This window comes from Eleutherodactylus coqui, chromosome 5 (assembly GCF_035609145.1).
Source record: "Eleutherodactylus coqui strain aEleCoq1 chromosome 5, aEleCoq1.hap1, whole genome shotgun sequence".
Taxonomy (NCBI): domain Eukaryota; kingdom Metazoa; phylum Chordata; class Amphibia; order Anura; family Eleutherodactylidae; genus Eleutherodactylus; species Eleutherodactylus coqui.
In genome coordinates, this window is record NC_089841.1 from 270,267,762 (window position 1) to 270,556,119 (window position 288,358).

Sequence of the window (288,358 nt, forward strand, 5' to 3'; positions counted from 1 at the left end):
CTGTAGACCCGGATCAACAACTCCCCATGTCATCTAATGTCTATATCCTGTAATGTCATAGCGCTCTAGAAAGACGTCTAGTCTCTCTTAAACTCCTCTATGGATCCTGCCATCACCACATCCTCAGGCACAGTTCCACAGTCTCACTGCTCTTACAGTAAAGAACCCCCTTCTACGTAGGTGATTGTCGCCCCTTAACCGTCTTTTTTCCAGGGTGAATGATGCTAATTTTGATGCCTCTCTGGGTATTCCAGTCCCGTCATTCCATTTATTAGTTTAGTTGCCCTTCTTTGAACCCCCTCCAGTACTGCAGCATCCTTCCTGAGCACCGGTGACCAGAACTGTACGCAGTATTCCATGTGAGGCCTGACAAGTGCCTTATATAGTGGGAGGATAATGGTCTCATCCTTCGCCCCTATACCTTTTTTAATGAACCCCAAGACTTTATTAGCTTTTGCAGCAGCTGACTGGCATTGGTTACTCCAGTTTAGTCTATAGCCCACTAGTACCCCCAGGTCTTTTTCCATATCACTTTTCCCTAGCAGTACCCCATTTAGTGTATATTGGTGACATCCGTTTCTCCTGCCCATGTGCAGAACCTTACATTTATCAACACTGAACTTAATTTGCCATTTTTCTGCCCAAGCCCCCGGCTTATCTCAGTCCTTCTGTAGCCGCTCCTTGTCCTTCGTTGTATTATCTTGTATCATTTTGTATCTGCACTAAATCTGCAGCTCTGGGCCATGTAGACGACGGTGACGGCACGCATGCAGGTGTGTAATTATCAAGTGGCCTTTATCCGGCATAAAAAGCCCAACGTTTCGGCCTCCACGGGGGTCTTTGTATAGCGGTAAGTTTCAGAAGGATCATGTGATCAGTTCCCAGATTCTCCATAACGTGTGTCTCCAGCCAACAACCTATCAGTGTGCTAATGAATTGTGCCGATGTAATGCCCACCCATCAGAGATGAACCCCTTCCTGCCCCACGGCATGTTCTCAGTGGACGTGGGTTAGCTTTTCTGCATTAAGTTGTGCCAGTCAGGATTGGCGAGCGCTCTGATCCGGGCCCGTAACCCCCTCCATGCGGCAGTGAATGCTTGCTGTTGTATACAAGTGGTTCACAACAAGAATATACCTGTGATGTCACTGCCACCCAGTGCAGTTGCTCAGTGATATATTGCCATGGTAACAGGAGGCCTGGCAGTGGCTTCTGGGTTTGCTATGGATGCTGCTGTCAGAGAGAAATAATACCCTGCAATACAGAAATATTGCAATGTAGTATTTGAGCAATTTTAGGATTGGATTGTTCGTGTCCCGGGCAGAAAAAGAAAATTCTTTGTTCTTGCTAAAAAAAAAAAAAAAAAGTTAAAATTTAGGGAAGAAAAAAAGCCCTATTTGGCGTCATCCGTACTCTAAACTGAGACCGTTTGTATTCTGGGCCGCGAACACTGATCGACACAAACGAAGCGCAACTGCTGTTTTTTTTCCACTCTCCAAAAACCAATAAAAGCTTAAACATTGTTTACACCCCAAATAGTATAAAGAAAAGCTCCTCCCACAATAGGCCGTCTGACCCTTTTTACATGGCCGATATCGTTCAGATTCCGGCGCTCCTGCGGTAATCCTCCCGTGTAAACGCATGCGGCGAGCGAATGAGAATTGTTCCATTTCTGCATGCTGAAGATTGAAGGTGTCGCTCGCAGCCGGACTGTCTGGCATCGTAGGTTCAACGATCCGTGAAAGACCGGCGGATGCTGAAAACATCGGAGGCCGAGGAGACTTGACTCTTCTTAAAAATAAATAAACACTTGTGGCGCAGCGGCCCGGACGGTCGGACTGACGTCTACGTAGGTACAAGGACTGGACAGGAGCGATCGGCTTACAGTCCGCACGCCGTATGGAGGGCGATCAAACAGCAGATTGACTAAAGTCCCCGAGCGGAGGACGCCAACCAACCGGCTATGGTGACCCGGAGGGTAGGCCCTCAGTAGACATGACCCAGAAAACCCCTTTAAGACCTGCCATTGAAATTTCTAGTCTCCCGATTAGGCCTCATGCGCACCGCTGCGTGTCATCAGCTGTGGATCCCCCAATGTGTGCAAAAAAAAAAAAGCGGGCGTTTGAAGCTCTGGACTGAGCCTCCTTTGATTTCAGTGGGGCTTCCCAGACAAGCATTTAGCGCGGCGTTTCTAATGCTGCGCTAATCTGACAGTCTGTCCCATCTTGGTGTGTTGCAGCTCTTTTTCACGCACCTCATCAGCCATTGCAATGATGGGATATGTAAAAAAAAAAAACACTGTCGATCGCGTTTGAAACTGCTGTATTTTTTTTTACAAACGCCTGCGTGAGCCGTGCCTGCATTACATGGGGGTGCGGATGAAGTGATGGTCGTGTGATTAGCCTTATATGCAGTACAAGATGGGACCCATTAACTTTTCCTATTTATGACATAATCAATGCGCGTGTCAAATTTTAAGTTTCTATGGCATTGGGAAGTGAGAGATGTAGATTACGCACGTAAAATTTTGATGCCAATTCTTTTGCGCTAGAATTGAATAATCGAGTTGGGACCCAATTACTTTTCCTATTTTAGAGATAATCTATGCTTGTGCCAAATTTCATGTTTCTACGACATCGGGAAGTTGGAGAACTTTTGGCGAGTCAGTCAGTGAGGGCTTTTGTCTTCATATAGAGATAGAGATAGATAGAGATAGATAGAGATAGATAGAGATAGAGATAGATAGAGATAGATAGAGATAGATAGAGATAGATAGAGATAGATAGATAGAGATAGATAGAGATAGATAGAGATAGATAGAGATAGATAGAGATAGATAGAGATAGATAGAGATAGATAGAGATAGATAGAGATAGATAGAGATAGATAGAGATAGAGATAGATAGATAGATAGAGAGAGAGAGAGAGAGAGAGAGAGAGAGAGAGAGAGAGAGAGAGAGAGAGAGAGAGAGAGAGAGAGAGAGAGAGGAGAGAGAGAGAGAGAGAGAGAGAGAGAGAGAGAGAGAGAGAGGAGAGAGATAGAGAGAGAGATGAGAGAGAGAGGAGAGAGAGAGAGAGAGAGGAGAGAGAGAGAGAGAGAGAGAGAGAGAGAGAGAGAGAGAGAGAGAGAGAGAGAGAGAGAGAGAGAGAGATGAGAGAGAGAGAGATAGAGAGATAGAGAGATAGATAGATAGATAGATAGATAGATAGATAGATAGATAGATAGATAGATAGAAGATAGATAGATAGATAGATAGATAGATAGATAGATAAGATAGATAGAATAGATAGATAGATAGATAGATAGATAGATAGATAGATAGATAGATAGATAGATAGATAGATAGATAGATAGATAGATAGATAGATAGATAGATAGATAGATAGATAGATAGATAGATAGATAGATTGGGGCGGAGTGCAGTCTGTGGAATACATGACAGCAAATATACGGCTGTGCGAGACCGCCCTTACACGGGCCAAGAAACTCTGCTGATATGGCACTTGTCAGCATGCAGGTTACTTGTGGATGGGAGGCGTTTTTCATACAAAATCGCTTCAGTCAAACTGCGATTCTCCTGCGTTTGTTTCCTGCGTGTTGGGGGATTGGCTTCCCGTTGATTTCAATGGGAAACCTCGCATCGCACGCAAGCGATGGGTTGGACTGCGATATTTTAACCTGGCAGCATCGCTCATGTGACTCTCAAAGGAATGGAGATCTTATTTGTGGGAGTGTTGTTCGTCTCGTAGCGCACAGCATTCGCGCTCGTGTGGCTGTAGCCCCAGGAATGCCCCCCTGTGTTAATACAAGGAATTGACCGTCTGGGGAGTCTTGGCCAATGAGGACTCTGGAATCAGAAGTGTAGGCACACGGGCAAGTAACGTCCTGCGACGGCACTAACAGGTCTACAACACTTTCTAGTCCCGCCACTTCTAGGACTGCAGTCCATCAGATCCTGCAAGCAATATTGTAGCCGTCACTTCTGGGCCTGCGAGAACAGGTCCTCGCGTGCTGCACAATTAATGCATCCTAGATGGCTCAGTCAGGACCAATATGGCTCCAGCTCACATGAACGCTCTTCTGATTTGTGACGGCCCCAAGAGGAGAATAGAGGTAGGTCATCCCATTGGCTGCCAGCAGTATGCATGACCCCCTCTACTACAGATAGCCGCCCTTTCAGCACAAGGGCCAACATACAATCAAGTTTTCCCTAGAATGGACAACTTGAACGATCGGAGCGACTTGGATGAAGCCGGGGCATGGCTGCTAGACCGGCTCACGGGGCATGGCTGCTAGACCGGCTCAGGCCAGGATTTCAGCGCTGTGTGCAGTTTTCTTATGCCGTGGTGGCTTGGGTATGCCAGGAATGGTGTGACTAAGGCAAAACATCCAGCAGAAGGGGACGTAAACAAGGAATTGACGGAGGAGGTCAAGAATCGTACTGATGAGCGGGCGGTGCACAGTCATGCAAACTGCAGACATAGGAGTGGAGCTCCAATTAACGAGTGCGCAGTCCGTTGCTCCTTTGCACAAAGAGGCTACAATGGCGGCCGACCAGTTCAAGTACGGTTGCGGGATAAGGCCACATTCACACGGCAAGTTGTGCCTAAGATCCTCTGCTGTTACTCTCATCACACAGATTCCCGCGCGATGTGGGGCTCTTGCAAAATTGGGCATGCAGCAATTTTTAAAACTCGAATTATCCAGATTGAAAAATTGCTGGTGTGAACGAACCCTTCTTAAGTAAATGGGGGCAGCTCCACCGCGAATGAGAATATCGGCGCGTAACTGCGGTCTCGGGGGGCCGCCACACCGGCAATAAAATGTTGGTGCGATGCGGGAGTGAAAACTTAAAATGATGAAACCAATGATTTTCAATGGTTTCCTTCTCACTCGCGATGGTTTCACTCGTGATGTTGCAAGAGAAAAAAAAAATCGCGGCATGTCCTATCTTTCTGCGTCTTACGTTTTTTTAATCTCCCATGTTTCCTTATGGGGCCTCCTTTTTATTGCATTGCAAAGCAGAAATTTGTCATTTCTGTTTGCGTTTTTAACGTTAGTCCTATTGACTTTTGCGCTAAAAAAAATCACAAGTGGCAGCCATGTTTTTGCGAGAAAAGGCAGTGCTGACACGCAAAAATCGCAGCAAAAACGCGATCATCTTGCAGAAAAATCGCGACCGCCAGTGTGAAGGAGCCCTTAGAGAAAAGCAAGACTCCAGAAAAAAACACCGATTCAGATTTTTGTTGCCCCCTGATGGGAGGAGCAGAATTTGGCGCAAGCAGCATGAATAGATGTCAACAGTTTAGGTTGGGCTGGGAGGTATGAGCCCGGCTCTTACAACTCCTGCCAGTGGTAGAGCTTTCATTACACACACAGGACTGCCGGCTCCAGCACTTACCGTACTCTAAATGCTAGAGCCTGGGAGGCGGGATGAGGGCGCCATGTGCATTCTCATATACGCCCTTTGTGTGTCTAATAAAAGCTCTGCCCCCGGCTGGAGAAGGGGCCTATACTCAATGGAGCACTTGGGGGGGGGGGGGGAGGGGGTGTTGCTGTTACTTGGAGGAGCCACAGTGGGCACAATATTACTATGGAGGCAAGTTAATTAGGGGTTGTAACTACAGGATTGGAAGTCATGACTGAAAGTAGTCTTGGTTGCGATCTGGGCCCTGAGAGAAGAAAAACAAATTCAGCTGACTCCAAAGAGATATCAGCTGCATTGTAATGGTGTAGTCAGTACCTGAGCACATTATATGGTAACGGTAGGGGTAGTTAGGGGTATACTAGGGCTGAGCTGGAACATTATAAAAGGTGTGTATATATAATATATATTCTCTATAATTTTCTTGGGGAAGGGGGATGGGGAGGCAAATTCTGGGTTTTAATATGGGGCCCCTTTGGTTCTTTGTACAGCCTTGATTCTACTCTTGGCCCCCATCATGCTGTGAGTTTGGATCGTTAGCTTGTGGTCATGTTGGGACGCTCATCTGAAACTGACCACATAGAGAAGGAATATAGTTCTTGGTGCTCTCTTTTTGCCATGAGCTTGATTCTGTTCCTGTATTTATGGTATGAGCTTGGTTCTGGTGCTGCATATATATATCCTGAGGTTACTTCTGGAGCTATATTTCTGTTACATAGGTTAGAGGTAGAAGGATCTACTGGCCAATGGCTGCATCACTCTGCCAGTAGTTTGTGTGCCCGTGGTTTGGCTGGGTGTTTCCACTCTAAGGTGGGGCTACTACTTATAAGCCAATGCTGCGAACTTGAGCCCCAGAATAAAGCTTGCCAGCCAGCATCTGGGTGCAGGGAATTGTTCTTGACTCATGCTGGGTGGAATCTGTGCCACAAGCAACTGCTGAAGCCAAAGAAGGTTCAACCCGCAACTAGATGGGGGCCCTAATAAAGTGGTCATTTAGTGTATAACGATACAGCTCGGGGCCGGATCGGGCCCTGCAAGGGCCTATGAGAGAAGGCCCTGCATGACAGGGTTGTTAGGGAGTGGAATAGGCAGTATACGGTTAACAAATTAGCAATGTAACCTAGAAAGAAGGGGGGGGGGTGTAGCGGAATGGGTTATTTACATTTAAGTTGATTGGTAGGGGTTTTGGTAAGGGGAGGGGTTATGGAGCACATAAAAAGGGGAGTTTGAGCGGGGAGCGCCATTTTAGAACCGGTGAGAACTGAGTACAGACTGGGTACAGACCTGTGGATAGTTCAGCGCTACGCCGGTAGTATAGCAGAGCAGGCAGTGCAGCGGACTTGAGCAGCGCGCGGTGACAAGCGGTGGTGCGGGTGAAGTGAAGGTTAGGAGACTTACTGATGGCGTCAGTGGAGGAAGTGCTGGAACAGCTGCCGGCAGCGGCGGAGCGTCACCCGCCGGGGGTGGCTACAGCAGGAGGTAGGCAGCATGCTGACTGGGGCTCTAGCGGCGGGATCGGGACCAGCGGCAATGGCAGGAGCAGCGGCAACATCTGAGGCAGGAGACAGAGCGCGGCGCGCAGGGCCCGTCCTCCAGCTAGGCTCATAGCTGAGGAGGCGGAGCCGCAGTCCAGGCGCAGGCTTAGGAGCCCCTCCGGGGACCCTTTGGCCAGTCGTCCTGCTCCCAGAGCAAAGGGGGGCAGAGATAGACCGGTCAGGAGGAATCCTGCACGCCGGCCTGGATTAACGGATTCTTGCAAGTCCCGCTCTCCTCGGGGCGCGGGGCTAGCGGAGCCTGTAGACAGAGACAGTGGAGAAGAAACGGCTGGTTTACTGGATGATGCAGCGGTCCAGGAGCCAGCCAGGCAGCGAGAGGCGCGTGCGGGGCCATCTAAGGAAAAAACCAGGATCAGCACGGTCGACTCAAGGGGAGCAGGGCCAGGTACGGACGCAGGTCAGCGGCAGAAAAATCCGCCCAGGGCAACCGTGCGTTCAGCTGAGCGCACCCGTAATAGCAGTAGGTCAGGTGACATTGCAGAAGGAGGTCCAACGAGGAGCTATATTAGGTCGGCTGTGCTGGTGCCGCAACAGGACGAGCATCAGGTTGGCTCGGGGTTCATGGCGACAGGACAGGGAACTTCGGCAAGCAGTTTGTTCCGGTACCAGCTCGAGGACTCCATGGCGTACAGAAGGATGGAGAATCAACAGGATCCGCGCAGTACGGCTGGTGGGCACACTGCACCCATGCGGCCTGGTGAGCAAGATGTTTTATCCTATTTGTGTCTTACTGAGGATGATAGAAATGTAATGCATGCAGGTAGCATTGTGGGGGGGGGGGGGGGTATGCGATAGAGAAAGGGGGGGGGGGACAGTGAGGCTGATTTAAGTCTGTTATTGGGTAATGTGCGGGAGATTTTGGTTAGGTGTGAGAGGGGGTTAGCGGCACGAGGCCAGAGTGGTCCGTCACCAGTGGTGGCTTGGCTAGCAAGGGGGGGGGGGCGGTTCAAGCAATGGTGGAGGAACAGTAATGGAAAGTCAGCTGGTTAGTACAGCGTCGGCAACGTCAGGTGTAACAGTCGCCGTTCAGACAGAAAAGGACGGGAATGCAGTGCGGCTTGATGATACGGCTAAGGGAGAGGTGTATGTGTGCTTTGAGGGTCCTTTGGGGGCACACCTGAAAAAAGTGATAAAAGAAAAGATCTGGCGGGATGAGTGCGTGGAGATATTTTCTCTACTACCGTTAGAAAAATTTAATCTTGAAAAGGGAAAAAGAATTGAATATAAGAAAGAGGAAGAAGAAAAGAGGCGGTGGCGATTGATTCCGCAAACTTTTCAGAATTGGATGCAGGCGTTCGCAATATTGGCGAGCCTCATTGGGGAAAAGAATCCTGAGAATTGTTCAGGTTTATTCTGTTACCTGGACGCCATAGGAGAGGCATACCGCACATACGGGGGGCAAACTTGGCTCCGTTATGACGAACAATTTCGTCAGCGGAAGGCGGTTAGGCCCAGCATCCGATGGGACCATAAGGACATCGGTTTATGGCTTAGAGTGATGGCCCCGGTTAGACGCGGGCATCCCTTTCAGGGAAGAGCCGGCGCAGCCAGCACAAGCGGGGTTGCAGGGAGCGGACAGCAGGGCGGACAAGCAGGAGGGAAGAAGCCAGGAGTGTGCTGGCAATTTAATGACGGGAAATGTAAGTTTGGAGCGACGTGCAGGTTTAAGCATGTCTGCTCAGTTTGTGAAGGCGCATCTCACGGCGCCTCTCGGTGCTTCAGAAAGGATAAGGAAAAGGGGGGGGGAAGCAATTGGGAAAGGGATGACACCGGTGAATCTTCAAAGGATGGTCCCCTATCTAAATAGATACCCGGATAAGGAGAGGGGTTTACTTTTGTTGGAAGGTTTTAAGCAAGGTTTTAGGATACCTCAACCGAGGCATCAAGTTCCGTTTTCCTTAAAAAATTTGAGGTCAGCATTGGAGCATAAGGATGTTGTGAGGGAAAAGTTGTTTAAGGAGATTGAATTAGGGAGAATGGCGGGCCCCTTTGAGGCGCCGCCTTGGTTGCATTTAGTGGTGTCCCCGTTAGGGGTGGTACCCAAGAAAGAGCCGAACAAATTTTGTCTCATTCATCAATTGTCATACCCAAAAAGGGCGTCAGTAAGTGATGGGAGCAACCCAGAACTCTGTTCGGTGGTATACACGTCATTTGATGCAGCCGTAAAGTGGGTACGCAAGTATGGGGTAGGGGCGATTCTAGCGAAAACTGATATCGAATCAGCATTTCGTTTGTTGCCAGTACACCCAGACAGTTGTAGGTTGCTTGGTTGTTATTGGGATGGAATATTTTTTGTAGATAGATGTCTACTAGAGATGAGCGAGCACCAAAATGCTCGGGTGCTCGTTACTCGAGTCAAACTTTTCGCGATGCTCGAGGGTTCGTTTCGAGTAACGAACCCCATTGAAGTTAAGGGGCGACTCAAGCATTTTTGTATATCGCCGATGCTCGCTAAGGTTTTCATTTGTGAAAATCTGGGAAATTCAAGAAAGTGATGGGAACGACACAGAAACGGATAGGGCAGGCGAGGGGCTACATGTTGGGCTGCATCTCAAGTTCCCAGGTCCCACTATTAAGCCAGAATAGCGGCAACAATTTTTACTTCTGAAAAACCCTCATTAGCAAGGCATACCTTAGCAAAGCACAATCACTGCCTGCATGACACTCCGCTGCCACTTCTCCTGGGTTACATGCTGCCCAGCCCCAACCCCCCCCCCCCCCCCCCACACACACACACACGACCCTGCATCCACAGCGCACACCAAAGTGTCCCTGCGCAGCCTCCAGCTGCCCTCATGCCACATGTTGGCCTCATAGCCACACCACCCTCATGTCTATTTATAAGTGCGTCTGCCATGAGGAGGAACCGCAGGCACACACTGCAGAGGGTTGGCAGGGCCAGGCAGCGACCCTCTTTAAAGGGGGCGAGGCAATAGCCCACAATGCTGTACAGAAGCAATGAGAACTCCAATCCTGTGCCACCTCCATCAGGAGCTGCAAACGTGGGCATAGCAATGGGGAATCCATGTGCCACACAGTATTCATTCTGTCAAGGTGTCTGCATGCCCCAGTCAGACCGGGTTTTTTTTATAAATAGTCACAGGCAGGTACAACTCCGCAATGGAAATTCCGTGTGCACCCACAGCATGGGTGGCTCCCTGGAACCCACTGGCTGTACCTAAATGTATACCATTGCAGTGCCCTGGACAGCAGAGCGAATGTCAGATTAAATGCAGGTGGGCTTCGGCCCACACTGCATGCCCCAGTCAGACTGGGGTTTTTTATAAGTAGACACAGGCAGGTACAACTCCCTATTGTGAAGTCCGTGTGGACCGACAGCATGGGAGGGTCCCAGGAAGCCACCGGCGGTACATAAATATATCCCATTGCAATGCCCAGCACAGCTGAGGTAACGTCAGATTAAAGGGGTTGTCCCGTGGCAGCAAGTGGGTCTATACACTTCTGTATGGCCATATTAATGCACTTTGTAATGTACATTGTGCATTAATTATGAGCCATACAGAAGTTATAAGAAGTTTTTCACTTACCTGCTCCGTTGCTAGCGTCCTCGTTTCCATGGAGCCCGCCTAATTTTCGGCGTCTAATGACCAAATTAGCCGCGCTTGCGCAGTCCGGGTCTTCTTCTTTTCTCAATGGGGCCGCTCGTGCAGGATGCCGGCTCCGTGTAGCTCCGCCCCATCACGTGCCGATTCCAGCCAATCAGGAGGCTGGAATCGGCAATGGACCACACAGAAGCCCTGCGGTCCACCGAGGGAGAAGATCCCGGCGGCCATCTTCAGCCGGTAAGTAAGAAGTCACCGGAGCGCGGGGATTCAGGTAAGCGCTGTGCGGATTTTTCTTTAGGTCCCTGCATCGGGGTTGTCTCACGCCGAATGGGGGGGGGGGGGGGGGGTTTGAAAAAAAAAAAAAAACAGTTTCGGCGCGGGACAACCCCTTTAAATGCAGGTGGGCTTCGGCCCACACTGCATTCCCCAGTCAGACCGGGGTTTTTAATACATAGTCACAGGCAGGTACAACTCACTGTGAAGTCCGTGTGGACCGACAGCATGGGTGGCTCCCTAGAACCCACCGGCAGTACATAAGTATATCCCATTGCAGTGCCCAGCACAGCTGAGGTAACGTCAGGTTTAATGCAGGTGGTCTTCGGCCCACACTGCATGCCCCAGTCAGACTTGGGTTTTTAATACATAGACACTGGCAGGTACAAATCCGTAATGTGAAGTCCCTGTGGACCCACAGCATGGGTGGCTCCCTGGAACCCATCGGCGGTACATAAATGTATCCCATTGCAGTGCCCTGCTCAGCAGAGCTCACGTCACATACAATACAGGTGTGCTTCGACTTACAGTGCATGCCCCAGTCAGACTGGTAATATGTACCTTAACAATAACCGCGTTGGTGGGAATGTGGTGGCGACTGCGAACCTAGTAGCGTGGTTTTATTTAGTTGGTTTTCGGAATGTGGCCAGGATTAAGTGGGCCGTGGTGGGGGGGGCTCTCTTGTGTCGGTAAAGGTGAAATACTTGGACTGCCTCCAGACGGACCAATGCAAAGGTATTTGCCAAGAATGTTTTCATTGTTGGAGGAGGAGGGGGATGTTTTTGAGGCACTACGTGTCCTCTCCACGTGTCCGTCGTTATATGCACCTTAACAGTAACCGCGTTGGTGGGAAATGGCCTCGCCACCATCATGTCTTTGGGAAGCCTCCGTTTCCACACCCCAGTGACATAGCATTAGCAGCGGTATAGGCAGAGCCCAGAATTAGTAACATTTCAGCGGTAGCATTAGGGACAGGCCCCAGTAACATATCACTAGCAGCATTATAGGGGGAGCACACTATTAGTTCCATTTCAGTAGTAGTAGCAGTCCAGACAGGCCCCAGTAACAATTCCGAAGCAGCAGTATAGGGGGAGCACAGTATTAGTTCCATTTCAGTAGTAGTAGCAGTCAAGACAGGCCACAGTAACATTCCCGTTTCAGCAGTTTAGGGAGAGAACAGTCTCTTTCACATTTCAGTAGTTGCAGTATAGACAAGGCCCCAGTTACATTTATGTAGCAAAAGTGTGGGCCAACCCCACACACCTTGCTGCAGCATGAGTGCAGGCGAAGCCCATAAAAATTACTAGGATTACACTGTAGGCGAGGGCCAAAAAAAATTGGTGTACCAACAGTATTAATGTACCTCAGAAAAATTGCCCATGCCCAACCAAGAGGGCAGGTGAAACCCATTAATCGCTTTGGTTAATGTGGCTTAATTTGTAACTAGGCCTGTAGGCAGGCCAGTTAAAATAAAAATTTGGTTCAGGTGAAAGTTTCAACGCTTTAATGAGCATTGAAACGTATAAACATTGTTTACAAAAGTCATATGACTGAGCCTTGTGGGCCTAAGAAAAACTGCCCATTCGGCGTGATTACGTGAGGTTTCAGGAGGAGGAGCAGGAGGAGGAGGAGGAATATTATACACAGATTGATGAAGCTAAAAGGTCCACGTTTTTTATGGTGATAGAGAACGATGCTTCCATCCGCGGGTGCAGCCTACGTATTGTTTAGGTACCGCTGCTGTCCGCTGGTGGAGAAGAGAAGTCTGGGGAAATCCAGGCTTTGTTCATCTTGATGAGTGTAAGCCTGTCGGCACTGTCGGTTGACAGGCAGGTACGCTTATCTGTGATGATTCCCCCAGCCGCACTAAACACCCTCTCTGACAAGACGCTAGCCGCAGGGCAAACAAGCACCTCCAGGGCATACAGCGCGAGTTCAGGCCACGTGTCCAGCTTCGACACCCAGTAGTTGTAGGGAGCAGAGGCGTCACGGAGGACGGTCGTGCGAACGGCTACGTACTCCCTCACCATCCTTTTACAGTGCTCTCGCCGACTCAGCCTTGACTGGGGAGCGGTGACAGTCTTGCTGGGGAGCCATAAAGCTGTCAAAGGCCTTGGAGAGTGTTCCCCTGCCTGCGCTGTACATGCTGCCTGATCTCCGCGCCTCCCCTGCTACCTGGCCCTCGGAACTGCGCCTTCTGCCACTAGCGCTGTCGGATAGGAATTTTACCATCAGTTTGTCCGCCAGGGTCCTGTGGTATAGCATCACTCTCGAACCCCTTTCCTCTTCCGGTATGAGAGTGGAAAGGTTCTCCTTATACCATGGGTCGAGCAGTGTGTACACCCAGTAATCCGTAGTGGCCAGAATGCGTGTAACGCGAGGGTCACGAGAAAAGCATCCTAACATGAAGTCAGCCATGTGTGCCAAGGTACCTGTACGCAACACATGGCTGTCCTCACTAGGAAGATCACTTTCAGGATCCTCCTCCTCCTCAGGCCATACACGCTGAAAGGATGACAGGCAAGCAGCATGGGTACCCTCAGCAGTGGGCCAAGCTGTCTCTTCCCCCCTCCTCAACGCGCTGAGATATAGACATGAGGGTGCTCTGACTATCCAGCGACATACTGTCTTCCCCCGCCTCCATTATCGAGCGCAAAGCATCTGCCTTTATGCTTTGCAGGGAACTTCTCAAGAGGCATAGCAGAGGAATGGTGACACTAATGATTGCAGCATCGCCGCTCACCATCTGGGTAGACTCCTCAAAGTTTCCAAGGACCTGGCAGATGTCTGCCAACCAGGCCCACTCTTCTGTAAAGAATTGAGGAGGCTGACTCCCACTGCGCCGCCCATGTTGGAGTTGGTATTCCACTATAGCTCTACGCTGCTCATAGAGCCTGGCCAACATGTGGAGCGTAGAGTTCCTCCGTGTGGGCACGTCGCACAGCAGTCGGTGCACTGGCAGATTAAACCGATGTTGCAGGGTCCGCAGGGTGGCAGCTTTCCGTGTTGGACTTGCGGAAATGTGCGCTGAGCCGGCGCACCTTTCCGAGCAGGTCTGACAAGCGTGGGTAGCTTTTCAGAAAGAGCTGAACCACCAAATTAAAGACGTGGGCCAGGCATGGCACGTGCGTGAGGCTGCCGAGCTGCAGAGCCGCCACCAGATTACGGCCGTTGTCACACACGACCATGCCCGGTTGGAGGCTCAGCGGCGAAAGCCAGCGGTCGGTCTGCTCTGTCAGACCCTGCAGCAGTTCGTGGGCCATGTGCCTCTTCTCTCCTAAGCTGAGTAGTTTCCGCACGGCCTGCTGGCGCTTGCCCACCGTTGTGCTGCCACCCCGCGCGACACCGACTGGTGGCGACGTGCTGCTGCTGACACATCTTGATTGCGAGACAGAGGTTGCGTAGGAGGAGGGTGGTTTAGTGGAGGAAGCATACATCGCCGCAGATACCACCACTGAGCTGGGGCCCGCAATTCTGGGGGTGGGTAGGACGTGAGCGGTCCCAGGCTCTGACTCGGTCCCAGCCTCCACTAAATTCACCCAATGTGCCATCAGGGAGATATAGTGGCCCTGCCCGCCTGTGCTTGTCCACGTGTCCGTTGTTAAGTGGATCTTGGCAGTAACCGCGTTGGTGAGGGCGCGTACAATGTTGCGGGAGACGTGGTCATGCAGGGCTGGGACGGCACATCGGGAAAAGTAGTGGCGACTGGGAACCAAGTAGCGCTGGGCCGCCGCCGCAATCATGTTTTTGAAAGCCTCCGTTTCCACAAGCCTATACGGCAGCATCTCCAGGCTGATCAATTTGGCTATGTGCACGTTTAACGCTTGAGCGTGCGGGTGCATGGCAGCGTACTTGCGCTTGCGCTCAAACAGTTGCGCTAGCTAGTGTCCTGAGAGGGGGGTTGGATCTCAGTGGCATGTTGGGGCACAGGGGGAGAGGAAGTGGTGCAAACCGGAGGCAGTGAACGGCCTTCGTCCCACCTTGAGGGGTGCTTGGCCATCATATGCCTGCTCATGCTCATGCTGGTGGTGGTGGCTCCCCGGCTGATCTTGGCGCGACAAACCTTGCACACCACAGTTCGTCGGTCGTCTGCACTCTCAGTGAAAAACTGCCACACCTTTGAGCACCTCGGCCTCTGCAGGGTGGCATGGTGCGAGGGGGCGCTTTGGGAAACCGTTGGTGGATTATTCGGTCTGGCCCTGCCTCTACCCCTGGCCACCGCACTGCCTCTTCCAACCTGCCCTGCTGCTGCACTTGCCTCCCCCTCTGAAGACCTGTCCTCAGTAGGCTTAGCAAACCAGGTGGGGTCAGTCACCTCATCGTCCAGCTGCTCTTCCTCCGAATCCTCTGTGCGCTCCTCCCTCGGACTTACTGAAATTACTACTACCTCACTGATAGACAACTGTGTCTCATCGTCATCGTCCTCCTCACCCACTGAAAGCTCTTGAGACAGTTGCCGGAAGTCCCCAGCCTCATCCCCCGGACCCCGGGAACTTTCCAAAGGTTGGGCATCGGTCACAATAAACTCCTCTGGGGGGAGAGGAACCATTGCTGCCCAATCTCGGCAGGAGCCCGAGAACAGTTCCTGGGAGTCTGCCTGCTCCTCAGAATGTGTCATTTTCATGGAGTGAGGAGGCTGGGAGGAAGGAGGAGCAGCAGCCAGAGGATTCAGAGTTGCAGCTGTGGACGGCCTAGAAGACTGTGTGGTCGATAGATTGCTGGATGCACTTTCTGCCATCCACGACAGGACCTGCTCACACTGCTCATTTTCTAATAAAGGTCTACCGCGTGGACCCATTAATTGTAAGATGAATCTGGGGACCCCAGAAACTTGCCTCTCTCCTAATCCCGCAGCAGTCGGCTGCGATACACCTGGATCAGGAGCTCGGCCTGTGCCCACACCCTGACTTGGGCCTCGCCCCCGTCCACGTCCTCTAGGCCTACCCCTACCCCTCAGCATGGTGTATTACGAGATTAGCAGAAACAGAACGCTGTAATTAAATGTGCCGCTTATTGGCCTGTGGTTGGAGGTTGACTTCGCGTAAGTAATGCACTGCAGAGGCAGGAAACAATTATGCGCAAGGCTGGGTATTAATTCACCAACTACTACCCCCAGCTGAGACGCAGTAAACTGAAGGCAGTGACAGGCAGGCCAAATATTGTATATTTTTGAACTTTTTGGGAACAACCACACTGCCTATATAGCCAGTATATCTCTTTCACCTTTCCCACTGTCCCTGCCTCACCAGTACTGCCCCTATACTCTGTAAAATGACTGCAGACTGAGGACGCTATTGTCTGCACGCCTGATATAAAAAAAAAAAATTGTGCAACACTGCTCACAGCAGCCTCAACAGTACTGCACATGGTCAGATGTGGCCCCAAGAAGGACCGTTGGGGTTCTTGAAGACTAAAATAACACCTAACACTCTCCCTATAGCAGCTACAGCAAGACAGCACTTTCCCTGATCTCTGTCAGCATGCATCTGTGGCGAGCTGCGGGCGGGGCAGATTTTAATACTCGGGTGACACCAGATCTCCCCAGCCACTCACTGCAGGGGGGTGGTATAGGGCTTGAACGTCACAGGAGGAAGTTGTAATGCCTTCCCTGTCTTTCTATTGGCCAGAAAAGCGCGCTAACGTCTCAGAGATGAAAGTGAAAGTAACTCGAACATCAGGTGGTGCTCGTTACGAGTAACGAGCATCTCAAACACGCTAATACTCGAACGAGCATCAAGCTCGGACGAGTATGCTCGCTCATCTCTAATGTCTACCAATGGGGTGTTCAATTTCATGTGCTTACTTTGAAGCGTTCAGTTTGTTTTTAGAGTGGGTGATTTGTGACGTGGCAGGTATTCGGTCAGTCATCCATTATTTAGATGACTTTTTGTGTATAGGGCCGGCAAATAATATTTGCAAAAATCTGTTGCACACGTGCAATGAGTCGCGGATCACTTTGGCGTACCATTGGCTCCGGAAAAAACAGAAGGCCCTACAACATATTTGAGTTTTTTAGGGATTGTAATTGACACAGTGGCTATGGAGTGCCGTTTGCGCCCAGAGAAGCTGTCTTCTTTGGAGCAAGATTTGCAGAAGGTAGGGTCAAGCAAGAAAGTGACGCTTAAGGATTTACAATCCTTATTGGGAAAACTAAATTTTGCCTGCAGGATTATGCCCATGGGGCGAGTCTTTAATAGAAAAATGGCTAGGGCAACGGCGGGGGTAAAATCGCCTCACCATTTCATTAGGGTCACAAAGGAAATGAAGGCTGACTTGTCGATTTGGTTGTCATTCCTTAAAAAATATAATGGTCGGTCAATAATGATGGAAAAGGGGGTGGATAATGTGGACTGTGAATTGTTCACAGACGCTGCAGGGGGCGTAGGTTTTGGAGCAATTTTTAGAAAACAATGGTGTGCGGTAGCATGGCCAAAAGAATGGGTGGAAGCAGGTTTGGTTAAAAATTTAGTGGTGTTAGAGCTATTCCCAATTGTTGTGGCAGTGGCAATTTGGGGAGAGTGGTTTCGTAATAAAAATGTTAGGTTTTGTTGTGACAACCTGGGGGTAGTACAAGCTATCAATGCACTAAGTGCGCACTCGCCGCCAGTGGTGGACTTGTTGCGGCATTTGGTTTTGCTGTGTTTGTCACTTAACACATGGGTAATTGCAGTGCATGTTCCGGGGATTGAGAACGCCATTGCTGACTCAATTTCTCACTTTCAGTGGGAGAGTTTTCGAACTCTGGTACCAGATGCAGAGGAGAAAGGAATTCAATGCCCTCAAGAACTTTGGAGTCTGGTAGACGTGCAGCAGAGCACCTTATAAGAGGATCGTTGGCTGAAAATACTCGAAAAGCGTATGAAGCAGCATGGAAAGAGTGGGAACGTTGGGTGGAAATTTTGGGTGAAGATAATAGTGACGAAGATAGGACAGGGGCTTTGTTATGGTTATTGAGTGAAGCGTCTAGTTGTGGGTGGTCAGTGGCAAAGGTGAATCGGATAATGGCAGGTTTAGCTTTTAATTTGAAATTGCAAGGGTTGAAGGATGTGACTAAGGAGTTTGTGGTACGACAAGCATTAAAAGGTTTCAGAAAAGGAAAACGGGGAAAAGATGGTAGAAGGCCAATCTCTTTTGCAATTTTGGAGGACTTAGGAAAGGCTTTGGAGGTGATCTGTCACGATTCCTTTGAGTTAAGGTTGTTCAAGGCGGCGTTCTCATTGGCCTTTTTCGGGGGCCTTTCGCATTAGCGAGTTGGTATCACCCAGTACTAAAACTGGGGGTGGTTTGATGGTCACAGACGTGACAGTATCAAGGGATCAGGTGGAACTCTGGTTGAAAAGGTCTAAGACCGACCAATTGGGAAAGGGAAAAAGGATTTTTAGGTACAGTACCTGGAGCAAGGATGTGTCCTGTGGGGTGTGTGAAGAATCTGCTGGAAGGTTTAACAATGGAGGATGGTCCATTATTGAAGCATATGAATGGCTCGTACTTATCTAAGTTTCAATTTGGAGCCGTGTTGCAGAAGGCGTTGAAAGAGTTGGGCCTTGACAGGGTGGGATATTCTTCCCACTCTTTTAGGATCGGAGCGGCTACGGAGGCTGCGGAATGGGGCTTGAGCCTGGCAGTGGTGCAAAAAATTGGGAGATGGGAATCAAAAAGATATCAAATTTATATTAGACCCGAGGGATGGTTTAATGATAGGGGATAATGTCGTGAACTAGAGGGGGGGGGGGGGGGTAAGATATAATTGAATGGTTATTATATTGTTGGAAGTATTGTTGTTTGGTTTTGTCTTGACAGGTCAAGACCCAGCGCTGATTTGGATCGTCGGGCATTCCTTTGTTTTCTGGGCGACAGTTTGGGCAAAGTTGAGACCAGAAGGCCGTCAGTTAGGTTTTTCCAGGAGTGAGGCGATTATACGCTGGATAGACATCAGGGGCATGATGTGGGGCAGGGTACTTCCGGAGGTCAAAGCGAATGTGGCATTAGATAGGGCCCCTGATATCTTAGTGTTGCATGCTGGCGGTAACGATTTAGGAGGAAGACCGGCGAGGGAGGTAGGCAGGGACATACAACACGATTTCCTACGTTTGAGAAGGTTATTTCCTGACATGATAATCGTATGGTCAGAAATATTGCCTAGAAGGAAGTGGCGGATGGCAAGATCAGTGGAGAAAATAAATAAAGCCCGTATAAAGATTAACAGACATATTTACAGTTTTGTGACACGAATTGGTGGTGTGAAGATTCGTCACAATGATTTAGAAGGGGGTTATGAGGGTTATTGGAGGAGTGATGGGGTACATCTTAATGAAGTTGGTACGGATATGTGGATATTGGCGATCCAGGAGGGGATCGAGAGGGCTCTTCGATTATGGGGGGCTGCGCAGAATTAGGTAGCAAGTTCTGCTGGCTGTGGCGGATGGGGTCCTTGGAGGCTGAGTTGGTATTTTGGGTGAAAGGAAGTCTTGGTGGGGACGGCCTCACCAGTATGATCACCCTGGTGTTCTAGTGTTTGGGGCTGGTGTGTTGGAGAAGGCCAGGGAAGGGATCCCGGGTGGCCTTAATCTATTTTGTTTTCTAGCATCCCAGTGGAGGGGGGGGGGGGGGTAGTGATGTCTCCGAGCCGGGTTACGGCTGGAGGCAAGGTATGGTTTTAATTTGATTAACACCAGACCCCTTGGTATTTTTTGGTTTGTCTCCAAGGGCCTCCTCTTGTATATAAAAGGTTAAAAAGAATAAATTGTATGTGTTTTTTGTTAAATAAAGTTGGCTGCTGTGGCCAAAAAATTCCAAAGATTTTGGTCTCAGCGGATTATTTTAGATAAGTAAGGTAGGGGCATGGGTAGCAATATAGGAGCGAGTCTAACATACCCGGGTCAAGTGAGATACCTTTCAGCTAGAGTTTGGTAATCCATACATTTTGATAATCTGGCTTCCCAAATTTAATTAGGATTTTTTTCTCCAAGAGAAGAGACAGAATGAATGCAAACACAGAGAGCCTGAGGTCAGTGATGGTGCCGTAGGCTCTAGAATAACTGTACCTATTCGCCACCGCCTAATATTGTATATGTCTCGTGCCAGCCAACAGCTCTGCCCCATCAGGGCATGGACTGCTCAAGACTACTGAAGGGTTCCCACGTAGAGAAAAACTGCAGAATGTCCACAACAGATGTTCTGCATCACAAACACGATGGAAAATCCACGCCATTTGGTGCAAATGTTGACGCGTCTTTTGTTGCAGACTCTCCGTAGATTTTACTCTTTCTTCCGCACTGACCTCTGTTGTTGCGCCTGTTCAGCTAATCAGTCGGGGTTCCCAACGGCAGACCCTGGCCGATGAACTATTGATGAGCCATCCTGAGCGCAGGTCCGCAGTAGTATTCATGCCTGGACGCATATATAGGATAGAATAGAGCCACCTGATTGGCTCTTCGGCACCACGTGACTACACAGCGTGCACGCAGATTGCGTTCAGCAGCCGTGCACTACACTTAAGCAGCACGGGGTTAGGGTTAAGTTTAGGCTTTAGGGTTAGGTTTAGGTAAACCTAACCCTAAACCTAACCCTAAACCGAAATATGCTGCCTGGACATCCCCTTTAAGGTCGGCTCAGTGTCGCCGGCTCTCCTCCAAAAACAGAGCAATGGAAATTCAAAAAAATGGAAAGACTTCCGATTCTTTATGAATAATGTATTTAACCATTTCCAATCCAATTTTGGATTCAGAGTTTCCTAAAAGGCTTTCTCTTTTTGCTGTTCTACAACGGTGCCATCTGCTGGCTAAAGCCAGAGTGTGTGCGCCAGAGAGGCTCCAACAGCGGAGGGGCTGGCAATAGACTGTAAGAATACCCTGTCGGACGTCTTCTGACATTGGAGCTGTTCCTACATTCTGATTGAAGCTTGTAGACGTCAGTGGAGGGGGAGGGGGGATGTTGTTTGCACTGCAGCCTCCAGGCCTTTGGTCTGTGATACAGCGATATCCCTGCTTGTTTGTAAAACAAGTTCTAACATCCTATCACTCAGTGACGGGTTATCGCCCGACTTACTTTGGACTGGAATGCCCCTTTAACCCCGTAGTGACCGGCCTATTTAGATCTTTTCATAGTCGCAATGCCGTGCTGTGTGCCTGGTGGGCACATTTCTTTTTTGGGGGGGAGATGGAAAAAATGTCCTGAACTTCCTGCGTTGCTCCTTGGTTTTGTTGCGGCGCTCAGCACTGTATCTGATGCACAAGTACAGCGATATCAAGCTTAGAGCGCTTCCCGCGGGATTTGGGCGTTACGTGAATATGAACCCCGTTCTTCTGGAGTCACACGTGACGCTGCATCTCATCGGCCGTTGATGTCAGTGGGGCATGTGACGCCTCCCGTGTCCTGCGATGCCAGGCTGCGAAACTCCTCCAAGCCGCTATCGCATGAGGATCGGGATATCAGATGCATTTTTGCCTGACAATCTCCTGCCATTCGCGGGGAGCTCGCACGTTCACAGGGCAATATTGGGCCGAGTGTTAAACAATGGCGCTGCGATTCCCCCCCCCCCCCCCCCCCCAGCGGTGCCTTGCAGTAAAACCTCGCTCCCGCGTATGTCCCCGCTCAGAAGGGGGCTCATATACGCAAGTCTTAAAACGCACAAATCTCGGGCAATTTCCTCGCCCGGGTGAAGCCGGCCCAACAAAACAATTAATCTGCAGCGCCGGGTTCTAAGACCGCGAACACCGCGCCCTCCTGGCCGTATTGTGGTCACGAAGGGGTTAAGACTCGTTCAGAAAAACGGGCAAATCCTCGGCTGCAGAAGACAGTTTACCGCCATATTGTAACCCAATTCGCGCCGCGTTTCTTGTGTCGCGCCGCGTTGTTCGTGTTCACTGCGCATTAGCCCAATATTGCGCCATGTAAATATAGGCAGACTATACGTAATAAGTAGCCGTGAGAAGCGTCCGCTGCGCCCCTCGGCCAAGGTCCATTTACACCTGGCAGGCTCGTGGGTTTCTCATCCAGCAGGACCCTCAGCCATGCTCAGCAGACCTGCAGCCACCACAGGCCCATCCACACAACTAGTGTCCCCCGCCCACTGCCATGCTCCGGCTCCCCCCTCAGTCACCGCACAATTGGTTGCGGCTGCCGAAGCGAAGGGACCTATAATATATGGAGATCCCACGTGGGGGCGTGACGTAAATACTCAGAGAGCCAATCAGGGAAGAACGGCTATGAAGCTTCCACTGCACGGCAGGGGTTGATGGGAGCAGCAGTTGCTCCTAGCTGGCAGGCGTGTTCTATTAACCCCCTCGCTGCTCCGACTCACCTGAAGCAAAAAAGGGCGTCAGAAGGAATACAGCGGAGGGAGAGGCGCTGCTGCAGGCGGACGGGCTCTCAGCTGTGAACGGGTTAACAGACCAACCGCACAACGAGACCGCAATTGGTTACATTATGAATCCCACAACCCCTTGCGAGCGGCTTTCCCCGGAGCTGTCAATCAAAGTAACGTGGGCCTCTCCCCGCCCCCTCCGCTCTACAGGAAGCGCGCGACTCTGCGGCCCCAGCGCCATTAACCCGTGCGCGGCCGGGCGCGCCTTAACTCTTTCGCTCCCCTCTGCGGGTTGTTTGTCCCGACATATCGTGATCTAATTGTCTAATTGTGCGGATTCCAGTAATTACAGACACGGTTTTCGCGCATCATGTAATAAGGGACCTTTCACACGGGGCGGAATATTCGGAATCAGCGTTGCACAATACGTCCTCCGGCGCAATAGTCAGACCCAAAATTCGCAGTTCCCAGCGCGCAGAAATGAAAATAGCAGGATTCTGCCGGTAATCCCGCATCAAAATCCTTAGTCCGCGGTTTGGCATTCACGAACGGCGGATATGGTGGAATATTCCGTGTGGAGGGCCCCTAAACGCTCCCATGTGGCTCCAAGAGTCAAAATCGTCATCGCGAATCTTCCGATACGCTAAAAATAAAAGGTTTTGTCTGCGGATAGCGGCGTGTGACCGGCCGCTCCCTCGCGTCGCGGTGCACTTCACAAAATCCATTAATGGTCGTATCTTAAATAATAATAAGCGTTGACCGCAGCAGCGCCGCCGTGTTTCCGCGCCGTCGGACGCCGCACCACATGGGCGTTGCATTCATTTTAAGCAGCATTAGACATTAAAATGTCTAAACTCTCGGAACGGCGAGGCGCCGCCATCTTGACGGTTCCTTCCTTCACACTGGAGTGCTGCATACTTCATTTCCGTAAATCCCGCGGCACACACTGACATTGCAGCCTCAAATACCGCCATCTATGTGTACTTTCAGAGCTCCGCCTACTCTCGGACGCCACAACGTACATCCTTTCCACATTACAGCTTCTATATTGCACGTAGCGCCTCCATGATGCGCCCGCCATATCGTTACCTGCACAGCATTAACCCCCGCATGACTAGTACACCTTTTTAACTATCACTAGTCACGTTAGTCACATGTGCGCGCCTAGTCGCTGTACGCCGGCCTCATGCAGTTTTCCATCATCCAGAGCAATTTTGCCGTCATCTATTTCGGATCCAGTCCCTGCGGATCCGACCCTCTCCGCTCACCAGCTTCGGCCTCCATCGTCCGCGCCCTTTTAATTCCTTTAATTGCAGGATGGGGACAGCGCTTCGGTCACAGTTCTTCATTGTCTGCCGCCACATGGTCTCATGTCCTCTCTTATGTCTGCTAGGCCTCTGCTGGGTGCTGCGGAGCACAGACTGCTCTCATGTCCTCTCTTATGTCTGCTAGGCCTCTGCTGGGTGCTGCGGAGCACAGACTGCTCTCATGTCCTCTCTTATGTCTGCTAGGCCTCTGCTGGGTGCTGCGGAGCACAAACTGCTCTCATGTCCTCTCTTATGTCTGCTAGGCCTCTGCTGGGTGCTGCGGAGCACAGACTGCTCCCATGTCCTCTCTTATGTCTGCTAGGCCTCTGCTGGGTGCTGAGGAGCACACGCTGCTCTCATGTCCTCTCTTATGTCTGCTAGGCCTCTCCTGGGTGCTAAGGAGCACACACTGCTCTCATGTCCTCTCATGTCTGCTAGGCCTCTGCCAGGTGCTGCGGAGCACATGCTGCTCTCATATCCTCTCTTATGTCTGGTAGGCCTCAGCTGGGTGCTGAGGAGCACACGCTGCTCTCATGTCCTCTCTTATGTTTGCTAGGCCTCTGCCAGGTGCTGCGGAGCACATGCTGCTCTCATGTCCTCTCCTATGTCTGCTATGCCTCTGTTACCATGCGGCGGTTGCTGGTCCTTCCTGGGCGGCGGTGTGCGGGGTCCTGTGGTCGGGGCGCACTCCCCCCCCCCCCGGCTTATTGTCCAGCTGCCAGGGGCGCGGGTGCCTGGGCGGGGTGGTGCTGGTGGCGCACGGCCCAGTGCGCGCGCATCTGTGAGTGCAGCTGCCATGCACAAGCTCCCTTTTATTTTGTTGGGAGTTGGCTGTCTCCCTCTCTCCGCCCCTGGGCGAAGGCTTTTGTTTAAAGGTCGGGCAGAGACTTGCAATCACTGCCAGTTATTGGTTTCCCTCAGTGTGCTAGCTAGTCTGCCTCTGTTGGTCTCCTGCCTCTGTCATCTTGTCTGCTATACTTTGCTATTATCCACCAGGTTTTTCCATCTGCCTCAGTTCTGCTTAGTATTGTTCGTGTTGGTTATTTACATCTGCCTTTTTTGTCAGTATTCTACCCTTTCCATCCAGGTACACCAGCGTCCCTTTTTCGGTTCTTAGTGAGAGTAGGGCTAGCCGCCCAATTGCCCGCCTGGGATTAGCCAGGAGTGGAGGCAAGTAGGCAGGGACAGGGGTTGTGGGTGAGATCCAGGGCACCCGGGCTGGCGTATCAAGGGTAGTATACCGTAACGGCCTCTGCTTGGTGCTGCGGTACACACCCTGCTCTCATGTCCTCTCTTACATCTGCTAGGCCTCTGCTAGGTGCTGCGGAGCACACGCTGCTCTTATGTCCTCTCATGTCTGCTAGTCTTCTGCCAGGGGGTGCAGTGCACACACTGCTTTCATAACCTCTCTTATGTCTGCTGGTCTCTGCTAGGTGCTGTGGAGCACACCCTGCTCTGATGTCCTCTGTTACGTCTGGTGATCTCTGCTGGTTGCTGTGGAGCACACGCTGCTCTCAATCGATCTTCACGGTAGGGGGTCAGTTGGCAAGGTTCCAGTCCACATGGCTCCAGTTTGTGCCAGATGCCTTGGTTTAGGAGTGGTTATGCCATCGAGTTCTTCAGCAATCCACCAGATCGTTTTTTCGCATATCCCATTCTCAGATGCCTCACCAGGGCCAGAAAGCTCCTGTGGGCTGTCAACTATCTATTGGCGCAGCAGGTCATAGTGCCGGTCCCGCCGTGTCACTGCGTTACAGGATTCTACTCGAACTTGGTCATCGTGCCAACCAGTACTGGATCTCAAGCGATTGAACCAGTACGTGCAGGTGCTGCATTTTTGCATGGAGTCCATCCGCTTGGTGATAGCTTCCCTAGATCGCCATAAATTCCTGTCGTACACTGACATCCAGGATGTTTATCTACACGTTCCGATTCGCCAAACGCATCAACAGTTCCTGCGGTTTGTAATTCAAGGCGGGCATTACGAGTTCTGGGCCCTTCCTTTCGGGTTGACAACTGCTCCCAGGGTCTTCACCAAGGTACTGGCAGCCATAATGGAACTCCTTCATTCCAGGGGAATCATGGCCATACTCTTTCTGAACGATATCCTCATCAAGGGTCTGTTGCGGATGGCCAGCCTGGAGAGTTTGCACATCTCCTTGCTCACTCTGGATCGGTTCGGCTGAAAGGTAATCTATGCCAAGTCATCGCTCGTTCTCTAACAGCATCTGGAGTTCCTGGTGATGACCCTGGACATTGTGCAGGCACGCATGTCTCTAGCAGTCACAAAGTGTCAGGCGCTTCAGCGTCAGGCTCTGGGCCTTCGCCAACGGCGCTCTGTTTCCATCCGGCATGTGATGAGTCTTGGGTCTTATACTGGTGTCTTTTCCGGCGATACCCTTCGTGCAGTTTCACTTGCGGGATCTGCAGCAAAGCCTGCCTTCTCCTTGGAACAAGGACCCAATGACCCTGCACCAGCAGATCAGTCTTTCGGAGTCGCTCCGCCACTCCCTGTAGTATGGTGGGTGGTATCTCGTCTTGTATTGCAAGGTTAGTCGTTCCTCTTTCTCCATTCAGGCTGGGGGGAAATGCTCCCTCCTCACATGACCCAAGACACGTGGTCTGCTGCAGAAGCACATCTCCCGATAAATGTCCTAGAACTTCGGGCAATTTATCTCTCGATTCTCAACTTTGCACCTCGATGAAAAGGCCAGCCACTCCGGGTCCAGACGGACAATGCAACGGCCGTCGCATATACCAATCGACATGGTGGAATCTGCAGCACTCAGGCAATGGCAGAGGTGGCCCCTATCCTATCCTGGGCCGAGGTCAATGTGCCGGCGATATCGGCAGCATACTTACCCGGGGTGGACAATTGGGTACCGAAGCAGAACAATGGTAGATCCAGGTGAGTGAGGACTTCATCCAGACATCTTTCAGCAACTTTGTCATCATTGGGGACGGCTGGATGTGGACCTTATGGCCTCCAGGCTCAACTGCAAGATGTCGTGGTTCGTATTGAGGTCCCAGGACCCTCAGGCCTTAGCAGTGGACACTCCCGTCATCCCATGGTAGGGGTTCCAATTCCTGTACCAATTCCCACCATTTCCTGATACACAGGGTCATCAAAAAAATCAAGAGGGAACGCATTTCGGTGCTGCCCATCGCTCCGAATTAGACACATCGGGCATGGTACACCGAATGTGCCATGGCGTCTCTCGTTTCTCAAAGATCTCCTCTTGCAAGGGCCCCTCTCCCACCAGCATTTACCAACACTGCGTTTGACGGCATGAAAGTTGAATCCGCGGTGTTGAGAGTCCAAGGATTCACCGATCCGGTTATCCGCACTATGATTAGGGCGCGGAAACGGTCATCTTCTAAGATCTACCATGGTGTCTTGAGGCGCTTCTTTGCCTGGTGCGAATGTCAATCCGGCCATCCCATGCAGTTCTCACTTCCAAGGCTCCTCGCCTTCTTGCTAGCAGGGTTAGAGTTTGGACTCAGTCTCTCTTAAGGGACAAGTGTCGTCATTTACCATATTGTAGTGCTTGCTACTCTTCCATCAGTCCCCACCTTCATATGGGAGGGGGGTGGGGGACATATGGCTCCGCTGTACTGTTCACCTTTTCCGGTGGGGGATCTCAATTTGGTACTGGATGCTCTACAGTGACATCCCTTTGAACCCCTTGTGGAAGTGTCACCTCACATGATGAGCATCAAGGTGGTGTTCCTGGTGGCCATCACCTCCATTCGGAGGGTGTCGAAATTGGCAGCACTCTCAACTGTACCACCCTTCGTGGTGTTTCATCAGGACAAAGGGGTCCTGCATCCCAATCCTTTTTGCTAAAGGTGGTTTCAGCCTCAGACGTCAATGAGGACATTGTGTTGCCCTCCTACTATCGGCATCCGGTGCATCATATAAATAAGGCTGGAAATGAGCGAGCACGCTCGGTAAAGGCAGTTACTCGAGCGAGCATCAGTCTTGAGTAACTGCATGCTCGTCTGAGCAAATGTGGTGGGGGGGAGAGAGCTCTCTCACTCGCCCCCTGCTAACCCCCCGCATTTGCTCGGACGAGCATGCAGTTACTCGAGAAGAGCGATGCTCACTCGAGTAACTGCCTTTACCGAGCGTGCTCGCTCATCTCTAGAGAAGGCCTTTCACAAGCTCAGTCTTGTTCGAGCTCTGAGAATTTACTTGGCGCAGACAGCCTTATACCGGCGTTCTGATGCCTTGTTTGTGCTTCCCGAGGGAGCACGTCGTGGTCAAGCAGCCACCAAGGGCACGATTTCCCGCTGGATTCGTTCGGCGGTGGCTGAGGCCTATCGGGCCAAGAGCCAGACTCCCCTTTACGAATGACTGCTCACTCGACCAGGGCTGTGGGAGCACCATGGCCAGTGCGCCATTGGGACATCTGCGACACAGGTGTGTAAGGCTGCTACATAGTCTTCTATGCACACCTTCACTAAATTTTACAGGGTGCATGTGGCAGTCGCACGTTATAATACCCACCCAAGGGGACGGATCATGTACATCCCACTGTATCCCCGATATTCCTGACAAAAAAAAGGGGATTTTTTACTTACCATAAAATCCTTTTCTTGACCAGGATATTGGGGATACAGCAACCCCCCCCCCCCTTTATTGTGTTACCAGGTTATGTGGGTCCCTGTTGGAGCTCTCGATTCTCATGATTTCACATGATCTCACTAGTATCATGCTGTTGTACAGTGTTATTGTGTTTCACATTTTTTGGTTGTGCTTCTCTGCTAGGACTCCTACCACTGCTTGCTTACAAACTGACTTTCCCCAGCAGGCAGGAAGGGGTATAGCTGACTGTGGGGAGTCAACTTTTGTCCAAGCTTTATATTGCCTCCTAGTGGCAGCTACTACCCACTGTATCCTATATCCCCGATATCCTGGTCAAGAAAAGGATCTTATGGTAAGTAAAAAAATCCCATTATGTCTGCTAGGCCTCTCCTGGGTGCTAAGGAACACTCACTGCTCTCATGTCCTCTCTTATGTCTACTAGGCCTCTGCTGGGTGCTGCGGAGCACACGCTGCTCTCATATCCTCTCTTATGCCTGCTAGGCCTCTGCTGGGTGCTGTGGAGCACACGCTGCTCTCATGTCCTTCCTTATGTTTGCTAGGCCTCTGCTAGGTGCTGTGGAGCACACACAGCTCTCATGCCCTCTCTTATGTCTACTAGGCCCCTGCTGGGGTGCTGAGGAGCACACTCTGCTCTCATGCCCTCTCTTATGTTTACTAGGCCTCTGCTGGGTGCTGTGGAGCACATGCTTCTCTCATGTCCTCTCTTACGCCTGCTAGACCTCTGCTGGCTGCTGAGGAACACGCACTACTCTCATGTCCTCTATTCTGTCTGCTGGGTACTGCGGAGCACATGCTGCTCCCATGTCCTCTCTTATGCCTGCTAGGCCTCTGCTGGGTGCTGTGGACCACACGCAGCTCTCATGTCCTTCCTTAAGTTTGCTAGGCCTCTGCTAGGTGCTGTGGAGCACACACAGCTCTCATGCCCTCTCTTATGTCTGCTAGGCCTCTGCTGGGTGCTAAGGAGCACACACTGCTCTCATGCCCTCTCTTATGTCTGCTAGGCCTCTGCTGGGTGCTAAGGAGCACACACTGCTCTCATTTCCTCTTTTCTGTCTACTAGGCTCCTGCTGGCTGCCCTGGAGCACTCACTGCTCTCATGCCCTCTCTTATGTCTGCTGTGTACTGCGGAGCACACACTGCTCTCATGTCTTCTCTTCTTTCTGCTGGGTACTGTGGAGCACATGCTGCTTTTATGCCCTCTCTTATGTCTGCTAAGCCTCTGCTGGGTGCTGAGGAGCACACACTGCTTTCACGTCCTCTCTTCTGTCTACTGGGTACTGCGGAGCTAGAGATGAGCGAGCATACACGGTAAGGCGATTTACTCGAGAGAGCATCGCCTTTTTCGAGTAACTGGTGGCTCGTCCCTAAAGATTTTGGGGGGCGGTGCGGGGGAGAGTGAAGGAGATCTTTCTCTCTCTCTCCCTCATGATCCCCTCCGCAACAGCCCGCTCACCCCTGCGCCCCCCTTTCCCGAATCTTCAGGGACAAGCCAGCAGTTACTCGAAAAAGGCGATGCTCTCGAGTAAATCGCCTTACTGAGTATGCTCGCTCATCTCTATGCGGAGCACACGCTGCTCTCATATCCTCTTTTCTGTCTGCTGGCCTCTGCTGGGTGCTGAGGAGCACACATTGCTCTCATGTCCTCTCTTCTTTCTGCTGAGTACTGCGGAGCACACACTGCTCTCATGTCCTCTCTTATGTCTGCTGGCCTCTGCTGGGTGCTGCGGAGCACACGCTGCTCTCTTGTCCTCTCTTATGTCTGCTATGCCAGTGCTGGGTGCTGAGGAGCACATGCTGCTCTCTAGTCCTCTCTTCTGTCTGCTAGGCTTCTGCTGGATGCTGTGGAGCACATGCTGCTCTCATGTCCTCTTTTCTGTATGCTGGGTGCTGCAGAGCACACGCTGCTCTCATGTCCTCTCTTATGTCTGCTAGGCCTCTGCTGGGTGCTGAGGAGCACATGCTGTTCTCATGTCCTCTCTTGTCTGCTAGGCTTCTGCTGGGTGCTGAGGAGCACACACAGCTCTTATTTCCTGTCTTTTCTTGTCTGGAATATCGGGGGTTCAGTGGGTAGTAGCTGTCACTAGGAGGTGACATAAAGCTTGAACAAAAGTTGACTCCTCCCGTCAGCTATACCCCTTTCTGCCTGCTGGGGAAGGTCAGTTTTAGCTTTATGTCCAAGGAGGTCAGACATCACATGTCTGCGAGAAGACAAACAGGATTTGTGGGTTTAGGTCTTCCTATCCTTCCCACAGGGGGGTAGGAAACAGGCAGCCTCGCAGCTCACTTGTTTTTTCCCACTCCTGAAAATGATTGTGGCACTGCTGTCCAGGCGAGCTGCCCCCCGGCTACCGTGCAGACTGCTCCACGTCCCGTTTCACGGAAGATGCGCAGCCCGGTCGCTGTGTACAGTGGGACCTACACAGAGGAGTCCCAGGCTCCATTCGCTTACTCAAAGTAGAAGCTGCAGGAGCCCATCAGGATATGGAGGCTACAGGGGTACCCAGCTGGGTCAGCCCCCAGGGTAGTGCAGGGATACAGGCTCCCCGTCTCCGTTTGTCTCACTGCTGGCTGCTATTGCATCAGCTCAACCACAGCTCACAACCCCCATCCGCCCTCTTCTGTGGCATGACCTACCTGCCCCTGTCCTTGGCTGCTCGGTTTCAGTGCGGGGAATGCTTGGAGGCCTCCAGCCTTGCTAATAACTGAGCCCCTGGCTTCAGGTCCGTCTAGGGCACACACCCTTAGGCCCCGCCTCTTTATGCCACACCCCTCCTTTTGCTGCGTTGGCTTCGGGGCCCAGTGTGTTGGGGACGGTGGGGGGCTGCTTGCTGCTCATCTCCTGGTGCTGTTAGACCTTCACCAAATTTTACAGGGTGCATGTGGCAGTCGCACGTTATAATACCCACCCAAGGGGACGGATCATGTACATCCCACTGTATCGCCGATATTCCTGACAAGAAAATGGGATTTTTTTACTTACCGTAAAATCCTTTTCTTGACCAGTGTATCGGGGATACAGCACCCCCCCTTTATTGTGTTACCAGGTTATGTGGGGCCCTGTTGGAGCTCTCAATTCTCATGATTTCACATGATCTCACTAGTATCATGCTGTTGTACAGTGTTATTGTGTTTCACATTTTTTGGTTGTGCTTCTCTGCTAGGACTCCTACCACTGCTTGCTTACAAACTGACTTTCCCCAGCAGGCAGGAAAGGGTATAGCTGACGGTGGGGAGTCAACTTTTGTCCAAGCTTTATGTCGCCTCCTAGTGGCAGCTACTACCCACTGTATCCTATATCCCCGATATCCTGGTCAAGAAAAGGATATTACGGTAAGTAAAAAATCCCATTATGTCTACTAGGCCTCTGCTGGGTGCTGTGGAGCACACGCTGCTCTCATGTCCTCTCCTATGCCTGTTAGGCCTCTGCTGGGTGCTAAGGAACACACGCTGCTCTCATGTCCTCTCTTATGTCTGCTAGGCCTCTGCTGGGTGCTGTGGAGCACACACTGCTCTCATGCCCTCTCTTATGTCTGCTGGTCTCTGCTGGCTGCAGTGTGGAGCACACACTGCTCTCATGTCCTCTCTTATGTCTACTAGGCCTCTGCTGGGTGCTGTGGAGCACACACTGCTCTCATGCCCTCTCTTATGTCTGCTGGTCTCTGCTGGCTGCAGTGTGGAGCACACACTGCTCTCATGCCCTCTCTTATGTCTGCTGGTCTCTGCTGGCTGCAGTGTGGAGCACACACTGTTCTCATGTCCTCTCTTATGTCTGCTAGGCCTCTGCTGGGTGCTGCAGAGCACACACTACTCTCATGTCCTCTCTTATGTCTGCTAGCCCTCTGCTGGGTGCTGCGGAGTATATACTGCTCTCATGTCCTCTCTTATATCTGCTAGGCCTTTGCTGGGTGCTGCGGACCACACACTGCTCTTATGTCCTCTCTTATGTCCACTAGGCCCCTGCTGGGTGCTGAGGAGCACACACTGCTCTTATGTTCTCTCTTATGTCTACTAGGCCCCTGCTGGGTGCTGAGGAGCACACGCTGCTCTCATGTCCTCTCTTATGTCTGCTAGGCCCCTGCTGGGTGCTGAGGAGCACACGCTGCTCTCACGTCCTCTCTGCAGCTCCTGTCTGCTCCTGTAATGCAGTTCTGTCCCTTTTATATCATGTCCACAGACCTGCTAATGACTTTGTAGGATCTCGCAGTGTGGGGGGCTCAGCCCTGCATTATCTCCTATGGAGGGAGCGTGCTCATAGTTCCTTTCTTCTCCATACAAACCGACTCAAGGAAGCCTCTACAAAATGGCGCACACTGAATTTACATTGTAAGAGGGGGGACGGGGCACCCCCTTACACTACCATTGTGTAGACAATCCTGTCCCTCCAAGGCATAAAATAGATGCATCTAGTGAGCTGTGTTCTGATTTGTAATGCCCTTCTGGTCTGGACCTTCGGGGAGAGGAGGGTTATTGGTGGGTTTAAATGGAACATTTTACCAGGATTTTAGACCTCAAAGTGGCGCCACGACGCTTACAATGACCTATAATACACCCAGAGATACACCTATATGAAACAGAAGAACGCTCGTCAGCCTAAAAACCACTATAAAGTGGCGCCAAGTATTCAAATGCCTGTGTTTTGAGTTAGAGGGACGATCCCCCAGGGACTCAAGTCTTTGCTTCATTACATTGTGCACCCCTTCCACTGGGCGCTCGCCTCCTGCTGATGTCAATGCAAGCCGCAGTGAACTCCCACCCTTGCATGGTGCTGGAGCTCACATAAACAGACATGCGCAGTGCGTCACGCCTAGAGCCCGTGTGCCCGCCAGGATCAAGAATCTGCCTAACTCCACTTCCGGCACATGAGCCATGTAATACAGATCCACAATACGGACGTGTTACGCATGACATGACAGCAGCACGCCATCAGCGTTTCTTCTGTAATTGCCTCCGTATTCGTTCTCATTGACTTTATTTTCTACTGAGCAAACACTGATCATTTTTTTACCCAATAGAAAATAATACAAATGAAGACAAATACAGACGAGAGACTGAGGAAACGCTGATGATGTACTGATGCATCCGATTTAGAATCACTGCATAGACTTCAATGGAAGTGTTATATCCGTGATACAGATGAAAATAATGCATGCTGCGTTCTTGAAATCCGCACATAGTTTATACACACGTTTGTGTGGACTCAATGATTTGACCCGATTTCTGTTTTACGGACAGCAAAAAGGATGGAATACTGCTGAAAAATATACTAGTCTGAGAGCCACCTTAAAGGGCCACTCTGGCAAAACACATTTTTCCATTCCCCCCACCCCATCAGCTGATTGCCTGTCACAATCTTGAGGTCTCCTCTGTGTATTTCAGCCACTTCCAGCCCCCTGTCTGATACTTATCAGGCACTATCTTGAGACTGAGATTTTTTACTTTCAGTTTCCTATAAATCAAATGATGCATAAGTACAGCATTAGCTGAAGCCATACCATTTCTGCCTGCTCTGGGGCCAGTTTAATTAGCATTACCTTCTATAGTCACCTATATAGACTACAGCTTATCCAGTCAGGAGGATGAGCTGTGATCTCCTCTATTATACCTGTGTGACAGGAGCTGTGTGATCATCATCATTAACTGTGACAGGAGTGCCTGTAACCTCTTGTAGGCAATTTGTATAGTAGATCCATGTAAAATCATCCCATAGACTGAGAATATGACTAGAAAATGAATCCATATCCTTAGTAGATCTGAGTGGGTCAGAATTGAGATCCTATGACCAGCTGAGGAAAATGAGGCCAGGAGAATCAAAGAGAAATAACCACCCAAGGTAACACTAGATCACTTATATACACTGGGGGAAAAGCTACATAACGAACCAATAAACACCTCAACGGAGTGGCCCTTTAAAGATGATCTAGCCTGGACATATATCTTTATATCATGGCAACTAATATAATAACAAGGCAGTACAGAACGCCTTCTGAAGGGCAGCTTAAAGGGGTTGTCCCGCGGCAGCAAGTGGGTCTATACACTTCTGTATGGCCATAATAATGCACTTTGTAATGTACATTGTGCATTAATTATGAGCCATACAGAAGTTATAAAACGTTTTTCACTTACCTGTTCCGTTGCTGGCGTCCCCGTCTCCATGGTTGCCGTCTAACTTTCGCCATCTTATGGCCAAATTAGACGCGCTTGCGCAGTCCGGGTCTTCTGCTGTTCTCTTTGGGGCTCCGTGTAGCTCCGCCCCGTCACGTGCCGATTCCAGCCAATCAGGAGGCTGGAATCGGCAATGGACCGCACAGAAGAGCTGCGGTCCACGGAGGGAGCAGACCCCAGCGGCCATCTTCAACCGGTAAGTATAGAAGTCACCGGAGCGCGGGGATTCAGGTAAGCGCTGTGCTGTTTTTTTTTTTAAGTCCCTGCATCGGGGTTGTCTCGCGCCGAACGGGGGGGGGGGGGGGGGGTTGAAAAAAAAAAAAAACCCGTTTCGGCGCGGGACAACCCCTTTAAGTAAGTAACGGCCATTTTCTGTGATTGTTTTTAATTCTTGATTTCCCCTTCTGTGATGCATTTATATTAGTGTAGGGACCCACTACAATGCAAGGAACCGTGAAGTGCTTAGTGGGCTCATGTATCTTGGCCAACATCCAACCAACGCCTTGCATTTATTATCTATCATTCACATGCAGTGTGGCATTAAGACTCCAGGGGGAGCCCAGGGTGGCAGTACCAATGTGGTTCACTGAAGGAAATGCAGGGCAACCCGCCGAGTTATCATGGCGTCATTAATAGGTTGCTGGTTTGCATGGTGAACTACATATATCAGAATGGTCTGGCACCCTGTATCCACTATGTGTGGGAGTTTACACCAAGCATCCACCCCCCTCATTATCAGGAGGCAGTGTGAGTGGCTGTCTCATCGGTGTCCTGCACAGGTGTTATTGGCTCCTCCATTTGGTAGTCAGCTACCTGCATGGTGAGAGGAGGATGCATCTATATGCACTCCTCAGTCAGTAAGTAACGGCCATTTACTGTGATTGTTTTTAAGTAAAGGAACGAGAGCCTATGCGGTAAGATAATTAGTGAATTCCTCTTTGCTGAATGGCCTAAAGAGATCATGTGATTGGCCCCTTAGCAACTTTCATGTAAAGTTTCCAATGGCATTTATATGATAGATAGGTAATTGATAGCAGATTGTTGGGGGTCTCCCACACAACCCCTCCCCCCCACCAATGACTTGATGTGGAGGGGCTGAAGTTGACACAAAACAACACGTATGCTGTAGTGGCCCAGAACGGTACTGCAGCTCTTTCATACTTCCATAGCAGTTGGACCCCGGCTGGTATGCTATTCACAATCTCTCCGGAGGATACAGTGTCAATAGTTTCATACCGGAATATCCCTTTGAAGAGTTCCTCCTGGTGTCAGAGTCTCTGGAAAAAGTAGTTTTCTATTAGAAAACACTGATATTTCTAAATGTTGTAGTTTGCAAAATGCAAGTGAGGCTTTGAACACTGTGTAATCCAAAGGTCGCCATACCCCTCCAGTAGCTGGCAGCCAATCACTCGTTTGTCCAACAGCTATTCCTTCCAACCTATCACCCCACATCCCTTAGCTGCTGTCGGACACCTCTGGCAGCTTATCTCCCTGGCGAACAAAAGGATTAAGCATGCTCAACATGCCTGGTTCTCTCCTTCCTTGGTAAATACAAGGAAAAGGTGAGCTGCACAGTCACTTATCTTCAAATATTCTCTAGGCACTAAACAGTTAAAGGGCATTGTTGTACTGCCTCTAGCTTGGATACAAGATGTGATACCGGGCGTGGAGGCTCTAGTACCCTGTTGGAACGCCTCTAGCTAGGATACAAGATGTGATACGGGTGGACATGGAGGCTTTTGTACCCTGTTGTACCGCCTCTAGCTTAGATACAAGATGTGATACGGGCGGGCATGGAAGCTCTAGTACCCTGTTGTACCACCTCTAGGTTGGATACAAGATGTGATACAGGCAGGCAGGGAGCTCTAGTACCCTGTTGTACCACCTCTAGCTTGGATATAAGATGTGATACGGGTGGGAATGGAGGCTCTGGTACCCTGTTGTACCACCTCTAGCTTGGATATAAGATATGATACAGGCGGGCATGAACGCTCTAGTACCCTGTTGTACCACCTCTAGCATGGATACAAGATGTGATACGGGTGGACATGAAGGCTCTAGTACCCTGTTGTACCACCTCTAGCTTGGATACAAGATGTAATACAGGTGGGCATGGAAGCTCTAGTATCCTGTTGTACCACCTCTAGCATGGATACAAGATGTGATACGGGCAGGCATGAAGGCTCTAGTACCCTGTTGTACCACCTCTAGCTTGGATACAAGATGTAATACAGGTGGGCATGGAAGCTCTAGTATCCTGTTGTACCACCTCTAGCATGGATACAAGATGTGATACCGGTGGGCATGGAAGCTCTAGTACCCTGTTGTACCGCCTCTAACTTGGATACAAGATGTGATGTGGGTGGGCATGGAAGCTCTAGTACCCTGTTGTATCACCTCTAGCTTAGATACAAGATGTGATACGGGCGGGCATGGAGGCTCTAGTACCCTGTTGTACCACCTCTAGGTTGGATACAAGATGTGATACAGGCAGGGAGCTCTAGTACCTTGTTGTACCACCTCTAGCTTGGATATAAGATGTGATACGGGTGGGAATGGAGGCTCTAGTACCCTGTTGTACCACCTCTAGCTTGGATACAGTATGCGATACAGGCAGGCTTGGAGGCTCTAGTACCCTGTTGTACCACCTCTAGCTTGGATACAGTATGCGATACAGGCAGACTTGGAGGCTCTAGTACCTTGTTGCGCTGTTTCTAGCTTGGATACAATATGTGATATGGAATGGGCATGGAGACATACAGTATGGTATACTGCAGCTTATCCCACCACATTTGCTGTAACTGAGCCTCTAGATCGTGTAAACCCGTAGGCTGTAGAGGTTGGTGTCCCAGATGGTTCCATACATGTTCTATTGGCGATATATCTGGTGACCGGGCAGCTGCAGAAGTGTGACAATGTTGTGGGGGCTCCTGGGATCCCCTTGTGTGTGCGGCCGAGCATTATCCTGCTGGAAGCCGCCATGAGAGGAACACATATGGCTGCAGGATGTCCTGAACATATCACTGAGCTGTCATTGTCCCTTGTACCACTACTAGGGGGGACCGATTGTTGTATGCAATGGCCCCCAGACCATCACACCAGCAGGGGGCAATGTGCTGCTCCACAGCAAAGGCAGGATTGAGGTGATCACCTCAAGGTCTCCAGACAGGATTAATCACTGAAGAAAACCCGGCTCCACTCCGTAGTACCCAGTTGCATAATTCACCACACCACTGCAAACTGAGAAAACTGGGTGGGTGGGTGTCAGAAGCCGTACACTTAATGGGCGCCATGAGACCAAATGTCCTTCAGCCAAGAACCTGGTAATGGTTCTGTCAGACACAGGGGTGTAACAATGGCGCCACCTGTCTCTGGATGGAGGACAATGAAACAGTTGGAGCTGCTGGTGCTTTTCGGACAATCAGACGCTCCTCTCTACTGGTGGTCTGTAGAGGGTCCTGAGCCCGGTCACATTGTATGCTCTCACACATTCACTGGTCCCAACATATCCTAACAGTCTGGTCAGATGCTTCTCTCTACTGGTGGTCTGTAGGGCGTCCTGAGCCCGGTCACCTTGTGTTCCCTCATGCGTCCACTGGTCCCAACACCTCCTAACAGTCTGGTCAGACACTCCTCTCTACTTGTGATCTGTAGGGGGCCCTGAGCCTGGTCACCTTGTGTGCCCCCATCCACTAGTTCCAACACCTCCTAACAGTCTGATCAAACACTCCTCTCTACTGGTGGTCTGTAGGGGGCGTCCTGAGCCCGGTCACCTTGTGTGCCCTCACACATCCACTGGTCCCAACACCTCCTAACAGTCTGGTCAGATGATCCTCTCTACTGGTGGTCTGTGGGGGTGTCCTGAGCTGAGTCACCTTGTGTGCCCCCATCCTCCTAACAGTCTGGTCAGACACTCCTCTCTACTTGTGATCTGTAGGGGGCCCTGAGCCCGGTCACCTTGTGTGCCCCCATCCACTAGTTCCAACACCTCCTAACAGTCTGATCAAACACTCCTCTCTACTGGTGGTCTGTAGGGGGCATCCTGAGCCCGGTCACCTTGTGTGCCCTCACACATCCGCTGGTCCCAACACCTCCTAACAGTCTGGTCAGATGATCCTCTCTACTGGTGGTCTGTGGGGGTGTCCTGAGCTGAGTCACCTTGTGTGCCCCCATCCTCTCGTCCCAACACCTCCTAACAGGCTGGTCAGAACGGCCGCTGTTGGAAAACTCATCGATACGACCATCCAGCTTCTCACATCCCAATAATGCACCCCTCTCAGACTCTGGTAACCTGGTGAAATCTCTTCTCTGCGTTGTAGAGGTGTCTAGTGGTCAACAAGCTCTACACAAGCGGAAGAAGAGGTCACAACACACAAGGAGCCTCCGAGAGCCTCTTATTGGACAAGGGTGGAACCACTTTTAGGGCCTCCAGTGCCTCTTTCGTCTAATCACCACAAGTCATCATTTATACATCTGCCTGAGATGGAACTGCAGGACGACATCTGTACCAAGACGACAACTACTTCTGGGGCGGCGGATTATTTTTGACCAAGCGTGTAAATATCTATAGTAAAAAAAGCAAAAACCTTTATGAGTGCGGATGATGTATTCTGAATGCAATGGGTTGGATCATTTAAAGTTTTACCTTATGGAATCTGTGACTATAGGGTCTGAAGATGATATAATCTAGGAGTTGTACACAACTGAAAGAGGGGAGTCAGAAGCCACAGCCTGCAAGTATAGAGCCTCAAGGGCTGCCAGATGCCCAGGAGGGCCATTAGACCTGAAGCTGAGGTAAACTTCTGTTCATCAGTTTACTCCTAGTTCACCATATGGACTGCAGTAAGCTTCCATACTCTACCCCATAGAACAGAACGAAATTCATACCAAAGTGTGAATAAATAATGATGGAGACCGGAGCATCCCTGGTGCCCACGAGATAGACGCCGGTGTCCTATTTTACCGGCCCCTTCAATTCCAGCTTATGAAACGGGGGACTCAACTAAAATAGTCAAAGTATCGCTCTGACAAGGATGCAGTTACTCGAGAAGAGCGAGGCTCGCTCAAGTAACTGACTTATCCGAGCATGCTCACTCATCTCTAGTGACCACCAATTTGGATTTAAACCTGCACATACATCTTGAAGGCCAGCTTCACATGGCGTGGGTAATATTGGGCCGTATTTCACAGCCTGATATCGCCCTCGCAATCCATCTGAAACCCCTGGATGCAAGGCGTTACCACATGGAAGCAGCCTCACCTCACTGCGGGGCTGAAGAAATCCCCCGCTGTGGCTGTCGCCGCTGGATCTGGGGATCGTGGATTTCCCCCATTCTTTTCAGTTGAAAACAACGGGTGAGATCGCAGACAGATAGAACATGCTGTGTTTTTGTTTCCGGCGTAGGATCGCACGACGGTGAGATGCAGGAAAACATCACAAATGTGAATGAACCCATTCAAAAGAAGGAATTCATAGCTGTGCAAGATTTGTGCGTCTCGCAATGCACAAATCTTGCACGATTTTCTCGGCAGTGTGAAGCCAGCCTAAGGCGGTGACTTGTTTTTATGTTATTTTTTTTACTGTAAAATCAAACTCCAAAAACAGTATAGCGCAGAGGTCTCAGCTAGTTCTGTCTTCCTGATCACCCCAGCCACCACATGCAGGTTGGCCCGGGGCACTGGGGGCCCTAACTCAAGAAAGGTGCAGCTCAGTGTTGCCAATCGGAATTTCCCTTTTCTGGACAACCTATCCAAAAATCTCAGAGAACCAACATTTTTGGGGACACGACAGAAACCTTACTGAATGCTAAAGGTTATAAGTGATACACGTCTATTAGGTCAGAAACTGATAGGAACTCATTCCCAGCATTCCCCGCGAGCTGTAAAGAAGCTCAAGGCCCAACAGCCCCCCAAAAATAATCTTTGACACATCTAAACTGGAAAAAGTCCCCCATTTTTATGGACTGTCTAGGAATTTCTGGATGGTTGGCAACCCTGGTCCCAGAGATGGAGCCCCCACATGTCAGACGGCGGTATTAGTGTATCTTGACGCCACCGAAAGTACTGGTGGAGCCAAGATACATGCAGTTCCTGATTGGATGTCGGGCTGTCTCCCTGACAGCGGTCTCACAGGTCCTGCAGGCAGCGGCTGCGGACGTGGAGGAAGGTGAGAGGCGTCGGATGGAGCCGTGAGCGCTGCAGACAGAGTCGGCGTGCAGGACTTGTGAGTGGTGCTGTGGGACGCAGCAGTGAGTGCTGCTGAGAGGGCCGACGGTCAGGACCTCTGAGGACAGTAGTGGGATGCAGCGGTGAGCAGTGCATAGTAAGCCGGCAGTTGGAACTTCACAGCGGTGCAGTGCCAGGGAGCGGTGAGCGCTGCACAGAGAGCCGCCATTGCAAACCTGTAAGCAGAGCGGAGAGGGGGTTGGGGGGGGATCGTTGACCCTGTTTAATGAGTGGACCTGTTTGCCTGCAGCAGGGGGACAGGGGTGCATGTGCAGGAGCGGTGATGAGCGCCGGCGGCCCGCAGCTTCAGAAGGGAGGGCAATGTGCCGGCCGCTTCAGGACTTAATTCATGGTATCAGGACATTCAGCTCTTGAGCCAATCGGGAGTTAGGGGTGTGACAGGGGGTGTTCCTCATGGAAGTCCTGTCAAACCCCTAGCTTCCGGTGGCGTCAAGATACACTAATACCTCAGACACCTATGGCTTATCCTGTGTATATCTGATACAAGTCTGGGATGGGAATACACCTTTCATGACAGTCTGCAAAAAAACAGTGCACTCTGAATCCGCTGAGTGGATGAAACGTTAGTGCGCATGTGTGGCCACTCGCGGTCTATGAGGCTGCTGGAGAGCGCTGAGTGCACTGCCAACTGTCTCCGTCAGTCCCATAGAGGTGCATGGAGTGGTGGTCACACATGTGCACCACCGCTGCATCCACCCCATTGGTTCTCAGTGCACTGTTCTCATGATCCCCATTCTTCTCCTATCCTGTAGGCAGGTGATAAATGATTGTGGTGGGATAACCGCTTTACATTTTATTTATGTAAGACGAGAAGACTGGTTTAATCCCAACAGCACCATGCTACAGATCCCATCCATCATCCGGGGGAGGCCATATTAAGGAGGAGGGGTGTACCCTCTTAATTCCAGATAACAAAATAAGACCCACCAGATGTATGCAGCCTGATTGAGGGCTTTGTGCTTAATATAGGTCTGAAGCCTCGGCAGACATTCCCCTGCATGCGATCTGACAGGGTTAAGTCACCGAGCTGTCTGGCAAGGATTTTCCCTGGAGATGCAGCCTTTGAATATTTCATGCAGCCTCATCTTTTATGAATGAACGTGTTTACTGCCGGATGCAAGGGCAGAGCGTGGGTGGAATAAAGATGGCAGAATCCTGGACCTCTCTGCATGTTATTAAATTATTCTACATGTTACTTATGTGGCTCGGTGCGGTCTACAGCCTCGGCTTCTGATAGCGCTCTGCATGTTAACTCTTTAGAGAATTAGATCTCGCCCTATATTTATATATTTTGCAGTGTTTTGTTTTCTATTCCATATTGCTTATACTGGTATCAATTCAACCTATGACATAACCATATAGCTATACAGTAGCCCCCCAGCTTCTATATGGGTCGTTTGACTATTGGCATTGCACCGTAGGGGTGAATTATGCAGTACGAGCAGAAGCTTCATGAAGGAGCTTGATGAAGGCCTATTCTTGGCCCAAACGTAGCCTACCTTTTTAAAGATAACCATGGAGAAATAAAGGTTATATTTTGTGTTTTACTCCTCATGCTGCCACTATTATTGCTTCATGAAGGAGAGAGAACAATGTGCTGGTGTTCTAGATGATTATTGGGGTAATTATACACCACCAGGTTTTTATTGACATTTACAGCTTAGTGTCTCCAATGTGAAATGAAAGCATAGAACAAATACACAAGTTCAACTGAATACAAATAATAGGCTAAGGCGTCCGTCACACTGCAGTTTCAGCAGAGTTGGCATGCAATTTACCAGCTGAAAACGTAACCAAGGAAGCTGGAAAAAAAAAAAAAAAAGCCATACTCGCCTAAAAGGCGCCATCCATGCTCTCCGGCGTTCCTGCAGTCTTGCCTACAGTTGTCAGGGCCGACAGAGCATCTCTTGCTGGTAATAGGGATTGAAAACCACGCCTCCTGCCAGAGATTGCCATGATTGGCTGAGCGTGCGCTCGCTCAGCCAATCACAACCATTCATTGAATGGGTGTGATGAACTAATCACAGCCATTCACAGTATTTAGCGCCGTCAAAAACGCGGCACTAAGTTGTGCCACATTTTTAGCAGCGATGAAAACTCTGCCCATTTACTTCAATGGGCAACGCTCAGCGTTTAAAAATGATGAAACGACACAAAAAAATTAGAACATGCACAGCTCAAAAATCAAGCGTCTGTCTGCGCCTGTGGGAGCGGTCCCATTGAAAACAATGGGAATGTTGTACCACGCTAATCGCAGTAAAAAGCACCTGCGTGGGGGTGTTCTCCTTTACACTGGCGATCGCGATATCGCCGCAAGAAAGGGATTAAAAAAAAAAAAAACAGGGCAATTTTACTCATGAGATATCGGAGCGTCAGCAATGCATTTTCTTGCAAAAACATCGCTGCCGCTTGTGATTTTCTCACGATCGACAATAGGAGTTTCTAATGTTAAAAATGCATCGCATGAAAAATCGCAAGTTCCTGCTTTGCGATGCGATAAAAAGGAGGCTCCAAAGGGAAACCTGGGAGATTTTAAAAAAATGCAAAAACACTGAAAGATAGAGCATGCCACGATTTCTTTATCACTCCACAAGGTATGAAGACACCCTTACATCGTCAAGGCATTCTTTATACAATTGCATTCAGATGATCGGAAGAAATTTCTTTCAAACATTGTTGCAGAAGTTCCCACAAATGTGCTGCACTCGTAGCTTGCTTTAATTTCACCCTTCTGTCCAGTTCATCCCAACAAGCCAATGGGGTTTAAGTCTGGAGACTATGCAGGCTGTTCCATTCCTTGCAGACTACCGGCTTCTTCTTGTCTCCTTAAGTAGTTCTGATATAACCTAGATGTTTTGGATCACCGTCTTGCAGTGATATGAACCCCTGGCCAACTAGGCACACACCTGGCATAAAAAAATGCTATGGCAGCCCTTTTTGTCCAGTATGCCAGTCACCCTGTGCAAGCCACCAACTCTGCATCCAGCAGAACAGCCCCAGACCATCATGCTTCCTGCTCCATGTTTGAAGGTTGGTGACACTCAGGCATCATCCTTTCACCTACTGGATGACAAAAACCCTGCATGATGTACCAAAGATGTCAAACTTCGATCCATCAGTCATTAAGACCTTCGGTCACTCTTCAGTAGTCCACTGGTGTTCCTTCTGGCCCAGGCAAGTATTTTTTTCTATTTTACAGTCGTAGCAGCGGCTTTCCTACTGCTACTATATCCGTCAGACCTGCAGATAGAAGGCTTCTCTTCACAGGTGAAATGGAAACTTTATTTCTTGCTGCATTAAGCTGTTCTTGAAGATTTTGTGCTGCGAGGCGCCGATCACGCACACTGTTGCCTCTCGAAAACTTGCCATCTGATTGTGTAGTGGCCTTTGGACTACCAGACGTCTTCCTGTCAGTTTCCAAGTGCCTTTTGATGGTATAGGAAGCTGAACTGTACACCATGGCTTTCTTGGCTATTGCTCTGTAGGACAGGCCCACACTGCTAAGGGTTATAATTATCCGTCTGCCTTTTTTGGTTAAATGCCCTAATGATAGCAATGTGCTCCGTCCTAGAGAGTCTTGTACTGCAGTCTGTTCCGACACTGGAGTAATCCTATAAAAGTTGAGCACCTATAAGAACAGTTGGCGTAACTATAATTTGCTTAGTGCTGCAAAGCGGCTGTTCTTGATGTGTTCCCTGAAAATAGCCCTTTGGTTAAAATAATACATTCCGGCTATTATTGCAGTTTAGGGTGAAAGTTCACAGTATTTTTTACATTAACAGTTCAGGTCCAACAAATGTGAAATGGTTAAAAAGCAAGTTAAAAACAAACAAAAAAAAAACGAGAAAAATTAAGGCGCTTTAAAACTTTCTTAAGCCGCCAGCAAATGTTGTAAAATCCCAATACCCCAAAACGCCCTAGGAGGCCGTTGGCAACCAATGTATCATGCCATGCGCAATGTTTTCTGCATAAGCCCTACTTTATAAAGAAGGTCTTTCGTACCCACAGTCGCATCATGCTTTGAGCAGGGCCAGAGGGCCATTCTCTCACACTGGCCAAAAAGAGCCAACTGGTAATGGGCAGGGGCCTGAACAAAATTGTACACATTGAGGACTGTGTAAAGTGTCAACATGTAAGTTTGTCTTAAAAGTCATGCACTTGTTTTGCAGAAGCAAATGAGAAGTCTACAGTTGGCGGAGTTAGAGGTTGATAAAAGCAGCAAGATATCATCTGCAAGGAAGGGAAGGAAGATGCTCAGTGCCAAGCCCTGCACAATATGCCCTACTTTTACCAGCTCAAGGCTTTTAAATATGCAACAAGGCCGATTGCCCATCTAGTATTTAAATGGGCTTTCCAAAGATGGTGTTTTATGACACATTAGTAGGATAATGTTATAAAACACAGACCAGTGAAGCTCTGAACACTGGGACCCCCACCCATCCCAAAAATGGACCATTTTAGTATCAGGCTGCAAGTGGTAAGTAGGCAGAGAATGCACAATCACAGTTGAGGTAGGTACACACGCCTTTTTGTAAAGGCCAGTAGGCCACCAGAGGGTTCAGAACTGGAATATTGAAATCACTGTAGTCCAAGTGCTCTATTGTACATCCGTGCAACCGGGACAATGCCCAGACCCCACCCCATACTTAAATATCCCCACATGTATAACATAGAACCAATCACAAAACACAGAGTAAGTACATACCCCCCTCTCCAGGATGGTCATAGGGCCAGGGAGATGCAGCGCAGCTGAACCACATGGATCACATAATGAGCATCCAGCAGTCATGTCAAATGCAGCACATTAGAAAGTGGGACATATTACCTAAACCGGCATCTATGATGTTCTAAGGCGCAGACGCGCCTCCCTAGCCAATCAGTGCAATGCCCATACGCTTAATCAACCTTCCGGGCCGTCTGCGCATGCGTCGATGACGCGGCGTCGCGGCCATATTGTAGAAAGTACAACCACGGCCCCTGTGGATTCAAAAGCGCTACTGCGCACGCGGCATTGCGGCCATATTGTAGGGACTATAAACCCGGCCCCTATGTGCGTAAAAGCGCTACTGCGCGTGCGCAGCACATATCGCCTCCAATGATGTAATCTCAGCTTTTTAACATAAATAGGAGCATCAGCTTGGCACAAAACCACCCATACGTCCACAGCATCACAATGTACCATGAATGGTCACCCTGTAGATCAGTTACTGACCCAAAGCCGTCATTTCATACAAATTTTGTGCCCACCAAAAAGGTTCATTAAATCAGCAGATATTATGGACCAGATGAATTAAATGATAATTACTAAACCAATGATGGGCTATACTACTAATCCTCATTTCCTATGTAATCCGGGAAAAACCATACCTAAATAATTCACCATTGCCCATGGTCAGTAATCCCTAAAAGTGGCCTGCCAAATTATTGGACAGATGTAAACCAATGTAATATCACACAGACAATTATGTGCCGCACCATGCTAGATGCTCCAAAAACATTTTTTATTTTCATTTCTACAGAAAAAAAATATATTTTTTCTAAAAAAATTGAAAAATGTTTTTAAATCTTGTAATTCTTTATAATAGAGGGCAAGATATGTAACCTGACAATATTCAAATGAATACCATCAGCCCACTGCATAGTCCTGGACAACCATCACCACCTGGAATTTTGAATCCACAGGGGCCGTGGTTGTACTTTCTACAATATGGCCGCGACGCCGCGTCATCGACGCATGCGCAGACGGCCCGGAAGGTTGATAAAGGGTATGGGCATTGCACTGATTGGCTAGGGAGGCGCGTCTGCGCCTTAGAACATCATAGATGCCGGTTCTTTCTTCAACAATGCCCAGACCATCACACTGCCTCCCCTACTTCCAGACCATCACACTGCCTCCCCTACTTCCAGACCATCACACTGCCTCCCCTACTTCCCATAGTGCATCCCAACGCCATCACTTCCTCAGATAGGCAGCTCACATATGATGGAGGAGAAAATCGGATTCTTTCACCCAGGCCATCTTCATTTCCTTAGTGGTCGAGTTCTGATGCTCATGTGCCCATTGTTGGCACTTTTGGTGGCGGACAGGTGTGCTGCTACGCTGCTCCACAAGCTGAAATACAGCACCTGTTCGACACCTCGCTCAGAGAGAGCAGGAAGGTTTTCAGCAATGTATGAGCGGTCCTGTGGCTTCGGAGCAGACTGGCTATCCTTCAGTCCTCACATGTATCCATGAGCCATACGTGCCCATAATCACTGGTTGGCCTTGCTTGGGACAGTCGGAAGGTGTTGACCACTTCACACGACGTCTGACCTAGTAATCTTGCCATCACCATGTGGCTTTTGTCTAAGTCACATCCTAAGGACGCTTTCACACCAATGTATCTTATGGAAGGAATATGCAGGGAATAAGCGCCCATAGATTTCAAGAGGTTCATTCACAGCAGCAGATTTTTCATGCAACTTTCAGTCTTGTGAAACAAAACACAGCCCATCGCAGTCAACGGGAGTCATACGCGGAAAGGTGCGCAGTTACACACTAAATCAATGGGATATTGCGCGTTTATTCTTGCGCACAAAGAAAAACAAAACGCTCTAAGAATCAGCGTATTTCTATTTGTGAATACACATATGCCCATGTTAACCGCTTGGGATCTAACTCTTGACTTGCTTTACAGGTGTGATATGCACTTAAAGGGGTTGTCCCGCGGCAGCAAGTGGGTCTATACACTTCTGTATGGCCATATTAATGCACTTTGTAATGTACATTGTGCATTAATTATGAGCCATACAGAAGTTTTTCACTTACCTGCTCCGTTGCTAGCGTCCTCGTTTCCATGGAGCCCGCCTAATTTTCGGCGTCTAATGGCCAAATTAGACGCGCTTGCGCAGTCCGGGTCTTCTTCTTTTCTCAATGGGGCCGCTCGTGCAGGATGCCGGCTCCGTGTAGCTCCGCCCCGTCACGTGCCGATTCCAGCCAATCAGGAGGCTGGAATCGGCAATGGACCGCACAGAAGCCCTGCGGTCCACCAAGGGAGAAGATCCCGGCGGCCATCTTCAGCAGGTAAGTAAGAAGTCACCGGAGCGCGGGGATTCAAGTAAGCGCTGTCCGGTGTTTTTTTAACCCCTGCATCGGGGTTGTCTCGCGCCGAACGGGGGGGGGTTTGAAAAAAAAAAAAACCCCGTTTCGGCGCGGGACAACCCCTTTAATTCCACCTGATGGAGTCTATACAACCCTGAAACACACAGTCAATACATTGCACTATACCTGAAGTTGTACCTGGAAGACAATGGCCCCTAGTAGCATTCCTGGGATCCATGACCAACTGATTGCATTTTTCTTTTTTTAAATTGACTACCTTGGTGTAAGAGGGCAAGTAACTGGCTCAATGATAGAAAGCAGGTGGTTATTAATGGCGCACACTCTGATTGGGTCACCACCGTTACTAGTTGGGTACCGCAGGGGGCAGTATTGGGCCCTATTCTGCTTTAGGAAGTGGGGATAGCAAATTCGATAAGAGTATAAGAGGTTCTGGACGCCTTTCTTGGGCGATACAAGATTACATGTTGTATCACTGATTACTCAGGAGGGTCGGTGATCCGGGGATTATTCCGATTGCCAGATTGGAGTCGGGAAGGAATTTTTATTTCTCATAAATGAGGAAAATTGGCTTCCACCTTATTGGGGCTTTTTGCCTTCATCTGGATCAACATTGGGAGTGTCTGAACATGATGGACATGGTAGGTTAGGCTGAAAAAAGACCAATGTTAGGGCTCAATAGTCTAAAGAAATCTTGAATTCCTGTGTGCCACCTTTTTTCTATGTTAGGGCTCCTCCACACATGCGCTGCAATTTTTGGTCAGCCTCACCCCAGCCGAAAATAGCATGAACGGGGACCAAGTCACGGCTACATCTCCCGTTTATATGCCTATTCAGACGGGCCAGGTGTGGCAAGCATATGCCGAGCCCGTGACACCGTCGGGAAGGAGGGGGGAGAGAGTGTAGCTCTGCTAAACTCCCTCCCCCTTCCCGCTTCTTGATGGCTGTCGGCAAAGGGAAGGGAGCTAGTGTGCTAATCTAGGCGCGAAGAGGGGGAGGAAGTTTAGTAAAGCTGCTGCTAAACCAGTTCTCATAGGAGCCTATGGGATCAGCTGCCGTATTCCGTCTGAAAAATAGTTCCAAAACTATCTTTTCCGGGCGGACGTTTTTATGCACCAGAAAAAAAAAAAAATCATCAGCTATCTGAACTGATGCATTGGATTCATCAGATGGTCGCGTATATCGTCTGACTGTGAAAACGCGGCCAATATTCGTTTGTGTGAATAAGCCCTTACTATGTGGCAATCAGCAGCCATTTCCTCATCTACTGCCCAGCTTTCATTAGGGTTGGGTCTAATTAGCACAACGCTAATAGGTGGTATACGTAAGATATCCACGTCAGTGCCATCATGGGAGTTTCTTTTAGAATCAATGTTACCGGTCAGTGTTAGGCTGTAGTATAGCTGATTGGTGGCGATTTGGTGCCAAAAGAAGATCCAACGCCATCATAGGTAAACAGAAAAATCAATAGCAAGTGCAGGCTGTGTGTTCAGAAATACCCAGTGCAGGTATATATGGCCATTTAGACATTCACAAGCCCATATGCTGTATTGTAGGGTGTCATTGGGCATGGTCACAGAGCTCCTTCAGTTTTCACCTTACAGAAAACACCATGATTCACCATTGTTAGGGTTTTTCCTCAGTTTCCCTGAGCTTTATTTAAAAAAAAAAAAAAAAACTTTAGCAAGAAAAAAAAAGTCCCAACTGCACTTCTATTCCGCACCACAACGTCATTTTGCACGCAATTGCTCCTTTAGGAAAAAGTGGCAGCCAGATTCAATGTTTTCTCCATTTTTCTTCCATCTGTATCATGGAGGCAATGTGAAGCTGGACGCACCCGTGCCAAGTGTTGCTCCATCAATTTTACATTGAGCATTTGCAATCAACATGTTGGAGTAAACTAGCAGCTTGGGGAGTTACCCCGGGGGACGGGATGCACGACACCAGAGTGGGCTTGCACAAAAAGTGACAGATGATCAGCCACCTTCAGCCCATCATATCATACACTTGTATTTTCAGCCAACGTGAAACCAAACCAGAGATCCAATTTTTGCTGCCATCAGAGCATGGACGGCCATCATTGGTCATTTTATTGAGCGTTTATCCTATGCGAGTTTCACAGGGTCGTACTAAATATGCAAGGCCGATTAGTTTTATACCGGCAGAATGGATAGAAGCAGTGTCTATGGGGGCAGAATAAACTGTCATGCGTGTACAAAAGAGGAATACTACTTTACAGCCATTATTGGACTCTTATTATGCATTTTTAATCCTTCCGTAAGCTCAATTTGTAATTGTTGGCTTTCCCTGAACTTTGCCGCTAGGCTGCACCTCTTCCTGAAGCTATGATGGCTCCCATATACTGTATATACACACGAGCAAGAGATTTCCATCTGGCTATAGCACACACTCATAGGTAACAGTATCATTAAGGGCATTACACAGCAGTACCGAGCAGTGTAGATGTAAATCCAGGATGAGGGCAAGAGAACACATGCAACCAGATGATCCTGTGCTTCTCCTTTCTCCATAGGGGTCTATACGCTGAAACTGTAATCTGTGTGTTCAGACTTCATCGGTGCTTTGAGCAGTGGAGAATGAGTGGCTGCGGAGCAGAGAAAGGCATTTTTCTCTAATATATTACAGGTCTTATAATTGTGCTACTGATTTATGGAATAAAAAAAAAAGTTAGTGTTTTTTGCTCTAAGTGCAGGCGTATTTTGTACACAGGAGATATCCATTTCTGCAAAATTGGCGTAAAGCCTTATGCATATTGAAGGGGTTGTCCGATCTCAGAAAGCTATTCCGCCATCAAAGCCTAGATATAGCTTATTGGTCCAACCCCTTTAACACCAGTATTTATGCTCGCAGACCTTTTAAAGACATATAGGCTGGAAGTATAAAAATAAAGGCCTAAGATAAAGACTAAACAGGTTTGTTCCAAGGTAGGAAGTGTTAATACAGATGCCAGGTCGCACCGTAGATGGCAAGCTGCTTGGCGGTGTAAAGAAAGAAAGAAATCGAAGCAACACAGGAACAGAATACATCGTTACTTCAAATGTCCTTTTATTATAGTATGCCAGAATACATTTTTCACAATAATAACAGTAATTCCACATTAAATACAGCTGATGGGAAAAACTGTTTTGGGTGGAGTTTCCTTGCAGGACGGGTCAGCTAATATTTCTAAAGGTTTCTTCAAAGAATTGCCCAATATATAAATTCCCCTAAAGCAGCGATGGTAAGAGTTAGCATTTCCTTACTTCATTTAGTAATTACAGGGTTAAAGGTATTTGTCTCTTCCTGCCAAAGCTTAATCAGGTGGTCTGGGAAGGCACTGCCAGCCCTCGGAGAATTCCTTGGCACAGTCACACAGTTTAATGGTTCTCCTCTGCCAGCCAAGGCTGTGAGTTGGGCAGATCGAAATTCCTCCCTCCAAGAAAATTGTCAACCTGATGAGAAGAGGAAAAGAGGTAGGGATTGATGTGGAAAGAGCCGGGAGCGCGCGCTGGCATCAGCTGCACAACGCACCAGGCCGACTATCTATTTAGTCAGTCTTGCAAATACACAGAATACACATTTTCCGTCTGCAACTTCTTTATGTGCCTAAGAGCAGAGCAAGAGGCTTTCTGTATTACATGAGTGCGCCGTCTTCTAGGGCCGTGTTCCATCTACACACGTGGCGATATGGGGCCCTTTCTGAAGGCATCCGGTGTCACCACTCTATTTTGCATCAGTAATACAAACTCATGTCCCAGCCAGAACGCGGGTCAGCTAACCCAAACTCAAGCCGGGACGCACGTCTGTATTACTTATGCAGCCAAAATCGGGTGGCCACCGGCTGAAAGTAGGAAAACTGGACTGAAAATAAGACTGTTTTACAGAATGCAGAATCCAAATTTGAACCTTTTTGACATTGGGCACGCGGGAACTCCGAGTCCAGTTACAGCCGTCGCCGCACCCGCAGGCGCTTAACACCTTCAAAGGGGAGAAAAAGAAGATCCGCTACGTGGGGCAGACATCACTGATAGCGGGAGAGTTCTGGAAAGATCAGGAGAGTTCAAGGATGTCTCTTAGGGTCTCTGCCACAGATAATAGACGCTTTGTGACAACCGTTTATCGCCGGCTGACAGCCCACAGGTGTGGACAGCTTGACAACACATGAATGGCATTTACATCTGCTTCGTTACAGAATGGAATGTACTTAAGTGCCATCTCCTATTTGACTAATGGCAGACGTTCTACCGCGCTGACTACTCGCTATACATCAACCCTAATAAGCAATGAGAGGCATACAATGAGCAGGCATTGAAACAATTTATTGAAAAAGGCACAGTCACACCCTTCACACAGAATACCCACATGGTCAGTGATCAGACACAAAGAAGAAAAGGAAATATTAAGCAAAAAAAGGATTAAGAAAATATAAAGGAGACGTTTGAGCGTTTGCCTCGGACTATGTACAGAGCAGAGCTGTTGGGGGACGCGCCGCCCTACAAGTAGATGGAAGGGTCTTCGACATCTTGGTTTCTCCTCCTACAATGTTGTGTAGTTAGGGGTGTTATTTCATCTGCTCCTCCCTATGTTGGGGTTACAGATGCAGGACAGCGGCTGTAATCCTGCCCACAGTAAAGAGTTGACAAGATTCAATTTACCATAAGGGGCCACTTGAACGTTAAAGGGGCTTCCGGAACAAGAGCAGAGCTGCTGAATCAGATCTCGGGGACGACCGTGAACGCCATTCGCACCTCCGAGTATACAGCGTTCTATAGGTGTCCCTTACAGCAGCAGCCTCTTATAGAAAAATCAATATTTAAGTCCTTGAAAGCCCAGGGACCAAATTATCACATAATGCAAAACTTTCAGCAGGATTAACGTAGCTCCGTTTTCTAATACAAGACATCCCCTAGCTAGCATTTATCGGAGACGCCCTCGGAAGGCCCGGCGTTACCCCATCATTTACAAGCAGCCCACCTCATGTCTTCTGCTTGGATGCAGCTTTTATTTGAGTCCGTGTCTTATGGGTGAACGTTGCGAGATCATCATTAAAATGTCCCTTCAAAGTCCCTGAAAACTAAATGATGGGTTTTATCCCCATAAAAAATAAGATAATCCTTCCTGTCAGCAATTAGAAAAATATCTTCCAAACAGCAGAAGTCAGAGCGATCCTCTGTAAAGGGGGAGGACTGTCCCAAAAACTCCCTTCACCCAAATATTAGAAAAAAAGCACAGAAACCCAATGAAATTGAAGAACAACCTAGGGATGTTCAGCAAGAAGGCATCCGCTGAAATCTGACATCCGGCCGTCTCCTGCGGCGGCCGCCCTCATTTGTAGTAAAATCAAATTCTCTTATTTAATAATCCAATTTCAAAAAAGGTGTAAAAAGGATTTAATGCCTCAGTCCCTAAAACTGAAAGACAAGTGACCACTCCAAGGTGCGAGGGGAGGGATGGTGACGTCTTCCCCTAAATAGAAGCTCAATGCAGTTCCTAAAGAACACAAGGAACGGCCTCCTGTGTTGCAAGCAGGAGACGGTACGGGCCTCCTGTGTTGCAAGCAGGAGACGGTACGGGCCTCCTGTGTTGCAAGCAGGAGACGGTACGGGCCTCCTGTGTTGCAAGCAGGAGACGGTACGGGCCTCCTGTGTTGCAAGCAGGAGACGGTACGGGCCTCCTGTGTTGCAAGCAGGAGACGGTACGGGCCTCCTGTGTTGCAAGCAGGAGACGGTACGGGCCTCCTGTGTTGCAAGCAGGAGACGGTACGGGCCTCCTGTGTTGCAAGCAGGAGACGGTACGGGCCTCCTGTGTTGCAAGCAGGAGACGGTACGGGCCTCCTGTGTTGCAAGCAGGAGACGGTACGGGCCTCCTGTGTTGCAAGCAGGAGACGGTACGGGCCTCCTGTGTTGCAAGCAGGAGACGGTACGGGCCTCCTGTGTTGCAAGCAGGAGACGGTACGGGCCTCCTGTGTTGCAAGCAGGAGACGGTACGGGCCTCCGCACTCCTATATTGGATTACATTCTGCTGCCATGCGACAAGGGTGAGGTGGAAAGAAAGCCAATTACACAGCAGTAAACATGGGGCCGGCCTGACTCCTCTCCATACAACCTAGATGAAAACCTCTGCAAGGGAGCCTCCTAATAATCACTGTGCTCCAGAGCTGCATTTAAAATTAAGCACTACACTAACATATCAACATGGAAAGGTAAACTCTGTAGAAAAGATGGGGGTTGTGCTTTTAGTAGAAGTAAAATCAGCCAATTTACAATACAGTTCGCAGTACATTCCATATATGTACACATACATATACAGTGTAAAATGCATTAACCCCCTGGCTGCCAGTGTCCAGCTTTCATAAACCCTTGGACACAAGAAGCTGTTCCAGTGCATGATGGGATAAGGCTCTACAACGCAACTCCACCTGGCAGTGTTAGAGTTACGACTGCCCTGCACCTTTATCCATCTAAATTTCCATCCGGCTTTTTAATCTGATTTGTCACCGTCGTCATCAGGTCGAGGATCCCCGTCATGCCCGTTCTTGTCTTCCTTGGTAAGATGTCCTTGGGAGCCCAGTGCAGACAAGGAGAGAAGCCCGCTGCTGGCACTGACAGGCAGAGAGGGCGCCTGTAGTCCCACAGGTAGTGGCGTCAGAGGGAGGGCAAGCGCCTGGAGCTGGGACAGCTGATGAACTTGAAGCTGCTGCTGTACGAAAGAAAAGCCAATTAAGAAAAAACATGTCAGCCTGGACAGGCTCATCACTGCCAGCGTAAGCAAGGAAGCTACACCTCCATGCCACGGTTTGCTGTTCGTAGAATTCAGCTTCTAATGTCTTTTATGGGTAATTTTTCGTAAAACTACACTGCAATTCTAAAAGGGGGTTTAGTATTGCTCTCTCCTTTCTGGCGGTCCTGCCTTAAAGACCTGCAACAACTAGCTCTATCATGTCCATTCCACGGACTGAAATATAAAGGGAAAAGGGCATTTTGGACCGAAGGTTTAATTCAGGAGAAAGAAGTGGCTGCCAGACATCGCTGGTAATATGGGACATGAGTGCATATTAAAACCTAAGGCCTCGTTCACAAAGCAGAGTTTCACTATAGAATTTGCTAAAATAATGCAGAATTGGTGCCATTCTATCGAGTGCTACGGACACCCGTACTATAGTTCATGGGGCACAGACTTTTCTGCATGCGAATTCTAATATATGTATTGCAAAAAAAAAAGGACTAAATAGTCAGATGCCCTTCAGCACAATCCAACGTAGATCTGAGCTTCACAGCCCGTGTGAACGAGGCCGAGGGGAAGAACCCATGCGGCAGTGGATGGCCATTTGCAAGTTACTGACCATGCAGTTTTGCCTACAAGCTCCTGCAGCCATTAATGGACAGACCCTTAACAGATCGACATCCTGTTCTGATACTTTTCGGCCACCCAGAGACGACAGCGTGAGGAGTGCAAATCTAGAAACCTTGCCGGGAGATCATCAATTAACATTGGCAGTCTTGAAGCGGCTAATCTAAAATCCCATAAGAAGTCCGATAATAAGAAACATTTGCTTTAGGAAGAATTGCTACATTTAAAAGCGAAAGTCACACTAAAAAGGTCATCCATTCTGCCGGCAGCAAGTCATCGAGCGGGAGAAGCGCAGGAGATGGACAGCTTTGTGGGAAAACATTCACTAGAACCTCCGTCTCCGTTCGTTCTGGTTAGGAGTCCGTGGGGGCCGATTCCATCAGTGGTGAATGTAACCTCAACTAGGGAAGCCCGGCAGTCACCGATTAGGACCAACAAAACTATGAATCTACCGAGCCCCTCCTGCTCTATAAGCTGCTACCGGAAGGACGGGTGGTTCACAACTTCCCCTGTAAAAGAGGATTTCCACTCAAAATGTAAAAGTGTCCATACATTCAGAAAACAGATGTAAGAGTTCTAGCCAAGAGGTTGAGTTATGTCTTAGAGATATTCGGTTGTGGCGGCCATTTGTGCACAATTTACACCACGAAGTACAGCAATGTTCAGTTGTCACTTTCCCAGCAAACTGTCACTTCGTTATTGCTTGAATGTGCTGAAAAACATGACAAATCATCAATTTCTGTGAAGCCAATTCAATCATTACAGACAATACAGTGGCACTCGGCAGTCGCTGCCATAAACAGGACATCGCGGCTCCGACTCCCGATTTACTGGTAGATGGCCAGTTTTACAGTTTGGGTGAAAATCGTTAAGGCAGCAACTTCTCTCCATCAAGACAAGTCCCCATGAAGATTTACATTTGTCTTAACTGAATGTACAGCTTTACTTGATGGACTATAACTAGATGAAAGGCTCTGTCTGTCCAGAAACCAAGCCACGTCTGTCCATAGGCTGTGGCTGGTGTTTCATCTTATGCCCGGGCACCCCATAGACCGACACAGCTCAATTTCTGGAAAAAACAGCAAAGTTTTCCTAATCCCACATAAACCCCTTTAAAAGGCCGAATTCACTTGGCCATATGCGAGCCGTGCCCGAGAAACTCAAGTGCAACTCTAATCGAACGGCACATGGGCACCCGGCGGACCGCTGCTGCACATTCCAGGTCCTCTTCTGCATGTCCCTGAAAGCAAACGAGAAGAGGACATGGAGAGAGAGTCTGTATGTGCGAAGACCGGTCAGCGTGCAAAATCTTTCAAGTGAATAGCCTCATAGGCCACGATGAACCACGTGCTGTTGGGGGTACACACAGCAAGAGGCCCAATAATATTGCCATATGAACTGGCCCCAAGGGGAGAGGTGGGGTAACCCAACCTTGTACATCTAGTCTTCCCAGCTTACTGCGTCTGCACTGGTGAAGAGCACTTTAAAATCGATGAATAGTTATTCAGAGAATGGAAGCGCAGAGATCTCTTCCTCCATTCACTGCAAACAAGAAGTCGTTCACAGATGAACTGCCGCTCGTTTACATGGCTGACAGTCGCTTGGCTTTTAGACGAGCTAAAAATCAAACGACTGCGACAAGTGAGCGATTTCCTCTTCGGTGCCCCGCCGGTGGTCAAGTGTTACAAGGCAACCATTGTCCAAATTATTCAGGCAATAGTCGCCCTGTTAGTAAAACAGATGTATCTAGAAATGGTGATAACTTCCTGAAGGGTCGGGGTCTGACCACTGGGAGCCTCACTGATCCCAAGAACAGGCGTCCCAAAGATCCCTGAATGGATGGAGTATTGGTTGTGCATTCTGCATGATAGAAAGCCGAGGGGGTTATAAATGGTACACACTCTGTCACCATTACTAGTGGGGTACCACAGGGGGCAGTATTGGAGGGGGTCACAGTAATAGTGGGGTACCACAGGGGGGCAGTATTGGAGGGGTCACCGTTACTAGTGGGGTACCACAGGGGGCAGTATTGGAGGGGTCACTGTTACTAGTGGGGTACCACAGGGGGCAGTATTGGAGGGGTCACCATTACTAGTGGGGTACCACAGGGGGCAGTATTAGAGGGGTCACCGTTACTAGTGGGGTACCACAGGGGGCAGTATTGGAGAGGTCACTGTTACTAGTGAGGTACCACAGGGGGCAGTATTGGAGGGGTCACTGTTACTAGTGAGGTACCACAGGGGGCAGTATTGGAGGGGTCACTGTTACTAGTGAGGTACCACAGGGGGCAGTATTGGAGGGGTCACCGTTACTAGTGGGGTACCACAGGGGGCAGTATTAGAGGGGTCACCGTTACTAGTGGGGTACCACAGGGGGCAGTATTGGAGGGGTCACAGTAATAGTGGGGTACCACAGGGGGGCAGTATTGGAGGGGTCACCGTTACTAGTGGGGTACCACAGGGGGCAGTATTAGAGGGGTCACCGTTACTAGTGAGGTACCACAGGGGGCAGTATTGGAGGGGTCACCGTTACTAGTGGGGTACCACAGGGGGCAGTATTGGAGGGGTCACCGTTACTAGTGGTGTACCACAGGGGGCAGTATTAGAGGGGTCACCGTTACTAGTGGGGTACCACAGGGGGCAGTATTGGAGGGGTCACCGTTACTAGTGGGGTACCACAGGGGGCAGTATTGGAGGGGTCACCGTTACTAGTGGGGTACCACAGGGGGCAGTATTGGAGGGGTCACCGTTACTAGTGGGGTACCACAGGGGGCAGTATTGGAGGGGTCACCATTACTAGTGAGGTACCACAGGGGGCAGTATTGGAGGGGTCACCATTACTAGTGGTGTACCACAGGAGGCAGTATTAGAGGGGTCACCGTTACTAGTGGGGTACCACAGGGGGCAGTATTGGAGGGGTCACTGTTACTAGTGGGGTACCACAGGGGGCAGTATTGGAGGGGTCACCATTACTAGTGAGGTACCACAGGGGGCAGTATTAGAGGGGTCACCGTTACTAGTGGGGTACCACAGGGGGCAGTATTGGAGGGGTCACTGTTACTAGTGGGGTACCACAGGGGGCAGTATTGGAGGGGTCACCATTACTAGTGAGGTACCACAGGGGGCAGTATTAGAGGGGTCACCGTTACTAGTGGGGTACCACAGGGGGCAGAATTAGAGGGGTCACCGTTACTAGTGGGGTACCACAGGGGGCAGAATTAGAGGGGTCACCATTACTAGTGAGGTACCACAGGGGGCAGTATTAGAGGGGTCACCGTTACTAGTGGGGTACCACAGGGGGCAGAATTAGAGGGGTCACCGTTACTAGTGGGGTACCACAGGGGGCAGTATTAGAGGGGTCACCGTTACTAGTGGGGTACCACAGGGGTCAGTATTGGAGGGGTCACAGTTACTAGTGGTGTACCACAGGGGGCAGTATTGGAGGGGTCACCGTTACTAGTGGGGTACCACAGGGGGCAGTATTGGAGGGGTCACTGTTACTAGTGGGGTACCACAGGGGGCAGTATTAGAGGGGTCACCGTTACTAGTGAGGTACCACAGGGGGCAGTAGAAGATTAATTAATAACCTGGTAGAAGGATTGTGTAGTAAAATGTCAATATTTACAGATCAACACAAAACTATGTAAAGAAATTAAGAGAGAAGCAAGGAGATTGCAGGAGCATCTGGATAAGTTGGGGGCAGAAAAGTGGCTAATGAGGTGTAACACTGATAAATGTGCGGTTATACACACGGGCAGGAAATACATGTCACCATTACACACTAAATGGAAACCACTGGGGACACCGACATGAAGGACTTGGGGGGGTTTAGTTAACTGGAAGCATAACTAGAACAACCAGTGTCAGACAGCTGTTGCCAAGGCAAATAGGACCATGGGGGGCATCAGAAGAGGTCTAGGGGCACATGACGAGAACATCGTCCTTCCTCTTTACAGGTCACTGGTCAGACCACACATGGAATATTGTGGACAGTTTTGGACACCGGTACTCAAGAGGGTACAAAGGCGGCAACTAAAGTAATAAATGGAATGGGCGGACTACAATACCCATAGAGAATATCAAAATTGGGGTTATTTAATTTAGGTAAAAAAGATGTCTGAGGTGATGACCTAATATATCAGGGGTCAGTACAGAGATCTCTCCCATCCTCTATAATACCCGGGACTGTAACAAGGGGGCGCTCTAATAACTATGTACATATATATCAGGGGTCAGTACAGAGATCTCTCCCATCATCTATTATATCCAGGACTGTAACAAGGGGGCGCTCTAATAGCTATATATAATATATCAGGGGTCAGTACAGAGATCTCTCCCATCATCTATTATATCCAGGACTGTAACAAGGGGGCGCTCTAATAACTATGTATAATATATCAGGGGTCAGTACAGAGATCTCTCCCATCATCTATTATATCCAGGACTGTAACAAGGGGGCGCTCTAATAACTATGTATAATATATCAGGGGTCAGTACAGATATCTCTTAATCATCTATTATACCCAGGACTGTAACAAGGAGGTGCTCTAATAACTATGTATAGATATATCAGGGGTCAGTACAGAGATCTCTCCCATCATCTATTATACCCAGGACTGTAACAAGGGGGCGCTCTAATAACTATGTATAATATATCAGGGGTCAGTACAGAGATCTCTCCCATCATCTATTATACCCAGGACTGTAACAAGGGCACGCTCTAATAACTATGTATAATATATCAGAGTATGATAGAGATCTCTCCCATCATCTATTATACCTAGGACTTGAACAAGGGGGCGCTCTAATAACTATGTATAGATATATCAGAGATCAGTACAGAGATCTCTCCCATCATCTATTATACCTAGGACTTGAACAAGGGGGCGCTCTAATAACTATGTATAGATATATCAGGGGTCAGTACAGAGATCTCTCTCATCATCTAGGACTGTAACAAGGGCATCCTCTATGTCTAGAGAAAAGAAGGTTTTCACATGATACAGAAGGGGTTCTTTACTGTAAGAGCAGTGAGTTTGTGGAACTCTCTCCTGAGGACGCGGTGATGGGGATAGGATATAAGAGTAGAAGAGATTCTGGACGTCCTTGAGCGTTACAATATTACATGTTATATCACTGATTACTCAGGACGGCCGGTGATCCGGGGATTATTCCGATTGCCAGATTGGAGTCAGGAAGGAATTTTTTCCTCTAAATAGGAAAAAGTGGCTTCTACCTCATTGGGTTTTTTGCCTTCCTGGATCAACATTGGTGGGTAATAGGCTGACCTAGATGGACAGAGGGCTTTTTTTCGGCTTTACATACTATGTTACCCATTAGTTTCAGCGAGACGCCAGGAGATTGCAGAGTTCAAGTGCTCAGCAGCTTCTGACATGGCCATTAAAATGAAGCAGCAATGCCCTTGGCAGCCATTCCACCCATATAAGGATCTTCAGGACCCTCATTCTTGGCATCAGTGGGAGTCCCAGCACTTGAAACTCCATTGATCAGAAAGTTATTCCCCATCCTGTGGATAGGAGATCACTTTATCGTGGCACAACCCATGTATCACAAAAAAGGAACACCGAGAAGCCTCATTCCAATCCAACAACCCCAATATATAATTTTCACATACACGGATAATGGAGTTCAACTCCGGCGCAGTCACTTGCTTGGCCCGCTCGATGGCTCCAAGGACCTGCTGCTGGTGCTACAAGCAGAACACACAAGATTAGTAGAAGACGACCATGGTTATATCTAACACACAGGTAAGCCAGGCATGGGAAAATGTTCATCCTGTCATGTTTCTACCACTTTCTGCTGTTAATCACTTGATTTCTCCCATAGATGAAAAAACAAAAAACAAGACAAAACAAAAAAAAAGGATGACTACGGTGAGGGAAGTGGGAAGAAAGTGCTGTTTCAGGGTGTGTTCCAGCTAAGCGCTTACAGCGGTGTCAAATGTGCAGTCCTAATGCAGAGTAAGTACTTCAGAGGTTCCTCGCTTCATGACTGCGGAGTGCCGGGGAAAGCTTCCAACTCCTGGATTGTTGGACTCGTAAGGTCCCGGCGCGGCGCTTTTACTTTATGGCGCGGTATATGAGCATAGCTGTGGTGGGACTTGGTTTTTCAGTGTTTCTAAGACAAGTACCCCGTAATTACATCACTTTTCTTCACCAGTGATGGAATCTAGAGGACCATCTGTGTTGCACATATTCCAGCTTCTACAAACCGCAGGTTGTTGCCAAGAATCCCAGTGTTGCCCTCACAAATACAAGAGGCCTACTGTAGCATTCTATGCAATAAAGGGCTTAGCACATGCGGAGAGCCTGCAGGGGTGATACAGGAGACACCTACCTCCTGAGACAGGTACGGCAGCACCTGCGCACAGATCCCATTCAACCGCTTCACGATTTCAGCCTGAGAAAACAACACAGATGGGTCAACTTATGAGAAAAGAGCAAGAATTAGTCATGTCTGAGAGAACTCAGAGTCCAGGAAGCCCCGCCATTACTATTACCACCATGCCAGCAATGGTCAGAAAAATGCCCCATACTGCATCTCCTTGGACTGACGTCTGCAGGATACATAGCGGTCCGGGTCTGTAACTTCATGGCATTCATAGCCTGGTATTGGACGGCTGCTGTCGGACTCCCGCATTACTACTAAGACTCCAGCAGACCTTTCTCCTGTAATTCAGCCTCAGCTGCATTGAACCGACAGGCAGAAAGGAGGATTTCTGCTTAATCCCAGGCTGGATGAAAAATTCGGCATGTCATTATTTTAATATATCGCTTTACTTCCAGCAAATGGTCTTAAGACAGAAGCTTATTGCAGATCTGAACAAGTGGCTGACGGAGACATGTTAGAATATGGCATATGGCTAACGTCAAATGTGTAGGTTCTTATCCCGCAATTAGTGGAAAAACCAGTGAGAACATCACTCGCAGCTCTGCAGGAGCGGTTATAGTCCCACCTCAGGAATCCCATTTCAATGTGCGCAAAAATCATGAAAAACAAACATCTTATGGGTGAGAGCATTCCCAAAAATGCTCCGTTCTCCAGATATGGCAGCTCTTGATTCCTCTGGTTGTTTACTGCTCATTGCCAGGGAAACAGAGCATAACGGTGGCGGATGCCCAGGCTGGTGCACACTCAGAGATCCCGGACATTAGGTTTAGATGAAAGTAGTGCGCACGCGCCGGCCTCCTCCGCCATTTGTTTCCATAGAAGAGGTGGCCCGTTTCCCTGGTAATGAGCAGAAAACATCAAGAGCTGCCATATCTGGAGAACGGAGCATTTTAGAAATAAACGTCTTCTGGGCGAGCGCACGGTTTTAAGATTCTGAACACATTGAAATAAGATTCCCGAGATGGGAGTACCCCTTTAACCCCTTGAGTGGCACGCCCGGAAATTTTCCGGGGACGAGCTCCACTGCTCATAGCAACATAGCCCGGAAGATTTCCGGGCTATGTATCACTATGGGAGCTGCAGAGCACAATGCCACAAGCTGTGACAGTGTGCTCTGCCTGCACAGACCCACACAGAGCAGTGCAAGGGCTTTGAAAAACCAGCAGAAGATATTGCTGATATGTCGGCAATCTCCTGCTTTGTTTACAGGTTGCCATAGAGACCATCGGCTTGTCAGAAGCAAGCCGATGGTCTCTGTGGCAGGGAGAGCTGGTTGTTAGCTGTCAGAGGACAGCTAGGTACCAGCTCTTACAGCAGAGATCAGAGAAAACCTCCGATCTCTGCTGTGTTAACCCTTTACATGCTGCAGTCTATGTGACTGCAGCATGTAAAGGGTTGTCACTGCAGCATGTAAAGGGCTGTCACCATCGGACCCCCGGAATGTGATCAGGGGTCCTGATGGGTCCCTGTGGAAGTCCCCTAAAGGGACAAAAAAAAAAAAATTTTTTTAAATTAAAAAAAAAAAGTAAAAAAATTAAAAAAATAAAAAAAACACTTGTCTCCATTTACTTTGTAAAAAATCAAAAATACAATCACACATGTGGTATCCATGCGTCATAATGACCCAGAGAAGTTAATGCATTATTTAACCCCTTAATGACATGGCCCCTTTTTTCTTTTTTCCCCATTTCTTTTTTTCCTCCCCCCTGTTTAAAAAATCACAACTTGTCCCGCAAAAAACAAGCCCTCATATGGCCGTGTCAATGGAAAAATGAAAAAGTTATGGCTCTTGAGACGCAACTGCAAAATTAGTTGAAATTCAATGATTAGACCATTTTAAAAAACCTGCCCTGGTGGGCACGACAGGGTGGTAGGAAACCCGCCACTCAAGGGGTTAATGTGTAGGCTCTAAGAACAGCAGACATTGTATAACTAAACGTAGGGTGGAACTCCCTCCTTACGGCAGTTAGCACTTCTGCCTTACAGTGCTATTGCCAAGGGCTTGAGCCAACAGTCATGATTGGCATGCCAACTGGCGTCACCATGAACTGGGCCATATTATGTCTTTTTGCATCTGCATACCTAGAATATGGATATAAAATGTCAAAACTTCAGCAAAGTATTAAATTAGGCGATCAGAAAGGCCAAGTCCCCGGCACTACATACAGTGCGTCCCAGAAGCCTTGGTGGGGTTTCAAGTGATTGTACTGCTGGAATGAAACAGCAAACAAGTGTCAAATAAAAGTCTCCAAATCTGTGAGCCAGAAGTCATGGAGGGGGTTCCAAAAATGAACTAGTATTATACAGAACATGCTGCATATTAACAAGACCCTTCAAATAGATTTCTCCACATGTTTATGGACGTTCGATGCGGCTCTGAAAGCCTCTAACCGCTAGTCCACTTCCTGCCGCACTCGACCAAGATCAGGAGCAACAGATTCAATATCCTCCCCGATTAACCATCCAAGTGTTGAAGGTTCTGAACATAAACACTGTAGACACAACAAACCCAGAGGGTCCTGAGAGCGCGGGGCCACCCAGCGCCATGGAGAGGCCTCACTAAGAAGTTCTGCAACTATCCCGGCTTAGTGTGAAGGGGCACCATATTGCTGAAAATCACACTCAGTAACCCCTTAAGGACCAGACAGCTTTTAGGGATTTTAACCATGTGGTGGTTTAACTGCCCTTTTTTCTTCCATCAGCTACCAAAATTATTTTAGCTGCGTTTAACACCCCCCCCCCCCCCCCACCCCCCAGAGAAATATAGGGCATTTTTTTTATATATATATATCTTTTTCACTGACTTTTTCCTCGGGGGGTAAAAAGCTTAAAAAAAAAAATTAATAATTTTTTTTCTTTTAATTCCTATATTAACACTAAAATAAAGTACAGGATCGGGTTCCTCATTTTGTTTCGGACGGCCTGGTATATATGTATGGTTTTGGATTACAGGGAGCATACTGCGATGGTTTGGGCTAGCAGCTGCTTTGGGTTATTTTCTTTTTTATGTATATATTTTTATTTTCTAAATTTTTTTTTTTACCCATTTATGCAATTGTGAGAGGGTGAGACAGCCTCCAATATGTGTACATTGTTGTTGTTACTGTAAATAGTCCCCTACTGTGTGTTTTACTATTTGTCCACAAGAGGTCGCTGTTCTGCAGAAAAGATGATGGTCAAGCTGTGAGGTGACAGGACCATGGTAGCCTGTGATTGGAGCACCCGTTGCCTGGTTACAGCGTGCGCACGGGAGGAGAGAAAATTAAAAGCGTGCGTACACTGAGTTGGGCAGTTGGTCGAGGAAGCCATTTTGAGTGGAGCTACGGAAGAGGGACAGAGGTCGTATCCTGAAGGGATCGGAGCTACAGCGGATTCAGATGCCCGCTGGATGGGAGAAGACTTGCTGCCGGGGATGTTGCTGAACAACCGGAGCGAGACTGGATATTGTGTGGACAATACTGGATGCCGCTGAGGAAGTGAGTAACGGCTCTCTGCGGTACCGCACGCTGTTCTGGAGGAGCCCCTCATCCGTCTAGACTTTTTGGCTGATCATACAGCAGACCGGTCTACGTGCAGCAAGACACCATATTTTGGCGCCAAGTTACTTGGGACTGCATTTTGGCCTGTAGTTAGATTAGGTAGGGTTATGGACCATGTCAGGCCACACTTCAGCTGTCAGTAAGAAGCTTCTGGAGAACATTCACCTGGCTATAGAGCCGCTGTTCTTTATACATATCCCTTATTGTATTGGGTCTGGGGGGATAGAGTCAGTGTGGGTAAGCTGTAAGCTGTTGTGCTGCACCGCCGGTACTCAGATCGCTCTCCCTTTCCTTTGTTCCTTAGTAGCGGTATTAATAGGTAACAAGGGGCAGGATTATTTAGGCCTGCCCGTTAGGTAAAAGCATAGTTTATTATAGTAGCGCCCTTTGGGGAGTACAGCGCTGTACAGCACAAGGGCCTCCGCCATCTGGCTGAGTGTATGTGAGTTTTGCTGGGTTACCCATTGTTTGTGGTCACGTGGGCGACAGGGCTTTAGTAAAATTCGGTTTGCCCCTGAACTGGTGTCAGAGACGTTTTTCTTGTTCGTGACTTCGCTGTATCCTGGGGAGCCCACCCCGGTACACGGCTTACACAATTATTTATTTTTTTACAATATGTGCCCCGTGACGTCATACAAGACCTCTGAGGGACAGTCACATGTTTTTTTTAACCTTTCTTTTTTTGACACTTTCCCACTTAGCTGGGGTATCCATAGGGGCCGCATCCATAGGACCCCAGTTACAGGGGAAAACATCCCCCTGTAGTGACAATAGTCGCTGGCAGAGCTGATCAGGGTCAGCTAGGACCCTGCAGCTTTGCTGTGCAAGGGGATCCCGGTCATGTGACAACCGGCTAGTCTAGTGGAAGTAATACTTCCACTATCACTTCTTAGTACATAGCGCTCAGTGAGGGGGTGGCGTACGGGACCCCCGAACATTGGGGGATTTAAGTGCCGCTGCCATAATAGACAGCAGCATTTAAAGGATTAACAGCCCCGATCGGCCACGCGGCTTGTCGGGGCTGTTGCTGTGGGTGTCAGCTGTATGGAGGGAGGTCGCAGCGTGATCTCCCTTCATACACAACCTGAAGCTGCAGGAGGTAAAACACTACAGGACAGTCACCAAGGGGTTAAGAAGATCCAGATGGTATGGTTAGCAATCACCAAGGCGAGCCGCACGTTACAACCGGCGTTCACAGCCAGTAAAATGGGGACATTTCAGAACTTCGCACAGTTGTTTCTGGAAGGCTAGTAGTCAGGCTCATGTATACAACGATTTCTTTGGACCTCAGGTGTAACTTCCTTGAAGGTCTTCTACTTGGCCCAACAGTTGGCCTTCTTGAAGGCGGTTTGTCCAGTAATTGTCCCATATCTCTACTGTCTATCCCAACGCCGAATGAGGTTTACGTGTGGCGGTCTTGTTACACACGTGATGGTACCGTGTCGCACACAAGTCAGCCGTTCAAGTTTTGCTAGCCACGAAGCACAGCGCACTTTCCTTTGAAGGGCTCCATCTTGTGCGTTATCATCATGCACGAACGCCTAATCGAGACAGAAAACATTTACTAATACTGAGTAAAAGTCACAGAGCGAACTGCGACAAAAGTCCTAAAATGTGCCAGACCCATCAGGGTGCGTCACGGTGGCTGGTAAGGATGACACATTAAGAGCGTGTGGTCTTTATACTGCGGTTAGTTGGCTTAGTTTACGCTGGCAAGTGGGCTGCCGGTTTGTGCTGTTTGCCTCAGTTTAGATCAGATCCACTTTTTTCGGACAAGTCAGAAACAGTCTTATAACCGTAGTAAATGTAGTGCCAAACATGCCAGATAGTTTTCTGGCCCAGTTTGCACCAAAAGCTCATATTTTGAGTAGTAAATCCGCCCCTTTGTCTTTCATTTGTTGCCAGCTTCGTGCGTCCCCCATTCCTCGCAGACAAGAGTCGGCCACTGTGATAGTCTGTCAATTTTTAACTGTAGTCAAAAAACTTTATGTGGCCAAAGTCTGCCACGTGGGCTGCCTGTATGCGTGAGCCGCTTCAGGGTGTTCACACACAGCAGATACGATGCCATCTGCAGCTATAGGCACTACCCGTTCTGCATGCCCGTGTGGTGCCGCAGACACAATGTTCTCCTGTTGCAACATTTGACCATCATTCGGAAAGAGGTCGGACACATTTAACCTTTTTTGCCCACAAGTCAGAAAAGATTTTTTAGAGATGAACCATTATTTTTACATAAATAAAAGCTATCACTATATATTTTATGAAGTCCCAGCTTATAAATCCAAAAACACCTGCAGGTGGGGGTCCGCTGCCAAGGACCCCACTGATCGGCAGTTTACATGCTGCTGTGACCGACGAGTGACAGCGCTGTCCACAGTGTGGTGGCCTAGTTTTAAGTTATTGCAGCGCTCTCCCATTCACTATCGACAGTGCTGTTTGCAGGATGGAATCCGCTAATCTGCGGGGTCTCCACTGACAGACCACCACAGATGCGCTATTGACCCATCATAAGCATAGGACAATAGTTTTGCTCATGGAAAATCCTTTTTAGGGTAAGTTCACATGGGGTGTAAACTCTACCGAATGTCCACTGTGGAAACATTCTACAGCACTTCCCCATACAAACCCCAATGGTAGGTGCGGATTGTGAGCAGGAATCGGAGCCAATAGTAGCTACATCACACCGCCAGCAGTTTTTTTAGTGGACGCCAAGCCACTGGTCAGGTGATGCAGAAGTGGAACCACATGACCAGCAGCTCGGCGCTCACTATCGGCTGGCGGGGGACCTCTGACAGCACCATATATTCCAAGGTGAGGGGAAGTGATAACGTTACTAAAAATTACCTGTGAGCGCAGCTGATTCTTGGTCACAATCCACACCATGGATACAGATGACGACACGGGGTTTGGATGCGGAAACACTGCAGAATTTTCCACCCCATGTGAACATACCCTAAAAAAGGTCCAGCTTCATCCAGAGGAATCGGCTGCTGCATGGTTCTGTGGCAGAAGCCGTTCTCCAGACCCCCCCCCCCCCCCCTCTGTCCGTGTTCGCACCTTCGGTATTCCCCTCTCTGTATAACCTTGCAGAGCTCCCATCAGCTTGACTAGCTCGCCTCTGTTCAGGTGATCGAGCAGTGGGGAACTAAGCACCTCGGCCTTGCTTTCAGCCTCTGGCCATTGCCTCCAGGAGAGCTCCACCAGCTCACAGACGGGAACCCATCAGTCTTCATCTTGCCCAAACCTCCAGCACCTCACCCACATTACAGAGATTCTCATCTTATTCTTTTAGCCATTTTCTCTGAAGTGTGGCCCAGTCTCAGAGGAGCGCTGACTGTGCCGCTATGGGAACGGCCCCCATGGCTTCTCCCAATGGACGACTTTTTAAATACTTCAGTCTCTGAAGCAGCGGCCTGGACTGTCGCCCTTGGTTTAGGCAGCATGAAGCTCCTGGCACGTTCCTTTAAAAAGGCAAATCTCCTGGAGCAGAATACAAAGTGGATCAGCGGAGGCATCGCACTCATTGGGTCGCTGGACAAAAGGCACCAAGGACGGTTTTTGCTTTTGATACAGTTTTGCACCGAAGATTCAAAAGAAATGTGAAATATAAAATGGAAACCCTTCTACGTCCTGCCGGAGCCACTTCTGGCGGCGGGTCACAAGCCGGCACTACGGGGCGCTCCTGTACGGTGGATCTGCAGATTTCACTCACCTCTTCAAACTTAATATTAAGTAAAAAGGGTGAAATCCACACAAAAACTAGAAGTAAACCTCCAAGTAAAACAACCTTTAGAAGCAGGAGGTATTCTCAAAAGTTACCCAGATACTATATCCACAAATACGGACAGCGGCTATGAACAATACTACTGTAGGTCAAAAATATCTGCAGTGTGTCAAGTTATGCCGGTCATGGATTGGCTGCAGGTTCTCTCCATCGAGTTCAATGGGAGGAGCACAAAGTACACAAATCCAGAACTGTTGCCTATTACCCGCAGCCAAGTAAGGACCACTTCATATAACAAGCGCAATTGAATGCGGACCTCATAGCCTGTAATGCCGATCTTGGGGGAGAGGGCATTGCTGGAGGTCAGCACAAACTGGGATTGGAGCAGAGAGAAGATCTCTCCCCCCCCCCCCCCCATAAGAGTTCTACCAAGGGGTGCGGATTTTCTGCTGTAGAATCTCCAACTAATTCGGAGCCTTCCTGTGAAGGGTTAACGATCCCTGCACTCACCTGTTTGTGCATCTCAATGTTCAGTCCATAGGACATTTCGTAATACTGTGAAGAGAAAGCAGATAGACATGGATATAAATATATATGACTACAAGTGCCAGAAGTAGAGCCGATGTCTGCCGCCGCGGGACCCCAACAGTTATTACCAGCAGTAGATGCGATGAGGACGCGGTATGAAGGCCATAACATGCGAGGGGGGCTTCCCTTCCGAGTGGTTTCACTGCCCTACAGACTGCGCCTCCCAGAGGATGAAAGTCAAATAACTCTGAACCTTTCGCTTCGATGGAAACCCTTTAATGGAACCTGTTGGTATCTTTACCGATGTAGACCAAGAGCGGCTCTGTGCCATTACCGTCCTCGCCCACAACTCTTCTTGTACGACCGTTGATAAACGCGTACCCCAGTAATCGCAGTGTAACGTATTCCTGCGCCACAGATAAATGAGTCAGAGTGGTCCGCTGGGCCGGCCGAATGTCTGTGCTAGCCGCTTGTCTGGCCCAAAAGACCGCCCCATCGTCTCCTTCACAGCGCCGCAAAGCCTTACTGAAGTGCTGGGAATTCATCTACAGGCCATCTGTCCCGCCAGAACGGCTCTACGACCGGCTCCCTTTACCTTACACCATTTATCTGTATGGCTTACCAAGATGGCGGTCTGGGGTCCTCAAGCATAAAGTCATTGTTACACGAGTTCCCTTGGGGGTCAGTGGGGTTTACACACCCAGGGTCTGGGATTCAACAAATTGACCGATTGTTCAACTTTGATGGTGAAGAGATCACAGATGTCTTTACGATGTCTAGTAATCGCCACGTTATCAAGTTCATGTCAAATCGAAGAGAGTCATGGAGGAACTTACTATAGCCAACTACCAGAGAGTGTGGCAGGAACACTACTTGTAAGACTATTGTACAATCTGTTCACACACAGCAATTTCTTGACTATACAATCCAAGTCTCTGGAACTCCTGAAGAAATGCTTCAAGGGCCGCTGCAGCGAAAAACACTTTTTTCCTTCCCTGCCCTCCTCACCGGTCACACTCCGGAGGTCTCACCTGAGTATTCCGGCCACTTCCCTCCAGTGCGGCCCCCTGTTTGCCACCATCCTTTTATTTTCACTTTCAATCAATCCCATGATGCATCAGCACTGCATTAGCTAAGGTTATACTATTCTTGCCTGCAGGGGGAACTGTTTAATCATTGTCTTCTATATTCTTCTAAAATAAGCTACAATCAGGAGGATGAGCGGTGATCTCCTCTCTTATACCTGTGTGACAGGAACTGTAAGATAATCATCAGTAACTGTGTCCCCCTGTAGGCAGTTTTTGTAGTAGATCCACGTGACAGCATCACGCAGAACTGGGATCACGTGACCATCTAGGGGGGAGGTAGGCCATGAGGTTCAAGCAGATTAATAAAAACAGCCACCGGAGTGCTCCTTTAAGTGGCCGACTAAGTCTTTATGGAGATGACCAATTGCCTACTGGAAATAATCCGAAAAGCCGACCGCTCAGCACTATAGGAGTGCATAAGCCCACCCTTAGCTAGACATTAAGACAACACCTTCATGGTCGGCTGCAAAACGGCAAGCTTATGTGCAGAAGTAGCAATCATTACCTTGACAACACGTTAACACGTCTGACTTGACCCCGCTAGTTCAGCTACATAAGACTATAATTACATTGCCAATTTAGTCCTCAGAATGAGGGGAGACCAACGACCTACAGATGTGGCCACACTAGATCGGTTACTAACAGCAACATCAAGGCCTGAAAGAGTTAAAAAGAAAATCCTCCTCCGTTTGGGAAGCTGCCCCCCTCCTCCTCCTCCCCAAAGTCTGACCTCTTTGTCTTACAAGACCCAGAAAGATTTTTAGGCAGATTTACACTACTGCTGGCCGGCTCCCCCCCACCCGGGAACAAGCAGCTGTCTGGAAGTGAATGAATGGCATAACCCCACAAGAGAGGGATAAGCCAGAGACCTGCTGAGAGGGGAAGAGTAGGGGGCAGGAGGGGGAGGGAGCGAGGGGGATTTAGTTTTTGGCAGCCAGTTCTAAACTACTCAAACTCTGGTTACTAAGTCTTGGCTCTCCAATGTAACCCCTTCGCAGCAGCGCTCCTGCGCTGTTAGTAATGGCAGCCAGGAACACAACAATGCCTCCGCACAAGCGCCGTTTGTTTACACTTACTGGCATTACGGTCCCTTGAGGTGGATTTTAGGAGGCAAGGATCATTACCCCATATAAAAACAGGAAGCTCTCTGTAATTGCCCTCAGGGGTTAATGCGGAGCCGCGGCGCTGCTGGCTGCTTAAACATCTGCAGCTACATCTTGGCAGACATAATTAAAGACCTAATTGCCCTGAACGGAGAGAGTAAAGAGCTTCTCCGAGGGGAGAAAATAAGGGAGGCCTCCTAAATTGGTCACAAAAACTTGGCGTCAGCGAGGACCCTTGAATGAGAAGTCGGCCTCTTAAGTGGGAATAAAATTATGCAAATTGTGTCAAATACATTTGTAACACACAGAGGCTGGATACCGGGAGCCCCCCCCCCCGAAGTCCAGAGGAGGGGGCCGCAGTCTGCTGGAATGACCACCCAGCTCTTATAATACTTCACTCCCAGAACTCGCTAGAAGTTGGGCAACGAACCCCCGCCAGCTCCCAGGGGAGGCTGCAGAGGACATGGGGTATCACAGGGCACCCATTACAGGGGTATGTCAGGTACGTCACCTACTTTTAAGCTAAGGTTATGAGCTGAAAGTAGGTGGCCCGCCGCGTCCGGTGATGCAAGTGTTATACTCCCTGGTGTCAGCACTGAAGACAACCATTCAATACATTGAGTTTCGCTGCTAAGTAGTCCGCTCAATATAAAATTGGAATGGGAGTTGTGTCCCAACATCACCTGACAGTCTGCAATAGGCCAACTTATGTCTAGTGTGCATGAAGAACGTACAGCGGTTGTACCAATATCAAAACCCCCAGCGATCACAGCGATGAGGGTCCTTGTCCCAAGAGGACTGTAAGCACCTGGAGTGACGGCACACCGGCACAAGTCTCCGGTCAGTAGAGGGGATGTCACTGGTAGCCACTTGCCGGTCCATTGATAGACATCAGTAATTACTGATCTGCACACATTATAGGGGCTTGTGAAGCCACGACCCGAGGAGGCCTTCACACCTTTATCCACATATCCTACATGTAGATGTCACCCTAAGGCTGGGTTCTCACAGGGCGGATTCTCGGCGGAAATCTTGTGTTTGGCTGCAGCGAAAAACCGCAAGATTTCCGCCGCTGCAAAACCCGCGGCGGCTTTGAAGCGGCCTGCCTGCTTGCTCTTCCGCTGCGGCCGGCGCTCCCATAGAGGAAAACGCGACCGCAGCGGATAAAAAAGAGAGGACATGCTGCGGTCGTCAAATCCGCGCCGCAGCAGATTTGCCAACCTGTGTGGACGAGATTTCTGAGAAATCTCGTCCACATGGCTGGTTAATCCCGGGATTAGCGGCCGCATGCGGATTTGCCGCGACGAAATTCCGCACGGAATTTCCGCGGCAAATCCGCCCTGTGTGAACCCAGCCTTAGGGTATGTTCACACGACAGAGATAGCTGCAGAATCTTCTGCCTCAGAAACAGTGTCAGAACCCACGGCTTTTTGCTGCGGATCCACTCGCGGAAATTGTTTTGTCGATCGGCAAATCCCCGCGCTGAATGTGACGTTCTCATCTATTTTTGTGATTATATAACATTCCCGCGTTACTTCTTGAACGCACCCTAAAATCCAGGTGTAAGCCGTGCAGATTTTGGTGCGGATTTCTGAGACTGCAGGACCCGCCACTTACAGGGCTGGCGCAGCCTGGCATTGTACCCGCTACAACCACTCTAAGCCCAGATATCTGTAAGCCAAAGCCTGACTCAGAAGAGCAGAGGTGCAAATGCGGCTACAATGCAGCTCACCGCGGCAATAATTTTTCTCCGCAGCTGACTAGTCCTCTGCGTGCCACAAAGAGTTAAACCCACTGCTGTATTCCCTTGCTATTGGTTTGGGAGGCGCCAGAGTTCACATGATAGAGCCGTCCAACACCCCGCTTCTGACTACTTACCATGACGTAGTGCCGCTGCATCTCCGATTTCTCGCTGGCCAACTTGTCACATTCCAGTTTAAGACTGAAATACATAAATAATGTGTTAGCGGATGGCAGAGCTGATGGGCCACATCGGGGCTCTGAGTGCCGCATGCTGACATTTATCTAGAACTAGCTGATATACCCGGCTTCGCCCAAGTTAATTTGGTACTGGTGTTTATCTGGTGTTCACACGGAAAAGCTTATGAAGTCGTGGTTACTTTAGAGATACCGAGGAAAAAAAATATGTTCACCATTTTGCATAGTTCTCTGCGTTACCCAGGAAACACCACGTGGAGGTAACCATGCGACGTTTCCTTTATATAAAATGACATCAGGAAGTGAGAGAATTCTATTACGTACATAAAATTTGAACACTAATTCTTTTGCGCTTAGAATTGAATAATCGAGTTGGGACCCATTAACTTTTCATATTTATGACATAATCAATGCTCGTGCCAAATTTCATGTTTCAGCGGGCGGGCGGGCGAGTCGGCGGGCGGGCGAGTCGGCGGGCGGGCGAGTCGGCGGGCGGGCGGGCGAGTCGGCGGGCGGGCGGGCGAGTCGGCGGGCGGGCGGGCGAGTCGGCGGGCGAGTCAGCCAGTCTGTGAAGCATGGTGGAGAGCGGTACAATGAGTGTCTGCAGGCAGCAGTGAAGCATGGTATCGAGCGGTACAATAATGAGTGTCTGCAGGCAGCAGTGAAGCATGGTGGAGAGCGGTATAATAATGAGTGTCTGCAGGTAGTAGTAAAGCATGGTAGAGAGCGGTACAATAATGAGTGTCTGCAGGCAGCAGTGAAGCATGGTGGAGAGCGGTACAATAATGAGTGTCTGCAGGTAGCAGTGAAGCATGGTGGAGAGGGTACAATAATGAGTGTCTGCAGGCAGCAGTGAAGCATGGTGGAGAGCGGTACAATAATGAGTGTCTGCAGGCAGCAGTGAAGCATGGTGGAGAGCAGTACAATAATGAGTGTGTGCAGCTAGTAGTGAAGCATAGTCGAGCGGCAGAATAATGAGTGTCTGCAGGTAGTAATGAAGCATGGTGGAGAGCGGTACAATAATGAGTGTCTGCAGGCAGCAGTGAAGCATGGTGGAGCGATACATTAATGAGTGTCTGCAGGTAGCACTGAAGCATGGTGGAGAGCGGTATAATGAGTGTCTGCAGGTAGCACTGAAGCATGGTGGAGAGCGGTATAATAATGAGTGTCTGCAGGCAGCAGTGAAGCATGGTGGAGAGCAGTACAATATTGAGTCTGCAGGTAGTAGTGAAGCATGGTAGAGAGCGGTATAATGAGTGTCTGCAGGTAGTAGTAAAGCATAGCCGAGCGGTATAATAATGAGTGTCTGCAGGTAGTCGTGATGCATGGTGGAGAGCGGTACAATAATGAGTGTCTGCAGGTAGACTAGTGAAGCATGGTGGAGAGCGGTACAATAATGAGTGTCTGCAGGCAGCAGTAAAGCATGGTGGAGAGCAGTACAATAATGAGTGTCTGCAGGCAGCAGTGAAGCATGGAGGAGAGCGGTACAATATTGAGTGTCTGCAGGTAGTAGTGAAGCAAGGTGGAGAGCAGTACAATAATGAGTGTCTGCAGGCAGCATTAAAGCATGGTAGAGCGGTATAAAAATGTGTCTGCAGGTAGTGGTGAAGCATGGTAGAGAGCGGTACAATAATGAGTGTCTGCAGGTAGCAGTGAAGCATGGTGGAGAGCGGTACACTAATGAGTGTCTGCAGGCAGCAGTGAAGCATGGTGGAGAGCAGTACAATAATGAGTGTCTGCAGGTAGCATTGAAGCATGGTGGAGAGCGGTACAATAATTAGTGTCTGCAGGCAGCAGTGAAGCATGGTGGAGAGCGGTACAATAATGAGTGTCTGCAGGCAGCAGTGAAGCATGTTGGAGAGCGGTATAATAATGACTGTCTGCAGGTAGTAGTGAAGCATGGTAGAGAGCGGTATAATGAGTGTCTGCAGGTAGTAGTGAAGCATAGACGAGCGGTATAATAATGAGTGTCTGCAGGCAGCAGTGAAGCATGGTAGAGAGCAGTATAATAATGTGTCTGCAGGTAGTAGAGAAGCATGGTGGAGAGCAGTATAATAATGTGTCTGCAGGTAGTAGAGAAGCATGGTGGAGAGCAGTACAATATTGAGTGTCTGCAGGCAGCAGTGAAGCATGGTAGAGAGCAGTACAATAATGAGTGTCTGCAGGCAGCAGTGAAGCATGGTAGAGAGCAGTATAATAATGAGTGTCTGCAGGCAGCAGTGAAGCATGGTGGAGAGCGGTACAATATTGAGTGTCTGCAGGTAGTAGTGAAGCATGGTGGAAAGCAGTACATTAATGAGCGTCTGCAGGCAGCACTGAAGCATGGTGGAGCGATACATTAATGAGTGTCTGCAGGCAGCAGTGAAGCATGGTGGAGAGCGGTACAATAATGAGTGTCTGCAGGGAGCAGTGAAGCATGGTAGAGAGTGGTATAATGTGTCTGCAGGCAGCAGTGAAGCATGGTGGAGAGCAGTACACTAATGAGTGTCTGCAGGCAGCAGTAAAGCATGGTGGAGAGCGGTATAATAATGAGTGTCTGCAGGCAGCAGTGAAGCACGGTGGAGAGCGGTACATTAATGGGTGTCTGCAGGCAGCAGTGAAGCATGGTGGAGAGCGGTACATTAATGAGTGTCTGCAGGCAGCAGTGAAGCATGGTGGAGCGGTACATTAATGAGTGTCTGCAGGTAGCAGTGAAGCATGGTGGAGAGCGGTACAATAATGAGTGTCTGCAGGCAGCAGTGAAGCATGTTGGAGAGCGGTACATTAATGAGTGTCTGCAGGTAGCAGTGAAGCATGGTGGAGAGCGGTACAATAATGAGTGTCTGCAGGCAGCAGTGAAGCATGGTAGAGAGCAGTATAATAATGTGTCTGCAGGTAGTAGAGAAGCATGGTGGAGAGCAGTACAATGATGAGTGTCTGCAGGCAGCAGTGAAGCATGATGGAGAGAGGTACAAGAGTGAGTGTCTGCAGGCAGCAGTGAAGCATGGTGGAGAGCAGTACAATAATGAGTGTCTGCAGGCAGCAGTGAAGCATGGTGGAGAGCGGTACAATATTGAGTGTCTGCAGGTAGTAGTGAAGCATGGTGGAGAGCGGTACAATAATGAGTGTCTGCAGGTAGCAGTGAAGCATGGTGGAGAGCGGTACATTAATGAGTGTCTGCAGGCAGCAGTGAAGCATGGTGGAGAGCAGTACAATAATGAGTGTCTGCAGGTAGCAGTGAAGCATGGTGGAGAGTGGTATAATAATGAGTGTCTGCAGGCAGCAGTGAAGCATGTTGGAGAGCGGTATAATAATGAGTGTCTGCAGGTAGTAGTGAAGCATGGTGGAAAGCAGTACATTAATGAGTGTCTGCAGGCAGCAGTGAAGCATGGTGAAGAGCGGTACAATATTGAGTGTCTGCAGGTAGTAGTGAAGCATGGTGGAGAGCGGTACAATAATGAGTGTCTGCAGGTAGCAGTGAAGCATGGTGGAGAGCGGTACATTAATGAGTGTCTGCAGGCAGCAGTGAAGCATGGTGGAGAGCAGTACAATAATGAGTGTCTGCAGGTAGCAGTGAAGCATGGTGGAGAGTGGTATAATAATGAGTGTCTGCAGGCAGCAGTGAAGCATGTTGGAGTGCGGTATAATAATGACTGTCTGCAGGTAGTAGTGAAGCATGGTAGAGAGCGGTATAATGAGTGTCTGCAGGTAGTAGTGAAGCATAGACGAGCGGTATAATAATGAGTGTCTGCAGGTAGTAGTGAAGCATGGTGGAGAGCGGTACAATAATGTGTCTGCAGGCAGCAGTGAAGCATGGTGGAGAGCGGTACAATAATGAGTGTCTGCAGGCAGCAGTGAAGCATGGTGGAGAGCGGTACAATAATGAGTGTCTGCAGGCAGCAGTGAAGCATGGTGGAGAGCGGTACAATAATGAGTGTCTGCAGGCAGCAGTGAAGCATGGTGGAGAGCGGTACAATAATGACTGTCTGCAGGCAGCAGTGAAGCATGGTGGAGAGCGGTACAATAATGAGTGTCTGCAGGCAGCAGTGAAGCATGGTGGAGAGCGGTACAATAATGAGTGTCTGCTGGCAGCAGTGAAGCATGGTGGAGAGCGGTACAATAATGAGTGTCTACAGGCAGCAGTGAAGCATGGTGGAGAGCGGTACAATAATGAGTGTCTGCAGGTAGTAGTGAAGCATGGTGGAGAGCGGTACAATAATGAGTGTCTGCAGGTAGTAGTGAAGCATGGTGGAGAGTGGTACAATAATGAGTGTCTGCAGGTAGTAGTGAAGCATGGTGGAGAGCAGTACAATAATGAGTGTCTGCAGGTAGCAGTGAAGCATGGTGGAGAGCGGTATAATAATGACTGTCTGCAGGTAGTAGTGAAGCATGGTAGAGAGCGGTATAATGAGTGTCTGCAGGTAGTAGTGAAGCATGGTGGAGAGCGGTACAATAATGTGTCTGCAGGCAGCAGTGAAGCATGGTGGAGAGCGGTACAATATTGAGTGTCTGCAGGTAGTAGTGAAGCATGGTGGAGCGATACATTAATGAGTGTCTGCAGGTAGTAGTGAAGCATGGTGGAGAGCGGTACAATAATGAGTGTCTGCAGGTAGTAGTGAAGCATGGTGGAGAGCGGTACAATAATGAGTGTCTGCAGGTAGCAGTGAAGCATGGTAGAGAGCAGTACAATAATGAGTGTCTGCAGGCAGCAGTGAAGCATGGTGGAGAGCGGTACAATATTGAGTGTCTGCAGGGAGCAGTGAAGCATGGTAAAGAGTGGTATAATGTGTTTGCAGGCAGCAGTGAAGCATGGTGGAGAGTGGTACAATAATGAGTGTCTGCAGGTAGTAGTGAAGCATGGTGGAAAGCAGTACATTAATGAGCGTCTGCAGGCAGCACTGAAGCATGGTGGAGCGATACATTAATGAGTGTCTGCAGGCAGCAGTGAAGCATGGTGGAGAGCGGTACAATAATGAGTGTCTGCAGGTAGTAGTGAAGCATGGTGGAGAGTGGTACAATAATGAGTGTCTGCAGGTAGTAGTGAAGCATGGTGAAGAGTGTTACAATAATAAGTGTCTGCAGGTAGTAGTGAAGCATGGTGGAGAGCGGTACAATAAGGAGCGTCTGCAGGTAGTAGTGAAGCACGGTGGAGAGCGGTACAATAATGAGTGCCTGCAGGTAGTAGTGAAGCATTGTGGAGCGGTATAATAATGAGTGTCTGCAGGCAACAGTGAAGCATAGCAGAGGCCACCTGTAGGTTTGGAGCCATATTTCAGCAAATGGAGTTAGGGATTTGGTCAGGATTAATGGTTTCCTCAATGCTGAGAAATACAGGCAGGTATTTACTCATCATGCAATACCATCAGGGAGGTGACCGATGTGCTCCAAATTTAGGCCTCTTTTACACGGGCTACAAAAAAACGCTAATGTGAAAGACCCCATTGAAAACCATCAGCTTCACATACATGTGTTTTGTAGCGATGATTTTGTAGCCCGTGTGAAAGAGGCCTAATGCTGCAGCCGGACAACAACTCCCAACATCCAGGCAACGTCATTACAAACTATCTTCAGTATAAAGAAGAACAAGGAGTCCTGGAAGTGATTTAGCGCCACGGAGACTTGATCTCACATCACCCAGTCTGTCTGGGATTACATGAAGAGACAGAATTGGAGCGAGCGACATTCACAGAAATCTAGCCTTTAAAAACTGTGTGCAAGTTTCCCTAGAAGAACTGATGCTGTAGGAAGGCAGAAGCTGGTCACACTAAATACTCATGTGATTACCGCTCGTTTTCACCAAGATGCCGAGCATTAACATCATTTTTGAAAGCATTCTTACTTCGCAGCACCCCCCCCCACCCCCCCAAGACTTCTGCACAGCACCTTGGGTGATTCTCCCCTGCCTGATAAATGAACATATCCAACATCCAAGCTCTGTGGAGGATCGATATAAGTAGCAGAGGGAGCCGCAGCAAGGGTTGTGGAGCGCAGTTCATTACGGCAGCGGCGTCTTGGCTGCAGGCCAGGATCTAGGTGAAGAGACAACGGTGTCTGAAGCAATGGCGGAACATACAGGCGGGACTGTGGGGAGCAGCGAGGGCAGAACACGCATGAGTAACAGCACGGGAGGCCACGACACACTGAAGAAAAATGTCAGCGACTAGAAGTGCGCCTGTTCCTACCTGTGATACTGTGCCTGCAGCAACTGGAACTCATCCTTAATGCGATCGCAGGAGTCCGAGGTGGTGAACTTGAGCTGTTGGGGCAGATGAGAGGAGCTCTGCGGAGAGACGAGACATAAGTCAGTCATACAGTCACTTCACACCCTCCCACCCCCCGATCACTGCGGCGATCTAACGTTCTCCATGACATGCGTGTTACATAGCAGACATTCACGCAATATCTGATCAATACGCTAGAAAGGTGCGTTATGTTGGACCGTACACGCCGTAAAAAAATGCATAAATCAAGAATTGCTGCGAGTGAGTCCCAATCTACAGCCACGTACTTCCAACAATTCAGATGGATTGCTGCAGCCATCTCCTCTCCCCGGCGTTGGACGCAGCTAAACTCCCTCCCCCTCCCTTCTTTTTTCTGCTTCCATAGAAGTCTATGGAGCTTCCAGTGTATCTCAGCAAGAGATAGGGCAAGACCTCTCTTTGGACACCGCATATAAAATCGGCACCCCGAGAACGCCCACCAATACGCTATTTTTCCCATTGCGATTATTTTTATACACCCAAAAACCGTTGATGTGAGTGAATACCCTGGAGCCATGTCTTCAGATGGTCGCCATTTATGGAGGCCGCTAAATAGCGGCATATATAACGCCTCAGGGCCGCATTCCGGCTCTGTTCTCTGGATGGAACCCAACAGCACTGGCGGACCCCTTTGACTCTATTGGGGTCCGCCTGCTTTCCACTCAGCTGCCCGGCTTTTGGACAGAAGAAAAAGCGCCGCAGGCATCCAGTATTCTCAGTCGGACTGCAACAAGTTCCAACCCAGATGTGAAGCCGGCCTTACAGAGCTCAGGGTGCCGATGCCAAATTTGTGCTCCGATTGAGGGTCAGGAATAGATTTACAGCGGCCTGAATGTAGGGGAGGGTGGTATCACACCCGCAGGAGGAAAGGGGGTGTGCGGGGTCCTGCTTTCCTGCTCTGTTGAGGGAGCAGCAGCAATCCCTGCAGCAGAACGGCTCTGTCTCTGAACAGCGTCGGACGGACCCCGTTGAATATAATGGGGTCCATTCAGTTTTTACTTAGCTGACCAACTTTCGGATGTATGATCAAGTCCTGCGTTATTTCTTCCGGTATTTTGTGCCGCAGCCTCCAACTGGGCGCTGCAACAACAGATTGGATATACTGATGATTAATCAGGCAGCCCCCCGGTAACAGAAGTAACTAGACGCCATATTTAGGGGGTTCCCAGGGTTACTCTAGCGGAGACCAGCCGCCCCTCTTATACTTTGAGGATCTTTCTGGATCCATTTGGCTCAAAAACCTGCAGCAAAACCAGCGTGAAGCCCCTGGTGGCGCCAGAACCACCGGTAAGGCCCCTTTACCTGCGACGACCTGTTGGGCGCAGATACCTAACCGCTCGTCCAGCGATGATCATCCTGATGCTTTTACACAAGGACCAGTCATCGCTGGTGAATGGAGGTGGAGCGGATGGGGGTCATTCGCACCACCTCCATCCAGTAAGCAGCCGTCGTCCGTAAATAAGTGGCCGTTTACACAGAACGATACGCTGCTCAGTCATCTACATGCAGAACAAGAAGCGGAAAAAAGTCTCGTCGGACGATCGGTCAGCGAGGTGACGCCGAACGCTAATCACTCAGATACTTGCAAAAATCCGGAGGTCCCAGACATGAGTCACTGCGGCACGCAGGTCCCTTAAGGCCACGTTATGGAGCGTGGCGGGCGGCTTATCCACAGAGGGAAATTCTACGAGTCTCAACGTTCCGCTGCGGAAAGTATCTAACACCTCTATACTACAGCGAGGACCGCAAAACGCCCCGCATCAGGGGAGCGGTGACGTGTGTGGCCCCCGTGTCAGGGCAGCAGTGACGTGTGCGGCACTACAAACATACACACACGTCCCACCGCGCCCCCCCCCCCACCCCACACACACACCACATGCATACACGTTCCCCCCCCCCCTCCCCTCCAACACTGCACGCAAACAGGTCCTCTCCCACACTACACGCATACAGGTCCCCCCCCATCCCACACTACACGCATACAGGTACTCCCCCCCCCCATCCCACACTACACGCACACAGCCCTCCCCCACCCCCATCCCACACTACACGCACACAGCCCTCCCCCACCCCCATCCCACACTACACGCACACAGCCCTCCCCCACCCCCATCCCACACTACACGCACACAGCCCTCCCCCGCATCCCACACTACACGCATACAGGCCTCCCCCCCATCCCACACTACACGCATACAGGCCTCCCCCCCCCCATCCCACACTACACGCATACAGGCCTCCCCCCCCATCCCACACTACACGCATACAGGCCTCCCCCCCCATCCCACACTACACGCATACAGGCCTCCCCCCCATCCCACACTACACGCATACAGGCCTCCCCACCCATCCCACACTACACGCATACAGGCCTCCCCCCCCATCCCACACTACACGCATACAGGCCTCCCCCCCCCATCCCACACTACACGCATACAGGCCTCCCCCCCCATCCCACACTACACGCATACAGGCCTCCCCCCCCCCATCCCACACTACACGCATACAGGCCTCCCCCCCCCATCCCACACTACACGCATACAGGCCTCCCCCCCCATCCCATACTACACGCTTACAGGCCTCCCATCCCACACTACACGCATACAGGCCTCCCCCCCCCATCCCACACTACACGCATACAGGCCTCCCCCCCCCATCCCACACTACACGCATACAGGCCTCCCCCCCCATCCCACACTACACGCATACAGGCCTCCCCCCCCCATCCCACACTACACGCATACAGGCCTCCCCCCCCCATCCCACACTACACGCATACAGGCCTCCCCCCCCCCCCATCCCACACTACACGCATACAGGCCTCCCCCCCATCCCACACTACACGCATACAGGCCTCCCCCCCATCCCACACTACACGCATACAGGCCTCCACCCCCCCATCCCACACTACACGCATACAGGCCTCCCCCCCCCCATCCCACACTACACGCATACAGGCCTCCCCCCCCCCCATCCCACACTACACGCATACAGGCCTCCCCCCCCCATCCCACACTACACGCATACAGGCCTCCCCCCCCCATCCCACACTACACGCATACAGGCCTCCCCCCCCATCCCACACTACACGCATACAGGCCTCCCCCCCCATCCCACACTACACGCATACAGGCCTCCCCCCCCATCCCACACTACACGCTTACAGGCCTCCCCCCCCATCCCACACTACACGCATACAGGCCTCCCCCCCCATCCCACACAACACGCATACAGGCCTCCCCCCCCCATCCCACACTACACGCATACAGGCCTCCCCCCCATCCCACATTACACGCATACAGGCCTCCCCCCCCCCATCCCACACTACACGCATACAGGCCTCCCCCCCCATCCCACACTACACGCATACAGGCCTCCCCCCCCCCATCCCACACTACACGCATACAGGCCTCCCCCCCCCCATCCCACACTACACGCATACAGCCCTCCCCCCCATCCCACACTACACCCATATAGGCCTCCCCCCATCCCACACTACACGCATACAGGTCTCCCCCCCCCATCCCACACTACACGCATACAGCCCTCCCCCCCATCCCACACTACACGCATACAGGTCTCCCCCCCCATCCCACACTACACGCATACAGGTCTCCCCTCCCATTCCACACTACACGCATACAGGTCTCCCCTCCCACACTACACGCATACAGGTCTCCCCCCCCATCCCATACTACACGCATACAGGTCTCCCCCCCCGCCACCCCACACTACACGCATACAGGTCTCCCCCCCGTCACCCCACACTACACGCATACAGCTCTCCCCCCCCCACATACACACTCCATACATACATGTCCCCCCCCACACACACTCCATACATACATGTCCCCCCCCCACACACACTCCATACATACATGTCCCCCCCCCACACACACTCCATACATACATGTCCCCCCCCCACACACGCTCCATACATACATGCCCCCCCCCCACACACGCTCCATACATACATGTCCCCCCCCACACACGCTCCATACACACATGTCCCCCCCCCACACGCTCCATACACACATGTCCCCCCCCACACACTCCATACACACATGTCCCCCCCCACACACTCCATACACACATGTCCCCCCCCACACACTCCATACATACATGTCCCCCCCCCCACACACTCCATACATACATGTCCCCCCCCCCACACACTCCATACATACATGTCCCCCCCCCACACACTCCATACATACATGTCCCCCCCCCCACACACTCCATACATACATGTCCCCCCCCCACACACACTCCATACATACATGTCCCCCCCCCCACACACACTCCATACATACATGCCCCCCCCCTCCACACACACTCCATACATACATGCCCCCCCCCTCCACACACACTCCATACATACATGTCCCCCCCCTCCACACACACTCCATACATACATGTCCCCCCCCACACACACTCCATACATACATGTCCCCCCCCCACACACACTCCATACATACATGTCCCCCCCCCACACACACTCCATACATACATGTCCCCCCCCCACACACACTCCATACATACATGTCCCCCCCCACACACACTCCAAACATACATGTCCCCCCCCACACACACACTCCATACATACATGTCCCCCCCCCACACACTCCATACATACATGTCCCCCCCCCACACACTCCATACATACATGTCCCCCCCCCCACACACTCCATACATACATGTCCCCCCCCCCACACACTCCATACATACATGTCCCCCCCCACACACACTCCATACATACATGTCCCCCCCCACACACACTCCATACATACATGTCCCCCCCCCACACACTCCATACATACATGTCCCCCCCCCACACACTCCATACATACATGTCCCCCCCCACACACTCCATACATACATGTCCCCCCCCCCACACACTCCATACATACATGTCCCCCCCCCCACACACTCCATACATACATGTCCCCCCCCCACACACTCCATACATACATGTCCCCCCCCCCCACACACTCCATACATACATGTCCCCCCCCCACACACTCCATACATACATGTCCCCCCCCCCACACACTCCATACATACATGTCCCCCCCCCCCACACACTCCATACATACATGTCCCCCCCCCACACACTCCATACATACATGTCCCCCCCCCCACACACTCCATACATACATGTCCCCCCCCCCACACACTCCATACATACATGTCCCCCCCCCCACACACTCCATACATACATGTCCCCCCCCCACACACTCCATACATACATGTCCCCCCCCACACACACTCCATACATACATGTCCCCCCCCACACACACTCCATACATACATGTCCCCCCCCACACACACTCCATACATACATGTCCCCCCCCCACACACACTCCATACATACATGTCCCCCCCCACACACACTCCATACATACATGTCCCCCCCCACACACACTCCATACATACATGTCCCCCCCCCACACACACTCCATACATACATGTCCCCCCCCCACACACACTCCATACATACATGTCCCCCCCCACACACACTCCATACATACATGTCCCCCCCGCACACACACTCCATACATACATGTCCCCCCACACACACACACTACATACAGGTCCCCCCCCCCACACACACACACACACTACATACAGGTCCCACACACACACACACACTACATACAGGTCCCCCCCCCACACACACACACTACATACAGGTCCCCCCCACACACACACACTACATACAGGTCCCCCCCACACACACACACTACATACAGGTCCCCCCCCACACACACACACTACATACAGGTCCCCCCCACACACACTACATACAGGTCCCCCCCACACACACTACATACAGGTCCCCCCCACACACACACACACTACATACAGGTCCCCCACACACACACACACACTACATACAGGTCCCCCCCACACACACACACACTACATACAGGTCCCCCACACACACACTACATACAGGTCCCCCACACACACACACTACATACAGGTCCCCCACACACACACACACACTACATACAGGTCCCCCACACACACACACACACTACATACAGGTCCCCCACACACACACACACACACTACATACAGGTCCCCCACACACACACACACACTACATACAGGTCCCCCCCCCCCCACACACACACACACTACATACAGGTCCCCCCCCCCCACACACACACACACACACACACTACATACAGGTCCCCCCCCCCACACACACACACACACTACATACAGGTCCCCCCCCACACACACACACACTACATACAGGTCCCCCCCCCCCACACACACACACTACATACAGGTCCCCCCCCCCCCACACACACACACACACTACATACAGGTCCCCCCCCCCACACACACACACTACATACAGGTCCCCCCCACACACACACACTACATACAGGTCCCCCCCCCCACACACACACTACATACAGGTCCCCCCCCCACACACACACTACATACAGGTCCCCCCCCCCCACACACACACACTACATACAGGTCCCCCCCCCCCACACACACACTACATACAGGTCCCCCCCCCACACACACACACACTACATACAGGTCCCCCCCCCACACACACACTACATACAGGCCCCCCCCCCACACACACACTACATACAGGTCCCCCCCCACACACACACACTACATACAGGTCCCCCCCCACACACACACACTACATACAGGTCCCCCCCCCCACACACACACTACATACAGGTCCCCCCCCCCACACACACACTACATACAGGTCCCCCCCCCACACACACACTACATACAGGTCCCCCCCCCACACACACACTACATACAGGTCCCCCCCCCACACACACTACATACAGGTCCCCCCCCCACACACACTACATCAGGTCCCCCCCCACACACACACTACATATAGGTCCCCCCCCCACACACACACTAGATGCAGGTCCCCCCCCACATACACACTACATGCAGGTCCCCCCACATACACACTACATACAGGTACCCCCCCCACACACACACAAACAAACTACATACAGGTCCCACACAAAACACACACACTACATACAGCCCCCCCCCCACACTACATACAGCCCCCCCCCCCACACACACACTACATACAGCCCCCCCCCACACTACATACAGCCCCCCCCCCACACACACACTACATACAGCCCCCCCCCCCCACACACACACACACACACACTACATACAGCCCCCCCCCCAACACACACACACTACACACAGCCCCCCCCCCACACACACACAGCCCCCCCCCCCACACACACTACATACAGCCCCCCCACACTACATACAGACCCCCCCCACACACACACACACACACACACTACATACAGCCCCCCCCCACACACACACACTACATACAGCCCCCCCACACACACTACATACAGCCCCCCCCCCACACACACTACATACAGCCCCCCCCCCCACACACACTACATACAACCCCCCCACACACACACACTACATACAGCCCCCCCCCCCACACACACACTACATACAGCCCCCCCCCACACACACTCACTACATACAGCCCCCCCCCACACACACTACATACAGCCCCCCCCACACACACTACATACAGCCCCCCCCACACACACTACATACAGCCCCCCCCACACACACTACATACAGCCCCCCCCACACACACACTACATACAGCCCCCCCCCCCACACACACTACATACAGCCCCCCCCACACACACTACATACAGCCCCCCCCACACACACACTACATACAGCCCCCCCCCCACACACACTACATACAGCCCCCCCCCCACACACACTACATACAGCCCCCCCCACACACACTACATACAGCCCCCCCCCACACACACTACATACAGCCCCCCCCACACACACTACATACAGCCCCCCCCACACACACACTACATACAGCCCCCCCCCACACACACTACATACAGCCCCCCCCCCACACACACACACTACATACAGCCCCCCCCCCCACACACACTACATACAGCCCCCCCCCACACACACACACTACATACAGCCCCCCCCCACACACACACACTACATACAGCCCCCCCCCACACACACACACTACATACAGCCCCCCCACACACACACACACACTACATACAGCCCCCCCACCCCACACACACACACACTACATACAGCCCCCCCACCCCACACACACACACTACATACAGCCCCCCCACCCCACACACACACACTACATACAGGCCCCCCCACCCCACACACACACTACATACAGGCCCCCCCACCCCACACACACACTACATACAGGCCCCCCCACCCCACACACACACTACATACAGGCCCCCCCACCCCACACACACACTACATACAGGCCCCCCCACCCCACACACACACTACATACAGGCCCCCCCACCCCCCACACACACTAACATACAGGCCCCCCCCCACACACACTAACATACAGGCCCCCCCCACACACACTAACATACAGGCCCCCCCCACACACACTACATACAGGCCCCCCCCCCCACACACACTACATACAGGCCCCCCCCCCACACACACACACTACATACAGGCCCCCCCCCACACACACACACTACATACAGGCCCCCCCACACACGCACTACATACAGCCCCCCCCCCCACACACACACTACATACAGGCCCCCCCACCCCACACACACACTACATACAGGCCCCCCCACCCCACACACACACTAACATACAGGCCCCCCACCCCCCACACACACTAACATACAGGCCCCCCCCACACACACTACATACAGGCCCCCCCCACACACACTACATACAGGCCCCCCCCCCCCACACACACTACATACAGGCCCCCCCCCACACACTACATACAGGCCCCCCCCACACACTACATACAGGCCCCCCCCACACACACACACACACACACACACACTACATACAGGCCCCCCCACACACGCACTACATACAGGCCCCCCCCCCCACACACACACACTACATACAGGCCCCCCCACCCCACACACACACTACATACAGGCCCCCCCACCCCACACACACACTAACATACAGGCCCCCCACCCCCCACACACACTACATACAGGCCCCCCCCCCACACACACACTACATACAGGCCCCCCCCCCCACACACACACTACATACAGGCCCCCCCCACACACACTACATACAGGCCCCCCCACACACGCACTACATACAGCCCCCCCCCCCACACACACTACATACAGCCCCCCCCTCCACACACTACATACAGCCCCCCCCCCACACACACTACATACAGGCCCCCCCCCACACACACACACACTACATACAGGCCCCACACACACACACACACACACTACATACAGGCCCCCCCCACACACACACTACATACAGGCCCCCCCCACACACACACACACACTACATACAGGCCCCCCCCACACACACACTACATACAGGGCCCCCCCCACACACACACTACATACAGGCCCCCCCCACACACACACTACATACAGGCCCCCCCCACACACACACTACATACAGGCCCCCCCCACACACACACACTACATACAGGCCCCCCCCCCACACACACTACACACAGGCCCCCCCACACACGCACTACATACAGCCCCCCCCCCACACACACTACACACAGGCCCCCCCACACACGCACTACATACAGCCCCCCCCACACACACTACATACAGCCCCCCCCCCACACACACTACATACAGCCCCCCCCACACACACACTACATACAGCCCCCCCCCCACACACACTACATACAGCCCCCCCCCACACACACTACATACAGCCCCCCCCCCACACACACTACATACAGCCCCCCCCCACACACTACATACAGCCCCCCCCCACACACTACATACAGCCCCCCCCCCCACACACTACATACAGCCCCCCCCCCACACACTACATACAGCCCCCCCCACACACACACTACATACAGGCCCCCCCCCCCACACACACACACTACATACAGGTCCCCCACACACACACACTCCATACATACATGTCCCCCCCCCACACACTCCATACATACATGTCCCCCCCCCCACACACTCCATACATACATGTCCCCCCCCCCCACACACTCCATACATACATGTCCCCCCCCCACACACTCCATACATACATGTCCCCCCCCCACACACTCCATACATACATGTCCCCCCCACACACTCCATACATACATGTCCCCCCCCCCACACACTCCATACATACATGTCCCCCCCCCCCACACACTCCATACATACATGTCCCCCCCCCCACACACTCCATACATACATGTCCCCCCCCCACACACTCCATACATACATGTCCCCCCCCCCCACACACTCCATACATACATGTCCCCCCCCCCACACACTCCATACATACATGTCCCCCCCCCCCACACACTCCATACATACATGTCCCCCCCCCACACACTCCATACATACATGTCCCCCCCGCCCACACACTCCATACATACATGTCCCCCCCCGCCCACACACTCCATACATACATGTCCCCCCCGCCCACACACTCCATACATACATGTCCCCCCCCCCACACACTCCATACATACATGTCCCCCCCCACACACTCCATACATACATGTCCCCCCCCACACACTCCATACATACATGTCCCCCCCACACACTCCATACATACATGTCCCCCCCCCACACACTCCATACATACATGTCCCCCCCCCCACACACTCCATACATACATGTCCCCCCCCCACACACTCCATACATACATGTCCCCCCCCACACACACTCCATACATACATGTCCCCCCCCACACACACTCCATACATACATGTCCCCCCCCACACACACTCCATACATACATGTCCCCCCCCCACACACTCCATACATACATGTCCCCCCCCCACACACTCCATACATACATGTCCCCCCCCACACACTCCATACATACATGTCCCCCCCCACACACACTCCATACATACATGTCCCCCCCCACACACACTCCATACATACATGTCCCCCCCCACACACACTCCATACATACATGTCCCCCCCCACACACACTCCATACATACATGTCCCCCCCCCACACACACTCCATACATACATGTCCCCCCCCACACACACTCCATACATACATGTCCCCCCCCCACACACACTCCATACATACATGTCCCCCCCCACACACACTCCATACATACATGTCCCCCCCCCACACACACTCCATACATACATGTCCCCCCCCACACACACTCCATACATACATGTCCCCCCCGCACACACACTCCATACATACATGTCCCCCCACACACACACACTACATACAGGTCCCCCCCCCCCACACACACACACTACATACAGGTCCCACACACACACACACACTACATACAGGTCCCCCCCCCACACACACACACTACATACAGGTCCCCCCCACACACACACACTACATACAGGTCCCCCCCACACACACACACTACATACAGGTCCCCCCCACACACACACACTACATACAGGTCCCCCCCACACACACTACATACAGGTCCCCCCCACACACACACACACTACATACAGGTCCCCCACACACACACACACACTACATACAGGTCCCCCACACACACACTACATACAGGTCCCCACACACACACACTACATACAGGTCCCCCACACACACACACACACTACATACAGGTCCCCCACACACACACACACACTACATACAGGTCCCCCACACACACACACACACACTACATACAGGTCCCCCACACACACACACACACTACATACAGGTCCCCCCCCCCCACACACACACACACACACTACATACAGGTCCCCCCCCACACACACACACACACACACTACATACAGGTCCCCCCCCCCACACACACACACACACTACATACAGGTCCCCCCCCACACACACACACACTACATACAGGTCCCCCCCCCCCACACACACACACTACATACAGGTCCCCCCCCCCCACACACACACACACTACATACAGGTCCCCCCCCCCACACACACACACTACATACAGGTCCCCCCCCACACACACACACTACATACAGGTCCCCCCCCCCACACACACACTACATACAGGTCCCCCCCCACACACACACACTACATACAGGTCCCCCCCCCCCCACACACACACACTACATACAGGTCCCCCCCCCCCCACACACACTACATACAGGTCCCCCCCCCACACACACACACACTACATACAGGTCCCCCCCCCACACACACACTACATACAGGCCCCCCCCCCACACACACACTACATACAGGTCCCCCCCCACACACACACACTACATACAGGTCCCCCCCCACACACACACACTACATACAGGTCCCCCCCCCACACACACACTACATACAGGTCCCCCCCCCACACACACACTACATACAGGTCCCCCCCCCACACACACACTACATACAGGTCCCCCCCCCACACACACTACATACAGGTCCCCCCCCCACACACACTACATCAGGTCCCCCCCCACACACACACTACATATAGGTCCCCCCCCACACACACACTACATATAGGTCCCCCCCCCACACACACACTAGATGCAGGTCCCCCCCCACATACACACTACATGCAGGTCCCCCACATACACACTACATACAGGTACCCCCCCCACACACACACAAACAAACTACATACAGGTCCCACACAAAACACACACACTACATACAGCCCCCCCCCACACTACATACAGCCCCCCCCCCACACACACACTACATACAGCCCCCCCCCCACACTACATACAGCCCCCCCCCACACACACACTACATACAGCCCCCCCCCACACACACACACACTACATACAGCCCCCCCCCCAACACACACACACACACACTACACACAGCCCCCCCCCCCACACACACACAGCCCCCCCCCCCCACACACACTACATACAGCCCCCCCACACTACATACAGACCCCCCCCACACACACACACACACTACATACAGCCCCCCCACACACACACACACACTACATACAGCCCCCCCACACACACACTACATACAGCCCCCCCCCACACTCACCCCCCCACACACACTACATACAGCCCCCCCCACACACACTACATACAACCCCCCCACACACACACTACATACAACCCCCCCACACACACACACTACATACAGCCCCCCCCCCCACACACACACTACATACAGCCCCCCCCCACACACACTACATACAGCCCCCCCCACACACACTACATACAGCCCCCCCCACACACACTACATACAGCCCCCCCCCCACACACACTACATACAGCCCCCCCCCCACACACACACTACATACAGCCCCCCCCCACACACACTACATACAGCCCCCCCCACACACACTACATACAGCCCCCCCCCACACACACACTACATACAGCCCCCCCCCCACACACACTACATACAGCCCCCCCCCACACACACTACATACAGCCCCCCCCACACACACACACTACATACAGCCCCCCCCCCACACACACTACATACAGCCCCCCCCCACACACACACACTACATACAGCCCCCCCCCACACACACACACTACATACAGCCCCCCCCACACACACACACTACATACAGCCCCCCCCCACACACACACACTACATACAGCCCCCCCCACACACACACACTACATACAGCCCCCCCCCCACACACACACACTACATACAGCCCCCCCCCCACACACACACACTACATACAGCCCCCCCCCCACACACACTACATACAGCCCCCCCACCCCACACACACACACTACATACAGGCCCCCCACCCCACACACACACACTACATACAGGCCCCCCCACCCCACACACACACTACATACAGGCCCCCCACCCCACACACACACACTACATACAGGCCCCCCCACCCCACACACACACTACATACAGGCCCCCCCACCCCACACACACACTACATACAGGCCCCCCCACCCCACACACACACTACATACAGGCCCCCCCACCCCACACACACACTACATACAGGCCCCCCCACCCCACACACACACTACATACAGGCCCCCCCACCCCCCACACACACTAACATACAGGCCCCCCCCACACACACTAACATACAGGCCCCCCCACACACACTACATACAGGCCCCCCCCCACACACACTACATACAGGCCCCCCCCCCACACACACACACTACATACAGGCCCCCCCCCACACACACACACTACATACAGGCCCCCCCACACACGCACTACATACAGCCCCCCCCCCCCACACACACACTACATACAGGCCCCCCCACCCCACACACACACTACATACAGGCCCCCCCACCCCACACACACACTAACATACAGGCCCCCCACCCCCCACACACACTAACATACAGGCCCCCCCCACACACACTACATACAGGCCCCCCCCCACACACACTACATACAGGCCCCCCCCCCACACACACTACATACAGGCCCCCCCCCACACACTACATACAGGCCCCCCCCACACACACACACACACACACACTACATACAGGCCCCCCCACACACGCACTACATACAGCCCCCCCCCCCACACACACACTACATACAGGCCCCCCCACCCCACACACACACTACATACAGGCCCCCCCACCCCACACACACACTAACATACAGGCCCCCCACCCCCCACACACACTACATACAGGCCCCCCCCCCACACACACACTACATACAGGCCCCCCCCCCACACACACACTACATACAGGCCCCCCCCACACACACACACACTACATACAGGCCCCCCCACACACGCACTACATACAGCCCCCCCCCCCACACACACTACATACAGCCCCCCCCTCCACACACTACATACAGCCCCCCCCCACACACACTACATACAGGCCCCCCCCCACACACACACACACTACATACAGGCCCCACACACACACACACACACACACTACATACAGGCCCCCCCCACACACACACACACACACTACATACAGGCCCCCACACACACACACACACACACACACTACATACAGGCCCCCCCCACACACACACTACATACAGGCCCCCCCCACACACACACTACATACAGGCCCCCCCCACACACACACTACATACAGGCCCCCCCCACACACACACTACATACAGGCCCCCCCCACACACACACACTACATACAGGCCCCCCCCACACACACACACTACATACAGGCCCCCCCACACACACACTACATACAGGCCCCCCCCCCCCACACACACTACACACAGGCCCCCCCACACACGCACTACATACAGCCCCCCCCCCCACACACACTACACACAGGCCCCCCCACACACGCACTACATACAGCCCCCCCCCACACACACTACATACAGCCCCCCCCCCACACACACTACATACAGCCCCCCCCACACACACACTACATACAGCCCCCCCCCCACACACACTACATACAGCCCCCCCCCCACACACACTACATACAGCCCCCCCCACACACTACATACAGCCCCCCCCACACACTACATACAGCCCCCCCCCCCACACACTACATACAGCCCCCCCCCCCACACACTACATACAGCCCCCCCCCCCACACACACTACATACAGGCCCCCCCACACACACAAACACTACATACAGGCCCCCCACACACACACACACACACTACATACAGGCCCCCCCCCCACACACACACACTACATACAGGTCCCCCACACACACACACACTACATACAGGCCCCCCCCCACACACACACACACTACATACAGGCCCCCCCCACACACACACACACACACTACATACAGGCCCCCCCCACACACACACACACACACTACATACAGGCCCCCCCCCCCCCACACACACACACACACACTACATACAGGCCCCCCCCCCACACACACACACACACACTACATACAGGCCCCCCCCCCACAACACACACACTACATACAGGCCCCCCCCCCACACACACACACTCATACAGGCCCCCCCCCCACACACACACACCACTACATACAGGCCCCCCCCACACACACACACAAACAGGCCCCCACACACACACACACACACTACATACAGGCCCTCCCACACACACACACTACATACAGGCCCCCCCACACACACACACTACATACAGGCCCCCCCCCACACACACACTACATACAGGCCCCCCCCCCCACACACACACACACACACACACACACTACATACAGGCCCCCCCCCACACACACACACACTACATACAGGCCCCCCCCACACACACACACACACACTACATACAGGCCCCCCCCCCACACACACACACTACATACAGGCCCCCCCCACACACACACACACTACATACAGGCCCCCCCCCCCACACACACACACTACATACAGGCCCCCCCCCCCACACACACACACACTACATACAGGCCCCCCCCCACACACACACACTACATACAGGCCCCCCCCCCACACACACACACACTACATACAGGCCCCCCCCACACACACACACTACATACAGGCCCCCCCCCACACACACACACTACATACAGGCCCCCCCCCCCCCACACACACTACATACAGGCCCCCCCCCCACACACACTACATACAGGCCCCCCCCCCCACACACACTACATATAGGCCCCCCCCCACACACACACTACATATAGGCCCCCCCCCCCACACACACACTACATACAGGCCCCCCACACACACACTACATACAGGCCCCCCCCCACACACACACACTACATACAGGCCCCCCCCCACACACACACACTACATACAGGCCCCCCCCCACACACACACACTACATACAGGCCCCCCCACACACACACACACTACATACAGGCCCCCCCACACACACACACACTACATACAGGCCCCCCCACACACACACACACTACATACAGGCCCCCCCCACACACACACTACATACAGGCCCCCCCACACACACACTACATACAGGCCCCCCCACACACACACACTACATACAGGCCCCCCCCACACACACACACACTACATACAGGCCCCCCCCCCACACACACACACTACATACAGGCCCCCCCCCCACACACACACACACTACATACAGGCCCCCCCCCACACACACACACACTACATACAGGCCCCCCCCACACACACACACACTACATACAGGCCCCCCCCCACACACACACACACTACATACAGGCCCCCCCCCCACACACACACACTACATACAGGCCCCCCCCCACACACACACACTACATACAGGCCCCCCCCACACACACACACTACATACAGGCCCCCCCCACACACACACACTACATACAGGCCCCCCCACACACACACTACATACAGGCCCCCCCACACACACACTACATACAGGCCCCCCCACACACACACTACATACAGGCCCCCCCACACACACACTACATACAGGCCCCCCCACACACACACTACATACAGGCCCCCCCACACACACACTACATACAGGCCCCCCCACACACACACTACATACAGGCCCCCCCACACACACACTACATACAGGCCCCCCCACACACACACTACATACAGGCCCCCCCACACACACACTACATACAGGCCCCCCCACACACACACACACTACATACAGGCCCCCCCACACACACACACACTACATACAGGCCCCCCCCCACACACACACACACTACATACAGGCCCCCCCCCCCACACACACACTACATACAGGCCCCCCCCCCCCCACACACACTACATACAGGCCCCCCCCCCCACACACACTACATACAGGCCCCCCCCCCCACACACACTACATACAGGCCCCCCCACACACACACTACATACAGGCCCCCCCCCCCACACACACACTACATACAGGCCCCCCCCACACACACACACTACATACAGGCCCCCCCCCCCCACACACACACTACATACATGTCACACACACAGTACATACGCGCGCGCGTCCCCCGAACACACTACATACATGTCACACACACAGTACATACACACACGCGCGCGCGTCCCCCGCACACACTACATACATGTCACACACACAGTACATACACACACGCGCATCCCCCGCACACACTACATACATGTCACACACACAGTACATACACACACACGCGCGTCCCCCGCACACACTACATACATGTCACACACACAGTACATACACATACACGCGCGTCCCCCGCACACACTACATACATGTCACACACACAGTACATACACATACACGCGCGTCCCCCGCACACACTACATACATGTCACACACACAGTACATACACATACACGCGCGCGCGCGTCCCCCGCACACACTACATACATGTCACACACAGTACATACACACACACACGCGTTCCCCACACACACTACATACATGTCACACACACAGTACATACACACACACTCGTTCCCCGCACACACTACATACATGCCACACACACAGTACATACACACACAAGCGCGCGCCCCCGCACACACTACACACGTCACACACACACACAGTACATACAAACACACACGTCCCCCGCACACACTACATACATGTCACACACACAGTGCATACACACACACGCGTGTCCCCCGCACACACTACATACATGTCACACACACAGTACATACACACACACGCCTGTCCCCCGCACACACTACATACATGTCACACGCGCGCGTCCCCCGCACACACTACATACATGTCACACACAGTACATACACACACACACTACATACACACATACACGCGCGTCCCCCGCACACACTACATACATGTCTCACACACAGTACACACACACGCGCCCCCCGCACACACTACATACATGTCACACACACAGTACACACACATCCCCCGCACACACTACATACATGTCACACACACGCGCGTCCCCCGCACACACAGTACACACATGCGCGTCCCCCGCACACACTACATACATGTCACACACACAGTACACACACGCGCGCGCGCCCCCCGCACACACTACATACATGTCACACACACAGTACACACACGCGCGCGCGCCCCCCGCACACACTACATACATGTCACACACACACGCGCGCGTCCCCCGCACACACTACATACATGTCACACACACAGTACATACACACACGCGCGTCCCCCGCACACACTATACATGTCACACACACAGTACATACACACACGTCCCCCGCGCACACTACATACATGTCACACACACACAGTACAAACACACACACGAGCGCGCGTCCCCCGCGCACACTACATACATGTCACACACAGTACACACACGCGCGTCCTCCGCGCACACTACATACATGTCACACACACAGTACATACACACACACGCGTCCCCCGCGCACACTACATGCATACATGTCACACACACACAGTACATACACACGCGCGCGTCCCCCGCGCACACTACATGCATGCCACACACACAGTACATACACACGCGTCCCCCGCGCACACTACATGCATGCCACACACACACAGTACATACACACACGCGTCCCCCGCGCACACTACATGCATGCATGTCACACACACACAGTACATACACACACACGCGTCCCCCGCGCACACTACATGCATGCATGTCACACACAGTACATACACACACACGCGTCCCCCGCGCACACTACATGCATGCCACACACACAGTACATACACACACACGCGTCCCCCGCGCACACTACATGCATGCCACACACACAGTACATACACACACACGCGTCCCCCGCGCACACTACATGCATGCCACACACACAGTACATACACACACGCGTCCCCCGTGCACACTACATGCATGCCACACACACAGTACATACACACACGCGTCCCCCCGCGCACACTACATGCATGCCACACACACAGTACATACACACACGCGTCCCCCGCGCACACTACATGCATGCATGTCACACACAGTACATACACACACGCGTCCCCCGCACACACTACATACATGTCACACACACAGTACATACACACACACGTGCGTCCCCCGCACACACTACATACATGTCACACACAGTACACACACACACACACGTGCGTCCCCCGAACACACTACATACATGTCACACACAGTACATACACACACGCGTGTCCCCCGCGCACACTACATACATGTCACACACACAGTACATACACACACACGCACGTCCCCCGCGCACTCTACATACATGTCACACACACAGTACATACACACACACGCACGTCCCCCGCGCACACTACATACATGTCACACACACAGTACATACACACATACACGCGCTTCCCCCGCACACACTACATACATGTCACACACAGTACATACACACAGACGTGCGTCCCCCGCACACACTACATACATGTCACACACAGTACACACACACGTGCGTCCCCCGAACACACTACATACAAGTCACACACACAGTACACACACACGCACGTCCCCCGCACACACTACATACAAGTCACACACACAGTACACACACACGCACGTCCCCCGCACACACTACATACATGTCACACACACAGTACACACACGCGCGTCTCCGCGCACACACTACATACATGTCACACACGCGCGTCCCGAGCACACACTACATACATGTCTCACACACACACAGTACATATACACACACACACGCGTCCCCTGCACACACTACATACGTCACACACACAGTACATACACACACACGCACGTCCCCCGCGCACACTACATACATGTCACACACAGTACAAACACACATGCACGCGCTTCCCCCACACACACTACATACATGTCACACACACAGTACACACACGCGCGCGCGCGCCCCCCGCACACACTACATACATGTCACACACACACAGTACACACACGCACGTCCCCCGCACACACTACATACATGTCACACAGACAGTACACACACGCGCGTCCCCCGCACACACTACATACATGTCTCACACACACAGTACACACACACGCGTCCCCCCGCACACACTACATACATGTCACACACACAGTACATACACACACACGCGCGCGTGCGCATCCCCCGCACACACTACATACATGTCACACACACAGTACATACACACACACGCGCGCGCGTCCCCCGCACACACTACATACATGTCACACACACAGTACATACACACACACGCGCGCGCGCATCCCCCGCACACGCTACATACATGTCACACACACAGTACATACACACACGCGCGCGCGTCCCCCGCACACACTACATACATGTCACACACACAGTACATACACACACACACGCGCGCGTCCCCCGCACACACTACATACATGTCACACACACAGTACATACACACACACGCGCGTCCCCCGCACACACTACATACATGTCACACACACAGTACATACACACACGCGCGTCCCCCGCACACACTACATACATAAATACATACATACATACATGCATGTCACACACACAGTACATAAACAGACGCGCGTCCCCCGCACACACTACATGCATGCATGTCACACACACAGTACATACACACACACGCGCGCCCCCCGCACACACTACATGCATGCATGTCACACACACAGTACATACACACACGCGCGTCCCCCGCACACACTACATGCATGCATGCCACACACACAGTACATACACGCACGCGCGTCCCCCGCACACACTACATGCATGCCACACACACAGTACATACACGCACGCGCGTCCCCCGCACACACTACATGCATGCATGTCACACACACAGTACATACACGCACGCGCGTCCCCCGCGCACACTACATGCATGCATGTCACACACACAGTACATACACGCACGCGCGTCCCCCGCGCACACTACATGCATGCATGTCACACACACAGCACATACACGCACGCGCGTCCCCCGCGCACACTACATGCATGCATGCATGTCACATACACGCACGCGCGTCCCCCGCACACACTACATGCATGCCACACACAGTACATACACGCACGCGCGTCCCCCGCACACACTACATGCATGCATGTCACACACACAGTACATACTCACGCGCGTCCCCCGCGCACACTACATGCATGCATGTCACACACACAGTACATACACGCACGCGCGTCCCCCGCGCACACTACATGCATGCATGTCACACACACAGTACATACACGCACGCGCGTCCCCCGCGCACACTACATGCATGCATGCATGTCACACGTCACACACATAGTACATACACGCACGCGCGTCCCCCGCGCACACTACATGCATGCATGTCACACACACAGTACATACACGCACGCGCGTCCCCCGCGCACACTACATGCATGCATGTCACTCACACAGCACATACACGCACGCGCGTCCCCCGCGCACACTACATGCATGCATGCATGCATGTCACATACACGCACGCGCGTCCCCCGCACACACTACATGCATGCCACACAGTACATACACGCACGCGCGTCCCCCGCACACACTACATGCATGCATGCATGTCACACACACAGTACATACACACACGCGCGTCCCCCGCGCACACTACATGCATGCATGCATGCATGTCACACACACAGTACATACACGCACGTGCGTCCCCCGCGCACACTACATGCATGCATGTCACACACACAGTACATACACGCACGCGCGTCCCCCGCGCACACTACATGCATGCATGCATGTCACACGTCACACACACAGTACATACACGCACGCGCGTCCCCCGCGCACACTGCATGCATGCATGTCACACACAGTACATACACACACGCGCGTCCCCCGCGCACACTACATGCATGCATGTCACACACACACACAGTACATACACACGCGCGCGTCCCCCGCGCACACTACATGCATGCCACACACACAGTACATACACACGCGTCCCCCGCGCACACTACATGCATGCATGTCACACACACACAGTACATACACACACACGCGTCCCCCGCGCACACTACATGCATGCATGTCACACACAGTACATACACACACACGCGTCCCCCGCGCACACTACATGCATGCCACACACACAGTACATACACACACACGCGTCCCCCGCGCACACTACATGCATGCCACACACACACAGTACATACACACACACGCGTCCCCCGCGCACACTACATGCATGCCACACACACAGTACATACACACACGCGTCCCCCGCGCACACTACATGCATGCCACACACACAGTACATACACACACGCGTCCCCCCGCGCACACTACATGCATGCCACACACACAGTACATACACACACGCGTCCCCCGCGCACACTACATGCATGCATGTCACACACAGTACATACACACACGCGTCCCCCGCGCACACTACATGCATGCATGTCACACACACACAGTACATACACACACGCGTCCCCCGCGCACACTACATGCATACATCACACACATACTTGCATGTCCACTCCCCACACACACACACACACACACGTCCCCCCTACACACACACACACACACACACACGTCCCCCCTACACACACACGTCCCCCCTCCACACACACACACACACGTCCCCCCTCCACACACACACACACACACACTACATACATGTCCCCCCTCCACACACACACTACATACATGTCCCCCCTCCACACACACACTACATACATGTCCCCCCTCCACACACACACACACACTACATACATGTCCCCCCTCCACACACACACACTACATACATGTCCCCCCTCCACACACACACACACTACATACATGTCCCCCCTCCACACACACACACACTACATACATGTCCCCCCTCCACACACACACACACTACATACATGTCCCCCCTCCACACACACACACTACATACATGTCCCCCCTCCACACACACACACTACATACATGTCCCCCCTCCACACACACACACACTACATACATGTCCCCCCTCCACACACACACACACTACATACATGTCCCCCCTCCACACACACACACACACGTCCCCCCTCCACACACACACACACACACACACACTACATACATGTCCCCCCTCCACACACACACTACATACATGTCCCCCCTCCACACACACACTACATACATGTCCCCCCTCCACACACACACTACATACATGTCCCCCCTCCACACACACACTACATACATGTCCCCCCTCCACACACACACTACATACATGTCCCCCCTCCACACACACACTACATACATGTCCCCCCTCCACACACACACTACATACATGTCCCCCCTCCACACACACACTACATACATGTCCCCCCTCCCCACACACACTACATACATGTCCCCCCTCCCCACACACACACACACTACATACATGTCCCCCCTCCACACACACACACACTACATACATGTCCCCCCTCCACACACACACACACTACATACATGTCCCCCCTCCACACACACACACACTACATACATGTCCCCCCTCCACACACACACACACTACATACATGTCCCCCCTCCACACACACACACACTACATACATGTCCCCCCTCCACACACACACACACTACATACATGTCCCCCCTCCACACACACACACACTACATACATGTCCCCCCTCCACACACACACACACTACATACATGTCCCCCCTCCACACACACACTACATACATGTCCCCCCTCCACACACACACTACATACATGTCCCCCCTCCACACACACACTACATACATGTCCCCCCTCCACACACACACTACATACATGTCCCCCCTCCACACACACACTACATACATGTCCCCCCTCCACACACACACTACATACATGTCCCCCCTCCACACACACACTACATACATGTCCCCCCTCCACACACACACTACATACATGTCCCCCCTCCACACACACACACACACTACATACATGTCCCCCCTCCACACACACACACACACTACATACATGTCCCCCCTCCACACACACACACACACTACATACATGTCCCCCCTCCACACACACACACACACTACATACATGTCCCCCCTCCACACACACACACACACTACATACATGTCCCCCCTCCACACACACACACACACTACATACATGTCCCCCCTCCACACACACACACACTACATACATGTCCCCCCTCCACACACACACACACACTACATACATGTCCCCCCTCCACACACACACACACACTACATACATGTCCCCCCTCCCCACACACACACACACACTACATACATGTCCCCCCTCCACACACACACACACTACATACATGTCCCCCCTCCACACACACACACTACATACATGTCCCCCCTCCACACACACACACTACATACATGTCCCCCCTCCACACACACACACACTACATACATGTCCCCCCTCCACACACACACACACTACATACATGTCCCCCCTCCACACACACACACACTACATACATGTCCCCCCTCCACACACACACACACTACATACATGTCCCCCCTCCACACACACACACACACTACATACATGTCCCCCCTCCACACACACACACACTACATACATGTCCCCCCTCCACACACACACACACTACATACATGTCCCCCCTCCACACACACACACACTACATACATGTCCCCCCTCCACACACACACACACTACATACATGTCCCCCCTCCACACACACACACACTACATACATGTCCCCCCTCCACACACACACACACTACATACATGTCCCCCCTCCACACACACACACACTACATACATGTCCCCCCTCCACACACACACACTACATACATGTCCCCCCTCCACACACACACACACTACATACATGTCCCCCCTCCACACACACACACACTACATACATGTCCCCCCTCCACACACACACACACTACATACATGTCCCCCCTCCACACACACACACACTACATACATGTCCCCCCTCCACACACACACACACTACATACATGTCCCCCCTCCACACACACACACACTACATACATGTCCCCCCTCCACACACACACACTACATACATGTCCCCCCTCCACACACACACACTACATACATGTCCCCCCTCCACACACACACACTACATACATGTCCCCCCTCCACACACACTACATACATGTCCCCCTCCACACACACACACTACATACATGTCCCCCCTCCACACACACACACTACATACATGCCCCCCCTCCACACACACACACACACACACACACACTACATACATGTCCCCCCTCCACACACACACACACTACATACATGTCCCCCCTACACACACACTACATACATGTCCCCCCTACACACACACACTACATACATGTCCCCCCTACACACACACTACATACATGTCCCCCCTACACACACACTACATACATGTCCCCCCTACACACACACTACATACATGTCCCCCCTACACACACACACACACACACTACATACATGTCCCCCCTACACACACACACACACTACATACATACATGTCCCCCCTACACACACACACACACTACATACATACATGTCCCCCCTACACACACACACTACATACATGTCCCCCCTACACACACATACATGTCCCCCCTACACACACATACATGTCCCCCCTACACACATACTACATACATGTCCCCCCACGCTCGGGGCGCCTCCTCCTTCTCACCGAGTGGCGGCTGCTGCTTTGAGGAAACATCATGTCCCCCTCCGGCCCGCGCTCTGTGTCTCTTCGGCTGCCCTTTGTGTGGCTGTCCTCCGGCCGTGCTCAGTCCTCCGAGCCCCGGGCTCCCGCTACGTCCGCTTCGCCCCCTCCCCTCAGGCCCCGGCCTGTCCCCGCGCTGCGCCTCGGTCGCGGCGCTTCAGCTAATCACGATCCTTTTGTTTAATGGCGACTGCGGCTGAGCGGTTCTCGGGCGCCCTCTGCCGGCCAGCGCCGGGACTGCGGGAAGAGCCGGGACTTCCTGGGAAAACTTCCAGCATTCGTGCGCTTTCAGGCAAAAGGGGGAAGCGTGCAGCGGGCGGCCACTTTATTAGAGACGGCGTGGCGAGCGGACGGAGACCCTGGAGGTCACCGAGAGTCACAGGAGGCCACCGCGGCTGCTGGCGGTCAGTGAGGAGTCACACCAGCAGAAGCGGATTTACCTGCTCATTTGCGCCTGTTTTTGCAGCGTTACGTATTTGCAACTGCGTCTTTAACTGTATTCTTGCTTGCATGCACAAAGACTGCCCCAGCGCGCCATGTGGGCCTTTCTGCATAAATCCCGCAGGCGGCGCATCTTCTTGCACAAACAAGTTTTTGGCTTCCTGCAGCGTCTGAGGAGCGAGCCCTGACTTAGGAGACAGCGGGGGCGGAGCACTTCACTTGTCACAGTGGCTTTACCGTCTCCCACCCAGAGGGTAATCGGGGACACGGCCAAGGGGAGCGGGCAGGCTATTAAAGGGGTTGTCCCGCGCCGAAACGGGGTTTTTTTTTTTTTCAATAGCCCCCCCCGTTCGGCACGAGACAAACCCGATGCAGGGGTTAAAAAAGAAAACCGGATAGTGCTTACCTTAATCCCCGCGCTCCGGTGACTTCTTACTTACCTGCTGAAGATGGCCGCCGGGATCTTCACCCTCGGTGGACCGCAGGGCTTCTGTGCGGTCCATTGCCGATTCCAGCCTCCTGATTGGCTGGAATCGGCATGGGGCGGAGCTACGAGGAGCCGCTCTCCGGCACGAGCGGCCCCATTCAGAAAAGAAGAAGACCGGACTGCGCAAGCGCGTCTAATCTGGCGATTAGACGCTGAAGATTAGGCGGCACCATGGAGACGAGGACGCTAGCAACGGAACAGGTAAGTGAATAACTTCTGTATGGCTCATAATTAATGCACAATGTACATTACAAAGTGCATTAATATGGCCATACAGAAGTGTATAGACCCACTTGCTGCTGCGGGACAACCCCTTTAAGATGAAGGGTAACCAGTAGAGAGGAGCGAGCGTACTCGCTAGGGCAAACTGCTAGTAACCAGGAAATAAGTTTACCTTCGTTCTCTTTTGTCACGGGTGACGCCACCATTCCACCGCAGCGATCTCTCCGTAAAAGAAATAAGAGTCTGCGCACAGGGTGAAGTTTAAAGGCAGAACCGGGAAGGGGCGGCGAGGCCGTTTACTGAGAATAACTTGTAACAACTCCAAATTCCGTTCCCTTTTACATGCACTGGCAGGAGAGGCAGTTCAGAGGAAGACGTGAGACCGGGAGGACAGAGGGACTTCCACAGGCCACGTTACCGGTGGTTCTCTGGTCCTGGACACCTTCTTATGAACAACCTTGACATCTCTCTAGCGGTCCACCCTCATGGAATTGTAGACGTGCACTCCACACTGCACGGCGGGAAACGCGCACCACTTGCGGCTTGTCACTCTTTACACGCTCCACGCGGGGAAGACGAAGGGGGTATCACGGCACCAACAGTCTATCCGTTCAGCCTCCTCCATCACCTCTACACTTAGAACCGCGTGCCGGCCAATGACAGTCTTTTGCTCTCCTCTCTCAGCAGCCAAAAACTCCAAACAACTCCTCACTCATGCACCTTGCATCCACATATATATATATAACAAGGTCACATGACAGACAAATAGATACATTTCCAGACATAACCCAGACTGTAACCCATTCAGTGCTGCAGCTATGAAATACACATTAAATTCACTCACATGGAATACAGTGACAGTACATAGAAGCACAGGACTACATAGACCATTCAGAAACACCCAGAAGCTTCCACGCATTAAAGGGGTTGTCCCGTGCCGAAACGTTTTTTTTTTTTTCAATAGCCCTCCCGTTCGGCGCGAGACAAACCCAATGCAGGGGCTTAAAAAAAAAAAAACGCACAGTACTTACCTGAATCCCCGCGCTCCGGTGACTTCTTACTTACCTTGTGAAGATGGCCGCCGGGATCTTCTCCCTCGGTGGACCGCAGGGCTTCTGTGTGGTCCATTGCCGATTCCAGCCTCCTGATTGGCTGGAATCGGCACACGTGACGGGGCGGAGCTACGAGGAGCAGCTGTCTGGCACGAGCGGCCCCATTCAGAAGGGAGAAGACCGGACTGCGCAAGAGCGTCTAATCGGGCGATTAGACGCTGAAAATTAGACGGCACCATGGAGACGAGGACGCCAGCAACGGAGCAGGTAAGTGAATAACTTCTGTATGGCTCATAATTAATGCACGATGTACATTACAAAGTGCATTAATATGGCCATACAGAAGTGTATAGACCCACTTTGTTTCGCGGGACAACCCCTTTAACTTCCAATTACTGCTACAAAATACTGACCCAGTGCTGCCGATCAGCCAATAGTGGATGTGCTGTTTCTTCACACGTTGCGGCGCTGTGCGGCTGCTGCATCCTTCTCCCTGTCTCAGAGCAGCCAACGAGGAGGTCACAACGAAAGGACGTTGCAGGAAGTCTTCACTGCCGACTACCAGAGCTGTGATATGGTAAGACAAAACAGATAACCCATGTAAAGCAGGAAACAGTCAGCATGTTGTGGGCGGTGTCTATGGCAGCTGGCACCGTGAGAATTAGCCTATGATACTGCATGTTTGCCTGCTCGGTCCCTCCTGAGGCTACGGCTGCCTTGGCGGTACTTCAGCAGTCTGAAAGTCCACATTACAATAGGAAAATTTGAGTGAACCAGACGTGGCCACCGGCGGACCAGCGGAGGTCAGTAGTTCGAAAACTTCCAAGCTTGTTCATTTGTTTTCGCGCTACAATGTTGAGAGTATAATGGGAATGGTGGTAAACAAGTCACGGACGAGGGGTCGAGCAAAATGTGGCCAAATGCAATGCTGCTGCTCCATCTAACGTGTCTGAACACACAACTTAGCACGGATAGGCAACAACAGCAGACGGCCAGTTCGACTGCCATTGTATCCAAGAACAACGGAAAGGCAAAACTCCAGTGGGCAAAAAGTCATATCACTGAGCAGCGGAAAAACATCCCTAGTTGGATGTATCCACATTTATATTGGTTTCGGAATTTGACGCTGATGCAACCAATGAGCCCTTCCTCTCAGCTGTTCGGAGCCTGTAAGTATCTCCATCTTATTTGCAGCTACTTCAAGAAACTAATCTGCCTGTATGGGCCGGTATTCCTGCAGAATGATTGCAGCACCTGAGGGAATCCGTGGCACTATGAATTGTTGCTGAATCACTGCTGAGACCCTTAAGTGGCTGAGCTCTCATGTGAACAATAAACGGCATGTGACCGCCCAACGAACGGATGGGCACTCCATGTGTGTCTAGGGCAGAACCAATAACCTCTCCATGTGTAGCTTGGGCACAACCGATGGGTACTCCATGTGTGTCTAGAGTAGAACCAATGGGCACTCCTTGTGTGTCTAGGGCAGAACCAATGGGCACTCCTTGTGTGTCTAGGGCAGAACCAATGGGCACTCCTTGTGTGTCTAGGGCAGAACCAATGGGCACTCCTTGTGTGTCTAGGGCAGAACCAATGGGCACTCCTTGTGTGTCTAGGGCAGAACCAATGGGCACTCCTTGTGTGTCTAGGGCAGAACCAATGGGCACTCCTTGTGTGTCTAGGGCAGAACCAATGGGCACTCCTTGTGTGTCTAGGGCAGAACCAATGGGCACTCCTTGTGTGTCTAGGGCAGAACCAATGGGCACTCCTTGTGTGTCTAGGGCAGAACCAATGGGCACTCCTTGTGTGTCTAGGGCAGAACCAATGGGCACTCCTTGCGTGTCTAGGGCAGAACCAATGGGTACTCTGTGTGTCTAGGGCAGAACCAATGGGCACTTATGTGTGTCTAGGGCAGAACCAATGGGCACTCCTTGTGTGTCTAGGGCAGAACCAATGGGCACTCCTTGTGTGTCTAGGGCAGAACCAATGGGCACTCTATGTGTGTCTAGGGCGGAACCGATAATCTCTCCATGTGTATCTTGGGCACAACCGATGGGTACTCCATGTGTGTCTAGGGCAGAACCAATGGGCACTCCTTGTGTGTCTAGGGCAGAACCAATGGGCACTCCTTGTGTGTCTAGGACAGAACCAATGGGCACTCCTTGTGTGTCTAGGGCAGAACCAATGGGCACTCCTTGTGTGTCTAGGGCAGAACCAATGGGCACTCCTTGTGTGTCTAGGGCAGAACCAATGGGCACTCCTTGTGTGTCTAGGGCAGAACCAATGGGCACTCTATGTGTGTCTAGGGCAGAACCAATGGGCACTCTATGTGTGTCTAGGGCAGAACCAATGGGCACTCTATGTGTGTCTAGGGCAGAACCAATGGGCACTCTATGTGTGTCTAGGGCAGTACCTATGGGCACTCCATGTGTGTCTAGGGCAGAACCTATGGGCACTCCATGTGTGTCTAGGGCAGAACCTATGGGCACTCCATGTGTGTCTAGGGCAGAAATGTTGGGCAATTCGTGTGTCTAGAGTAGAACATCTTTACAATGGCCAATATTTTGCCAAAACCTACATCAAGTCTGCCAGAAGTCAGTGGGAGAATGTGTTATGTCTGATGAGACCGGATTGAACTTTTTGGCCATAATTCCATAAGGTAGGCTTGACGCAAAGCCAACACTGCACATCACCAGAAGATCACCAGACCCGCAGTGACGATGGTGGGGGCAGCATTATGTGGGGGACCCCGTCTCAAACCCCCCTTCATCTCCAAATTACTAGAACACCTGGTCTACTCCCACCTTACACGCTTTCTCTCTGCCCTTACAAAAGTATCCAATGACCTGATAACGGGAAAGTCGAGAGGTGACTACTCCCTACTAATCCTCCTTGACCTGTCTGCTGCATTTGACACGGTCGCCCATGACTTCCTTCTCACTATGCTCCGATCTATTGGTCTAAAGTACACTGCTCTCTCCTGGTTCTCTTCCTACCTCTCTGACCGCTCTTTCAGTGTTTCCTTTGCTGGTTCTATCTCTCTGCTCCACTTCCTCTCGCTGTTGGGTTCCCCCAGGGCTCGGTCCTTGGTCCCCTTCTCTTCTCTATCTATACTGCCCCAAATTGGACAAACCATCCACAAATTTGGCCTCCAATACCATCTCTACGCTGATGACACCCAACTATACACCTCCTCTCGTGCGATCTCTGGACCATTCCTCCAAAATATCACCGACTGTCCACTGTCTCTAACACTATGTCCTCCCTTTTTCTCAAACTAAACCTCTCTAAAACTGACCTCCTCGTCTTTCCGCCTTCCAACCTACCTCCCCTCAACATCTCCATTCCACTGCATAAACTTTTAGTCCATCCTTGACTAAGGGAAGTTTTACCAGTGTGAGAAGTAATAATAACAGTGGTGGGCAAGCGTCAGCATCCACGACAGGACCTACTCGCACTGCTCTGCTTGTAATAAAGGTCTACTACGCACACACGCAAATTGTGATATGAAGTTCGGGAGCGTAGGGACTTGGTGTTCTCCTAATCCCTCAGCAGCCGTCTGTGATTCCCCCCGGTCAGGAGCTCGGCCTATGCCCACACCCTCACTTGGACACCCGCTTCCTTGACCCTTACCCCTACTACTCATCATGTCAGATTAAGGATAGAGCAGGGCCCAAATAAATTATCCCGCCGTACAGCGCTGAGAACTGTGGCTAATTCACCGCACAGAGACTTGTAGATAGCGGAGGCTCTATGCTGTGACCGGAAAAAATTAGACCGCTGTCTTGCGCTGATACCTAGGGGTCATTTACCGCTCACAGAGACTTGTAGAGAAGAAAGGCTGTATGGAGTGGGAGAAGACTCTAAAGCCAGTGGCTAGTGCTGGTAACTGCGGCTACCTCAACCCCCCAAGGAAAGGTTATTGTGAGACGCTCTGTACAGGGGCAGAAAACTCTAAAGCCAGCGGATAGTGCTGCTAACTGCGGCTACTTCACCGCAACCAAGGAAAAGGTACTGTGAGATGCTCTGCACAGGGGCAGAAAGCTATAAAGCCAGTGGATAGTGCTAATAACTGCGGCTACTTCACTGCACCCAAGGAAAGGGTATTGTGAGATGCTCTGCACAGGGGCAGAAAGCTATACAGCCAGTGGATAGTGCGAATAACTGTGGCTACTTCACCCAACACAGAGAATGGTATCTGTAAAATGCTGTTCTGCAGTGGCCCAGGAAATATTTGCGTACTATTTAGCGATGAGAGTGAGACTTCTGCCTAAGGCATTGCACACATAGAACAGTATAGCTGCAATGATCTGCAGTGGCCGAGGAAATATTTGCATATTATTTAGCGATGAGAGTAAGACCTCTGCCTAATGCACTGCACACACAGTACGGTCTAACTGAAATGCTCTGCAGCTGCCCAGGAAATATTTGCGTACTATTTAGCGATGAGACCTCTGCCTAAGGCACTGCACACATAGAACGGTATAGCTGAAATGCTCTGCACAGACCTAGATGTTTAAAAAGAAAAAAATGGTGCACTACTCCTCCCAGCCAGCCACAACAGTAATGCACACTATGAGGAGTAGCCCTAAGAAGGACCGTTGGGGCTCTTGAAGAGAGGATCCTACTCTAACACTTTCCCTATATCAGCAGCAGCACTTTCCCTAACCTCTGGCAGCATGTGTCTGAGGCGAGCCGCGGGTGGGACCAGTTTAAGTACTCGGCGGTCACCTGATCCCGCCAACTACTCACTGCTGTTGGTGGGCAGAGGGCTGGCACGTCAAAGGAAGTGGTAATGCCTTACTGCATGTTTATTGGCTAAAAAAATGGTGCTAAACATGCGGGGAAGGGAAATGAAATTGACTCCAGTACCACGTGGTGTTTGTCTCAATTAACGAGCATCTCTAGTACCCTAATACTCGAACGAGTATCAAGCTCAGATGAGTGTGTTCGCTCATCTCTAATAAAGATCCGATCTAGCACGGCTGATAGCCAACCCCAGCGTGGGAGGTAAGATACCAGATGAACAGTCCCGTAGATGGATGGAAACTAGGGAAAGTATCTAGCCCTGAACTGATAACCAGGAGAGGGAGACACCTGCCTACAAGCGGTGCACTCGTCCCGATAAGGACGACCCCACGGTTTTCCTCTAGGCGCTGACTTACCCTAGCGGCCCAGTACACCTATAGGACAAAGATAGAACAACACTGGGGAGTACAGCAACAAAGGAGGAACAAGTGGAGAAGGATAAACAGAGAATCGGACAACTGGAACAACAGACCACAGAGTAAACAAACAAAGAACAGAGAACACACGGTAGCAAGGTAACTGCCGAAGCAGCAGCTGGACATGGAGTGAAGGGAACAAACTCTCAACAACACTGCAGCAAGGTCTGAAAGGCCCAGGGCAGCTATATAGGACAGTGATTAGAAAAAGAAGCATCAGATGAACAGGAGACCAGAAGCTATTAACCCTAGAAGTGCTGGAAGAGAGGGAATATAAGCTTAGGGAATAGAGAGAATGGGCTGAAGCCCACATTTGAGAGACACAGAAGCTGAAGATTGTATCTGAACAGTGCAGCTAACAGTACCTCTCCTCTTAGGCCCCTCTTCCTCCTGTTGGTTCTTCGCAGAAATTCCTGAATCCGACATGGAGCGTTAATGTTCTCAGATGGCTCCCGTAACTTTTCCAATCCACTAGGTAAAAAGTTTTGTTCCTGACCTTCTTAACATCAACAATATTTTTGACCTCGAAGATGTTCTCTGAACTAACCCGAGTGGCATCGGGTTTGGGATTTTTGGAAAATTTATTGAGCACAATGGTTTGAGAAGAGAGACATGGAAGGAGTTGGGAATACGCAGGGAGGGTGGGAGTCACAGCCTGTAACAAACAGAATTGATTCTCTCCAACACTTCAAACGGACCCAAAAATCGTTGCGCAAGCTTATAAGATGGAACTTTCAGCCTGATATGTTTGGAGGAAAGCCACACTTTATGCCCTGGGACAAACTGTGGGGAGGACCGACGGCTGCAATCAGCAAACCTCTTCATGGAAGCGATTGACTTGGTCTCCTGCCAAATCTTTGCAAAACTCTGCTGAAGAAGCTGCTGCTGGAACCTTAGAAGTTGTGGATGCTGTCAGGGGAACTCTGGGTTGATGCCCATAGACTATGAAGAAGGGAGTAGTTTTTGTGGAGTCGCTGATATGCTGGTTATGAGAAAACTCGACCCAGGGCAGAAGACTGACCCAATCATCCTGGTGGGCATTGGTAAAATGGCGGAGATATCCAGTCCAGATATGGTTGGTACGCTCCACCTGGCCGTTAGACTGGGGGTGATAAGCCAAAGAAAAGTCTAATGATATATCCATCAATTTACTAAGAGATCTCCAAAATTTAGATGTAAATTGCACCTCTCTATCTGACACAATATGCTTAGGAAACCCATGGAGGGGGAAAATGGGAATTTTCCGGCAAGTTGACTGGTGGACCGCAAACCGGGCAGAGGCACAAAATAGGCCATTTTAGAAAATTGGTCCACTACTACCCATATAACAGTACAGCCACTGGACAGAGGTAAATCTGTAAAAAAGTCCATGGCAATATGCTGATATGGAGCCTCAGGTATGGGTAATGGACACAAGAGTCCTGTGGGTCTCAGTTTCTGTCGTTTATACTGGGCGCAGGAGATACAGGAGGACATGAAATCGCGGATATCCTTTATTATGGATGGCCACCAGCACCACCGGTGAATTAACTCACTAGTCTTGCGTTGCCCAGAATGACCAGCTAATTTGGAACAGTGACCCCAGGATAGGGCACCTCTCCTCTTGGCCTTAGGCACGAACGTCTTCCCTGGCGGGATATCCTTAACCCAAACAGGAGCTACGGTCACCAATCTGGCAGGTTCAATGATGAATTGTGGAGCCTCTTCAGTGTCGTTACAGTCAAATACTCTGGATAGTGCGTCAGCCTTAATATTTTGGTCGGCAGGCCGAAAATGCAATATGAAATCAAACCGTGCAAAAAACAAGGCCCACCGACCTTGACAGGGGTTGAGCCGTTGTGAAGTCTAAAGATACGCCAGATTTTTATGGTCGGTGTATATTATGATGGGATGCAAAGCTCTCTCTAGCAGATACCGCCAAAATTCCAGAGCCATCTTGATAGCCAGTAACTTGCAGGCCTCTATAAAGTAATTCCGCTCTGCCATGGAAAATGACTTTGAGAAAAAATGCATGTCACCTTCTTGCCAGATGCCACTTTTTGCAGTAGGACGGCTGCTGCGCCCGAGGAAGAAGCATCGACCTCCAGAAAGAGGCCACTGTTTGGCATCAGCTACCTTACGCGTGAGAGCAGAGATGTGAGAAGTCAGGGAGAAGTGTGGGATAAGCTGTTGATAGAAGTTTGCAAAGCCAGGAATCGCTGGATTGCCTGAAGGGATGAGGACAATTCAGTACTGCAGAGACTTTTTCAGGATCCATCTCCAAACCCTGTTTGGAGACAATATACCCCAAAAAGGTAAGCGACTCACGTTCAAAGACACACTTCTTCAATTTAGCAAATAAACGATTCTCCCTTAATCGCTGGAGCACCGTGCTAACCTGCTTCCGATGCGAGGGTATATCTGGGGGAAAAAAATCAAGATATCGTCCAAATACACAATGACACATTGCTGAAGGAGATACCTGAAAATGTCGCTAACAAATTCCTGAAAGATGCCTGGAGCGTTATCCAGACCAAATAGCATCACCAAGTATTCATAGTGCCCGTCTCGGGTATTGAAAGCTGTCTTCGACTCATCTCCCCTGTGGATGCGGATAAAGTTATAAGCACCACGCAGATCAAGCTTGGTGAAAATCCGAGCACCCTGCAGGCGATCAAATAACTCAAGAATCAAGAGTAAAGGGTATTTATTCTTAATCATGATCACATTCAGACCATGATAGTCAATACAGGGTCGTAGCGATCCGTCCTTCTTGCTGACAAAGAAAAAACCTGCACCGACAGGAGATGAGGACTTACGGATAAACCCTCTGGCCAGTGTCTCCATAACATTTTCGGCTATGGCCTGGGTCTTGGCCAGGGAAAGAGGGTTTACTCTACCTGGAGGAGGCACGGAACCAGGCACAAGGTCAATTGGGCAATTGTAGGGACGATGCGGTGGCAGACATTCGGACTCTTTCTTGTCAAAGATCTCTGCAAAACCATGATAAGGTTCCGGTAAACCCTGGAGGTTAGATGGTAAAGTAACCCTGTGGACAAGATGCACGGTACGCAAGCACTTGGTATAGCAGGTGATGCCCCAACCTAATAACTCACCGGTACCCCAGTCCAAGGTAGGGTTATGTAATCGCACACATGCGTATCGCATGGACGAAAACAACCACACAAAAACACAAAGGTCGCCTCTTCCTTATCTCAGGAAACTTATGGAGGCTAGAAAAATCAATATTGATAAAGGACTACTAATGTTATGTCCTCTATTTTTTATTTATATCACATAGGAGGTAAGAGGAAGGCTCTATCTGCTGTAGGGCGCCTCTAAGTATAATGCCCCCCGCAGAGTATTTTAGGTAGGGAACCTCTTCCTAACAAAAATTCGCCCCTCTGTGATTACAATATAGCGCTTAGCGCATGACGAGATGGTTCAAATAGGAGAAACTCCAAGAGAACTAGACCCTTATGCGCAAGAATTACGGCGCAGACCAGGGTTATTCAATTGCAGTATGCTCGGCTCAACGCGTTTCCCCACACGAATGTGGTTCATCAGGAGCACAAATATTTTGAAGAATATTTCTTGAAATTGGCTGCATCATCTGCAGCTAATACACCAAATAATCATCAAAAAAATCTCTAGGGCTTATTAGCCTTTTTGGGGCTGTTGCATTTATCTCTGCAACAACTATTTGCTGTTCATGAGCTGCTGACTCTTGAAATTGGCTGCACCATCTGCAGCTAATACACCAAATAAGGGTCAAAAAATCTCTAGGGCTTATTAGCCTTTTTGGGGCTGTTGCATTTATCTCTGCACCAACTTCTTTTGCCTGCGGCAATCAATACCTAGTTCTGGGCAAGATCTACTTGTGGGCTTCTTGTGGTGAATCGCATTCAGCCCTAGCTGTACTGTTATTTGTCACTATAGCTATCCATTGTGTGGATTTCCCAAGAACTTGGCTATAGAGACACGCCATGGCGATTTAGTGCTCGAAATTGTCCTGAATAAATCAGATGCTGTGATCCAGTCTATATATGATCGAGCACATAAATTGCGCTTTCCCAAGCCACCCTGTTCTAATATTTTTAAATATCTATTTATCACGAAAAAACAACAAAAAGCAGAATCAGTTATCATCCTGATTTATCATTCTTTCTTCAAAATATTTGTGCTCCTGATGAACCACATTCGTGTGGGGAAACGCGTTGAGCCGAGCATACTGCAATTGAATAACCCTGGTCTGCGCCGTAATTCTTGCACATAAGGGTCTAGTTCTCTTGGAGTTTCTCCTATTTGAACCATCTCGTCATGCGCTAAGCGCTATACTGTAATCACAGAGGGGCGAATTTTTGTTAGGAAGAGGTTCCCTACCTAAAATACTCTGCGGGGGGCATTATACTTACAGGCGCCCTACAGCAGATAGAGCCTTCCTCCTACCTCCTATGTGATACAAATAAAAAATAGAGGACATAACATTAGTAGTCCTTTATCAATATTGATTTTTCTAGCCTCCATAAGTTTCCTGAGATAAGGAAGAGGCGACCTTTGTGTTTTTGTGTGGTTGTTTTGTTCGTCCATGCGATACGCATGTGTGTGAGCCCATTCATGTTTTTAAGTTAAATTTCCATTAAAGTATATACATTTTAGTCTATAACTGTGATAAGGGCCAAATAATTTAGTCTATAGACTTTTTCCGTCTCTGTGACAAGGGTTGTGTAATCGGAGCCACGGCAAACCTAGAAGTAGAGAGTTGGTTGCCCCAGGGAAATCCTCTCAGAATGGAGGGCGCCAATCCTGAACTCCAGTGGCTTTGTGACAAACTGGAACATCTCAGAGAGAGTACTGCCATTAGCAGTAGTAACCACAAGTGGTTTCTCGGGACATCGGACAGGAATTTGGTACCGGGCCACCAAAGCCTGTTGTAAGAAGTTGCTGGCAGAGCCGGAATCCAGGAAAGCCGCCACTGACACCTGGGCACTGGAAACAACCATTGTTGCAGGCAAGTTCAATCTGGGAAAGGAGCAATCCTCACCTAGGGTAGCCTCTCCAACTGACCCTAGGTGGAGGAGTTCCTGGTTGGTGAGGATAAGCGCGAACAAGGTGACCGGGATATCCGCAATACATGCAAAGGTTCCTAGAACATCTGTGTGTGTGTGCTCCTCTTCGGATAGTCTAAGCCGATCCACCTGCATTGGCTCAGGATCGCTAGACTGGGTAGTGGTCGGCGGCGAGAAGAGTGGTCTCTGGAAGTGAGGGACCAGATGGATGGACCTCCTCACTTCCCTGGATCTCTCTTGGTACTGCAGCTCAATCCACGTAGCCAGAGAACTAATGAGGTAGGAACCTCGCGACCTGCCAACTCGTCTGTAATGCGACCTGCTAGTCCCTCCCAGAATGCCGCCACCAGAGTTTCGTTGTTCCACCCCAGCTCTGAGGCCAAAGTTCGAAACTGGATAGCATATTGGCTATAATGAGGTTATTTTGATGGAGACGCAACAGGGCAGACGCAGCTGAAGATGAATAACCGGGCTCGTCAAACACCTTTTAAAAAGACTCAATGAACAAACAGAAATTATTAACCAGTGGATCATTGCGTTCCCAGAGGGGATTGACCCACGTCAAAGCCTAATCTGTAAGGTGAGACACAAGGAATGCGATTTTGGTGCAATTGTAGGGATTGTGGATGTGGAACCACTGTGTCAACCTACCAGGTATGTGAAGATCCGATCCAGCATGGCTGACAGCCAACCCCAGAGTGGGAGGTAAGATACCAGATGAACAGCCCGAAAATGGATGGAAACTAGGGATAGTATCTTGCCCTGATCTGATAAGCAGGAGAGGGAGACCCCTGCCTACAAGCGGAGCATTCTTCCTGATAAGGATGACCCTACGGTCTTTCTCTAGGCGCTGACTTACCTTGGCAGGCTGGAACACCTATAGGACAAAGATAGAACAACACTGGGGAGTACAGAAACAAAGGAGGAACAAGTGGACAAGGATAAACAAAGAAGCGGACAACGGGAACAACAGACCACAGAGTACACGAATGAAGAACACAAGCAGAATGCAAGGTAGCTGCCAAAGCAGTGGCTGGACATGAAGTGAAGGGAACAAACTCTCAACAACACTGCAGCAAGGTCTGAAAGGCCCAGGGCAGATATATAGGACAGTGATTAGAAAAAGAGAATCAGATGAACAGGTGACCAGAAGCTATTAACCCTAGGAGTGCTGGAAGAGAGTGAATATAAGCTCAGGGAACAGAGAGAATGGGCCAATGCCCATATTTGCCATACACAGAAGCAGAAGATTGTGTCTGAACAGTGTACCTAACAATGAGGAGAATGCAAATCTATTAAATAATTTTTTCTCCAGTGTATTCAGGCCTCGTCTGCACGGGCTGCACGGCGTCGCCGTGAGAAAACCGCAGTGATGTCGCATTGCTGATATGTGTGATATAGCTGCAGTTTTCAACGATGATACCGCGATTTTGTACCGCTACAAAGTCGCATGTGATGCTACAAAGTCATGCGACTTTGTAGCGCCAGATGTGAGGATTTTTGGGGGTAAGGTAGGGGCTTTAAATAGAAGTCCTACCCATAAAATAGGCCCCAGCTGCAGGAAAACAAAAAGTATACATCACCTTAGAAGCCATGTCCGGCGTTTGTCCCCCACTTCTTCTCGGTCCCCAACACTCTTTTTCATCTCTTCTGGCTGGGGATTGAAAAATTCCTGCCTCCTGGAATCGCTAGCTGTGATTGGCTGACTCTTAGCCAATCAGAGCCAGTGTTCGATGAATGGCTGTGATTGGTTCATTAAGCACTGGCTGTGATTGGCTAAGCGTCAGCCAATCAGAGGCAAAGCTTCCAGGAGGCAGGGATTTTCAATCCCCAGCCAGAAGAGATGAAGAGAAACAATGTCGAGACCCGGGGAGAAGCTGCAGCAGGGCCCAACAGTGCTTCTAAGGTAATGTATACTGTTTTTTTATTTTTTCCCTGCAGCTAGGGCTTAGATTAGGGCTTTGACAGTAGGATTTCCTACTGTCAAAGTTGCATTGCACGCACGAAAATCGGGGTTTCGTGCAATGCAACAGAGAGGAAGGCTCCATAGGGAAACATGGGCTACAAAACCTCACGAGTCGCGGGCATATCGCAGGACCCGTAAATTTTTTTGTGTCGGGATGTCGCATGCTGCAAAACATCGCACATGTGAATTAACCTGTAGTAAAGCATGGGCTTCACATACATTTGATTTGTAGCATTGTTGCAAGGCGACAAAATCGTGCGACTTTGTCGCCCGGATGAGGGAGGCTTCACAGTGGAAAAGGAAACGCCAGATGAGATGCAGAGTGATAAAATAAAATCTCCACTAAATGTCACCAGTTTAACCTAGGATGAAGTGCAGAGCCGCTGCAACATCAGTCCAAAACTGCTGATGAAACTACGATGGGCAAGGTACTGGAGCGGTCTGTGCAGGCATGTGTACATGAGACATATGGTGACTAGACGCAGGACAGGACCAAACACAGGGGTACCATTTTGAGCGTAACACCCTGAACCTCTCCGATATAACCCACTTTGAGGCAGAGCACCCGTCCTGACAGGGATGACTCCACTGTTTGAAGAAGGCAAGATCTTAAGTCAGAGAGGAACTAAGGAACTGAAAGGGGGACTACAGAAGGACTGGACATAAAATACAGAACACCAACAAAACTAATAACAACCAGACTGCAGACAATAGACAAAATGCAGAGAATACAAAAGAGACAGAAGCACAGAGTACGAGGCAGACAGCAGCCAGGACACTGCGAGTACTGATAATGCCAGAAGTATAACCAGCATTTTCAACCAGGAAGAGCTGGGTTATATATCAAAAGGGAAGTTGCTGATTGGCCGACAGAGTTGTCAATCCTCACAGACAGCCCAGTTGCTTACATAATTGATGAGGATACTGATTAGCTGACATAGCCGATCACCAGGTAGAACCTCAGCTAAACAGCTGCAGGGAGATGTTTAAAGGGGTTGTCCCGCGAAACAAAGTGGGTCTATACACTTCTGTATGGCCATATTAATGCACTTTGTAATGTACATTGTGCATTAATTATGAGCCATACAGAAGTTATCAGAAGTTATTCACTTACCTGTTCCGCTGCTGGTGTCCTCGTTTCCATGGAGCCCGTCTAATTTTCAGCGTCTAATGGCCAAATTAGACGCGCTTGCGCAGTCCGGGTCTTCTTCTTTTCTCAATCGGGCTCCGTGTAGCTCCGCCCCGTCACGTGCCGATTCCAGCCAATCAGGAGGCTGGAATCGGCAATGGACCGCACAGAAGCCCTGCGGTCCACCGAGGGAGAAGATCCCGGCGGCCATCTTCAGCAGGTAAGTAAGAAGTCACCGGAGCGCGGGGATTCAGGTAAGCGCTGTCCGGTGTTCTTGTTTAACCCCTGCATCGGGGTTGTCTCGTGCCAAACGGGGGGGGGGGGGTTGAAAAAAAAACAAAACCCGTTTCGGCGCGGGACAACCCCTTTAATCCTAACTAGTCAGGAAGAACTGAAGTATGTGTGCGCAGCAGTGACTTAACAGTTGCCTTAAAAAAAAGAAAATAGACAAATCGCCAGGTCCCAATAGCGTACACCCGCGGTTGTAGTGGAATTAAGTAAAGTGATAGACAGACCCTTGTTTATCATATGTAAGGACTCTATAGTGACAGCGTCTGTTCCACTAGATTGGCGTGTAGTCAATGTGGTGCCGATTATCAAAAAAGAGTCAAAAAGTGAACCTAGAAACTACAGGCCGGTAATTCTGACTTCTATTGTAGGTAAAATGTTTGAAGAGTTTCTCAGAGGACCTCCAGGAAAATAGCTGTATAAAGCCCCATTTACACGCAAAGATAATCGCTCAAAATTCACGCAAAAATGATTGCTCAAAATTCATTCAAAAGATAGGGAGAATAACAGTTTGAGCGATCATTTCGCATAAGCTGCTAATGGCCACTAATGCCCATTAGCAGCTTATTAACTTAATTTACATGTAAATGACCCTCCCTGAGCTGTATGCAGTGAACAGCAAGTGGTTGTTATCTGCATACAGCCCCATTATTTTGCTGCGGGACTTGAGCTGAATACAATGTTATCAGCGCTTCTGTGGAGAATACAGTGTGTGGTCCCTGCTATCAGCTCTCTGGCTGAACGATGCATTTTAAACTCAACTAAAAATCATCGTTCAGACAAGAAGCAAACAATGGTAGCATTTACATGCAAAGATTACCGCTCAAAAGAGAACCTTTGAGCTAATTTTGAGTGATAATTGTTGTGTGTAAATGGGGCCTAACTCTGTAGCAGCATGGATTTATGAGATCGTTCCTCTCAAACCAACCTGATCAGCTTCTACGAGGAGGTAAGTTCTAGACTGGACCGGGGAGTCGCTGGATTTTGTGTATCTGGAAGTTTCCAAAGCGTTTGATACTGCGCCGCATAAAAGGTTGGTATATAAAATGAGAATGTGTGTAAGGGGGTAAGTAACTGGTCAGTGATAGAAAGCAGAGGGTGGTTATAAATGGTATATACTCTGATTGGGTCGCTGTTACTAGTAGGGTACCGCAGTGGGCAGTATTGGAGGGGTGTCTGTTACTAGCGGGGCACCATAGAGGACAATATTGGAGGGGGTCACCATTAATAGTGAGGTGCCACAGGTGGCAGTATTGGAGGGGTCATTGTTACTAGCGGGTACCACAGGGGACAGTATTGGAGGGGGTCCCCCTTATTAGTGGGGTACCACATGGGGCAGTATTAGAGGGGTGACTGTTACTAGTAGGATACCACAGGGGGCAGTATTGAGCCCTACTCTTTTCAATATATTTATTAATGATCTGTAGAAAGATTGCACAGGAAAATATAAATATGTGAAGATGATACAAAACTGTGTAAAGTAATTAACACAAGAGGACAGAATGTGGTGGCAAGAGAATCTGGATTAGTTGGAGGCAGAAAAGTTTAACCCTGACAAATGTGTGGTTCTGCAGACGGCAGGAAATACATGTCACCATTACATACTAAATGGGAAACCACTGGTAACACTGACATGGAGAAGGACTTGGGGATATTAGTTAAAGGGGTTGTCCCGCGCCGAAACGTTTTTTTTTTTTTTTTCAATAGCCCCCCCGTTCGGCGCGAGACAAACCCGATGCAGGCATAAAAAAAACAAACCATCCAGTACTTACCCGAATCCCCGCGCTCCGGCGACTTCTGACTTACCTTGTGAAGATGGCCGCCAGGATCTTCACCCTCGGTGGACCGCAGGTCTTCTGTGCGGTCCATTCCCGATTCCAGCCTCCTGATTGGCTGGAATCGGCACGTGACGGGGCGGAGCTACGAGGAGCCGCTCTCCGGCACGAGCGGCCCCATTCAGAAAAGAAGAAGACCGGACTGCGCAAGCGCGTCTAATCGGGCGATTAGACGCTGAAGATTAGACGGCACCATGGCGACGGGGACGCCAGCAACGGAACAGGTAAGTGAATAACTTCTGTATGGCTCATAATTAATGCACAATGTACATTACAAAGTGCATTAATATGGCCATACAGAAGTGTATACCCCAACTTGCTTTCGCGGGACAACCCCTTTAACTCAGTGATGGGCAACCTTTTGAGCTTGGTGTGTCAAAATTCACCAAAAAAAACAGAGCATAACTCGGGTGGTGTGTCACTTTGAGAAAAAAAACATAACTTTTTGATATTTATAGTTTAAATAACAAAAATGTATAATTGTAATATATAACTATATTTTATAAACCCAAAACACCCATAGCACAGACCCTCGCCTCTCCCAGCCTACCACTCACTTATCTCAGTAATGATGAGCCCCCAACATTGACAGTGGCCCCCCACAGCGGCCCCCAGGAGTAACACCAGCCCCCAGCAGTGACAGTGCCCTCCCACAGCGGCCCCTAGCAGTGACAGTGGCCCGAGACCCATATACTTACCCCCTACACCTCGTGAAAGCGCCGCTACTCCTCTGCCCGGCGTGCCGCTAGCAGCGGTGATCTCCGGCGCACACTGTGACGTCAGTGTGCTCCCGGACACCTCCTCCCCGGAGGCTCTCGCGGAACCAAGTAGTAGGAGATGTCAGGGGAGGGAGAAGAGAATCCCGGCTGCACACTGACGTCACGGTGTGTTCTGGGATGAGCACTGCTAGTAGCGCTGCTTAGTTTATACTGGCAGGGGAACCACGGCCCCTGCAGGTACTCACCACTAGCGGGGTGAACGGCCGACAGCGGCCGCGTGTCAGCGACAATGGCTACGTGTGTCAGTGCTGACACGCGTGTCATAGGTTCGCCATCACAGAGTTACCTGGAAGCTTAACTGGAGCAACCAATGTCAGTCAGCTGCTACCAGGGCAAGTAGGATCATGGGGGCATCAGAAAAGGTCTAGGGGCGCATGACGAGAACATTGTTCTTTCTCTTTACAAGTCAATGGTCAGACCACACATGGAATATTGTGGACAGTTTGGGGCTCCGGTACTCAAGAAGGACATATCAGAGCTTGAACGGGTATAAAGGCGGCAAGTAAAGGAATAAATGGAATGGGCGGACTACAATACCCAGAGAGGTTATCAAAATCGGGATTATTTAATTTAAAAAAACGACAGCCGAGGGGCGCTCTAATAACTATGCATAGATATATCAGGGGTCAGTACAGAGATCTCTCCCATCATCTATTATACCCAGGACTGTAACAAGGGGATGCTCTAATAACTATGCATAGATATATCAGGGGTCAGTACAGAGATCTCTCTCATCATCTATTATACCCAGGACTGTAACAAGGGGGCACTATGATAACTATGTATAGATATATCAGGGGTCAGCACAGAGATCTCTCCCATCATCTATTAAACCCAGGACTGTAATAAGGGGGGCACTCTAATAACTATATATAATATATCAGGGGTCAGTACAGAGATCTCTTCCATCTATTATACTCAGGACTGTAACAAGGAGGCGCTCTAATAACTATGTATAATATATCAGAGGACAATACAGAAATCTCTCCCATCATCTATTATACTCAGGACTGTAACAAGGGGGCGCTCTAATAACTATGTATAATATATCAGGGGTCAGTACAGAGATCTCTCCTATCATCTATTATACCCAGGACTGTAACAAGGGGGTGCTCTAATAACTATGTATAATATATCAGGGGTCACTACAGAGGTCTTTCCCATCATCTATTATACCCAGGACTGCATTGAGGGGGCGCTCTAATAACTATGTACGAGGGGCCGCTGATAAGTCTTTGGCTTTACCCAGAAAGAAATGAGATAAGAAGATGAAACTTAACATTTATTCCACATCCTCTCCACTGATGCCAACACACTTCTTACATCGGTATTCCAAGTTCTGTAAGCCTTGATCTGGTGAATAAGGTGGGTGGTCAACCAGCTGGAAGCCTAGCTCCACCAGTTTTGCCGCGGTCGCTTGTGCAGTGTGAGCGGAGGCGTTGTCTTGCAGGAACAAGATTCCTTTGGACAGCTTGCCGCGCCTTTTGGCCTTCAGAGCTGCCTTCAATTGGTCCAAAAGTTCAATGAAATCCCTTGCATTGATGGTGAAACCATTGTGAAGGTCGTCCACTAGCAGCACACCCTCCTTATCCCAGAACACAGACGCCATCACCTTAGTGGCTGAGAACCACTGGGCCTCCACTCTTCTGACTGCTCCTTGGTTTCAGGGTCATACAAATAAATCCAGGTCTCATCCATAGTGACCAGTCGGTCCAGGAAGTTCTTATCAGTCCAGAAACGCTGACAAATGGGCCGGGAAGTTTTCCTTTTTCTGATCTGTTGTCAAACATTTGGTGACCCACTGTGCAGATGGCTTCTTCATGGATAATGACACAAACACGTTCACCAGAAATCCCCATGATGTCTGCTATTCCTGCAGCTGGCCGATTCTCCAGTATGAGGTTGTGCGCAGCATCGACGATCTCCGGAACAACAACCTCTCTCGGTCGTCCAGGACGTTCCTCATCGTTGGTGCTGAAGTGGCCCATTTTTCAAATTAACACCCTGCGGAATTAAATCCCGCACCACATTTCAATTTCCACTCGGGTTTTGTGCAGATTTTCTCCATAGTGTGCGGATGAGATTTTCAAAATCTCATCCCCTTTGCAGCTACGGCTGCTGTTAACTTCACAGCAAATCTGCCCCCAGTGGTAGTAGTGACCCCCTATATTGGCCCCAGTAATAATAGTGACCCCCTATATTGGCCCCAGTAATAATAGTGACCACCTATATTGGCCACAGTAGTATTAACCCCCTTAGTAATATTACCCCCCCCACACAGTAGCCCCAGTAATAATAACCCCTAACCCATATACTTACCTCCTCCTTGCAGTCAGCGCGGCTCCTCCTCTGCTTAGTGCTGATCCCCGATGCACACTAACAGCAGTGTGTGCGCCATGAACGTTTCTTCCCCTGTCCTCTCCTGCAGAACTAAGGAGGAGAAGACTCAGGGGAGGAGGATCCCGGGTGCACACTGACGTCAGAGTGTGCACTGGGATCAGCGGAACTGTGTGATCACCGACGGGGAGCTGTGGCCGATAATCACTACAGTAGCGTGCAGCCGACGGCACAGGTACCTCAGGTTCGCCACTACGGACCCTCGGTCAGAGCCCCTGACTGCCGCTCGCGGAGCTCATTTAGAGCAAAGAAGATTCCATCACCAACATAGAAGGGGGGCTTTACTGTAAGAGCAGTGAGACCGTGGAGCGCTCTCCTAAGGACGCGGCGATGGTGATACGATAGAAGAGGTTCTGTCCGTCCGTCTTGAGTGTTACAATATTACATGTTGTATCCCTGATTACTCAGAAGGGTCGATGATCCGGGGATTATACCGATTGCCAGACTTGAGTCGGAAGAAATGTTTTCCCCTTAAAGGGGTTGTCCCGCGAAACAAAGTGGGTCTATACACTTCTGTATGGCCATATTAATGTACTTTGTAATGTACATTGTGCATTAATTATGAGCCATACAGAAGTTATTCACTTACCTGTTCCATTGCTGGCGTCCCCGTCTCCATGGTGCCGTCTAATTTTCAGCGTCTAATCGCCCGATTAGACGCGCTTGCGCAGTCCGGTCTTCTGCTTTTCTGAATGGGGCCGCTCGTGCCGGAGAGCGGCTCCTCGTAGCTCCGCCCCGTCACGTGTGCCGATTCCAGCCAATCAGGAGGCTGGAATCGGCAATGGACCGCACAGAAGACCTGCGGTCCACCGAGGGTGAAGATCCCGGCGGCCATCTTCACAAGGTAAGGAAGAAGTCACCGGAGCGCGGGGATTCGGGTAAGTACTATCCGTTTTGTTTTTTTTAACCCCTGCATCGGGTTTGTCTCGCGCCGAACGGGGGGCTATTGAAAAAAAAAAAAAACCCCGTTTCGGCGCGGGACAACCCCTTTAAATGAGGAAACTTGGCTTCTACCTCATTGTTTTTTTTCCCTTCCTCTGGATCAACAGGGGGGGGGGGGGGGGGTAACAGGCTGCACTGGGTGGATAGGGGGCTTTTCCCGCCTTACACACTATGTTACTAGGAGAACGCTCCCATAAAGAGCCTCGGCTCGCTTCGCCACGCCTTGTCGCGGTTGGTTTGTCCGTGGCATGGGCTAGTGTTATATTGTCAGAGAGGATTGGCGGCCGTGTGCGCCACACGCCCCTCCTTCAGGTCTAACATGGCGCCTGCCCTGCTGACCGATGAACGGACGATTCCTTATAAACTGACAATGTATCCCTGAAGTAATTCTGGCAAGCAGTGACGGTCAGGATCATGGCAGCTATGAGGGGGGCACCAGGAGATATGTCACTGCAGACCAGAATGCTAGGCCATGATTGCCATGGTAACCGTGTCAGTACATGGCCATTCTTCCGCTACCCACAGTTCCTCGCACCCACGTCCCAGCATCTACGGAAAGAGCACAACTAACCCTGACGTGCACGACGTCACACGGACACGTGACCAGCGGCTCTGTGATTGGTCGGCTCGGCTGCCTTTTACGGAATCTTTTCTGACAGCGGGTTAGGTTGTAGCAGCTCCGGGGGTTCAGAAAGCGGAAACCCCGGTCACGGCCAGACGGGGAGGGGAAGTCCTTGGTGTCCGCCCCCTCCCTCCTCCTGTATGCACGGCTGGATGCTCGGCGCCCTGTGAGGAGGCTCGGAGAGCGGGGTGGTGAGCGAGTGTCCCCCCGGGTGGGAGAGGCCCCCGGTGCGGGCCGTGCTGCCGGGGGAAGGGATGACTCTAGACTCCATGATGGCCTGCTGTCTGAGCGAGGAGGTGAAGGAATCCAAGAGGATCAACGCCGAGATCGAGAAGAAGATCAAGAGGGACAAGAAGGAGTCCCGCCGAGAGCTGAAGCTGCTACTGCTAGGTACCGGGCGGCGGGGGCGGCGCTGGCATATGCGGCCGGCCGGGGGGCGCGGATGTGTCACTAGGAGGGGGGCTGCATGCTGGGGGACCCTCAGCTACCCCCACCCCCTTAGAGGAGTCCCATCCGTAGACGCCAGTGCCCCATGGGGGAGACCCTCAGCTACACCCACCCCCCCTAGAGGAGCCCCATCCGTAGACGCCAGTGCCCCATGGGGGAGACCCTCAGCTACCCCCACCCCCTTAGAGGAGTCCCATTCGTAGATGCCAGTGCCCCATAGGGGAGACCCTCAGCTACCCCCACCCCCTTAGAGGAGTCCCATCCGTAGACACCGGTGCCCCATGGGGGAGACCCTCAGCTACCCCCACCCCCCCTTAGAGGAGTCCCATCCGTAGACGCCAGTGCCCCATGGGGGAGACCCTCAGCTACCCCCACCCCCTTAGAGGAGTCCCATCCGTAGACACCGGTGCCCCATGGGGGAGACCCTCAGCTACCCCCACCCCCTTAGAGGAGTCCCATCCGTAGACGCCAGTGCCCCATGGGGGGACCCTCAGCTACCCCCACCCCCTTAGAGGAGTCCCATCCGTAGACGCCAGTGCCCCATGGGGGAGACCCTCAGCTACCCCCACCCCCTTAGAGGAGTCCCATCCGTAGACGCCAGTGCCCCATGGGGGAGACCCTCAGCTACCCCCACCCCCCCCAAGAGGAGCCACATCCGTAGACACCAGTGCCCCATGGGGGAGACCCTCAGCTACACCCACCCCCTTAGAGGAGTCCCATCCGTAGACACCGGTGCCCCAATGGGGGGACCCCCAACTACCCCTACCCCCGTAGAGGAGCCCCATCCGTAGACATCAGTGCCCCAATGGGGGGACCCCCAACTACCCCTACCCCCCTAGAGGAGCCCCATCCGTAGACACCAGTGCCCCATGGGGGAGACCCTCAGCTACACCCACCCCCCTAGAGGAGCCCCACTCGTAGACACCAGTGCCCCATGGGGGGGGGAGACCCTCAGCTACACCCACCCCCCTAGAGGAGCCCCATTCGTAGACACCAGTGCCCCATGGGGGGGGGGACCCCCAACTACTCCTACCCCCGTTGAGCCCCATCCGTAGACATCAGTGCCCCAATGGGGGGACCCCCAACTACCCCTACCCCGTAGAGGAGCCCCATCCGTAGACACCAGTGCCCCAATGGGGGGACCCCCAACTACCCCTACCCCCGTAGAGGAGCCCCATCCGTAGACATCAGCGCCCCAATGGGGGGACCCCCAACTACCCCTACCCCCCTAGAGGAGCCCCATCCGTAGACACCAGTGCCCCATGGGGGAGACCCTCAGCTACCCCTAATCCACAAGAGGATCCCCATCTGTAGACATCAGTGCGCCATGGGGTGGACCCTCGGATACCCCCCCCATGCCCCTAGAGCCCCATTCGTACACATCAGTGCCCCATGGGAAGACCCTCAGCTATCCTCACGCCCCTAGAGGAGCCCCATCTGCAGACGACATTGCCCGTATGTAGCGCCCACCGGTGGTAGCGGGGTCTTCTGTTCCACATATGACGACTCACATCTGCTGGACGTTTTGCCCGCATCCTGCTCCTTACGCCACAGATATCCACGACACAAGCGGATGCCAACCCCGCGCCCCTAATGGGCCTCAAAATAGGATATTCTGCGTTGTTGGTTTTTTACACTCCGGTAATTCTCAGGTCTGAATGGCTCCGCGTAAAACAGCACCGCGTGTTTCCAAGGAAACGTGCGTCCGGACCGCGCTCTCCATTGGTTATCGTACACATCAACTACATGTGGCGCTAACTCCCTATGCCCCGCAGGACGGTCGGGGGAGTACGGGGGTCGTTGTAATGCCTGATCCTTCTCTTCCTGCGGGTTCGGCCGCGGCGTATTCCCCAGGCAGCTGTAGACGGCTGCTGCTGCGCACTCCTCCGTTCCTGTAGCGAGCGGCGTTGCTGGACGGGGTTTTATAGTGACAGCCACAAGGTCCCCGCACCTCCAGCGTTGGTGTACCGCGTACAGGGGGCGCTGTGGGCTGCTGGCGGGTTGTTCTAGAATCAGTTATGTGGGGGATGTACTGTTACGTGCGCCGATCCTCGTATGAGCGAGTGATGTTACCGCTAATCCGTTCGCAGTTGTTGGCGCTCGTGTAGAACACTTAGGCAGATCACTGCTGAGTCTCGCTCAGCGCTTCACCTTCTACGTATTCGCGGAGCGGGCAGATATAACGAGAATGAGCGAACCACCAAATTTATATTTATTTTTAAGCTTGGCTGAAAGTGAACGGCGAATGACAAGTGCGGCCGCCTCGCGCCCAGACGGAACGGTTCTTGCGCATTTTAGTTCCTTTGAGAGAATCGTTCCATGTGAACCGGCCCTAACTGAACAGTCTCATCACCGGGCGTGAGACGCCCTAAATAATGGGTTTCCGCGTACAATTCTGTAAAGTTCTGGACTCCTGGTCCCTCTAGAGGAGTCGGCGCCCGCCCAATCCTGCCAGCTGTCTGCCAAGGTTTAGTCTGAGACTCGTCTACTTACCTGCTTTCTTAAAGCGGTTTTCCCACTAAAGTCATATTTTCTACCTACAAGAAGATAAGCATCTGCTGGGGGTCCGCTCACCGGGACCCCCAATGATCCTGAGAACTGGGCACATTGAGCGGCTGTTTACTACACGTCTCATGATCTTCTGTCCCGTAGTAGTAAATAGACCGGCGGTCGATCACGTTGCCCCATTCACACGAGGCCATCAAGGGGCATCGTTCTCAGGATAACTGGGGATCCCGGGTATCGGGCCCTGTTCACATCAGGCATTCGGGGTGCAGCATTATGGGGGGATCCCAGCATTTGACGATGGGGATGAATGAGTGATAAAATGGTGGAACTTCTGGTGTCGGAGGATGTGTTTACTAGAACAGCTCCCTCTGTGTGAATGGTTAGCAGGTCTGTAGCTGTAAGCAGTTGTCATAAAAGACGGTCAATGGGGGGCGCTAAAACACCATAATGGATGCGAGGGAAAGGGCTAGAAGCCAGCATGCTCTTGTGCCCCGCGTGTGATGGAGCGCATGTCTCCTGCTGGAGCTGGTTGGCCGTGTTGAGCTTCACCTTTAGTGTTCCTCGTGTTGGCCGGTCCCGGGGGGCTTCTACCTGGTAGAGTGTGCAGATGGTAAACTGACCGGCCTCAGGTGGCTCCTCCTCTACGGGACACTTTGTAAGCGACTGAGCTCTAGTTATGTAGAATATTTCCTATTAACGACCTTCTGGCAGAAGCCAAAGAATGCGAGACGGTGAAAGATCTGACTCGGAGCCGGCAGGTGCCGCGGGTTGTGTCAGGGAGTTGTCGAGCGCTTGCGTCCTCAAGCCATGATCTTCACATCTAATTGACAAGGACTTGACAGACAATCGGCGCGGAAGAGATGAAGCAAGGCTTAGTAACTTTCCAGGACGTAACATCCGAGGTCTGCGCCTACAAACCACAAATGGTGGAAGCCACATGGATACCATAAAGGGGTTGTCCGTATAAAAACCTCCGTAATACAGATCTCTCTTCTGAAGGTGTTTCCTCAGACCCCGTGAGCATCGGTTTCCCTCCATATTTGTTATATTTCGTGTCGGGCACCTAGGGATCTGTGTTTGCCTAAATAAAAAATAATTCAAATATGGAGCCAAAAAAAATAGATCCTGCTGCGTTATCGAAAAACGGCCATAAAAAAACGGCCATATGAGTAGCCCTATACATTTACATTAGCGGCGTATTACTGTCCCCTCAACACCGACCTCAGAAAACAGGAACCTGCTGGTCTCCGCGTTCTACTCCGATCCAGGCCTGTGTTTACAGGATGTCACAGGCTTCTGTAGCCAATCACGGACTTCATCACTGGAGCACCGAGGTCTGTGATTGGCTGCCGAAGCTTGTGTCAGCCCGTATGTAAGGGGGCCTGGAGTGGGCGTTGTACCAACCACGTGCGGCTGGTACAGAAGGAGACTACTGTACATGAGGAGCGGAGTGCTGCCGTGTCCTGAGATGAAACAAGAGGGCTATAAAGTGCTGCGCCCCCAAGTGTTTCCTTTGAGTTGTACAGACTTCTGGGACGTCTAATAAACAATCCCGTTACTGAGCGAGCTCTGACCCCCCCCCCCCCCCCCCTCCTCCATCGTCAAAGCGCTAACCTGGAATACAACTGGGTAAAATCCATATTAGACATAGAAGCTGTACGCGGAGACATCCAATAATAGGGTAAGTCTAAGGAGGGACAAGATGTGCCTGCAGCTTCTAGCAGGTGTTTTGTCTCGGCCTGGTCTTGGATCACAGCTACACTGCTCAGTCCTGCTGTATAGTGTTCTCCATACTGTTACTAGAGAGAGATGAGGTGCGGGTGCCTGCAGTGTATAGAGCCATCAAAGCCTTCACCCACCAGCTCAGAGAAGTCTGAGAATTCGAGATGGGCGTTGTATAATGGATAGAAATGGTGCTACTCGTGTGCGCACACGACAGCTTATTCCGAAAACTCGTCTGGAACTTGAGTCGTGCTGTAAAGGTGTGCTCCAGCATCCGGATGAGGAACCTGAAAGAATGCTGCCTGGTCGTTCTACGCAGAAGAAAGCATTTTAATCTGATTTTTGTTTGCGTCACACTTTCTCCCCATGTGTGCAGCAAGAATGGGCGAGACCTCGGTATCCCAGCGGGTAACAGAATACCGGTCGTATCGCAGACTTCTCCTCCAGGCTTGTGCACTAGATATTGTGTTCCCGTGTACTTCCTCCGGTGCTGGATTACAGGCCAGTAAGTAGGGGATTATGTAGCGGCATGAACACGGGAGCCGTGTGCCCTTCTGACACTGTGAGCGCCTTGGTAAGTGGTCGGCTAATATGGCCTGGCAGACTTGTAAACCCCTTGCGGGCCATAGTTACCAGGCCAATACGGGTTGTAGTGCCACAGAGCGAAGTATGGGCGGGTAATTCATTGTAGCCGCGGCGTTGTCAGATGTCTCTGTGTATGAGGATGGATCAACCAGCTTCTGGCGGTCGGGAGAGCGGTGATCTACTGTATGAACATCGGTGAGTGCGTTGGACTCCTCCGGCCACCCGATGCGTTGTTTTTAAGGGGGGGGGGGGGGGGGGGGATCCGCGCACATTGCATGTGTCCCTACGAATGACTGACAGAACTTCAGCCCATCTGATCTTCTTAGACTTTGCGGGGAGGGGAAATAATTATGGCAACATCTTCCTCTCCTTATTCGCGCCTTCAGCTTGTCTGACATCTGTGTGCGGCCGAGCTTTGGGGGAGCGGTGGAGGCTGTGGCCCCTCCGACTCTATTGCTGATTTTTTTTTTTTTTTGGCCCTCGTTCACCTAGATGGACCCTCCTTCTCCTAGGCTGCTGGTGCTGTGAATCTGCCCAGTGGGTGGTCTCCACCGTCTGCTGTCGAGCTGGACGTCCCCAATCCACAGGGGGAGCTAAGCAGATGCCCCTCCGGATTTGACATGAATGGTTCACATGCTTGAACACATTAGACTAAAGTTGATTGATTTCAACCAAAACGATCATTTCTAGGGTAAAACTTGGTCAGCAATTATTTTAATTGATCTTCTCGGGGGTTGACTGGGGTTATGGGCGACTATACATTTTGCTTAAATCACCAATTTTTAAATATAAATTAACCAGAAAAGTGTGTGTGTGTGTATGTATGTATATATATATACTAGCGTACCCGTCGCGCGTTGCTGCGAAGACAAGCATGCATACATTCGTTTTTATATATCTAGATAACAACCAATCACAGCGCAGCTTTCAAGTTACCTCAGCGGTATAATATATAACAACCAATCACAGCACAGCAGCTTTCATGTTACCTCAGTGGTATAAGTAGCAACCAATCACAGCACAGCTTTCATTTTACCTCAGCATTCTCAATATCCAGCAATTGTCTTGCGAAACGTTCGGCGGATGCATCATTTTGTAGTTGAACACGCCTCCCGTCGCTCGTAATGCCTTTTGCTTTCGTGCTTGAGATGGAAATCAAACGATCTTTGTCTGGGGGGCATAACTGTCGACGATGCTCGTAGGGTAGTTGTACTATGCCAGTAATCTTCCCAGGAGTGTACTCAGCAACTTCCTAAAGTCTCATGGCGATTGGATGAATGGTGTAGTAATGCATAAAGGACAGACACAGACAGACATTTATATATATCAGGAAGTGAGAGAATTACATTCCGTACGTAAAATTTGGACGCTAATTATTTTGCGCTTAGAATTGAATAATTGAGTTGGGACCTATTAACTTTTCCTATTTATGACATAATCAATGCTCATGCCAAATTTCACGTTTCTATGACATTGGGAAGTGAGAAAATTAGATTCCATACGTAAAATTTGGACGCTAATTGTTTGGCTCTTAGAATTGAATAATCGTGTTGGGACCCATTAACTTTTCCTATTTATGACATAATCAGTGCTCGTGCCAAATTTCATGTTTCTACGACCTCGCGAAGTGAAAGAATTAGTGGCAGTGATGGAAATCAAACGATCTACGTGGGGGGGGGGGGGTCGTAACTGTCGACGACGCTCGCACGCACGCCATTTATCATAGCATAATTGTACTATGCCTATAATCTTCCCAGGAGTGTACTCAACAACTTCCCAAAGTTTCATGGCGATCGGATGAATGGTGTAGTAGCGCATAAAGGACAGACAGACACACAGACATACATTCAATTTTATATATATATTAGAAGAAGGTGTGTGTGTGTGTACACATATACATACGCGCGCGCGCACATATACATATATATAAGACTGACTGACTCGCCAAAAGTTCTCCAACTTCTCAATGTCGTAGAAACATGAAATTTGGCGCAAGCATAGATTATCTCCAAAATAGGAAAAGAAATTGGGTCCCAACTCGATTATTCAATTTTAGCGCAAAAGAATTGGCGTTGAAATTTAACGTACATAATCTAAATCTCTCACTTCCCAATGTCATAGAAACGTGAAATTTGGCACAAGCATTGATTGTCATAAATATGAAAAGTTAATGGGTCCCAACTCAATTATTCAATTCTAAGCGCCAAAGAATTAGTGTCCAAATTTTATGTATGTAATCTAATTCTCTCACTTCCTGATGTCATTTTACATAAAGGAAACGTCGCATGGTTTCCTCCACGTGGTGTTTCCTGGGTAACGCAGAGAACTATGCAAAATGGTGAACATATGTTTTTCCTCAGTATCTCTAAAGTAACCACGACTTCATAAGACTTTCCGTGTGAACACCAGATAAACACCAGTACCAAATTAACTCGGGCGAAGGCGGGTATATCAGCTAGTATATGTACACACACAACACACACCGACTTTTTTTTCTAATCGTATATTTCCTGGTCATAGACAATGGGGGCGGCCCTCTTGCCTGAGCGGCATTTCACAGCATTTAGTGATAATACTTTACAGCAGTCTTAACATTTTTATTTTTTTAAAGAATTTTTGGTAATAAAAAAAACCAAAACCTGTTTAACACGTGATTTTCTAGAAGGTCCGTTTCTGATGACACATTCCCTTTAGCATGAAGTTACGTTTGTGGGAAACCTTTTTATGAAGTTGTCTAAAAGGAAATACTCTTTATTGCCCGAAGCGGCGAATCGCAGCCCAACTTTCAAAGTGATTTTGAATAATAAATTCTGTCGTTCGATTTTCATTTGGCTCCTAATTTTCAGTCTTGGATCCTTTTTGTCTGGATCCCTGATGGTCTTGTTTCCCGTATGGACAGAAGAAGCCAAAATGACAACCTTGTACCTGCAGTTAAGGTGCCAATCCTGCCAAGGCTTACTGCCCCTCAGACTAGGAGTGATGAAGAACTGGTGGCACCAAGACCAAAGCAATCTCTATGCGGCCCCACATTTAGAGAACTGATGAGGGATGTGGAGCTTCCGAGCGCAACAGAAAATAACTTGCAAGGATACAACTGGAAATGTTTTGAGAACTCGTAAAGATGAAAAATACCGAAACTTGTGTGAAAATTGAAGATGGAACAATGCCTGTATAGCGCCATCTGTAACAAGACAGCATTCCTGCAAGTTGGTGTCTGACCTGTAACAGATGGCCTAATAAGTCTCCTCACACTTTCTAAAAGCAGTCAGAGAAAATGGCCATATACTTACTAAGGAGGGCATATAGCTGCATCCCCTCAGCAGGCAGGTAGCAAACTACCAAATGTCGTCACACTTTCTAGGTTCGCTCCTTAAAGGGGTTGTCCCGCGCCGAAACGGTTTTTTTTTTTTTTTTCAATAGCCCCCCGTTCGGCGCGAGACAAACCCGATGCAGGGGTTTAAAGAAAAAAACGGATAGTACTTACCCGAATCCCCGCGCTCCGGTGACTTCTTACTTACCTTGTGAAGATGGCCGCCGGGATCTTCACCCTCGGTGGACCGCAGGGCTTCTGTGCGGTCCATTGCCGATTCCAGCCTCCTGATTGGCTGGAATCGGCACACGTGACGGGGCGGAGCTACACGGAGCCCCATTGAGAAAAGACGAAGACCCGGACTGCGCAAGCGCGTCTAATTTGGCCATTAGACGCTGAAAATTAGACGGCTCCATGGAAACGGGGACGCTAGCAACGGAACAGGTAAGTGAATAACTTCTGTATGGCTCATAATTAATGCACAATGTACATTACAAAGTGCATTAATATGGCCATACAGAAGTGTATACCCCCACTTGGTTTCGCGGGACAACCCCTTTAAGCAGAGCAATTTCCCATCGTATAACAAATTTGTATTTAGTGCGGTCGGCTCAAGAGACGTCCTACAGGAAGCCGCCTGCCTCCGATTCAAGATGGTCAACTGCCATCTTCATTCTTAAAGGAGTTCAATCTGGAATCGTCTTCATCAAATCTGAGGGGGGGTAGGGGGGGACACACTCGTCGTGATCTAAATAATTGTTCACACACAGAAATTTGAGACTGTTCTGCACTTAAAACAAACAGACTGAGCCGAGACCTAAATATTAATCAGTCCACTGAGCTCAGGACAGTTTTATGATGCGTCTTATCTCTCCTTCAACACATGGTAGGAGATGCAGCACCACCTAGTGAATGGCAACAGCACGGCCATGATGGCTCCCTGGGGACAAGGTGAATAGTACATTTTTGTGCTAAAATATCCACCTTCAATTACCAAAAACCCATCTAAAGCAGAGCGTGGGTTCTGTAGCGTCCAGCCCAGAGGGTCATGGAGGACGCGGCAACCGGCTCCATTAAATGTCAGCTGGTCTTGTTACAATTGGCGCAATTTATTTTGCCGCGTGTGCAGGTAGCGTAAGAACTTGTCCTTTCATCGCACTATGAAGGTCACTGTAGTGCTGGAAGTGGATGGTTTAGTAGAGCTGTGTGATGGCATCGCTGGCACTTCTGTGTGGGTGTAAGGGGGTTGTCCAGGGTTAGGAAAATGAAGAAAAGTCACATCTGTCCCCTTTTGGTTGTGTTCGGTTTTACAGCTCTGCTGCATTGAAATGATTGGGGCTGAGCTGCAATACCATATACAACCTGTGGACAGGTGTGGTGCTGTTTTTGAAAGATCACAGCCATGTTTTTTAATTGTGGACTTTTGTATGTAAAATACCGCTAAAGGCCCATTTTAGATGGGACAAGTGTTGGGCAAACGATGCCCGCCCCTCGCCCCTGCATACACTCACTGTTGCTGCACGGGAGCTAGTATCGCTGGCTCACAGCTGGGCACCAGGAGATTTCTCTCCTCGCTCTCTCAACAAGAGCCACCATGCTTGAGAAGAACATACAACCGCCGATAGAAGTTGTCAGATGGCTCTGCAGGAGTTGTAGGGTCACATCTGACCAAGAGTGAGGGCTGGATGGAGGTGTTCAAGTTGATGAGATTTGGACCCAAGAACCCAGCAAGGATCCACTTATATTCCGTGTCCGAAACTAGAAACAAAAGCGCACAACGGATCGGCTCAACGCTAGTGTGAAAGAGCCCTTTATCAATGTTTGAGGACTCGGTGGGCATAACTAAGGCAGTCAAGGACTGTATTTGCCAAGGGCCACAAGCCTATTGGTCTCTGTATGGTGGCAGCCGGTCATCTACAACTGGATGCTTGACTTTGATTTCCGATCACATTGAGTGATGGAGTAGTAATAATGTGGAGGCCTAATGAGATTATGGCTGCCCTGCAGTTGGCATCCTTGTGTTTCCGCTGTAAGTCCCAGCGCCAAATGCAGAAGAAGTGCTGAACTTCAGATCTATCCTTTTAAAGTTTTCCCCATTTTCAGTCGGAGGTTGTTGGAACCTGTATAGGTGTGATGCAATCCGGGGTCATACCTGAGCTCGGTACTACCAAGAATGGAATTGCTGTTTCCTTGCTTGGCAGCGTTTTAGGGACCGCGTTTGACTTGTTTAAGCAGAGCCGGTCCTCGGCGGTAGACTTGGAATGAATCTGGGCATTCTTCCTGCGTCCAACTGCATGTATTCTGCTGGTTGAGGTCTACAGCCCCGGGCGTATTCTGGGCCTCAAACATGGCTGCCGCGCACATCCCGCTGTCTGTGTCCTGTATGTTGGACGCCGTATTCTTGGGTCTTCTTTCCTATTAACAGTTTTTAGTGATTTCAGGAAGGAATAGAACACCTAGTATAAAACAGAGCGGCTTCAGGGTACCATGATCCTTCCCGGGCCCCTGAAACCAGAAACCCCGTCCAGATCTGCAGCGAGTACACCAGCCAATCGGCATGTGCATTACACTGGTAAAAGACCTGTATTGCTGCAGTGCATGGACTGGCGGGCTGTCCAGTAGCGCCTCTCTACTGTACAGTGCGGTACTGCCCTCTACCTGTGCACGGACTATTTGGATCCCAGATTAGGGCTGTCTGCACACCAGCAGATGTGCATCCGCCTCCGGATTCTGCAGCAAAAAGAAAATCAGTTGAGTTTTCTTTTTTTTTTTTTTTTTTTTTTTTTCCCGCTCGTGGAAGAAAAATCGCAGTATGTTCTATTTTTGCGCAGAGTCTGCACGGACTCCTTCCATTGAAGTCTATGGAAGCCGTCCAATCTGCGGCCCTTCTGCAATGACATTGCGATGACACAGGAAAAGCAGAGGTTTAAAAAAAAAAAAACACAAAAAAACTATACTGCACGTGTCTAACTCTGTGCGGCTCATCCGCAGTACAGAGAAGGTAGGCAGGTAAGCGCGGATGCCGGCCTGAGGCGGGTCCAGGGTATTTTACCTGTAGGTTATACCATATGCATGGATTAAAGGCTCATATAATAGCTGAGACACGTACAGATTTAACTGTAACACGGAGAGGAGTGTTTGGGTAGGTGTGCAGCGCGGCCTACTAGACTGCGGAGTCCGGGATGTGACTGTCAGATCGCCTGCTTGCCAGTCCCTCACTGCCACCCTCAAAGTTAGCGCTCCGCCCATTGAGCGGTCTGCTCTTCTTTGTCCTCTTTATGGTGTGAGGTCACATGATGGGCAGAAGGGCAGCCAAATCCTCTGACTGACCAGGAAATCGGTGCCACCTTGTCCTACCAACCCGACGTGACTGCTTGCCTTTTAAAGAAGACTACACTTACACATGATGGCTTATTCTGAATGTGCGGAATAACCCCTTCTGGCCATTGGAGGAACTTGTACCCTGCATTCCTCACCAGTCCCCCAACCTGCAAGCTCTACGGGGATACTCACGCAAATGAGGTGTATATGTTTATGTATAAACAGCATTATTTTGGCACCTCTTGGGGTACAAAATCTCTTCTACACTTATGAATTGAACCTAGAAGGAAGGAATGCCGCATCTAACGGGAGAGGAGCGTGGAGGAGTCTCCATCCTTCTATCTCTGGCAGTGAGAATCCAGCAACTTGGGTCAACGTTACTTAATCCCTTACCGCCCGTAGAAGACAAGTAGATTAGCCGGCTGTTGGCACGGCCATGCGTATGTCCTTGACTGCCTTTACTAGGTGTGCCAGTGCCGCCATCCCCTGAGGCGCGTCCGGTTTTACCCAGAGAGGCTTTGTTCTTGGGACGATAAGGGATTTCTTTTCCAATGGATGGGGAGATAAGCTGCCTTCCCTTGGACAGTGAAGAACCGCGGTGACTCCCCATGACAACATGACTTGTAGGTTTAGGACGGTGCGGTGGAACTCGCTGCTGACGGTGTTCTCCACAGTGCTGGTTATCCCTCGCCCTGCTTTGGAGATGCTGAACAGCTAGATTTCGTAACTCGCGGTACACGACTTTGCTGTCCGTTTTTATGGCGCGTTCAATAAAACAAGTTTTAAAAAAAATTAATTGGGTAAATTTGAAGTGATTTGCCCATTTTGCTAGTTCTCACGCTGACTATTATGTGAACACAAGATCGGTGACAGTTTACGTCGCTTCATGGCGGTTTTCCTTGCTCGCTGGTATTTTGTGCCCAATCACTGTTTAGCAGCACTTGCTTTGTGGCATTCCTTCTCGGTCTACATGTCGTAGTAGTCGTATGTCCCTTCCCGGGGCTCGCAGCACTCTTCTTGCGTCTGGTGCTTCTGTAGTCGGAGAAGTGCGCCAGAGCTGCCCGTACACAGAAGATCGAGGTTTGGCTATTCGCCATCCATCTTCTGAAATTTGTTGTGATGGCGAACTTCTGTCTGCCCGAAGTCATGTGATGGGCATTGGGCTGGTCGGGGCTCAGTTGGTCAGACGGATTATCTAGAATCGTGTGTTCAGCCGCTTCTGTCTGCTGCTTTGATGATTGGGTTGTTCATACAATCTGCTGATCGGCTGCCATCAAACTCCGTGCAACTAACTTTATTTTGGAGGTTTCATCGCAAAATCGCACACCTGAGAAGCAGCACAAAGCCGCGGGGCGCAGCTCCTGGGCCTCATGCGCTGCACACTGGTGGTTTTCCATGTAACACTTTTCTTTTCCCTCTTCTTCCTCCTTGTAGTTTCCTGCTACTTTCTTAAGGTGTGTGTGTGTGTGTGTGTACCCCCCCCCCCCCCCTTGTGTATTAACTGTTTTCGTTCCACTGATTAAATGTGTGTATTTGTACTTGTGCAATCCCATTGGCCACATACTGGTTTTCCCTGAAAATAAGCCCCACCCCTATTTTTAGAGGATGGGGTCTTCGCGCTGCTGCAGTACTTAACGCTGACAGGATTCTCTTCCGGTGACTGGACTTTAAATACCCCACCTCCGGAAAGTGCTTCGATTGGATCGAGTGCCAGCCAATCAAAGCTGGCGCTTGATGAACCAATCACAGCGCTTACCGGAGGTTGGATATTCAAAGCCCCGTTACCAGGAGAAGAGAATCCTGTTAGCAGCAGCGCGAGGACCAGCGTGAGGGACACAAGACAGCTGGGTAAGTATGACACCCCTGAAAATAAGACACTGTGCCTCTTTTGAGGTAAAAATTAATATAAGACAGGGTCTTATTTTCGAGGAATCTGGCTGCAGTGCTGCTGCAGGGAGCTAGTATCGCTGACTCACAGCTTTTATGCAGGATGAGCTGATTGCTCAGTGTAAATAGCAGCTGGTCAGTACTGAACGGCCGCTGTGTTAAGTCAATGGAGAGGGGCAGGGGAGCAAGGAGTGAAATCTGCAGCCGCCCCGGCCCCCTGTTGGCCGCTCTGTGAGCGAGCCAGCGCTACTAGCTCGCTGCAGCAGCAGCACCGCAGCGAGGACACACAGGGTTGAGTGGCAGGCATCGTTTGCCCGACATTCACCCGTGTAAACCCATCTTTATAGGACATAGCTTGCAATCTTGATACGACCCTTTTTTTAGGCACTTTGACCTAGAAATGCTGTCTTGTGTCTCCCTGCTCGTTGGTGAATAGCGGGGTTTGCTTCCTTATGGACTAATCCGTAGACTGAAGCAATCCTATTATGTAAGGAGGGATTATCTAATGGCTGCCCGTCACCCAGAGCTGTAAGTAAGTGGCTTGGCAGCCGAGCGGACAACCTATTAAAGTCTTATTGGTTCCCTGATCTGTTGTGATACGCTGCGGACGTTGTCCCCCTCCCTCCTTGTGTAAACACTCCACCGCCCTCTAACAATACTACACCCCACAGCAGGCACTGCTTGTCCCGTACGCTCCGGCCGCTAAAAGAATGACATAACCAAAATGTCTGGAGGCCCCTGTAGAGCGGCCACATGGGCGTCTGCCCCGGACCGTGGCGCCATGAGGTTATAGAGCCAAGTCCTTTGTGCACATTCTGGGCGGAGCCATCAGTGATTGCCAGCTGTGTAGGAATACCAGGAAGGCTGTCAATCACTGATGGCTCCGCCCACTGGACCAGCAAAGATGTAGTTACAACAAAGTTCTACGAAACCTTTCCCCATAAAACTTTTTATATCGGTCCGCTCGGCTCCCCCGGCTCTGTAACCTCATGCCGGCAGACTGGACACCATGTTCAATGTAACGGACTCCCTTTACGTTGTCCAAGGCCGGTCCACCTACTCGCAGCTACCATTAGTGGATATACTGCTATACTATACATTGAACTTCCTAATGATGCATTAAGCACTCCTGATCCATCTCATAGCCGCCTCCCGAAATCCAGTAGATTATGTTGTCAATCTGCCTCTATGGACTCCAAGTTGTTGAGAAAAACGCATATGGATGAGGTTTTGGTTTCTAAGGCAACTTTCACATCTGCGTAAGAAGCCGGACAAAATGGTGCAGCATCCTTTTTTTTGGGGGGGGGGGGGGGGGGGGGGCGGGCACAAAACTTTTCTAAAAAAAAAAAAAAAAGTGTGACCCTCCCCCCATCATACGGCGTGGCTGGAGCCGTGCCAACTAGACAATGGCCGAGGTCTGTCTACATCAGTTTGCACAGAACATGCAGATTTTGATGTGCATTTTACTACGACCTTTAACCCCCTTAAAGGGAACCTGTTGAATCATAAACTAAGTTATGCTGCTGTTCCCATAGGTGATGAAGAGTCGGGGGATAGAACGGTTCTGCATGCCCGCTGCTCTCCGGAGTGACCTGTATGGGGGAGAGTGCGCACGTCACTCAGGAGTCACCTTCACCGGCGGGGAGTATTAAATTAGCAGCCCTGATATGTGTGGGCACCGATCGCTGCTGTCGGACAACCAGCATCTGTTCTGTATGCGACGGGATTGACTTCCCATCCTACCCCATGCAAACCCCGAAGGACGTACGGGGACATCTTTTTGGGTGAGGTGGTTAAAATCTGCACAGTGGGTCATTGATGAAATTTGTTAAAATCTCCTTAATGGCTTGTATGGTGAATCCTTGGGGTTTTGTCTGTAGCATTTAATGTGTGGACGTGTCCGAAAGCCTAAACGGTCTACCTTGTAGGGGTTAATGCTGCCAGATCTGCATGGTGCTTATGCCATAAACTATACAGAGGGTATCGCTGAACATGTTTAAAGGGGTTTTCTGAAAACTCTTGGTGACCTAGCCTTTGGATGGCCAGAGGGTCCAGAGCGCTGTCTGTAGTGCAGTGGCCGGCTTTGATATTGCAGCTTTCATTTATGAAAGTAAATTGGATCCTATCTTCTGCTATTGATGACGTCGCCCAAGGATGGATGATCACTAGGTTTACCCCGTACAGACCACATGACTGTTGGTTACGTTGTGTGCGGTGGGTTTTTGCGCTGCATCGCAGGCTGGCATCCAGTAGACCCTTGTGTGAGGGTCTCTTCCCTCCTCCGTTCTTCACCCTTATTACATATTGACTCATGGCCAGCTCTCAGACGTTGCAGTTCTGTTTCACACTGTTCATTCTTCCAAATTAGGTGCCGTCTCGTGTCTTGGCATTTGGGATGCATTTTTGCATTAAAGGAGTTTCTGGATCTTACCTTCCTTACCTTTGGAGGCTAGTGGGCAAACACGTCCGGAAGCGTCTTAAGTCAGAGCCAAGGTTTCTGTGTGTTCTTAAGGGTGAAGTCACAAGCTGCAGATATCGCGTTATTAGTCGGCGGAGGAGGATTTTAATTTTTTTTGCCCCAAACCATAAACCAGACTGTATGAAACTTCCATAGAACAATCGTACATCCGTCACCCGATCCAATGCCTGCGCCATTTTCCACCAAGCCAAAAAGACTGGCAGGGGCAGAAACCACATGAAATCGGAAATTAAAGAGACCTCCTTTTCACACCTTAACCCCTTCTTGTCCTACGGCATAGATTTGCTGATGCACGCCCACAACAGTCGCAATCGGCGGTCTCGACTATTTACCCCTTTTAAATGATATCAGTTGGCAATGGCATTTAAATGTCCCCCTCCGTAATGAGATTGCAAGTTGCCGTGGCAACACACTCCTGGGCTGCGATAACAGATTGCCTATCAAGGCGCGTCAGGGGCAAGTCTTGATAGACTCCGAATCGAGTGTTACGCAATACTAGCGTACTTTATACTGTAGGATCGCATGTTCTATGGAGGCTAAAAAAGAGAAATGAGTAAAAAAAAAATGACTAGAAAAAATTAAAAGTAGCCAAAGTTAACCCCCCCCCCCCCACACACACCTTCTCTCCCATATTTGAAATGGGGGGGGGGGGGAAAAATCCAAAAACACACTTGGTGTTGCTGTGTCTATAATTGACTGCTTGGAGAGGAGGTGATTGCGAAAAAAATGCAGTCATATGAACTCCAAAATGGGAACATTAGACACTACTAGACGGCCGGCAAGGAAGATGAGCCTGCGCAACTATAGTGATGGGAAATAAAAAGTTATGGCTGTCAGAAGATGTGTGTGTGTGTGTGTCTATATATTGTATTTTTGGTTGTTGCCGTAATCGTATTGACCGACAGAATAAAGTTGTCACCACTTTTTTTTTTTTCTTCTTTTGCCGCAGTGTGTACACCATGATGGCGGAATTACGTTTTTGTTTTTTGTTTTTTCCTGTTTATTGCTCTTCAATTTCACTCCATTAAATGGTACATAAAACAATATCAGTTGAAAAATACAACTCGTCCCGCCCAAGAACAAGATACGGACAGCTACGTCTGAAAATGGGAGAGTTTAAGATTTATTGAGTTGGTAGAAAAAGGGCCGCGTCATTAAGGGGTTAAACATTCAGGGTTCCGTCCTCATGCAATTTCTTCAAAGAAATCTGAGCTGGAACGAATGCTTGATGTAAGACTGATCTGAAAGTCTCTCTAAGTTCTGGCTGCACGGCGGCATCCGGCGCTCGGCTTAAAGATCGCGGCGTCGCATCTAACACGAGACGCAAAAAATCCCTCACACACAATGATTCCTTCATGCCATGCAAGTTGTGATATGTAAATCGCAGCTCGGTCACATGACAGCAAGTTACGTACAAGTCACTTTATTGTTTTTACCACCCTTTGTGAGACTTTTTAGCGTGACCAAAGCTCCCATGCAGCTCCTGGGCCTGGAGGGGTTGTCCACAAAATAGTGAGTTTTTAGATTTACACTTATTAAACATTTAGATTTTAAATTTAATATCTTCAAATGTGTTGGAATATAAAACAGGCGGCTATTCTGTATCCAACCCGTGAGTGTTCCAAGGTGGTCATACCTACCTAGTCTTCTCAGCAGTAATACTGTCTCACTATCACTAGCTCGGCATCTCTTCTGACAGCAGAGAAGATATGGCAACTTCAGAAGCGGCCACTCACCACACTGGGGATCATTCCACATGCCTGGTAGAGCAGAGAGAAGCAGCCGCATGCCACACTGGGGATCCCTCCACTGCCTGGTGGAGCAGAGAGAAGAAGCCAAACTGGGGATCCCTCCACCTGCCCGGTGGAGCAGAGAGAAGCAGCCGCTTGCCCTACGAGGGATTTCTCCACCTGCCCGGTGGAGCAGAGAGAAGCAGCCGCTTGCCCTACGAGGGATTTCTCCACCTGCCCGGTGGAGCAGAGAGAAGCAGCCGCTTGCCCTACGAGGGATTTCCCCACCTGCCCGGTGGAGCAGAGAGAAGCAGCCGCTTGCCCTACGAGGGATTTCTCCACCTGCCCGGTGGAGCAGAGAGAAGCAGCCGCTTGCCCTACGAGGGATTTCTCCACCTGCCCGGTGGAGCAGAGAGAAGCAGCCGCTTGCCCTACGAGGGATTTCTCCACCTGCCCGGTGGAGCAGAGAGAAGCAGCCGCTTGCCCTACGAGGGATTTCTCCACCTGCCCGGTGGAGCAGAGAGAAGCAGCCGCTTGCCCTACGAGGGATTTCTCCACCTGCCCGGTGGAGCAGAGAGAAGCAGCCGCTTACCCTACGAGGGATTTCTCCACCTGCCCGGTGGAGCAGAGAGAAGCAGCCGCTTACCCTACGAGGGATTTCTCCACCTGCCCGGTGGAGCAGAGAGAAGCAGCCGCTTACCCTACGAGGGATTTCTCCACCTGCCCGGTGGAGCAGAGAGAAGCAGCCGCTTACCCTACGAGGGATTTCTCCACCTGCCCGGTGGAGCAGAGAGAAGCAGCCGCTTGCCCTACGAGGGATTTCTCCACCTGCCCGGTGGAGCAGAGAGAAGCAGCCGCTTGCCCTACGAGGGATTCCTCCACCTGCCCGGTGGAGCAGAGAGAAGCAGCCGCTTGCCCTACGAGGGATTCCTCCACCTGCCCGGTGGAGCAGAGAGAAGCAGCCGCTTGCCCTACGAGGGATTCCTCCACCTGCCCGGTGGAGCAGAGAGAAGCAGCCGCTTGCCCTACGAGGGATTCCTCCACCTGCCCGGTGGAGCAGAGAGAAGCAGCCGCTTGCCCTACGAGGGATTCCTCCACCTGCCCGGTGGAGCAGAGAGAAGCAGCCGCTTGCCCTACGAGGGATTCCTCCACCTGCCCGGTGGAGCAGAGAGAAGCAGCCGCTTGCCCTACGAGGGATTCCTCCACCTGCCCGGTGGAGCAGAGAGAAGCAGCCGCTTGCCCTACGAGGGATTCCTCCACCTGCCCGGTGGAGCAGAGAGAAGCAGCCGCTTGCCCTACGAGGGATTCCTCCACCTGCCCGGTGGAGCAGAGAGAAGCAGCCGCTTGCCCTACGAGGGATTCCTCCACATAAGAAAGAACAGAAATTCTGCTCACTGGAACAAAGATGTAAAGTAAAATCTTTATTCAAGCCATGTAGGGTAAATCCCAAAAGTACTCCTACAAGTTTCAAGTGCTGACAGATAAAGTCAGATATTGCTAAATGTCAACCTAAGCCCGCCATGTATTAAAAAATATATCACATGACACTTTAGACACTATTGGTAATGCGCAAAACTAAAATGAAACTCCTTAATTAGCCGATTGCACCCAGTCACAGACCACAAAACGGTCTCTACCATGGAGGAATGTGTGGCGTTCTGCCACGTGTTCTGAATGTGCTATTAGCTTTATCTGAACCACGTTGCGTTATGCTGGAGAGCGTGCGCAGCCCACCTGGCAGCGTCTACAGAACCTCCCCCATTGCCATGGCAAGAACTGCACAAAATGCTAGGTGCGCTAACCAAAATGTAACACCTGACTTATGACCTTTGATAAGTCAGACGAGCGTGTATGTGCGCACAGAACTGCGCGCCTATTAGAACCATTGGTTCTGTGTCTTACAGGCGTGAAAATACTCACACCTGTAAACATAGGACATGCGTGCGTTGCATAGGTCCATGTTCCGCAACAATCCCTGCAGGGAATTCCCTCCTTACTGAACACTGTGACAGCACTGTTAGTGTTTAGTGATGAGGAGACTCCCCGCGGAGATGAAGGTATCACCTGCCACAGCTGTGGCAGAGGACCGTGATGTTCTCCCATTGCTTTTAATAGGGCCGTCTCTACAGCAGCCAGCTCCATTAAAAGCAATGGGATGCAGGCAACCCCCATAGTGATTTTCGGAGAACGGCTTTAAATGTAAGCCCTTCCCTGAAAATCATCCATAAGTTGTGTGTTTAAAAAAAACAAAACATGCCTCTCCGGTGCTGTCGGGGCTCGGTGCATCTTGACTTGACTGTCGGGGCTCGTTGACTCCACAGCGCTGATATCCAAAATTACGCATTAACCTACGGCACTGTTGGAGCTATTGATTAGATATACCCAAAGGCAGTCATCCTAATGTCCACAAACCCTATATAGCATAAACGTTAATAGACCACCCCTACAAATGTGATACTAGACTAGAGGAACAATATAAAGAAAACACATTGTGGCATAATACTGTCTGTAACTGAAAAGAGATGAGCGAACGTACTCGTCCGAGCTTGATACTCGTTCGAGTATTAGCGTGTTCGAGATGCTCGTTACTCGTGACGAGTACCACGCGATGTTCGGGTTACTTTCACTTTCATCTCTGAGACGTTAGCGCGCTTTTCTGGCCAATAGAAAGACAGGGAAGGCATTACAACTTCCCCCTGCGACGTTCAAGCCCTATACCACCCCCCTGCAGTGAGTGGCTGGCGAGATCAGGTGTCACCCGAGTATAAAAATCGGCCCCTCCCGCGGCTCGCCACAGATTTGTTCTGACATAGAGGAGGGAAAGTGCTGTTGGTGCCGGAGCTGCTATAGGGAGAGTGTTAGGAGTATTTTAGGCTTCAAGAACCCCAACGGTCCTTCTTAGGGCCACATCTAACCGTGTGCAGTACTGTGGAGGCTGCTTTTTGCAGTGTTGCACTTTTTTTTTTTGTATATCGGCCGTGCAGAGCATTGCGCCCTGCAGTAATTATTCATACTCCAGGGCCAGAAGTGGTGGTTAGGCAGGGACAGAAGACATATTTATTGAATATAGGCAGTGGGCTTTAGCAAAAACATTTGGGGAAAAATCTATTTGGGCTGCCTGTGACTGTCCTCAGTGTACTGGGTCTGTGCTGGGTGTAGTTGTCCTCCTAATTCATACGCAGCCAGCTAAATGTTACAGCAGGCTTGCGCAAAATTATTTCCTGGCGTTCCGTAAGCGAAGTCAGCCTCCAACCACAGGCCAATAAGCGGCACATTTAATTACAGCGTTCTGTTTCTGCATTACTGGTAATGCAGCATGCTGAGGGGTAGGGGTAGGCCTAGAGGATGCGGGCGAGGACGCGGAGGCCCAAGTCAGGGTGTGGGCACAGGCTGAGCTCCTGATCCAGGTGTATCGCAGCCGACTGCTGCGGGATTAGGAGAGAGGCACGTTTCTGGCATCCCCACATTCATCTCACAATTAATGGGTCCACGCGGTAGACCTTTTATTAGAAAATGAGCAGTGTGAGCAGGTCCTGTCGTGGATGGCAGAAAGTGCATCCAGCAATCTATCGTCCACCCAGAGTTCTACGCTGTCCACTGCTGCAACTCTGAATCCTCTGGCTGCTGCTCCTCCTTCCTCCCAGCCTCCTCACTCCATTACAATTAGACATTCTGAGGAGCGGGCAGACTCCCAGGAACTGTTCTCGGGCCCCTGCTCAGATTGGGCAGCAATGGTTCCTCTCCCACCAGAGGAGTTTATCGTGACTGATTCCCAACCTTTGGAAAGTTCCCGGGGTCCGGGGGATGAGGCTGGGGACTTCCGGCAACTGTCTCAAGACCTTTCAGTGGGTGAGGAGGACGATGACGATGAGACACAGTTGTCTATCAGTGAGGTAGTAGTAAGGGCAGTAAGTCCGAGGGAGGAGCGCACAGAGGATTCGGAGAAAGAGCAGCAGGACAATAAGGTGTCTGACCCCACCTGGTTTGCTACGCCTACTGAGGACAGGTCTTCAGAGGGGGAGGCAAGGGCAGGTTGCAAGAGCAGTGCGGTGTCCAGGGGTAGAGGCAGGGCCAGACCGAATAATCCACCAACTGTTTCCCAAAGCGCCCCATCGCGCCATGCCACCCTGCAGAGGCCGAGGTGCTCAAAGGTCTGGCAGTTTTTCACTGAGGAGTGCAGACGACCGACGAACAGTGGTGTGCAACCTGTGTCGCGCCAAGAACAGCCGGGGAGCCACCACCACCAGCATGCGCAGACATATGATGGCCAAGCACCCCACAAGGTGAAACGAAGGCCGTTCACCGCCTCCGGTTTGCACCGCTGCCTCTCCCCCCTGTGCCCCAACCTGCCACTGAGATCCAACCCCCCTCTCAGGACACAGGCACTACCGTCTCCTGGCCTGCACCCACACCCTCACCTCCGCTGTCCTCGGCCCCATCCACCAATGTCTCTCAGCGCACCGTCCAGCCGTCGCTAGCACAAGTGTTGGACCACAAGCGCAAGTACGCCGCCACGCACCCGCACGCTCAAGCGTTAAACGTGCACATAGCCAAATTTATCAGCCTGGAGATGCTGCCGTATAGGGTTGTGGAAACTGAGTCTTTCAAAAGTATGATGGCGGCGGCCCCGCGCTACTCAGTTCCCAGTCGCATTACTTTTCCCGATGTGCTGTCCCAGCCCTGCACGACCACGTCTCCCGCAACATTGTACGCGCCCTCACCAACGCGGTTACTGGCAAGGCCCACTTAACAACAGACACGTGGACAAGCACAGGTGGGCAGGGCCACTATGTCCCAGCCTCCACTAAATTCACCCAATGTGCCGTCAGGGAGATAGAGTCAGAGCCTGGGACCACTCACGTCCTACCCACCCCCAGAATTGCGGGCCCCAGCTCGGTGGTGGTATCTGCGGCGGTGTATGCTTCCTCCACTAAACCACCCTCCTCCTCTTCCTACGCAACCTCTGTCTCGCAATCAAGATGTGTCAGCAGCAGCAGCACGTCGCCAGCAGTCGGTGTCGCGCGCCATGCCAGCACAGCGGTGGGCAAGCGTCAGCAGGCCGTGCTGAAACTACTCAGCTTAGGAGAGAAGAGGCACACGGCCCACGAACTGCTGCAGGGTCTGACAGAGCAGACCGACCGCTGGCTTGCGCCGCTGAGCCTCCAACCGGGCATGGTCGTGTGTGACAACGGCCGTAACCTGGTGGCGGCTCTGCAGCTCGGCAGCCTCACGCACGTACCATGCCTGGCCCACGTCTTTAATTTGGTGGTTCAGCGCTTTCTGAAAAGCTACCCACGCTTGTCAGACCTGCTCGGAAAGGTGCGTCGGCTCTGCGCACATTTCCGCAAGTCCAACACGGACGCTGCCACCCTGCGCACCCTGCAACATCGGTTTCATCTGCCAGTGCACCGACTGCTGTGCGACGTGCCCACACGGTGGAACTCTACGCTCCACATGTTGGCCAGGCTCTATGAGCAACGTAGAGCTATAGTGGAATACCAACTCCAACATGGGCGGCGTAGTGGGAGTCAGCCTCCTCAATTCTTTACAGAAGAGTGGGCCTGGTTGGCAGACATCTGCCAGGTCCTTGGAAACTTTGAGGAGTCTACCCAGATGGTGAGCGGCAATGCTGCAATCATTAGCGTCACCATTCCTCTGCTATGCCTCTTGAGAAGTTCCCTGCAAAGCATAAAGGCAGACGCTTTGCGCTCGGAAACGGAGGCGGGGGAAGACAGTATGTCGCTGGATAGTCAGAGCACCCTCCTGTCTATTTCTCAGCGCGTTGAGGAGTAGGAGGAGCATGGGGAGGATGAGGAGGAGGGGGAAGAGACAGCTTGGCTCACTGCTGAGGGTACACATGCTGCTTGCCTGTCATCCTTTCAGTGTGTATGGCCTGAGGAGGAGGAGGATCCTGAAAGTGATCTTCCTAGTGAGGACAGCCATGTGTTGCGTACAGGTACCCTGGCACACATGGCTGACTTCATGTTAGGATGCCTTTCTCGTGACCCTCGCGTTACACGCATTCTGGCCACTACGGATTACTGGGTGTACACACTGCTCGACCCACGGTATAAGGAGAACCTTTCCACTCTCATACCCGAAGAGGAAAGGAGTTCGAGAGTGATGCTATACCACAGGACCCTGGCGGACAAACTGATGGTAAAATTCCCATCCGACAGCGCTAGTGGCCGAAGGCGCAGTTCCGAGGGCCATGTAGCAGGGGAGGCACGGAGATCAGGCAGCATGTACAGCACAGGCAGGGGAACACTCTCTAAGGCCTTTGACAGCTTTATGGCTCCCCAGCAAGACTGTCACCGCTCCCCAGTCAAGGCAGTCGGCGGGAGCACTGTAAAAGGATGGTGAGGGAGTACGTAGCCGATCGCACGACCGTCCTCCGTGACGCCTCTGCCCCCTACAACTACTGGGTGTCGAAGCTGGACACGTGGCCTGAACTCGCGCTGTATGCCCTGGAGGTGCTTGCTTGTCCTGCGGCTAGCGTCTTGTCAGAGAGGGTGTTTAGTGCGGCTGGGGGAATCATCACGGATAAGCGTACCCGCCTGTCAACCGACAGTGCCGACAGGCTTACACTCATCAAGATGAACAAAGCCTGGATTTCCCCAGACTTCTCTTCTCCACCAGCGGACAGCAGCGATACCTAAACAATACGTAGGCTGCACCCGCGGATGGAAGCATTGTTCTCTATCACCATCAAAAACGGGGACCTTTTAGCTTCATCAATCTGTGTATTATATTCATCCTCCTCCTCCTGCTCCTCCTCCTGAAACCTGACGTAATCACGCCGAACGGGCAATTTTTCTTAGGCCCACAAGGCTCAGTCATATAATTTTTGTAAACAATTTTTATACGTTTCAATGCTCATTAAAGCGTTGAAACTTTCACCTGAACCAATTTTTATTTTAACTGGGCTGCCTCCAGGCCTAGTTACAAATGAAGCCACAGTAACCAAAACGATTAATGGGTTTCACCTGCCCTCTTGGTTGGGCATGGGCAATTTTTCTGAGGTACATTAGTACTGTTGGTACACCAATTTTTTGGGGCCCTCGCTTACAGTGTAATCCAATTAATTTTTTGCCCACCTGCATTAAAGCTGATGTTACATCAGCTGTGCTGGGCACTGCAATGGGATATATTTATGTACCGCCGGTGGGTTCCAGGGAGCCACCCATGCCGTGGGTCCACACGGGTAACTGCATGTGTCCACTTCTAAAGAACCCCAGTCTGACTGGGGCACGCAGTGTGGGCCGAAGCCCACCTGCAGTAAGCACGACATTACCTCAGCTGTGATGGGCAATGCAATGGGATATATTTATGTACCGCCGGTGGGTTCCAGGAAGCCACCCATGCTGTGGGTGCACACGGAATTCCCATTGCGGAGTTGTACCTGGCTGTGACTATTTATAAAAAACCGCGGTCTGACTGGGGCATGCAGACACCTTAACAGAATGAATAGTGTGTGGCACATAGGTTCCCCATTGCTATGCCCACGTGTGCAGCTCCTGATGGAGGTGGCACAGGATTGGATTTCTCATTGCTTCTGTACAGCGTTGTGGGCTATCGCCCCGCCCCTTTTAAAGAGGGTTGCTGCCTAGCCGTGCCAACCCTCTGCAGTGTGTGCCTGCGGTTCCTCCTCATGGCAGACGCACTTATAAATAGAGATGAGGGTGGTGTGGCATGAGGGCAGCTGAAGGCTGCGCAGGGACAGTTTGGTGTGCGCTGTGGACACTGAGTCGTACGGGGGGGGGGGGGGGGGTTGGGCTTTTCAGAAGTAAAAATTGTTGGGAGGGGGGGGGCACTCTTGCCGCTATTGTGGCTTAATAGTGGGACCTGGGAACTTGAGATGCAGCCCAACATGTAGCCCCTCACCTGCCCTATCCGTTTCTGTGTCGTTCCCATCACTTTCTTGAATTGCCCTGATTTTCACAAATGAAAACCTTAGCGAGCATCGGCGATATACAAAAATGCTCGGGTCGCCCATTGACTTCAATAGGGTTCGTTACTCGAAACAAACCCTCGAGCATCGCGATAATTTCGTCCCGAGTAACGAGCACCCGAGCATTTTGGTGCTCGCTCATCTCTAGAAAAGACACAAAAGAGACATACAAGACTAATAAATTACTCAGCATCACTTCTGACATCGGAGAAGACGATACAACTTCAGAGGCTGCGCTCACCGGGGAGGACTGAGCATGTGCGACCGCCTTGGAGCCATTGCTGAGGTGGACACAGGAAGCAAACAGACCTCTGTGAAGTCAGCACCCCATCTTTCAAAAAAGTTAATTTTTTTATAAGTTCTGGATGCACCCCAAAGAGTTCTAGAGTTCCCAATTAATTTTAAAAATAGTTCTAGCAAATTAGGCAAAAAAATGAACAAATGTATCTCTGCGGTGCTAACTTCCAAAAATGATATTACTAAATCAGCGAGAACTTTGTAAATATTGGTTCTAGAGCTTCGAGCATTAAGAGTTTTCTTCAGAACTCTTGAGGTGCTACCCAGAACTCTTATAAAATCGCAGGATTTCCTAAAAAATTATTTATACATAATAACTGAAATTTTTGGATCCGGGATTTGAAAATCAGCGAGAACTTTGTAAATATTGGTTCTAGAGCTTCGAGCATTAGGAGTTTTCTTCAGAACTCTTGAGGTGTTACCCAGAACTCTTAGAAAATCATGGGATTTCAAAAAATAAAAATAAAAATTATTTACCAATAACGTTGAAATTTTTGGATCCGGCATTTGAAAATCAAGTCTTGGTCACACGGGCGTTTTTCCCCGCGATTTGCGGATCGCAAGCTGGATGCGCATCCGCAAATCGCATGACCGGGGCCAAAAAATCGCCCGCAAAATCTTCTCCTAGCCGCGTTTCAATAGAAACGGGCCGGAGCAGTTCAGCGCTGTCCAGCGCATTGAATTCAATGGAACCAGCAATACAGCCGGCTCCATTGAAAGCAATGGGCTGCGGGCGATCTCACGATGAATTTTCGGGAAGGGCTTAAAAATAAGCCCTTCCATGAAATTCATCCAGAAATGTGTAAAAACAAAAAAATATATATACTCACCTGGTCCCGGCAGACGGAGTTCAGCCGCGGCCGGCCGGCAGTTCTCCTGAACTGCTCAGAGTAGTATTCAGCAGCCGGGGCTTTAAAATCCCCGCCTGCTGAATGAGCTGCCTCTGATTGGTCAGGCTGTGACCAATCAATCAGAGGCAGCTCTCACTCACACCCATTCATGAATGGGTGAGTGAGTGCTGCCTCTGATTGGCTCAGCGCAGGGACCAATCAGGGGCAGCTCTCAGCTGAATGACAGCTGAGAAATCTCAGAAATCTCGTCCACACGGGATGGCAAATCCGCTGCGTCTAAGCCGGCAGAAGCCGCCGCTGCGGATTTGTGTAAATTTTTTTTTTAAATCCTGCGATTTTATAAGAGTTCTGGGTAGCACCTCAAGAGTTCTGAAGAAAACTCTTAATGCTCGAAGCTCTAGAACCAATATTTACAAAGTTCTCGCTGATTTTAGTAATATCATTTTTGGAAGTTAGCACCGCAGAGATACATTAGTTGATTTTTTTTGCCTAATTTGCTAGAACTATTTTTAAAATTAATTGGGAACTCTAGAACTCTTTGGGGTGCATCCAGAACTTATAAAAAAATTAACTTTTTTGAAAGATGGGGTGCTGACTTCACAGAGGTAGCAAACAGCGCTATTCTAACAGGACTGGAAAAAATATATATTTATTGTGTGTATGAATGAGACAGGCCTTGGTATGAACACTCATTTAAAAAAGTATAATTAAGACAAAGTGCAGCTAATGTGAAACGTGCCGTCAGACTTCAGTTCTAATTTACTTGAGGAAAAAGGTTGGACTCGCGTTAAGGCCGCCGTCACATGGGCGATTGAAATATCGCGAGATTTGTGTGTTGCGAGACGCACACTCCTGAACCCCCACTCATTTGAATGGGATCATGCAGATGGGTAATCCCGCATGGCATGTTCTTTTATGCGTGTTCTCGCATTGTGTTGACCTTTTTCAAACCACCACCACCGCGCCTGACCGTTCCCTTCATCCCCGACTGACGTGGGATGGGTTTGCCATGAAAACGCCTCGCACCCGTGGGGATTTCACATGAACGAGAGTGTAATATGTGAGCAGGATTCAGGGTCCCATATCTTGCTCCCCAGTGTGAAGTTAGTCTTGGGCAATGGGGGTGGTGGCTTCAGAACTACAATTCTTTCATGGCTTACCTTCCTCCTTTCATGGCTTACCTTCCTCCTTTCATGGCTTACCTTCCTCCTTTCATGGCTTACCTTCCTCCTTTCATGGCTTACCTTCCTCCTTTCTTACTTCCTGGATTCTACCGCTAATGACTGATCTTCAGGATAGGCTGCCGGTAGATGATGGGTGGGAATCCACCACAGTGCAGATGGTCTCCAAAGGCTCCAAAAAACATGATGGATATTGACTTTTTTTCAATCCCTGGCTGGAAATCCCTTTTGTGTCCATCAAAGTGTTTAGTGTTTTATTACCCACTAGGGTAGTCCCTGGAAACCCACTGAGCTGGCCATTGTGGCCTTTGTAGCTGGCTTATATAGTCCAACTGTGTGACCTCGGTCTTGTTGGGACTCCGGCTCTTGGACACAATCTGCGCTACTAAACACTTGAATGCTTGATGTGAACTTATTTGTTCTCCAACTTGGCCGGCCGGCAGTGGTTGTACCAACCGTCCTATGGGGGGACCTGCAGGATATCCATGAAGACAGAAATAAGATTTGGCATCTTAGAAATCCTCTTTGATTGGTAGGGTGGATCTCCTAGGAAGCCAATGAGGTTGGTAACTGGTGGTCCGTGCCGTGTCTAACCCATCTCATGTTTGTGCTGCAGGTACCGGAGAAAGTGGGAAGAGCACTTTCATTAAACAAATGAGGATAATCCATGGCTCTGGCTACTCGGAAGAAGACAAAAAGGGCTTTACCAAGCTTGTGTACCAGAATATCTTTACTGCCATGCAGTCTATGATTCGTGCCATGGACACATTGAAAATCCTTTATAAGTGCGATCAGAACAAGGTAAGCTTTAGTGCGAGCGCTCCACGCAGACCCAATATCGTAGACTGGGCGATTCTGACTATTGGATCTCCATTTATGAAAGTTGCATCCTGCATAAAATCAGTAATTTCTGTACTTCTCTAAGATGGGAGAAAGCAAAGACGGAAACAATGTAGCCTTAACTATTGCATTCATACTGGTGGCCGGGAGTGGCGGCGTCTTGTAGAGGAGTCCTGCGTGCTAACCGCTCCCACACACTTGTCTTTCTCTCCAGGCTAACGCACTGATTGTACGAGAGGTGGATGTGGAAAGGGTCTGCACGTTCGAACAGCCATATATCAATGCAATCAAAAACCTGTGGAATGACCCGGGCATCCAGGAATGCTACGATCGGCGACGGGAATACCAGCTGTCAGATTCCGCCAAATAGTAGGTTTTCCTAAGACTTTTCTATGCGTGTTCACAGTTATGTCTGTTCCATTCTTTGTACATAAGGAGTGACGGACCCCCAAGATCCCCCGTAGGATGTGTTTAAACAGTCATATTGTAGTTAGTCAAGTTGGTGGTGTTTGGGCCGGGTCACTGAATCGCTCTTATTATATGCCGTTGACTTTGCTAGCTTGAGGATGACTTGGGTGCAAAGTTTTACAACTAGATCTCGTGGTCTTCTCCATGCATTTGGGAATTGTCCCACTTTTAAGATTGATGACCAGTCCTCAGGATAGGTAGCTGATCAGTGGGGGTCCATCACCCAAGGCATGTGTTAGAATAAGCTTCTACCAAAAGTGAGAACAAAGGATTGGGCATGTGGAAGTCTGACATGTCCAATCTTTAATTTTCCTGTCCTCTGCTGTTGGGGGAGAGCTAGGCGGTCCTCGTCCACAGATGATTGGCTGGTTCCGGGTTCAGCTGCTGATCATATAATGTGTATGGTTACCTTATGTAGATGAAACTAGAAAATCTAAAGACAAGAGTTAGGGGGTCTTCTGCTCCCTCTTTAGAGGATGCAGGACAACTGTCCATTTAATTATATGGTCGTTGTGTTGGGGCCCATTTACACATGACCTCTTTCTGTGCGCCGATGCCCGACAGGCTGTCCCAGCAACAATTGTTCCTGTGACTTTACGCAGGAACGAGCATCACTAGTGAATGGAGGGGATCGTTCCGGCCCGCTCGCCTCTAGTCACAGTAAGACGGCCGTTCGTAAGTGACCGACGGCCTGCTGACACGGATTGACGCAGTCCAGTTTTCTGCATGCAATTAAACAAATTCTCATTGGCCTTTCAGTGGCTGCATGCATGTACACCGAGCACCTAATGTATCCCTGCAGGACGCGATGATCTGCCAGGCAGAGACCTGGTTGATGACCAGATCTAGTCAGAGGCTCGGCGGCTGGTCTTGTGTGATCTCCTGACGTGGCCCGGAGTGAAGAGGCTCTTCTTTCCCGTTCCTAGTACCGATGTAGCTGAAGGATGCAGTCAGGTCGGGATCATCCCAGAAAAGCGTACCAGTTGTCACCGAACAAGACCAATCGCTCGCCTGCAAAGGCTTGCTAGAAGTTGGACTTTCATCTGCTGCAGCGCTACAGCTAAGGCCCAATGTCCACGGGAGGATTTGAATGCGTAGATGATCCACAGTTTCAGCAGTCCATAGGGAAACCCGGGAGTCCACAACTGAATTGCAGCTTGCAGATTAGTTTTGCGGACCTTTAGGGTGCGGAAATCGAATCGCATTTCAGTGCGATTACTGCATGGACGGCCTCCATTGAGCTCAGTGGAAGCTGTCCAATCCATGCCCCAATTGCAGTTGACATTGCGGATGGGCTGTGGATTCCGTGGGAAAGCAGGAGTTTGAAAAAAAAAAACCCCTCTACTGCAGTACAGAAAAAAAGACCCAGAGAGGTAAGCAGAGTCCTCGGCCGCGGGCAGGGTCAGATTCCACTGCAGGCTCCTACCCGCCCGTGGACAGGAGCCCTAAGGCCTTCTTCCCACTTGTGCTGCTAGTTGCATTGTTTGCCTCTCTTGGGTGTCGAGTAACAGAAGTGCCAGGTTCAGCACAAATGGCACCGGCGTTTACTATATTAGTGGGATACGTTGGACGTCTGTCCTGCTGCCTGTGGGCTTACCTCCCCAAAGAATAGCACTACATGCTGTGTTCTTCTGTACTGAACCTGCAGCGTGCGCAGAGTCGGGGGTGGACGGCCGTATGCGGGTTGTACCCGAGGAGCTGCTCCATATGGTGGTTGAAGCCCCCTCATGTGAATGGCCTCATGTGAATATGGGTGATATCGGTGGGGTACGTGGCCTCATCAGACGGCCATCAGGACAGGCACTCCTGTAGGCTGGAGCTGTCAATATATAGAACCTCATGCTGCTGAAGTATTCTTGTAGCCACAACCCACAGCAAGAGGAAGATGATGACCGCAACGTTCCAGGGGCTTGATCGCTTTCAATACGCACAAACGAAGCGATTAGTGATTGTCTTTGTTTTCTTTCAGTTACTTGACAGATGTGGATCGCATTTCCAAGCCCGGCTACCTGCCCACCCAGCAAGATGTCCTGAGAGTCCGAGTGCCAACTACTGGGATCATTGAGTACCCTTTTGACTTGGAAAACATTATTTTTAGGTAAATTCAATATCGCCGCTCGTCTCTCTGAATTTAACCTTTTAATTTTAATTGGGTTTCTAGGAGATCTGGTGGCATTTGGGGGGAAAAAACTCCTACAGGATGTCAGAGTATATAGAGACCCCCAAGTCGCCTCCCCCGCAGCGTGGGGCCTTACTCACACCGTTGTATTCTGAACAGGTCTTGCTGCCCTTTCTATGGAACAATTGGGGTTTTAATTTATTTTGCTTTGTTTCAGCACAGAACTACTAATAATACTAATTCGGCTGTCCCCATCCCTCATGGGGCCGGGCTGACAGTCGGGGTTCTTGAAAAGCAGTGATAACAAAATGCAAAAGAAAACAAAAACTTTGAAGAACTGCTGGTCAGTAGCGCGTTGAGACTTCGTGTGTAAAGGCTCCTTCACCCTGACGAGAAAATCATTCTCTCCTCTCGCTTCTCCCCCCCCCCCCCTTTATTTACATAACACAGCGGCTGCTCACTACTGAACAGCAGCTGTTTAAGCTACACAATGAGCTTCATCGCTGATTGTTTATGCAGCATGAAAGACCCGCCCCCTGCTGGCCGCTCCATGAACCAGTTAGTCACATGCAGGGTCACAGAGACGAGTGTCGGGCATCGTTTACCCAATACTCGTTCCGTGTAAATGGGCCTTAACTTCACACGAAGTGATTCACAGACGGATATTTGCTCGCCAACATGGAATTTCCGAGTGGATGTGAGGCGTTTTTATATAAAAAAAGCACCTTGCATCACTTTGAGGAAGTAGTGTTCCTCTGCTGTGTCCCGCATCGCACTGGCGCACCCCAAGTGCGTGGTGTGATGCTGCTGCCGGGCCCTCTTGAGAACAATATGCAACGCAATGGCGTGCCCAGAGAAAGGACGCGCCGCAAAATATTTCCTGCATCGCGGTGTGATGGGGGGGGGGGGGTGAATCGCTCACATGTTGGACTCTGTTCAAAAGAATGGGGTTCATGTTGGTGCGTCCAGAAACGTAGAAGCTTTTGGCTACATACATACATACATACATACATACATACATACATACATACATACATACATACATACATACATACATACAAATTTTCTAATTCTCCCCATTATTTTCTCCTTGCTCATGGGGTGACTGCACTGAATCCACAGCGGGTCCCCTGCCATCCTGACCTTGGCCGTGGCGGCCTGTTATTTGCTGTAGATTTCATAGTGGTTGAATCTGGATCTGTGCCCGTTCCAACTTCCTGAAGTTGTGTTTGTACTCTCTCACTCCACCCAGCGCACCTCTCCGGCTGCTTCAGGAAGCTGAACTCTACGGCTAGACGGCATAAAGATCGCAGTGTTGCGTTGCGACGTAGCATCTAATCCTTGTCGGGGGGGGGGGGGGGGGGGTCGTGTTGTGGCCTAATGTGATAAGGCATTCACACAAAAATGCTAAATTGTTGTAGAATTGGTCGTGTGCAACTTTGCCATCGTAGACTTCAATGCAAGTCGTGCATGACTGCGATCTGTCCATGATTTGTCTGCTTTTTAAGCTGAGGGCTACATGCCGACTTTGGCAGCAACACAAGTCATGCAGCCAAAGATCACAGCGGAAGCTTGCGATCTAATAGAAGTCAATGCGGTGACCATCCCATTCAAGGTGTTTTCATCCAGAGGATTGATCTGAGGCTAGATTGGTACTAGCTACTGTGGCCTTTCTCACCGCTCGATCCTCAGCCTCTCTTGTCCCAGAGAGGAGGCCCGAAGCATTTTAATTATCATTACCTTCTATATAGTCCCCCTATATAGGCTACAGACCATAAGTATACAGTCAGGAGGATGAGCTGTTATCTCCTCTATTATACCTGTGTGATCATCAGCAGGAACTGTAATAGGAGTGCCTGAGTTCCCCTGTAGGCAGTTGCTGTGATAGATCCTTGTAACAGCATGACACAAACTAAAAATATGACTAGAAAATGAATCTATAACCCCAAGTAGATCTGAGCTGGGTGGAGCCAAGGTCACATGACCATCTTAGAGAAAAAAGGACGGAGTTTCAGATTGAAAGAAATAACCCCCCAAGGTAACACGATCCCTCTTATATATACTGATGAATAGCTACATCATGATGGGGGGAGGGGAAATATCACCAGAGTGGCCCTTTAAGCTGAAATGTTTGCTAGTGGGAAGACGAGTCCTTGCTACATATCTGCTTCCATCCTCCACACTGATCACTTCAGTCTGGTGGAGCCCAGAGCCCTTCTTTCATGAGGAATAGACTACCACTCCTACTTTTTTCACATCGCATCTCTAATCTACAACAGTATTTGCCTTCCCTTAAAAAATCGGGCCTCTTGGAGAGAAACGAACCCCCTATCGCCATCTAGTGGTGAGACTAGGAACTCCCCACACTACTTCTGTTAAACCAAAAACTTTTTTTTTGTTTTTTAAAACTTTAAATTTCTTATCTGACGACTGCTCTTCACATGGAGGGGACACTGGCTGACTGTTGCGGCCTCATTGGAGCTGGCGCACAAGCTTTTTCGGACTAGATAGATGTTTCAGGGGTTTTTTGTTTTGGGTGGCTTTTGCTAAAGCCAAAGTGGATTCGAAAGATATGAGGAGCATAAAGGAAGTACTTTGTACTTCACGTTCCTGCTGGATCCGCTCATGCCTTTTGGTTAAAAAAAAGAAAAACCTGCTGGAAGACTCTATTTGAAAAACCAAAAAAAAGTCACAAATCAGTGAAAAAAAAAAAGTTGTCTCAAATAAACACCAGGAAGGCAGACAGGTACCCCATTGCTTTTGGACAATTCTTCCCCTGAATTGCAGATCTGACCTGACACGACCAGGACTGGTTTTTGTCCCCTGGAAGTAACAAAGCTTCCCATTGAGTGACAGCAAGCAGAGATTTTGAAAATCAGTTTAATTGATACAGAAAGTCTTGTATACTGGGGAGCTCTGGAACCTCTTCATTATGCACAGAACAGGTCATCAACTGCTTAAACCTGGAAAGTCCCTTTAACAAGCTGTAGTGCATGACTTCCAGTTCAAGGGAACTTGGCACCTTGCTGCAGCTCCACAAACTAAGTCCTGGTGACGGAGGCGGGTGATGCGCGGTGGGTTTTTTTGTTTTTTGGGCAAGGTTTTAAATCTATTCCCCTGCTCCCTGGTCCCCGCTGCTGATGGCTGCGTGCCACGCGCAACTCTGACTCTTCTCAGATTGCCGTGTGAATGCCCTCCCATAGACTTGAATAGCAGAGCGCATGCGCAGCAATCCGAAGAGTCAGGTTTTTGTGCGCAAGAATCGGGGATTGGATGAATCTAAAAAATACATCATCTGGCACAGTCGCCTCCACTGCCGGCGCTATAACGGCTTGTGGTGCTGTAGGGAGGTGACGGGTTCACTGTAGTTCTTCATTTTTGCAATAATCTGCTGCAAATCCCTATTTAAAGGCTGCTTTACTCGCTTACACCTTTCTATAGCACATCTTACTCCGCAGCGCCGCACATCACTCGATGTCCCCTTGGGGGCGCAGTCTTAGTTCACCTACTAGTGTGTTTTTGGAGTGTGGTGGTAAACCAGAGTACTTGGAGGAAACCGGCACCAATCCTGCCAGAGCATACACAGTCCAGGCAGATGTATTACTCCATTATACGTACGTTCTACCTTCTGAACGGCCACTTTGTTAGAGATGATCCCTTCTGATACCGGTGAGCAAGTTCTTGGTGGATCCATCTGTGCGAGTCCACAAGGAGAATCCAGCAGTCTGGGTATCGTTGGTGCTAGACCATCGGCCAGTATTTCTACAGCGGTCAACCTCCTGGGGTTTTCTCTTGCAACGGTGTCAAGTATACCGAAAATGGTGTGAGCAAGGAAAGACATCCAGTGAAAGGGAATCCTGTGGATAGAACTCTTTGCAGGAGTCGGAGAAGGATGTCAGGCTACACGGACGAGCGAGATTTCCTAAATCCTCCCTCACACGGGTGACACGATATCACCGTGCGATAATCGTAGCGATATAACATCGGTGGTCTGTGTGATGTCGCTGCATTTTCTCGTGGCAACACCGTGATTTTTGTGGCACTACAAAGTCGCGAGACTTTGCAGCACCACTTGTGAGGACTTTCGGGGGAGGGAAGGGAATATAAGCCTTACCCCAAAAAATAAGCCCTAGCTGCAGGAAAAATAAAAAAAACAAACATCACCTAGAGGCGCTGTCAGCTCCGCTACGTCTTGTCCCCGACAGTTGGCTCCAGCATCTCTTCTGGCCGGGGATTGAAAAATCCCCACCTCCTGGAAACACTGCCTCTGATTGGCTGATCATTGTGACACTAAGCCAATTGGAGCCAGTTCTTGCTGAACCAATCACAGCCATTCATTTAGCGCTGGTTCTGATTGGCTAAGCACACAGCACTCAGCCAATTGGAGGCAACGCTTCCAGGAGGCGGATATTCTTCAAGCCCTGGCTAGTAGAGATGAAGGAGAACAGTGCTAGGGACTGGAAAGAAGATGCTGCAGAGCCGGACAGCACTTCTAAGGGGATGTATACTGTTGTTCTTATTTTTCCCTGCAGCTATGGCTTACATTTGGCTGTAACAATAGGATTTCCTACTGTCAAAGTTGCAAAATCGGGCCTTCGTGCGATGCAACAGAGAGGTAGACTCCATAGGGAAACATGGGCTACAAAACCTTGCAAGTCGCAGGCATATCGCTGGACCTGCAAGGTGTTTGACTCGCAGTGTCGCCACTACAAAGCATTGCACATGTGAAGGAACCCGTAGGAAAGCATGGGCTTCACATACATGCCATTTGTAGCAAAAAAATTGGTTGACTTTGTTGGCCGTGTGACGGAGGCCTTAGGCTTGCTTAAAGGGGTTGTCCCGTGCCGAAACGGGGGTTTTTTTTTTTTCAACCCCCCCCCCCTCCCCTCCCCGTTCGGCGCGAGACAACCCCGATGCAGGGGTTAAAAAAGATCACCGGACAGCGCTTACCTGAATCCCCGCGCTTCGGTGACTTCTTACTTACCTGCTGAAGATGGCCGCCGGCATCTTCTCCCTCGGTGGACCGCAGGGCTTCTGTGCGGTCCATTGCCGATTCCAGCCTCCTGATTGGCTGGAATCGGCACGTGACGGGGCGGAGCTACACGGAGCCCCATTGAGAAAAGCAGAAGACCCGGACTGCGCAAGCGCGTCTAATTTGGCCATTAGACGCTGAAAATTAGACGGCACCATGGAGACGAGGACGCTAGCAACGGAGCAGGTAAGTGAATAACTTCTGATAACTTCTGTATGGCTCATAATTAATGCACGATGTATATTACAAAGTGCATTAATATGGCCATACAGAAGTGTATAGACCCACTTGCTGCCGCGGGACAACCCCTTTAAGCGTTGCGGACGATCCAAGTTCATCCCTTCTTGGCAGCAGTTTTCCCTACGGCTAAAAGGACACTTTCAGCAGTACCATGCGCCATTCCAGAAGGGCCGTAGAGTCCTGGATTGGTTTGAGGAGTCCGCAGATCTTGGTCCGAAGGAGCCTCTCTGGGATGAGGTAGAATGAGCTGCTCAGAACATCCATGTGATTTACGACAACTACAAGAGGCTATCCTGTCGGGATGGGCCAACGTTTCTACCGGACTAACTCAACATCTAGTGGAATCTGCTGTCAGAAAGCCGAAGAAGGTCCAATGCTACTCGCTGGATGTCTCTCTGATAGTGACCACTTAGAGTGGGGTCCCCCCCCCACCCCCCCAATGGGTGAACTGTTTTAAAATGTAGCACTGATGGTATCCAGCCTTTTATAGTAATCTCCAGCGATGCTCGGACTTCAGTCTGATTTTGGTTTTGCTTTTATTCCTTACAGAATGGTGGATGTTGGAGGTCAGCGGTCCGAACGGAGGAAGTGGATCCACTGCTTTGAGAATGTCACCTCCATCATGTTTCTTGTAGCTCTAAGTGAATATGACCAAGTCCTCGTGGAGTCTGACAATGAGGTGGGTCTACCTGCTCTGGACGTACCTATTGGGGGGGGGGGGGTGTGTGTGATATAATATATATATATTTGTGTGTGAGAATCCTTTTATTCATCGGCGTCGCTGTACGAGGGTTTGTTTATCGCGGGACGAGTTGTATTTTTCAGTGGTACTATATAATGTATGGAAAAACTTAGAATTTTTTTTTTTCAAGTGGATAGAAATGGAAAAAATGACATCCCGCCATCTTTCGGTGCTGCTTGTTTCTACGGCGCACAAAATGCAACACAAATGATGTAACTTTATTCAGCGGTCAGTCTGATTACTGCGATACCAAACATATCACAATTTTTTTTTCCAAAGCTATTTAATTTTTTAAAATTATTTTCGGTCTCCATCTTCTGTAGCTTTACTGCATCACAGAAGGGGAAATCTAGAATTAAAACCAATCACAGAGAATGGCCGTTACTTACTGACTGGGGAGTGCATATAGATGCATCCTCCTCTCACCATGCAGGTAGCTGACTACCAAATGGAGGAGCCAATAACACCTGTGCAGGACACCGATGAGACGGCCACTCACACTGCCTCCTGATAATGAGGGGGTGGATGCTTGGTGTAAACTCCCACACATAGTGGATACAGGGTGCCAGACCATTCTGATATGTATTTTTCCATTGACACCGTTGTGCGCGGGCTCGTTTTTTGCGGACGCCCTGTAGTTTGCGTCGGTATCATTTTGGAATACTTAGGACTTTTTGATCGCCTTTTATTGCATTTTTTTTTTCTTGGAGACAGAATGACCAAAAGAGCACATTTCTGGCGTTCTTTGTTTTTTTTTTTTCTGATGACGTTCATGTTGCGCTGTAAATATTGCATTACATTGATAGATCGATCGAGATACCGAATGTGTATTTTTGTTTTATAATTTAGATTCTTCCATTCTAAATCTGGCAGAAGGGTCTTTGTCTATTTTTTAACTTTTATTACTTGTTTTACTAATTAAAAAGGAAAAATAAGAATCGCTTTTTTTTTTTCCTAAGTGCCCCCAGAGGTCAACAACTTGCGTTGCATTACATCATACTGCGATCAGGCAGGCTGTCAATCAAGCCACCCCAACAACATGGCTTAATAAGCATTACAGCCCTGGGCCATGACACCCGTATGGCTCCCTGCGATTTTATCGCAGGGGAACCGTACGGGACGCCCTGCGATCTCCCTCCATACACGTCTTCCAGCTGCAGGAAATAAAAACACGATAGGCCAGTCACTAAGCAGTTAATGGTCCATACCTTCACAGACCCTCAAACCGCTGTTTACAAACCTCCCATGCCGTATGCCAATTGGGTGCAAAGAGTCTGATGGGTGGTACCCTCCTCAGAAATTGTCCTGGCTTTTCCCTCCTCCTTCCTGCTTTGACTCTGGCTGACCTCTCCAGCTGGAGAAGCTGATGTCGCGGACATATCACACACTTGCCATGTCTAGACCTACTCGCTGTCCCTTCAGCGTTCCAGGCCCGCATCCCCCCCCCATCTACGGTTGGCAGTCGTCTGGGTAACACTTCTCCGACTCCTTCTATGAAACATATAATCCAAGGCTTTTAAACCTACATTGGGGGAAATGAAGTTGTGCACGCTTAAAGGGGTTGTCTCACGCCGAAACGGGTTTTTTTTTTTTATTCAATAGGCCCCCCGTTCGGCGCGAGACAAACCCAAGGGATGGGTTTAAAAAAAAAAAAAAAGTTTATTACTTACCCGAATCCCCGCGCTGCGGCGACTTCTTTCTTCCTTTACCAAGATGGCCGCCGGGATCTTCACCCACGATGCACCGCGGGTCTTCTCCCATGGTGCACCGTGGGCTCTGTGCGGTCCATTGCCGATTCCAGCCTCCTGATTGGCTGGAATCGGCACACGTGACGGGGCGGAGCTACGAGGACCAGCTCTCCGGCACGAGCGGCCCCATTCACCAGGGAGAAGACCGGACTGCGCAAGCGCGTCTAAAAACGCCAGAAGACAGCGAATTTAGACGGATCCATGGAGACGAGGACGCTAGCAACGGAACAGGTAAGTGAATAACTTCTGTATGGCTCATAATTAATGCACGATGTACATTACAAAGTGCATTAATATGGCCATACAGAAGTGTATAGACCCACTTGATTTCACGAGACAACCCCTTTAACCCCTTCCCACCCAATGATATACTTCTTACATGACTGAGAGACTTTCACGTGCAACGTAGTACATATTGAGCATATTGCTAGTTCTGGAGCTGCGCCCACAGTATCCACCGGGGGAGCCGGCTGTAATGTACCAATAAAACAGTTATGGGGAAAAACACACAAAATTAGTACCACCACAATCGTAAAGACCGGCTAAACAAAACTACAATATTTCCCACACGAACACTGTAAAAAGAGAAAAACTTGAAATTCAATGCCAGAATTTTTGTTCTTGATCTTCCTCGCCCCCAAAGAATAAATAGTCATATGTAACACAACTCCGACTGCAAAACAAAGTTCAGTTGTGCCTCTGAATATGGCGCTGCGAGAAACCCACTCAATGGCTACATCAGGGTACATGTGTGGTTGTGTTGGAGGACTTCCTGTAAGTCATATACAGGGGGGATTTAAGGGTCACCATGTGGACCGTGATGACCGTTGGTCATCATTAAGGAGCAGTTTGTGGCCTCCCTGTGATTGGTTAATCTCAACTGACTGCCATTTGGAGCTACGGTAGTATGTGTGAAACCTACTGTATGACTTTGTTGCGGGTGACGGGGGTGATTGGTACTAATCGCTACCGATTGCTGAGCGGGTAGGTGTCTTGGGTCAAGTTTCCAAAATGGGGTCACTTCTCAAAGGTTTCTCATTTCAGTTCTTGGTTTCTGTAATTGCGAGCCAATGCTGTGTAACTCACCGACTCGCGTATCTACCAAACCAAGTCCCTTCTGTCCTCATAGCTCGGGACCTGCAGAAGCAACATTCCATCTGCATGCCTTCCTTCCTAAACCCTGCCGTGTGCCCAGACCGCTCATCACCGTATATGTGGGATTGCAGTACTGAAAAGGAGTTGCTTAACAAACTATGGAGCGTTTTTTTCTTTTTCCTAGTCCTACTTTCCCTGTGAAAGTGAAACCTTTTGAGCTAAAACTACATAATGTTGGAAAAAAGGCAATTTTTCATTTTAATGGCCCAATGCTGTACAATTGTATGGAACGCTTGCGCAGTCAGAATGCTCACTACAAGCCTGGATGAATGCCTTGAGGAGTCTAGTTTCCCTAATGTAACTTTAGGGAGGGCAGGGGGGAGGTATGCTTTAGTACCTCATGTCCTCTACAAAACATAAGTAGGAAGCTCAATCCACAAGGTGCTCCGTGAATTCCGAGGCCCACTAAGGTCCCCTATGGGATGCCTCTCAGGGTAATGCTGCGCTGCTCTGTCAATGCCTGCCGAAGGAGGAAAAACGGATTAACATTTCATAGATGCAAAAAAAAAATAAAAAATTTTTAAATTTCGCCTCCACTTTCCTATGAAAGGCCGAACATACTTCTTCCTAAATGCAGCTCTCAATACATCAAGGAGTGCAGTTTTTCAACTGGAATGATTTAATGGGGGTTCTGATATATAGAGCCCTCAATCCTCTGCAGAACGGAAATGGTGCAAAAAAAAAAAAGTTTTAAAAGTTTTAAGAAAACTAATATAGAAGTCCTCTAAGGTCCTTTTTAAAAAGAAATAAAAGGACAAAGTACGAGGTTTCACAAAAAACCTCACTTGGATAAGTAGATTACTCAAAACCGTGACCAGTAATTCTATCAATGCCACCACCTTATGACCAGTAGATCCAACTCTACAGTGTAGTATAGCAACCGGGTAGGTATCTGGACGAGTGTATACTGGTCACCTAGTCGGTCTTGGAACCTGTAATATAGAGTACTCAAATGCTTGTGGTCCATATATTACCACACTAGTGGGGCCTATAAGGCCTTCACCACCTATTGGTATCCGATAGCTACACAGAGGAAGGCTTATGTAGGCCTCATTGGCCAATTTAATGTATGTAGATGGTGTGAACACGGACTAGAAACACCCCCAAGGGTATGGTCGCTGAGGGGTGTTTCTAGTCAATGTTCACACCCCCTGGGTCATACAAGCCATCATCCCAACTAGATCTATGTTCCAGCCGGATGGTAACCGGCTGGAACGTAGATCTAGATGGGATGATGGCTTGTATGACCCGCGGCCAGTCAAAGAAGGCGTCCAACACACGCATCCTATATCCAACCAAGATGCTGGTTAGGGTTGGATCATGGATGGTTAGTAGCCTCCACAGCCAGTGTTCTAGTTACTTCTAGAATCTGAAACCCGCTGAATAGCAGGAATTGGGTTAACATGGCTCTTCTGTACGGGTTCATTTTTTTAGATATGAAGATATAGATTTTGACGCGTTTCCGCCATTTAGAGCGACTTCATCAGGAACCAGAGTTCCCCTAAACCTTATCTAAGGTGTCATACAAAGGACTAGACAACACCCTGATATCACCCAAATCTTTTTTTTCTTTATTTTTTTTTTCTTGGTCCGTCCCTAAATAGACAGCAAGTATTTAGCCGTGTCAAGAACACAACCGACCGCACTAAACGTGCTAAATGGGATGCTTCATTCATTTATTTATTCTATAGCGGAACAATATCCCCAGTCTAAATCCTAGATCAGCATATTAAACTAATCTAGAGGCCCTCAGACTGGCACCTGAGTTACAGACCTTCACCCTATACTACTGGCTTGTTTTAAATTCTACCAGGATTTGGGCATGGCCTCCAGCCTTGGGGTGAGTCCGCCATCCTCTTTCAGTGTGAATGGGCCTGGAGGGACTCTAAGTCCTAGATCAGCATGTTATGGCAAATATAGACGGGGGATCTTGTTCTATAATCTGTTCTGTGAGGGATCTCTGCCCCTGCGATCACTTGGAGAAGTAGGAAGCCTTAAAAGGTTCTTCCCACTTAGCGGCTAGACTTGGATGGGCTGCGTCCTTGGGCCACAATTATACAGCTGAGTTTTGTGTTACGGTCCACTTCCTTGCATCTCGCATTGTTTGCGATGGCTCGATTTTTACTTTTTTTTTTTTTTTTCTGTTGCGCGGCAATGCGTGCTGCGAGATGGAAAAATCACAGCAAGTCTGGAGAGGAGTACATGCAAGTGTGTGGTTTCCCCGTAGCACATGGATGCGCCGTTTGATGCGCGTGAACAACCCCCGTCTCCCTGAGAATCTTGGGCGTGACTTGCTATTGGCTGTGTAAATATCAATGACTGAACTGTCAGGCATCCAGAAGCTGTTAACTCTTTGTATTCCTTGTCCTTCTCTTTGGCAGAATCGGATGGAGGAGAGCAAGGCTCTCTTTAGAACTATAATCACCTACCCGTGGTTCCAGAATTCCTCAGTCATCCTTTTTCTAAACAAGAAGGACCTTCTTGAAGATAAGATCCTGTACTCGCACCTCGTAGATTACTTCCCGGAGTATGACGGTGAGTGCCGGCCTGTGCGCCAACGCTGCATTCTCACATGGTTGGGTACAGTAGGGATCATGGTGATGGATGTTCTCCACATGTGGCACCTAAAGCGCGGTCTTCAGCCAATAAAAAGAAGTGTTGTGTTATCCTGTGCTGTCATGGTTTTAGTGGCGCATTTACTTGGACTGGCATTTAGTACGCTGGTCCTAATATAGTGCCCATAAAGACTGGCAAAATTTTGAGAATGCTCCCTACACATTTTTCACATCTCTGGCCGTCCGGTGCGCTAAACTTTCTAGTCCATGTGGCTGCCATAGAGATGTGCTATAAGTTATGCCAGTGTGTAGCGTAAATGATAGTAAGTTCATCAGGCTGTAGTTGGCCCAGTCCCCTCCCTTGAGAAAGAAAGGGAAAAGGGCATAAAATGTCCAAAATAAGGAGATAAATGCACCTCCTTTGCCCCAGATACTTGCCCACGGGGCTTCTGTGATATTTCCCCCTCAGTCCTTGATTGCATATAATTCCTGATTATGATTGCATAAAAGTTCTTCTATTTTGTAATACATTTAATATAAAACCATTTCCATATTCTTGGACGACCCCTTCTGGAAGGTGAAGCCTCTGCAGTGCGTCATAAATGCATGCAGCAATGCTGCAGGGACTATCAGTTGCCAGAGCAGCGATGGCTGATTTCCCCCCCCCCCCGGGGCTCTTGGTATGGGATCCTCACAACTACTAGTGCAGCGATGGCTGATTCCCCAAGGCTCTTGGTATGGGATCCTCACAATCGTCAGTGCAGTGATGGCTGATCCCCGAGGCTCTTGGTATGGGATCCTCACAGTTGCCAGTGCAGCGATGGCTGATCCCCGGGGCTCTTCGTATGGGATCCTCACAACTACTAGTGCAGTGATGGCTGATTCCCCGAGGCTCTTGGTATGGGATCCTCACAATTGTCAGTGCAGCGATGGCTGATCCCCGGGGGCTCTTGGTATGGGATCCTCACAATTACCAGTGCAGTGATGGCTGATCCCCGGGGGCTCTTGGTATGGGATCTTCACAATTACCGGTGTAGTGATGGCTGATCCCCGAGGGCTCTTGGTATGGGATCTTCACAATTACCGGTGCAGTGATGGCTGATCCCCGGGGCTCTTGGAATGGGATCCTCACAATTACTAGTGCAGTGATGGCTGATCCCCGGGGGCTCTTGGTATGGGATCCTCACAATTACCAGTGCAGTGATGGCTGATCCCCGGGGGCTCTTGGTATGGGATCTTCACAATTACCGGTGCAGTGATGGCTGATCCCCAGGGCTCTTGGTATGGGATCCTCACAATTACTAGTGCAGTGATGGCTGATCCCCGGGGGCTCTTGGTATGGGATCCTCACAATTACCAGTGCAGTGATGGCTGATCCCCGGGGGCTCTTGGTATGGGATCTTCACAATTACCGGTGTAGTGATGGCTGATCCCCGAGGGCTCTTGGAATGGGATCTTCACAATTACCGGTGCAGTGATGGCTGATCCCCGGGGCTCTTGGAATGGGATCCTCACAGTTGCCAGTGCAGCGATGGCTGATCACCAGGGCTCTTGGTATGGGATCCTCACAGTTTCCAGTGCAGCGATGGCTGATCCCCGGGGGCTCTTGGTTTGGGATCTTCACAATTACCGGTGCAGTGATGGCTGATCCCCTGGCCTCTTGGAATGGGATCCTCACAGTTGCCAGTGCAGCGATGGCTGATCCCCAGGGCTCTTGGTATGGGATCCTCACAATTACCAGTGCAGCGAAGGCTGATCCCCAGGGCTCTTGGTATGGGATCCTCACAATTACCAGTTCAGCGATGGCTGATCCCCAGGGCTCTTGGTATGGGATCTTCACAATTACCGGTGCAGTGATGGCTGATCCCCAGGGCTTTTGGAATGGGATCCTCACAGTTGCTAGTGCAGTGATGGCTGATCCCCGGGGGCTCTTGGTATGGGATCCTCACAACTACTAGTGCAGCAATGGCTGATTCCCCGAGGCTCTTGGAATGGGATCCTCACAATCGTCAGTGCAGTGATGGCTGATCCCCGGGCCCCTTGGTATGGGATCCTCACAATTACCAGTGCAGCGATGGCGGATCCCCGGGGCTCTTGGTATGGGATCCTCACAATTACTAGTGCAGTGATGGCTGATCCCTGGGGCTCTTGGTATGGGATCCTCACAATTACCGATGCAGTGATGGTTGATCCCCGGGGCTCTTGGAATGGGATCCTCACAGTTGCCAGTGCAGCGATTGCTGATCCCCAGGGCTCTTGGTATGGGATCTTCACAATTACCGGTGCAGTGATGGCTGATCCCCGGGGCTCTTGGAATGGGATCCTCACAGTTGCTAGTGCAGCGATGGCTGATCCCCGAGGGCTCTTGGTATGGGATCTTCACAATTACCCGTGCAGTGATGGCTGATCCCCGAGGGCTCTTGGTATGGGATCTTCACAATTACCCGTGCAGTGATGGCTGATCTCCCCCCCCCCCCCCAGGGCTCTTGGAATGGGATCCTCACAGTTGCCAGTGCAGCGATGGCTGATCCCCAGGGCTCTTGATATGGGATCCTCACAGTTGCTAGTGCAGTGATGGCTGATCCCCCAGGGCTCTTGATATGGGACCCTCACAATTACCAGTGCAGCGATGGCTGATCCCCCGGAGAACTTGGTATGGGATCCTCACAATTACCAGTGCAGTGATGGCTGATCCCTGGGGCTCTTGGTATGGGATCCTCAGTTACCAGTGCAGCGATGGCTGATCCCTGGGGCTCTTGGTATGGGAACCTCACAGTTGCCAGTGCAGCGATGGCTGATCCCTGGGGCTCTTGGTATGGGATCCTCACAGTTGCCAGTGCAGTGATGGCTGATCCCCCGGGGCTCTTGGTATGGGATCCTCACAATCTGTTTGACAATCTAGGCTTCACTCCCTTTTAAAGGCTCAACAAGCGGAATGTGGGGTCCAACTGCATCGAGTAAACTTGGCCTTGTGTGTTGTATGTCCTCTTCTTAGCTAGCTGGGCTTCCCTGGCTGGTCCTCGGCCGCTGTGAACAGTTGGATGTGTTTTGGTTTTTCTGTCTGATCTCATTTGTTCCCTTGTGCCGCAGGTCCTCAGCGAGATGCAACGACCGCTCGCGAATTCATTCTGAAGATGTTTGTGGATCTGAATCCCGATAGTGATAAGATAATCTACTCGCACTTCACCTGCGCCACCGACACAGAAAACATCCGCTTCGTTTTTGCTGCTGTCAAAGACACCATCCTACAGCTAAACCTGAAAGAGTACAACCTGGTGTGACCTAATTCGTTCCCTTCTCCCTACAGTCCCCTATAAAGCGTAGTAACCCCTTATTACTACCAGAATTTGACATTTTTGTTTTTCTTTATAAATATTTTTTTTTTTTTTTTTTGCCAAACTAGTGAAAACGCAGCATAACGCTGTGAGTCTGCCTTTGATAGAAGTCGTAAAATTCAAGTGATTTTTATTATTTTTATATATATATACATATATGTATTTTAAATTGTTTCTACGGAAATGTGTCTTCATCTTTTACAATAGTGAGATGAGCAGCGGCGCCGGACGGTCCTCCGGCCCAGTAAGTACTCGCTGATGCCTGCCCTCACAGCCCCAGCTCGTCCTGCCTCCAGGTTTATTCCCCCGGGTTGCTCCTGCAATCCTTCCTCACTGAGATGTTTTTGTTCGATGCGTTGCAGGTTTCACATGATACAAATGACAGGGCTAACACACGCAGACTTCGTAGGTGAGATCCTCAGCTGTGTTTTTGTCTATCTTGTATATTTTTTGAGCATATCTTCATGGGACGGTTCTTCTCCCAGTAAGTCATTTTGCAGAGGTGTCCTTTAAGACCACAGAGTTGTATTCTTCCATGTTCCGTTTGGGGGGAAATAGCCGTGATGGTCTTTATTTATAGATTAACACTAGTGAAAGGAAGAGCGGATGAGTTGTCCAGAGCACTAATGTCCCTGGTGACCCTCGGACCTGCTGCATGAGGCCGTATGACAGCGCCCCCCGCAGCAATATATGGGGACCTGCTGTACCTACATACGGCTCAACGGCATAGTGAGGGCTTTCCATGGGATTCTGCATGAATCTGTGCTACGCTGTATTACTGAGGTATTCTTTCCGTTCTCGGACGTACTGTACCTATAGGGTGTAGCCGTAAGGACTCTTGTACATCGGCCGTGTGCAGAGTGAGAGCTGTTCTGATTGCTATTAGCAAAACTTTTTTTTTTCTTTTTTCTTTTTAATCAATTTTTATAATTTTGCCCCAAACTTAACTTTCCTCTAAAGTCTTGTCTTTCAGCCTGCTTTGCAGATCAGACTGGATGTGCCGTATTAAGAGAGGTTCCCTCATAAAGTAGGTTTAGCAGATTTGTTCCCTTCTACAACTTACTACAGTAGTCTGACACGTAATCTTAAAAGGCAACATATATTTTGCTGCTCATGTAGGGAAACTAACGTGACTCCCCCCATGTGTCATTTTAAGGTGGTCCTACGGATTCTGAAGTGAAGCTCCTTCTTCAATTGACTTTGGCTTTGTTGTCAACAAATATAAAGTCTATTAGCTTTAGAAATCGGCAAGCTGCCGGTGTCATCCAGAAGGCAGCTGCCCAAAGCGGATCTGTTATTTCAAGTGTCTCACTTGGCATATGTGAATTAAAAGTGGAGCTTAACGGGTTATTCCCATCTCGGTCAATGATGTCTGATATGGTAAAACCAGTGTTCTGCAGTCAGAGGTGGCTGGGATTACGGAAACTGCACAGCTCGCTGTTTAGGTACCTCCAATTCACTTCTAGGAAATAGTGGAGATGGAGCAATACTTCTGCAGCGCCACCTTTTGGATGGCAGCATTCCTGCAAGTCAGTGTTAGACTCTTAATACAAGCTTTGTAATAATTCCCGGGAATTGAAAGCCAAGCCAGACTCCATCCACAGACAGCTGTTTCGGGGTGTTTGTCACTCATCAGTGTGCAGTAGGATTCTGTCTTGGCTAGTGAGATGCCTGGGACGGGAGTCAAGAATACGATCTTTTCTCCTGAAAGAGGGCACCTAGAAGGTAAGTGAGGAGACTTTTTTTATAAGGCCATTCGTGCTCCTTTGGGTAATTCCCAGTCATTGTTACAAGGCTTGTATAAAGAGTCTAGCATTGACTTGCAGTAATGCTGCCTTCCCACTAGGTGGTGCTGCAGAGGTATTGTTCCATCTCCCTTATTTGCATATTACTCAGAGGAGCATGAATGGCCTTATAAGTCTCCTCACTCACTTCTTAGGTGCTCTCCCTAAGGGGAATAGATAGCGTTTCTGACTTCTAGGAGAGTTATGGAAATAAAAGAATGGTCAGCTCTGCAGTAGAGGAGGGATAATGGCTGAGTGATGCGTTTACACGGGACGAGCTGCCGGGCAAACGATCGTCCCAGTGATGCTCGCTCCTGTGCTGCTACATAGGAGCAAGTGTCGCTCACAGCGCTGCCAGAATGGAGGTGGAGCAGGCGGGAGCGTTCGTACCCCACCCGCCTCCATTCACAGTAGTGAACCGACTGCTGATTACACAGGACGACTCGTCATTGATTGTGGTTTTTTTTTTTTGTTTGTTTTTTTTCCCCTCCATGCAGAAACTGAACAAAAATATATATATATATTTTTTTTTTTTTTTTTGTTCAGTCGTTGCCTGCATTTACACGGGACTATTATCGTCCAGATTTCAGCGGGAGCGCAGGGATATAATCGTCCCGTGTAAAAGGGCTATTGGCATCAGACTGATGGTGATATAATATGGAGCTTGCAAAAGACAAACCAACGTTTTTAATTAAACCCTAGAGCAAAAATAGCCCAAAATAAATGCATTTAAGTGGAGTACAAAGCCCCCTCCCCCCCCCGAAAGGCGTCCACAGCCGTTAATCCCAGCAACCTCTGGCCTTGGCATACGGACTGCTATTCTCATTTCGGCCATGATTGGTTGAGCTGAGAATACCCCAAGTAGCTTCTCAATAAGAAACGTCGGCCGTCACCGTTGTCACTGTCCCCTCCATGATCTTCAGGACGGTGACAGTGATGGACGCGGTGTAGGTGTTGGTCATTAAACTAACAATGCCTTTGTACTGTAGACATATTGGAGGTTTGCAGATCACCTTGTATTTTATGAAGATTAGTCTGATATTGGGAAGGAGGATACATTGTATTAGCACTAGCCCTGCTTAATGCAGGGATGTAGTGTTAAGGACCGCTACAGTCTCATAACCTTTCAGGCCTTGGGGTCCAAATTAGTTTGTACCTGGATGCATCAAGGAGGCCAAAAACTACACAAAGATAGTTATCAGTTCCCACAGATACGTAGAGTTGAGCTGCGGCAGATATACAGCTCACTCTGCTTAAGGTGTGCATACACTGCGCGTTTATTGACTTTGGTATAGTTCTAATACAGGAAAGGAATTAGTCACGGCGCTAATCTCATTGGGTTAGAAAAACATTAAGAATCATGCATTGTTCAGCAATCAGTGTAGTGAGAATATATACGTAATGTTCTTCAAGTGTCTGTTTCTCCCAGCGTTATCTGGTTCTCCCTTGTATTCACTTTGTGATTCAGGTGGCTATAGTACAGTCAGTTCCTTTGTCCAAGTCTCCGAATGGAGGTGTGGGAGGGCTTCTTCTAATAACAACTGCGTCCAGACTTGGTTCTCATGAAAAAGAACAGAGACACATCATTAGACATTGTACCGGATCTCATGCTCTAAAGCTATTTCTACTTGAATTATTGTTTCACTACGCACAAGCTTATTTACATCTTATAATGCTCCATTTTGTATCTAGCGGCCATTTTGAGACAGATTCTTTCATGTTATGAGCCTGTACCTTCTCAGTACAGATACTAAACTTATATAGGACCTGTTCATTTCCAGAACACATGAGGGTATTAATGTAGACCTGCACTTTCAGATGGCTTTTAGCATAAGCTCCCCTGTGTGGACCTGAGGAATCCTACTATGTCTAGCCGTTATGACCTACAGCCTGCATTTATTTCCAGTTTTCCACTCTGGGGGCTGTAGATCTAATTTTCAGTTCTCTCCTGAGGTGGTGAGATGAATTTGCTGTCGTGGCTCTTATACACGGCACACGGAGAGAACTATAGATTCTGTTCACTAGCTTTCTGTAGCATGCACATAAATAACATTGGCATGGAGGGCATTAGAGAAGTACAGAGCAGTGTAGATGTGATTTTTCAATAGTTGTAAGTGTCTTACCAGTTAGCCGCTGCAGCATCTGTATGAATGTCTGCTTCTGTGTCTCTCTCCCTTCTTCTCCTCTTCTCTCCATAGACTTCTATAGACTGCATGAGTCATCACCCCCTTCACTTCCTGTTTGCTGTCTTGTTATCTCTGTTACTAGAGATGGCCCTCACTTGACAGTGGGAAGGAAGGGAGACCCCTAGTGGCCAGCACTTTAGAAGGACGTTTCAGCACAAAAAAACATCATTTTAGGTAAAAATAATAAAGAAAATGCACTTTTTGCTAGCTCTCACACTGGCTATCATGTAAGCATAAGATGTGTTAAAGTGCGGTGACCATTCAAGCTTTCAGAGCATTCCCTGATATGTCAAATTATAACCATATGTACAGATGTAGCAGAGCCGATTCAGACATTAAGCTCTTTAGTGCATTGAGACAATGCTAATTCGGTAAAGCTGTGCTCTCTTCCACTAACACACTCGGCTCTGCTACATCTTTTGTTGGTACATTTAGAATTGTCTATACATCTCTTATGAACACATTCCAAGCCGCTTCTCACCAATTGCCGATTTATCAGCCTCTGAAAGGCCAGTAATCTGTCCGGTCTCGGCTTTTTAGTTTGTTTTTTGGCTTAATAGGCCTCATGGGCAACATATTGTCGGCCATTAAACACCCTGTAGCCTAATGCTGACCTTCCAGAATGGATACAAGTATGTAACAAGCTAACTACATAATGTACTATGTGCACTTTCTTACCAGTAACACTAAGGAGCAATGTGTATGAAACACAACGACAAACTGCAACACTACATTCAGTATCAACTAAACCCAGAAGTGTTCTCCTCCTTCTCTTGACTTCCGAGCCGCCCTGTGTCGGCCGCCGGTAGTCGGCTGCGTCTTCAACTTTAACATTCGCAAAAAGTATTTGCACCAATTAGCGATGGATCCTCGCAGCGGGGGATTTTATCTTAATGTTGAGCGAGCTTAAAGCAATGTGTCCCTTCCCACAAAGGACAAACCTGCAGCTCCTTCCAAGTACTTCTTGCTCCATAAGTTCTGATCCCCTCCCCTTACACGGGATAATGGAGACCTGCTTATACCCAATGGACTCAAGTCGGCTAATTAAACTAGTTGCCGTTCTAATGAAGTTCTTTTATTAGTCTGTTCCCGCTGACCTTTCTCTGAGAAGTAGATGCAGCTTCTCCTCTATATTCTAGCTTTCCACGAGGTGTTAATGTGCCTTACGAATATAATTGGACTTATTCTCCGACGTGTCAGTTTAACACTACAAGAAGCGCCGATGTGCGCTCCGATAGCCGCTCTGCTCCACATTACCGTAAATTCCACTTGGGACATGGGAACACATTTTAATGGGATTCGTGAAGCTTATCCTTAACCCTTCAGCTACCGGTTATGACTTATCGCTCAGTATTTCCGAAAGTTCCACATTTTAAAATCCGTGCTGGCTAACCTCCTAAAGCATCGATCTGCGGCTCTACACTTACTGCGAACTACAACTCCCAGCATGCTTGGAATCGTAGTGGTTGGAGAGCCACAGATCCAAGACCTCTACCATTTGGGCTTTAGAAGACCACTGTGCCACGCTCTCTCTGGAGCACAGCCAGGATCCAAAATGATTTTTGTCCATAGTCAGTATGTCCGAAAGCGGACAACGTGCCCAGTTCATGCCCATTATGTCCCCTCTTGTGTTTTTTTTTTTTTGTTTTGTTTTAAAGCCATTCCTTCCAGACATTGTACAGTATTCTTCTCTTATTTTATCCCCCAACATGTGTATCTTGTGGCCAATGATACATTGTGATCAGTTTTCTTGTCGTGAAGCCATTATTCTTCATTCTTGCTCCCTGTCAGAGGATAGGGGCATCATAATGGTGAAACACTAACAATGCCTCCAACTTGATCACCATGTTCACAAGTTTTTCTTTGTTTTTAAGTTTTCTGTTTTTAGAGTTTGCCTCTCTGCCCGTCTGCACTGTTTGGGCTTTGACATCACATTTTGTCTTATAAGTTTTTTTTTTTTTTCTTCTGTTTCACAGCTGTTTTATATGATGTACATTATATATATATAATGTTTTTTAATATGCACTTGTAATTATTGTGAAATGCCGGCCCCTTCCCTCCCACATTGCGGTTTCATGTTGCACTGTGTAAAGAAATGATGAACTAATAAATACAGTACCCGGTCTTCATTCCTGTCTGTGCACAAGAGTGACGTCTGTCAAACGCTTCAAGGCGAAGCTTCTCTATGGAATGTTTTACTGTTGTGTTGGCTCTCCATCCGCTATCTACATCCATTTCACTAAATCATGACGACATTGTGCGCTTTTTTTTAATTTTTTTTTTTTTCTTTAACTTTAGTAAAAGTGCCAAAGTTGTGATGATCATGGGCGTCACCACCCAGCGTACCGTTCATCCTCCCCCCGTGTGGTAGTTTTTGTTTTTCTAAGGCACAAACACTGGTAAATGTATTGCTGCTCTGCTATGTTAAGGAATGTAATATACATGTACTCATTAAATAACTATTGTGAATTCATGTAAAAGATGTGAGAATGAAGTCAGCGAGGGCTTCTGTATACGCTCCTCAATATTCCTTTATAGAGATCCCAACTTCCCTAGTTAGCTTCTGCTGCATATTCACCTGACCCATATCTAAGCTTACCTCCCACCTGCCAAAACCAACAGTTCTATCCTATAGACCTACTGACATGTCTTACAACGAAATGCTTAATTTTCCTTTTTTTTGGGGGGGGGGGGGGGGGGGGGGGTTGGAAACTGTTCATCAGAATCTTTGTAGAGGCCATATCTTTCTTTCAGTACCCTAACGTATGGTTCAGGGTGGGGAAGGCTTGTGAGAGGTAGGGGACTTCTATATGGACAGCAAATGAGTTCCTCGTATTGCAACTGTTTCAGAAAAAATCTTGGCATACTGTTGCATGTAAAGGGGCACTAAGATGACTGCCCGCTGCAAACCAGGGTGAAATACTATGTGATACGGGTCACTTGCTAAATCTACAACAGATCTGAAACCACCTCTATTAAAGGACCTCCAGACTGAAACGTGACTCTTCTGAGCATGAACTTTCACAGATTTCTTCCTTTTTAGGCGTAAAATTAAACATTTTCAGCTTGCTTAAACTAACGCATACAAATTTTAATTTTGATAGTCACTTGGTGTGTATTTGTTTTTCTTCTTCTCTCCTTACCTTGTTTTCTCTCCTAAATGCTTTGGCTCGTGCCCCTTGTGCTCTCCTATTGCTCAGATGCACACTGGAATTTGATTTTCATACTGTGCTCCTTAAATAAATTGTTTCAAAATTGGAATAGATTTGTTCCTATAATGTTGTGAGATTTTCATTTGCAGGCTGTTTATGGGTTTTATGCTAAAACAGAAGTGCTCAGCGCTAATTAAAAGGGGTTGTGTGGGCACTGGAGGGCCCCTTTCAGTACCCCCCCACCCCCAGGGTTAAGTAATAGGGGGAGAGATACTCTCCCTGCTGGATGCCAGGGTCCAGCGCTGCAGCCTTCTGGGGTTCTTTGTGACATATGTCACAGGAAGTCACTTTGCTGCAGCGTCACATTCTTAAACATGTGATAAATGATGTCATGTGAAGACATTAAAGGGGTTGTCCCGCGCCGAAACGTTTTGTTTTTTTTTTTCAACCCCACAGCCCCCCCCTCCCCCGTTCGGCGCGAGACAACCCCGATTCAGGGGTTAAAAAAGAACACCGGCGAGTGCTTACCTGAATCCCCGCGCTCCGGTGACTTCTTACTTACCTTGTGAAGATGGCCGCCGGTATCTTCTCCCTCGGTGGACCGCAGGGCTTCTGTGCGGTCCATTGCCGATTCCAGCCTCCTGATTGGCTGGAATCGGCACGTGACGGGGCGGAGCTACACGGAGCCGGCATCCAGCACGAGCGGCCCCATTGAGGAATGAAGAAGACCCGGACTGCGCAAGCGCGTCTAATTTGGCCATTAGACGCCGAAAATTAGACGGTCTCCATGGAAACGAGGACGCTAGCAACGGAGCAGGTAAGTGAAAAACTTCTTATAACTTCTGTATGGCTCATAATTAATGCACAATGTACATTACAAAGTGCATTAATATGGCCATACAGAAGTGTATAGACCCACTTGCTGCCGCGGGACAACCCCTTTAATTTATCATGGGAATCTCGGTGACGGCTGCGCTGCTGGATTCTGCCATCCGGGGAAGGATAAGCATCTTGTTTGTTTTTACCTCCTCTTGTAAAGGGATTGTCCAGTCTCCGGTGTCCTTGGCCTTGTCATCCAGGAACAGCCCTAGTGGCAGCCTTTATTTCCATTCCTGACTATAGACTGCTGCCGTCTGCAAATATTGATCAAATACGCAAGTGGGAATCGGGACTTATTCTCATCATTGGACAGTGTATTGAGGCACTCCTTCGTCTTATCCTAAAATGTGTCTTTTACCCACTCATAAGAGTACTGTCTTCAGCACAGCCAACCTGAGAAGATAGAGGTGGGAAGATCTTTCACTTGACAATTCGGGTTTCCTGTCCTTTAGAGAGAACATTCTGTAGGAGTTCTCTAAGCTCTCCAAAGACCTAGTTCCAATTGATGTGCAGGTTCTGTTTGCCCTATTGACTTTTCATGTCCCTGATTACAGGTGTAAGGCTGGGGAGGTACATGGCAATTTTTTTGGGTGGCAATGAGTATTAAGGAGTCAAAATAACTATAGTGCAGGTTCCTGTGATTGTGACATTGCTGTTGCAAAATCAAATGCAACTTGCCTGGATTTTTTATTTTTTTTTGCAACGGTGATGTTGCAGTCATAGCAAACTGCACCCCTATGAAGGCAGAGCAATGTTACTACTCCTATACAGTGCCTTTGGGCCCGAGCCTAATGGCCTGTTTTACATGGAACGCTTGTCATTACATCTAACGACTGACTAACGAGAACTGTGCACTTCACGTCAGTCAGCATGAAAAAGTCATCAGATGCTTGTTCACGTCTCGTTACTGTTAAACGCTCACCGCATCGTAATGTGAAGAGAACGGTTAATGATGATCTCCCTGTCTAAACATTCTGCACACGTTAAGAGTGACAGCGCCTGTAAGAGGGACATAAGGCTCTTGACGATAACTATCGCTGAGCCTTGACCTCCCTTCACTAGACACCAATCTTTCTCTTCTCTATCAGAGCCTATTACCTATTAGTCAGGACACCACTGCAGCATTACCGTCTCGGTTACCAGAAGTTCCAGTGCTTGCAAGAGTTTTGCTACAGAGGGCCCATCTGCCCTCTTCTGGTCTGAGAATCTGGTGTCAAGCATCAGGGAGATGGAAAGAACATGTCCAGGGGCCGGGAGTGGCTTCGCTGCAGCTCTGCTTTGGAGGTCCTATGTAACTCGTCCTCAGCCTATTTAACGTATCATCCTCCATGGTTCCATCTTTGACTGCTTTTTTCAAAATAGAGCAGCAAATGAAAATGCATCATGCAAAGAAAAGTCTACACTCCAGTCCAATATTACTGCAATGGATATGATCTCCACTGCTTAAGACCACCATGGATGCCAGAAGCTGGGGCCTCACCAACCTTGCAGGCATAAGGAGCTAACGAATGACACCACTTAAAAGGAGAAAGGAAATAAAGAAAAAAAAAAAAATCTTAGTGTCAAAATGTGTTCCAATAAGCAGAAGCTTTTAAAAACAAAGCGGAAGAAGGTCTACATCCTTAATAAAGAGAACAACCCTGACCCTCTTACTAACAGCCGCTCATCTAGCCTCCCTAATGCCAAAATATCTCAGAAGAAACCTAAAAAAAAGTCCCAGATTACCTAAACAGGAATCTAGTAAATTAAGCACTGGTCCCTAAACTAGGATCTTTTCTATTTGATCTCCAGGAACGGTCTCCTATCCATAGAACGTTTGTCAGCCAAAGCCCGCAAAAAGGGTCATTCAATATTATTCTCAATTTTCTTTTTTGTGTGATTAACGGTAGATGTACTTGATGATGAGCGATCGTGTCTGTATCAGGCTAATTTCATGGAAATGATCGTAAATTAGGACGGTCAATTCTGACTCCCATTAAAGTCATTGGGATTAAAAATTAGGTTCACTAATTGTACCTACAGACGGTCCCAAAATGCAGCCAAAACCCCCTAAATTGCATAGGAATGCAGACACACATCTGGGGAACGCTGTGTTCCTCCTTAAAAATTGGTCAAAATAGTGTACAGTGTTGTAGAGGTCAATCGTAGAACACTGGTGTCGCTGAAAACAAAAGGAAGGGCCACCTAGGGTCTCCTGGGGGAGGGGCAGCAGAAGTTGTGAAATCCACACCCCATTTATTTTTATAAACATCAGAAAATCCACATTGTCTGTGGACAGGCGGATGCATCTGTCAATTCACACACCCCAACTCTGCTGAATACTCTTTCTGATGGCATACTGGCAGGGGCAGGCAAAGGCAAGCATCTCTAAAGCATGTTGTGCAAGTTCTGGCCAATCATCCAGCTTAGACACCCAGAAGTCAAAGGGGCCAATATGTCTGAGTACATCCATACAGGAGCTGACATATTGTTGGACCATCAAGAATAAGTGCTGCCTCTGCCTGTCAGTCCGACCATGCGCTGTTTCTGAAGGCTGCAACAACAGGCTGAAAAAAGAATACCATACCTGTGTTTGAATTCCCCTGCCACTGGTGCTGTGGTGGCGGCTTTCTGCACATCTGCTATGAGCCACACAGCTGTGATTCATTAAGCATGCAACACCACGGCTATGGGGAAAATGCTGTGCTCAAGCTGCTTAACACTGTATACTGCTAGTGCCACATTCTGAGGTCCCTCTCCACTACCGTAATGAGATTTGTCATTTTGGCCTTTTAGCGGGGATTAAGGAGAGTGGCCACCCAGTCACGATCTGTTGTTTTGTTGTGGGCTATACGACGGTCCTTCTGCAAGCACTGCTGCATAAAAGCACTTATATGCTTCAAAGTGCTTAAGGGTGATGGATAGAGATGAGCGAGCACCAAAATGCTCAGGTGCTCGTTACTCGAGTCGAAGTTCCCGCGATGCTCGAGGGTTCGTTTCGAATAACGAACCCCATTGAAGTCAATGGGCGACTCGAGCATTTTTGTATATCGCCGATGCTCGCTAAGGTTTTCATTTGTGAAAATCTGGAAAATTCAAGAAAGTGATGGGAACGACACAGAAACGGTGGGGGAAGGCGAGGGGCTACATGTTGGGCTGCATCTCAAGTTACCAGGTCCCACTATTAAGCCACAATAGCGGCTCCACAAGAGTGGGCCCCCCCCCCCCAACAATTTTTACTTCTGAAAAACCCTCATTAGCAAGGCATACCTTAGCTAAGCACCACACTACCTCCAACAAAGCACAATCACTGCCTGCATGACACTCCGCTGCCACTTCTCCTGGGTTACATGCTGCCAAACCCCCCCCCCCCCCCCCCCCCGCACGACCTAGTGTCCACAGCGCACACCAAAGTGTCCCTGCGCAGCCTTCAGCTGCCCTCATGCCACACGCTGGCCTCATAGCCACACCACCCTCATACCCTCATGTCTATTTATAAGTGCGTCTGCCATGAGGAGAAACCGGAGGCACACACTGCAGAGGGTTGGCAGGGCCAGGCAGCGACTCTCTTTAAAAGGGGCGGGGCGATAGCCCACAATGCTGTACAGAAGCAATGAGAACTCCAATCCTGTGCCACCTCCGTCAGGAGCTGCAAACGTGGGGATAGCAATGGGGAATCCATGTGCCACACAGTATTCATTCTGTCAAGGTGTCGCATAGCTCAATCCACACTGCAAGGGGAAAAGCCGTCAGCACTCTGCCCCCTACCCAAGTCAGTCAATGCCTTTGTGCCAGACAGGTCAAACACCGCAATGGGAACTAAGTTTGCACCAACAGCATAGGTGGGTCCTAGGAAACTCAAGGCATGAACAAAAAATTGATCTGAGCGGCCAAACATGGCAGACTTGCACCACGCCCACGACATAGGCCTCGGCCAACAGATTCAGCAATCCTAGGCTGGAAGCGGACGTTCACTGCACCCAGGACATAGGCCTCTGCACAAACCCTCAGCAATCGCGTGCCTACAGCGGATTCCAATGCTAGCGTAGCTGTGCACGTCTCATTAGCGCTGTATTGATCCTGTAGTTTGTCCCAATGCAGTGCCCCGGATAGTAGAGCTAATGTCAGATTAAATACAGGTGGGCTTTGGCCCACAATACATGCCCCAGTCAGACCGGGGTTCTTTATAAGTAGACACAGGCAGGTACAACTCCGTGTGGACCGACAGCATGGGTGGGTCCCAGGAAGCCACCGGCGTTACATAAATAAATCCCATTGCATTGCCCAGCACAGCTGTGGTAACGTCAGATTAAATGCAGGTGGGCTTCGGCCCACACTGCATGCCCCTGTCTGACCGGGGTTTTTAATACATAGACACAGGCAGGTACAAATCCCTAATGTGAAGTCCGTGTGGACCCAAAGCATGGGTGGCTCCCTGGAACCCACCGGCGGTACATAAACAAATCCCATTGCAGTGCCCTGGACAGCAGAGCTAACGTCAGATACAATACAGGTGGGCTTCGGCCCACAGTGCATGCCCCAGTCAGACTGGTAATATGTACCTTAACAGTAACCGCGTTGGTGGGAATGTGGTGGCGACTGCGGACCTAGTAGGGCGGTTTTATTTAGTTGGTTTTCGGAATGTGGCCAGGATTAAGTGGGCCGTGGCGGGGGGATGGTGGGGGGGCTCTCTTGTTGTGTCGGTAAAGGTGAAATTCTTGGACTGCCACCATACGGACCAATGCAAAGGTATTTGCCAAGAATGTTTTCATTGTTGGAGGAAGAGGGGGATGATTTGAGGCACTACGTGTCCTCTCCATGTGTCCGTGGTTATATGCACCTTAACAGTAACCGCGTTGGTGGGAAATGGCCTCGCCGCCATCATGTCTTTGGGAAGCCTCCGTTTCCACACCCCAGTGACATAGCATTAGCAGCGGTATAGGCAGAGCCCAGAATTAGTAACATTTCAGCGGTAGCATTAGGGACAGGCCCCAGTAACATATCACTAGCAGCATTATAGGGGGAGCACAATATTAGTTCCATTTCAGTAGTAGTAGCAGTCCAGACAGGCCCCAGAAACAATTCTGAAGCAGCAGTATAGGGGGAGCACTGTCTTAGTTCCATTTCAGTAATAGTAGCACTCAAGACAGGCCCCAGTAACAATTCCGAAGCAGCAGTATAGGGGGAGCACAGTCTTAGTTCCATTTCAGTAATAGTAGCAGTCTAGACAGGCCCTAGTAACAATTCCGAAGCAGCAGAATAGGGGGAGCACAGTATTAGTTCCATTTCAGTAGTAGTAGCAGTCAAGACAGGCCACAATAACATTCCCGTTGCGGCAGTTTAGGGAGATAAGTCTCTTTCACATTTCAGTAGTTGCAGTATAGACAAGGCCCCAGTTACATTTATGTAGCAAAAGTGTAGGCCAACCCCACACACCTTGCTGTACCATGAGTGCAGGCGAAGCCCATAAAAATTACGAGGATTACACTGTAGGCGAGGGCCCAAAAAAATTGGTGTACCAACAGTACTAATGTACCTCAGAAAAATTGCCCATGCCCAACCAAGAGGGCAGGTGAAACCCATTAATCGCTTAGCTTACTGTGGCTTAATTTGTAACTAGGCCTGGAGGCAGCCTAGTTAAAATAAAAATTGGTTCAGGTGCAAGTTTCAACGCTTTAATGAGAATTGAAACATATAAGCATTGTTTAGAAAAGTAATATGACTGAGCCTTGTGGGCCTAAGAAAAATTGCCCGTTCGGCGTGATTACGTGAGGTTTCAGGAGGAGGAGCAGGAGGAGGAGGATGAATATAATACACAGATTGATGAAGCTAAAAGGTCCCCGTTTTTTATGGTGATAGAGAACGATGCTTCCATCCGCGGGTGCAGCCTACGTATTGTTTAGGTACCGTTGCTGGAGAAGAGAAGTCTGGGGAAATCCAGGCTTTGTTCATCTTTATGAGTGTAAGCCTGTCGGCACTGTCGGTTGACAGGCAGGTATGCTTATCCGTGATGATTCCCCCAGCCGCACTAAACACCCTCTCTGACAAGACGCTAGCCGCAGGGCAAGCAAGCACCTCCAGGGCATACAGCGCGAGTTCAGGCCTCGTGTCCAGCTTCAACACCCTGTAGTTGTAGGGAGCAGAGGCGTCATGGAGGATGGTCGTGCGATCGGCTACGTACTCCCTCACCATCCTTTTACAGTGCTCCCGCCGACTCAGCCTTGACTGGGGAGCGGTGACACAGTCTTGCTGGGGAGCCATAAAGTTGGCAAAGGCCTTGGAGAGTGTTCCCCTGCCTGCGCTGTACATGCTGCCTGATCGCCGCGCCTCCCCTGCTACCTGGCCCTCGGAACTGCGCCTTCTGCCACTAGTGCTGTCGGATGGAAATTTTACCATCAGTTTGTTCACCAGGGTCCTGTGGTATAGCATCACTCTCGAACCCCTTTCCTCTTTAGGTATGAGAGTGGAAAGGTTCTCCTTATACCGTGGGTCGAGCAGTGTGTACACCCAGTAATCCGTAGTGGCCAGAATGCGTGTAACGCGAGGGTCACGAGAAAGGCATCCTAACATGAAGTCAGCCATGTGTGCCAGGGTACCTGTACGCAACACATGGCTGTCCTCACTAGGAAGATCACGTTCAGGATCCTCCTCATCAGGCCATACACGCTGAAAGGATGGCAGGCAAGCAGCATGGGTACCCTCAGCAGTGGGCCAAGCTGTCTCTTCCCCCTCCTCCTCATGCTCCTCCCCCTCCTCCTCCTCCAAAACGCGCTGAGATATAGACATGAGGGTGCTCTGACTATCCAGCGACATACTGTCTTCCCCCACCTCCGTTTCCGAGCGCAAAGCGTCTGCCTTTATGCTTTGCAGGGAACTTCTCAAGAGGCATAGCAGAGGAATGGTGACGCTAATGATTGCAGCATCGCCGCTCACCATCTGGGTAGACTCCTCAAAGTTTCCAAGGACCTGGCAGATGTCTGCCAACCAGGCCCACTCTAATGTAAAGAATTGAGGAGGCTGACTCCCACTACGCCGCCCATGTTGGAGTTGGTATTCCACTATAGCTCTACGCTGCTCATAGAGCCTGGCCAACATGTGGAGCGTAGAGTTCAACTGTGTGGGCACGTCGCACAGCAGTCGGTGCACTGGCAGATTAAACCGATGTTGCAGGGTCCGCAGGGTGGCAGCGTCCGTGTTGGACTTGCGGAAATGTGCGCTGAGCCGGCACACCTTTCCGAGCAGGTGTGACAAGCGTGGGTAGCTTTTCAGAAACCGCTGAACCACCAAATTAAAGACGTGGGCCAGGCATGGCACGTGCGTGAGGCTGCCGAGCTGCAGAGCCGCCACCAGGTTACGGCCGTTGTCACACACGACCATGCCCGGTTGGAGGCTCAGCGGCGAAAGCCAGCGGTCGGTCTGCTCTGTCAGACCCTGCAGCAGTTCATGGGCCGTGTGCCTCTTATCTCCTAAGCTGAGTAGTTTCAGCACGGCCTGCTGACGCTTGGCCACCGCTGTGCTGCCACGCCGTGCGACACCGACTGCTGGCGACGTGCTGCTGCTGACACATCTTGATTGCGAGACAGAGGTTGCGTAGGAGGAGGAGGAGGGTGGTTTAGTGGAGGAAGCATACACCGCCGCAGATACCAGCACCGAGCTGGGGCCCGCAATTCTGGGGGTGGGTAGGACGTGAGCGGTCCCAGGCTCTGACTCGGTCCCAGCCTCCACTAAATTCACCCAATGTGCCGTCAGGGAGATATAGTGGCCCTGCCTGCCTGTGCTTGTGTACGTGTCCGTTGTTAAGTGGACCTTGGCAGTAACCGCGTTGGTGAGGGCGCGTACAATGTTGCGGGAGATGTGGTCGTGCACTCTGGGACGGCACATCGGGAAAAGTAATGGCGACTGGGAACCGAGTAGTGCGGGGCCGCCGCCGCGATCATGTTTTTGAAAGCCTCCGTTTCCACAAGCCTATACGGCAGCATCTCCAGGCTGATCAATTTGGCTATGTGCACGTTTAACGCTTGAGCGTGCGGGTGCGTGGCGGCGTACTTGCGCTTGCCCTCAAACAGTTGTGCTAGCGACAGCTGGACGCTGCGCTGAGAGACATTGCTGGATGGGGCCGAGGACAGCGGAGGTGAGCGTGTGGGTGCAGGCCGGGAGACGGTTGTCCTGTGTCCTGAGAGGGGGGTTGGATCTCAGTGGCAGGTTGGGGCACAGGGGGAGAGGCAGTGATGCAAACCAGAGGCGGTGAACGGCCTTCATCCCACCTTGTGGGGTGCTTGGCCATTATATGCCTGTGCATGCTGGTGGTGGTGAGGCTGGTGGTGGTGGCTCCCTGGCTGATCTTGGCACGACAAACCTTGCACACCACAGCACACCACAGTTCGTCGGTCGTCTGCACTCTCAGTGAAAAACTGCCAGACCTTTGAGCACCTCGGCCTCCGCAGGGTGGCATGGCGCGAGGCGGTGCTTTGGGAAACAGTTGGTGGATTATTCGGTCTGGCCCTGCCTCTAGCCCTAGCCACCGCACTGCTCTTCCAACCTGCCCTGCTGCTGCACTTGCCTCCCCCTCTGAACACCTGTCCTCAGTAGGCTTAGCAAACCAGGTGGGGTCAGTCACCTCATCGTCCAGCTGCTCTTCCTCCGAATCCTCTGTGCGCTCCTCCCTCGGACTTACTGAAATTACTACTACCTCACTGATAGACAACTGTGTCTCATCGTCCTCCTCACCCACTGAAAGCTCTTGAGACAGTTGCCGGAAGTCCCCAGCCTCATCCCCGGACCCCGGGAACTTTCCAAAGGCTGGGCATCGGTCACGACAAACTCCTCCGGTGGGAGAGGAACCATTGCTGCCCAATCTCGGCAGGGGCCCGAGAACAGATCCTGGGAGTCTGCCTGCTCCTCAGAATGTGTCATTTTCATGGAGTGAGGAGGCTGGGAGGAAGGAGGAGCAGCAGCCAGAGGATTCAGAGTTGCAGCTGTGGCAACGTAGAAGACTGGGTGGTCGATAGATTGCTGGATGCACTTTCTGCCATCCACGACAGGACCTGCTCACACTGCTCAGTTTCTAATAAAGGTGTACCGCGTGGACCCATTAATTGTGAGATGAATCTGGGGACCCCAGAAACTTGCCTCTCTCCTAATCCCGCAGCAGTCGGCTGCGATACACCTGGACAAGGAGCTCGGCCTGTGCCCACACCCACACCCTGACACGTCCTCTAGGCCTACCCCTACCCCTCAGCATGGTGTATTACGAGTAGAGCAGAAACAGAACGCTGTAATTAAATGTGCCGCTTATTGGTCTGTGGTTGGAGGCTGACTTCGCTTACGGAGCACACAGCAGAGCCAGAAAACAATTATGCGCAAGCCTGTACTGAGACCCAGGTGCGTATGACTGAGCTACTGGAATTCACGGCAGAACCAGTCAAGTGGCCAAAGGCCAGTGGTAGGCCTTAAGTATTTTGCTTCAATTTTTAAAATGGTGAGGTGAAAAACCAGACAGACACTGTATGCATCGTATATATGTATACTGTTTCCCTCTGGCGGGATGACGGCGATCATGTAACGGACACAGCAGAGCCAGGAAACAATTATGCGCAAGCCTGCTGTAACGCTTAGCTGGGTATTAATTAGCGACTTCTACCCCTAGCAGACACGCAGTAAACTGAAGACGGTCACTGGCAGCCCAAATATAGTATTTTTTCCCCAATTTTTTTTAAAAAGCCCACTGCCTATATAGCCAGTATACCTCTTTCCCTGTACCACTGTCCCTGCCTCACCAGTACTGCCCCCTATACTCTGTAAAATGACTGCAGACTGAGGACGCTATGGTCTGCACGCCCGATATACAAAAAAAAAAAAATTGTGCAACACTGCTAAAAGCAGCCTCAACAGTACTGCACACGGTCAGATGTGGCCCTAAGAAGGACCCTTGGGGTTTATGAAGACTAAAATAACACCTAACACTCTCCCTATAGCAGCTACAGCAAGACAGCACTTTCCCTGATCTTTCTCAGTGTGCATCTGTGGCGAGCCGCGGGCGGGGCAGATTTAAATACTTGGGTGACATCTGATCTCCCCAGCCACTCACTGCAGGGGGGTGGAATAGGGCTGGAATGCCACAGGAGGAAGTTGTAATGCCTTCCCTGTGTTTCTATTGGCCAGAAAAGCGCGCAAATTTCTCAGGGAAGGAAATGTAATGGAGTCGAGCACCGCGTGGTGCTCGTCTCGAGTAACGAGCATCTCGAACACCCTAATACTCGAAGGAGCATCAAGCTCGGACGAGTACGCTCGCTCATCTCTAGTGATGGACCATATTTCTTGGGCTCAGGCCTAAGTATGTCCTCTGGCTGGTCCCGCCATTCTCATAGAATAGCTGAGGTTAGTGAGGGATGGAAGGAGCATTGCATATTTTCCCCCTCCTCTATACTTCTCCCATGGGTGGAGAAACGTGTTTGAAGATGCCCACCTTTTTGCCCAAAGCCATCCTCCCTGCAGTATTGAGTAATGGTGGGCTGGCAAGACCGTTGGGAGATTGGCATCCTGTCGTTCTACTTCTGTGACATGTCATTGTGCCTGACGCCCTGTAGTGTCTGTTCCAGAAGGCAGACAACAGGGATACTTATACTGATCAGTACGTCATCACGACTGACCATTTTGGTCACTTCCTCTAAGCAGGCTAAAACAGCACATACTTTTTTGATATTCAGTCACTCCACAGGTGTCAAGTGATTGCCATTAGCAGACACTGTATGGAGATCATGCACCATCTGGTACTTTGTGATCGCTCTCTGCAACATGGAATTCCACCATGTAGGGACGCCACACATGAGACAGTTGGGTGGTAGCCCCAAACTGACACTGCACCTTTGCCAGATGAGAGGCGGCTGGGTCTGAATGCTGAAAGCATGAACACAGTTTCCCTGCCTTTTCCAGCAATGGATTAAAATCTGGGTAATTGTTTAGGAAGTGCTGCACTACCAGGTTCATCACATGGGTCAGGCAAGATATCTGCATGAGATTACCGAAGCAAAGGGCTGCCAGCAGGTTAGCCCCATCGTCACACATGAACTGGCCTGGCTTTAGATTGCAGTGTCAGCCACGTGTCAGCCTGTTCCTGCAGAGCAGTCAACGGCTCTTCTGCTTTTTGGTTGTGCTATCCTAGATATGAGTTTTAGGACAGTATGCTTACCACGTGCAGCGCTGTATGGAGGTTGGGTTTTCTCACATACAGATATCTGTGCCAATGTGGAAGGTGATGCCAAGCGGAGAAAATAAAGGAGGAGGAGTGGAGTGAGGAGGGAACAGACAAAGATGAATGTCCCCCAACTCTTGGCGGTACCACGAAACCTGGACCACTACTTTTAGCTTCATACCCCACCTGCGGAACATTGACCCAGTGTGCTGTTAAGGCTTGCAATACCCTGGACCTTACGTCCGTGATCAGGTGCACCCTACGGATGCCGGTGAGAGAGGGGAGGAGCAGGTCCCGACACTGAACCTGTGGCTGCCGTGTAACTTCATCGGACAGCGAGGAAGTAGATTGCTGCAGAAGTGCATACGGACGGAGGCACATAAGGAGTGTGATCTAGTTGGTTTTCATTTCTTTTTTTAAGTTCGTCGATCTGCCACAAAGACCAGGATCATCCTATGATGTGTTGCCTTCCCGGTGCACATTGGCAGCAATGAAAAAGCCAAAGGTCGATGGAGGACCCTTAAAAGCAATTTCAGGGATTTTGGATCTAAGCTCAGAGCAAGGTCCTCCAAAGTAGTTTTTTTGGAAATACTACCTTTACCACGAGTCTTATCAGAAGGAAGTGGGAGATTGGGGAGGTAAATAAGTGACTCCAGAGTTGGTGCAAGAAGGAGGTGTTTGGATCCCTTGAGAACTGGGCTGAATTTGCTGTTGGCTACAGGTTCTACCGTAGGGACGGGTTGCATCTCAGTGGGGAGAGGGCCGCTGTGTTGGGGCAGAAGATGGTTACAAGGTTGGAGGAGTGTTTAAACTAGAGACTGGCGGAGGGCAACAAGAGAAGTGGGGGAAATGACAGTGTAGACAGAGTTCTGGGATTAAAATAGGGGTCAAGTAGGGGGGGTTAGTATAGATAGAACTGACAGAGTAGCAAATACGGACCATAAGTAGCATAGTAAATACAAACAGTAACCACAACAGTATAAATTGTATGGCTACAAATGCAAGTAGTCTAGTCAGTAAAGTGAATGCGCTTGAAATGAGAATTTTTGAGGGAAAACTACGATACAGTAGGAATAACGGAAACATGGCTTGTCGAAAAATGCAACTGGGCAGTGAATTTACAGGGTTACAATCTCTTCAGAAGAGACTGGGAACCAAAAAGGTGGGGAGGGATATGGCTGTATGTTAAATCCTACTTAATGCTGTGAGTACGAGAAGATATAGGTGTAGGAAATAAACATGTGGAATCTCTACGGGTAGAAAAAGGAGGGAAGATTAATAAAATCTTGATAGGAGTTTTCTGTAGGACAACAAAAATAACAGAAGAAACTGAAAACTTATTAATAAGACAAATAGAAGAGGTCCCAAACCGCAATGAAGTAATTATTATGGGAGATTTTAATTATCTGGATATAATATTGGAAGATGAAACCTGCGAATCTTACAAGGACGATAAGTTCTTGAGAACAATTAAAGATAACTACCTTACCCAACTTGTACGGACGGGAGCCAACTAGAGGGAGGGCCACTCTGGACTTATTAACGAACAGACTGGACAGAATCATGGGTGTGCAGGTAGAGGGACACTTGGGAAATAGTGACCACAATATAATTTCCTGTTGTCACTCAATAGGAGGCCTTATCAGGGAGCGACAAAAAAACTGAACTTTAGTAAAGCAAAGTTTGATCCGCTCAGAATTACTCTCGGCATCATTAAATGGGACAATGTCCTAAAAAATAACAGTACAAGCGACAAATGGGAGAAATGTAAAAACATCCTAAATACCTCATGTGAGCAGTTCATACCCTACAAAAATAAAAGGACTATGAATAAAAGGAAAGCAATGTGGCTCAACAAGACTGTAAGGGGGGCAATAATTGAAAAAAAGAAAAGTGTTTAAATTACTAAAACAAGAAGGCAGCGAAGAAGCGCTAAAAAAATACAGGGAAAAGAACAAATTATGTAAGGAAAAGATGAAAGGAGGCAGAGAGACTGATCGCCAACGAGAGCAAAAATAACCCAAAACTATTTTTCAATTACATAAACGGTAAAAGGATCTGCACTAAAAGCACTGGCCTTCTAATAAATAATACAGGGGGGCTTGGCTTGGCACTCCTTCCTTTGAAGTCTCGCCAGCAAAAACCTGCTATGCAGCACACACAGCAGTCCTTACCACCTTGATGGTCCGCAGGAGAACCCCCAGCCTCCTGACGGTGCCTCCAGAGACTGATCCGGCAGGTATTCAGCACTTCATCCGGGCTCCCAGCACCACAGGCTCCGGACTCGAGATGGTGCCAGACCACATGCTCCTTTCCTCCTCACCGCCGGAGAGAAGCAGGGGGACTCCCGGAGCTAGTGGGCAACACGATAAAGAGGATCCCCAGCGCTCCAGCACAGTAGAAGGAGAGAGCAGAGAGGGAGCAGTGCAGGGAGCCTGCCCCAACAGATGAGGTGACCCCCCCCCCCTCCAGCCACCGGAGTCCCCTGATTGGAGTGATACTCTGGCAGAGAGAAATATATCAACCAGTCCAGACAGCTGCAGGGAGACAGGGCACAGTTTAGTAGCTGCCATGAACCAGGAGCACAATCCCCTGATGCGCTCACAGGAGGATGGGGGTGACAGTACAAGCCTCCACATGCAAGATCAGAACGGGGGCCCCTCTGGGAGCTCTGGTGCCAGCAGGTCTGTCATGGCAATGGATCCCCCCCCCCAAGTGATACCACGCTCTGTTGGAGGTGGCGTCTGCCATGGCCGGGGCCACAAAGCATCTCTAAATAGGGAAGAAGGTACTAACTATACTACCTATTTACCCCTTAATAAGAAATCCTTCTCCGCCTGGGCACAAGCCGCTCTCACACTCGAGTCTGTGCTAATGCCCCTGAATATAGCTCTCCAACTATCCGCACACCCCCAGATGAGCTACCACAAGATGACTCCTGGGATTGGAAAGAACACCTGTGGGCATTACCTACTAAAAGAGACTTTCAGAGGCTAGAGGATTCCCAAAAGCAGGCCACAGGCTACAAACTGTAGAGGAGTCCCAAGATGAAGCATTCTCCTTGCTTGATGCCCACAGCCAAGACATCAATGCCCAGACCCTACAAATAGTGGACATTCTATCCCATCTGGACGACCTGGAGAATAGGCACTGCCACAATAACATACGCTTGCGGGGCCTATCCGAGGAGGTGACCCCTCTGCAGTTGAAAGACTAGGCGCGCAACCTGTTCAGCTCCCTATTGCACCGTGATCGCTCCCAGCCAGTAGTAATAGATTGCATCCACAGAAGTTTGGGCCCCAGACCAGGGGATCTGGGAAAACCACCAGATTTAATATGCTGGATCCACTTTTACAAGGTTAGAAAGGCAATCCTGAAGCAAGCTTGGGATAACGATCCAGCTTACACCCATAATGGAACTCCTATTACAATATTCCCAGATCTGGCCTGGTGTGTACCCATTCCAGCTGATAGCATCCAAATATGGCAAGTCAGCAATATTTAGAACCCCGGTGGATTTACCAAAGTTCCTGGGGACCCTGGAGCTCCCCATGGTGGCGCTCTCAGACTGACCGTCCCTACCAGCACTTCCAGTCGTAACTCCCAGAGAAGCCTATCAGGAAGCTCAACTCAAGAAGAGAAGGGGCAAAGATTGCCCTAGAACCATCCCTCCCACTTGAGGACTGTGAAGGAACACCATTTCAAGATTTGAATGCAGGAGTTCTGGGGAACACTCCTGTACACTTGAACTCTATCTGAGGACACCAACTTACGGTCTGACTGCTCCACTCCCCCCACCCCCATTTCTTTTTCTTTCCATTCTCCCCCTCCTTCGTCCCTACCCTTCTGCTCAATACACTTATAGTAAATTAACCATGCTGAAGGGGACTCTTGGATCTATCCAAAGGTAAAAGAATAGCGTCTGCTGTTTGAATTGTTTACAGTTAATCATTGCGGGTTATATATTTTTGCCCTGTTGGGGCACGTCTTATGTCTAGTCAGCGGACTGGGAAGGCTGGGGTTCCGCAGCAACGTCCCTTCCTACTGCCCTTAACAGGCTAGACGCCACTAAGTGCCGTCTAATCTCTGGTGTAGAAAACACGAGTACCTACCCTCATGAGTCTGGGGCTCTTTTCCCTGAATAATAGATTACTCTTCTTCTGTCATCTTGCTGCTCAATCTTTGTCCACTCTTCTACTCCCTTTCTTAACCCCTCTGACCCTCCTGGCGGCAGCGGCGGCCCGGATTAATAATTTGCCTCCATGATGAATATATCCTTCTGTACTTACAACACCAGGGATTTGAACTGCCCCTCTAAAAGGTCCTGGCCCATATGCATAAAAAACACATACTAATCGCGCTGTTTCAAGAAACCCATTTCAGAAGCGAACATGTTCCGAAATGTAGTAATAGATTTTATTTCCAGTGGTACCATAGTACCCGCCCTGCTAAAAAGTAATGTGGAGTATCCATAGCCATACATAAGGAACTTTCTTATAATCTTCTTGCTACCAGGGCCGACAGAGCCATCAGATACGAGTCCCTAAAGTTAGGACTCTGACTGCAGGTGATTACAATAGCTAATGTTTATTTTCGCACCTCACGGCAGACTGCCTTTGGGATCCAGCTGTTGGGAGAGCTGGCTCGATTTGCCTCTGGAACCGCAATTGTCCGTGGAGGGGACTTAAACTTATGCATGGACCCACATCTTGACTCGTCATCAGGTAGATCTGGCGCTTCTCTGGCTGCCATGCGTAGACTGCGGAGACAGTTGACCTCGCTTAAAACTCATTGACCTCTGGAGGATCCTGCATCCCGGGGTCAAGAACTTTAGCCACTACTCCCCCACGCACAACAGTTACGGTAGATTGGACTATCTATTTGGATTGCATAGCCTCCTAGATTTTGCACTCAAAAGCTCGATTGGTAGGATTGTTTGGTTGGACCACGCACCGGTCTACGGGGCCCTAACAAAGGGAGATATGCGTGGGGTTGGGCAGCGCAACTGTCATCTGAACAACAACCTCTTTGGAGACTCTTGTTGCTTGAACGAGATACGCCAGGCTATTGAAAACGTTGTAGAAATCCACCAGATGGACACAATGGCCCCATCTATAAAGTGGGAGGCCCTGAAATATGTCCTAAGGGGTATCTTTATCTCCCATGGTGCTAGGCTCAAGAAGGAAAGAGCAGGTAGACTACTGGACCTCCCGGCAAAGCTACATATCGCAGACCAATCCAACAAATCAAAAGCAACTGCTTCCTTGGGAGCAGAGATCTCTCTGCTGCGCCAGCAGATCCTAGCAGTTTTTGACCAGACTTCCCGATGTGCTAGAGACAAAATGAGAGGAGGATACTATGAATATGGAAACAAGTGTAACACTTGGTTAGCTAGAGCACTCAACCCGCGGGAATTGCACTCTCATATATTTGCACTGAACTCTTCCGGGGGAGGGAAGGTACATGCCACTACAGATATAGTTGAATGTTTCCGTAAATACTATAAAGAGCCCTATAACATCTGGGGCGGAGATCTAGGCTTCGAGAGACCCGGAAACATAGGAGTGGCGTCCTGTCTGGACGACTATGCTCTGGGACCCATTTCCAGCGAGGAGTCGGGGGCACTGGAGGACGATATTTCTGAACAGGAGAGCCTGGAGGGAATCCAGAATCTTAAAATTGGCAAAAACCCAGGCCCAGACGGCTTCACAACTAGATTTTATAAGACTTGTGGGGATCTCCTGGCACCCTTACTCTGTTGCTCCTTCAACGCTATTTCCAGGTCCTGCCCATTCCCATGCCAGGCTACAGACAATCATAACGGTCATTCCAAAACCTGGCAAGGATCCGCTTCATTGTGGGAGTTATCGACCCATTTTCCTTTTAAACATGGACACTAAAATCTTTGCCAGAACCATCGCTACCCGACTGCAGCCCCTTTTGCCATTGCTGATCTACGGAAAGCAGGTGGGGTTTGTCCTGGGCCGTGAGGTGTGGGAAAACACTATACGGACCCTCTCCCTGATTGGAAGGGCTCAGCATCCCGGGGTCAAGGACTTTAGCCACTCCTCCCCCATGCACAACAGTTACGGTAGATTGGACTATCTATTTGTACTTTAGCTTGTGCCTCTCTCAGTTAATGCCGAAAAGGCATTCGACTGGGTGGAATGGGGCTTCTTGGAAGCCACAATTCAAAAGAATAGGTCTGGGCCCCAGGCTGCGCAGCTGGATCATGGCTCTATATAATGGCCCCACTGCACAGATACAAGTTAATGGTAGACTCTCATCACCAGTGGACATCTGCAATGGCACGAGGCAGGGCTGCCCCCTATCACCCACCCTCTGTCTTAGTTATGGAGTCCCTCGCAAATGCCACTAGACGGAATCCAGATATAAAGGGCTTCCCAACCCCACAATCTGCACACAAGCTGGCATCATTCACAGATGACCTGCTTGTTTACCTAACTAGCCCCAAAACTAGTCTCCCTGCCATATTACAAGAATCCAAAAGATACAGCCAGATCAGCAACTTTAAAATAAACATTCACAAATCCGAAATTTTAAATATAATCCTCCCTCGGAGGTCCCCCACATAAAATCCCGGTACCCATTGAAATGGAAAGAGGACAATATCAAATATCCGAGGGTTCATTCAGTTAGTATTATTTGCTATTAACCACAGACCCCTCTGCTCCTCGCTGGAGAGGGACCTGGAGAGGTGGCGATCTTTGACCCTGTTGTGGTTCAACAGGATCAATGCAATAAAATGAACGCTCTCCCCAGGGTTCTCCTTGTTCCAAACCCCGCCAATTCAGGTTCCAAAAAGTTTTTTCACACGGCTTAGGGTGGACACCCACTTGTGTTTTTCTTGCACGTTTTTTTCACGCGATACCGCTATGTTTTTTTTTTAATGTGATTTTTTTAAATGTGAATTGTCAATGGGATTTTCTAATGTTAAAAACGCATCGCACAGAAGTTTGTGCTTTGCGATTTTTACACAAGATGGAGGACATATTTGGTAATATAAGCAAGGCACCTTGGCTGATGATTTGCAGCATGCTTGCGTCTGCAGCAAACATTATGGGAAATTTTATTTTCCCACAATTTTTATTCAAAATCCGTACGGACTAACCAGATTCGATTTAGCAAAAATCAGGACGATTTTATCGCCCCACTGCTTAAGATGAACACTAGTTAGGAGAAGGCTTATGATTTCTCCACTCTGAGAATATCTCCCAGAGTCTGAAAATCGGAGAAGGCAGAGGCAAACTAATACTGATTACCCCATTTGGGCACAGAAGATCATCATTCGCTTGCTTGAAGAAGATTATAGTGGATAAACTCTGGATTCCTGTAGATAGAGGAGATCTTCTGTCTATGGCTCCAATCTCTTACCTCCAGGTCTGTTTACTGTCTCTGATAGCCTAAAAAACTGAAAAGGTCATCCTTAGGAGTCCTAAAGAGTCTAGCTGGATCCCTTAGGAACTCCCACTAGATCAAGTGGTCTAAATTCGTTGTCCTAGGGCCTCAGTTATTGTGCTAAAAGCCTTTAGAACTAATTGACTCAAATGTTATTAAAATATTGATTCCTAAATTGACTTTCGTTTTGGCCATCACTACTGCTAGGTGAATGACAAGGCTTGGAACGCTCTCTCTTTGAAGAGAAAGTAGTCATGATGATTCTCTTTTCTCCAACGGATGCTTACAGTGTTAAAAATAAAAGAGAAGGACTTTCTTGCTACCAAACAGGTCATCATCGCTCAATCTTGGAAGAAAACCTTCTTGGACTTTTCCGAGGTCAAGAGACTGTTGATTGGTATGTGTTTCTTCAGGGGTAGATTATGCACTTTTTCAGCTAATTTGTCTTTAATACTATGAGAGAAGGCCCCCCCCCCTTTTTTTCTTTTCTCACTCAGCACCTGTTTGACCTTGGTCAGGCCATTGTTTCATTTGTGACCACCTTCTGCACTTGAATCTAATTTGGTATGCATATATTTGCTAGAAATAAAAATGAATATAGAAAAAAATAAAAGGGGAAATAATTGTTCCATCATTCTGTGAAAATCCTAGCGCTATGGCCCATTGATTCTCTGGAGAGGTAGGTGTGGAGGTCTAAACTCTGGGAGCAATCATGAAGTGGTTGGCCATCCTAGTGACATATCCTCACATTATAAAATGGGAATAACCATTTAATTCTCCTAGAGTCCAGTGCTTCCGAAATACTGAAGGTGCAGAGAGCTGTCCACCTTTTTGTCTTCTTAGATTTCCCAACTTGTAGATAAAAGGTGCTCTCCAGGGGTGAGGCCCTTGCCTTCAAGAAAAAATGATTAACAAGAATAGCTTTTTTTTCTCCTCATTAATCTACACATAATCTGTTCTAATCGCAAAGCGAAATTACGGTTGCAAAGAGCTGTGCAAATATATTAAAAACAAGTTAAATATCAGCATTTAACTCATTTGCTATGAGACTTGAAGTTGAAGTTCATTTCCATTGATCATCCTTGAGACTTTTCTATAAGAGCGCCTGTATATATTGCAGATTGCTGCCGCAAATTGCTGGGTGACGTGTGCACTTTACAAGTTCAGCTGCTGGCTGGCAATCAGTAGGGATCTGCACAGACCTGCACTTTGTGCTGGCGCTCATAGGGTTACAATTCCACGTAGCAGTAGTAGCACAGCTGGGTTGCAACGTGATGCAGCTGACAACCCCTCTGGTGATGAGGTTCTCTGCAGCTGACTAATGAATTAAGTCTTCTCTGGCTGTTAATGGCCGTATGGTTTGCCTAAAACCATGCAACAATAACGTATAGCTAAAAAAGACTAAGCTTATTGGCCAGTGTCATGGATCTACATCAGTGGCTAGGTTGGTGGTGGTAGCCACTACACGGAACCATACTCTAGGGGGGCTTTCACATGGGATGTCCTATTCTGCTGTGCAGAAAAAGCAGCACATCTAACGTGGATTTTGATACAGAATTGAAAATGAAAGAATTCTGACAGCATTCAGTGCAGCATATTTTGACATGTTCCGTGTAGTTTTTAAAAAATCCACTCTTGATTTTGGCTTCAAAAACTGCAAAAACCCTTACTGAATGTGGGACAGTGCCCTGACTTGACTGACTTGACTACCACAATGGTAAATTCTGTTGATTGAACAAGATTTGGAAAAACAGAAAACTGTCTAGATAAACGTCCATGGTTGACAGTGAACATCAGAGCACAAACAATGCTTTGAAGTTGTTGTAGATCCTAAAGATAAGGTTGTACTGAACACAGATCTGGAGAAGGGTACAAAAAAATGTCTGCAGCATGAAGGTCCAGAAGTACACAGTGGCCTCCACCATTCTTAAAATTGTTCAAACCATCTCAAACTTCTCTTAGAAGTGGCTGCACACACAAACTTAAGCAATCGGTTGAGAAGTGTCTTGGTCAGGAAGGTGACCAACAGCCTCATGATCACTATAACTCACCTCCAGAGCTACGCTGTGGAGAACGTTTCAGAAAGACAATCTCTACACTACATGTCAGCCATTTATGGTAGAGTGGTCAGACGGAAGCGGCTGCTCAGTAAAAGGCACATGTCCGCTTGCTTTGTCAAAAGAAGAAACTAAGCTCTGCTCAACACCTGGCCAATACGAGGATGTGCTGAATCCGTAACCCTGAAGTACTCACACAACTGCACATAAAACAGTGATAAACAATAAAGGTAACTGGCACAAGGAAAACCCTGTCCCTAAAGACCCTTTACCCAGGGAAGGGAGCTGCCGATATATAGATACCCCGCTCTGAGAATGGCGAACCTGATCATGTATCTAGGCCACTAGCTGCCCCTACGTGGGATAGGAAAATACCACATCAAACAAGATGTAAATGGTAATAACCACAGTACTTAGCTTTGAGAAGACTCAAGCAAACAGGAGATTCAGCACCAAGCTCTGACGTCCAACACAGTCAGAGAAAGACTGAAATCAAACAGCACCCAGATAAACACTTCGGGCCCAAATCTCACTAGATTCCTCCCAAGTTGGCGAAAGGATGGAGCTCAGAAGCTAAAAACAGTTGAGGAATTGTTAGATTAAGCACTCAGTAGGCCTAGAACAAGAACTGTTCTCCTACAATGTACCCCCACAAACTGCAGTCTCATACATTGCCTAACCCTTTCAAAACCTTTAGTTCCAATGACAAACCAACCTGGTTCATGTTTATTTTTTCCCCTTTAAGTTTTCTTTGTCTTATTCTGTGTACCATAATTACAAAAATAAAAGCAACCAACTTTTAGGAGTCTTTTAGAAGATCCAAGCCACCAATCCTGTTAGATGCCTCGCTTCAACCCCAAAATGACAATTAAAATATTCTCATTAAATGCGAAAGGGCTCGACAGAACACATAAATGCTCATTACTCTTGAAAGTAACTAAAAACTCCAACGCAGATATCATATGTAGAGATGAGCGAGCGTGCTCGTTTAGAGCAATTACTCGATCGAGCATCGCGTCTTTCGAGTAACTGGCTAATCGGGCAAAAAGATTAGGGGGGTGCTGGGGGTGAGTGGGGGGTTGCAGTGGGGAGTGTGGGGAAAGAGAGAGAGCTCCCCCCTGTTCACTCCTGCTACCCCCCGCTCCATCCCACCGCCCCCCGGCGCACCCCAAATCTTTTTGCCCGAGTAGGCAGTTACTTGAAAAAAGATGCTCAATCGAGTAATTGGTCCTAAACTAGCACGTTCGCGCATCTCTAATCATATGTGTGCAAGAAACACACTTTAAAAAATCCTCCCCATCTGAAAGGTTGGAAAGCTCGCTATAACATCATGTATTTTTGTTGGCCATTAAAAGGTCTCTCATCTACAAGATTTCAAAAATGAAGAAGATCCGCAGCAGACAAGGAGATGATGTAAAAAAATGTTCTTTTATACCAATTCCATAAAAATAGATGGTACAAGATTTCATTATTTTCTCTTGCTGGGAACAATCACACCAAAATTTACAAACTCCCACTTCCCGTATTCTTTTCCAATGCAGAAAAGAAAAAAAAGCTGGAGTCCTTACAGCCGTCAGAGACTCATTAATAGAGATGAGCGAGCACCAAAATGCTCGGGTGCTCGTTACTCGAGTCGAACTTTCCGCGATGCTCGAGGGTTCGTTTCGAGTAATGAACCCCATTGAAGTCAATGGGCGACTCGAGCATTTTTGTATTTCGCCGATGCTCGCTAAGGTTTTCATTTGTGAAAATCTGGGCAATTCAAGAAAGTGATGGGAACGACACAGAAACGGATAGGGCAGGCAAGGGGCTACATGTTGGGCTGCATCTCAAGTTCCCAGGTCCCACTATTAAGCCACAATAGCGGCAAGAGTGCCCCCCCCCAACAATTTTTACTTCTGAAAAACCCTCATTAGCAAGGCATACCTTAGCTAAGCACCACACTACCTCCAGCAAAGCACAATCACTGCCTGCATGACACTCCGCTGCCACTTCTCCTGGGTTACATGCTGACCAACCCCCCCGCACGACCCAGTGTCCACAGCGCACACCAAAGTGTCCCTGCGCAGCCTTCAGCTGCCCTCATGCCACACTCTGGCCTCATAGCCACACCACCCTCATGTCTATTTACAAGTGCGTCTGCCATGAGGAGGAACCGGAGGCACACACTGCAGAGGGTTGGCAGGGCCAGGCAGTGACCCTCTTTAAAAGGGGCGGGGCGATAGCCCACAATGCTGTACAGAAGCAATGAGAACTCCAATCCTGTGCCACCTCCATCTGGAGCTGCAAACGTGGGCATAGCAATGGGGAATGCATGTGCCACACAGTATTCATTCTGTCAAGGTGTCGCATAGCTCAATTCACACTGCAAGAGGAAAGCCGTCAGCGCTCTGCCCCCTACCCAAGTCAGTCAGTGCCTTTGTGCCAGACTGGTCAAACACCGCAATGGGAACTAAGTTTGCACCAACAGCATAGGTGGGTCCTAGGAAACCCAATACATGAATACAAAAAATTGATCTGAGCGGCCAAACATGGCAGACTTGCACCGCGCCCACGGCATAGGCCTCGGCCCACAGATTCAGCAATCCTAGGCTGGAAGCGGACTTTCACTGCACCCAGGACATAGGCCTCTGCACAAACCCTCAGCAATTGTGTGCCTACAGCGGACTCCAATGCTAGCGTAGCTGTGCACGTCTCATTAGCACTGTATTGCTCCTGTAGTTTGTCCCAATGCAGTGCCCCGGATAGTAGAGCTAATGTCAGATTAAATACAGCTGGGCTTCGGCCCACACTGCATGCCCTAGTCAGACTGGGGTTCTTTATAAGTAGACACAGGCAGGTACAACTCCGTGTGGACCGACAGCATGGGTGGGTCCCAGGAAGCCACCGGCGTTACATAAATAAATCCCATTGCAGTGCCCTGGACAGCAGAGCTGAGGTAACGTCAGATTAAATGCAGGTGGGTTCCGGCCCACACTGCATGCCCCAGTCTGACTGGGGTTTTTAATACATAGACATAGGCAGGTACAAATCCCTAATGTGAAGTCCGTGTGGACCCAAAGCATGGGTGGCTCCCTGGAACCCATCGGCGGTACATAAATATATCCCATTGCAGTGCCCTACTCAGCAGAGCTAACGTCAGATACAATACAGGTGGGCTTCGGCCCACACTGCATGCCCCAGTCAGACTGGTAATATGTACCTTAACAGTAACCTCGTTGGTGGGAATGTGGTGGTGACTGCGGACCTGGTAGCGCGGTTTAATGTAGTTGGTTTTCGGAATGTGGCCAGGATTAAGTGGGCCGTGGCGGGGGGATGGTGGGGGGGCTCTCTTGTTGTGTCGTTAAAGGTGAAATTCTTGGACTGCCACCAGACGGACCAATGCAAAGGTATTTGCCAAGAATGTTTTCATTGTTGGAGGAGGAGGGGGATGTTTTTGAGGCAGTACGTGTCCTCTCCACGTGTCCGTGGTTATATGCACCTTAACAGTAACCGCGTTGGTGGGAAATGGCCTCGCCGCCATCATGTCTTTGGGAAGCCTCCGTTTCCACACCCCAGTGACATAGCATTAGCAGCGGTATAGGCAGAGCCCAGAATTAGTAACATTTCAGCGGTAGCATTAGGGACAGGCCCCAGTAACATATCACTAGCAGCATTATAGGGGGAGCACACTATTAGTTCCTATTCTGACTCAATAACATGGCTGTAAGCGTATCGGCTGAAGTAACTTCTCTTGTAGTTATGAACCAGTACTCACAGAAGATATATGTTGTCAGAAAGCATCCAACTCGACTGCAGAGGCATGTGAGAAGATTCCAGGGTTTATTCAGGTAGAAATCTTGTATAATGCACATTCAGCAGTAGGTAAAAAGAATGATGATGAGCCAGAGCACAGAGTAGAGACCTAAGACATAGGCTATAGACAGGAAACTCCCTAGCAGGAGGAAAGGGAGGGGTTATGCAACACAGGGGGGTACAGAGAACCAGGAGGGACAAACTAAAGAAGGCAAACACTTGCAGATACAGTACAGGTTATACATGTCAATGAATAGAGTCAGGTAGATGAGACATGACAGTTCCATTTCAGTAGTAGTAGCAGTCGAGACAGGCCCCAGTAACAATTCCGAAGCAGCAGTATAGGGGGAGCACAGTCTTAGTTCCATTTCAGTAATAGTAGCACTCAAGACAGGCCCCAGTAACAATTCCGAAGCAGCAGTATAAGGGGAGCACAGTCTTAGTTCCATTTCAGTAATAGTAGCACTCAAGACAGGCCCCAGTAACAATTCCGAAGCAGCAGTATAGGGGGAGCACAGTCTTAGTTCCATTTCAGTAATAGTAGCACTCAAGACAGGCCCCAGTAACAATTCCGAGGCAGCAGTATAGGGGGAGAACAGTCTTAGTTCCATTTCAGTAATAGTAGCACTCAAGACAGGCCCCAGTAACAATTCCGAAGCAGCAGTATAGGGGGAGCACAGTCTTAGTTCCATTTCAGTAATAGTAGCACTCAAGACAGGCCCCAGTAACAATTCCGAAGCAGCAGTATAGGGGGAGCACAGTCTTAGTTCCATTTCAGTAATAGTAGCACTCAAGACAGGCCCCAGTAACAATTCCGAAGCAGCAGTATAGGGGGAGCGCAGTCTTAGTTCCATTTGAGTAATAGTAGCAGTCTAGACAGGCCCCAGTAACAATTCTGAAGCAGCAGTATAGGGGGAGCACAGTATTAGTTCCATTCTAGTAGTAGTAGCAGTCAAGACAGGCCACAGTAACATTCCCATTGCAGCAGTTTAGGGAGATAACAGTCTCTTTCACATTTCAGTAGTTGCAGTATAGACAAGGCCCCAGTTACATTTATGTAGCAAAAGTGTAGGCCAACCCCACACACCTTGCTGTACCATGAGTGCAGGCGAAGCCCATAAAAATTACGAGGATTACACTGTAGGCGAGGGCCCAAAAAAATTAGTGTACCAACAGTACAAATGTACCTCAGAAAAATTGCCCATGCCCAACCAAGAGGGCAGGTGAAACCCGTTAATCGCTTTGGTTACTGTGGCTTAATTTATAACTAGGCCTGGAGGCAGCCCAGTTAAAATAAAAATTGGTTCAGGTGCAAGTTTCAACGCTTCAATGAGAATTGAAATGTATAAACATTGTTTACAAAAGTAATATGACTGAGCCTTGTGGGCCTAAGAAAAATTGCCCGTTCGGCGTGATTACGTGAGGTTTCAGGAGGAGGAGGAGGATGAATATTATACACAGATTGATGAAGCTAAAAGGTCCCCGTTTTTTATGGTGATAGAGAACGATGCTTCTATCCGCGGGTGCAGCCTACGTATTGTTTAGGTACCGCTGCTGTCCACTGGTGGAGAAGAGAAGTCTGGGGAAATCCAGGCTTTGTTCATCTTTATGAGTGTAAGCCTGTCGGCACTGTCGGTTGACAGGCGGGTATGCTTATCCGTGATGATTCCCCCAGCCGCACTAAACACCCTCTCTGACAAGACGCTAGCCGCAGGGCAAGCAAGCACCTCCAGGGCATACAGCGCGAGTTCAGGCCACGTGTCCAGCTTCGACACCCAGTAGTTGTACGGAGCAGAGGCGTCACGGAGGATGGTCGTGAGATCGGCTACGTACTCCCTCACCATCCTTTTTCAGTGCTCCCGCCGACTCAGCCTTGACTGGGGAGCGGTGACACAGTCTTGCTGGGGAGCCATAAAGCTGGCAAAGGCCTTGGAGAGTGTTCCCCTGCCTGCGCTGTACATGCTGCCTGATTTCCGCGCCTCTCCTGCTACCTGGCCCTCGGAACTGCGCCTTCTGCCACTAGCGCTGTCAGATGGGAATTTTACCATCAGTTTGTCCGCCAGGGTCCTGTGGTATAGCATTACTCTCAAACCCCTTTCCTCTTCGAGTATGAGAGTGGAAAGGTTCTCCTTATACCGTGGGTCGAGCAGTGTGTACACCCAGTAATCGGTAGTGGCCAGAATGCATGTAACGTGAGGGTCACGAGAAAGGCATCCTAACATGAAGTCCGCCATGTATGCCAGGGTACCTGTACGCAACACATGGCTGTCCTCACTAGGAAGATCACTTTCAGGATCCTCCTCCTCCTCAGGCCATACACGCTGAAAGGATGGCAGGCAAGCAGCATGGGTACCCTCAGCAGTGGGCCAAGCTGTCTCTTCCCCCTCCTCCTCATGCTCCTCCCCCTCCTCCTCCGAAACATGCTGAGATATAGACATGAGGGTGCTCTGACTATCCAGCGACATACTGTCTTCCCCCACCTCCGTTTCCGAGCGCAAAGCGTCTGCCTTTATGCTTTGCAGGGAACTTCTCAAGAGGCATAGCAGAGGAATGGTGACGCTAATGATTGCAGCATCGCCACTCACCATCTGGGTAGACTCCTCAAAGTTTCCAAGGACCTGGCAGATGCCTGCCAACCAGGCCCACTCTTCTGTAAAGAATTGAGGAGGCTGACTCCCACTACGCCACCCATGTTGGAGTTGGTAATCCACTATAGCTCTACGCTGCTCATAGAGCCTGGCCAACATGTGGGACGTAGAGTTCCTCTGTGTGGGCACGTCGCACAGCAGTCGGTGCACTGGCAGATTAAACCGATGTTGTAGGGTCCGCAGGGTGGCAGCGTCCGTGTTGGACTTGCGGAAATGTGCGCTGAGCCAGCGCACCTTTCCGAGCAGGTATGACAAGCGTGGGTAGCTTTTCAGAAAGCGCTGAACCACCAAATTAAAGACGTGGGCCAGGCATGGCACGTGCATGAGGCTGCCGAGCTGCATAACCGCCACCAGGTTACGGTCGTTGTCACACACGACCATGCCCGGTTGGAGGCTCAGCGGCGAAAGCCAGCGGTCGGTCTGCTCTGTCAGACCCTGCAGCAGTTCGTGGGCCGTGTGCCTCTTCTCTCCTAAGCTGAGTAGTTTCAGCACGGCCTGCTGACGCTTGGCCACCGCTGTGCTGCCACGCCGCGCGACACCGACTGCTGGCGACGTGCTGCTGCTGACACATCTTGATTGCGAGACAGAGGTTGCGTAGGAGGAGGAGGGTGGTTTAGTGGAGGAAGCATACACCGCCGCAGATACCAGCACCGAGCTGGAGCCCGCAATTCTGGGGGTGGGTAGGACGTGAGCGGTCCCAGGCTCTGACTCTGTCCCAGCCTCCACTAAATTCACCCAATGTGCCGTCAGGGAGATATAGTGGCCTTGCCCGCCTGTGCTTTTCCACGTGTCCGTTGTTAAGTGGACCTTGGCAGTAACCGCGTTGGTGAGGGCGTGTACAATGTTGCGGGAGACGTGGTCGTGCAGGGCTGGGACGGCACATCGGGAAAAGTAGTGGCGACTGGGAACCGAGTAGCGCGGGGCCGCCGCCGCCATTATGTTTTTGAAAGCCTCCGTTTCCACAAGCCTATACGGCAGCATCTCCAGGCTGATCAATTTGGCTATGTGCACGTTTAACGCTTGAGCGTGCGGGTGCGCGGTGGCGTACTTGCGCTTGCGCTCAAACAGTTACGCTAGCGACAGCTGGACGCTGCGCTGAGAGATATTGCTGGATGGGGCCGAGGACAGTGGAGGTGAGCGTGTGGGTGCAGGCCGGGAGACGGTTGTGCCTGTGTCCTGAGAGGTTGGATCTCAGTGGCAGGTTGGGGCACAGGGGGAGAGGCAGTGGTGCAAACCGGAGGCGGTGAATGGCCTTTGTCCCACCTTGTGGGGTGCTTGGCCATCATATGCCTGCGCATGCTGGTGGTGGTGGCTTCCCGGCTGATCTTGGCGCGACAAACCTTGCACACCACAGTTCGTCGGTCGTCTGCACTCTCAGTGAAAAGCTGCCAGACCTTTGAGCACCTCGGCCTCTGCAGGGTGGCATGGCGCGAGGGGGCGCTTTGGGAAACAGTTGGTGGATTATTCGGTCTGGCCCTGCCTCTACCCCTGGCCACCTTACTGCCTCTTCCAACCTGCCCCGCTGCTGCACTTGCCTCCCCCTCTGAAGACCTGTCCTCAGTAGGCTTAGCAAACCAGGTGGGGTCAGTCACCTCATCGTCCAGCTGCTCTTCCTCCGAATCCTCTGTGCGCTCCTCCCTCGGACTTACTGAAATTACTACTACCTCACTGATAGACAACTGTGTCTCATGGTCATCGTCCTCCCCACCCACCGAAAGCTCTTGAGACAGTTGCCGGAATCCCCAGCCTCATCCCCTGGACCCTGAGAACTTCCCAAACGTTGGGCATCGGTCACGACAAACTCCTCCGGTGGGAGAGGAACCATTGCTGCCCAATCTCGGCATGGGCCCGAGAACAGTTCCTGGGAGTCTACCTGCTCCTCAGAATGTGTCATTTTCATGGAGTGAGGAGGCTGGGAGGAAGGAGGAGCAGCAGCCAGAGGATTCAGAGTTGCAGCTGTGGACGGCGTAGAAGACTGGGTGGTTGATAGATTGCTGGATGCACTTTCTGCCATCCACGACAGGACCTGCTCACACTGCTCAGTTTCTAATAAAGGTCTACCGCATGGACCCATTAATTGTGAGATGAATCTGGGGACCCCAGAAACTTGCCTCTCTCCTAATCCCGCAGCAGTCGGCTGCGATACACCTGGACCAGGAGCTCGGCCTGTGCCCACACCCTGACTTGGGCCTCCGCGTCCTCGTCCTCGTCCCCGTCCACGTGCTCTAGGCCTACCCCTACCCCTCAGCATGGTGTATTACGAGTAGAGCAGAAACAGAACGCTGTAATTAAATGTGCCGCTTATTGGCCTGTGGTTGGAGGCTGACTTCGCTTACGGAACGCACAGCAGAGCCAGGAAACAATTATGCGCAAGGCTGGGTATTAATCAGCGACTACTCCCCCCAGCAGACACGGCGTAAACTGAAGATGGTCACTGCCAGGCCAAATATAGTATATTTTTAAACTTTTTGGGAAAAAGCCCACTGCCTCTGATATACACTGTATTTCGATTTCCCTGATGGAGGCTGACTTCGCTTACGGAACGCACAGCAGAGCCAGGAAACAATTATGCGCAAGGCTGGGTATTGATCAGCGACTACTCCCCCCAGCAGACACGGCGTAAACTGAGGACGGTCACTGCCAGGCCAAATATAGTATATTTTTAAACTTTTTGGGAAAAAGCCCACTGCCTAACGAGCATCTCGAACACCCTAATACTCGAACGAGTATCAAGCTCGGACGAGTACGCTCGCTCATCTCTACTCATTAACCTTTTCCCTGTGCAATGTGATAAATGGCAACAAAGGAAGATATGTCACGATAATATGCAACATAAATACCGCCATGTACACCATTGGTAATATCTACCAGCCCAACAAATCCCAGATTTCATTTCTAAACTCACTGATAAAAAACCCCGTCAAAAACAACATCTCAGGGAACCTAATCATATGTGGCGACTTTAACATTATTCATGAATCACCGTGGACACCACATCCAGAAGCATAACGACTCCTCCCCAATTCTACACATTCGCTAGCTAAGGAAAATTTATATGACACATGGAGATGCCTCCACTCATCAGAAAAAGATGTTACATATCACTCCGCTCACTCCAATACTTACACACAGATATGTTCATTACCAATAATTGGGTCATCCCAGACATTAGTCAATGTGATATAGGCCAAATCACTTGGTCAGACCACACACCTATTACTCTCACAATTCAAACTCCTGATTACCCTAAAAACACTTACATCATGTCTATAAAACAAACCCAGAAAATGGTGTCTGGTCAAATCGAAGAATTTTTCTCAATCAATAAAATTTCAGCTAGCAACTACTTTTCCCTTTGGAACGCACATCAAGCTTTCATCGGAGGAATACTAATTCAACATGCTGCAAAGTTTAAAAAAAACAACAATGGAAAAACATACAAGACCTACTAAACAAGATCGACCTCTTGGAGGCCCAAAATGAATCATACCCCTCACCCTCAATTCAATCCCTCCTAAAAGAAGCACGCTATTCCCTCCGTAGTCACTTATCTTTACAGTTTGAGTAAAACGCTAAAAAAACTCAAGATGATTGTGAACGACTAAAGGGATAACAACAACACTTCTATACATATATGGTACAGCGTAGAATGACACCCAACGACATTCATCCTCAGTTGGGTGAGATGTGGTGAAGGTGTCATGAACGTAAAAAATGTGTGTTCAAAGAAGGCTGAACATCGTGTGAAAACAAACCAAAGGAGCTTCGGCCACGCACCAGCTGGTCCGACAACATGATAGCGTGAGTAGAAGAAGTGGTTATGGAGGACCACCAAATGACTTTCTCTGTGACCTATGCACAACATCCTGTGTGAAGACCTGAAGATGTGGAAACTTTCCCCCAGCTGGGTGCCTTAAATGTTGACTGAAGATCACAAGGCTGTGTGTGTTGTAATGTGTCAAGTGATCTGGACATGATGACATGAAAGATGCCTTCATTCCATCAATTGTCACAATGGATTAGATGCGGATAAAGGACACACTCCTTGTTTGCATGGTTTCCAGTCATGCCGCTCTTGCATCAGTGAATTTCCAACGGGAAAGATGGACCTCCTAAAGAAGTGTTCACAGCGGACATGCAACAATGGTGTCGACTGGGAAAAATGTGTATATCAAGAGGGAGATTATCTTGAGAAGTGCCAATACTTCTTAGAGACCTTAGAACTTCAATGCATATTGTATTTGCATTTAACTTTACAGAGTCTAAGCCCCCTAGTAGGACACTAACCACAAGCCAATAAATGGCTCACATCAAGGTGTCAGCAGTCAAGATTCAACGAGAATGAAACTAAATTGTAGCTGCACTTTCAACTACCTTTGACATGTCATAGAGACATGTCAAAAGTATTAATCAGTGGGGGTCCCACTGCTGAGACCCTCACTGATCATTAGAATACGGAGGCTGCAGTGATCACCTGAGCACTATTCCCCCTCGATCGTCTTCACTGCCTTTTAGCTCCTTATAGCACTTTCCATAAAGTTTTATGAGGTTGTCTTTAGCAGCCAGAAGGAGTAAAAAAGCAGCAAAGACAGCTGAGGGGGAACAGCACTCGAGTGAGCACTGCAGCCGTTGCTTTCTAGCGATCACAGCGGGTCTCCGTAGTGGGACCCTCACTGATGAAAACGTTTGACATGTCTCTATGAAATGTCAAAAGTTAGCTGACAGTGCAGGTACTCTTTAAGCGAAGTACAGAAATCTATGATGAAAACCTGCTCTAGAGCGATCTGGACCTCAGCTGAGGAGCAGGATTCACTTTTCAACCGGACAAATACCCCAAGCACACAGCTAAGACAACACAGAAGAGACTTCGGAACAAGTCTGCAAGTGTCCTTGACTTGTCCACCTACATTGTGTGTGATGAGAATTATTTTCCATTATTTTCTGGACGGTGAAGTGGGGGCTTGGAGGTGGGTAGCAGGGCAGCCCCCAAAATTCAGAAATGTTCCGCCATATCCAGGATGGGTGGGAGCCCTGTTATTGTAACCTAGAGGACTTGAGGTTGTAATTACTGCAAAAATGTGTCTCAACAAAGTACATTGTCTGAATTATGATAATTTTTTATATTTTAAAGGGGTTGTCCCGCGCCGAAACGTTTTTTTTTTTTTTTTTCAATAGCCCCCCCGTTCGGCGCGAGACAAACCCGATGCAGGAATAAAAAAAAAAAACGGCCAGTACTTACCCGAATCCCCGCGCTCCGGCGACTTCTTACTTACCTAAGTAAGATGGCCGCCGGGATCTTCACCCACGGTGCACCATGCGGTGCACCGTGCGGTCCATTGCCGATTCCAGCCTCCTGATTGGCTGGAATCGGCACACGTGACGGGGCGGAGCTACGAGGAGCCGCTCTCCGGCACGAGCGGCCCCATTCAGAAAGGAAGAAGACCGGACTGCACAAGCGCGTTTAATCGGGCGATTAGACGCTGAAAATTAGACGGCACCATGGAGACAGGGACGCTAGCAACGGAACAGGTAAGTGAATAACTTCTGTATGGCTCATAATTAATGCACAATGTACATTACAAAGTGCATTAATATGGCCATACAGAAGTGTATACCCCAACTTTGTTTCGCGGGACAACCCCTTTAAGCAAATGTGCGCAAAGTTCTTTGAAATTTATTTGTCGTCTATCTAGTGGCCAGAAGTCCATGTTGCTGACCTCCATAAATGTCATACATGTCGTGTCTTTTGTAGATGCGCTGTGCACAGTTGTCTAGTCATCTTGTTATGTGTATTGCACAGCTGCAGCAAATGAGAGGTTAATGTTTGCGTGAGACTGGGAGATGCATGCAAATATATCCATTTATGTCCCATCATGTGGTATGTGGGAGATTATAAGCATGAGTGCTTTGGGTGTGGTAGAGAATTTCTTCTGGTATCCTGAGTGTGCCAGCTACATGGGGGTACCTTCAACCCTCATGTGGTAAAGAGATGGAAGAAGAGGAGCGGTTCCTGAGCGTCCAGATACCAGGAAATGTGGAGGAGAGAGAGCAAGAGAAGTAAGAGCGAGAGAGAAAGAGATTGTGAGTAAGAGCGTCCAGAAAAGGCCGAGATCACCGTGCAGAGGTACTGACCTACGTAAGTGTCTGTGGAGTGACGCTACCCCTATTCTCCTCTGGAGAGTTCCTCTGCCGGGGGCGGTTCCCTGACCTCAAATTTGCTGCTTTACGTGCACGGCCGTCTTTTGCATTTGTGCCTTGTACCAAGTTTCTGCAAGTAAAGTTTTGCCAGACCCTGACCATTCCCAGGGACCGGAGGTACTTTAGTACTGTCTGCGGCTCCTTTGTTTACCGCCGAGGGATCATTCCAGTGGGTAACAGAATGGTGGCATCACCTGTGACAATCCTTTCTCCTGTTCGTATGTTTATTGGCCATCCCTCTCCTAGGGGTGTCCAGAAGAGGCCCAGCACTGCTCTGGCTGAGGCTACGTATGTCCCTTCGGGAGGAAGTCTGGTAAGTGCCACCATGACAAGTGTCCACTCTACCCTCCCAGCTCCTCAACGTATGCCCTGTGTCTGGAGTCACCCTATGGGATGCTGCATCGTCAGGGTGGTTGTGTGTAGGCTGAGAAAAAAATTATTATCCATTTTAGAATGAATAGGTAAAACACATCCTTTATTCCTCCATTTGTAAAAGCTGCAACGTTTCGATCTTTACATAAGATCTTCGTCAAGCATAATGAGACTTGGTTGTAACTTGCCGCTATATATGGGAGGTGTAGTGAGTGTCTCATTATGCTTGACGAAGATCTTATGTAAAGATCGAAACGTTGCAGCTTTTAAAAATGGAGGAATAAAGGATGTGTTTTACTGCATCCCTGCATGCTGCCACGAATTTTGTCTTTCATGATGGCGCCTTTCAGGATGTGTAAGCTGCCCATGCCATAGGCACTAATGCAACTTTTTTTTGTCTCAGAGATGTAAGCATTTGAAATGTGCGCTGATAACAAGCTGGACGGTCCCTCTTTTTTTGAGGCCACAGAACAGTTTTCCATTTTGTCTAAGTCCATTTGAAATGAGCTTTGGCCCAGAGAAGACACAGATGTTTCTGGATTGTGTTGATATATGGCTTCTTCTCTGCATGATCCAGCTGTAACTTGCATTTGTGAATTGCACAGAGAACTGTGTTCACAGAGAATGATTTCTAGAAGTATTCCTGAGCCCATGCAGTGATTACATTACAGAATCATGCCCGCTTTTCATACAGTGCCATCTGAGGGCCTGTAGATCTTGAGCATCCAATATTGACCGTCGGCCTTATCTCTTTTGGGCACATGAATTTCTCTAGCTTCTCTGAATCTTCTGATGATATTATGTACTGTAGATGGTGGGATAGTCAAAGTCTTCGCAATTTTACGTTGAGGAACATTTTTCTGAAATTGTTTCACAATTTTTAGATGCAGTTTTTTGCAGATTGGCGAACCTCTGACCATCTTACTTTCTGAGAGACTCTGCCTCTCTAACATGCCCTTTATACACAGTCATGTGACTGAAAATTGACCCTCCACCTGTTTTTCATTAGTACCACTTACTTTTCCAGCCTTTTATTAACTGTTTCCCAACTTTTGTGAGATTGTTGCTGCCATCAATTTCAAATTAGTTTGAAAAACTTAAATGGAGAAATGTCTCCCTTTCCCGTTCCGATACGTTCTGTGTTCTACTGTGGATATAATACAGTGGGATGAGATTTCCAAATCCTTGCATTTTTTTTAAACATTTATTTATATTTCATGCAGCGTCCCAACTTCTTTTGAATTCGGGTTGTATTTGTTAGCCAATAAAAGGTCTTATATCCAAAAGATTATTTTTTTTCTTGGACCAATAACTATTGTTCCACCACTAGATGTCTCAGCTGTAATGCTCATGCTTCATGCTGCTAGTTTATGTATATGTAATAAGTAATACTTCAAGGAGCAGCCGAAATTTTCTCGTTGTTGTGCTGCTGCTTTCTTTTTGTCCTCCATCAATTTCCGTGGGGTAAAATGATTTTAATGCATGCACAAAAATGCTAATTTACACATATTAACTCCACATTTTCTAAAACTGTTTAGATATCAAAAAACACAACTGCAGTCAAACCAAGATTGCCGTTTCCACTGCTGAGGTTTGCACTGTGGTCCTACTTCAATGGATAATCAAATGTCAGCGATGCTACAGAACATGCATGAAAAAATGTCTTGCATGTGGAATGCCAGCAGCCATACCTGGTGCAGTCAGAAATGTGTCCTTATATTCGCAGTTTAGCCAACATTGGCATGACCGTGTTGTGGATCAGCACTACAGACAGACCTGAGCATCCCTACAATCCGGTGAGTGTGAGTCCGCAGACGCTCGGTTCGGCTTGGACGCCCGTCTGTCATACAGTACCCATAAAGAATAGGATCAAATCAGAAGTGTTACAATTCTTTCATTACACTTTTTCTCTTTAGGGTCCATTTCTGGATTTGGTTTATAAATATTGATGCAAAATATTGACATCTGAATGAGGCCTAAAGGCCCTTCTATATGGCATGATTATTGGGCATGAACATACAACATTCGTTCACCTGATGTTCAGACTGTGTAAAAACACCAACGATCGCCTGTTCATCCGCTGATCATTGATTTTCAGAGAGCGTAAAAACGCTCGCAGATCGTTCACCTTCCTGTGTGAAGACGTACAGGGGATGATCGATCGTACTAATGATCTTTTGTTCGAATAACGGCAATTCTCGGCACGCATAAACAAAACCAAAAGAGCACCGATTTACATGCTTGCCGATCAGTGTTCATTTACATTGGGCCAAGACTCGGCCCATGTAAAATGAGCTTAAAGCCAACGGCACACCAATGTTACATGTAGTCATTTATTTCTTCTGTCCAACATTCTCATTGGCTTTTGGCTTTAATTGGCAGTTATAAAATAATTTATAATCGAATAAAAATGTGGCTATATCCTAATGACTGCAGAACAGAAACCTTGACTCTACAGAAAGAGTAGGCCGGACTCACATGGCCGTGTTGTGAACTTGCGGTCTTTGTGTTGTCCGATCTGCATGGATACCACACATGACTTGGTACCACGGAGTCGTCTGCTGTAGCCTATTAACCCCCCCCCCCCTTTCTTCCCCCCACTTATCTAAAATAACCACTGACAACTTCTTTTTTGGATTAATTTTTTGGCCACAGCAGCCAATTTATTACAACCTAACAATATAACATAAATACACTTTTTAAACCCTATTCCGCAACTATTTTGGAGAGATCCTTGGAGCTCCAAACTAAAACTAACGTCGCCTCACCAACCAAGGAAAAATAGGTGTAACTGTCTCCCGTCTCCTAAAACCTGACTCGGGAGACCCTATTTTCCTAAACCACACCTCCCATCTCTAATCACCTGACTCAGGAGACTCGCCACTTCGCCTCGAGTCGCCTACCTCCCGACCCCGGGGCTATCTAGCCATACCCCGGCTAGCAACAACAACCACTTTTGCAGGGAACCCCCTGTCAAACCAAGAGGCGACAGACCCACCTACTACTTAATCCGAACTGGAGGGGGGAGGAGGTAACTCTACTACCCCTGCCTCCCCCCCACCCCCTCCTAAATTGACTCCAAAGACCCCTCCCTAACCGCTGCTATGACGATATGGATACCCCCTCCCCCTTTTTTGGGCGGGCGGGTGGGACTCTTCTTCCGTTCGGCTCCAGGTCCTTCTTCTTCCTCTGCTGCACCCAGACTGGCTCCTCCCCCTCTTTTCACGCTCTTTCTCTACCCATAATCCTTCACTCCCCCTTTTTCGCCCCTCCCCTTTTCTCCCCACACTCTCCTGTTTACTTTTAAATCTATTAACCCCTTCCTCCCCGTTAACCCCGTCATGTCCGCCTCTACCTATGGCCCTGCGGGCTCCGGTTCCGGCCTCCCTTGACTTGGTACCACGGAGTCGTCTGCTGTAGCCTATTAACCCCCCCCCCCTTTCTTCCCCCCACTTATCTAAAATAACCACTGACAACTTCTTTTTTGGATTAATTTTTTGGCCACAGCAGCCAATTTATTACAACATAACAATATAACATAAATACACTTTTTAAACCCTATTCCGCAACTATTTTGGAGAGATCCTTGGAGCTCCAAACTAAAACTATCTGTCGCCTCACCAACCAAGGAAAAATAGGTGTAACTGTCTCCCGTCTCCTAAAACCTGACTCGGGAGACCCTATTTTCCTAAACCACGCCTCCCGTCTCTAATCACCTGACTCAGGAGACTCGCCACTTCGCCTCGAGTTGCCTACCTCCCGACCCCGGGGCTATCTAGCCATACCCCGGCTAGCAACAACAACCACTTTTGCAGGGAACCCCCTGTCAAACCAAGAGGCGACAGACCCACCTACTACTTAATCCGAACCGGAGGGGGGTGGAGGTAACTCTACTACCCCTGCCTCCCCCCCACCCCCTCCTAAATTGACTCCAAAGACCCCTCCCTAACCGCTGCTATGACGATATGGATACCCCCCCTCCCCCTTTTTTGGGCAGGCGGGTGGGACTCTTCTTCCGTTCGGCTCCAGGTCCTTCTTCTTCCTCTGCTGCACCCGGACTTTCTCCTCCCCCTCTTTTCGCGCTCTTTCTCTACCCATAATCCTTCACTCCCCCTTTTTCGCCCCTCCCCTTTTTTCCCCACACTCTCCTGTTTACTTTTAAATCTATTAACCCTTTCCTCCCCGTTCACCCCGCCATGTCCGCCTCTACCTATGGCCCTGCGGGCTCCGGTTCCGGCCTCCCTTTTCATGTCTTATCCTCGCCTGTGAAAATGGATGACAATAGGACAAGCAACAGGTTTTTTTTCACATGCCCTAAAAGTCCACGTGAGATTGCTCATGTCCTTAGCCCCATAGGCTATAATGGAGGCATATGCTGTTGGTGGAATACATGGAGAGCATATGCCCCGAATACATCCAAATAAAGACCCCTTTACATGAGACGATTGCCAGGTGTATTGGCGCCCAACAGCTGTCCTAATAGCTATTGCTACTCTGCTTTTACACAAGCGACAGTCATTCTGTGAATGGAGGTGAACCGGGCCGGAGATCGTCCAGCCACCAGCCTCTATTCAACGCCAATAGGCAGTTGCTCATGGGTAGATGAGCTGATAGTGAGCTAAAAACCGACCAACTCGGACAAATGAGCGATTTGCAACTCCCTGCCTGTTGTACACAGGACACCCATCGCCCGAATCTGCTGTGTCCTTAAAATTCTGCAAATTTGAATGATAGTTTTTCAGCGAACGAGAATTTGTTCACTTCTCATTTGTAATTTATTTTATACAGGCATATCATTGCTCAGTCGTTTACACGTCGTTGCGAGTAAACAGTGATTGTTTAGTCGTTTACATTCACTGGTGCAATGAATATGGACGACTTAATGACTTACGAGCGAGCAACTTATCTGCCTGTATTACAGACCGTATGAGCAGATGAGCCAAGTGTCATTGTTCCCTCGTGCGAATGATAAATCGCTCCGTGTCAAAGGAGCCTGAGTCTACAGCACTATCGTTTTAAGTGGACACTTCCTGTCGTTTTTCAGCTTCTCCTGTGCATAGTGATGCGGGGTTAGCAATCTCTAAGGGCTTCTTCGGACAGACATATGTGCAATTGTGGACGCCTGAGGGTGTAGTGGCCCAGAGCAATGGGGCCCCTCCATAACCGTATGTATGCATTTGTATACTGTAATGTCAGTGTCTTCTGTGTTGCATGATTGGTGTGTATTGCATAGCTGCAGCACTGAAAGAGTTAACTGTCTGGTATGTGAGCTGACTGTCTGAAAAATATATCTGTTTGTTTGTCATGTGACCTTGTGATATGTATGTGGATGCAAGGTGCATGAGTGGGAGTTCTGTTCTGGGCTTGCAAGAGAGAGGAGTCTGTTTTGAGGAGTTCTGCAAGAGGACCATGCAGCCACCTTCAGCCTGTGTGACCTAGAATGGAAGAGGCCGAAATGAGTCTACAGTCTGCCCTGGGCTTGCTGTACCCAGGAGATGTGAAAGTACCCCTTCAATGCTATGAGAGTGAGAGAATGAGGAGCTGCCATGCAGCGCACCTATTTTCCAAATGTGAGTGTTGACGGGTAGAGAGTGTAAGAGAAGAGAGAGTGTTGCCGGGACCGGGACCCACAGATAACAAGGACTGTGGTTTCTCCTATTCACCCGCAAATCCTCCCTGTCACACCACTTTGAAGTTTGCACTGTGTTTTCTTGCTGGCATTGTACCAAGTAAACCAGCATTACCGACCATTCCCAGTTTGGCTCAGAAAGTTAACTCCCTGTGTGTGGACTCTTTATTACCAACAACTTGATTCACTGCAGAGGATGGAACGATGGCGTCACGTGTGACATAAAAGACTGAGGTAATCCATCATTAGGTGTGCAGCGGCCGAGCTGCACACCCATAAAATAGTCCAAGAACAGGCGTGTGGGACCTGGGGGCTGGTACATGACTGCGACATGCAGGAACAGTGCATGGAAGAGTCGTAGGATATGGACTTCAAACGACCAGTAGGTGAGGGAGGGGGCTGGGGGATGACCTGGAAGGTGCAATTTGGCAAGAGGAGAACACCTACTCCTTCGCCATGCCTGTTGTCCAATCTGGCAGTGTGGGAGAACTGCAGGCCATCAAAGGACAATGCAGCAGGGGGCGGTAGAATCGGACTGCTGTATCCACATCTTGGTGAGGGTGAGCAGGTTGAGACACTTGGTAATATGGAGGTCGTGGATGGTTGATGTGTGTCAATGTGCAGGACAATCCTCGCATGTGAACGAATCCATTGAAATCAATGGGTTCCATTCTCTGCATATAGTATGCTTAATGTTATGCACACAAATATATATGCAAATCTGCCCGTGTGAAGCTGCCCTAACTATTATAAAGCTAGCTGTGTTCCTTGGCAGCTACTGTTCTCCTTGGATTGAAGGAGATAAGACGGGGCAGCGTGCCAGTAACAAAGCATACACTGCCTCCTATGTGGATCAGGTGGAACAGGTTATTCACAGCATGGCATATTTTATAATCTGCAACACCCACAGCATGCAAAAACTACATGGATGCATTCACACAAGTTTTGTGTTTTGCAAGATGCACAAAACCTGCATGAAAATTCAACCCATTAGTTGCAGTAGGTGTGATTCCATGGATGCTGCGAGACGGAAATATCGCCGCCTGTTCTGTTTTCAGGCGAGTCTCACATGAGAATAGAACATGCAGATGTGTAGTCTCCGGCACAACACATAGCACAGATGGGTGTCCCTGTGTTGCTCCCTACAATGTTGGGCACGATGCGCTGTCGCCCCTGTGAAAGCACCCTAACAAACACAACATTTTGTACCGGGAATAGAGAGTGTACCGGGAATTAGTGTAGTAATTGCCTACCAATTACCTCCAATCCGACTGTTTCCAGTCCTGTTTCGGCTGTCCAAGCTCTCTGTAGCAATATTCTATCTACCTAAGGGCTCCTTCACACTGGCGAATGCGTGATACACGGCCCGATATCGCGCTCCCCACCATGTGAAATCCCCGGGGTGCAAGGCTTTTTCATGTGGCTTTGCATCCCTGAAGGGATAAAGTGATTCCCCGGCGCGGTAGATGATCGCAGAGTTCCCCCATTGCTTTCAATGGGGCCGGCGCTGCTGTCACTAGCTCAATTGAAGACAATGGACATCTCACAGTAAGGACTGATGCCCAGGGCCGTGATGGGCTCCGCAAGCGGAATACTGCAGCAGAGTCAATCACGGCGCCCCCCCAAAGACCCCATACTCACCTGCAGATCTGCTGCATAGCTCCCGCAGGACACTGCCAGCGCGCATGCGCAGAACAGCGCATGGCGCGCTGGCAGCATCACATGACGCGGCCGGCATTGGGAGGGGCGCGTATTCACGCTATACTTCCGCTGTGTTACAGTGGAAGTATAGCTGGTCAGGCTTCTTCCATTGACTACAATGGAAGCCGTCCGCGCGTATGCCCGCAGCAAAAAGACATGGCGTGGGTAATTTCATGCTGCCGAATTCCGCAGCATGTAGATTGAGCTAATAGGTTCAATAGAATCTAATAGCTGTCGTGAAACGCCGCGGATCTTGATAGAACATGCTGCGATGTGTTTCCTGCATAGCATCACTAATGTGAATGAACCCATTCAAAAGAATGGGGTTCATGTTTGTGCATCTCACAATAAACAAATCTCGCATGATTTTCACGCCAGTGTGAAGGCAGCCTAAAGCACATTGTGCACTGCTCTGTAATTGGCCAGTGCTAGGGTTGCCACCCAGCCGGTAAACCACCGGCCTGGACGGTATTTATTCTGTCAGGCCTGTGTCGGTATTTTTTTTTCCCGGCCCTATTACCGTACGGTATTTTCAGAGCCTCCACTGCCCCCTAGTGCCGGTTAACTCTCCTCCGGCAGGGGAAACATAGACCTGCAGAGCCGACAGCGTCTAGGGCCTCCGATGATGTCATGTCATGTGATACCCTGTGTGGGAGGAGTCAGGGATCACATGACCATGTGGGCTAAGTAAATGTAGGACTCTGCAGTGGTGATAGGACTCTGCAGCTGTGTGTGTGTGTCAGGATGAATGTAGTGGAGCTGTGTGTGTGTCAGGATGATGTAGCAGAGCTGTGTGTGTGTGTGTGTGTGTTGGAGCTGCGGGTTTCTGGATGGATGGATTGAGTGAGTGAGTGGAGCTGTGTGTGATGTGTGTGTTGGTTAGAATGGATGTAGTGGAGCTGTGTGTGATGTGTATGGAGGTCAGGATTGATGTAGTGGAGCTGTGTGTGTGTTATGTGGGGATCAGGATGGATGTAGCGGAGCTGTGTGTGTGATGTCTGGGGATCAGGATGGATGTAGCGGAGCTGTGTGTGATGTCTGGGGGTCAGGATGGATGTAATAGAGCTGTGTGTGATGTCTGGGGGTCAGGATGGATGTAATAGAGCTGTGTGTGATGTCTAGGGATCAGGAGGATGTAGTGGAGCTGTGTGTGTTGGAGCTGTTGGGTTCAGGATGGATGGATGGATGGATGGATGGATTAAGTGAGTGAGTGGAGCTGTATGTGTGATGTGTGTGGGGGTCATGATAGAGCTGTGTGTGATGTGTGTGGGTGTCAAAATTGATGTAGTGGAGCTATGTGTGTGATGTCTGGGGAGCAGGATGGATGTAGCTGAGCTGTGTGTGTGATGTCTAGGGATCAGGATGGATGTAGCAGGGCTGTGTGTGTGATGTCTAGGGATCAGGGTGGATGTAGCAGAGTCGTGTGTGATGTCTGGGGATCAGGATGGATGTAGTAGAGCTGTGTGTGTGATGTCTAGGGATCAGGATGATGTAGTGAAGCTGTGTGTGTTGGAGCTGTTGGGTTCTGGATTGAGTGAGTGAGGGGAGCTGTGTGTGTGGGGGTCAGGATGGATGTAACAGAGCTGTGTGTGTGATATCTGGGGATCAGGATGGATGTAGTGGAGTAGATTGTATGCGATGCAAGCATCTGTAGCGTGTACTCGCGAGTAGATGACGTCTGATTCACACTAAACGTCATTTACTTGCGAGAACACGTTGGACGGGATCCCGAACATGCGCACCAACGCTGGACGGGATCCAGGAGATAAAGGAGGAAAAAAATGCAGCGATAAGCCACGCCCCAAAGTCACACCCCGACACGCCCCCTTTTTTTAACCATGGCTGGTATTTTTTTCATGACAAAGGTGGCCACCCTAGCCAGTGCTGATCACATGAGCAGCTCTTGCCAATCAGAGAGCAGGTATAATCCTTTACCAGTAACACTAACAATGCACTGTGCGGATTAGGTAGTCTAGATATTGCCGTGCCCATCTTGGTCGGCCTAAAACAGGACCAGAAACTGATGGACTGGAGAAGAGCAACGGCAGGTTATATGCTCCCTTGTCTTCTGGTTCTAGGACAGCAATTTGTCCCAAAACTGGAGGATCACTTTCAGTTGTGAACAAATGTAACATCCAAAAGTAGCGGTTTTATGTGCGGATCTGCATCAAGATCCACGCGTAATATGCAGATTCTGATGCAGATTTAACCCTTCATGTGCAGAATTGATATAACTGAAAACGCGCATTTTCCCATTCGTATCACTCATCAATTTATGCTGCAGATTTTGTTCACAATGTGTGGATGACTTTTCTTGAACTCTTGGGGTTTAAAACACATTGGCGCATTTTTGTCCCGTTCTGTGGCCATAATAATGACAGCTGCATAATGGGAGAAAACAAAACCGTTGATTTCAGTGGTTTCGTTTTCACTAGAGGGATTCTTGCCCACTAATAGTACGGGCGAGAAAACATAGGACTTGCCCAGTATAAACTACGTGCGGTAAACAATGGGCGGCACCAATCTTCCAGCTATTTTTTATCAAACTCCTGCACCATTACTTGGAGTTTGAATGGCGCAAGAAGACTACTGGTGAGCGTAGTTGCACAATTGTAGTTGCGCAAAAGCCCATCAATTTTTGCCCTAATGCAGACTGTAGATAATGTAACATACTACAGAACTGCCGCAGCCGATTCCACTGTGGAAAATTCGCAGCATTTTTGCTACATGCAAACATATCCTAAATCTATCCATTTGTTTATGCCATTAGATTTATACATTGGAACTATAGTTTGGGGTAAAGTAGGACGGAATGGTCGGGGCTACATTGTCATGAACACAGATCGCAGTGTGGCTATGCTGCTGTAAAGGGGGATGACAGAGGCGTAACTTGAAGCTCCCGGGCCCCGATGCAAAACTTGGAAAAGGGCCCTGAACTATAATGCTTTACTTATAGTAATGGGTTCCCTATATGGAGAAGAGAGGCCTTATGGGCCCCCTAAGGCTCCTGGGCTCGGGTGCAACCGCATCCCCTGCATCCTCTATAGTTACGCCCCTGGGGGATGACAAAGGACTGTATACTGTCTGTGCACAGATGTTGATGATGGTGACTGTTTTCTATTGCTGCTGCGTAAACTATAGTTTTCACTGTTTTGTAATGTTTTACACTGTTCAGGTTACTTGCCTCCTGAGCTGGCGAGGAGTGCTCGCTGCCTTGTGCTATGCGCTGGTCCCTGGTTGCCTACAAACCAGAATGCATAAATAGATGCTGCTTTCTGCCCTGCGCTAGAGCCCAGCAGGAGAGAACGTGAAATAAAAAATGAGGGCTGATGAGATGAGCTAAGATTTAGATTCTGCATTTTCTCCTTTGAACGCCGATGTCAGAGTTCATTTTCAGATACGTCGTTGGCTCGATCAAAGGAAAAATCGTTCAGTTGTTCACATTCGTGAGAATGTATTAGTGAGAAAGACTGAATGATCCGTATTTTAACCAAACGATAAGTCCATGTGTTAGGTTTTAGCGCAGTGCAGCCCCTCACAGGTGTGGAATGATTCAGCTGGCTGGGTGTGGATTTCTCCGGTCAGCCAATCCTCCAGGTCTACTGCTCATATATACCAGCTCCTCTGCTAGAGGCTCCTGGGCTTTCCTCTGTTTGTTTAGTGTGGGGCATTAAAGACATAAATACTATTGATGACCTATCATCAGGATAGCTCAACAATAGTTGATCAGAGTGGAAGTCTTCATGCTGACCTCCCATGTAGTGGCCGGCGATTGTAACTACAGGCATGGCTCCTATTGATTTCAATGAGAGCTGTGCCTGCAGGTACAAGTGCCAGCCACTACACCGAGGTTGGCACAGGGCTTCCACTCCGATCAACTATTGATGATCTTTCCTGATGATAGGTCATCAATAGTATTTATGCCTGGAAAACTCCTTAAAGCTCAAAGAAACAGCATTATAAATGGGCCATTAAGCACAAGACACAGCGGGGAAACTGTGAAGCTAGCAGATGAGATAGGGGTGTGCTACTGGAGCATATGTATGCTGCAGTGAGGCTCGGCCTGTATGCTGTAGAAGTGTGGATTCATTCTTCAAGATAGAGAGCAACCAGCACAGGCTGAGCAAACATCTAATTCCCCAGAGCATCCGGAGCACCAGAAGCTGTGCCTTTCTTTTAAGGGTCCCACAAAGGATTTGCTCACCAGTCTCTTCGCACCGCACCTGTGCTGCCAGTTGAATGCCAGTTGAAGAGCAACCAGGACAATCCCAAGGACAAGATGGACATAAGAGGTAAGTCCCTGTCCCCGAGCTGCAACCTGACCCAACTAGACTTACCACCCACCGATCTTGAACCTGTTTCGACCAGCTCTAACTGCTCGGCTTTTCACTACATTGCAACAGTATGGAAGTGAATGCGTTTGTGTTGAGACTCACAAGTTTTCACAATGCAATGATTGCTAGAAGTCTAAACTTGCTGTACTTCTTGCAATGTCACATTGCAGCAATTTGGGTGTCACTATGTGACTGCATTCACTTTCATTATGTTTCGATGTAGGATGGCAATACTGCGACGCTTTGCTGGGAGATTATCGTCATGGCCAAATTTGCTATGTAGTGCCAGCCTTAAAGCATACCTGACCTTTCAGATGATTTTCACAATAGGCTGCTGTGTGTGTATGAGGAATGACACTATATCTGGCCATTATATGACTTGTAGCCTGCATTTTTCCACATTTTCTCTCATTCTCAGTTCTCTCGGGATTGATGAGGGGAGCCTGGCTGCTGTTCTGTGTTCCGTAGACTGTGCACATAGAGATTTTGGTCTTTAAGGGTCCTTTTAGACGGGACAACAATCATCCAAACAATAATTACTGCTGCTGCTTTCACATAGGAGTGATGATCACTAAGTGAATGGAAGTAGAGCGGGACAGAGATCACTTCTGTCTGTGTGCCTGCCGCCAGTCACAGTAAACAGGCAGTCATTCATAGATGAACCACTGCCAGTCTGATCATCATTTGATTTTTATGCCTGCCAAAACTAAATGACAAATGATATGTGAACAAATGATTGTTCGTCATTCAGTCGCTGGCAGCATTTACACTGAATGATTATCATTTAGATTCTCACAAACCAGTAAGAATCTGAACGATTTTTCCATGCAAAAAGGCCCTAACTGTCTGTAATGTAATGTCCTACAGAACACTCACACCAACACTTGTCCTGTCTCACTTGTATATGTGCCGTCCATGGACATAGAAGGTGCCGTCTGTAGGAGAGATTCTGTTTCACCCCTTCTCCCCACTAAGCCTAGAGCTTAGCCCTGATGTCAGCTGGTGCCCTAGTGGCTGATAGTCAGCTTCAATCTCACTGGTGCAAAGTCCAAGGGCGGGAAAGCCACAACACGAGTTCCTATGCAAGAGTGGGAGGAGTTGAGAAAGTGCAGGAAAGAAAGAGAGGAGATAAAAGAAGGAGACAGTGAGCAGTTAGACAGACTCAGCCAGGTGTGAGAGAGGAGAGGTTGTATTCAGGTCATGTCGGAGGAGGAGGAGGTACTCGTACAAGAGAAAGCAAGCAGTATCAGCACGTTCTTTTCAGGGTCGAGCGAGGTCTCATTCCGCTCCCTTGGTGATCCGCAGCAGATAGGAGGAGAACCATTCCGAGGTCGGTCTTCTACAAAACAGTGAGTCTAAAACTACCCGGTGAACTCAAAGCCAGGATTAGTCTTACAGTCACTTTTCACTCTGCTTCATCTACACTCTACTAACTTTAATCATCCCTTCAGTTAGAACAACTAGTGGGGAAAATTGTCTTTCAAATCAGTTCAGAGAAAGAAAAGGAGAGAACGTTGATGTCAATTCTTCATCAAGTCAGTATTGCTGTATTCTACACCGTGTATTCTACTCTTCACTCTACTGCGTACTGCTGTATCCACTTGTATCAATCCCAAGTACTATTGTGGAGATCGCGAATTCAATTGTTTTGTAAAATATCAGCTTAGTAAATCTGCGTACTCCCAGATTACTATCACAAGCTACTGGACTCATCTCAGTTATTTCATTGGCATTTCATCCCAAGGGTCCAGTTGGAGTACTGGTGTCACGTGTGACAAAACAGGCCCTCCTGTAAGCATACCACAGTACGTTCCCTGGGTCGCTGCACAACCCCCGAGCAGAGCACTTTTGGTGACACTGTCGGGCAAGACCACAGAGCCACCCGTGACAACCTTTTTACAAAACCTCGTGGTCTCCCTCACTTTGGTGCGCTTTGGCTCGGCTGTTGCAGGACGACACACACAAAGACATAACATCATCATGAAGGACAGTATACAACAGTACTGACCAGTGGGGATGTGATTTCAGCCGCTAGAACACAGTAAACAGTCACTATTGGCTGCATGCAATGACTGTGTGAATTCACCCTTCTTTCCTGTCTTCTGCTCATTATATACTTCAATGAGCATGATGACTTATCCTCCTCCTCCTCCTGTTCTGCTCTTGCCCTGTCTCCAGTGACATGCTTGACAGCAGTCAGTGTACAGCAAATGGCCTGCACTTCAGAGCGATTTTTCAGCACAGAAACATCATTTTAGGTAAATAAAGTAAATAGCGGTTTTGCTGGTTATCATACTATAATATAAGCAGAAGTTAATTCCCATTGAACGGATATCTCAGGGTTCATTAGTGCTATTCACCATAAGGTCCGTCTCTCTAGATAGCGTTCCTGGATAGATATTCAAGCACATATTGCTGCAGCCACAGTCCTACTGAACCATGCAATACTTTCATTCCTATCAATACTTCATCTTCATTCAAACTTTATATAATGCTAAAACTGACTGTATAAAAAAAAAATCATGCATGCGCCATTTCCTTCTCTTATACCAGGTGTTTCCCCATTTGGCATCCGCTGCCGCCAACAGGAATTAAAATTGTATATCAGTCTCTGACATTAACTCCTCTATATAGAGTTTCAGCAGTGCAATATTGAGGGCATTTCCATATACAGATAGGACATCCCCCCACCCCTCCCACTTCCACAGCATCTTACTGGGATTTACATGCAGGCTTTAAAGGGGTTGTCCCGCGCCGAAACGTTTTTCTTTTTTTCAATAGCCCCCCCGTTCGGCGCGAGACAAACCCGATGCAGGGGTTTAAAAAAAAAAAACGGATAGTGCTTACCTGAATCCCCGCGCTCCGGTGACTTCTTACTTACCTGGTGAAGATGGCCGCCGGGATCTTCACCCTCGGTGGACCGCAGGTCTTCTGTGCGGTCCATTGCCGATTCCAGCCTCCTGATTGGCTGGAATCGGCACACGTGACGGGGCGGAGCTACGAGGAGCAGCTCTCCGGCACGAGCGGCCCCATTCAGAAGAAAGAAGACCGGACTGCGCAAGCGCGTCTAATCGGGTGATTAGACGCTGAAAATTACACAGCACCATGGAGACGACGACGCTAGCAACGGAACAGGTAAGTGAATAACTTCTGTATGGCTCATAATTAATGCACAATGTACATTACAAAGTGCATTAATATGGCCATACAGAAGTGTATAGACCCACTTTGTTTCGCGGGACAACCCCTTTAACTTCACCTTTCAAAATTTCTCCATTTTTTCATCCTTTCCTTGTTTGGTATTAGGGCTGGTGTTGGCACCCAGAAAACCCGGGCAGGTACCGTAGTCCGCTGTGTCTGGGGGGTAAGGAGGTCAGTTTCCGCAGCTTCCTCCACCCGCTGGGTAACTGTAGAGAGAGAGAATCAGTCAACACAAGTATAAGGCGCTATTTTCACACAGCTTTTTATTACTCTGTGACCACTTGTTCTCCACATCACGGCAGCGTATGTATCTTCAATGCCGCTTCCCTGTCAAGGTCTTCTCTTCGGCACCCCAAAGGAGGAGGAGGAACCAGGGAAGATTTGACAGGGGTGCAGATTAGTTTCGCTCCTCTATCTTCTCCTGAATATTCTTAGCAGCTGATTTGTGACCACAACAAAGTTTACCTTTTTTGGGGGGTCACAAATTAGCTGTTAAAAAGTGCAGGAGAGAAACCATAAAGGCTGAAACTAAACCTCCAGTTCGGCTTCACTGACCAATCTACTGAGACTTGGGGCACCTTTACACAAGCCAACTATTGGCCGAAAAATCACTCAAGCAAGCAATTTTAAGCAAGCATTCTCTCATGAAAATGCAGAACCTGACATGATACAGAGCGAGAAATCACTCAAAAGTCACTTCGTTTCAGCTCACAAAGCAACTAGTGAGTGACTTCTCACTCGGCATAAACAGGCAGTCGTTCATCGTTGAATGGCTGCCTGTTCACAGTGAATGGAGGCCGGTGGAAGAGATCGGTACTGTTGTATAATGGGTGGAGACATGCTTTGGCAGTCCTGAGTTGAAGGATACGCCCTTAGCGGCTGATTGGCTACAGCAGACGTGCCCTCCTGAGCTGGACCTCCTGCCTCATCCTCCTGGGCCACACACACATATATGCTGCTGGAAGTGGGGCCGGCTTGGGAGCTGCCTCTGTTCACTGCGTAGCGGCTGTGTGAAAGCACAGGAACGATGGTTGCCCTTTTTAAAAGTACCCTTAGACTGCAGTGTCTATATACAGTGATATGTAGAAGCTGCCGAAGACAAACAGTGCAAAATTTGTAATTAAACCCCAATTGCAAGAATAATTGTCAGCCCAAAATACATGCATTTAAGTACAAAAATTGACCCCCAAAGGCGGCCATAACCTTTAAGTAATCACGGTAGAAATTGAATTATCATTCTTAGGTCAGACATGTTTTGTGTTAAATGCAACACCTGAGAATAATTATACCGTGTATTGGCATCAGTATAACTTGTCGGACGAGTAAACTCCCAAATCATCATTCTGTTTCTTCCTTTTTACTCCATCTGTAATAATATCCTCAGTGCACCAATAGGAGGGAGGCAGTTATGTGCCCATAACCAGTTTGTCTGGCCTATATAAAGGGGAATACATGACACAGGTGCGGTCGAGAACTGTCAGCTCGAAAAACTTGTTTCCTTATCCAGTCTACACTTGAGTCAGGCTGCCGTCTCGGAAATACTTCAAGCATCTCTTATGTAGGCGGCAAACTGGAAAGAAGCACAAGCAAAAGTGGATGGCTGTGCAAACAGTAACTGTACCTGAAACATGCAGCCATCCGCCCAGACTTCTGTTCCTTACGCTTTCTGAGAAGACATCATCTCTGGACTCATCTCTGGAGCATTATTCTCAACACAGCATTTATACAAGAGGGAAGATATGTAAGCCATGACTGGCTTTGGAAAGCCAATGTGGGTGGCAAATATGCCAGATAAGGATCATTCATCTAAAACAATCGAAGGAAACTTCAAACCTCGAGGTTGACTGAGAGATATCAGATAATTCACTCTACCTTGACAGCTAAGGAAATGGACCAGCGATGAGAGTGACTGCGCCTTGAGGTGGAGCTGTGGGACACGGATCTCCAAGTGTTGGCATTGATATGCCGTGGTGGTGCGGATGGTGCTTCTGCCCTCCCTGCTTGTCTGAGGATGATAAAATGGCATTGGCTGTAAATAAAGAGATTGAAAGAAAGCTTAGAATACAGAAAAAGACGGACAGGAAGGAGATGAAACTCTTGCTTTTGGGTAAGTAGTAATGATAATTATTAGCCTCAGCACAGTATTTCAGTCTCTGCAGTGAATTATTATACGGCCAGAACACTTTCCTAGAATTCGTTATAAATTCTCAATTATTGCAAGACTGAAGCAGAACTTCCATGTATGACATAAAGTTACAAATGTTGGGGCTCGAAGTTCAGAGGTTATCAGGATATTAAAGTCATGCACTGGCATGACTACAGGGGATGTGGTTGCCCCAGGCCCCAGGAGCCTTAGGGGGCCCATAAGACCTCTCTTCTCCATATAGGGAGTTACAGCTTTGCGTTAAGGGGTTAAGAGAAGTTGGGGGGCCTCAAGATAAACTTTTGCACCCAGGCCCATGAGCCCTTATATGCTGAACTTACCACCACTAAGTATAATGCACAATATGTTCTGCTTCGTTGCCATCTAAAATACGGAGACAAATATACTCTTTTTTTCCTTTATATCTTTCTTTATTTCAATTTTAGAGTTGCATTTATAATTTTGCTTCACATGGGGTTGGACTGAAGTTCAGCCTAAGTATTTAATAGCATACAGGACCACTAGCTGTGTGGTGAAAGTCAAATATGTTGGTGTGCTTGTGGGTTACGACTGACTGAGATATACACACTTTATCAAAAACACCTCCGCCCCAGAAGAAGTTGTCGTTTTCCTGTAAAACTCGTCCTGCGGTTCCATCTCAGGCAGATCTGTAAATGATGGGAATTGTGGTGATTAGATAAACGGGCTTGTCACCTGAGAACCTAAAAGTGGTTCCTGCCTTGGTCTTTAAGAGGCTCTCGGAGGCTCCTTGTGTGTAGTGACCTCTTCTTCCACTTGTGTAGAGCTTGTTGACCACTAGACGCCTCAAAGAGATTTGACCCTGTTACCAGAGTCTGAGAGGGGCGCATTATTGGGATATGAGAAGCTGGATGGTCGTATAGACAAATTGTTCCCCACCGGGCCATTCTGTCCAGACTGTTAGGAAGTGTTGGGACCAGTGGATGGGGGCACACAAGGTAACCGGGCTTAGAACGCCCCCTACAGACCACCAGTAAAGAGGAGCGTCTGATCAGACTGTTAGAAGGTGTTGGGACCAGTGGATGTGTGAGGGCACACAAGGTAACCGGGCTCAGGACCCCCCCACAGCCAGCCAGTAAAGAGGAGCATCTGACCAGACTGTTAGGGGGTGTTGGGACCAGTGGATGGGGGCACACAAGGTAACCGGGCTTAGAACGCCCCCTACAGACCACCAGTAGAGAGGAGCGTCTGACCAGACTGTTAGGAGGTGTTGGGACCAGTGGATGTGTGAGGGCACACAAGGTGACCGGGCTCAGGACGCCCCTACAGACCACCAGTAGAGAGGAGCATCTGACCAGTCTGTTAGGAGGTGTTGGGACCAATGGATGTGTGAGGGCACACAAGGTAACTGGGCTCAGGACGCCCCCTACAGACCACCAGTAGAGAGGAGCGTCTGACCAGACTGTTAGGGGGTGTTGGGACCAGTGGATGGGGGCACACAAGGTTACCAGGCTCAGGACGCCCCCTACAAACCACCAATATAGAGGAGCATCTGACCAGACTGTTAGGATGTGTTGGGACAAGTGAATGTGTGAGGGCACACAAGGTGACAGGCTCAAGATGCCCCCTACAGACCACCATATTTGGTGCTCTGTGACTTATGCGGCCGCATTTGGGGAAACTGTTACTGAGGGGGCTGCAATGGGGACACTGTTACTGAGGGGGCCACATTTGGGGACACTGTTACTGAAGGGTCTGCTTTGGGGACACTTACTGGGGGAGCTGCGCTAGGGACACTGTTACTGAGGAGGCCACATTTGGGGACACTGTTACTGAGGGGGCCACATTTGGGTAAACTGTTACAGAGGGGGCTGTGTTGGGGACACTTACTGAGGGGGCCACATTTGGGGAAACTGTTACTGAGGGGCCTGTGTTGGGGACACTGTTACTGAGGGGGCCACATTCGGGAGCACTATTAATATTACAGTGCGTTCACATGTTGTGGAATGAATGCAGATTTTCACATGGATTTGGGTGGGACCGTTCCCCAATATTGAAACTATGGAAAAAAATAGGAAAATTGCTTTCCAACATATGCAGTTTCCCAATAATTATAAAGGCCCCTCTTGCTCTATTAGCTTTGAACATAGATAATTATCCACGAAGCTGTTAAACTGTGATTTTACACTTTAGCTATCTTGGTTTTGGTTACCAGAGTAAATACTGGAAAACTGATAAAGTCCCCACACTAAGGAAATCATAGCGGGCATAAGTCATAATTGCTGGTACGAATCTATGATTGCATCCTCCTGTGGTAATAAATCATCATTTTTAATAAATGGGATATATGGATACCAAGCAGACATAATCCACCAATGTACTAAAAATCACCAATTATGGGCTATGTCCAAAATTGTAATGAGAATGTGATGATTATATGGGATTTGTCTCTGTTATTGTCTCTCCTCTTATTTCCCCAAGTCCATACAGAAGGCTGAATGATCGAGTTTGTTCGCTTTAGTTATAAATTGTTACATGTCTATAAATGTGTTGAGAACTACCGTATGTCGAACAAACTGATCGCATGGAATTTGAAGTTATTACCTTCATAACAGTTCAATGCATATATATGTATAATCTGTGATTTTTCTTTTTTTTTGTTACCCCTGTTATATTTGGAAAAACTTTTCAATTAAAAGTAATATGATAAAAAAGAGTACCATACAGGAACTGTATAAAAAAATGATAGAAATACTAAATGACCACCATATTGTAAGCAAATATTACTAATATACTGAGACTACAACACCCCCATTCCTCCCATCCTGTTTATTATAGACGCTCAGTCCCCCCTGCTATATATGCTAAGAGCCCTCGTGGCCGCTCCTCCTCTATACTATGCCCACCTCTTATGTCCCCTCCTATATACTATCTGCTTATTCTCACTCACTCTCCTCCTTGTCATCCACCCAGTCCCAGTAGCACTCACTTCTTCGTACTTCTCCTTCACCAAATCTTACACTGCTGCCCTCTCAGGATGGCCATGCTGCCGGACCTGTCCTTGTCAAGCTTAGTACAAGTGGAGTGGGAAGCTAAGAAAGCTCATAGAAGACCTTTGTGCCCCAAAAAGTAAAAGTGCCCCCTTTGTACAGCAACAAACTAATATTTCCCCTCTGTGCTTCTACTAGTGCTGACACAGCGCGGCCGCACACATAACCTTCCTCCAGCTCTCCTTCTGAAGCACTGGAGAACGGGAGCAGGATTTGGAATCCAGCATTGCCACACTGTCTCAGTGCTAAGAAAGAAGTATTAATACATTAGCTGGATGTGCAGTGACCGAGGAGCGGGCCACGGCCTAGGAGACAGCGGGGTAGAGTTTGGCCTTGTCACGGTGGCTCCACCGTCTCCCACCGGGAGAGTAACCAGTGACACATCCAAGGGCTGAGGGCAGGTTACTAAAGGGAAACCCAAATAATTGAATTACCTTGAATCCTGTTTTTGTTTCGAGACATCACCATCTCTTCTACAACGGGGGGGTTCCTGGATAGTGGAGTAAATCCTCTCCCATGTAGCTTCCATGAGGGGGAATTCCTGGGTGACCGAGTAAACCACACACACATGGGTACAGTTTAAGACACAGCCTCCGGAAACGGATGGGCCACTGGTCGTTTTACTCACCTTTGAAAAACAGAACACTTCAGCAGTTACTTGACAAGTGATGTGACCGGGGGAGAACTCACGGGACATCAGGACAAACCACAGTCACAGTTATCTGTAGGTCCTGGCCTGGTACCACACTTTCTTCTTTCTCTCCCTCACAATACCAGCTCACATTCACAGCTTAGAACAGGCTGCCGAACTGCTGGGGAGTAGTAGTCCCCACACTGATCATCCTCTCGGCCTCCTCCATTCTGTGTCTGTGAGTTGAAGGTATCCACACACAGCTGCCTTCAAAACGTCTTTTGAAAATATTTTCTAAATCAAAAGTTTTTTCAAAGCCATAACATGTGAACGCTGTTCTGATCTTAAAGACCAAAGATACATATATTTGGGTTCAAACTGATCTTAACATGATAATACCTATAGATATGATCAATACCCCAAAATAATGAGGCATCGGGCATGTCCAAAAAGATGGAGGTTGTCAGGTGCTTCAGCTCTGCACTTCGGACATAAAGTATCTCTACAGGCATAGAATCTTGTGAGTTTGTTTGGGGATAGAGTCAATGTAGAATATAAAACTGTGATATCTATTGCCCTGAACTCTTAGAAATTGCTTTAAGGAGGCTGGGGGAAATTGCTTTGATTATAATAAGTTTGGTACTACTTAATTGAAATACGAAATCTAACTCCAAAAATTCTGTTAAAAGTGTTATTTAGAGAGCGGGTTTGGAGAGGCTGTGAGCTGTGCATGAAATTACAGTTCCTACTTCACTATTGAGTAAAACCTTAAAGGGGTTGTCCCGCGCCGAAACGGTTTTTTTTTTTTTTCAAACCCCCCCCCCCCCCCGTTTGGCGCGAGACAACCCCGATGCAGGGGTTAAAAAAGAACACCGGAGAGTGCTTACCTGAATCCCCACGCTCCGGTGACTTCTTACTTACCTGGTGAAGATGGCCGCCGGGATCTTCACCCTCGGTGGACCGCAGGGCTTCTGTGCGGTCCATTGCCGATTCCAGCCTCCTGATTGGCTGGAATAGGCACGTGATGGGGCGGAGCTACACGGAGCCGGCATCCAGCACGAGCGGCTTCATTGAGGAAAGAAGAAGACCCGGACTGCGCAAGCGCGGCTAATTTGGCCATTAGACGGCGAAAATTAGTCGGCTCCATGGAAACGAGGACGCTAGCAACGGAGCAGGTAAGTGAAAAACTTTTTATAACTTCTGTATGGCTCATAATTAATGCACAATGTACATTACAAAGTGCATTAATATGGCCATACAGAAGTGTATAGACCCACTTGCTGCCGCGGGACAACCCCTTTAACAAGATACTTCTTAATAGATGTACCATTATGACTTGAGACATCAGGCTACGGATCAAGACGTTATGAAATCTAAAATGAGAAATTAGTTTTTTCAAAACTTGGTTTAAGGCCGTCTGTTCACGGATGATCTGGATTCCGCATGTGGGAGCCTGCAGCGTAATCTGTCTCTGACCCCAGCCGACGACCCCACGTACCTTCTTTCTCCTATATTGCGGGTGACCGAGGAGTTCTCCGTCTGTCATGCGCAGTACAGATTTTTTAAAAAAAATATCTGTTTTTCCTGCCCCGTCGCTAGGCGATGACACTGGTACCCACTGCAGATGGGCTGGGGGTCGAACGGTCTCCATTGACTTCAATGGAGGCTGTCTACGCAGAGTCTGCAGCAAAATAGAGCATACTACAATTTTTTATTTCCTTCACTTGCAGAAATCGCAATTTGTTTCCGCGAGTGTGAAGGAAAAGTGATTTTTACATACCTTCAATGCTATTACCTTTATGTGCTGTGGATCGTCCTTGCAGACGCCAACCACCAAATGCAAATTTGCCCGTGAGCAGCCGACCTAAAGGAGTTAACCAACTTTTAAAAATTGTGTGGTCCATCCTCTACATAGGTCATCAATATCTGATCAGTGGGTGTCTGACGCTTCGGATCCCCACCGATCAGCTGATTGAAAGAGTTGTGACTCTGGTATGAGTGCCTTTCTATTTTTTACATCTAAGCACGATCCTGTTTGTACTCAGAATTCTGTATTATTTCTAGTGGCCATTCTGAGTACTATAGGCTTGTCACATGACAAGACATTTTCCTAGGTGTTTAGTAGTGATGTACGATTAGTAGAATAATCGATTTGTGTTGGTATGGGGCTGATTTCCCGAAAATCATCATGAATTGAAACAGTCGATTCTAATTCCCATTTAAGTTAACGAGAGTAAAAATCTCGTTCACTAATTTGCCCCCCAGAAGGTCTCCAAAGCAGACAAAGCCCCCCAAATTACATGGGAATACAGCCACATATCTGGGGAACACGGTGCTTCTCCTCAAAATTGGTCAAAATAGTGCACAGTGATCAATCGTGGTACAGGGATGTCACTGAAAACAAAGAATGGTCCACAGAAGGTCTCCTAGATCAAAAATTCTGCAAGGTGAACAGAACACTGAAGCACGGAGCTGCTCCAAGGGACAGCTGGAGAGCTACCAATAATCTAACTGTTTTAAAGCAATGTCAGAAGGTTTGCAAAGGACAGATTTTAACAGGTGAACTAAACAGCCAAACACGGCCCTTCCCCAAGGAACAGCTGAAGATGTTTCTTGTTTTTTTTTTACAAACGTTCTGAAAATGTAGCCATATTTATAATAGGCGGCAGGAAATAATTGAATTTTTTTCCAAATAAATTTTTTTTTAAAGTAGTACAGCAAAAAAAAAACCAACATATAAATTTGATATCGCAGTAATCATACTGGCCCACAGGAAAAAGTGATCATGTCATTTTTGCTGCAGTATGTAGAACATAGAAATGAGACCCTCCCCAAAGATGGTGGAATTGTCCTTTTTTTCTCTCTAACTCCACTTAGAATTTTCTTAACGTTTTTCAGTGCATTATACTGTACATCACATAGTATCATTAAAAAATACAACTTACCCCACAAGAAATAAGCAATCAGACATCTACGTTGATGGATAAATAAAAATGTCGTGATTGTTTTAGAAGTGGGGAGGAAAAAACAAAAACGAAAAAAAAGGTGCAGTCCTTAAGGGGTTAATTTAATGTTGTGTCACTTTTATTTTAGATGCCATGAAACCTACATAGTCCTTAAAAACACTCTCTGCATGTGCCCACCCTAACGTACTGGTTATACTTACCTGACCCTGTAGATCTAGAGCAGTGATGGTGAACCTTTTAGGGACCGAGTGCCCAAACTGCAACCCAAAACCCACTTATTTACCGCACAGTGCCAGCACGTCAGGGGGCGGGGCTTATTACGACGTACGATTTTATCTCCGTCGTTTTAAAAAGGACAGGGCCGCTTCAAAATGGACAGGGTGCAGATTTTAACTGCTTTTTGGATGCAGAGATGGTGCAGAATGTCCTCAGCGGAACTGTCTGTGGAAAATTCTGCAGCATTTCCACATCCAAAAAGCAGTCAATATCTGAACCCGGTCTATTTTGAAGCAGCCGTGCCCATTTCCGCCACAGGTAAACATACCCCAGCGGTAAGAGTGACATCCCACAGCGGCCCCCAGTATAACAGTGACATCCCCCAGAGTGGCTCCCAGTATAATAGTGACATCCCCCAGAGCGGCCCCCAGTATAATAGTGACATCCCCCAGAGCGGCCCCCGGTATAATAGTGACATCGCCCAGAGCGGCCCCCAGTATAATAGTGACATCCCCCAGAGCGGCCCCCAGTATAATAGTGACATCACCCAGAGCGGCCCCCAGTATAACAGTGACATCCCCCAGAGTGGCCCCCAGTATTATAGTGACATTCCCCAGAGCAGCCCCCCGTATAATAGTGACACCCCCAGAGTTGTCCCCATGATAATAGTGACCCCCCCCCGTGGTCCTAGCGATAATAGTGACCCCCCACAGCGGCTCCAGCGGTAATAGTGACATCCCACATCTGCCCCCGGTAGTAATAGTGACATCCCCCAGTGGCCCGCAGTAGTAATGATGACACCCCACAGCGGCTCCGAGTGTAATAGTGACACCCCACAGTTGCCCCCGGTAGTAATAGTGACATCCCCCAGTGGCCCCCAGTAGTAATGGTGACACCCCACAGCGGCTCCGAGTGTAATAGTGACACCCCACAGTTGCCCCCAGTGTAATAGTGACATCGCACCGCGGCCCCCAGTATTAAAGTGACACCGCACAGCGGCCCCTAGTATCATAGTGACACCACACAGCGGCCCTCAGTATCACAGTGGCACCCCACAGCGGCCCCCAAGTGTAATAGTGACACCCCACAGCAGCCCCCAGTGTAACAGTGACATCCCATAGCGGACCCCAGTGTATTAGTGACATCCTACAGATGCCCCAGTAGTAATAGCGACATTCCACAGCTGCGCCCATTATAATAGTGACACCCCACAGCGGCCCCCAGTATCACAGTGAAACCCCACAGCGGTCCCCAGTATCATAGTGAAACCTCACAGTGGCCCCCAGTGTAATAGTGACATCCCACAGTGGCCCCCAGTATCATAGTGGCACCCCACGGCAGCCCCCAGTATCATAGTGACACCCCAAAGCGGCCCCCAGTATCATAGTGACATTCCCCAGAGCAGCCCCCAGTATAATAGTGACATCCCCAGAGTGGTCCCCGTGATAATAGTGACCCGCCCCCCCCTGTGGCCCCAGCGATAATAGTGACCCCCTCACAGCGGCTCCAGCGGTAACAGTGACATCACACAGCGGCCCCAGTGGTAATAGTGACATCCCACAGCTGCCCCCGGTAGTAATAGTGACATCCCCCAGTGGTCCCCAGTAGTAATGGTGACACCCCACAGCGGCCCCGAGAGTAATAGTGACACCACACAGTTGCCCCCAGTGTAATAGTGACATCCCACCGCGGCCCCCAGTATCAAAGTGACACCGCACAAAGGCCCCCAATATCATAGTGACACAACACAGTGGCCCCCAGTATCATAGTGACACCCCACAGTGGCCCTAAGTGTAATAGTGACACCCCACAGCAGCCCCCAGTGTAATAGTGACATCCCACAGCGGACCCCAGTGTATTAGTGACATCCTACAGCTGCCCCCAGTATCACAGTGAAACCCCACAGTGGTCCCCAGTATCATAGTGAAACCTCACAGTGGCCCCAAGTGTAATAGTGACATCCCACAGTGGCCCCCAGTATCATAGTGGCACCCCACGGCAGCCCGCAGTATCACAGTGAAACCCCACAGCGGCCCCCAGTATCATAGTGAAACCTCACAACGGCATCCAGTGTAATAGTGACATCCCACAGTGGCCCCCAGTATCATAGTGGCACCCCACAGCAGCCCCCAGTATCATAGTGACACCCCAAAGCGGCCCCCAGTATCATAGTGACATCCCCCAGAGCGGCCCCCAGTATAACAGTGACATCCCCCAGAGTGGCCCCCAGTATTATAGTGACATTCCCCAGAGCAGCCCCCAGTATAATAGTGACATCCCCAGAGTGGTCCCCGTGATAATAGTGACCCCCCCCCCCTGTGGCCCCAGCGATAACAGTGCCCCCCCCCCACAGCAGCTCCAGCAGTAATAGTGATATCCCACAGCAGCCCCAGCGGTAATAGTGACATCCCACAGCTGACCCCAGTAGTAATAGTGACATCCCCCAGTGGTCCCCAGTAGTAATGGTGACACCCCACAGCGGCCCCGAGAGTAATAGTGACACCCCACAGTTGCCTCCAGTGTAATAGTGACATCCCACCGCGGCCCCCAGTATCAAAGTGACATCGCAGAGAGGCCCCCAGTATCATAGTGACACCACACAGCGGCCCCCAGTATCATAGTGACACGCCACAGCGGCCCTAAGTGTAATAGTGACACCCCACAGCAGCCCCCAGTGTAATAGTGACATCCCACAGTGGACCCCAGTGTATTAGTGACATCCTACAGCTGCCCCAGTAGTAATAGTGGCACCCCACAGCGGCCCCCAGTATCACAGTGAAACCCCACAGTGGCCCCCAGTATCATAGTGAAACCTCACAACGGCCCCCAGTACAATTGTGACATCCCACAGTGGCCCCCCGTATCATAGTGGCATCCCACGGCAGCCCCCAGTATCACAGTGAAACCCCACAGTGGCCCCCAGTATCATAGTGGCACCCAACGGCAGCCCCCAGTATAACAGTGACACCCCAAAGCAGCCCCCAGTATAACAGTGACACCCCCCAGAGTGGCCCCCAGTATTATAGTGACATTCCCCAGAGCAGCCCCCAGTATAATAGTGACATTCTCAGAGTGGTCCTCGTGATAATAGTGACCCCCCCCCGTGGGCTTAGCGATAATTGTGACCCCCCCACAGCGGCTCCAGCGGTAATAGTGACATCCCACAGTGGCCCCCAGTAGTAATGGTGACACCCCACAGCGGCCCCGAGTGTAATAGTGACACCCCACAGTTGCCCATAGTGTAATAGTGACATCCCACCGCAGCCCCCAGTATCAAAGTGACACCACACAGCGGCCACACGTGTAATAGTGACACCCCACAGCGGCCCCCAGTGTAATAGTGACATCCCACAGCGGACCCCAGTGTATTAGTGACATCCTACAGCTGCCCCAGTAGTAATAGTGACACTCCACAGCGGCCCCCAGTATAATAGTAACATCCCACAGCGACCCCCAGTATAATAGTGACACCCCACAGCGGCCCCCAGTATTATAGTGAAACCTCACAGTGGCCCTCAGTGTAATAGTGACATCCTACAGTGGCCCCCAGTATCATAGTGGCACCCCACGGCAGCCCCCAGTATCACAGTGAAACCCCACAGCGGTCCCCAGTATTATAGTGAAACCTCACAGTGGCCCTCAGTGTAATAGTGACATCCCACAGTGGCCCCCAGTATCATAGTGGCACCCCACGGCAGCCCCCAGTATCACAGTGAAACCCCACAGCGGTCCCCAGTATTATAGTGAAACCTCACAGTGGCCCTCAGTGTAATAGTGACATCCCACAGTGGCCCCCAGTATCATAGTGGCACCCCACGGCAGCCCCCAGTATCACAGTGAAACCCCACAGCGGCCCCCAGTATCATAGTGAAACCTCATAACGGCCCCCAGTGTAATAGTGACATCCCACAGTGGCCCCCAGTATCATAGTGGCACCCCACGGCAGCCCCCAGTATCATAGTGACACCCCACAGCGGCTCCCAGTATCATAGTGACACCCCACAGCGGCTCCCAGTATAATAGTGACATCCCACAGCGGCCCCCAGTATAACAGTGACACCCCACAGCGGCTCCCAGTATCATAGTGACACCCCACAGCGGCTCCCAGTATCATAGTGACACCCCACAGCGGCTCCCAGTATCATAGTGAAACCTCACAACGGCCCCCAGTATAACAGTGACACCCCACAGAGGCCCCCAGTATCAAAGTGACATCCCACAGCGGCCCCAGTGTAATAGTAACACCACACAGCGGCCCCTAGTATAATAGTGACTTCCCTCAGCGGCCCCCAGTGTAATAGTGATATCCTACAGCGGCCCCCAGTATAATAGTGACATCCCACAGCAGCCCCCAGTATAATAGAGACATCCTACAGCGGCCCCCAGTGTAATAGTGACATCCTACAGCAGCCCCCAGTATAATAGAGACATCCTACAGCGGCCCCCAGTGTAATAGTGACATCCCACAGAGGCCCCACCCCCGCCCCCCCTGCGACCCACATACTTACCCCCTCCTCCGCGTGGAAGCTCCACTGTTCCTCCGCTCGGCGCTGATCCCAGTGCACACTGTGACGTCAGTGTGCTGCCGGACTCCTCCTCCACTCTGCTCTTGCGGAACCAAGTAGGAGACGTCAGGACTGGGGGGACTTACCCACTAAACCCGCTCCCCATTAAACAAAGACAAATACAACTATATGCTGGCTTGTTGTGGGTAGGCCACAGCCTTTATTTAACCATATAAAATTTAACCATTAATCCTTTTCTCTCTCCTTCCATGCCAAATACTAAAATGTCCAATTCTAACCAAAAACGTTCGCTGTATAACTGAGGCATAAGAAGGCTCCCTAACGGCCTGCAAAGCTCTTCCATTCCTTGCTGGCATGGAAGTCCTAAAATTCCGCCTACCGGCTGTGACAACTTCCTGAAACCACTTTCCACCCCTTCCATATTCTCTTCACCCCCCCCTCAGCTCAGAGGGCGGGTGGGGTGGGCGGGCGTCTTCACTCTTCTTCTCCACGGTCCAGACTGATCCTCTTCCTTCTTCTTTCTCTCACTCTGTTAACCCCTCCCCTACCCCTGGTCGCTTCCTCTCTTCTTGACTCTTCCCCCCCAGTCCTCAGCATCTTCACTATTACGTTTTGCTGCTATCTAGACTGGGGGGACTTACCCACTAAACCCGCTCCCCATTAAACAAAGACAAATACAAGTATATGCTGGCTTGTTGTGGGTAGGCCACAGCCTTTATTTAACCATATAAAATTTAACCATTAATCCTTTTCTTCTCTCCTTCCATGCCAAATACTAAAATGTCCAATTCTAACCAAAATGTTCGCTGTATAACTGAGGCGTAAGAAGGCCCCCTAACGGCCTGAAAAGCCCTTCCATTCCTTGCTGGCATGGAAGTCCTAAAATTCCGCCACGCAGGATGCAGCATATTCCTATGCTGCACTCCGCCCCCCACATGCCAGCAAAAGAGCCGACTCTACCCCATCCTGCAACCTGGACAGAAATGTATCTAGCCCTATGTCACTAAGATGCACCCCGTCACCCCGCATCATCCCGCGCTCTCTCCTTTCCAACTCCCAATGACGAATGGCTATTCCACCTAACGCTTGCACGTGCTTGGACAATCTGAAATTAACGGTCCTCCGCACTCGCTCAATCGCTTCGTTATCTCTCGCAACCCTCCAAATTCTTCTGGCCACGATATCCGACCACACGATCACGACTCTCTTAAAAAACTGTCTGAACCGATATATGTCCTCCTTCATCAACGCAATGAGCTCAGCTACTTTAATCCTTCCGAGATCATTTCCTCCTGCGTGTATGACTAAAATCACTCTATCCCTATTCCAGCTGCTGATTTTCAAGACCTCCTGAAGCAGCCTGGGCCATTGTAAGCCTCTGATACCGTGCCAACATACCTGCACATTGAGACCTAAATTCGCTCCGATAGGCCTATTTCTGGCTCTCCTTTCCGCCCAGTATATATAAGAGTGGCCTACCACCCATACTGTCCAATCCGACACTGTGAATAAAATAAAAGAAAAAAACACCGAAAACACGAATCGCAACATAGTGACACTTTTTATAAAACTCTCAAATCCGGTCGAACATATGACCGGTAAGCATCTGATCTCCAACGACACCCTCAATTCCCATACCGCACGAAAAGGCGGACGTCGCAGCTCCAATCCTGAATGAGTGCGATCCGAATTCTGTAGGATTAAGGCCTAGTTTTCTTAAGCTACTACGCATGACCGCCGTGAATTGATATTTCGTTAAAGGGAGGCCCGATGCATGTCTCAAAAACGGGCCCGTCCCGCAATGTCGCGCCGAAAATTCTGTTATAAGTGACACCGGGCACCACTTTGTCCCCAATTTGCCTATCCTTATCCATTCTCCCATCCCGTATATATCAGTTTTTGATCTTCTAACACATATCTTGATACAGTCTCCGTCAGCTACCACGTCTGCGAAAAGCAGTCCCCCGGGTCTTGCTTTACACGCCGACACTAACTCTCCTATTCGCAACGCTGCGAAAAAGGCAAGTGAAAAGGCCACGCGGAAGAGCTCCGTGCAGACTGACTCTAACGCGTCGAGTATAGCATTCAATAATTCGAACGTAATCGGGCGCCTGCCGTCCTTGGTCACCTTGTCCTTCCTCCACCCTTTTACAATTTGCCCGAAAACGAAGTCCTTCGTCACGTCTCTTGATCCGTGTAAACGTAATTTACTATAGCTATAGCTGATAGCTGTTTTTTCGCCGCGTCTGCTGATGCCCCGTTTTTCCGCATTGCCGACAGGATATCTAATGTTACCGCCCTCGCTCTATCTTCTGTTGGAAAAATTCCTCCCGCTGCCGCTAACCATTCTTTCCATACGTTGTTATAACGTTTCCATGTGGCACTTGTTACTGACGCCTTTACGAGAGCTAAGAGCTCTCCTCTATTATTTCCCACAAGAAAGCAGGGCAACATACCCCCTCGACATCCGCTGTCGGGTGCAGCTCCCTGAAATTCGACATTTGAAAACGAGACAGAGCGTCAGCCATTGCATTCAGGTAACCAGGGACATATCTCGCTTTAAACCTAACGTTGTGCTGTAAACACCGTAAAATCAAGTGGCGTAATGCTGCCAGCACCAACGTTGACGATGACGATTGCTTGTTGACCGCTTGTACCACCGATTGATTATCCGACCAAAAACAGATATTACTGTTGGCCAACCTGTGACCCCATATTTCCATAGCCACCATTAACGGGAAAATCTCCAATAATGCCGTGTTCTATATCCATTCTCTTTTTATCCATGTTCCGGGCCATGCAGCACAACACCACCGGTCACCAAATATCACTCCAAATCCACATGAGCCAGCTGCATCCGATACCAAACCGATCTCCTCATTTTGCCTTTCTTCATCCGGACATATAACTTGCCCATTAAACGAACTAAGGAAAACTTTCCATACGTGCAGGTCCAACCTCATCCCTTATGTCACCCTGACAAAATGATGGGGTTCCCTTGCCCCTTTTGTCGCCAGTGACAAACGTCTGGAAAAAACTCGCCCCATAGGGATGACCCTGCACGCGAAATTAAGTAAACCTAATAAAACTTGCAGTTGGTGCAGTGTGACCTTTCGTGAACTGCCGACCAACTCTACCACTTGCCGCAAACGCGCCACTTCATCATCTGGCAAGCGGAAAATCATTTCCTCTGTGTCAATTTCTATACCTAGGAAGCCTAACCTCGACACAGGACCCACCGTTTTTTCGACCGATAGTGGAACCCCCGCTTTCTGCATTAATGCGCGAAAAGATGAAAGTAGAAACTCGCAGACAGTCGAATTCGCCTGTCCAACAAAAAGAAAATCATCTAGATAGTGCAACACCGATGAGATGCCCGTCTCCACTCTTAACATCCACTCCAAAAAGGAGCTGAAAACCTCGAAATAATAACAAGAGATGGAGCAACCCATCGGCAGGCACGTATCAACAAAAAATTGGCCCTCTATGCTGCACCCCAGCAGATGAAAACACTGCGGATGCACTGGCAGCAGCCGGAAGGCCGATTCTATGTCGGCCTTCGCTAGCCACGCGCCTCTGCCCGCCTGTCTAACCAAAGCAACCGCGCAATCGAATGACGCACAGACACCGCCGCTTGTTCCTTTGATATTCCGTCGTTAACTGATTCACCCGACGGATAGGATAAGTGATGAATAAGTCTGAACTTGCCCGTTTCCTTCTTCGGTACTAATCCCAAAGGGGAAACCCGCAAGTTCCCGAAAGGCGGCTCCTGAAATGGGCCTGCCATTCGTCCCATTTCTACCTCCTACCAGCAACTTTTCCATCACTAACTCTTTATTATCGCGGGCAGATTTTAAATTATGGCAGAACGACGCAGAGGAAACTGGGGAATGTGGAATGAAGAAACCTTCGGCAAAGCCCGCTCTAAGCAGGTTTGCTTCCAGTCTCCGGGGGTACCGGTCGAGCCACGGCTGCAGGTACCGGACGCTCACTGGCGTTCGCTCATGTGCCGGGAACTCCCGTCGCTCGTTGGCGTCGGAAACAACGCAGAGCTGAGTGCGAGCCTCCGCAGATTGAACATTTGTGCCGAAATTTGCATGATGCATAAAAACGGCAGTGGCCTTCGTTGAAGGCCCAGCATGAACCGGAGGGCTTTGGGGCCACAGGAGCCTGCTATCCGCTGGCGCCTGTGGCCGTTCCTTGAAAAAGAGGCTTCACCGGTTTCTGCGCGAGGATCAGCTGGATCCACACATCCGTCGCCTTTGACGCCCAGCTGATATGCTTTGAACCCGAGATCCTACGACGAAAATCCTCGTCGTAGCGCCACCAAGCCGATCCCCCGTGCAACTTATATGCACTGTGGATCGTGTTGATGTACACAAGCAGCTCAGGCCCCTTCTGCGGATGCTGCTTGCACACTACGTGTGCCAAAATCAAAAAGGCCTGTAGCCAGTTCCCAAAGATTTTAGCCACCTTGGGTTTCCTTTCACTCCCACGGTCCGCGAACCGTTCCCTGTTGACTGACACGTGTTCGACGGATAACAGCGACCATATGTCCACATAGCATCCGCTTGCTATTTTCGACACCACCTCGTCCTCCAGTCCCGCATCCAACGGGGCTACGCCACAGAAAAGCGAGTCCGCTAATTTCAGACCCTCACTCACTCCTGCCCCCGAGGGCGGGCACCTTTGTCCTTGTAGTGGACCACCAACCTCGGGCGAGGCCGACCTCCCCGGTTGATTATAGGACACTGGTAGTCCTTTATCCATATCATAACTCACCCCTGCCCCCGAAGGCAGGCACCTTTGTCCTTGTAGCGGACCACCAACCTCGGGCGAGCCCGACCTCCCCGGTTTATTATAGGACACTAGAAGCCCTTTATCCATATCGTAATTTTCCACCAAGGCTCTGAGAGCCACCATAAAATCATCCTTCCGGCTCACGCCGGGCACATTATCCCAAACTTTATTAAATTGCACCGACTCACCCGCCTCGTTGACCTCCGGCATCGCCAAGGGAAAATTGGGGGCGGGCAGTGACGATTGCTGGTAATCTCCTCGAGCCGCGTGTCGTGCCATGCGATTATCGTGGGGGACTCCCCGGCGCCTCGGGCTCCTTGGCCTTGTAGCCCCGCAGGCTGACATCCTGGTATTAGGTCTGCTACTACTCTCTCCTTGTCTGAAATCTGCAGAAGAAGCCGGTGAACATGAAAAAAGGTGCCTTGCAACCCGCGTTTCTGAATCATGGCTGCTCTGCCTATCCCTCCGTGTCACCGCTTCTGACTGACCGCTCTGTGCGAACTCTCGCGAGAACCTGCTCCTCCTACTCTCCACTCGTGCTGCCGGGGAAGACGAGCTGCTACGCTCCTCCCGCGCGCTAACTATCTGTCTACCTTCCGCAACTGCTAGCCGCCTGCGCCTTTCCTGCCCTAGGTCATTAAAGCTAGTGTGATGGGTGCGCCAAGTGCTAGCATGCGCTGCGCAATCCTCCGGGGAGTCCCTCTCTGTACTGCTGATAGCTGCAACCCTGTAGTCCCTGCGCTCAGCTCTAGCTCTCCCGGGGTGCCCAGGGCCCCCCCGCGCTGTGGCGCGAAAATTCGCTGCTTCCTTGTCCCTGTCTGCCGCCTCCCCCCGCACTGTGGCGCGACAATTTGCCGCCTCCTCGTCCCTGGCTGCCAGCCCCCCCTGCAAAACTCCCCCCCTTCATCCCCTGAACGCTGCTGGCGGCGGGCCCTTCGCCCCCCACCTGGCTGCAAACTGCTCGTTTCCCTCCCTCTCCACCCACTAACCCCCCCTCCCCACCCGCTTTCCACCCCGCTGCTTTCTGCGCGCGATGAGGGAGATGCACTTTCCGGCATCCCCCTCCTCACGGCCGCCGTAGTCCCGCGGCCGGATCTACTTTCTACTTGCGTACTCCTCCGCGCGCCTGCCGCTCCACGTGGGGAGCGCTCCGGGACCTCGCTCCTTGTTCTGGAGACAGCCGCAGGGATACCCCCCCCCCCCCCCCGCGCTGGACTTACCCGACCTGGACCCCGTCGGACCTCCACAGGTTGGTGCTGCACTCCCGGTTGCCACTGGTACACTTCCGCGCGCCCGTCCTGCCGGCTCTGCTTCTTCCCTCTTGTGCTGCGACCGCGCGGCACTGCTCCTGCTTGCACGTTCCATTCTGGGGCTGCCGGTACGTCCGCCTCTCTTCGCCACCGGGCTGGGGCTCAGTCTCGCGGGGGGTTTTCTTCTCCGGATCGGTCTTCTGCGGGGCTCCTCGCTGCTGGGAAATTCCGGTTGGTTCTCCCTTGCCCCGGCTTCCGCCGCTGTCGTTCCGGATAGGTCTTCGCCCATCTTCACGAGCCAGCCAGTGCCCTGGGTGGCCACCACGTCCTTAATCTTCCTCATCAGCTCTTCCATTCTTCAGCTCTTCTGGGTCCGTCTTCACTCTTCTTCTCCACGGTCCAGACTGATCCTCCTCTTCCTTCTTCTTCCTCTCACTCTGTTAACCCCTCCCCTACCCCTGGTCGTTTCCTCTCTTCTTGACTCCTCCCCCCAGTCCTCAGCATCTTCACTATTACGTTTTGCTGCTATCTAGGGAGGGAGGAGGAGGATCCCAGCTGCACACTAACGTCACAGTATGCGCCGGGATCAGTGCTGCTAGCAGCGCAGTGAGTGAATACCGGCAGGGGAGCCGCGGCCCCTGCCGGTATTCACTATCGCGGTTAGTGGCCAACGGCGACGCGTGCCAGCAGGCAGAGCTCTGCATGCCGCCTCTGGCATGCCTGCCATAGGTTCACCACCACTGATCTAGAGCTTCTCAGACCACTGCTGCGATGTGCTTTGGTTTCAGGAAGCAGTTGTTACGATGCGCCTTCCAATCTGTACAGAGGGATTATTTCTCGGTGGAACGTGGCTCGGGGGGCCTCAGTGCGTTAGTAGCTGCAGGATATGTGCACCGAGCTGGAGTTGGCAGAAGTAACTCAAGTGGGTGCGCTAACTGAAGTTTGGTCACGGTTGTGGCTACTCTGTCTAAAATGACGACTCGTGCAGCAGGTAGATTGCAAGTGGGTTCTTAGCAACAACAATTAGTGGTTCAAATATTAACTCATGTGACGTCAGTGCCTTTGTATAAATTAGTGTTATGTGACGATGAAATAAAGAGACCAATCCAAGCGCTTTAATGAAACCGTAGGGACACAGTTTACTGGCAAATTGGAAAACAGGTTAAACAACAAATAGTAATTTTAGACATTTACTAAAGTAGAACCTCCAATAATGTCATTAATCCGTCCGGATGCAATGGACTTTAGTAGAAATCAATGTTAGTTGAGGACATTATTTCCATTGGAATTATTGTAAATCCAATTAATTGGTTCTAGATGTTCCAAAAAACACACCAAACCCCATTTAATAGAAAATATGGCCGCCTGCAGATGGCCGGGTCGGATCTCGCTGCGAGAATTCTCGCAGCAGGACCCGACCCGAGCCCCTGCAGGGACCAGCGCGGCTCTCACATCTCCCGTGGCTCTGGCTCTTTGATGTGCCGGCTGCTGTGCTGGGATTTGTTTTCCGCGCATGATTTTGCGCAGACAAATCGCAGCCGTCTGCCTAGGATTGCATTTTCTAATGAAATCCTATGGCAGCGGACACGGGCGGAAATTCTGTGGGAAATCTTTAATACCAAAAACAATAACAATACTGAATGAATATAAAAGACAACTGTAAAGAATAAATTAACATTGCAGGGACATCATAATAGCAGTACGTATAACTGTGTTATCTGTGGTTTGACATAGGACTGCAGGGACATCATTAGCAGTATATATCATTGTGTTATCTGTGCTTTGACATAGGACTGCAGTATTTATTTGCAAATGTTTCTTTACTGTACTGTAGTCATCTGTACAGTACTTACATTTTGCAGTACAGTGGGGATTCACGAGGCAGGCAGCGTTCACCCGGCAGTTTGGGGATTCAGCCTCTGTACTGTCAGGAGGCAGGCAGACACAGCAACGTTCAGCCGGCACTGTGCACTGTGGGGAGGAGAGGGGCAGGAGTAGGCGCGCACTGATGCAAGAGAAGCAGGAAGAGATCGGCATCAGCTGCACGCCGGCTCACTGAGCAGCGCCCGGGGTCATGGAGTGGTCGGCGCCCTTATCTGAGGAATGCAACTTTATTTGAGGGACAGCTGCTGCCCTGACACATCGACTTAAAGGGGTTGTCCCGCGCCGAAACGTTTTTTTTTTCTTTCAATAGGCCCCCCCCCGTTCGGCGCGAGACAAACCCAATGCATGTGTTAAAAAAAAAACAAACCGTTTAGTACTTACCTGAATCCCCACGCTGCGGCGACTTCTTCCTTAGCAAGATGACCGCCGGGATCTTCACCCACGATGCACTGCGGGTCTTCTCCCATGGTGCACCGTGGGCTCTGTGCGGTCCATTGCCGATTCCAGCCTCCTGATTGGCTGGAATCGGCACACGTGACTGGGCGGAGCTACGAGGACCAGCTCTCCGGCACGAGCGGCCCCATTCACCAGGGAGAAGACCGGACTGCGCAAGCGCGTCTAATCGGGCGATTAGACGCTGAAATTAGACGGCACCATGGCGACGGGGACGCCAGCAACGGAGCAGGTAAGTGAATAACTTCTGTATGGCTCATAATTAATGCACGATGTACATTACAAAGTGCATTAATATGGCCATACAGAAGTGTATAACCCCACTTTCTTTCGTGGGAGAACCCCTTTAAGTTGGAAACATCTTTACTTAAGAGCAATGTTACTCAAGGGTTTACTGTACTTAGTTCTCTACTGGAGACAGAAACGAGACAGTTTAAGTTGTCTGGTGGCTGGACCGGGAGGTTATTGGTGGAGAAGTTATGCAGAAACATACAAAACAGAAACAAAACCCGTTAGTGACCAGAAATGGCCAATACACAAAGACAAAACATGGGTACACACATACACACACATATTCACATACATATACACCACAGGAAGTAGCTGACAAAGTGCTGTAGGGCCCCAACTCTGGAGCTAGTGGATCACCGCGTAGTGGTACACCCATTTTTGTCTTTCACACCCAGCTGTCCTGAAGTCTGGCTCACTGGGTGGAGGTACTCCCAAGTCTATCGTTCACACACAGGTGTTCTGAAGTTATTCTGGTATATACCAGAACAGTGGCATCACCCTGACAAACTCTTTCTCTGTTCTACCATCAATTGGACATCCCTATCCTAGGGGTGCCCGGAAGACGCCCAGCGCTGTCCTGGCCTTGGCTACATGCATCCCTCCGGGAGGGAGCATGGTAAGTGCCGCTGTGACAAGCCAGCATCTTGCCCTCCCAACTCCTCAGCATATGCCATGTGTCGGGGGTCACCCTACAGAATGCTGCACATGCCCTGTGAATGCCATGTGTGGGAAAGATCAGGCAGCATCTATCTTCCGCCTTTTTTTTCAGACATGGAGTTTAAAAAGACGTCAAGGGAGAAAAAATTCCCCCCGTTCAGGCACAACTATGCTCCGTGATGCTGAGTGTAGTTGCGCCGATGCTTGTCTAAATCCACATTAAGCCCTAAGAAGTTCAAAGCAAAAATGTGCCAAAAGTATACAGATGTGAACAAGATCATCACCTTAATTCCAAAGCAACGGTAACATTTCTGGATTGGTGGCTAGACCCCATACTGCAATCCGTACTGTGCCTTCATGACTCCGTATAGTTAGAAGTTACACATTTTATGATGCTCCAGTGAATCACGTGGGTCGGCTTCCTTGTCTATTTTCAGAGTCAGCCAGAAAGGTATTGCAGTCTATTACACAACACCCTTGTGACTACATGCTTCCGGATTGTCTCACCCACTCACACGAACACTATTGTAATAAACACAATGTTGGGTAACCAAATAGACATCATTAATATCCTTGCCGCGTGATAAACATGACAGGGATGTATAAGATTAGAAAAAGACATCTGCGTTCACATTTTAGAGAACCAGCACAACCAGAAACAGACATCCAAACTTTACATCAAGCTTTGTGATACATTTCTTTGTCAGTCCTCCAGATGAAGACGTATAACTTTGTATTGTTAGTAATCGGCATGGTATTTTACCCCACTTTTAGCCACTCAGTAGTTGGTCATTCCTCTCTATGCTGCGTGTAATCTCTAGATATTGTATTGGTCTACATCAGAGGTTCCAAAACTTTTTCGCCCTGTAGACCACATGCCGATTTTTTTTTGTTTTCCGTTGATCCCCTGTCGCCTAATATTGAATTTCCCTTACCTTATTAAATTCGAATGGGTTTTCCCAGCTGCACGGCGCTGCTCGTACGATTTTTATTCAGATCCTTATTGAAAAGATACAAAAAGCAAGAAAGTATTTGGACTTGGGGCAAAACAAATCAGAACCCGGTAACATTCTACATAAAATTCCGTTAATGGGAGGATGAGCTGGGCGCTCTGACAGCAACTGTTCAATATTTGGCTTCGCATTGGTGAGGTATAGTTTCAAATCTCCACGTTCAGTGATTTTCAATGCACTTCTTTTTTTCGTAAGAACATTGGCGCCGCGCTAAAACCCCTTTCCATTATCAAAATCGTTCTAGCAATAGTCCATAATGCAGGATAAGCATCAGGTCCGCACGTGATGCGTCGCTGCCGGTATGAAAACTTGTAAAAGCTTACACATGAACATAGCCCACCACAAAGCAAGTAGGAATAGTTTGCGCAAAACCTCTTGGGCTCTGGCGGATCACGTGAAAACGACGTGCAGTAGATACTTTATAGGTAAAATCAGCGGCTGTGCTGGTCTGTTTGTCCATCGCCAGAGCCAAGAAGTTTTGCGCGAACTCTGCATAAACAATTATATGGAATATCAGAGAGGTCAGTAACCTCTATGTGTATTATAAGTATGATGTAGAATCTGTGGAAGGTGGATTGTGTCATTTACAGAACACCAAAATGTCCGTGATGACCTGCCTACATGGCGTCCGCTCACGTGGACCACCATTTACATCTCGTGCACCCACAAATGTTTTCTTCCTGACATGGACCCCCAGCAAGTCAAAATCGACCCCTGGGGTCTATATAGACCACTTTGGGAACCTCTGCTCTACGTTGATCTTCTTATGATAAATTTACCTTTCCTTGGAGAGGGAGGAGTTTAGTGGGTGAAGCCCATCAGTGGTGAGTCACAGTAGTCAAGATGAGCATGGATCGGCGCAACTCTTAAGAGTTTTTGCTGTTTCTACAGTAGGACCAGGGTAGATCCTTGAGATGTTTTTGAGGTGCAGGTGACATGAGCGAGCAAAAAATGTAAAATAGGGAGTAAAGGAAAGATCAAAGTCAAATATGACCCCAAAACAGCGGGCATAACGGGGAAAAATAAAACCACTGATTTCATAGATTTCGTTTCCACTATCGGGATTGTTGCCCATTAATACTACAAGGGAAAAAGGTAGGGCAGGACTTAACGTTACGCCTTTTTTTAAACTCACTTTAGCGTGGAGTTTGAATAGTCAGTAAAAAAACACAGTTCCTGCGCTAATACTCTCCATAACGGTGAGCGCATCAGCTCATGCACCCATGTGATTTTTGCCCTGGCATGGCGATATCTGGTGCAGGCCTTCAGCCCACTAGTGTTTTTTTCATCCATGTATTTTCCATAAAAAATGGACCACAGACAGACAGAATGCAGACCCATATTATTCTATAAAATGCCAGGCAGTATTCTGATCCGTTTTATGGATGACACTTGCCCATTCAAGTCAGCGGGGAGAGGAAAAAAGCACCCAAATGCCATCCATGTCCAGTCCTTTTTTTTCCATTCAAGAGAATAGGGTTTATATTCATGCAAGATTTGTACGTCTCGCAACACACAAATCTAATGCAATTTTCTCGGTCGTGTTTAAGCGGCCTTAATTAGAGTAATTAATTATGAGCTCAGTTTTTGAGAGGTTCCACGGAGGGAGGACATGATGTTGAGGCAAGCAGACAGACAATCACTGGTGTCTTGCAGTAGTAAAGGGGTGATGTCTTGCGAAGAGGTGTCTAATTGGGTGTCATCAGAGTAGAGATGATAGTTTGTCCAATAGGGGCAGTGTAGATGGAAAAGAGGAGAGGACCGAGGACCAAACCCTTAGGTACAACAACAGCAAGGAGACTGAGCGGTTAGAGATGCAGGAAGAAAACTAGGAGCAGTATCCTTAAGGCCAGTAGAGTGGAGTGGATTGCGGAGGAGTTGGGGATCTATGGTGTCAAACATGGCAGACAGATCCAGAAAAATCAGTAGAGAGTAGTCACCATTAGTGTGGACTATTTATTGACACCATCGTCGGAGTTCACCGCAGTGGATGGAACGGTGGCGTCACACGTGACATATACTACAGTTTCAATGCAGAGTTTTATACAAATTCATATTCAGAACATAACATTTTTCCATTTACCGTCATAAACAATCTTGTTTCACCAAACTTCACCAAAAAGAGTCCAAAACATCTTTTTGATACTTCTGATTCCATGAAGTGAGTCCTAAAGTGAATCTGCAGTGACCGAGGCGCAGGGCCCAAAGTTAAAGAGATGGCGGGGTAGCTGAAAGGAATGTCACGGTGGGACTACCATCTCCTCCCCTGAGAGACGCGTACAATCCTTTGCCAAGGCCCTGGGCAACAGAGAATATGTTCTGAATAGGAATTTGTAGTGGAGAAAATCTGCTGATGTAAGGGGTTTTCTTCCCAGATGTTTTCAACTCTGTAGAAAATGTGTTTGAGGGGTATGCGAGGGTTGCCATGATCTGCATCAGGAGGTTGGAATGTAGGGTGAGCTGCTTGGTCCGCGGCACTGGACATATTTATTTAATTAGGCACGTGACTATTTTTCTATGTAACCAATATTTTTATGTTACCATTGTAGTTTGTTTAGTTCCTTTGTTTCAGGTTGTTTAATCCATAAAACTCCTACAGTTCTTGCAAAGTTCTAAACACAGTAACAGGTAGGATAGACTCATCTTCCACTGCATCCCATTGACTTATAATGGGTCCATTTGGTTTCCAATGCTGTTGACTGCAAAAACACTACAACCCCGATGGAATGGGAGCCAACACAAGTAAACAGTGACAGGCTTGCTTTTCAATAAGGACATGTATAAAACATATGAAAAGAACATATTTAAGCCGTTTGTGTTTATCCTTCCAGGAACAGGAGAGAGTGGGAAGAGCACGTTTATTAAGCAGATGAGGATCATCCATGGATCCGGCTTCTCAGAGCAAGACCGTAAAATTTATGCAAAACTTATATGTCAGAATATCATAACCTGTGCCCAGTCCCTGGTTGGAGCTACGGAGACCCTCGAGGTGCCTTATGTCTGTGAAGAAAATAAGGTAACAGTATCTCTGAGAAGTTAATGTGCACTTTTAAAGGGGTTTTCTGGGACATTTAAAAAAATGATAATAAATTGAATAGTAGTTACCTATCCATGAGCGCTGCCTGCCACACGGAAGCGGAAGGCTTCAGCGGTGATTCTTCTATGGCCTGAACCTGTCAGTGAATGAACGGTCATGTGCACAATGAACAGCATGTGACTGCCCGCCGTTTCTTCTGGGCACCAGCGCTGCAGTGCTGGACGGGGAGTCGCTGGGAGTTATTTAATTTCTCTTCATTTTAACATTATCATTTTTGGGAAAACTCTTTTTATTATTTTTTCTTGAAGAAAAAATGTCATAAAAAACGACCTGTTTTTTCAAATCAAGTTTTTATGTTAAACATATTTTTAAGAATTTTTGGTGATTCTTTTTATTTCTTCTGTAACTATATTAAAAGAGCATGGAGCTTGCGACAGGTTCCCTTTAAAGGGGAGGTCTCGCGAAAGCAAGTGGGGGTATACACTTCTGTATGGCCATAATAATGCACTTTGTAATGTACATCGTGCATTAAATATGAGCCATACAGAAGTTTTTCACTTACCTGCTCCGTTGCTGCCGTCCTCGTCTCCATGGTTCCGTCTAAATTCGCCGGCAGCTTGCTTTTTTAGACGCGCTTGCGCAGTCCGGTCTGCTCCTTTCAGCACGAGCCGCTTCAGTGTGCTCCCCGCTACAGCTCGTCTGCGCATGCCACTGCTCGGGAGCGCGCTGGAGCGGCCATTCTGTACCATCCTCTGTTAGAGGAAGGTGCAGAAACTGGAGCTGCCCAGCGGAGAAGCCCAGCCCAGCAGCCCAGCTGTCGCGAGAAGCCGCCCAGGTAAGTGATGGGTTGGGGGGTGATCTTCACTAACAGGTGAAGGTCCCGGGCCACAGTGGTAGGCCCAGGAGCCCAGCGCTAGGTTCCGGAGCCCAGCGCTGGGCTCCGGGGCCTAGCGCTGCGCTCCGGGGCCTAGCGCTGGGCTCCGGGGCCTAGCGCTGGGCCGAGGGGGCCTTCGTCTGTCAGGGTCTAGCGCTGGGGAGCCGGGGCAGTAGCGCTGGGGAGCCGGGGCGGTAGCGCTGGGGAGCCGGGGCGGTAGCGCTGGGGAGCCGGGGCGGTAGCGCGGGGGAGCCGGGTCTAGCGTGGGGGGGCCGGGGGCTGCGCCGGTTACCTGCTGCCTGGCGGTGGGTGACTGGTCGGCCGTGTTCACTCCAGGGGTCCGGTCGGCGGCTGCGGGGCGTCTGGTTGTCAGGGAGACACAGCTGGTAGCGTCTCGGGAGCGCGCACGTCGGGCTACAGCAAGCGACGGGAAAAAAGCCGGCGGCCATCTTGGGGAAACTTTTATAAGTTGCTGAAACGCTGGAACGGTAAGTACAAACCAGCTAGAAAAGTCATTTACAGGGGGGCTTAGTAATGTATGCTTAATTAGGGGGACTGGGCAAAAAAAAAAAATTCACTGCTTCCTCGAGACATCTCCTTTAAGTATGACATGGTGCCCTCATGCCCAACCTTCCCAGTGACTCACCCCTGGCTATCTCAGGTATTCATGATGTAAGCCTGTTATGTCATCACCGTATGTGTGGAAAGTACATATTCTGCCTTTTCACCTCTCACGCTGAGAAGCATGGCTGTCGAACAGAAGTGAACCAAAGTCAATCAAGATTAAAAAAAATCTAGAGATTGAAAACAATCCAAATCCTACAATTAACTACCAAATCCACCCCAGCAGGGACCATACAACAGTCCTCTACATAGACGGCTACAAGGCTGGAAGGAGATATATAACTTCCTGTATTTACGGTAGTTCATCCAAAATACGGAAAAATGTAGAAAGTAACAATCTTAATTCTGCGACCAACACGAATAAGGCATTAAACGGGCGCACAGCCTGAGTGCTGCGTCTTTGCGGAATGTCCAATTAAAGCGAAGTTCCACAATAAAAACTCCTTTACCAAACTAATAACCCTCCTGCTCTCCGCACGCTACCACTCCCTGCTTTTTTACTCATCTATTTTCGATCCCTTACCTTAAAGCAACCCTCTAGTTTCAGATCCAAATTCTGTCCCAGGACTGGAGGAGGGGGGCTAATTTGTTCCTCTCTGACGCCCCTTCCTTCCTTTGATTTCCGGCCCGATTTTCAAACATACAAGATACCAACACAATCATCAAGCTACCCACTCTCCCACAATGCATTGGCAGTGTTGGACTACTTGCTAGCTGATTGGCCAAAGCTGCTCATGTGATCATCACTAGCCAATCAGAGAGCAGATCTCAGTGGCAGCAGGGAAGTATTACAGTTATAGTACTTCTCCCAGGATAGAATTTTCTCCTGAAACCGGAGGGTTGCTTTATACATCATGAGCAGAGCCTAAGGCCTCATGACCACGGCCGTGGTGGACTCCACTAGCGGAATATCATAGCAGAGTCCGCCACGGCGCCCCCCAAAACCCTCATACTCACCTCCTTGATCCACCATGCTGTTCTAGTCCCTTGAGCCGGTTACAGCGTGTGACACGCCGGCAGTGCTGGATGACGTGGCCGTCGGTGGGCAGGGACGTGTTTTCATGCGATGCTTCCACTGTGCTACAGTGGAAGTATAGCGTGATGGCCGGCTGACATTGACTATAATGAAAGCCGGACGCGCGTATTCCTGTGGCAATTAGAGCATGCCACGGTTTGTTTCTCGCTGCGGAATTCCGCGGTGGAATTCTGCAGTGTGGACATTGAGCTATTAGGTTCAATAGAACCTAATAGTTCCGGGGTAACGCCGTGGACGTCTGCCGCGTAAAACGTGGCAGAAGTCCGTCCATGGGCATTAGCACTAAGTGAAAACAGTGACCTCAAACACAATACCTTTCATGTGTTATATAAATATTACTAATCAGGACTGAGATGTTAGCATCCAAACCCTAAACAGCCGTATTACAACTCTTTATCTATATAAGAACCTTACAAACAGCAATATGTGTGCCAATACCAAGTAGGCGGTGTGCCCGCTGTGCAATATTTAAAGAAGAGCTGCACTTTTTTAAAAAAATGTACTGAATAGGTGATTTTAAACTTTTTTTCCTGTAGGTTTTATCAGCCTATTCTGTATATTTTTTTTTAATGAAACCTCTCTTCTGCCATGAAATCCATCTTCACTTAGCTGTATAACAGTAGAGGGCGCTCTATCCAGCTGTGTCGGTGCCTGTTCTCTCTAGAACAGCTGCAGACAAAACAGTTCACATATTACAGTTTATTAAGTGTCTATATTATATATTACTTATTGTTAATAGCCCCATGTCCCACTACCTCCAGCATTTTATTGCTCTCCCCGCTCATATGCTGTCATCCCCCAGTGGCACGCTGTAAAGGAGAGAAGCCATTCTATTCTGCAGACAGCTTTTCTCCTCACAGGACCTGATGCACTGACAGGTTTAGAACATCGGGTGTACACTACTATACGTCACAAACTGATGCACTGACACCCTGACAGTGCATTGGGTACAGCTGGGATGGAGCGCTGTGAGGAGAGAAGTCATCTGCAGAATAGAACGGCTTCCCTCCTTTACAGCGCACTGCCAGGGAACAGCAGCGTATAAATGAAGAGAGCAGTAAAACACTGTGGGTAGTAGGACACAGGGGGCACAGGGCTGGTAAAAATAAATTATGTATAATACAGACACTTATTAATAAACTCTACGGTTCAGGTAGCCGGCTCAAGGTTGATTCAGCTTTCCATCCTTCCGAGGTTGGTAAAATAAGTACCCAGCTTGCTGGGGGGTAAAGATGACTGGGGAAGGCAATGGCAAACCACCCCGCAAAAATAGTCTGCCAAGAAAACGTCATGATGTGACACCACCCTAGGAGTCGGTCACGACTCGGTGCTTGCACCAGGCGACTTTACCTGTACCAATATAGGAACAGTTCTGCCTGCAGCTGTTATAGAGAGAACAGCTGGATGCAGCGCCCTCTGCTGTTATACAGCTAGGTGAAGGTTGCTTTCTCTTCACCTAGCTGCATAGCAAAAGAGGGGTTTTGTAAGAAAATATGTATAGAAGAGGCTGATAATTGCAAAAATGCTTGAAATAGCCAATTCTGTACATAAAAAAGTGCAGGTACTTTTTAATAAATTCACTAGGATGTAATAACTGTGTAATAATATTGTCTTAATATGCTTAATATGATTATAGCATCTGTGCAGTGTGGATACCAATTGATTTACAGTGAAATGGCTATTTCCAATGCCTCTATGTAACTCTATGGAGAAAGAAAGTGCACACTTGACTATATTCTCATCAACAGTGGGTGTCCTTGAAGTTGGACCCCCACCAAAGTTACTTCTATAACAGGGTTAGTGTGTGACAAGCTCTTTTACTTGTGGAACGACATGGATGAATGAAAACAGATCATTTTAAGGTCATTTAAATCTTGCTATATGTCTTCATTTTAGGTGAATGGGAAAATAATCAAAGCCCTGGATGTATATAGTACGCAGCACTTAGAAAAGCATCATGCCCTAGCCATCAAGAAATTATGGAGTGACCCTGGAATTCGGAAATGTTATGAAAGGAGAAGCGAATTCCAACTTCTTGACTCAGCCAACTAGTAAGTTTGAGAGAAAGTAATAACATTTTTTTCCCATTCTAAGGAACTAATAACTGAGAAGTTCACAGCACCCAAGGCCAGATGAATGTTGATTAGGCAAACTACATACCTTGTAAGTTAAGCTATAGAAAAATAGATCTACAAGTGTGGCCGCCGAGTGCAGACCTTCGGGAAGAGACAGCGGGGATAAAGATGTTGTTGTCTACTGTCCCAGCATAGAGCACCTTGACAGGGTCCAGCCCTGCAGCTCACAGTGGAAAAAAATGATACCAGGATGAAAACAGTCTGTCACGTATGCAGGGCGAGGAAGGAAAGGCTCTTAGGTTGTGGAGTGACTGGTACCCAACTTTCCAGACTCCTGAAAAGCGACCATGAGCCACAGCCACAACTCTACAGCAACCCACCTGGCCCTGCACTTATTAACAATTTGTCCCTCAGTGGATAAGAGGAGAGAGGGGAAGGGACGATACCTATCGATCCCACCTCTGGTCCTCAAACACTCTGCAGTATTGCAAGCTGGCAGTTGTTAGAATACAGGCTGATTTGTATCCAGCTTTCTCAGACTTCTGCACGCATGCGAAGCGGAAGCTCAAATCACCCACCTGATCAGTTCTAACGCACTCCAGAGCTCTACAATATGCATACAGCTGCCACCACCAATTTGGTTACGGTAAATTGGAACCCGATTTATGAATACAATCTTCGGAGAATATGGTTTCGTGTTAACACGGACGAGGCTCACTAATTAATTTAAAGTTTAATTCTCAAAGAAAAGAGCAGTGCTTATTTACAGAAAAAATTCAAAAATGGTATTACAAGATAATCGGCAAGAGACTTTACATAGGATATCACAAACAGTAAGATAACAAGGATTAAAAGAAGAGAGTTACCATTCTGTGGCGTGGAGTCGCGCCAGAACTGCGGACCAGACCTCACGTATAGTGACCTCCAAGGGGCTGACCCTGAGCACACGTCTGTGTGCGATTTATAAACTCTCACTGGGGTAACTCTCTTTTAGTTCCTTCCAGCCCCCTTAGGGGATGGCCTATCTTGGGACACATAATTCCCTGAAATACATATTTCCTTCATAACTCCGTATGGGTGTGACCCACCATGAAAACATGACAACGATGTTTCCTGTTGTGATTTCACGTGTGTTTTGAGTCCACCCATGAGTAGTTTTGGACGCCTCTGATTTGAGATACGCAATTCTCGGCTCCTGAGTGTCGTGCAAATGTGGGAGTTCCTGCATCTTATTTGCAGGGATGCCACATTCCATAAAATATCCTCATTAGCGGGCTGCGACGTACAGATCTTTCATAGTTTTTAAATTACATTTTTCTTTGTCTTAAGGGCACGTTCTTTTGTTAACTTTGCCTCCAAAAGTTATCAGTTCAGTTACGACCATTTGGACCAGTAAGGGAGGGAAAGAGCTGCTGAGGTGTGAAGCCTGTTTCATCTCCTTATTTCCTAATATAAACATTTGCTGGCTCTGGCTCCAGAGGAGCTGTAGGACATCAAAGACCCCCTGGGGAAGAAGTGTAACAGCCTTTCCTGAAGTCTGCTTCAAAGGTAGTTTAGCACTCAGCTTTCCTATATGCGGAAAGACCATTAACTCTTCTCTCTACAAACTATACAAAATAACTGACAGACTACAATTTTCACATCACAATGCATATCTATCAATCTCTTATCTTTATCTGTCACTCTGGTATCTATCTACCCTTCTAATATCTATCTAGTAAGGGGAAAGGAAGTCAGCTCAGCTTTTCTAGTGTCCTGAACGTCAGCTGATTGATACTGGACAGCTGGGGGGACACTTTATTCCTCTCTTTTTACTACACAGTCTAAGTTGAAAATGTTCACGTGATGCCAGTGTGATAGACATGATGATTAGTCAGTGTAAAATGTCTATCGATTTGTACTAAACTAGATGTATTACGCAGCTGTAGTGACTTTAACTCTTAGAGGCTAATGACTGCATAATTTCATTATAGTAATTGCTGGACAATGGCATGGTGAAAGATGTGTGTGGTATAATGTTGACTTGGCATCAAGTTCCACAAGCAGCCTCTTAAAGAGTTAAGTCACATTCCAATACTGAAGAAGAGTATTCAGCCCCTCCTCCATACTAACTTCTGCAACAAAGAGATACTTTCAGTTTTGACCACATGCTGATAGAACAAAGGACTGGCTTACACACTGGACTTTGGAGAGGGGTGGGGGATTCTATATGATTCGACAAATGAGAATCCTATATGTTACTGATGTAATCTGTTGCACGCCCATTAAAGGGCAGGTATCATGTGTTACAATAAAGCCTGAGGCTCTATTCATTGTAGGGCAGACTCAGCTTAGACCGGCATTTGTGTCTGATCTGGTCGATGATGTGTGCACACTATACAATTTGGAAGCTACAGAATACCCCGAAACCTGCTGGAGGAAAATATGATCCAGCTCAATTGGTGCCCCTTAAAGAAAGGAAACAGACAAATCAAATAAAGAGTCAATAATTAAATCGTTGGTTAAACCGGAGGCACATGGTTTACTTAACATTTGTAACATAGGTCTCTTCAGTACATACGGTAACAGTCTTAAGTGACAACAGGTCTGAACCATCTTCTCCATGACAGTCGTCAACCATTTTCTATTTCCTAACACTCCGACCCAAAAACACACTTGCCAACAGTCTCAGTTATCTGACAGTGAATTGTCTGAAAGAGTGCTGTCAGTGGGGCAAGGAAAATAGATGGACAGTCTCTCTGTTTTTTAGTCTCTCACTTCTCGAATCTAACAAGCACTACATACACTCATTAACGCCCGATCAGCAGCCGAGCAGCCGGACCCATCGCACTCTTCTGTGGGTAAGCAGAGGATGGGTTTTCTTTTGGCTCTCTTCCGGACCATGACGGCTTCGAGGCCTGAGCCTCCTACACACATCATCCCTTCCCGACTACATCTTGTCTTCTCCACTTTCTCCCACTCACTGCACCCCCTAACCTGCCCACTTACTACTCCGCCAACCATGAGCAGGTTATAGTGACAAGGACACAGACACATTAAAGTTAATGACATGGACACCAAACACAGACAACATACGACAAGGGAAACACAAAAGAGCTTAGGTAACCCTAAGACCTTACCGGTACCCATAGACTCTCCTTTATTGGTACCTATAGACTCTTAAATTTCTCCAAATGTTATACACTATAAACTTCTCCCAGCTGTATCACCTAGTTCACCTAAAGGGACTTTATGGGTTCTTTTTCATTGTGTTCACTGTGGTAAAAATGTTAACCTTATGTTGTGGGTCAATACATTTACAGTGATACCAAATCTCTCTATGTATAATATGATTTTTTCATGTTTTACTGCTTTCAAAAGATAACAAACTCTTAAAAATCAGTTTTGTGACCCTTTATTCTGACACCGAGTTTTTTTTTTATTATTCCGGTAAGCTGTAGTTTTTATAGGTATCATTTTTGGATTTTTATAGCTAATTGATCATTTTTCTTCAATTTTTTTAAAGCAGGAATGATCAAAAAACACCCACAATTTTGGCATTGTGTATATTTTTCTTGTATGGATTTTACTGTATGAGATAAATAATGTTAGATTTAATTAGACTTTTTAAGACGCTATTCCAATATTAAGCATTTTACAGTGGCGAATAGCAAAATTGACTCCCTTCTTAAAGGGGTTATGCGAGCATTACTATTCTCAGGATAGGTTATCCATAGTTGATCGTTTGGGTCTGCTGCACAGGATCCCCGTCGGTCAGCTGATCCCTCATCCTGCTGTCGTCATCGGGGTCGGAGCCAAAAGTGTAACAGCCGGCTCCACTGCTATGACAGCGAACTAGACGGTCAGCTGATTGACAGGGTGGGAGACCCCCAAGGATCAACTATCCCGTGGATAGGTCATCAGTAGTTATGCCTGGAAAACCCCTTTAACTCAGCTCTTCAGTTGTCATGCAGCTCCGCTCTATGATATTGGATTATATCTCGGTTTTCCCTTTCTCACTGACAATGCTTCCATTTCTTGCAGCTATCTAAGCAATCTGGAGAGGATCACTCAGGATGATTATCAGCCTACAAATGAGGACATTGTGAGGATTCGAATGCCAACTACCGGAATCAATGAATATTCTTTCAGAGTAAACAGTGTTAATCTCAGGTGATATATGAGCCACATTTCTTATCACTTTATAACAGAGAGTCTGTGTGTAATACTAGGGGACAATCTGCAGCTTTTTAGGTCATCTGGTATAAAATAAGACCACGAATGGGATAACATTGTCTAAAAGCAAATGAAAATTAACATATTTTGCACACAGTGTTTGCATGCAGCCAACCTATAATAGCATCTCCTCTTTATATTTACATGCAGGGCAGGACAAACTAATTGGGGTTTCAGAATATGCCTCTGATGGCCATGGCTATATGTCTACTATTCGTTGGCTTTCGTTACAGGAAAGCGCTAATTGTTTACAGAGGCCACCAGTAAAGCTTATTCTTGTGTGGCCGGCGTCATTCACCCACGTTCCTTAGTGCAGGGTCAACATTGTAGCCTTTTTTCCTCATCCATGATCGTGCCCTCTCCTTGCCTCAGCTGCCTACGCTTTGTCCTGGCCCTGGCCCGTACTACATGCACACATTGATATCAGGACAGTTTGGTTTAGAGCAGTGGAACTGGGACAAGTTCAGTGCTTAATGGCTACTTTCATGATGGACTTTGTAAAGCACTTGATGCATAGAACTTAAACTGGTAATGGTGGTATTGACAGACATTGTGACTCTGAACACAGCGACCCAAAGAAAATGCTGAAAATCATAATCCGTTATTATTCTTATAGGCTGGTGGACGTTGGGGGTCAGAAATCTGAGCGGAAGAAGTGGATCCATAGCTTTGAGAATGTAAATTGTCTTATCTATTTGGCTTCACTCAGTGAATATGACCAGCAGCTAGAAGAGAACAGAAAAGAGGTGAGAAATGAACCAATGGAGTCATACAGAAGTAGGATGTTGAGTTGGGAAAATTGGCTTCTACCTCATTAGCGTTTTTTGCCTTTCTTTGGATCAACATTGGGGGGTAAGAGGCTGAACTGGATAGACATATGTCTTTTTTAACATGCAAATAAGGGAGATGGAACAATCCCTCTGCAGCGCCACCAATTAGAAGGCAGCATTCCTAGACTCTTTATACAAGCCTTGTAACAATGACTGAGAATTGACATCTTCTCTGTGCTATAGGTTACTATTCATTTTAGCTGTTCCCTTCAAAGCCAAACAAGAAATCTTAGAGCTACAAGTAAAAAAGTGTATTGTCTTCCCCCAGCGAATTTCTCTAAAATGGTTCCTACGAGCGTTCTCACACGGTCAAAACAGGACTTCATTATATCATCTGTGCTGAGGCTGCAACACCTCATTCTGAACCGCTGCTTCCATGTTGATCTACACTCGGGTGTTGTCCGTCATGTTGCAGCCATACGGGCTCCTTCACATGGGCAATTTTGTGTGAACTTGTGCACAAAAATGCAAACCGCAGAACCCATTGTGCACAGATTTCTGTTGGGGTAAAAAATATTTGATCACATGATCTGACTCCATCCAGAATGCTTTATTCATAGTACTGGGCTCCCTATATAGAGAAGAGAGGCCTTTTGGGCCCCCTAAGGCTCCGGGGCCCGGGTGCAACCACACCCCCTGCATCCTTTATAGTTACGCCCCTGATGTCATTGCCATCATGGCTAAAATATCCAAAGTCCGGCTGTTTTAGACTAGATAGTGGCGTTATGGCATTAAATGTTAGTTTTTGTAGCAATTTGACTGCTGGTTTCTGGATTCTGTTATTTCTCGTTAGCCTGACAATCCATCAAACATATAATTTGCATCATATGAATACAAAAATGTGCTTCACTGTTAAAACGACCATCCTCGTCTGGACAAACAAAGATGGCCGCACCACATCTCTGACTACCTGATGCATGCTGTACATAAGTAGGGTAGATAGGAAGGATGCCAACAGCATAACTTCAGAGCTGAATAGAGCCGGACAGATACATGCATAGCCGCCACAACAGGTCCCGATCCAGTGAAGACCCCGATCGTATGCTGTACATAAGTATACATCATTACTCTAAGACAGTGCTGCCCATGTAAGCCGCACTGACCAATCAGAGGAGCATGTAGTGTCTTAGACTACCAGTGTATCCAGAGTGCATCAGGTAGTCAGAGAAGCGGACATCTTTGTTGCTCCGGATCTAGAGGGTCGCTTTAAATACGTACCGTATATACCGGCGTATAAAACGACTTTTGAACCCCGAAAAATCTGCTCTGAAGTCGGGGGTCGTCTTATACGCCGGTAATACAACAAAAAAAAAAGTGTAAAAAAAAAAAATCATTACTCACTTGCCCCGGCGTTCTGTCGCGCTCCGGCAGGCTGTCGCTCCCTCCTCGTCCCCGGCACAGCATTGCTTTCTGAATGCGGGGCTTGAAATCCCCGCCTCCAGAAAGCTAATACACACGGCGTCAGCCAGTTACAGCCATTCAATGACATCATTGAATGGCTGTGATTGGCTGAAGGCGCACGTGTGTTTTAGCCAATCACAGCCATTCAATGATGCCATTGAATGGCTGTAACTGGCTGACGGCGTGTGTATTAGCTTTCTGGAGGCGGGGATTTCAAGCCCCGCATTCAGAAAGCAATGCTGCGCCGGGGACGAGGAGCGAGCGACATCCTGCCGGAGCGCGACAGAACGCCGGGGGAGGTGAGTAATGATTTTTTTTTTCTCCACTGTATTACCGGCGTATAAGGTGAAAGTTGGGGGGTCGTCTTATACACCCTGTCGCCTTATACGCCGGTATATACGGTAGTTGACTAATAGATACTCTAAAGTTGGTGTCACAGCAGGAACTTGTGCCTGCAGACATAACAACTCATATACACAACCCCTAAACACGGCTGAGCTGGGGAAGTGGCGAGGGTGCGGTCTGTTATTCACAGTTCTGAACATTTATCACGGCCACAGGAGTAGAAGGAGTTGTACCAAAATCTAAAGTGATCCCACCAACTGGAAAGGGGATAACTTTATGATGGGTGGGGGTCTCACTCCTGAGACATCCACTGATCCTGAGAATGGGGGTCTCAACATTGGCGCATGAATGGAGGACATGCATGTGCGCTGCCGTTCCATTCATTTCACTGTCAGCGGCAGATATTGCTGAGCGCTCGGACTTGGTCATTTCTGGCGCTGTCATTGAAATGAATAAAGCAGAAGCACATGTGCATGTTCTCCGCTGCCTTCATGCAAAGACTGTCAGGACCCTCGGGATTGGTGAGGGTCCAATGGTCAAACCCACACCTGTGGATAAGGGATGATTTTTGAGTTTGGTACAAAACCTCTAATGATGATTCTCACAAGCGCTAAGACCAGTCCTTGGGACATCATTGATTAATATGTCATGTATGTGTAGTGGCCCGAGCCTATATATCTGGCCCCTCCATAGCGGTCATACATGTCATATCTTGGATGCTCTCTGCAAATTGTCTTGTCTTTAGTTATGTGTATTGCACAGCTGCAGCATTTAAGTGTGTGCCTTGTGTCTCGGTCGCTGAATGTCATCATTACAGGATTGTTGGTCAATCACTTAGATCATAGTCAGCTGATACCCGCAATCTCAACACAAATGTCCACTAGTCTAAGGTTATGGTCCCGCAGTCTGGTAACTGCCCACTTGCAACAGCCAATGGCTGCGGACTTTGCTAATAAAGCTACTCTCTTATTGGCAAAACTTTTAGCGCATTGCCTGCTGGTGGGTGGGACTTCGGACACATTGCGGTTACCCTTGTGGCTGTACTCTAGTGTGTAGGGGGGTAACTAGACATCTACTAGCATCTTAGATTGTGAGACCCAATAGATACAGGTGTGAGCGATGATGATCTCAGCACGGTGCTGCAAACTATATTGGTTCTATACAAATAAAATAAAAGTAGCAGTTAGGACCAAATAAGGTGATGAATGGGTTAATATGCATATGAATTACACATGGTGGGTATAGAGGATAGAAATCAATTAATTTCTAAAATACCTGTAGGAGTAGGTTGGTTAAGTGGTTAATCCTTATTATAAACATAATATACAGTACGTGGTTGTTATAATGACATCTTTTAGGGTGGTGAAGGGTATTATGGGGGCACAGTCCAAGTATCTCTAATGTTATCTAATTTGACGTTGATGATAAAATGTTAGATGATAAAAAGTTAGATGATAAAATGTTGTTGGCCTGCAGCTACCACTAGATGGAGCTCACTGCGTAAACGCATACAGCTCTCATTGAATTCATTGCTAAATTCATACACAGTGAGCTGCCCCCGCTGGTGGCGAAGTGAATTGAATTCTGATTATACCATGTTCTTCCAAGTGTTTCATAGAGGTTTTCTAATTGCCGCACGCAAAACATAATGAAAAATGTGATTTATATGTGTTTTTGACATTCTCTTCATTTTGGCCACAGAATCGCATGCGGGAGAGTCTGGCCCTTTTTAAGAGTATAATGGAGCTGCCCTGGTTCAGAAACTGCCCCATCATTCTGTTTCTTAACAAGACCGACCTGCTTGCTGAAAAAATCTGTTTCTCTGATGTGGCCACATACTTCCCCACGTTTAAAGGTTCGTACACTGTTTCTAAAACTAATGTTATGTTATTAGCTGTTTAGTCGTTCCCGACCCTCGGCGACCCTGCAGGTGTTTTCGGTTTTGCACGGCTTCTTTCAGTTGTGTGATGACCATTGCAGTATCAGCCATCTGTTCTTTGGCGCCAGGTCTTCTTTTGCAACTGATACTAATAAACAGATGTATCAATTATTAACATGACTGGCGCGTTGCAATAACTCCATTTACAACATTGTAGTCAAGTCATCCTAATGTGTTGCATATCAAGTTAATGCTTGCTACATCTGTACCCAACCTTACCATAGTGTCAGAGACATGGCTTAAAGGAGATGTCCCGCGCCGAAACGGGTTTTTTTTTTTTTTAACCCCCCCCCCCGTTCGGCGCGAGACAACCCCGATGCAGGGGTTAAAAAAACCACCCGCACAGCGCTTACCTGAATCCCGGCGGTCCGGCGTCTTCATACTCACCTGCTGAAGATGGCCGCCGGGATCTTCTACCTTCGTGGACCGCAGCTCTTCTGTGCGGTCCACTGCCGATTCCAGCCTCCTGATTGGCTGGAATCGGCACGTGACGGGGCGGAGCTACACGGAGCCGCTCTCTGGCACGAGCGGCTCCATAGAAGACTGCTGAAGACCCGGACTGCGCAAGCGCGGCTAATTTGGCCATCGGAGGCCAAAAATTAGTCGGCTCCATGGAGACGAGGACGCTAGCAACGGAGCAGGTAAGTATAAAACTTTTTATAACTTCTGTATGGCTCATAATTAATGCACAATGTACATTACAAAGTGCATTATTATGGCCATGCAGAAGTGTATAGACCCACTTGCTGCCTCGGGACAACCCCTTTAAGGCTTGGGGGCCCGGATGCAAAAGTTCAACATGGGGGTCCCCCCCTCAACTTTCCTCTGGATCGTTGGGTCTCTTAAGAAGCCCCTTGATGCTACACTAGCAGGCGGGGGCATTGCTGTAATCTTTAATGATCAGGCAGTCTAAATGCAGGGGCCTCAAAGCAAAACCTGTAATATAGCCCCCCAACCATCCATGCCACATTTATAATACTGGTGCTGTCTTATACAATAGAGAGGCCTTTGGGCCCCTGAGGCTCCAGGGCGCGGTATCGACTGCTACCCCTGCACCCTCGTATAATCGCTATAACTCTACCCCTGCATCCGCTATATATCGTCTTGCGTCTATGGACTTACGATTTTCACATGTGTGAAAAGATCACAAGCGCTTCCAATAGTTTTCATTGGCGAACATTGCATATAAATCGCCTCGCATCTCTTCTGTGGAATTCCAATCCTCTTGCATGACTTTCATGCGCCATAGAGGATCGGAAGTGTTTCCCATTGATTTAAATGGGACACCGCGCACCGCACTCGCATGCACATTACACAGCAGGCAATGTATTTTAGGTCCCATTGAAATCAATGGGTGATGTGTTCCCAGGAACGTGAAAAAATAGATCATGCCACGATTTTTTCCCTCTGCACATCTCAGTGAGGAAAAACGTCTCTCATATATTTGGCTACATTCAAAATAACGGAATTCACATTCACGCACGTTTTGTGTGTTTCATAACACACAAAACTTTTGCGAAATTCTCGGCTGTGCGCAACCGGCCCAATACAAGTGTAAAATGCTTTGTTCAAGAGGAACTAGAAGATCCTGCCCACGGCACTTGTACTTCTCCGTAGGACAGGTTGGGAGGGGCCTTAAGTAGCAGTAGGTAATTAAGAGATTCTTATAAGGGAACCTTCACATTGGATGGATTTCTGCACACTGCTATAGACCTATTCACATGTGCGTATATCGGCCGCTGTTTTCATGGCCAGCCGATACACACTACCATCAGAGCTGATTTCCCCCTTCCTTTCCCCTCACCGGCTCTCTGCCTCTCTTAGCTTAGCTCCGCCCCCTTCTATTGCAAACAGCCGGAGGGGAGGAGAGAGGCAGAGAGCTGGCATATGAGCAACTACACTCGCCAGTGTAGATGTATATGAACGGCCTTTTTTTTTTCTTCTAAGTCCTTTCAAGCTCCGCGCCATAGCGCATGAGTCTGAAAAAAATAGCGGGAAGATAGGTCCTTAACCTCTTAAGGACATGGCCCTTTTTTTCCCATTTTCTTTTTTACTTTCGGTTCCCACCCTGCCCACGGCCGAGGACCCTGCTTACCTGTGCGGGCAGGCGTCGTCCATGCGGACCTCTCTTCTGCGGATGGTCCAGCAGTTATCTGGTAATGAAGTGCTTGTGTGATAGCAGCCTTAGGGCTTAAGCACATCATCAGGATGTCAAGGGGTTGGCTTTGACTAGTGTGATTCTCACGCTATATTGCTACGTGTGAGAGAAGACCGCGCACAACATCTTTCAGCTTTATTTGTTTTTACCGTGCGCAGCAAATGAGAAATTTTGTTCATTTTCAAATGCGCTCCGTAGCACCGAGTGTATTTGCGCACGCACTCGTCTTAATCTATACCTCAGGGTTTAAGCAGACATGTGATTTCAGGGGTTTCGGTTTCACCATTGTGATTCTCACCCGTTTACCTTATTGATTTCATACACAACCACTTTGAGCATACGGGCATCTGAAACCGCCCTCCACCTGACCCTTAGGCCGGTGTAAGTGTACTTGCGTATGCCTAAGTGTTGCGTATTTGCAGAATAACTATGCTTTTTGCGTGCGCATTGGTGTATTTTTCTCTACTCTTTATGCCCACAAGCCATGTCTTAATTTTGTGTGCGGCAAACGCACTGATTGAAGTGGCTAATTAGTTCCAGATGTGTTCTTTTTCCAGGGCAAATCCACAGTATTTCAGGTATCTCCTGCATATTGCGCATGTGCTTACCCCCATTGACTTCAATGGGGACCTTTGGAGCGCAAATACGCAGAAAGACAGAGCGTGCTCTCTTTTTCCTTGCGTGACCGAAATGTGTGCGCAAAATACAGAAATGTGAACAAACCCATTGAAATGGTTCTATTTGCTGCATATACTTTGCTTTGTGAGATTCTAGAACTTGTGATATTGCAGTGAAGGATCTTCGGCCTCGCTGCGTGTTCCTCTTTTCATTTCATATCTATGTAAAATGAGAAAAATATTGTTGAAGAGTTGCAGCTTGAACTTTCTAGAACTTTCCTCAATGGAGCTCAGAGAACCTTGAACTCTGAGCCTTCCGGGTAACTAGATCTCTGTGGACCCTTGAGAGTCCCAGATCAGAGACGTGGCAGCTTCTGTCTTCTCTCAGGGTCAGAAGTCTCACTTTTGGGATGAAATTCATGAGAAAATGAACAAACAGATACAGCAGTTATCAACAAAGGGATGTCAGTCACACCGCAGCGGCCATTACTTCATATCCGAAGGCGGACGGCGTCAGATTTGTATCCGTCAGCAGGAAGTCAGTAAACGATGAATGATGTCACAGCTGATCATAACGAGTGTCTCACTGTCTGTATAGGTAAGGGGACCAGCTTTTCCCAGGGTCAAAATGGGACAAAGGGGTGTGGCCAGGGGCGGGGCTTAGCTCAACATGTGAGTTTACATTCATTGTTATAAACATACAGGGAGCAAATTCTGCATTCTATACCACTGGTGCAGATTTTGACTGAAAATCGGAAGCCGAGGAGCACTGACAGCGGGAATTCTCGGAGGAGGTGAGGGGAGCGCTGCATAGTATAAAATCAGCTGTCAAATTCTACACAAATGGTACCGTTTTTTTGGGGTTTTTTTGAAAGCAGAAATGCTGCAGAATTTGCAGGAGAAATTTCTGCTGCAGGCATTCCGCAGCATTTCTTCCACATATAAACATACCCTAAATCAGCAGGAGGTATGCTGCCATGTACAGAGTGTCCTCAGTAGTAATGGTGACCCCCACAGTGGCCTTAGTAGTAATAGTGACCCCCACAGTGGCCTCAGTAGTAATAGTGACCCCCACAGTGGCCTCAGTAGTAATAGTGACCCCCACAGTGGCCTCACTAGTAATTGCAACCTCCACAGTGGTCTCAGTAGTAATTGTGACCCCCTTAGTGGCCTCAGTAGTAAAAATGACCCCGACAGTGGCCTCAGTAGTAATGGTGACCCCCACAGTGGCCTCAGTAGTAATAGTGACCCCCACAGTGGCCTCAGTAGTAATAGTGACCCCCACAGTGGCCTCAGTAGTAATAGTGACCCCCACAGTGGCCTCAGTAGTAATAGTGACCCCCACAGTGGCCTCAGTAGTAATAGTGACCCCCACAGTGGCCTCACTAGTAATTGCGACCTCCACAGTGGTCTCAGTAGTAATTGTGACCCCCTTAGTGGCCTCAGTAGTAAAAATGACCCCGACAGTGGCCTCAGTAGTAATAGTGTCCCCTATATTGGCCTCAGTAGTAATAGTGTTACCCTATATCGTCCCTAGTAGTAAAAGTGACCCCCACAGTGACCTCACAACTAATACTATTACTACTGGGGCTGATATCGGGGACACTATTACTAATACAAAATACACAGAAAATCTGTATACTTTGGCTAATTTCACATGGGCGATCATGGTCTCTGTCCCCGCGATTTTTGAGCGTCAGCTATGCTTTTCTTTTAGAATAATCTTCTATCGCATCATAAAAAAAAATCATACATCGCAGAAAGATAGAGCATGCTGCGATTTTTTTGCTCTGTGAACATCGCATCAGTGAAAACATCGCAGATGGGAAGGAAACCATTGAAAATTATTTTTTAGCAGTTTAGTGCATTGGGGGTCTGAATTTACAGAAATTGTACAACTCAGGAAACCCCACTAATTGGCCACCAATGTCTCTGCATGAGGAATGCATCAGAAATATTACCATTTGGCACATTACTATGGAGATACTGCCATTGCCACATTGGCCATAACAGCCGTAGTAGGTTTGACTGTTGAAGGCTATTCCTCTCTGCCAAAGATGGCCATACGTTAGTTGGAGGCCTGTGATATACTATTGTGTTCATAAGTAATGTCATGTTTGCAGCAAGACATCTGCATTACATATATTAACGACTCGCATGTGCATCACTACACATTTGGGGAAAATTGCACCTCAGCCCTGATCTTACAAAACAGCTTGACTAATGTGTTATGGAAAATTACTTTACAGACCTGGCAGTCTAGTTATTAGGCCAGCTTCTCAGACTTGCCTTTCTTCTGCTATTTCTGGCAGACGCAGACGTCGACCAGCTTTCTCTGTAACTTTGACTGCTGCATACTTCTTGCCAGCACTGGATGGTTACATTTTCTAGTACTCCTAGCTCAGCTGTAGGGCTTGGGCAATTACCTCCCTATTTAGCTGAGTCAGGAATCCTCCCTCATTGCCTGAGTGTTGGTGTGTGTATGCCTCAGACACCCAGCACAGGTCTTGTCTCAGACTTTTTTATCTGTGCTTAAATTGTACTTGTTTCTGTATTTGTTTGTTTCCTGCTCCCCTGTCGTTGTACAGTTCCTGTCTCTGTCTTTGTTGTCTCTCCCTCTGTCTTTTGCCCTGTCCATGAGTGCTTGTCCATTGTCTTCCTGTCCCTGAACCATTCCCGGTCCTGCCCTGTCTTATTGGTGTGTACAGTGGTGTGTTTTGTGTCCTATCAGGGATAGTCAGGCCCTAGAGAAGACCGTTGGGCCATCCTTGTAGGGATGCTTACCCTGCTTTAAGGCATGAGTTCCTCCATCTCCCTGACTAGCAAAGGGCAATATTTTCCATCTGACATTGCTCATAGGTCGGTCTGCTTCACACCGCCTTGTTCCAGTGCCTCTGACCACCAGGGATCAGCTGCCAACCATTCTGGGACTAGCCCAAGCCAAACCGGTAAGTTGACTCAGTGGGTCAACACTCGCTGTTCCTAACACTAGTCCAGACTTGGGCAGACACAAGCTCTATGGTTTTATTTCAGAAATTCAGAAACAAGTTTCAAATTTAGAACATTTTACCAAGATGTCTTCTCTTGGAGCTCCCTCCATATCGTTGATCAACTGGCTTACCCATTTCCTGAAAGGTGACGAGAGCAGCTTGACAAGTTACTGCCATAACTGAATGATTTTGCAATAGTAGTTCTCTTTTGTCCAATTTGTGTGACGGACTGATGATCAAAGGCAGTGCTTTCTATACCGTGGATATCCAGACTGTGTTGAGGAGGGCCTTTCAGAGGACTCTGCTACGTGACTGTCCTACATCGTTGCAACCTGATAAAGCAGATAAAAATTCAAATGCTTTGTTTAGACTCATTGCCACCTATGATGGGGCAGCTACACATTTAGGGATCTCATCTCTCGACATTAGGATATCTTATAGCTTGATCCAGACCTCACAGATGGCATAGGCAAATTGCCAAGTATCATATACAGACGTGGTAGATCTTTGTAAGATTGTTTGGATATCAGCCACTACGTGTCCCCAACTGGTGTAGGAAGGTTGTTGGCTGCTTCCAGTGCCGTGACCGTTTAGCCTGCAATTACTGCCAAATATATCAAAATCCATGACTTTATCAATTGTTGCTCAAAAGTCGTTGTGTATAAGGCCACCTGCATCTTTGGTCTTGAACATGTTGGTAAGACTATCGGTGAATTTAGGCATAGCCAATAGAATATCTGGGGTTGAGTTGGCCTGTCTGCCGTATACAAGGTGATCAGATTAAAAAGATTTTCCAAAAGGTCACATTTTGAATCTCCCAGTTGAGGACTATAAATCCCAGGGATTTGAACTATTACATTTTAGTTGTTTTTTGTGACTGTCCCGGTTATGAATACATTACACTAGTGGATATGATGAGTATTGGTAATTGCTTTGACTCTTTCACACCTCTTCGACTAATTACTGATTGCTGTTTGGATCTATAATCAGGTTATTATCTGCTAGAATACTTCTATGTGCTTACATAAAGCAGCATGTGTTACCATGCAGGGCGGCGCGGGGTCCCGCGGTCGGCGTGCGTCGCTCCGGCGTCGGCGTCCTGGAGCTCTGGTGTCGGGGCTCTCCTGGCGGCTTGGGGCGGCCGGTGGGCGGCGGCGTGGGGATGCCCGTAGGGTGCCGCCCGCACGCCTCCATCCTTCTTATGCAGCAGTGGGAGGAGTTGCCTCCTCCCACTCTCCGCCCCTGGGCGGAGCCTTGTAGTTAAAAGACTGGCACTGATCTGAGCTCATGGACAGTTATTGGTTCTGCTAGCATCTAGTCGGTCCTGTCTGCAGCTAAGTCTCAGTTCAGCCACTAGTTTGCCTGTCAGCTTCCATTTCCAGCTTTGCTTTCTCTGTATGTTCTGTTGGTCATTTCCATCTGCCTTCTCTGTTTCCCCCATCAGTTAGTCCCATCTTGTCAGTCGCCAGATCCCTAGCCAGTGCAGGGACCGCCGTCCAGTTGTCCGCCTGGGGTTAGCCAGGGCCGAGGCAAGTAGGCAGGGACAGTGGGGTGCGGGAAGATCAGGGCACCCCACCTGGCGCTCGGGGGGGCAGAGTGCCGTAACAGCATGTGTGCTACAATGCATTGTGCATCAGGATTGTATGCTTACTGGTCCCACGGTGACCACACTCCATCTGGTCCTCCACCCTCTGATGGAACAAGAGAGGCTGGTCTGCACTTATGTCACCCGTGCCAGTCGGAGGTAACATAGTGAATTTTGTCCAGGACTTTGCCCATATGAACATATGCAGGACACTGCAGCGTTGACAGCACCGCCATACTCAGATTTGACTGTTCTGGGGTATATGGAACCTACAGGCAGGGCCCAGTGCCACTTTATTCTATTTTATCCCTTTTCACCCCCTGATGAACACCATTTGTGGGACACATGAATTTGTTATTGTTAGGGTCTCCTAGGTTCAGACCTTATACGGGGTTGCCCTTTTCAGGATGACAACCCCTTGTTGGTTAATAGAATTTGTACCACTGTTGCTCAATAGGGTGACAGACATGAACTTCCCTATTTGGCATGGGTAGATGTACCCTTGTGTTTTTTCCTTTTATGAAGCTGCACATGGATGGATAACATTGTTTGAGGCATGCACATACAGTGTTGCACCCAAAATAAGACCCTGTCTTATATTCATTTTTGCCCCAAAAGAGGCACAGTGTCTTATTTTCTGGGTGAGGTCTTATTTTACTTACCTAACAAGCTCGGAGCGGGCCTTTCGCTGCACTCCGGAGCTTCGCTGCACTCCGGCCGTCCTCATTTGCCCACAGAAGATCACTTCCTGGTTACTGGAGTCATAAATCCTCCAGGAAGCGATAGCTCTGATTGGTTCTTGAGCGCCACTTAGCCAATCAATACAGCACTGATGCTCCAGAGAGCAGCAGAAGGACTCGGGCTAAGCCTGCTAGGTAAGTTTTACTTTTTTTTTTTACAATGCAGCTAGGGCTTATTTTCAGGGTAGGGATTATATTTCAAGCCTCCCTGAAAATGCTGGAAGATGGCTTATTTCCGGGGACACACGGGGGCTTGCTTTTTAATGAGAAAAGCTGTTTTTGTCAGTGGTACCATTTTGCATTTAACTTATTAAAAATCGGTCTTTACATGTCTTTTTGATATATGCTTTATAATTCCATGTAACTTAAGTGGAGGTAATACGACACAAATGCTGCCAGGCGGAAGTGAACATCTGCCAGAGCAACAAGGTTCTATTGGTCAGGGGTTGGAGCCACTCAGCTGCTGTTACCAGTTGGTTCCCAAAAACCACCCAGAGCAGGGCAAGAGGTGAAGTAAACACAAATTTGGTGGGGAAGCTCTCAGCCAAACAGGGGTCAAAAGGGCAGCTCAGTACTAATGATTACAAACCCATGCATTTTGTACAGTATTTCCATATTTTTTTCCACCCCTGTAAATTTTACTATAAACTTGGAAGAACAAAAGAGAATATGTGCGGACACAATGAAATTGATCTACATGTTATCTGACTACTCCAGACCTGAGAGAGGCTTCTCTACAGTATAATTAATTTCTTACAAAGTCTTCTTCTTATATAGGTCCCCGCCAGGACTCAAAAGCTGCTAAAGATTTCATTGGATCGGCCTACAAGGAAATCTTTGAAAAAACAAAAGTCAAAGATATTTTGGAGAAGGAGAAACAGAAGGCAGAACGCACTCTTTACCCTCATGAGACGTGTGCCACCGATACAGAAAATATCCGCAGAGTATTCAATGACATAAGGGACCATGTACTCAGGAAGTTCCTGGTCGACTTTGGAATCGTATGACGAACGTCCTTGGTGTCTCTTCTGCATAACCTGAACGATGCTACCCGTCACTGGAAGCTATCTAACGTGCAAAACCAAAGAGGACGTCTTTATTGTTTCTGGAGTTATGTAGTTACATCCACTTTTAGGCCCGATATCTTGGCTGCTGAGTTCTGAACGGGAGTACAGAGCTTCTACTGACAATTGTGTGCTTCGTATGTAGTACATGTCCATTCTGCAAAATGCTTCACATACTGAATTACCTTTTAAAGGGAATATATCATCAGAAAATAACCTATTATTTAAATCAAGATTTTATTTTAAACAGATTTTTTTCTATTTTTGGTGATTTTTTTTTTTTTTTTTTTTTAATTTTCATATCACTATGTATATTTTCTTAAAAGAATCCTAATATCAATTACAGTTTTCTGTCCTATAAGCAGAATAATTGACTGAGACTATCTCTTGGGCCACAGACAGAAAGGGAAGAAAGGGATTCAAATGCTCTGTGACCTGTGCAGGGAGGGGGAGGAGGTGAGCTGTGACCATTATCTACTGCAAATGGTGGATCCTGTGTTATCTATATATTTATTGTAATCCTGCCTGTGATAATAATATGATGAGTGTTGAAAATTTTTCTCTACACAACAATAAGTGTCAGGCTATTATGAGGCCTAGTGGTCAGTGTGAGAACTGCAGCATTTTTTAACATAGTGACATGGAAAATAAAGCAAAATTGCTAAAAATTTAAAAAACTATTTTTAACATAACATTTTGATTAACACTATAGGTCATTTTTTGATTATACATTCCCTTTAGATAATATTAAAGGGGTTGTCCGGTTTTTTTTTTTTAATTACTGTTCACCGGGCCTAAAAATACTAAAAGATTGTGTACTCACCTCTCCTCGGCCCCCACAGCTCCAGCGCTGCTGCATCCTCCGGTCACCCCTATGATGCTGTGTTGACAGGCTATGGTATCCCATTAACAAGCTGACTGCAGCCGGTCAACACAGACCCACCACGGAAAATGGAGCTGTGAGGACCCAGAGGAGATGAGTATACGGGCTTATATCAGATATATTTAGTTATGGAGGACAGGAGTTAAAAATAAGTAACTCAGGTGTTCCTTCTAACAAAGAAAAGCAGGCACAATATATGCATGTACCATAGATTTGTGTAGTGAGGTATACAAAGTACTGACATCTAAGAGATGGCACTTTTAAAGGCCACTCCAGTGAAAGCACATTTTTCCACCCCTGCACTCCTCACCTGATTGCTTGTCACACTCTGAAAGTCTCCAGTCACTTCCATGCAGTGCAGCCCCCTGTCTGATGCTTATTAGGCTCATCCTGATGCTGAGATTTCTGCTTTGTCTTTTCTGAGCTAATAATCCCAGTATTACATGAGTAACTAGAGTCAGTACCATCTCTTCTTTCTGGGAGAGCACTGCCATTCCACTCAGCATTTACCTAAATAAGGTACCGTAAGGGTGCTTTTACACGGAACGATCATCGTTCGCCTGAGCGAATGAATTAATAATGCCACAGTTTGCTCGTTTGCTTGAGCAGTCGGTTTAGTCACAAAGATAAACTGTTTGTTCAGTTGGTTCCCCAGTTCCGTTCATCGGTGTTTAAACCAAACGATTAGTGAACAAGCCAAAAGGTATTTTATGCCGGCAGGAATTGAATGATAAGTGAATGAATAATCGTCCATCATTCAATTATTGGCTGTGTTTACGCTGAATGATTGTCATTCATTTTTAGTCGTTTAAGTGATTTTTGGAACAATAATTGTTTTAGGTAAAAGTATTAAGTATGAGGTCATGAGGATGATTTGTGATCTCCTCTATTCTAACTGTGTGACAGGAGCCTCTAATCATCAGCAGTAACTGTGATAGAAAGTCTGTGTCCCCTTCTGAGAAGCTTATAGACATATATAGCATGTGAGGTGCAAAAATACAGCTAGCTAACCACTTGGGTAGATCCTTCCTACAGAACACATGTACCTTAACATTGGGTTGTCATACCTGCCACATTGTGCTAAGCTTGCTTAAGTCAGTCTGCTTTCACATCTGTGGCGGGGTTTTGGTTTTCTGCTCCATTCGGGGAGTAGAAAAGAGGAATCCCCCCGCCAAATGGATCAGAACAAACCCCATTTGGTTTCCACTTAGCTGCCCGGCCTTTGGACAGGAGAAAAAACACTGCATGCAAGGCTTTTTTTAATCTCTGTCTTCCAAGAGCTGTAGCTGTTTTCTTTATCCATTCACATAGCTGCACGAGGGCTTATTTATTTGGGGGGTGAGATGTTAACTTTCTTCTGCGGGTCGTACAAGTATGGAGATGTCACAGATATAATGTGTTTTCTATGTTTGGCCACCATTTAGGAAATAAAAGAAAGCTTTCTTTTAAAGTAAACTCAGCTTCTTTCTCCTCAGTTGGGCTGGTGGAAGGCATTTTTTTGCGTGCTGAGCTATAATTTTTCTTGGTACCATTTTGGGTACATAAGACTTTTTGATCTATATTTTTTGGAAAGTTCAGGAAGTCTATTTTTTTTCACAATATTCTCCAAGCCGGAGATCCAATGTGATATTTGAACAATTTAGAATTTTACAAATACATCGATACCAATTTCACTCGACCTCCAGCTGCCATGATAACTGCATAGCATTCCATATTTGCATTAATCCCTCTGTCTAATTGCTGACATGTCACTATTCAACCCAGCATTTAAAGCGTTAAGCAGCCAGAATTGGAATTATCTCTGAATCCCAGCGCTGGGACAAGGGGATTTGGTGCACTAGGCAGATCAGGCAAATCTGCCTTCAGGGTTTCTGTTATCCGCAGAAGAATATTCCTCTTCAGCTCCCCTGTATTATAAATGGATCCGTACAGCAAGGAATAGATTTTTATATAGAAGGTAACCCCTTAAAATGTGTCTACACTTGGGGCGTGGCCTGGATGGAGACCGGAGCGGCCGCATCTCTCTGAGCTCCATGAGACCTGGCCGATTAGAAGCAACCTAAAGCATAAAGGAGAGTGAGCTTTTGTAGATAAGCTTACCAGAGAACACAGCAGGCATGGCAGCAAGAAGAAGAGCGAAAACGGGACCGCAGCAGCTCACCTCGTTCTTCTCGGCACGATCGCATGAAGGAGGAGGAGAGGAGAAGGGCGCCGGCGGACGGGAGCAGCGGACCCCGGTAGGAGCGACAGCCAGGGGAAATACCCTCCAGGGTAGTAAAGGTAGGGGATCTCCCACCGCTCCTCCTCATCAGGGATCCCCCAAAAAAGCTTCGGGGACGCAGACAGAGGCTAACAAGATGGCGCCCGACACACCTGCGCTGAGCAAGCTTCCCGCGCTGCAAAAGCAGCAACAACATGACATAGCAGAGCTGACCGCTCACAGCACTCCACAAACTAATAACCCTGGGCAGCAAATTACATATTCCCCTAATCCAGGGCAAAACACAGACGACAATGAGGACCCTGTCCAGAGCATGAGCTGCACAGAGCAAGCAGCATCAGAGATTTTCATAAAGCAAATGGTGATGGCACTGAGGGAGTCCCTACAAAAGGACTTACAATCTGTCTCAGCCACACTTAACTCCTCTCTGGCAGAGCTAGGCACAAGAGTGGACCATATAGAGAATATGTTTGCCGAGTTCACATCCTCCCACAACGACCTTATCGACGCACACTACAGCGTCGAGGAAGAATTAGAAGCACTCAAAAGCAAAGTAGCGGATATGGAGGATAGGAACCGGCGAAATAACTTAAAACTCCGGGGAATAGCAGAAACAGTGAGGCAACACGAACTCAAAGAATACGTCCAAAAATTAATAAAAAACACGCTACCAAACACCACAGATGAAGAGAGAATTATCGACAGGGCGCACAGACTTCCTCGCCCGAAATCGGTCCCTGACCATCTACCTAGGGACGTGATAATAAGAATCCATTTCTTCCATGTGAAAGAAGCCCTGCTAAACGCAGCAAGAAAGAACCCAAACCTTCCAGCGCCATACGAACAAATAAAGTTGTTCACAGCTCTCTCTCATGCTACCTTACAAATGAGGAGAAAATTCCGAAATATCACACAAACACTACGTGAGAAGAACATGCCATACAAATAGGGCTTTCCGCCTAAACTAATCATAACCAGAAACGAGAGGACCCTCGTCATCCAAAAGCCAAAAGAAGGCCAGCAACTTCTAAACAAATGTGGGCTTACAACAGAAAACCAAAATCAACCTACTCACCTCAATACTGAGTGGAGCAAAGCACCTAACCGCTGAACCTAACCGCTGACATCCTTTCTTCCCTAAAGAGTTGAAACCAAGGATCTTTATCCATCTTCTTCTACAAGTTATACTCTTCTTTAAGAACTTCGCCAACTTAGCCGGGTCGCACAACGGCTGGACAGTTTTCCCCCCAAGAAGAAAAGGTTCCCTCATGCGGGCGCTGACACGTCCAAAGAGGGTAGCCGAAACACTGTTATAAGTTTGTTTTTTCCCACTTATTTAGGTTCTTCCCAATCCCTTTCCCACCACCCCCCCCCCCCAACATGGAGGAGTGCATCAGAAACCACTTCAACACAAGCAGCACTACAACAGAACAAAGAAGACGCAACTGAGAGGAAACCCCTTCGCCAACTTGTCAGTGGAAATGAGAAGATGGTAAATATACCCGAATCTACAAAGCAAGGTAAAAACACCCCACAATGGACACAAAGCTGATGTCCCTTAACGTCAAGGGGCTTAACTCCCCCTACAAAAGGGCCGCCCTCTGGAAAGATGCTTTAGCCACACATACGGACATCTTGTGTCTACAAGAGACTCACTTTATAAAAGGAAAGCACCCTAAATTTTCCCACCCTAAGTTCCCAGAAATATTCATGTCTAACACAGACAAAAACAAAAAGCAGGAGTCCTCATAGCGTTCAAGGACTCTATCCAACTTAAAATGCATAAGTCGGTAATAGATGAAAAAGGCAGATATATAATCTTGATATGTGAGGTAAATGGATATTTGATGACTCTGGTCAACATTTACGCACCAAACTCTTCTCAGTTAAGCTTCCTCAACAAACTAATGCGTAAAGTTAAGAAATGTCAAAGGGGCGAGCTCTTATTGTGTGGCAACTTTAATATAATCTCTGACAAAGAACTGGATACTAATAGCAAGGGAAAATCTAAATCGCCCACTCTAACCCCATGGACCATAAGAGAAGAACTTTACGACATTTTTAGATGTATAAACGGGAACTCGAGGGAATATACCTTCTATTCCACGAGACATAAGATCTTCACGAGAATAGATATGTTTCTGACTGATTTTTTTCTACTACCAAGGGCAAAGTCAGTTACAATAGGAACTACGTCTTGGTCGGATCACACCCCTGTATTTCTGTCCCTGGGACTCTCAAAATCTGAGTTTCTCCCCAAAATATGGAGAAATAATAGCTACTTGATGAGAGCTGACCCCTACAAGAACCAAATATGTTTCGCTATAAAAGAGTATTTCGCAACAAATTATACACCCGACATCAGCCTTTCACACTTTTGTCCGCACACAAAACAGTAATAAGGGGTCTGATGATCCAGCAGGGATCTAGATACAAAAAAGAAAAATCCAAAAAATTATCAGATCTTCTCACAATATCAAGAGACCTAGAACTAGCCGTACAACAAAACCCACCAGAAGAGAAACATAGAAACCTACTGAAAGCCAGACAAAACATAAGAGACCACCTAATGCTGGACCACGAAAGACATATTAAAGCATACAACACCACCTATTACACAGACAACAATAAATTAAGCAGCTACATGGCCATAAAAATCAAACCAAAGCGTATCAAGTCCAGGATATCACACATAATAGATTCAGACACGGGACAGAGGACTAGTAGCCCTAAAAGGTATAGCGGAGGCATTCTCTAAATTTTATGCAAAACTCTAAAACTTGAAAAACGAGAATTCAACAGTTCAACCAGACACAGAAAGTATAAAAAATTTCCTAAGCGAGATTAAACTTCCGAAACTAAGTGAGGAACAGCTGGAGGAACTCAATACCCCAATCTCCACCCAAGAAATTCTTAAAACAATTAAAAATCTTAAAAAAGAGAAGGCCCCGGGCCCAGACGTGTACTCCAATGAGTATTACCAAATTTTCGGAAAAGACCTATCAACATATCTTGCCAAAACATATAACACAGCCATGAAAAAGGGCCAACTTCCAATAGAAATGCTCCAAGCAACAATAGTCACGATTCCAAAGCCAGATAAGGACCATTCATCCTCGGCCAACTATAGGCCAATTTCCCTGCTCAACAGCGACACCAAGATCTATGCAAAAATATTAGCCCAAAGACTCATGGCAATCATACCGAACCTGATCCATAGCGACCAAGTTGGTTTTACCCTGGACCGCCAAGCCTCAGACGGCACAAGAAGGATTTTGGACCTTCTAGCAGCGGTGACAGAAATGCGAACGCCTTCTCTGCGCCTTACCTTGGATGCAGAGAAGGCGTTCGACAGAATACATTGGGGCTACGCATTTGCGGTTTTAGACAAATTTGGTTTCAAGGCGAGATACTTGGAGCGATACAGGCCCTATACTCCTCCCCAACGGCAAGAGTACTGGCTAACGGAGTTTTATCCAACAGCTTTCACATCACGAATGGGACCCGACAGGGGTGTCCCCTATCCCCTCTACTATTTGTGCTTACAATCCAACCCTTCGCCGAAAAAATCAGAATGGATCCAGAAATTTAAGGAATCCCCGTCTCTCACTGCCAACATAAGATCGGACTATTTGCCGACGATGTGGCGCTAATAATGACCCACCCAATTACATCTTTGAGAGCAATCACCAAAAACATCGACGAGTTTGGCCGGGTATCGTACTATAAAATCAACGCTCACAAATCCAAAAATACTGGGAATAAACATAAAAAAAAGTACGAAGGAATTAATACAAACAGAATTTCCATTTTCATGGGAATCAGAGGAGGTGCCGTACCTAGGCCTTAAACTCACAACCCCTCTAAGTAAGATGCCGTTGATAAACCTTACCCCTCTAATTAACCCCCTCCAAAAAGAATTAGATAAATACGACAAAACAGAGCCTACGTGGCTGGGGAGGATAGTGCTATATAAGATGATGGCCCTACCAAAAATTCTATACATACTCAGAACAATGATTGTACCCATCCCCCAGAGCCTCCTAAAAGCATTAAAAAAACAGATGCTATCATTTATATGGAAAAAAAAGAGACCGAGAATGGCGGCCTCCATACTCTATTCCTCCAGAGGAAGAGGTGGAATGGGGGTCTCCAATATAGAAGAGTATTACAGAGCCACAATTACGCAACAAATGAGAGCCTGGTGCACCCCCCAAGACTCTAGCTGGTCAGCTATAGAAAAACACTTGAGTAAGGGGAAAGACCTCCGCACAATCGACCCAAATGTAAAGACTCCAAACTACCCATCTATTAAAACCTCAATGGGAACATGGCTAACCGCCCTAGAAATCACCAAAGAGCACACTCCTAGGAAACATATACCAATACCGATTGAAGCTCTGGAAATACTCATTCCCAACACATCATTAAGGGCCTGGAAACAAAAGGGAATCAAATGTCTATCAGACATTTTAAA

At 49.2% G+C, this 288,358-nt stretch overlaps 3 protein-coding genes across 4 annotated transcripts; 2 read left to right on the plus strand and 1 right to left on the minus strand.

Annotated features, from left to right (window-relative positions):
- Positions 1-50,596: 50,596 nt before the first annotated feature.
- Positions 50,597-106,125, minus strand: TLE5 (TLE family member 5, transcriptional modulator). 2 transcript variants are annotated; one of them, XM_066604674.1, is made up of 7 exons: positions 105,892-106,125; positions 79,389-79,486; positions 73,168-73,231; positions 69,081-69,125; positions 61,254-61,316; positions 60,532-60,606; positions 50,597-54,243 (listed from the first exon to the last, which is right to left on the minus strand). In XM_066604674.1, exons 1-7 carry the CDS (start codon positions 105,922-105,924, stop codon positions 54,028-54,030), a joined length of 594 nt encoding a protein of 197 aa, XP_066460771.1. In that variant the 5' UTR covers positions 105,925-106,125; the 3' UTR covers positions 50,597-54,027. The 2 variants fall into 2 exon arrangements, with proteins under 2 accessions (XP_066460771.1, XP_066460770.1); XM_066604673.1 differs by having other exon boundaries at positions 50,597-54,246.
- A 22,297-nt stretch (positions 106,126-128,422) lies between these two features.
- On the plus strand, positions 128,423-180,962 carry GNA11 (G protein subunit alpha 11). Its single transcript, XM_066604675.1, has 7 exons — positions 128,423-128,750; positions 157,246-157,430; positions 157,684-157,838; positions 159,907-160,035; positions 165,878-166,007; positions 171,355-171,508; positions 174,619-180,962. Exons 1-7 carry the CDS (start codon positions 128,615-128,617, stop codon positions 174,807-174,809), a joined length of 1,080 nt encoding a protein of 359 aa, XP_066460772.1. The 5' UTR covers positions 128,423-128,614; the 3' UTR covers positions 174,810-180,962.
- Positions 180,963-232,887: 51,925 nt separating this feature from the next.
- LOC136628621 (guanine nucleotide-binding protein subunit alpha-15-like) lies at positions 232,888-283,115 on the plus strand. Its single transcript, XM_066604676.1, has 7 exons — positions 232,888-233,495; positions 258,079-258,263; positions 262,715-262,869; positions 266,917-267,045; positions 267,725-267,854; positions 271,386-271,539; positions 280,491-283,115. The coding sequence occupies exons 1-7, from the start codon at positions 233,351-233,353 to the stop codon at positions 280,718-280,720; spliced, it is 1,128 nt and encodes a 375-aa protein (XP_066460773.1). The 5' UTR covers positions 232,888-233,350; the 3' UTR covers positions 280,721-283,115.
- Positions 283,116-288,358: the final 5,243 nt, after the last annotated feature.

Excerpts from the sequence above, each read along its gene's own strand:
- LOC136628621 (XM_066604676.1), top strand. The coding sequence starts at position 233,351 with ATGCCGTGGTGGTGCGGATGGTGCTTCTGCCCTCCCTGCTTGTCTGAG. Across the intron at positions 258,264-262,714 it reads ATGTCTGTGAAGAAAATAAG|GTGAATGGGAAAATAATCAA; the intron begins GTAACAGTATCT and ends TCTTCATTTTAG. Across the intron at positions 271,540-280,490 it reads ATACTTCCCCACGTTTAAAG|GTCCCCGCCAGGACTCAAAA; the intron begins GTTCGTACACTG and ends CTTCTTATATAG.
- GNA11 (XM_066604675.1), top strand. The coding sequence starts at position 128,615 with ATGACTCTAGACTCCATGATGGCCTGCTGTCTGAGCGAGGAGGTGAAG. Across the intron at positions 157,839-159,906 it reads CTGTCAGATTCCGCCAAATA|TTACTTGACAGATGTGGATC; the intron begins GTAGGTTTTCCT and ends GTTTTCTTTCAG. Across the intron at positions 160,036-165,877 it reads TTGGAAAACATTATTTTTAG|AATGGTGGATGTTGGAGGTC; the intron begins GTAAATTCAATA and ends TATTCCTTACAG.
- TLE5 (XM_066604673.1), bottom strand. The coding sequence starts at position 105,924 with ATGATGTTTCCTCAAAGCAGCAGCCGCCACTCG. Across the intron at positions 61,317-69,080 it reads ACATTGAGATGCACAAACAG|GCTGAAATCGTGAAGCGGTT; the intron begins GTGAGTGCAGGG and ends TTGTTTTCTCAG. Across the intron at positions 54,247-60,531 it reads AGTTGAACTCCATTATCCGT|CAGCAGCTTCAAGTTCATCA; the intron begins GTATGTGAAAAT and ends TCTTTCGTACAG.